We start from the raw sequence: 288,358 nt of genomic DNA, 5'->3' as shown, positions 1-288,358 counted from the left end.
ACAGCAAGGTTGTATCAGTGCAAATATTATGTACCGGTAGGTATCATAGGTCGACAATTATTAGTTCACATATATGAAGAAAGAATCAACAAGTAGACATGGAAGCAGTCAAGTACAGTCACTAAGGATACTCAAGTAAACTCATGGTATTAGGAACCACAACAAATCTCAGTAATCTCAAGTCATATGCTAGGTGAAAGTCTCTAATCCACAGATCCATCACGTCATTAATTAAGTCCTTCCTACAAGCAACACCGCATGAAACATCTATCAATGAGTAAGTATGTCATGTACACAACCAAGAATGTGGAATGGATGTAAATGTGATTGCAAAATATCAACCAATGTGAAATGTATGAATGTATATATAATGCCATGCAATGCAACGTAGCTAAAAGCATGCACTTTGTACACACGTTTACTGCGAAAATCCTCCACGTCTCAATAGTTATGACCTATGGGGGACCCGTAAAGTCAGCATACCAGTCACTTCACACACAGCCGAGAGGTGACTTCCACAATACTAGCCACTCCGTCCACAGCCCAGAGGTGACTTCCACAATACTAGTCACTCCGCACACAGCCCAAAGGTGACTTTCATCTTTCATTTTCTTATCATACGTTTCCATATCCTTTTTCCATCAATTTTTCCATTAGAACCGCATCACATTATCATGAGAAATTCAGAATGAAATGCATACATGAATGTCGAATTCAACAATAATCATAGGGATGAATAACCATAACAACATCCGTAAATCAACTACCAATACAAAATTTATGCCCAAATCTGTGCAATGCCCCATCCGGAACAATTTCCCTTTGGCCTACATAGGCAACATAAAATAAATATATGCATGAGATGCCATATGAAATATGCATGTAGCAACACTACAATAAGAGGCCTCGGATGTTTCACTTCCTCACTTATCATCATTATTATCAAGTCACAGTTCAAACCAACGTATCAAATGAAATAAGAATGCATGATATCAATATCAAGTGTAATCATAATCCAATCTCGTTCATGCCTCTACATGAGCATACATCACAATACTAATCTCGAATTAATGTCCTTCCCTTTATCAATGATAAATGACTAGATAAGTGAGAGATGAACGTATTACAAACACAACATAGCAAACAAGCAACAAGCCTAACACCACACACATGGCAACAAGCCAAATCACAATAAACAAGGCGACAAGCCCACAATTCAATTAAAAACTTAAGGTTAGGACTCATCCTCTCCAACTGGATTTTCAAGATTCCACCCTAATTCAAGCTTAAGAGGATAGATAATAATAAGATAAGATAAAAGAACTTACCCCCAAGATGAAACAACTTCAACGACTCTTCAGTTCGCCCTTAATGCTCTCTAGACCAAAGATTTAGTGAATAAGAGGGATGGGTTCAAAGTTAGAATAAAAAGGGTTTTCTGATTTAGCGTCCTTGCTCCCGTGAGCAAAGGACCCGCTACAGCGGTCTTGCCTCAGTGGAGAATCATCTGCCGGGACGGACCTCATTAAAAATCCAAGAACTCGCCACAACGGACCAAGCTCCGCTGAAGCAGACCCGCTGCGATGCAAACAGTCTCACTAGGGCGAGACACCATAACTAGCATAATTCTAGTTTTTGACAAAGTCTCACCCCAAATCCTGACCTCCACTTGAGACCTCCCAAATACAAGCAGATATGCACACATATGCAAAAACACTCTACGAACTCACTCGTGGTTTCGAAATTCCCATCAGACGTCTATTTGACTAGGTCAACCCCCAAATGGTCAAAACCAACTTCCCAACCAATTGTACAAAATGCTCTTGAATGCCTCAGGAACCAAACTGAATACCTCACCAAGACATCATTGACCCTCGGGACCTCACGGAATTGATGAATTTTCGAAAAGGATCCGTTTACCCATCAATTCTGAGAGGACTGGAGGGTCGATTACAACTTGGTAGGATGTTCATTTCGATTCCCGAGGCACTCGAGAGCATTTTGGGTTATTGGTTGGAAAGTTGGTTTTGGCCATTGGGTGTTGAACCGGTCAAATAGACTTTTGATGGGAATTCCGAGACCACGAATAAGTCCATAGCGTGTTTTTATGTGTGTATACATGTCTGATTTGCATCTGGGAGGTCTCGGGTGATTGTCGGGATTTGGGAAGGACATGGTGAAAAATCAAGAAAAATTCGGTGTCCCCAGTGTCTCGCCTCGGCGAGGCCCCGAGTATGCCCCGGACCGCCTCGGGTATGGTCGCAGGGGCGGAATTATGGGTTCATTGGGAGTCCGCTCTAGCGGATGGTATTCCACTGGAGCGGATGTGTTCCGCTGGAGTGGAATCGCTGTAGCGAACCTTTTCCGCTGAGGCAAAAATCGCTGTTCCAGAAAATCATTAAATGCTAAGTTAAACCCTTCATTTCCCATTCCCAGTATTATTTCTCCTAAGTGACTCAAAGGCGATTTAAGGTGTATTGTTTCTCCTAAGTGACTCAAAGGCGATTTAAGATGTTTCTGTGTGGATGCTTCTTGGGGTAAGTCTCTCTAACATTGTTGTCCTTTATATATCTTTCTTAAGCTTGAATTAATGGTGGGAATCTAGAACACTAATGGAAGAAGATGAGTCTTAATCTTAACTTTGTTATTTGAATTCTAGGCTTCCAATCTGAGATTACTTGATGGATTTGACTAATCTAACATGGAATTTCATTAATTAGTAATCAATAGGCTTGAATCTTCCTTTTAAGTTAAGAAATTGGATATGGAAAAGCTACGGTTTATGCCTAAATTGGGGATTTTGCTTTGAATGATGAATTGATCAATACTTGAGCTAAATTAGCAATTAGAGAGTAGAATTGGACTTCTAGAACATTGGGTTACCTATTCTATCTTTGAAATACCCATTTTACCCTTATGCGTCCAATTTTCTATTTTTCTTAGTTGATTTTTATTCGAATGAATGTATAGCAATATGGGTACCGTTGTTTCCCGTTTATAACTTAGAATTTGATAGTAGATAGACTTTGAGTATTCAGAGGCTCTTCGAAAGGGCAAGGCTCAAATTTGATTGTTCGTGGCACCAGCTCGACAGCGAGGTAGGTTACGATTTACCTTTTTGTTAGACTCCGGTTAGCGAAGCATATGTAGAGTTATTTATTAATGGAGAAAGCATGTTACGCCTTCGGGTATGAAGTTGGGATAGAATCCTTAGGTATTGTTGTTGATTTGTGGGCTTATCGCCTCTTGTTATGTATTAGCTTGTTGCCATGTGTGTGGTATTGGACTTGTTACTTAGTTGCCATATTGTGGTTGTGATACGGTTGTCTCTCAATTATCTTGACATTACAATTGATAACGAAAAGAACTTGATTCGATTTTGATATTGTGATATGTGTCCATGTAGAGGCACGATTGGGATTTGATGTGATTACACTTGATCTTGATATTATGAATTGCACTCATACTCATTTCCATGATACATTGATATGATCTGTGATTGATACTGATGATGATAAGTGAGAAGGGAAGCATCCGAGATTTTGAACCGACTTGATATAGTAGCCATCTTTGGGCTGTGTACGGAATGGCTAATGATATAGAACCATCTCTGGGCTGTGTGCAGAGTGGTTAGTGTTTTTGAAGTCATCTCTGGGCTGTGTACATGGACATCGCGGGTCCCCCATAGGTCATGACTATCGAGAGGTGGAGGTTATCCGTCCGTAGCATGTGTGTACGGAGACAGACATTTGGCTAGTGCGTATCATTGCATTGGATATGCACTCATAACTTTATTCATCTATTACATTGATTCTGTCTTGATTTCCCTATTACTGCATTACTTGTTCTTGGACTGTGTTGTGATTGTACTTGATTGCTAGCATGCCTATCTTCAGTTCCTTTCTTTTATATAATTTATCGAACTGATGTCGGCCTAAGATACCTACCAGTACATAGTGTTTATACTGATACTACCTTGATGTACTCTTTTTCTGAGTGCAGAGTTCGTGACAAGCTCCACATCTATTCCTCGAGAGTGATCCCGAGGCCAGGCTTACGAGTGTCCAGGGTGAGCATCTACTGATTCCGCTGCCTGGATACTCGTCTACCTTTTGTCTTCACGTATTCCCATTCTAAGACAGATATTTATTTTCAGACTTGTATTTCTAGACAATTATATTTAGATGCTTTTGTATTATCCAGACCAGATCTGGGGGTTGTGTATTTAGATTCCGCACTACTATCTATCTATGATTTTAGACTTCTGTTGCTCTTATTTATTTTGTTTTTGTTTGGATGAATGGTTAAGGGACGGGTTCACCTACCAAGTAGAAAAAGATAGGTGCCCGCACGATCGGCATTTTGGGTCGTGAAAAAATATAATCTAACTATAAAATTCTCAATTTATTATTACTGAGATGATTTATAATAATACAAATACCTATTACTTGTTTTACAAGCCTCTTTCCCCCCAAATTGATTGCGACATGGGGAAGTGAATAGTATCTGAAACATCGATCATTCCTATAAGCCATTTATTAATGTATAGGGATGATACAATTGAAGAAATATAGAATGAATCTAAACAAAGAAAAATGTACGATTTTACTCAAATAGAAAATCATGCTATAAAGAAGGAAAAAATCTCTTTAGAACAGCAGAAATAGCAACTTTAGATTTTTCCCAGAAAACAGGAGGAAATTTCTAGTAGACTAGGCGTTTGACTATGGAATTGATAGATACTATTTACTTGGAGGATATATTTTTGTTTAACTATTATTTTTCGCGTCTGAATGTACATGGCATAGCATCCAAATGTGTGGCCCAGTGATTAATGATGTGGGTAGAGCACTATAAGGTCTCAGGTTCAAATTCCAACAGAGCACTAGGGATGTTATCACTTTCCCCATTGAAGTAAACCAAGACACACAAACAACATTTCTTTCACAACCGCCATGTTCTTCTAATTATTATCGGGTCAGTTCATTGATAATCAATCTCTAGCTTTTTTTTATTTCTTTAATTCTCAGATCTATGAATACCCATTTCTTTCTTTGAAATGTCGACCTTTCATTTTGTTTTGTTTTTTCGGTCTTTCTGTTTTAGGGTTTTATTTATAACTCTCAAACACCACTAGGGTTCACTAAAGAATCACAATCCCAACATTTCTATTATGTATTTAGCCTTCTCTATTCGATTTCCTACATGGATTTTCCCTGTTTTGCCCTATTGTCCACCGCCAAGCTCCTATTCTTTTAAGAAACAATAAATTTTATTTTTTATGCAGTTTGATCGATATGCTGATAATGGAACCTTTCATGATTCTAATGGAACTATTGAGAGGTAACTTTTTGACTGTTAAATCAATTTGATTCCTATTTTGCTTTAGCATTTTATTTCTTTATCCAGGTCGAAAACAATACTAGGTGATTCTTTTTCATCTGTCCTAGCCTTGGTGGAAAGAGTCACCTAGTATCTATTGTTGGTAGGAGGTGGCAAGTATCTCGTGCAATTAGCCGAGGTGCACACGAAGTGTGCACAAGCTGACCCGGACACCACGGTTATAACAAAAAACAAAAGAGAATGTAGGTGGCACAATTTTTTTGTCTATTTAAAAGAGAATAGCATTTTTCTATGTTTAGAAACAATTTACATGTAAAATTCTCAAGGTAAGCATAAACTGGTCCGAATACGATGTTTATAAAAAAATGTATCTGTAAATGTACCATTTTACACAAACGGAAAACCAATTGCTAGAAAGAAGGAAAAAAGTCTTTAAAACATCAGAAATAGAAACTTAGATATTTTCTACGAAACAGAAGGAGTCAATTTCCAGAAGAGAAGGAGTACAAGTGTGGAATTAGTGGACGAAAAATGAGGTGATTTATAGCTTGAAGAACAAAGTACGAAACTATAGTTTTCTCCGTCTGGATGTACGTGGCATACTTTTTGTTGTCGATTCCTAAGGCAATGTGATTTTTCTAAATATTTTGAAATAATCTAACTATAAAATTCTCAATTTATCATTACTGAGACTATTTATAATAATACAAGTATCTATTACTTGTTTTACAAGCCTCTTTCCACCCCCCCCCCCCCCCCCCCCCCCCCCAATTGATTGCGACATAGGGACGTGAGTAGTATCCGAAACGACGATCATTCCTATAAGCCATTTATTAGTGTATAGGGATGATACAATTGAAAAAATACAAGATGAATCTAAACAAAGAAAAATGTACGATTTTACTCAAACAGAAATCATGCCATAAAGAAGGAAAAAATCTCTTTAGAACAACAGAAATAGTAACTTTAGATTTTTCCCAGTAACAGGAGGAAATTTCTAGTAGACGAGGTGTGTGACTATGGAATTGAAAGATGAATAATGGGGTTATTCATAGCTTGAAGAACCAATTACTATTTACTTGGAGGATATATTTTTGTTTAACTATTATTTTCTGCGTCTGAATGTACGTGGCATAGCATCCAAGGGTATGGCCTAGTGGTCAATGATGTGGGTAGAGCACCATGAGGTCTGAGGTTCAAATTCCAACAGAGCACTAGGGATGTTATCACTTTCCCTATTGAAGAAAACCAAGACCCACAAACACCATTTCTTTCACAACCGCCATATTCTTCTAATTATTATCAGGTGAGTTCATTTATAATCAATGTCTAGCTTTTTTCTTTCTTTAATTCTCAGATCTATGAATACCTATTTCTTTCTTTGAAATGTAGACCTTTCATTTTGTTTTGTTTTTTCTTTCTTTCTGTTTTAGGATTTTATTTGTAACTCTCAAATACCACTAGGGTTCACTAAAGAATCTCAATCCCGACATTTCTATCATGTGTTTAGCCTTCTTTATTCGATTTTCTACATGGATTTTCTCTGTTTTGCCCTACTGTCCATTGCAATGCTCCTATTCTTTTAAGAAATGATAAATTTTATTTTTTGTGCAGTTCGATGAATATGCTGATAATGGAACCTTTCATGGTTCTAATGGAACTGTTGAGAGTAACTTTTCGACTGTTAAATCAATTTGATTCATTTTTTGCTTCAGCATTTTATTTCTTTATACATGTTGAAACCAATACTAGGGGATTTCTTCCATCTGTCCTAGCCTTGGAGGAAAGAGTTACCTGGTATCTGTTGCTGGTGGGAGGTGGAGGGTATCTCGTGCAATTAACAGAGGTGCGCACGAAGTGGGCACAAGCTGCCCCGGACACCATGATTTGAAAAAAAAATGTAGGTGGCATAATTTTTTTTTTCTATTTCAAAGAGAATGTCATTTTTCTATGTTTAGAAACAATTTAAATGTAAAATTCTCGAGGTAAGCATAAAATGGTCTGAATACCATGATTGTAAAAATAACTAAAAAATTATTTGTATATGCATGATTTTACACAAACAGAAAAACAATTGCTAAAAAAAAAGAAAAATATCTTTAGAACATCAGATATAGAAACTTAGGTTATTTCCTAAAACAAAAGGAGGCAATTTCTAGTAGAGTAGGAGTATGAGGGTGGAATTAGTGGACGAACAAGGGGGTTATTTATAGCTTGAAGAACCAAGTGCGAAACTATTGTTTTCTCCGTTTGAATGCACGTGGCATACTTTTTGTTGTCTATTCCAAAGGGAATGTCATTTTTCTATATATTTAGAAATAAACTAACTATAAAATTCTCAATCTATCATTAATGAGATGATTTATAATAATACAAGTATTTATTACTTGTTTTACTAGCCTCTTGCCCCCAAATTGATTGTGAAATAGAAGTGATGAATAGTATCTGAAACGGCGATCATTCCTATCAGCCATTTATTAGTGTATAGGGATGATACAATTGAAGAAATACAGGATGAATCTAAGCAAAGAAAAATGTACGATTTTACTCAAACAGAAAATCATGCTATAAATAAGGAAAAAATCTCTTTAGAACAGCAGAAATAGTAAATTTAGATTTTTCCCAGAAACAAGAGGAAATTTCTAGTAGACGAGGCGTGTGACTATGGACTTGATAGATGAACAATGGGGTTATTTATAGCTTGAAGAACCAATTACTATTCACTTGGAGGATATATTTTTGTTTGACTATTATTTTCTGCGCCTGAATGCACGTGGCATACTTTTTGTTGTCTATTCCAAAGGGAATGTGATTTTTCTATATATTTAGAAATATTTTTCTATATATTTAGAAATAAACTAACTATAAAATTCTCAATCTATCATTAATGAGATGATTTATAATAATACAAGTATTTATTACTTGTTTTACTAGCCTCTTGCCCCCCAAATTGATTGTGAAATGAGGAAGCTGATGAATAGTATCTGAAACGGCGATCATTCCTATCAGCCATTTATTAGTGTATAGGGATGATACAATTGAAGAAATACAGGATGAATCTAAGCAAAGAAAAATGTACGATTTTACTCAAACAAAATCATGCTATAAATAAGGAAAAATCTCTTTAGAACAAGCAGAAATAGTAAATTTAGATTTTTCCCAGAAACAAGAGGAAATTTCTAATAGACGAGGCGTGTGACTATGGACTTGATAGATGAACAATGGGGTTATTTATAGCTTGAAGAACCAATTACTATTTACTTGGAGGATATATTTTTGTTTGACTATTATTTTCTGCGTCTGAATGTACGTGGCATAGCATCCAAGGGTATGGCCTAGTGGTCAATGATGTGGGTAAAGCACCATGAGGTCTCAGGTTCAAATTCCAACAGAGCACTAGGGATGTTATCACTTTCCCCATTGAAGAAAACCAAGACCCACAAACATCATTTCTTTCACAACCGCCATATTATTCTAATTATTATCAGGTCGATTCATTTATAAACAATCTCTTGCTTTGTTTCTTTCTTTAATTATCAGATCTATAAATACCCATTTTTTTTCTTTGAAATGTCGACCTTTCATTTTGTTTTGTTTTTTCTATCTTTCTGTTTTAGGATTTTATTTGTAACTCTCAAATACCACTAGGATTCACTAAAGAATCTCAATCCCAACATTTCGATCGTGTGTTTAGCCTTCTTTATTCGATTTCCTACATGGATTTTCCTTGTTTTGCCCTATTGTTCACTACAAAGCTCCTATTCTTTTAAGAAACGATAAATTTATTTTTTATGCAGTTCGATCGATATTCTGATAATGGAACCTTTCATGAATCTAATGGAACTTTTGACAACTAACTTTTTGACTGTTAAATCACTTTGATTCCTTTTTTGCTTTAGCATTTTATTTCTTTATACATGTCAAAAATAATACTAGGTAATTTCTTCCCATCTGTTCAGCCTTAGAGGAAAGAGTTACCTGGTATATGTTGTTGGTGGGAGGTGACAGATATCACGTACAATTAACCAAGGTGCACACGAAGTGTGCACAAGCTGGTCCGGACACCGCGGTTATTAAAATAATTAATGCAGGTGGCATAATTTTTTTGTCTATTTCAAAGAAAATTTCATTTTTCTATGTTTAGAAACAATTTACATGTAAAATTCTCGAGGTAAGAACAAAGTGATCCGAATACCACGATCAAAAAACAAATGTATTTGTAAATGTACGATTTTACACAAACGGAAAACCAATTGCTAAAAAAGAAAGAAAAATCACTTTAGAACATCAGAAATAGAAACTTAAGTTTTTTCCTGAAACAGAAGGAGGCAATTTCTCGTAGAGTAGGAGTATGAGTGTGGAATTGGTGGACGAACAGTAAGGTTATTTATAGCTTGAAGAACCAAGTGCTAAACTATTGATTTCTCCGTCTGAATGCCCGTGGCATACTTTTTGTTGTCTATTCCAAAGGGAATGTGATTATTCTATATATTTAGAAATAATCTAACTATAAAATTCTCAATATATCATTAATGAGATGATTTATAATAATACAAGTTCTTCTTACTTGTTTTACTAGCCTCTTGCCCCCAAAATTGATTGCGAAATGGGAAAAGTGATGAACTGTATCTGAAACGATGATCATTCCTATAATCCATTTATTAGTGTATAGGGATGATACAATTGAAAAAATACAGGATGAATCTAAACAAAGAAAAATGAACGATTTTACTCAAACAGAAAATCATGCTATAAAGAAAGAAAAAATCTCTTTAGAACAGCAGAAATAGTAACTTTAGATTTTTCCCAGAAATAGGAGAAAATTTCTACCAGACGAGGCGTGTGACTATGGAATGGATAGATGAACAATGGGGTTATTCATAGCTTGAATAACCAATTACTATTTACTTGGAGGATATATTTTTGTTTAACTATTATTTTGTGTGTCTGAATGTATGTGGCATAGCATCCAAGGTGTGGCCTAGTGGTCAATGATGTGGGTAGAACATCATGAGGTCGCATGTTCCAATTCCAATAGAACACTAGGGATGTTATCACTTTCCCCGTTGAAAAAAAAAAAGCAAGACACATAAATACCATTTCTTTCACAACCGTCATGTTCTTCTAATTATTATAAGGTCAGTTCATTTATAATCAATCTCTTGCTTTTTTTCTTTCTTTAATTCTCATATCTATGAATACCCATTTCTTTATTTGAAATGTCTACCTTTGATTTTGTTTTGTTTTTTTCTGTCTTTATGTTTTAGGGTTTTATTTTTAACTCTCAAACACCACTAGGGTTCACTAAAGAATCTCAATCCCAACAATTCTATCATGTGTTTAGCCTTCTTTATTCGATTTCCTACATGGATTTTCTCTGTTGCCCTATTGTCCCCAACAAAGCTCCTATTCTTTCAATAAACGATAAACTTTATTTTTTATGCAATTCGATCGATATGCTGACAATGGAACCTTTCATGATTCTAATGGAACTGTTGAGAGGTAACTTTTCGACTGTTAAATCAATTTGATTCCTTTTTTGCTTCAAAGATTTATTTCTTTATACATGTCGAAAACAATACAAGGTGATTTCTTCCTAGCTGCCCCAGCTTTTGTGGAAAAAGTTACCTTGTATCTGTTGCTGGTGGGAGATGGTAGGTATCTCGTGCAATTAGTCAAGGTGCACATGAAGTGCGCACAAGCTGGCCCGGACACCACAGTTATTAAAAAAAAAATGTAGGTGGCATAGTTTTTTTTGTCTATTTCATATAAAATGTCATTTTCTACGTTTAGAAATAATTTACATGCAAATTTTCGTGGTAAACACAAGCTGGTCCGAATACCATGATTACCCAAAAATAAAATGTATTTCTAAATGTACAATTTTACACAAACGGAAAAACAATTGCTAGAAAGAAGGAAAAACTCTTTACAACATCAGAAATAGAAATTTAGATTATTTTCTGAAAAAAGGACACAATTTCTAGCAGAGTAGGAGCATGAGTGTGGAATTGGTGGACAAAAAATGGGTTTATTTATAGCTTGAAGAACCAAGTGCGAAACTATTGTTTTCTCCGTCTGAATGCATGCGGCATACTTTTTGTTGTCTAATCCAAAGGGAATGTGATTTTTCTATATATTTAGAAATAATCTAACTATAAAATTCTAAATTTATCATTAATGAGATGATTTATAATAATACAAGTACTTATTACTTGTTTTACCAGCCTCTTGCCCCCCAATTGATTGCGAAATGGGGAAGCTAATGAATAGTATCTGAAACAACGATCATTCCTATAAGCCATTTATTAGTGTATAGGGATGATACAATTAAAGAAATACAAGATGAATCTAAGCAAAGAAAAATGTACGATTTTACTCAAACAGAAAATCATGCTATAAATAAGGAAAAAATCTTTTTAGAACAGCAGAAATAGTAACTTTAGATTTTTCCCAGAAACAGGAGGAAATTTCTAGTAGACGAGGTGTGTGACTATGGAATTGATAGATGAACAATGGGGTTATTTATAGCTTGAAGAACCAATTTGTAACTACCCGTTTGGTCGTTTAGCACTTTTGAACTCGTTTTCGCTAAAATACACTTTCGTACTTTTAAAAGGTATTTTTGACTTGCGGGAGTGGGTGGCACGGCGATTTAATTGATGGGTAATTTTCAGAATATATTTACCTAAAAGGTGTGAATAGTTTATCCATATGAATTTTAATTGCACTTATACAAGGTATTAGTTGGAGAATTAATTTGGTGGTTTGTGAGCCTAATTTACACCATTATGTGTTAGTTGGATGACTAAGTAAATTAGATAATTTATAAGAGAGGTGGGCCAAGCCCATTTATTCCTAGGCTAAATACTAGAATAGTAGGTTTATTAGGGTGAAAGAATTACTTGCTTCCAGAGTAATTCATTGCACGGACGAAAAAAAAAAAGAAGGGGGCTGCTCACCGTGAGAATAGGCAGTGGGGTTTTCCATCAATTCTAGCTCCAGGTACTTTTCAATTTTAGATTTGGATAGGCCTCGTGTAAATTCTTTTATATAGTTGAACAACTAATTTACCACTAATCAGAGACCATGTATGTATAATGTATATTCACTCCTATACTTATGATTAGGCTATTGATTGGGTCAAGTTATATTGGTATAATGTTTACAATATAATATGAGGGCTAATGATGAGGCAATCATGAGCTAATATTTGAAAAATTGTGATAAAATGGTTGTTGGTTAATGGCCCCAGTACGTTTCTTATTAAGTTGGAAGCACTGTGTCCGTGTTTTCTTTTCTTTTCTTTTGGTTTTGAAATTCTCATATGTTCATCACGTTAAAGTTTCAATTTTTGATATGTTGAGTCTATATGAGTGAATATTAGCAGTATTGGGATATATGAATACCTTCAAATTCATTGTATTTGAATTGTGAAAAGTTAGATTTTTGTCCGAAGTTAAGATTTTGGGGTAATTAAAGATTTCGAGTCATAGTCCTAAGAAAGGAGAGTTATGATTTGAGAGTCCACTTATGGATGAAATTGATCAATTTTAAAAATATATTATCCTTAGATAATGGGTGAAATTATTTTTCAATAAAATTCCAAATCTGCCCTTGTGGGCCCAAGGCCACTTTTTGGGGTGTGTTTTGGGTTTCGAATATAAATATAGCAATATGGGTGTCCTTAGATTCGTATTCTAACGTAGATCGCATATTTTTATAGATTTCGATCGTTCAGAGGCTCTACGCAAAGGGAAGGCATTAGTTTGATTGTTCGTGGCATCCGCTCGGCATTGAGGTAGGTTACGGTCTACTTTAGTTAGACTCGATTAGAGAATCGTATGTAGTTGTAGGAAGTGACGGGATAGCATGATAGGCCTTCGGGCATGAAGTGGAGGTGAATTCCAATTAGGTTGGTTTTGTCAGCTGTTATGTGGGCTTGTCGCCAAATGTGTTATTTCTGTGATTATCACTTGTTTGTATCTCCGTCACATACTAGTTCACTCATCACATGAAAAGGAATGGTAATATTGGTAATTGGACAGCGGACAATAATATGACTTGTATTTGTTGATTTATATTGGTGATATTGTTAAGACTGATATCATGCATGGCATACTTTCCATATTATTGTTGTGATGATTGGTGAGGCGAGTGATTGAGAGACTCCGAGGTCTTTCTTTGGAGATGGAGAGTGACGAGAGACTCGAGGTCATTGCGGAGATTGAGAGTGATTGAAAGCCTCCGAGGTTTCGCCGGAGAGCACGAGTGGTACATGGACTTCGCGGGTCCCCCATGGGTCATGGCTTTGAGGCAATCGCCCTTAGCATGTGTGTACGAGAGTGGAGTGAGAGAGGTGACTGTTGCATTGCATTGCATTCACTCACTCATATATCGACGATCATCCGGTTAATTATATTTGTTTTGGTTGATTTCATGATTCCTTTACACTTTACTTGTATATTATATGTGACCATACTGTTTGCTTATGTGCTACTTGTTAGTTTCTACTTCTTCATGCGTTATCTAATCATTGTCGGCCTATGATGCTTACCGGTACTAGTGTTGTGCGATACTACTCTTCTTTGCACTTTTGTTGAGTGCAGAATACGATCCGGGCTCCAGTTCTACACCCCGTGGCTGATACGCGAGGGTGACATCTTTTAGTAATTCAGGGTGAGCTACTTGGTCATCCGTGGCCCCTGAAGGACCTTCTCTATTTATTTCTGTTTTTGTATTCGACAGACAATATGTAGCCTTCGGGTATTTTCAGACTTTTATTCCATACTATGTTAGCGCTCTTGTACCCTTTGACCGTTTTGGGGTTGTCGTGACATTTCTAGTATGATAAGTATTTAAGACGTGATAAGTTATTCTTATTTAATTTTTCGCTTAATTAACTTGCTATTAGTAATGTGGTTCGCCTACTTGGAGGATAGTGTAGGTGCCACCACGACTCGAGAATTGGGTCGTGACACAATTACTATTTACTTAGAGGACATATTTTTGTTTAACTATTATTTTCTGCGTCTGAATGTACGTGGGATAGCATCTAAGGGTGTGGCCTAGTGGTCAATGATATGGGTAGAACACTATGAGGTCTCAGATTCTAATTCCAACAGAACACTAGGGATGTTATCACTTTCCCCATTGAAGAAAACCAAGACCCACAAACACCATTTCTTTCACAACCGCCATGTTCTTCTAATTGTTATAAGGTGAGTTCATTTATAATCAATTTCTTGCTTTTTTTCTTTCTTTAATTCTCAGATCTATGAATACCCATTTCTTTATTGTGAAATGTCGGCCTTTGATTTTGTTTTGTTTTTTCTGTCTTTATGTTTTAGGGTTTTAGGGTTCACGAAAGAATCTCAATCCCAACAATTCTATCGTGTGTTTAGCCTTCTTTATTCGATTTCCTACATGGATTTTCTCTGTTGCCCTATTGTCCCAAGCAAAGCTCCTATTCTTTGAATAAATGATAAATTTTATTTTTTATGCAGTTCGATTGATATGCTGATAATGGAACTTTTCATGATTCTAATGGAACTATTGAGAGGTAACTTTTTGACTGTTAAATCAATTTGATTCCTTTTTTGCTTCAAAGATTTATTTCTTTATACATGTCGAAAACAATACAAGGTGATTTCTTCCTAGCTGTCCTAGCCTTTGTGGAAAGAGTTACCTCGTATCTGCTGCTGGCGGGAGGTGGTAGGTATCTCGTGCAATTAGTCGAGGTGCACACGAAGTGTGCACAAGCTGGCCTGGACACCACGGTTACTAAAAAAAAAATGTAGGTGCCACAATTTTTTTGTCTATTTCAAAAAGAATGTCATTTTTCGACGTTTAGAAGAAATTTATATGCAAAATTTTTGAGGTAAACATAAGCTGGTCCGAATACCATGATTATCCAAAAAAATAATGTATTTCTAAATGTACAATTTACACAAATGGAAAACCAATTGATTGAAAGAAGGAAAAACTCTTTACAACATCAGAAATAGAAACTTAGATTATTTCCTGAAAAAGAAGGACGCAATTTCTATCAGAGTAGGAGTATGAGTGTTGAATTGGTGGACGAACAATGGGTTTATTTATAGCTTGAAGAACCTATAACGACCCGTTTAGTCATTATCGTAAAATTCTGAAATATTCGCAACCTTGACATCTTGGACCTTTTCAGCCCGCTAAGTATTTCCGACGGACATCTAGCCTAGCGGGACCCGTTGTACGGGTAGGAATTAAAATATCAAAATCCTGGTCAGGGATCCAATCAGGCCGCCCCAGCGCTGGGATGACTGCCACAGTGGTCACGCCCCAGCGACCATAACCCCACTGAAGCATAGATGGAATGGTTGCATCAGAATGCCGAAGTGACATTGGGGACACCGAAGTGGTTAGTCGGCCGCTATAGTGGTGTTTAAGAGTTCATTTTGGGTTTTGACCCCATTTTCTCAAAACCCTAAAGATCAGGTGCCCTCAAGCCTTTTTGAGAGCTTAACTCCTATCTTCTTGGGTAAGTTAATCTTCCTAACTTCTTCTAAATCTCTTGTTTCTCATAGTTAATTGTTCCTAATGTCTTTACCTAGAAGCTAATGAAAATGGTTATCACCAATTCCTAGACTTAGAAGGATAAATGGTTAGCATGTTCTTACTATGGATTATATTGATTTAATCTCTCATGTTTAGCACCCTAGAATGGTTGCTAACTTAGATTCTCATCTTCTTCTTAAACTTGTAAATGGGTTTCTTCCATGAATCTTGAAAATGGGTTTTCTAAAATTTAGAGTTAAAAAAGGTGACTTTACCTAGCTAGTGGCTTGACTGGTTGACTTTAATCATGAATGGAGGTTAATGAATCACCTAGCTTTATCCTGATGGGAAAAGAGTTCTTTAGTAGTGGAAGCCTACAGAATCTAGAAATATTCAATTCCCAATTTTCGTTATCAATCCGAATCTCTCATAAATGCTCTAATGGAAATTCCTATTTTTGGGGTCTCATAATTGTCTCAAGTTCCTTCATGCGGATTATGATGTGATGAACAAATTGAAGATCTACGGATATTCGTGGCACCCGCTCGGCCTCGAGGTAGGTTACGGCTTCCTTTTTAGTAGACTCTGGTTAAATTTACATATTCATGTATTAAAAGAAACGAAGAATGCAAGTATAAGAATTGGAGATCTGGGATGGATTCTTAGGATGGTACCGTTGTGCGATTTGTGTGTTCGGGCTTGTGGTCTGTAGACCTCTTAGGTTATGTGTTGATTTTCCCTGAGTATTGGTGGACCTTATGTGACTTGGAAGATTAGTTGTGCGATACTTAGTTTACTATGTCCCTTTGCCGAGGAGTCCCCGTAGATGCGCATAATTTGTTCTATGCTATAAATAATGAATCTTAATTGGTATTGAAACGGATAAAATGTACCAAAGATCGTGACTTGATTCTAGACTGGGTATTAGTGATGTCTTGTATGTCGAAGGTGAAATTATCAAGTATTAATGTTGATCGGCAGTAAAAGAAGTGAGGTAATATTGTTATGTGACTTGTCCGTATTGATCATCAGAGACTATTGATATATCTTGTTCATGATATTGTGGTAACTTACTTGTTGATGCTTGATACGAGGATAGTATTCTATATGACTTATGTAGCCTTTCCATGATATTGTTGGCGTACTCGTGCGTGGTACTTGTGATATTGATCTGATTATTGACATTGAACTCATACATTGCACGTATTCTCATCATTCATGACGTACTGTTGATACATTGATGATACTCGATGAGACACTATGATGAGCTGGGCTCAATTTTGATGAGAGTGACATGAGGTCCAATATTTGATGGTTGTCTTAGAATCATGATTGTGTGGCAACGGTATCTGAGGTTGTTTCCGGACCGTGAGGTACATGGACTCCGCGGGTCCCCCATGGATTGTGCTGATGAAAATCCTTCGTGGGCAAAGATTCGAAGTCTCAATTGTCTGTTGGGAATAGATCCAGAACGAGTGGTACATGGACTTCACGAGTCCCTATGAGTTGTGCTACCGAGACGTCGATACTTTGTCCGGAGTGCATGTGTACACAAATTGCATTGCATATACATTTCATACATTATTGCATTGCATTACATTTGGTTTCTGTTGTGATATCCTTGTGATGTACTTGTGTTATATGGACTCGAATTGAGTATATTGAGACTTGACCTAATTGGGCTTAGTGCTATAACCATAGGCCGTGATTTTGGATTACCTTTGTTAACTGTTTATTGATCCAGTTGTATGTGTTGGTTTCCTAAATTAGGTAAGTACCAAATATCGGAATGACGAGTAAACGTCGATACTTAGATCGAATAGCGTAATGATACTTGACTTGTGATACTTGCGTGAAATTTCCTAGTGTATTGTAGGTGAGATAAAAGAATGTATAAGGTAAGTTGGGAAATCGAATCACTAAGGAAGAGTTAATGAATGTAAGAATCTTGATATCATGACGAACGGTAGGTAATGTAAGTTGTTGATCTAGTTTACTTATCATGCTTATTTGTGAACTCTTTTACTGATATGTGCCTCTAACCATTGTCGGCCTATGATGCTTACTCAGTACGTGTTGATTGTACTGATACTACTCTTGTTACATCCCTTTTGGGGTGTAGAGTGTTTCAGGTATAGATTGTTAAAATGTTCAGAAGATGCACGGTGCCTATCTCGAAAGCCTCCATCTTTTCATTCCGGGATAGAAGTCGGGTCATAGAGTTATTATTGTGTTTCAAATCCACTTTAGTCGCTCTTGTACTAGTCTAGGCGAGGTCATGGGAATAGAAATGAGTTATTGTATTTATTTAATTGTTGTAATCATTTCCGCTATTTGGGTTAACATATTGTTTTGATTTTCGCTATCATTTATTCATATCTTGAAACAAAATGAACTTTGTTCTTACTTGAAATTGTTTTATTTTGATTGAGGGTTTGGTGCCCGCGCGATCCTAAATTGGGTCATGACAAGTTAGCATCAGAGCCTAGATTATCGGTCTCACAAGTACAAGAGCAATCTCTAGTAGAGTCTCGTGGAATGATACGTAGACATCCGTGCCTATCCACGGGAGGCTATAGGGCATTTAGGAAATTTCCCTTCTTTATTTCAAATCATGCTACTTCGGTCAAATTGGTATCTCGGTGTGTCCAATTGGTATCTAAGGGCGCAATTATGTCATGTTACGGGTCAAACTCAGTTTGTGTGGGAAATGTTCGATTTAATTTTTAGTTGCGAAAGTGGTTCGAGCATGGTGTTGATGCCATTGTCCAGTTATTGCGCTTCAGCGGTCAGTCTACCGCTATGGCTTTGCTGCTGCAGCGGTTACTCCACCACTGTAGAGGTATCCTCTGTTCCTTACTGACCGCTCCTGCGACACCCCTACCACTAAAGAAGGACCGCTATAACGATCTAAGAAACCGCAGAAGCGAAAGTCCAGATTCAGAGACCTGAACTCCTTAGGAATTTCAGCTTTTGAGGTTGGGAACGACAACATGAGGGTGAGTATTCAGGAACAACGGATTAGACCAGGTCACCACAGGCTTATAGAAGGCTTACCTTTTCAGTTTGTAGAGTTTCGAAAGTAGTTCGGATGATTATTGGTGACATTTAGGGAAAGGCACATTTTAACCGGATCGAATCTGTGCATTTAATGTCGGGTAGTTTATGGATATATTACTAGAAAATTTATGGCTATTCGAGTAACTATATCTAAGGATTTGATGGATTTCGATTTGGGATAGAGGTATGGCAGGTTACTAAGTGTTACAGGAGTTTAAAAGAAGATTTGATAACATTTTGTTGATGGCAGTTTTACGGACATTTCTAATGTTCTAGGGGGGATACTTGGTGATGTTTTGAGGAGGTACAAATGGATATGAGAAGTCTTTGGGGGTGATCAATTGATTTTTACAGATTTGGCACGGCAAGGTAATCACTAGGGTAATGCGCATGGTATGTTATTTGAAGATTTTTGAGGAATGGGACGATTGGGAGTCGGCTCAGTAGCTTCAGCTCGATGAAACCAAACTAACAAAATTGGAATTAGCTCAATCGACTTGGGATAAGATCAGTTTTGATGGAATTGCTCAGAATTTTCTCAGATAAAGCAAGGATTCCTTCCTTGCAAAAGAAAGTCATGATTTGAACTTGTGGCGTGTGTCTATGCGTTTCTAAGTAGTCTTGGTGCTAAGGATGGCCTTGGACGAGGTAGAAGAAAGATTAGTAGAATCAGAGTATTTTACAGGTACAGGTTTGGCAATGGTTTGCGGCTACAGCCAGAGCATTGTGGTGATTGTATTATGGAATCAACCAAAATTCATAGAGTGGTGTGGTTCTAATCAAAATCCTAGAATTCGAGCGGAGTTAGTTCATATATATACAAGAATCAGCTGTGACAAAAATTTCGGGCATGGAGAAATGGAAAGTTAGGTCTTTGAGCTAAGTTAAAGGAAGTTTTGACTGACAAAGTGAACAAGCAATGCTATCGGCGTATTTCTTGCCTGTGGAGGCTTTCATGAGGTTTATAATAGAGATTCCTTGGTTGCCGTCAGCTTTCTACTCTTCTTTTATTCGAGGAGGAACGATTGTTTAATTGATATCTGATGCAACGTCTCGTTCGGTCATTTTGATCTTTTAGACTTCTTTTCCCAAAATACCCTTCTCGTAATTTTATTTCAGCGTTTATGACTTGTAGGGATGGGTGGGTGGGTTCCTAAGGCAATCGGGAAAGTTTTGGATTGGTTTTAGTGATTTTGGAAGTTTCCAAGTTAAAGAAATGAAGACGTTTGACCAAAGGCAACCCCAGGGTAATTGCGTCATTTTTGAAATTTTGTTGATTCTATTAGGTTCAGATGTAATTTATGATTTAGTCGAGTCATTGGTTTGGGTCCTGATGGAGTCGGGTGTGATTTTGGTCATTGGTTGAGAAGCTAATTAAGTTAAGGATTTAGAGCTGACCACGGTCAACATCGGGTCAAGATGACCTCTTTTTGATTTTTTGAGTGTGCGAGCAGGTCCGAATCATATTTTATGATTGAAATGCATATATGGTTTGTGTCTGGGAGGTTCTAGATGAGTTTCGGGTGCTAAAACTAAGATTTTGCAATTTCTGGTGTAACAATTCCGAAAATGCCAATTATGTCCCTAAAGTTTGCCCTTAAATTTCTGCATTCCTTAGAAACTTGAAAACATCATATCTCTCTGCATTTCTTCAAAACTTGAAAACATCATATGTCTCTCATTTTAAGGCCAAATTGGGTGATTCAAAAGGCTATCTTGGATGGGAATTTCTCAAGGATTATAATGGGCTTGTCAAATATGAGTTTCGTGGTCATATAGTGCCTGATTTGGACAGAAACAGCTGCTGTTTTTTTTTTTTTTTTTTTTTAATCTCCACTTGTTTCGGGATTTAGTTACTTTTCTCACAAGTTATAGAGTTCAGTTTGAAGAGTTTCAAAGGGGTTTTGCTCATCTAAGCTTGGGATAAGATTATAATCCTAAATCCTTAAATTCCCATTGATTCCTATCATTAATTAGTATTTTTAAATCATGTTTTTAGGTTCAAAATTAGAGTTTTAGCCCTAAAGTGAAAATTAGGGGAAAAGGGGAATTGGTTGCCAAGATCATAATTTTTTATTGGGTATTTTGGATTTGGACTAATTAGGCTATGAGTAAAATTTTGTTAAACTAAAATTCCAGTTTTGCCCTTGTGGGCCCGGGTTCATTTTTGGGTTTTGAATCAAACTATAGTAATATGGGTATCATTGGACTCGTTTAAACTCATATATTACTGTTTTGACTTTATTGGACCCAATTTTGCAATGAAACTACAGTTTTGACCTTCGGGGCTCGGAATTTCTCTTTAGGGTGATTTTTTGGGTCTAAAAGTATAATATAACAATATGGGTATCTATGGATTCGTATTTTAATGTAGATTCTAAGTTTTGATAGATTTTGATCGTTCAGGAATACTCCGGTAGGGAAAGGCTCTGGCTTGAGGCTTCGTAGCACCTGTTCGGCTCCGAGGTAGCTTATGGCTTATCCCTACTAGACTTTGATTAGAAAATCTCATGTATTAATAGATGTTGATGGGGAAAGCATGACAGGTCGTCGGGTGCTGTGGTGTGGGCTTGTTGCCATGTTTGGATAATAATTGTGACATTTGACTAATCCCGTCTTCATTATTTATTGTCTGGTTAACATATGGAAAAGGAAAGGATTACATATTGATGACTTGGTTGGGTTTGGTGTTCTTGATATACATTTTGTTGGTTTCATGATTTGTGGAAATTGTTGAGTGAAAAAGGGCATAACCATGCAAATCCATCTCATTCTATCCTGTCGTTGGTTACGTATGATTGTTGATGCATTCACTCATATATTCATTCATGATTATGTATTTGGGGAATATTATGAAGAAGAAGGTAAGATTGAGTGTGTGTGTGTGTGTCTATGTATAATTATGGATCGGGTTGCACGCCGCAACGTATACATTTTATGGATCGGGTTGCACGTCGCAATAGGGGATAGGGTTGCAGTCCGCAACAAGCACATTCACTTCGCGATCCCCCATGGGTCATGACTATTGATGGCGAGATGCCCTTAGTATATGTGTACGAGTATTTGAGAGAGTTGGCAAGTGTATAGCATTGCATTTGCATTGCGCTCCATATCATTGCATGTAACATTTTTTCATTGATTTCTTAGTGGATGACATAATTGAGTTGTTGCTTGCTTGTAAGGCTCTTGTATTAGAAACTTGACGGACTTGAGGATTAGAGATTACACTTAGGCCTATGATCCGAGAATATTGAGACCCACTGTGAATATTATTGTTGTGAATTGTTATCTGAACATGCTTAGTGACTATACTTTGACTGCTTATATGTTCTACTTGTTAATTTATTCTCATTTATATATGCGCGTCATCTAATCATTGCCGGTCGAGTACTAGTGTTGTGCTCATACTACTCTTGCTACACTCCTTGTGGAGTGTAGAGTTTGATCCAGGTTATGTTTGAGACATCGTGACTGATCCCGAGGCTATCATCAAACATGTTTGGGTGAGCCACTTGCCGAATCTACAACCCTGGATCCCCTCCTTGCTTATCTGTCTATATTCTATTTCTCAGAAAGACTTTATTATGTATTTTGAGACTAGTACTTAGTGCTTTAGATATTGTATTAAGAGTAGAAGCTCTTGTACGAGTCCAGACCAAGTTTTGGGGTTTGTATTATGTATTTACTTCAGCATTTCTCAAAGCTGTGATTTAGGGGAAGGGTTCGCGCACCAGGAGGGATAGTGTGGGTGCCCTCATAACTCTCGAGTTGGGTCGTGACAACTTTCAAAGTATTGATAGCAAAATTTTATTTGAAAAGAGTAGTTTTTAGTTATAAGTGTATAATGGAAAACTGTAAATTTTCTACCTTAAAAGTAAATTTGACAATCGGGTTGGGCCGAAATAACTCGACAACGACCCGGACTAATGGGTTGCGGGCCTAGGTTTGTAGGTTCCATTTCATTTTTTTGCGCGGAGTGCCCTTCGTTTGGGGTGGTCTTTAAATTTTGCCCCTCATATTTGAAATCTTTAAAATTTGCCCTTCGGCTAAACACCCATAGGTTCCGGGTTCGAACCCACGCGCGCTTAAAATTTTAAAAAAAAATTCGCAAGGCAAGTTTAAATTTCGCTATCTTGGGACCCGGCATACTTTTTGTTAAGGAATTACCAAAGTTATGCCGACCGAGATACTTATGCCTTGAGCGGCACTTGGCATAAGTATGTCGGGTCAACTTTGATAATTCCTTCACAAAAGTTACACCGGTCCCATAAAAGTTTGCCATTAAAAGTATGCCCCCACCTAAGATAACTTTGTGAAGGAATTATCAAAAAGTTATCTTAGCCGACCCGGCAGATACTTATGCCTTATGGGATTACTTGGCAGATCTGCGGTCCGTGCATAACTTTGATAATTCCTTCACAAAGTTATGTCGGTCCCAGATAAAAGTTTGCCCATTAAAAGTATGCCTCACCGATAACTTTGTGAAGGAATTATCAAAGTTATCTGGGACCCCGACATACTTATGCCAAGTCTCGCCCATAAGGCATAGGTATGCCGGTCCGGCAAGATAAAATGCGTAATTCCTTAACAAGTGTCTGTTGTCATGATAATAAATTTAAACTCGCCTTTAATTTTTTTTAAAATTTTGACCCATACGTGGTTCGAACTCGGAACCTGTGGGTGTTAGCCGAAGCAAAATTTAAACATTTCAAATATGAAGGGCAAAATTTAAAGACCACCCCAAAAGAAGGGCAATTCTGTACAATTGCCCGTTCCATTTCCTCCTAAGGCGAAAATAGAACTGGCTAATAAAAAAAAGAAAATAGAGTTGACCCAATCTGAACACTGGACTTCTTAAGGGGTCCAACTTTAAGTCAATTCATTTTTCACAAAAGAGAATTTAAAAAGAAAAAAACAAAAAATATATGTAAAAGGTATATCATAAAAGTTCATTTATTTTCAGAAAAATTGGAAATGAAAATGTAACATCACGGAAAACCTAATGACACAAATATTCGGAAAAAAAAAATGGAATGATTGGTACCAAAGTGATGAAATATAAATGAATCGAGACATTAAAACTTACCAGTAAGGGGTGTGGAGGGATTTAAAAATCTCTTTCACTATTAGCCAGAGATTTTCAAGCTCAAGTTATGGGGATGGAGAACTTCCTTTAGGTCCACTTCCCTTATTGAACCTACCTATCATGCATTTGTAGTAGTCTAGTGGGACAACTGAATTTTGAATATCAAATACCAAAAAGAGGAGAGAGTTTTAGAACTTTTAAGCCCGATTTTCCATGAAAAATTATTTTAACATTACAAATGTTGAAATAATTTTTTTGGAAAAATCTTTTGGCCGTGCCATTTTGGGTTTCAAGTGAAACAATATTTGTTTTTATACTTTAATATTGGATGATGATAATTGAGGAAGACTCTGACTTTCATAAATAAGAAAGAAAAGGGATTTGGGCTAATTTTATCTGATGTGCTACAAGTTTCTTTTTTTATCTGCAATATTATAATTATAATAAACTTCAATTCTTTGTAACATGTTTATTCTATTTTATGCCAAATTTACATAATTAAGGGTTTATATTTTTTTAAATTAATATTTTTTTAAAAATATACCATTGGCGGTTAGTTTGAAAATAAAATATAAAACTTTCGAATAGTAATATAATTTACAACTGATATAATATTTCAAATTTGAAATCACTTGAAAATGTTAGTTAAGTGATTTACAAGTATTACTGTTACCTCAATTTTTTAAGGTAAATTAAATAATTATTCATTTTTATACAACATATTGGTTTTTTTTTTTTTTTTTTTTGGTAAATAAAGATTTTATTAACCAAAAGCAGTTACGTATAGAGCTCAAGTCATTTTAGTCCAGGCGCATGGACAAAGTCCCATGGTCCTGGTCCAACATCAGCTAATAAACTTCTAACAACCACTAAACTCTAGACAGGATCGTAATCCATTTTGGCCAGCCTGCATGCTAGCTGTGGCTTCAAACTTCCTCTAATCATCACCCCTTGTACGTACAATCAGCCCAGAGGCGAATCTTTGACCAGTGCTCCACTCAGCCTATTATGACCATATGATCGCTTAGTTAATATTAGATATATTTTCAGAATTATACATATAATATATCGAGATTAGTCGAGTGACCATGTGTTCACGTGATTCAAAATTTACACACAAATTCGCCCCTGTACCAGCCTAATCAATACCTCTGGTGTCCTCTGTTTCTGCTGAAAAAACTCTATTATTCCTCTCTTGCCATAAAATATAGACACTGCTAGCAACCACCATTCTACACGCTTGAGGTTGAGAAGCTTTGCCATTTGCCTGTGCACACAGCCATGCCACCTCATTTTTCCATTCCATGCACTTCTCTGGTACCCTTGCCACATCAATAATTTTAGTTATTCCTTTTATGTTTTAGATAAATATATAATAGTTGACATAATTGAAGGTCGTTTTTTGAGGTTTTAAAATTACATGCAACGATTTGATCGTTGATTTACGATCAAGAGGTTTTATTAGCCATTCAAAAAGTGATTGGGATATTATTTCTCAAACCCATAAGATTAAGGAGGCCGGTTAAGTGGGATTTACCAGAAAAAAAAAATTATTCAAACAAGTTTGTTCTTTTCTTTTTCCTTCCTGCATCAACTATCCTCAAAAAATATCTGTCCAATTTTCCCCACAAAGTAAATAGATTGTAAATCATTGTGCTAAACAAGCAAAATCTAAAAGATTAGGCATATTTCCGCATTGGATCCAACATATTAATTTGAACTCTTCCAAACCCAAAACATGCATAGACAAAATGTACCACATATAGTACATATACACTATCCTTCTTTGAAATGAAACTTTCATGTTGGAACGATCAACAAAAACCAAACTAAATGAGAATTTTTATATCAAGAGAATTGTAAGAGAAAACAAAGTAAAACTCAGATCGTATAAGATTTTTGACGATTTTGATCTTGCTTTATTAAATCGTCATCGTTCAACTCTAGGGGTAAATTTGTAATGTGCATGCCATCAGGGTCGAGATCTCCATCAAGTGTCAATCCTTCTATTCTTGTGGCAATTCCTTCTCCTTTCAATGGTGCATCAACGTCTGTTTTCAAATTAAGAAGCAGCTTTATTTAGTTGATAAAATTAAAACCGCATACACAAGTTCTCGAAAATAGAGAGTAAAATATGATACAAAAGTATAAACTCATCTAGTTCCAATAATATACAAAATTATCATTTTCGTTTTGTACAATAGTTGTGGGAGATGAGTTTATACGGAATAACATGATCTGTCAGAATTCATATAGTCGATCCTTACTAACTATTATTGTCGTGAGAGTAACACAAGAATAATTAGGCCTCGTGGACAAAACTAAATTTATAATAAATACCGAACATGAAAAACACCTTCAGTAAATGCTGATTTACAACTTACAATGTTTCATTCCAAATGTTAAAGTATGATCACTTGTCAGCATAGGTGAGGTCAAAAAGTCAAATGAAATTAGTCTAATAGATTCAGGTAAGAAATTAATTCCATGTGATTACTTAGATCAGATACATATTAGAACAAAAACTATTTCACCACTAAATTAATTTGAAGAAATTATAACGTATTCAAACAAAAAAATTTCATCCAGTGTTTTAGCATATTAAATTATCATTTGATACAACGTCTTCTTCTCTCTCTCTCTCTCTCTTTTTTTTTTTTTTTTTTTTTTTTTTTTTTTTTTTTGTTTGGGTCGACTAATCATTGTATGCAATCTAATCGCTGAAAGTTTATCCAAATTCTAATATAGAGACGAACTATAGTGCTCTTATATATTCTACATATAAGTTTGTGGATAAATTAAGCTTGAAACAGAATAGTAATAATCACCATGCACTACAGACAAAAGAATTAGCTACGAAATTCCGCGATTATCTGAATAGCATGTAACTAACAGGATGTTTGGATGATCTTTCGCTAATCCATCGTTAAATAAAATTAACAATGGATTTTTAATTGCTTAAGTTACCCGTCACTAATTCCTTTTATAGTGATAGCTTACGGTCTAGTGGTACCTATAGATCGAAGTCTTTCACATAATGTTCAATTCTCCTCAGTGTTCCTCTTTCCGCTTCATTTTCCCTCATAGCGTAAAAAGGAAGAATTTTAAAAACGAAATTAGAAGAGTAATATAATAAAAGTTACCTGGATTAGACAAGAGCCATAGGATAAATCCACACATTAGCAAGACAAAAGGTATTATATGAACAGCATTTTCAGCAAATTTGGCACGAGATTTTTCCTTTTTAGCAATATCAGAAAGAGGATCATTTATTGGTAATAATTCATTGGCTTCTAAAGACAAAGCTCTTAATGCTGGTGACACTTTTTGCGAGGGCGATGAATTAGAAGATGATGAATAGTAACTGGTGAAATAATCGTCTGAGACTCGAGTTGTGCTTGATGATCTATACATTTTTTTTTTATTCGCTATAAACTATAGTTTCCCTTTTAATTCGAATGTGTTAATTTTGAGATAATGAATGTGTTAATTCGAAGAACAAGAAAAAAGTGAGTGAGTAAAGGAAGGCGAAATCAATGAAGTAGGATCTTGAGTGGATGACTAGTTCTGGTCAGTGTTCAAATTTTGGACTAATTCTTTCAAGTGTATTAGGTTATACTAGTAGTTACCATAAAATGGGGTTATCCAAATATTTATAAAATTAGTTCATTAATTAGGTAAGAGTTTATAAGAAAAAATTATACTGTCTTGCGAACTTTATTTACTGTGGCAGGTATTAATTTGCCTTACTTGGAAGATTACAAATGTTACTTTTTGGTAAAATTAAATATAAATATCTTTTGGATGACCTGATTGTGTAAAAACTATTTACATTGTCGGTCTATATATCTTCTTAGTTATAATTACCATGAAATGAACTGATAGAAACTAAATATTGACACAATCAAGTTAGTTATTATATAATTATAGATAAATCTCTTGATAAAATTTAATTGATAATTTAATAATATTAATTAACATGTTAACACAGATTAAAATCCAACTAATAATGTAAGAAAAGATTACACTATCAAACAAAGTACATAACTTCGATTCTACCCAAAATTGCTAATGGACAACTTGATATTCTGAAAATCATTATCGATATGGCAACTAAATAACAAATAATAATTATACTGTACTATTGTCACTTTAATAAATCGAAAAACTAAAGGTTCAAAAAAAAAAACTTTTGAACTATGCAAAATTTGTTTATTTTTGCTCTCTATTGATAATTGGGCTCAAAATTATTCCCGTCGGTCACCAAACTGGCCTATATTTACCCTTTTCCACTTGCAAAAAATGATTAGCACTACAAATCGCCCTGACGAAGGAGAAAGATAAGTTTCAAGTTAGTGTGTTTTCTCTTTCTTTTTTCTAAGAAGAAGGTCCAAATATAAACCAACCACAACCCCCCCCCCCCCCCCCCCCTCCCCCCCAAAAAAAAAAAAAGGTGATCATATTTATGGCTTTTTTCAACTAAATTAGGCGATTGTGCTTAATTATTTTTTGTTAGTAAAAATGGATAAATATAGGCCAGTTTGGTCATGATAGTGGCAGTTCTAACCCTCAGTATTAACGAAGCACAAAATAAACAATTTCACATAACTCGAGAACAAAATTTGAACTTTTTCCATTGGTAAATAGATAGTATTGAACAAATAACCAGTATCAAATTTGAGAAGACCGGAAATGATCTAATGCGGGGTCAAATATATATAGGCAACAAATTGTTCTGGAAAGTACTCACATAATATGGGAAGAATTAAAGTCAAACCATACATTATATATAGGGATTTTAACAGTGTACTTCTAGTAATTCCACTAACACAATTTCGATGTATACTCAGCATGTAACAAATGTATAATCAGTGTATCTGTATAACAAATAATACATTGATTATGCATTGCATATATTTTGCTACATATCCTCAGTACACAATCACCCGAAATATAATCAAACTGTTTGATTCAAACACATTAACTTCACTAATTCTTAGAATATAAACTCAAAATGTTTTTTGTAAACATTCATCATATAGCTATATATTCCATTATTATACTCATTTACTATATATTCTCATGGTGTTCTCTGTACTATACATATCAAACCCTATTACACACGTGCATTAAAGTTTACCATACTCTTTATATATATTCGTAATAAGAACGTGTAGTAGTACACATCCACAGTATATATGTTTACCCATTATGATCTCTCTCCTTTGAAATCGATGGCGCATTATCGCCACCATATTCACCTGAGCCACCACCAGCACGACCATCACTACCACCACGACCAGAACCAGAACCAGAACCAAAACCAAAACCATATCCATTGCCAGTACCAGTACCAGACCCAAAACCAAACCCCCATCCTCGACCTAATCCATCAGGAGACCTACCTGTGCCGGAACCATAACCCCATCCTCCTCCAGGGCTTGAACCCCAACCCCAGTTGTAATCCCAGTTAGGTGCATGAGCTGAACCACTTCCTCCACTAGAAGGTGAAGGTGTTTCTGGCGAGGGCATCTCTCTTCCTCCTGAACCATCACCAGCACGACCATCACTACCACGATAACCATCTCCAGCTCCATAACCACCACCATGATTATCACCACCACCACCATGGCCAGTATCGGACCCAGTACTCCCGGACGCAAAACCAAAACCCCAGCCTCGACCTAATCCATCAGGTGACCTACCTGAGCCGGAACCATAACCCCATCCTCCTCCAGGGCTAGAATCCCAACCCCAGGTATAATCCCAGTTAGGTGCATGAGCTGCACCACTTCCTCCACTAGGGGTTGAAGAGGTTTTGGATGAGGTCATCCCTCCTCCGCCGGTGTTGAAGGATAAAGAATGAGGTGAGATCAAGAAAATGATCAAAAGAATGAATTGGAAAGTGTTTGATTGCATGATTACGCTAGCAGTATTAATGGTTTCTGTTTTTTTTGGTTTTTTTTTCTTTTTAATTTGGTCCAGATTGTGCCTTTAAGGTTTGTGCATGGGATAGTGGGATATTTATTAATTTATGGACCCATGACACTTAAAAAACCCGTGGGCCTTATAGATGCACTTGTCCAGAAAGAGGTAATGTGCACCTTCCACCCATCATTTGCACAACCGCCCCTTCCTAACTTTAATATTGCAATTTAAAATCGACTTTATGTTAGGTGTATTAACGATCTAAAGAATTGTTACACTATCACATTAAATTGATCGATAATAACAGGAAATTCTTCATATTTGGTCTCACAATCTAAAAGATATAACCTATTATGACCGAGTAAATTGCGCTAACCGTATAATTTTTATTAATACTATCGAGGTATATAATTTAACTTATTTATTTTAGAGTGCTTTGATATATATATATATATATATATATATATATATAGTGGGTGAATGGTGGATCATTAACTGGCCAGAGGCCAATGACCGACCTGTAACACATCAGACATGGAAAAAGTTGCATACTAGGCCAAATTAACCTGATTGAAATTTGTGAATTCCCTTTTGTCGTATTTGTCAGGCTACTAATTTGAATTTGTGCCAAATAGATTCATTGTGAGGGCGAAATAATCACTCACTTCAGGAGTCGAATTCGAAACCTTCAATTAAGGACGAAGAAATTTTAGCCACCCAGCACGCATCTATATTCTTGGTATGGTACTCTGTTTGCCCTATTTGTTAGGCTACTAAGTTAAATTTGCATCAGATAGACTCACTATGAGGGTAAAATTCCTTAATGAAATATTTTTCACTTTTAGTATTCAAATTCAAAACCTTCAATTAAAGAAAAATAATTCAACCATTCAACACACATCTCGATTCTCTGTGTGGTCCTTTTGCCCTCTTTGTTAGACTACTAATTTAAATTTTGTGCCTGATATACTTAGTGTGAGGGCAAAATGCTTGCTGACAAATATTATTCACTTTCAGGATTCAAGTCTGAGACCTTTAATATAATTAAGGGCGGAAAGATTTCAATCATGCATCACTCATCTCGATGTGGTCCTTTTGACCTATGTCTAACACACTAAGCACATCGTTTTCTATGGTGCAAATAATAGCACTCACTTGGATTGAATTCCTTCTTTGCAGGCATTGCGTTCTAACTTTTGTGTAGTGGATGCAATGTTGACCTAAAACTCACACATGTCACGAACATATCTAAAGAGAAAACAAATGCCAACTTAAAAGACTTGCGGTGAATTGAAAAAGATGTAGGAACTTGAGACGTGCACATGCTCTCTTCATAATGATCAATTGGATATTCATGGGATACCAATGATATTGTTATCCCTCAATCAATTATTTCAAATTGTAGTTGGTAGTTAATAGTACTGTAAGCTAAAATTATGTAAGCCAGGTTTTTCAAAGACAACTTTAGTAGTTGGTGGTATTTATAAGTTAAATACTCCTTCCATTCCAATTTATGTGATATAGTGTTATATCCCGTATTTTGTACATTGGGATATTCCGAGCTAATTGCGGAAAGTTAAGGACAAGACTATTTTCCGACCTTGTTTTAAGACATAAGTCGCGTATAAATTTTATTGGATGGAAATATTGAGGAAAATTAGGGGTTAGAAGTTGCAAAAATATTTCATGAAAATGGCCATGTGGCCGTGAGATGTGGGGTCCTCCCCTCCCCCTTCGTTGGCCAAATTTGATTAGCTTAAAACTATGAGTGGTACATGTGTGCACCATGTATTTGTAGGGACTAAGTATATATAGACAAAGGATGACAAAGCAAGACAAGTATTCATCTTTCACCACTTAAGAAAATTCAAGAAGCTTGGAGAGAAAAAATGGGAACCATTCGGCCAGGCTGGCCGAATATGGTCCCCTAAAAATTGATCAAGAAAAATAATTTTCTTCTAGCTTTTCTACCAATTGGAAGGTCCTCATAACGTGGAGTAGTTGTTGAAGTTAGCAAAGCGTTCATTCTTGCGAAACACACCCTAGCCGAGTAGTGAAGCCAAATGGAAAAGGTGAAGTTTAATCTTCTTTACATGTTTTATAGATGGTTGTGCGTGTTGTAGTACGTTGAAATGGATGAAATTCATGAAACTTTGTATGTTAGTGCTTGGCGTGAGTATGGGTACGTTTTGTGACAAGGAATGAACTAAATTTATTTAGTATTTTTGGATTGTTGTGTTGTGGGTTCTATGATGCAAATGAAAGTTTAATGGTTCAAATTGAAGTTATAGTCGTTTGTGACTAGTTGTAGAAGCTAATGGAATTTAAGATAGTTTCTTGTATTTATGGGAATGATGTTGTCAATGTGTGGATGGTTGGTGTAGTTCATGAATTTGAAAAAGAAAGAAATGTGTTGTTGTTGTTTCTATTGGAAATGGAGGGTTTCGGTTGAAGTAGTATATCGATTGGGTTGTTTTGAATATTGTGCGGATTGTTTAAAGTGTTCTTGAATCTTGCTTGAACGACCTCGGATGAGTACTTGAATATGTGAGCGTGGATGTTAGCTTGAAAGTATGTAGTTGAATTGAATGTAATCGAATGTCGTCGAATTATGTAGAAAGGAGTTATTAATGCTAGAATGCGTTTGAAATTGACTGTTGATGTTGTTAATATAGTTGTTGGTATTGTTGTTGATGATTTGGCCGAGTTGAATTCTCGGGGGTTGTTGAATTTATAGGGGGAAATCTTTGCCCAAATTTACGTAGATAAAGTGTTGGTTTGGGATGGAATCCCCAAGTGCCTATGGCTAATGTTTGGTATCAAATGATGTTGTTGTAGATCTTGAGAAGCCGAGACTTAAGTTTGGATTAGCTTAGGAAGTGGACGAGGTATGTAAAGCTCATCCTTTCTTTCTTTGGCATGTCTTAGTGGTAAGTAAGCTATGATACGGGCCTCGGGGTAACTCTATTCTTACGATCCGAGCATGTCTACAATTCTTATTCACTTCTTGACTTTCACATTCTTAATATAGTCAAGCTATGGTCTTTATGACTATTGTATGATTGGATTTCAATGTTGCAAAAAGAATTTTTGTTCTTAAAGGATTCTATGTCTAATAATGGCCGTAACTTTCATAGACGGAACCGGATCGCTTCGATACGTTCGTAGAAGGTTCTATAGCGTATAATGTCCCTAACTTTCATAGATGGTCTCGGATTGCTATGATATGTTCGTAAAGTGTCCTATAATGAATAATGCCCGTAACTTTCATAGGCGGGCTCGGACTGGCTCGATACTTGTTTATGATCCTTGAGACGTTTTGTGACATATTTCGTAATTATATTTCAAGCGTCCTAAGTGTGACTATTATTTCGGATACTTGAGCGTTGATTTGTCCACTTTCTATCGAGTCTGAAATGATGATTTGTATGCATATGGTTTCTCACTACTCTACTCGTGCGAGCTGTTATTACTTCTTTCACTCGCGTCCGGGCCGGAATGCATGTATTCGTGCAACTCCACCGCATTGTTCACCGCGTCCCTCACTAGAGGGCCGGGCACGTTATATGTATATGATGATATTCACCGCGTCCCTCACTAGAGGGCGGGAGCACGTTATATGACATGATGATGATATGATGATATGGGGAGGCGGCCAGGATGGCATATGATGACTTCATTCACCGCGTCCCTCACTAGAGGGCCGGGGCACGTTATATCTATGCATATGTACAAGATGATTATTTAATTATGTTTCTAAGTTCCATAATGAATTTGACATGATATTGACACGCATGATTTATGTTTCAAAGACAAGCCTTACAATTTTCTATACTCCTTATTTCAGTATGATCCTATTTACTGTATTTCATGCTTTACATACTCAGTACATATTCCGTACTGACCCTCTTTCTTCGGGGGCTGCGTTTCATGCCACGCAGGTATATACAGATGAGTAGAAGATGTTCCAGCTGGATTGGCGAGCTCCATTTCCTCCCGGAGTGCTGTCGAGTCAGAGTGTTTATGCTATGGCATCTTGATGTCATGTTAGAGACTTTGCAGACAGAGTCATGTATATAACATGTCAGTTTTGTAAGCGGCTCTGTAAGACGATGTATCATTATGCATTGTATTACAGATTTCATATGATTACAGATTTTATTTGATTTGAGAAGAACTAAAAGCATGTTTCTCTGAAAGGCTTACATTATGAGTATAACGAGATTCAGCGGGTTTGCTCGGCCCTAAGTAAGGGTCGGGTGCCCATCACGCCCTATCACAGGTTAGGGTGTGACAAATTGGAATCAGAGCGGTTCGTCTGGGGTTCTCTGCGCAAAGTCGTATCCGAGAGAGTCACATTTTATAGTGTGAAGCGCGCCACATTTATAAACAGGAGGTTACGGGGCATTTAGGGTGGTTACTCTTCTTTCACCTCTTAGATCGTGCCATAGAGCCGAGTCATAGGAAATGAAATTCCTTATATTAATCTTTGATTTCAGCAGAAGGATGGCGTCGACAGAAGAAAGTGACTAGTGATATTGGAAGTTACGAAGCACGCAGGTAAGCAAAGGTATGAAAGATATATGTCGGGTAAGACATTGAAGTACGATTGAATTACAAGTTGAAGATTAAAAGGGAAAGTAAACAAGAAAGTGTAACGGGTGCGGTTTGAGTTGGGCATACGAGGTATGTTCATCATTTTCGTAAATTGTTGTTGATATTGGGGCCCTGCGTGGTGATATGATATATATATATATATATATATATATATATATATATATATATATATATATATATATTGGCCCCGTGAGGCATTATTGGTATTTCTGCGTGCGAGTTTTGAGATGGTAACAATTACAGAGGAAACTCTGCCAAAATTTTCCTAGAAATAAAAAGAGAAAATGAGATATAGGTTTGCGATATGTCTTGAAAGGTTGTACTAGTAGTAATGATAAGATTTGACTAAGCTACGAGTACGGCTGACATCGAGAAAGAAGTTAATTGCTGAATTGAGGCTAATAATAATTAGAAGGTCAATATCGATATGGTAAAAAGAATTTGGAGAGGGCTTGTAACCCAAAGAGATGATTTAGAAAAGGCTGGCAAACCTTGATATTAACGTACCGACTGAATTGATAAGCAGGGATGGATCACGATGAGTTTATAATTAAAAGGAGTAATAGTGTGATTAAGACAAGGGTACAGAGGAAAATGAAGTGTGACGGATATGAGTGTGTTGATAAGACGACTTGTGAGATATTAAGGATAAGATTGACCAGAAAGGGTAAGAAGTTAAGAAGTGTTACACTATGGGATCGAATACGAATAGGACATAATAAGGATTGTTACGAAAATGAGTAAAGCCTAGTGAGGAAATGACTACAAGATATGATATAATCTATGTGACTAAGGTATAAAAGCGAGCTGTAGAACAAATAGGGATAATGAAACACATTTTGAAAATGAGAAAGGGGTTATGCAGAAGTGACGCATTCTGAAGGATACAGAGGTGGCCTAAGATTCCTCGTGCGCAGAGTAAAAGAGAAGCATAGAATAGAGAAATGGTAAGGGAATTCCAAAGGAAGCATCTAAGATAGATGTAATTAATTGAGTCAGAGTATAGGACGAAAGGGAAATATATAGCTACGGACCTAAAGGTGCAGTGCGGCACGATAAGGTGATAAGACAAGACTATCATTAAGATGAACTTAATATGATTTTGAGTAGGTTAGAAGTCGGCACGGGGTACACTGATAAGGGTAAAGAGCATAAGGCATAAAGAGACTGCGTGCATACGACTTCGCCCTCGGAAATAGTGGAATCCTTAAAGGACAAAGACGGTAAGGTAATGGAGGAACAAGTGATGTATTGTAAATGTATTAGAGAAAACAGATGATATAAATTGGGATAAAGATAGCGTTTCAAGAGGACTCTGGACACTTATCGTCGGAATAAAAGTACCGCCTAGTTGAGGTTGGAAATGAGGACATAGGGCAAAGTATAATCGGGTAATAGTATAAGTACACCCTTGGGGGGTAAGGCGCCAGAAAATGCAAGTGTGAGATGGAAACCATAGATGATATCGCAATACATTTGACATAGATGTTTAAATTTTAAATGGGATCCCCTGTTGAAACAAGTTAGTAAGATGCGAAAGCCAGCAATAAAGGGGTGGAGTCAGAAGAGTAAGAGACCCTTTCTAATTCGGAGGGGTGTGTGTTATGAGAACGTTTTGAAATTTGCTAAAACTTCAACTTACTCCAGATTATGTGATGAAGGTCATGCGGTGAGGTGGACGCTATCGTACTAGCATTAAAGCATCGTATTTCATCGAGTTCCAAGGTTAAGCGTCTTGGAGTAAGAGAAATTTTAGGATGGGTGACCCCGGGAAGTGTACTAAAAGTCCTATAAAGTCGGACACGGGAGAGAGCCAAACGGGAAGCTAGAGTAGTCTAAGGGAAATTAGGGTATACGAGTGGGCGGAAACCTTAAGAGGTCGCGTAGGCCGAGGCGGACTAGACCGTGAAGAGAAAGAAGGTGCGTCACGGCTACTAGAATCGGGGTGAGTTTGAATGGCATTTGGAAATATTTTGTAAGCGAGATGGTAGTAATTATATGTGTACGTATGTATATGATATCCCATACATGGATATATCAGCGGGTATATGTATCCTAGCAATCGACGTTGCGGCATATTGGAGGCATTGATCGGACAAGGTAGTAAGGTTAAAGTGACAGACGTTATCAGGCAAGCGGATGTTATTTTCGCTACAGGGTAAGCTTGAAAAGTTCCAATACAATGATAGTAGGAAAAGAAAGAAAGTGGGTAGATGGAAGGTAAGGACATCAAAATGTCGGACAAAGTGAAAAGTAAGAAACATGAGTGAGTAAAGCCTCCAAGGGAGACGACGGGCAAAGCACGGGACTATTTGGGTAAACATTCGAAGGTAGGCGAGTGAAAGGGATAGAGTGTGGTAGTATGGAACAAAAGAGGAATGTGTGGGGTTGGAGAATAAACTTCGACAAGTGGGACGAAAAGATAGTGACCACGACGAGGAATGATAAGTAAGAGAAAGAATGGTTAGGTCGTGCAACGATGTTAAGAGATTTCTAACTCTCGAAAGATAAGTGCCAAAGGCGATGGATATCTTAAAACTATTGGTGTATTAGGACCTCCTTAATAAGGGGGGGAAGAACATATTGGACTTGAAAGGAATTATGGCGTTCTCATGCTCCAGAAGGGGAAATTTATTAGCTCGGAGCCAGAGATCGAAACATATCGGCATATCAGGAAGGTATCAGAAGGAGGCAGGAACGAATTGACAATGGTAATAAAAGGAACAACGGTTGGTAGTTTGGAAATTTTTGAAGGAATGAAAAGACGCTGCTCCTATGAATAGAAATAAAAGAGTTCACCGAATATTAGAAAACCTCTTATAATAGGAAGTGAGGAAAATCGAAGGAGTGAATAAAGGAAGGGAAAGGAGTATGACAAGAGTAGTTATGTTACCTATGAATATTTATATGTTAGGGATGAGACCAAGCGGGTACTTAATGAGAAAAGTTTGGATTCAGTAATAACAATACGATTATAATATTCTGGGTACATTAAGGAAAGATGTAAAGGTGGGTTAAACTAAATTACCGAGATGAAGTTAGTACTGAGGGAAAACAGGACATGGCCATGGGTGAACCAAAGACCTATTCCGATATCGGTTGCAAGATAAGAGGAGCGAAGACAAAGTAAAACATAAGGATTAGGGAAGTCACGCTAAGGTATTTCTTGGGCTAATTTGAGTACCTTCGTATATTCTTGAAAAGATTGCGACATAATGTGTGACCGGAAAGTTGAGAGCAAGATCTGAGCAACGGGATGACAGAAGAGTTCGAATTAAGGAAAGAAATGACACGAGACAATGTACCTAGAATATTACAAGCTGAGTGAAGGGGATTACAAGGTGATTTAAGCAAGATGATCAGGACTAGCTGGCTGCTAAAAGAGGGTGAATTTATGTGTCAAACTCTTTCAGGACGATACCAGCTAATGATAAGTAAAACAGGGAACGGCTATTAGCAGCTCAGAGATGACAGAAATCATATAACGACAATCGACACTTAGAATTCCGGATTGGCGAGTGGGTATGCTTGAAGATATCACCCATGAAAGGTGTAATGAGATTTGACAAGAAGGAGAAGTTTAACCCGAGATGTATTGGACTTTATTACATTGTTCGTAAGGTAAGAGGAAATGAAGAAGGAATATGATTGGTAGATGAGATCACATGCTATGGTAATAAAGGAAACCCCTCCAAGATCCTTATAAGACCCTATGAGACTAGTTGAACATTCGAGGACGAATGTTCTAAAGGGGGGAAGGATGTTGTATCCCGTATTTTGTACATTGGGATATTCCGAGCTAATTGCAGAAAGTTAAGGACAAGACTATTTTCCGACCTTGTTTTAAGACATAAGTCGCGTATAAATTTTATTGGATGGAAATATTGAGGAAAATTAGGGGTTAGAAGTTGCAAAAATATTTCATGAAAATGGCCATGTGGCCGTGAGATGTGGGGTCCTCCCTCCCTTCGGTTGGCCAAATTTGATTAGCTTAAAACTATGAGTGGTACATGTGTGCACCATGTATATATATATACTAAGTATATATAGACAAAGGATGACAAAGCAAGACAAGTATTCATCTTTCACCACTTAAGAAAATTCAAGAAGCTTGGAGAGAAAAAAAATGGGGAACCATTCGGCCAAGGGCTGGCCGAATATGGTCCCTAAAAATTGATCAAGAAAAATAATTTTCTTCTAGCTTTTCTACCAATTGGAAGGTCCTCTATAACGTGGAGTAGTTGTTGAAGCAAGCAAAGCGTTCATTCTTGCGAAACACACCCTAGCCGAGTAGTGAAGCCAAATGGAAAAGGTGAGGTTTAATCTTCTTTACATGTTTTATAGATGGTTGTGCGTGTTGTAGTACGTTGAAATGGATGAAATTCATGAAACTTTGTATGTTAGTGCTTGGCCGTGAGTATGGGCTGTTTTGTGACAAGGAATGAACTAAATTTATTTAGTATTTTTGGATTGTTGTTTGGGGGTTCTATGATGCAAATGAAAGTTTAATGGTTCAAATTGAAGTTATAGTCGTTTGTGACTAGTTGTAGAAGCTAATGGAATTTAAGATAGTTTCTTGTATTTATGGGAATGATGTTGTCAATGTGTGGATGGTTGGTGTAGTTCATGAATTTGAAAGAAAGAAATGTGTTGTTGTTGTTTCTATTGGAAATGGAGGGTTTCGGTTGAAGTAGTGTATCGATTGGGTTGTTTTGAATATTGTGCGGATTGTTTAAAGTGTTCTTGAATCTTGCTTGAACGACCTCGAATGAGTACTTGAATATGTGAGCGTGGATGTTAGCTTGAAAGTATGTAGTTGAATTGAATGTAATGGAATGTCTTCGAATTATGTAGAAAGGAGTTATTAATGTTAGAATGCGTTTAAAATTGACTGTTGATGTTGTTAATATAGTTGTTGGTATTGTTGTTGATGATTTGGCCGAGTTGAATTCTCGGGATTGTTGAATTTATAGGGAAATCTTCGCAAATTTCGTAGATAAAGTGTTGGTTTGGGATGGAATCCCCAAGTGCCTATGGCTAATGTTTGGTATCAAATGATGTTGTTGTAGATCTTGAGAAGCCGAGACTTAAGTTTGGATTAGCTTAGGAAGCGGACGAGGTATGTAAAGCTCATCCTTTCTTTCTTTGGCATGTCTTAGTGGTAAGTAAGCTATGATACGATACGAGCCTTGAGTAACTCTATTCTTACGATCCGAGCATGTCTACAATTCTTATTCACTTCTTGACTTTCGCATTCTTAATATAGTCAAGCTATGGTCTTTATGTCTGTTGTATGATTGGATTTCAATGTTGCAAAAAGAATTTTTGTTCTTAAAGGATTCTATGTCTAATAATGGCCGTAACTTTCATAGACGGAACCGGATCGCTTCAATACGTTCGTAGAAGATTCTATAGCGTATAATGTCCCTAACTTTCATAGATGGTCTCGGATTGCTATGATATGTTCGTAAAGTGTCCTTTAATGAATAATGCCCGTAACTTTCATAGGCGGGCTCGGACTGGCTCAATACTTGTTTATGATCCTTGAGATGTTTTGTGACATATTTTGTAATTATATTTCAAGCGTCCTAAGTGTGACTATTATTTCGGATACTTGAGCGTTGATTTGTCCACTTATCTATCGAGTTTGAAATGATGATTTGTATGCATATGATTTCTCACTACTCTGCTCGTGCGAGCTGTTATTACTTCTTTCACTGCGTCTCGGGCCAGGGCATGTATTCGTGTAACTCCACTGCATTGTTCACCGCGTCCCTCACTCGAGGGGGCGGCACGTTATATCTACGTATATGTACAAGATGATTATTTAATTATGTTTCTAACAGTTCCATAATGAATTTGACATGATATTGACACGCATGATTTATGTTTCAAAGACAAGCCTTACAATTTTCGATACTCCTTATTTCGCATGATCCGTTTTATCGTATTTCATGCTTTACATACTCGAAGACATATTCCGTACCGACCCTCTTTCTTCGGGGGTGCGTTTCATGCCACGCGGTATATACTGCATGAGTAGAAGATGTTCCAGCTGGATTGGCGAGCTCCATTTCCTCCCGGAGTGCTGCCGAGTCAGAGTGTTTATGCTATGGCATCTTAATGTCATGTTAGAGACTTTGCAGACAGAGTCACGTATATAACATGTCAGTTTTGTAAGCGGCTCTGTAAGCCGATGTATCATTATGCATTGTATTACGTATTTCATATGATTACGATTTTATTTGATTCGAGAAGAACTAAAAGCATGTTTCTCTGAAAGGCTTACATTATGAGTATAACGAGAGTCAGCAGGTTCGCTCGGCCCTAAGTAAGGGTCGGGTGCCCATCACGCCCTATCACAGGTTAGGGTGTGACATATAGTTTGACTAGTGATTGAACCGATGAATCCACTAAAATAGTCTAAGGGACCTGGTCCCTGAACTGTTTTACAGATAAATACACAAAGTAACTAAGGCAAGATATTTACGTAAAAAACTCCTTGCTCAAGGGATTAAAAACCACGACCTACCTCAGTGGGATTTCCAACTTCACTAAACTGAACAATGTTTCAGATTACAAGCTTTTACAACCTAGGAATTAGACCACTAATCCCTCCCCTTACAATAACTCTATTGCAAGTACCTTCTTGACTAACTCTAGTCAAGCACCAAACTGATTCAACTAACTCTAGCTGAATCTTAATACCACTATGACTAACTCTAGCCAAGTATTTACAACAAAAGCTTGATAAAAACAAAAATACCTATAAAACCCTTCTTGAAGAAGTGTAGGTTTACAATGTAGAGATCATAAGGATAAAGACTAGATAACTCTAGGACTCAAAACATCTTCCGTTGTTGAGATCTAGTCCTTGAACTTGTCTTAGCTTTGTTTTTTAAAGCACCAAGAGAACAGCGGCTGTACTTGTAAAGATCTGGATAATAAGGTTTTCAAGTAATAGGTTAAACAATGCCAACATATTGTTTAAATAGGAACTCAAATGAGAGCATGTGAGAATCATGTGAGATGCATGTGACTTCAATTGAGACGTTACCTCGGTCTTTTAGCTTTTAGCATGCATACAACAGTTGAGTTGCTGTAGTGCGCTTGCTGACGGACACACACACGGCTTTACGTTGTCATGTGATGTACGATGTTTCGTGGACTCGATCAAGGACCTAGTCTTTGGCATGTTTGTCAAATCATCAAAACTATGAAATGTCATAACTCATCAATTTCCCCCCTTTTGATGATGACAAACTTGTAATTGATGTTCCCATCAGAACCAGGTTTCCTCTTCATAGTAAACCCCAGTAGCGTAAGAGTATGCAATTCTTCATTTGTACCTATGGGACTAGGTTCCCCCTGCGGATTAGACTCTCAATTTCATGTTGACATTTTCACCTGTTATGTAATCAAAATAGCTATGCAACATTCAGCCAATTATATGAAGTTTATTTGGGACTTACTTCCCCCTAAGAATATGGCCCTCAGCATCATAAACCATATCAATCTCATTTGGGGGACCAAGGTTCCCTTAGTGGATGCGACCATAACATTATAGACGAGTCACTTTCATTTACGTCAAACATCATAGACATTTGCGTCAAACATCATAAATGTTTCACTTTCATTTGCATCAACCATCAACCATCAATCATCAAAACTATTTCCCCTTTTTAGCATCATCGAAAAGAGACACAAGTTTAACACAAGCTTAAAAAAGTTCAAAGATATTAACTCACGCCACTTGGGCAGACTCAGAGTGAGCACTAACAGAAGCAACCAAAACAATACAAAGGAGAAGCATCTGCACAAAATAGAGAGAGTGGCATTGAAGTAATTTTTAAGAGAACTTAGCAGTCAATTGGTACCACAAACATACAAAATAAAATTGCCATAGTGCCAATGTCATCATTCAGACCAAAAAAAGTATTTGCGAAAACAAGGATAGAGTTTAACAAACTAGTGAACTAAGAGAATTGAGTCATGGGTTTGCAGGTTTGGTGGGGTAGAGAGCTTTGAGCATCATGTCCAAATTTGGCATCTACGGGGCTTGCGGGTATCCAAGATCCGTCCCCGAAGTTTTTCAACCTTCTTCTTCACCTCGAGCATTATCTTCTCTACTCAAAGAACCTCTCGTCCGCACGCACACCAATAGAACCAGGTCCTTCTAGCTCCAACTTGGCAATTTCAGCTTTCAACAGAGCATTTTCAACCTGCAGCCTCTCCGCTTCAGCCAAGATCTTCTCGTTTGCTTCAATGAGACTAGATATAGTAGAGGTACATCCTAATCCCCCTTTCTTTTGCATAATATCACACTCCTCTAGGGTGCCCAAGGAAAATATTTATTTTTTAATTCCTTTGGTGACCTTTCCAGTGATTACCTTGAAGTGATCAAAGACTTTAGCCGGAAGGAAACCATAAGGGAGACCATGCTTGTCATGCTTTGTGTCCACAACTTTCATCACGTGCTCGTTCATGATAGAGGGCAACCTTACCAAATATCCTCCATCGAGTATCTCCATTAGGAATAGGTCCTTCTTAGATGCTATGCATCTCTTTTCAGTCCTAGGCAGTACCACTTTGTTGACTAGCTCAAATAGAAGCTGATATTGTGGCTTCATCTGTTTCTTGTACAGAGTTTCAGTGGTCACCCGGATACTTTTAAAGTCATCTGAGGCCTTGATGTCCTTGTCATTTTCCAGTTTTTTAATTCATTCAGTTGGGACATTCAGAATTTCGCCCAACTGAGCTTCATCCAATGTAAAGTCAACTTTTCCAACCTTGCATACCAAGGTATGATTATCAGTATACTGCAGATTCACAAAGAATTCTGCTACTTCCTTTTCATAGGCTAATGCAGGCCCTTCAAGAAGACGATCCCAACTTTGAGCTCTCAAGATCTCCATTACATCATCAAATCCTTGGTGCCCAATCACTTCTGGATCAAACACTCTACCAAGCAACACTTTTTGACCTCTCAGATTCTCTTGCCTCAAATTTTCTTCATCCCTTCTAGATTTTCCCTTTTTACAGGAATTAGGTCCCTTAGTCAAGGTTACTTTTCTTTTCTTAGAAGAGCCTGCTTCCCCACTGGCTGACCTATTTCTTCTCTTAGGAGAAGGTGTCACCTCCTTCACCTTTCTTATTTTTTCAGTGACTTTCTCAGTTTCTACTTCACCACATTTTTCCTTTCATCAATCACAAATTTCCTTTTTCCTTTTGAATTTTTTCTTTCTAGAGGAGCTTCTTCTTCTTCTTCTTCTTCTTCTTCTTCTTCTTCTTCTTCTTCTTCTTCTTCTTCTTTTGCTTTATCAGTCACAGTCATAACTTCCTCTTCATCTATCAAATGTCTTAAGTTGGCTTTCTTTGCCAACTTTCTTTTCTTTCCAGTACTTTTCTCTTTGTTACCTTGAAGAGCAAAGTTGAGTTGTGATATGGCCCTTTGTCTTGTGGTAGGTGGTCCTTTTCCTCTAGCGGATATGGGTTTACCTTTTCTTTTGTTTCCTTTTGACTTAGCACTTCCAGTTCTATGCTTAAAGAAAGTCCCCAATGCTATATTCTCATCAGAGTTTATCTTTTCTCTTTCAGGATTTACCTTTTCATATGTTTTTGGAGAACCAGGTTCCTTTTCTGAGGGGCCTTCCCAAGGAACAACAATGGTGGATAGAGTTACAAGATCCCAACAATCTCCTTCGGGACTAGGTCCTTTGTTCATTACCGTTGTTCCGTTGGAATTTTCCTATTCCCTTTCAGTCTCCACAATTTCCTTCTCAAACTCTTCTTCAACAGAATTTTTTTCAGATTCTCCATTAGCAACATCATTCACAACCTTTCTAACAATGTCATTAAGGTATTCACCAACATTTTCCAAAACACTTACATTATCACTTTCCATTGGCAATTCCTGTCCAAAACCATCATTGATTCCCACATATTCAATATTTTCTTCTATTAATTTCTCTATGTTTTCTGTCATAACCTATTTTAACCTAAGTCAAAATAGTTTACAATATCCGGGTAATTTCGGGGTTATTTAAAGTCAAGGAGTCGCCACCTAATTATTTACGGTGAATTAGGGCACCTAAGGTTAATTAAAGTAATTATCTAAAGTTAATTTTAAAAAGTCTGCGAAACTTAAGATTCTAGGTAAGGGTTCAATTAGTCTAAAGAGAAGGTATTAGGCATCCTTTAAGACCCATTAACAATGGTTAACCGACCGAACTTAGGTGGATTAATTAGGCTAAGTGTAAATATAGCATTATCGAAAAGAAAGTAGCTTATAACATTACTAAGGTTTTAAAGAAAAATATAATAGTGTTGTTTAAAATAAGATTTAAAATATGCTAAGACTTTAAATAAAATGCCAATTAAAACAAGACTTACACAAAAGGGTTTGAACACAAAAGGGTTTGAATAAGATTCAAATAGAATGCTATTTTAAAATAAGATTGAAAAAATGTGCTAAGGTTTAAATAGTATTGCTAAACTTTGAATAATAATGTTGTTCGGAAAATGAAACTTGCAAAATAAATGATTTGCGTAGAAGTTTTCAAAAGAAGAATCTAACCGATTTAACTTGGAATAAAATTACGTTATGTGTAAAAATCTAGACTTAAAATAGAATGCGAAAGGTGATGAATTTTCTTTCTCTTTCATTATATTAGTTTAAAAATATGCATAATTTGATAAATCTTGAAGAAATGGTTTATAAAAGTCCTTGAATTCGTATTTGTGTATTAATAACGTTTTGAATATATAAAATAGTAAGAGCGAATCTTGATTCTTTTACTCAAAATATATAGTCATGCTATTTTGGAAATTAATTATTCTAATGAAGATACATATTATAAATACTAGGAATAGTTTAAATATAAATAGAAGAGAATGAAACTCGTGGCATTAATCATTAGTTCTCTCTTAAATTAACTATCTGCTATCTCTAACACTATCTATGCTAATTCTTCTATAATTCGTCTAAGCTAAGTAGAAACAAGAGTAAGATGAAATGTTAGTCAAAAGCAATACAAATTAAAGGCAATAAAGTAAAATGGAGGTGTAAAAATGTAATGAAATAGGCCCAGCCCATTTTGGGCTGCTGTGACTTCTTTGTTTGTTGGGCTTTGGCCCAGCGAAATTCCGCTGCGAAGGGGCTGATGGGCTGACTCGATAGAGAAATTACATTGGGCCTTAGCCCAGCATCGGATGTGAAGAGAACGAGTCCCTCGGACTCGCATGCGATATTCATGCATAAGATAAAAAATAAAAAAAATAAAAAAAGATTAGTATATATCTAAGCATTTATATTAAGGCATGAATAATTTATAATTGACCTAAGCAAGCACACAAGTTGAACAAATAAATCAATAAACGACAGCATGGTGTTTAAAGACATAGTTAAGGCTCAAAATAACAAGAGGGAAATCCAAGGCCCATATAGGTTGCCTAAAAAATCGGGAGCATTCACCCTAAGGCGCAGCACATTTAACATATAAGAGGGAGGGCCTAACATTTAAAGAACAGATCTGAAGGTCGCGTAGTGGTTATCGTATAGTTATGTGGATACGTTAAGGGTGCAAAAATGTAAAGAACCTGAAATGTACTCTATCTGTCTCTTTCATTTTTAAGGGCTGTTGGTTTGTAAAAAAAAATGGAGAATCATAGGCAAAGCACGGAGAGGGGTAACCCCCTTGAATGAATTCCCATACTCTCGCTACTGCCTCATTCTGGACCAATCTAACAAAAGAATTCACCGGTAGTTACTTGCGAAAAGGAAATGGGGCTTTTTCTCAAGGATCTTCACGCCCAATTCTTTTCTTGACAAACGCATGATAAAATCTTTTATACAACCACTGCAAACTCAAATGGGACGCAATGACTTATGCCTTTGACACACATACACGCAAGCTAAATCTACAGACCCACAGCCAGGCAGTAACTATATCTTCTCAAGATTAACATGTTTTTATCCTTAAATTGCGATCAACATGCAGCCACAACATGCAGCAATTACAGGCCAAATAACAGCAGTGGATTTATTCGAAATGCGGCAGAGGTTGGCTCGATAACGTAGTAGCAATTCAAACTAAAAAGTAACACAAAGCTAAGTTCACGCAGTTAAAATAGATATAGACCGAATTCTGGAAAACATGCAATAATCAAACAAACCAAGCTTGATCAAAGTGCGTGAAAGGAGACTACTGTCTATTCTAAGTTCGAAAACGCACTCGTGATCTCAGTTCTGCTAATCTTAACTGAAACAGGTCCGAATGACTTTAATGAACAACAACACAATGTTATGTTGACTCCTCAACGAATTAGAGCGAGATTTTTAGAGCCACTTGCTAAAGATTTGCAGTATTTTATCTTCGTTCGGAGACATTTAACGAACTGCTTGTGCACATTTCTCCTCTTTTTAAAAAAAAAAAAAAATGGACAATGCTACATACATGAGTTCATGAAATCTGCTTGTGTCTCTTTCACCTCTATTCATAAACCAGATTTCAAGATTTAACTTAGGCCATTCATCAGTTATAGCAGCTATGCGAAAGAAGAGATGCAAACATGCTTTTGGAATCACAACAGGTCGCAACAAAACATTAGAACACGATTTTCTATACTAACAAAATTCTAACAAAACAATAATCACAGTTACCAAACAACTACATCGACTATGTAAACAGCAGACTAACACGATTCACACTTCATCCTATTTAATCAAACAACTCGCGATAACTATCTAAATAAGCAGAACGTTAGCGAAATTAACATTAATCATATTTCAACCAAACAACCTACCACGACTATCTATGAGCGCAGTAATCGAACCAAGTTGACATTAATCGCGTTCTAACCAAACAGATTACCACAGCTATTTAAACAACACAGGTACGTACGAGTCCTATCAAACTACTAATTAGAATTAGATTGACTAATAACAGGATATACGTGAACGACCTAAACTGTTTGAAACGACAGACATATGTAAACACACAAATACCTATTAAATTATTAAAAGCTGAAACGAAACTAGTTAAAGAAGGATTATTTACCTTCTGTTGGCGCAGTGAATCGAGGCTTCGAGTCTCGAATCTACTCTCTTCCGTTATGAATAAATTTGAGACTCGATACAAGTGAATTCCGAAAACTCTGCCGCAGTTATCGTCTACTGAAACAGAGAGATTAACTCTACAAGCTAAAGATTCTTAAAGTTTTAAAATATGCAAGGAATATATTTGATATGGTAGTGTTCGAAGATGTGAAAAAAAAGAACCCCTTTGATGGATGATGAAAACGAATATTTATAGGCTGATTTAGGGTTTTCTCGGTTCCAAAATTGGGCGGGATGTTGGTATAGGATTCAAATTGAGTCAAAAATCTCGTTCAAATCTGAACGTTGAAAGCATTTTGAGCAGATAGTCATGTGATTCGACTTCAGTACATCCGAAAATGATTTGATTCTCTGTCAAACGACAGAGCTCAGGTAAAGCAAACGTATGGACAACTTGTATATGAAAATAGGTAGACAGAAATCTGCCATTGTTGAAAGCAAATGAACTCTTTGTTCGAAAATAGAAAGAGGTGAGAGAGATGAAGGGGATAGAGATGTTGCACGAGAATAGCATGGCAAAACTCTGCCATGGCTGAGCACGGTTTGGATTTCACTTGAAATGGAGGAGGGAGGAAGGAAGAGAGAGAGAGAGAGGCGAGGGAGAGGTGCGTAGAGAGAGAGAGAGAGCAGGCGGCTGAGAAAGAAGATGATGGATTAGGGTTGTTGGCTAAAGGGTAAGGCTTTGGTTTATTGTACTGGGCCGGGTCAAATCCTCAAATGGATTGGGCTCGGTCCAGATCAAATGAAAATAGAAATGGGGCCTTTACACAAGTATATATACTTGATATACAGGTATATGCGTGTATATTGGTGTATATAGGCACATATACACGAGGACTTGACATTTGTTTTTTTTTTTTAATTAGTAACCAAAGTTTAAGAAAGGACTAGTTAATTTAGACTCTTAATCGTGACTAAACAAGTTAATTAGACGGACCGAATTAATATTTTGAGTTTCTAAATTAGATCACATATATTATGTTGTAATAATAATAATAACAATACTAATAAAAAATAATAATAAATTTCATACTTAGATTTAATATGATAACCTTATCATTAGTATGTAACCAAAGTAATAATAGAGTAGAATATTACCTAAGTTATATCTTATGATCAATATATAATAAGTAAGTAGCGATGTCTGACGTGTTAATACTTAAAACTATAGTAGCAGAAATTATAATAAAATAAAGGTAAAAATAAGATATTGATTTATTAATTAGAAAAGAGGAGGGGCAAAATTGGGTGTCAACATTTTCAACCACTACAGAACCCCTCTGTCTTTCTTCACACTCAGCAACTATAACATCCACAGTCTCTTCATTAATAGGAGCTCTCAAATTCTCCTCACACCCAAAGATTTAGAGGTTCTCTATTAACATATTTCTCTACAACTTTCTCACTATCCAGAGAATCTGAGTTACTTGAGTTTGGAGATGTTTCCTTTGAAACCCCTGCTTCCTTTTTAAGTAGGTCCGCTTCCACTATCGAGTGGTCTTCAGTGCTACCCTTGCTTGTCACCTCCATTCTGTCATCCTTTGGCACCTCCATTTTGTCATCCTTCTCAACGTTTTTCTCAGAGAGATCAAGGTATTATGAGGTTGTCATACTCCTTTGTGAGTCGGGTTTTTTACGAAGATTTTGGGGTTATCGCTGAGGAGGCATTTTTCTCATGAGTTAAGCACTAATCAGTAGTAGAGGGACCGGGAACATCTGTTATAGGGGAAGAAGAGATAGGGTTTTGGTCGGATGAGTTTTGAGATGGTATGGGAGAGGGGATTAAAGACTTTAGCCAGAAGGAAACCATTAGGGAGACCATGCTTGTCATCCTTTGTGTCCACAACTTTCATCATGTGCTTTTTCATGATGAGGGTAAGCTGACCAAATGTCCTCCATCCAAAAGATCTCCATTAGGAACAGGTGCTTCTTAGATGCTATGCACCTCTTTTCAATCCTAGGCAGTACCACTTTATTGACTAGCTCAAATAGAAGCTTATATTGTGGCTTCATCTATTTCTTGTACAGAGTTTCAGTGGCCACCCGCTCTCCTATTCAGACTATGATACTCTTGAAGTCGTCTGAGGCCTTGATGTCCTTGTTATTTCCAGTTTTTTAATTCATTCAGCTGGGACATTCAGAATTTTGCCTAACTGAGCTTCATCCAACTGACATTCAGAATTTCGCCCAACTGACATTCAGAATTCAGTTGGTCAGACGAGTTTTGAGATGTTGTGGGGGAGGGGATTGACTTTGGGTCTGACAAAATAGACGGTTTGATAGAAGAGGGTGTAGGGTTGGCTTTAGTTGAGGTGGGAGATGAAGAATTTAGGTTAGACATGGTTCATTATGTGCTAGGAGAGGAGAGATGGAGCAGAACGGGAAGAGGGTTTGAAGATTTGAATTAGCGAGGAGAGACAGAAAGAGAGTGACTTTTTGGCTGAAAGTGGAGAAGAGAAAGTAGGTTCTTATTGGTTTAAAAAAATCATTTCAAACGAGTCGGTTCTGAGAAGATGAAGCAATTTGCCTCGTTTTAGAAAAGGTGGGAACTAATAGTGACGTGGCACTCAGGCAAAATTAAAAAATATGTAAGTGCTTGAAAATACTACTAACCTGAGTCACAGGGACCTGTTTTACACTTTTGACAACAGCTTAGGCAAAAATTCTGATGAGTGTTATGTCTCCAATGTTAGGTTGTCTTGAGATTGCCATGTGAGCATACCTGTAATGGTATAGGAGTGAGTTAGATATCTCTAAAAAAAAACTTTACGTATTGTACCTTGTCTCTTATCATAGCCAGTCACAGAGGAACCGTTAGATGATCTTGAACAAAATGGACTCCAACTGATTTCTTTCGATATGCACCCAACTCAAAGCCTTGATGAAGAAGCGTGCAAACTGGTATATGGTGAAGACCCTTATGTAGAATGTCATTCTTTTCACATTGTCCCTCATAAGGTGATATTCCACATCATCAAGACTGTTGCCTCTCTTCTGCTCAAATTCTGTAGACCACATGCCATTTCAAGGTTTGGTGACATCTCTGATTGCATATTCAGCTCATGTCATTTACTTATTTGTATCTAAAGGGTCATTCATATTCACTCAAGATATCTCATTCCATGAGCACTCTTCAAATTCATAAGGAATCTAGTTCAAAAGACTTCAAAGATATCCAACAGACTGATGTTATCTCCTGAGGAAGAGTAGCTAGGTCCTTCCTTCCTTTAAGATACTGTTGTCTCCTCTTAGCTATTATCAAAGAGAACCCCTTTGAACTTGGTTGAATTTTACCATCCATCTCAAAGACTTAGTACGGGGATTAGTGGTTTCTAGTTGTTTGCATGCAACAAAGATTCACTTGACACCTCAGTGATCTTAACACCCTTCATCCTGACCCGTTAAGCAAATCCTTGATTGCACTTGGGTTGACTGATCAAAGTACCTTTCGATGACTACTAATAGCAAAACCAGGAGAATATTTTCCTTATTTTCCATTCCTTCTTTAGAATTACTGTCCATGAGCTAGATACCCTTCTCTATTCTCCTCTCATGTCAATTCTAAGAGGAATTTTTATGCCCAAGGTGCATCAGAAGTAACATCTTCAGACTTAGGTGGAGCTCGGTTGCAAATGCTGAAAGAAGCAGGTTTTTTTACATCTTCTGGACACTTTGCTATACCTTCTTCATTTGCTATCCTCAGCTTGAGTCATCGTTTCAACTTTTCACTCTGTCCTCCTCTGTCATAATGAAAATATCATCTTCCATCAGCCACATCTTGACATATTTTAGGAGTCATGTCTTTCTTTTCTTAGACACAACTTATTGTTATTTGCTATTGATCTCATAAGGATTGGGTTCTTCATCATAAGTTGATTTACCAGAAGAGAACTTGCACATCTAATTCTAGTGATATGCGTTCAGAGCCAGTATCCTTCTCATTTACATCATTTAGAGAGATCAAGTATCCATCTATTGACAAAATGAGGTTTATCATATTGAACTCCTTGCGGCTGACACAACTCAGCACACTTGTAGTTCAAATCTTCAACTTGGTATGCACATTCAATTCTATGGGAGAGTGTCTTACCAAATTTTGCTTGCATAAAGAGTACATTATCTCTTCATGATAATACTTGACATGCTCCCACTTTTTAAGGCTTTGAGTGAGAGAAGATTCTCCATTTCTTCAATCATTTGCTCAGAGCAGTCACCATGTACCAACCACTTTTGACTGCCCCCCTCTCACTCCATCCTTTATACATGATCACTTGTTGGACTTAGGAACCCAAACCAACTTGGGTCCCAAGTACTGACAGAATGGGCGAACTAGATGTTTGTTCGCCCATACTGGTAACACACTCTTCTTCTTACGGGACTAAGTCCCTATTTTCTCAGTCTGTTCTCAACACTCTTCTTCTTATGAGCAGCATGATCATAATAAGTGCACCCCGTTAGTTTTGAGTCACAGAGGAACATTCACCCTGCATATTGTAGGGATTCTTGACCTTTTTAGCTCCAAAACTCTGTTTTCTATCATCACCATTGCGCGTAGCAGCAGTTTTATCTAAGGGCAAGGTCCAAAAGAGTGACTTCTCAAGTTCAATTTTGACTTGTTTTAGCTCCTTTTGAATTAGTATATTCTTATCTACTTCATCAGTGAGGCTCATCCTGGCCTTTTCAAGTTTGCTTTCAATCTCAAGATGAGTTTTACTGCCCTCCCCTTCTTGTTTTCTCCACGACGTGTTTATCCATTTTTTCATTTAGCTGTTTAACAGAGTATTATCTCTAGACAATCCCTCAACTTGTTCCCTTAGATCCACTATAGTGACTGCCATATCATCTCTCACTTGTTCTAAAACATCAGCTTCCTCATTTAGAGTGTTTTTCTCATTTACAAGGATATGATATGCATCAATTAATACATTTGCAAGAGATATTAACTTCTTTTGAGAGTAGTTTTTTAGATTTCTTTGAACATTAAGAAGATTTACCTCATTGTCATCCTCATCTTCAGATTTTTCCACAAGTACAAGGAAGGAATCGTATTGTGAATCTTCCCTGTCAATATCCATCGAGGATACCTCCCCAGCATCATTTTCATCTTCAGATTTGTCTGAGGTATCTTCCCAAGCAGCCAGAGCCTCTTCTACCATGATGTCGCGAGTTTTTGAATTGAGCTTGTCGATCGGGACCTCGGTTCTTTTCCTTTCCTTCGAGCATTTCTCTCTTTAAAGATCCTATCTTCAACAGTTCCTCAGTAATGAGAGTTAATTCATACTCCTCATTTCCTAGGTTATTTTTGTCCTCATCCCTGGTAACTTTCCTCTTCTTCCTTCTTCTCTTTTGGTGTTCTTCATCTTTCTTTTTTAGCTCATAGGTCTTGAGATCGTATATAAGCTCATCAAGAGTTAGATTTGCCAAATCTTCAGATTTAACGATGGTACACACTTTCTTTTCCTATGATATTGGCAATGCACACAGTAGTTTTCGGTTAAGGGACTCTTCCTCATATCATTTACCCAGAGACCGAAGCTCGTCAATGATTGAGGAGAATTTAACATACATATCAACTCACCATTCTTCATTTTGAAGAACTCATATTCAGTAGTAAGCATCTCAATCCTAGACTGCTTTGCTCTATTTTTTCCTTCATAAGTATTTTAGAGAGCCTTCAAGATGTCTTTAGAAGTTTTGTAATGGGCAATAAAATTGTATTCTTCTGATCCCAGACTGCTATTAAGTATGTTTTTGGCTTTGATATCCTTTTGAATTACCTCCCTGTCAACATCATTTTGTTCGTCTTTTATCTTTGGATCTGTTGCAACACTGGTCACACAAACATCCATAATGTTGTCTATTGAATCTTGGTGTCCTATTGATATATTCTCCTTTCTCAAGACTTGGTGGATCATACATAACGAGAGATCCTTTCTAGGTGTTACCTTTTTAGAAAGCACCCGTTCTGATACCAATTGATAGAACCGATGAATCCACCAAAACAGTCTAAGGGACCTGGTCCCTGAACTGTTTTCACAGATAAATACACAAAGTAACTAAGGCAAGATATTTACATGGAAAACTCCTTGCTCAAGAGATTAAAAACCACGACCTACCTCAGTAGGATTTCCAACTTTACTAAACTAAGCAATGTTTCAGATTACAAGCTTTGCAACCTAGGAATTAGACCACTAATTCCTCCCTTTACAATACTCTATTGCAAGTACCTTCTTGACTAACTCTGGTCAAGCACCAAACTGATTCAACTAAGTCCAACTGAACCTTAACACCACTATGACTAACTCTAGCCAAGTGTTTATAACAAAAGCTTGATAAAAACAAAATACCTACAAAGCCCTTCTTGAAGAAGTGTAGGTTTACAAAGTAGAGATCATAAGAATAAAGACTAGATAACTCTAGGACTCAAAACCATCTTCCGTTGTTGAGATCTGGTCCTTGAACTTGTCATAGCTTTGTTCTTGAAAGCACCAAGAGAACAGCGATTGCACTTGTAAAGATCTGGATATTATGGTTTTCAAGTGATAGGTTAAACAATGCCAACATATTGTTTAAATAGGAACTCAAATGAGAGCATGTGAGAATCATGTGAGATGCATGTGACTTCAATTGAGACGTTACACTGGTCTTTAGCTTTTAGCATGCATACAACAGTAGCTTTGTCGTGTATGTCGACGGAATAAAGACACACAGCCTTTTACAAATGTATGTGATGTACGCCTTTTCGGGACCTGATCAAGGACCTAGTCTTTGGCATGTTTATCAAATCATCAAAACTATGAAATGTAATAACTCATCAACTAGGCACGAAATCTATATATGATATAAAGCTAGGCATAGACAAGATGATGTGACACCTCTCTATGGCCACCATTTCTATTTATCTTTTTTCTCTTTTCTTTTACCTAATTTCTCTATTAAAAATCTATGTAAGATGATTTATTTTTATTCTTACAATATCCCCATGTTCATTCCCCATTAAATCTCACTAGTATAATACCCGCGCGATGCGCGGAAGTGTTAGAGAAAAATATTACTAAGAAATTATTATCTTATTTTCTTGATCAAATTAAAAAATTTATCATTTTATAAATTGTAAAGTTAAAAATATTTTATCCATGACCATTGATTATATATAATTTTTGTTTAATATTAATTTCATTTTAATTATAATTTTTGATGCGCGGAGAATATTAACTATGTTTATACTGAATTTATACACACGCGCGCTTCAGTCTTATTCCTCGTATTTCTATGCTAATGTTTTTAATTTTTTTATTCGTTATTCCTTGTATATCGTTATTGTATTATATTTATTACTTTGTATCGTTACATTGCCAAACAATTGTGCATAAGCTTGCCACCTGACTTAATTGTCATTCATTACTTGCCTTTTCATAATATATAGATAGAAATATAGGATTTTTTCTTACTCCTGATTTCTTTATTTGGACATTTTTTTTTTTTAATTTCTCGGTATTCTATTTAATTTTATCAATAATAATAATTTTGAGTATTTTTACTTTGTTTTATCATTTAAATTACATCAAATTATAAATATGCTCATATTTTCTTTAATCCTATTTATACGTCTTTTATATATATATATATATATATATATATATATATATAAATTGATGCTCTCCCCATTTAGTTTAAAGTGAAAATATCTTTGTTATTTCATATACTTTTATATTTTAAATAACTGTTAGTTTAGGTAGTATATCAAAAAGAAATTACTGAGATTCCCTACCTAAAAATCTTAATTATAGTTAATAATTTTATTTTGTTGCTTGAAATTCTTTCATTGTTTAATATATCTTATTTTTTACTTTATCTGTTATAGTTTCGGTTACGTGATTTTATGCATAATGCTTATAACTTTTCTCATGATAAGACAAATATTTTTTTCATATCATATTAGAATAAATCTAAACTATAAGAAATTAATTTTAGAAAATTTCCTCTTTTTTTAACGATTTTTATCTATTCATCTTTAATTAAATACATATATTTTTAAATTCAATTATATCAGCCCCTAATATTTTTAGACTAATATATATTGTAAAATATAGTCCAATTTAACTCCAATAATTAAAACTTATGTCTACACATATTTCATTTTCAAACTTAAAATTCATTTTTACAAATTTTCAGAGGTATCATTCAGCTTAAGCCTTTCAATATAAATTTATATTAACTGGTAGAATTCTATTTAAAAGTTGTTATTTATGTAGTTTTTGTAAAAACTATAAGTAAATAGATTAAATTTAAAATATCCAACGTAATTGCAAAAATCTTATGCACACCTCCATTTCTTCACTAAAGTATAATTTATAGTAACTTTAAAGATATATGTCAGTATAGTACTCACGCGATGCATGAAAAATATTAGAGAAAGAAATTATAAAAGATCAATTCATATTCTCAAAATTCACGTATATATGTTACATACATGTTTTTAAAAATAAAAATAAAAATAAAATTTCAGCGGATACACTAAAATAAAAAGATCCAAAAAGAGTAGCAAATATGCCATACTTCTGAATGTCCTCTCACCATGGCATAACGAAGTAAGAAATACTGTTATCTCCATTTTTAGAAAGATTTTTACTTTATCGTATAAATAGTTTCTTTATTTGAAACTGAAATAAGATATTTCATAAATTCAGAAACTAAGTCAATTACAGTGCATAATTAAAAGATACCCACTAACCCTAATGTAAAACTTAACACCAAAACCCATAGAGAAATGCTTTGTCTCTTCAAAGCATAAGGAATATCCATAGCAATAACAAAAATCTAAAAAGTTAAAAAAAAAGTGCTGTTAAACACAAAGGCAGAAATTGAGTCAATTATATGATTAGGTAGTATCATTAGGTACCAGCTTCGTAAATCACACGGATGCTTTTCACTCCGCCTCTTCTCGCCAACCTCAAACAGGCTTTTGATGCACTGAATGTTGTCACGAAGCACCTTATATTACGGTATCATTTTGCACCGCCCTTCTTAACTAATCCCTTGCCTTCCATTCCACAACAACTGGAAAAATTGGGTTGTGAGATAAAAGAGAATATCTATAGAGTTTTGATTGAGAGTAATTTGCAGTTGAATTAAATTATTCATGAGTACGTAGAAGATGGAGCCAGTTTTTGTCCTCCTTTTTCCAATTTCAGATTAACACCGCCATGAATCATTAACCTGGAGCAACGAAAGATCAACTCAAGAATTCAACAAAAACAGCGGTAACAAAAGATTAACGACATGATGGCATCCCCGTTTCTAAACCATCTCAAGTCTTTCATCATCCTCACCACTATACATATTGATATTATTCCTGCAAAACATAATACTTATCGAATGGAGCAACGAAAGATCAACTCAAGAATTCAACAAAAATAGTGGTAACAAAAGATTAACGACATGATGGCATCCCCGTTTCTAAACCATCTCAAGTCTTTCATCATCCTCATCACTCTACATATTGATATTATTCCTGCAAAACATAATACTTGTCGAAATCGTCAAAAGGACATGAAATTAAAGTAAGTAACGAATGGTAACAAAATTTAAATAGCAAGTAAATTGTTTCTTTTTCTTCAAAATTTCGCAATCAAATTAAGTACTGAATTAAAAAAATAAGTAAACTGAGCAAAAAATGAAAAATGATCTATAGAAGTGAAAGAAAAAGATATATAAATGTGGATTAGTGTTTGGTACAGTTAAATTTTGAATTTAAGTGGGAATATAACCGTGCACGTGGATTAGTAAGTTAGTGGGGGTAATGGGGGGAGGGGGTGTGGGGTGGGTCGTGTAGGTAAGTTTATTTGTTTCTTTTTTATTTGTTTCAGAATTTTTTGGGCTGATTTCCTTCTCAATTAAAATTAAAGTAACTGTCAAACTTTGACATTTAAAAATAAAAACGGCAAAAATTAAAGATTTACAGATTGTCCGTTCAATAGATTTCCCAATTTTTAGCAATTAATAAATAAATGTTAACCATATGTTTTTAATAAATTGTGTTGAATACTTATACTTGCTTATCAGTTCCAATGTTTCAAGGAAGAGTTATTGAAACAGATGATTATTCATTTTGTTCTCTAAAGTTTTAAGCTCCCGCCAAAGTTTATTCATTTTGTTCTCTAAAATGTTACGCTCCTTTTATTTAAAAGTATTTTTCAGAAACTCTCTTGTTAATTAGTTATTAGTTAATAGTTAATTAGTTACTATTTCATTTCATTTGCTAATGCAATAGTTATGCTTCTCAAATGAGGCAAGTTGTTTGCAATTTCATTTGCTAATGCAATAGTTATGCTTCTCAAATGAGGCAAGTTGTTTACCATTTCATTTGCTAATGCAATAGTTATGCTTGATGCCTGATATTTTCTTCTCTTCTTAACTAATTGCTTGAGGCAGCGGAACAAGATAAGGATTTTAGACTTAATTGCTTGAGCAAGAGATGCCTTTTTCTCATTTTTTAATACTTTTTTACCCAATTTCTCTAATTATTATAATTTAATATATCTAATTGAATAACTTAAGAATAATTATATTCTTTTTTCAAGTTGATTCAAATTATTCTAACGTTTTATTACTTATTTATTTTTGTTTGGCGTGTTAAAACTTTTTGAATTCCCGGTAAAAAGAGATTTCACTAACGAAAAAGCCTTTAGTGCTACCCAATATCTCTTCCTTTTCCAAATATTTGTACGAGCATGCATTTTTAACGTCAAAGTGCATTTTTTAATGATATTTATTGAGAAGTGCAAAATCGTATGGATACAATTCTCATTTTGTATCTTATTAATTGGATCGTTTCTTTATGAGTTCCTACTCCAAATTCTTCGAGATGTGTTTCCGAGTATTCCTTGATCATTTTGGACACACGAGGATAAAGGTTTCCTAAAACTGATAATTAAGTAATTGAGTGGACTGGTTTAGATAAATCTCTTCTGCTTCAAAGGAATGTTCTAAGAAATTGAATTGCTTAATGCAATAATATCATTCTGTCGGTGATTACAGATACATCAAATTTTGGCAAATGACACAACAAGGTAACAACGTCGTGAGGCCGGCGGGTATAAGAAAAAAGCAATCAACCTTAAAAAAATAATTATATCAAGAAACAACCAATGGTATTACAATTGGGGTATTGGCGTAGAGAAATAAAATTAATCAATAGTAAAACAGATAGTTTTAATAAAAAAAATTATAAAATAATTAATTAGCCATATTAATTTTCTTTAATAACCACGCGAAGCACGGACATATTCACTAGTTTAAGAAAGAAAGACATACTTTTGAAACCTATGGTCTAAAACAAGTCATAGATATTCGTGTGGTTGTAAGTCATTTCATTAAGGGTAGAAGGGGGAGTTTTAAATTAAATTAGTTTTAAATATAGATATGTATCATTCTTTTTGGGACAAACTAAAAAAGAAAGTGCACCACAAAAATTGAGATAGAGGGAATAATAGGTATTTATATCGAGGGAAATGAGGAAGCAGAGGATTAAGCATGTGTTAATTAGAGGCGGAGCTAGACTATAGATTATGAGTTTGGTGAACCCAGTTGCTTCGCCCAAATAATGTATTTGTCATTAAAAATTAAAAATTCGTTCAATATGTATAAATTATTTCTCCACCTATCTCTATTAAGTAGTAGTTTTTGCTTCTCGAAAGTCAATTTGACTAATTTTTAAAGTTAAATCGAATTAAATCAACTCAATATTTTAACATTAAAATTTAGATATTCAGAAACTATACAACAAGTAGTGTAAGTTGCACTTCTTCTAGTGTCTATATGATGAAAATATATATTTTAAAATATTGGTCATAGATCACATATTTTGAATCTCTAGAAGAGAAAAGTGCCACATAAACAACGACGGATGGGGTAATACAGAATCCAGTAACTTCAAATAACTAAAGTCCTGAATTCATAAGTTTTCCAAGCCCTGGTTATCCTTCCGACGTTAATTGCTTGGGCTCATTAGAGTGTCAACAATGCTAATTCACCAAGTTGCCAAAGGAGATGCAACTATCACTACCACCAGTAATGTCACTACCAATTCTGCTACCAACATACATCAAGTGTACTCACCAAAAATCCCTTCAAGTACATTTTATAGCTTTCATAAATGTTTTGAACATGCTTATAAATGTAGGAAAAACAGCGAATATACATCTTTCCCGTTTATAAAGGTTAGACCAATCGTTTAAATATTCAGCTGCAAACGGAAAGATTATTTGGCTGCAACAACATAGGCGAATATAATTACGCCTCCCAACCTCTCAATTGTGTGGCACGCGCAACGCGATTCACCCCCAATGTGAAGGCACCCATTCGAAGATTACAATTGTGCGTCTGGCACATGTTTTTGAGATTATGGAAGGCTTTTGTCATGTACTTTTTAAGCTCCTGGTTAACCTTCTCTTCATCCCACATAAAGCCTTGAATATTCTGCACATGAGAAAGAACATAAACTAAGATCTACAAAACAAAAGCACTTTGATCTCAACATTTCAAGGTTTCAGCTATGTTTTTAGGGACAATGCTAGAGCATACATATATATATATATATATATATATGAAGAATCATGGACGAGATTCATTGACTACTACAATCAAACATCTCTATAACGGTGTCGTTTGTCCGGATATTTTTTGGCTGCTAAAGCGAAAATGTTGTTATAGGGATCATATAATATAGGGAAAAGGGTCAAAAATACCCCTCTACTTTGGAAAAGGGCTAAAAATATCCTCCAAACTTATTTTGGGTCAAAAATACCCCTCCCATCCTTAAAGTTTTCAAATATACCCCTGTCTTGTGAAATTATCCCCCAAAATAACCCGAAATCATTTTTGAAACCGCTCCATCATTTAAACCCGACCCAACTAAATAATAACCCATAAAATCCCCTTATTCCCCCAATACGTAGGTTTGAAGTTTGAGGGAATTGGGGGAATAAAGGGATCTTATGGGTTATTATTTAGTTGGGTCGGGTTTAAATGATGAAACGGGTTTAAATAATGATTTCGGGTTATTTTGGGGGATAATTTCCGTCAAGACAGGGGTATATTTGAAAACTTTAAGGATGGGAGGGGTATTTTTGACCCAAAATAAGTTGGAGGATATTTTTAATTTTTTTCCAAAGTAGAGGGGTATTTTTGACCCTTTTCCCTATAATATAACATAACATGAAAATCAGTTCCAAAAAACTTGACCATTATAGTGAAATGTTGTCATAGAGGATGGTTGTTATAGAGAGGTCTGATTGTATACAAACATCAGCACCTAATTCCAATGCTAGAGGCTTCAATTCGTGCAAGTCAACTGAACACCGTGATTGATAAGAGTGACGCAATGCAGAGTTGCCATCAATTATGAAACTGGAGAGTTCAAATTAGTGATTATGATCGTTAAGTTGTTGTAAGCGAATCCACTAAACTATACTCTTACATGCGGAAAAAACTAGTATTTTATAAAGATTAGAGAATTCCAACTAAATATACTCTAATATCTTGAAAAGATATCATTTGACCTTAACCTCACATACGTTTTCTGGTGTAATATCAAGCGGAAAAATTTAGGATGTCACGTATAGATGATTTTACCTGAACCCACTCAAAATAACTAACGGTCACACCTCCAGCATTAGCATATATGTCGGGAAGTATTATAACACCTTTCTTTGACAGAATCTGCAGAAGGCAGTCTCATGTTAGACATTATTATCATGCTAGTCTAACAAACTAGAAAACCTGCAAAAAATGGTACCTCATCAGCTTCTGGATCAGTCGGATGATTTGCTGCTTCTACGATGTACTTGGCCTTCACATAATCAGCATTTTCTCTTCACAGGAAAATCAGAATAGACAAGGAAAGATGAGAACACTTCAGTGGGTATAATACGTTCACATGTATATCTTAAAATGATACAGAATAAGGAAGACATTCAACCAGCAAAAAACTCCAGTTATGTATATCCACACAGATTTAAACAGGGGAGAAGATACTGATTTTTGCCAATATTGAAAACTAAAATTAAACAAAATAAGTACATACAATCCATTTTAGAATATACTCTCGATAAATAAATTTTAGGAAGAAGTACAATATCGTTTCAGCATAGTTTCACTAAAAAGAAGATAAAGTCAGACCTCTCTATAACAATCATCCTCTATTAACAACATTTCACCATAATAGACATGTTTCCTGCGGAACCGATCTTTCATGTTATGTTATACAGTCAAACCTCTCCATAACAGCGTAGTTTGCTCCGATATATTTTTTGGCTGCTATAGCGAAATGTTGTAATAGAGAACATATAATATAATATAACATAACATGAAAGCTCGGTTCCACTGAAAACATGGTTGTTATAGTGAAATGTTGTTATAGAGGATTATTGTTATATAGAGGTCTGACTCGATTATATGTTCTCTATAACAGCATTTCGTTATAGCAGCCAAAAAATACCAGAACAAACAACGTTGATATAGAGAGGTTTGACTGTGAATAGGGGAAAGGACTCCAGCTATTGACGCTATCATGCTAATAAGGCCTACAATTAGTTTTGTCTTTTTTCATCCTTAGTTATGCCACCTACACGCTGACCAATTCATGATTTCAACATTTTCACTACCATCGGGAAAGAAATACAAGAACTAAGTTATTCAGATTAACAAAGACGAAATAATTGATAAGCACAATGAGGATTTGTACCTGTTCAAAACTCCTCCCAAGGCGCAGGGTATAAGAACATCGCAATTGTGTGTAAGCAATTCATCTGAACTCATTACATCGCCACCGTTGAACTCAATTAGCTTCCCTGTTGCTTCTTTATGACGAAGCAAAGCCGGTATATCAAGACCGTTCTGATTCTTGACTGCTCCGGTGATATCACTAACTGCAACTACTTTGCCGCCTCTCTCATGAATAAGCTTTGCTGCCCATGATCCTACGTTCCCGAACCCCTTAGGATGCCAAAAAAAATGTTTTTAGGATCACTTCAACTTACTATTTGTGCAATATCATGGCTGCTAGAATTGAACAAATAAAAAATTCTACCTGAATTGCAAAAGTCAAATCCTTAATCTGCTTTCCATGCTCAGCAAGTAATGCTTCTGCAGCATAAACACAACCACGCCCTGTTGCAGCCTCCCTACCCAACGAACCCCCAAGGTCCTAGGAAAAATAGTGGAAAAGGATTGTCAAATAACTCATTTAATTCCAATAGGATAGGTTTGAGAAAATGACAAAAATGGTCCCTGCCCTTATCTTTGGTAGTAGGTTCAAAATATTCCCTTAAGTATCAACAGAGCCGTTTTCGTCCTTTTAGTTTGTCAATTGATAGCACTTTTGGTCTCCATCAAATATTTACCAAACTCTAATTGTTAAATTTAACAAGAGTTGTGCAAATAAATTAACCAGAAATCTCCATCAAAATTCCAGAAACCCCAACATAAAAAACTACAGCATACACAAAAATTACAAAAATTGCGCCTCAAAAATTGCGCCTCAAAAATTGCACCAGACTCTTGATATAGTCCAAAAATAACATAAACTACAAAATCAATATTCCCAAATGTGAGTTCCTGCTAAATAGTTTATGTTTTCACAGTTTCGATTAAATTTAACAATTAGAGTTTGATAAATACTGACGGAGACCAAAAATGCACACTTTTGGCAAACTTAAAAGATCAAAACTGCTCAATTGATACTCAAGGGACTATTTGGACCTGCTACCAAAGATAAGGGACCATTTTTGTCATTTTCTCGGATAATTTTGGACGTAATAGCACATAAGGAATTTAATAATTTACAGCAAAAGCTTACAACTGGTTTCCCGGTCACAATTGCAGGAGAGTGGCCATGAAATTTTGAGTACTCGTCCAAAATCCAAGCCATGGTCTGTTGTAGGAAACACCATCTAAGTACTTTTTTTTTTTGCTTTATATTCTGAAGCACCACAAAGAAGAATATGTTCTCACAAAGTTACATCAGAGAAATTGTATCACTAACCTGAGCATTAGTGCCCATATCAGGTGCAGGGACATCAGTATGAATTCCAATAAGGTCATGAATTTTCTGTGTGAAAACACGTGTAAGGCGCTCCAATTCGCTCAAACTTAACTCTTTTGGTATGCAGCCAATCCCACCCTTTGCTCCCCCGTATGGGATATCTGCTACAGCAGTCTTCCAAGTCATTAGTTGAGCAAGGGCGTTCACCTCATCAAGATCAACCTTGTAAAAGAAAGTTCAACCATCTTAGTGCAAATTCTATTCTAGAAACATCAATAAATTGAAATATATTGTATTGAGGTAACCAACACAACCACTGACTTTGTTGTACATTCAAATACAAGAAATGTAAAGTAACATAGTTGAGGAGATGTAATCATGAAATGATGGAAGACTTGCTTGTTCATGGTCATTCTAGCATCCATTTTAATCAATGTTAAGTAATTTCTTTGAGGAAAACAATTTTCCAACACAGTTTAATTCAATAAGCAAAAGCTAAATTTTATATGCAAAGACCTACTAGTATTATATTTTACTACCCCCCAAACACAGATAACCAAGGCAATCTTCCCATCAAAGAAATACTGAGAACTACTTCTAACCAATCCCTATAAACACCCCTTCCTTTGAATTTATAGATCAAACTTGAGTTGTAATACAAAGTGTATTACCAATCATATATAATACAGTTGGCATGTTCCAACCATATTTGTGCCTTTCGCATCAGGATTCCTTCTAAGTTTTACTCTTCTTTAGACATCTTACTTCCTAAATCTCTTTTTTTTTTTTTTCTCGTTACATATAATCTCCCCTCTCTTTCTCCTAAATCTACTCTTACTTCTTTTCACTTACAATCTCTCTGCTCTTACATATAATAATTTGTTCAATGAAATACCAATGTTTATCCAACCTGGAAAAAATTTATTCGGACAGCATACTAAAAGCAATACTACGTACATTCAATTTTTAAAGAAACTAGCAGCACAATCAGAACGAAAAGTAGTTCAGTACATCTGTTTTTTCCCTAGAGGCGCTGGTTCGAGTTCAGTTCCTGAAAAACCCGTTAGACAAACAAAGTTGCATTTTTCGCTAAGCACAACATTTCCTATGAGTATTAAAAATAAATGAAACTTATCACGAGAAAAGTTCAATCAATATTAAGACAAGCAATAAGTACAACATTCAAGTAAAAGGACAAAATGGAGAAAGAATGAGGGGAAAAATAACCTCAGGATGGTATCTGATTCCTCCTTTCATGGGTCCGCGAGCATTATCGTGTTGTACTCTAAATCCGACATAGGAAACTAACGTCCCATCATCCTTTGGAATTGTGCATTCCACCTGATCAAATACTAAACTCATTAACCAATCTAATCCAATACTAAACAAATACAAATAAATTTGTACACCTGATAATTGTTTAAAATTTTAGAATAATCAATTATACATTTCAACTTGATTAAAAAATCTCAATAAATAAATAAAAATGTCCACTCCTTGATATTTTTTCTGTGTAACAGTCACATTTCAACTAGTTTCATCAAAATCCTGAGGAAAAAGAAGGAAAATTCGAGTTCTTCACTCAAACCACTCAAAAAAAAATGGAATTAGCTATGAACTTGCTCGCTAAACCACTCGTACCTAACAAAATTAACGACAACAACAACAACAATATACCAGTGTAATCTCACAAGTGGTGTCTAGGGAGGGTACGCAGAAACAGAGAGGCTGTTTCCGAAAGACCCTCGGCTCGAAAGGAAAGAAAATCAAAGAAAAAAAATAAAAAAAGGAATAAAGAAAAAAAAGAAAAAAAAAAAAAACAAAGAAAGGGAATTGGACGCAGACATTAAAAAAATCATAAAATATATAAAGGAAAATGACAGCAAATGAGCAAAGATACGGAGCAACGACACAAGAGATAGTGATACGCATGCAAGAATAGACAACCACGCGATTATTAAATAATACTACTAATATGTCAGGATTAGCGACAGATTTTGCTGTTTAGCTACAGAATTTGTCTGGTTTTCCAAAACATCACCATTCTCAACATTCTTCTCAAAAAGATTCAATATCAACATGACAATTCTCAAAAAGATTGCAACTTAACACTAATATACATCAATTAATTCATTCTATATACCTTAATTTCTCTAAAAGGGATCAAAAGACTCTTTTCAAGTTTAGAATCTAATCCAAGAATTCTAGCTGCTTGTCGAAAATTACGATTTGTAGCTGCAAGTGCATTCATGACTGCCTAAACAAGAACACCCAAAAAAAAAAAAAAAAAATAGTAGATCAAGATTGTAAAAAATGATAAAAATAAAAAAATGGGAATTTTCTTGATCTTAAATTCTTGAAATAATACTACTCTTATATAGTAGTATTAATGTAGGTATGAAATTAGATGGGTAATGAGGCAGTGTTAATCAACTGAAAAATAGGGAATTTGGGTATGAGGGTGATCACAAAAAAAGGAAATAAGTGTGAAAGCTTATGTGGCAATTTGATCTATTGTTAGGGTAGCTGTTAAAACATAATGCTTACTCACGTCGAGTTTTTATACCAAACCTAATTAGGTTACTATAGTTAAATGATTTAATAAAATGAAAATAAGAGTGTAACCGTGAAAGCTTATGTGGCAATTTGATCTCTAAAGAGGATAGCTGTTAAAATGTAAATATTTACTCACACCGAATTTTTACACCAAATCTAATTTGATTACTATAGCTAAATAATTTAATAAAGTAAAAATAATATTGGAACAATAAAAGCTTATGTGGCAATTTGATCTCTAGCGAGGATAGGTGTAAAAACGTAAATGCTTACTCATACCAAGATTTTACACCAAATCTAATTAAGTTACTGTAGTTAAATAATTTAATAAAGTGAAAATATATATTTGTCCCTCCGTCTATTTTTTGATTGTTCAGTATGCTAAAAATATATATTCATTTTTATTTGTCCAAGTTTAGTCATTGAATTTAAAATTTCAAGGATTGTTAGTGCTGCACAACTTTTAAAATATGTTTGCTTGATTTAAATTACTTAAATGATTTATAATAATTAGACTGATATAATAAAATTATCATTTTATTTATTGCTCCTTAAGGGGTGCGTCAAGTCAAATATGGATAAGTAAAAATGGACGGAGAACATATTAATTAACCATAGTTAAATAATATATCAAGATGTGATATATATGAATTGGTTAGATGTAAAAACCGGTATAATAAATTTTTACCGATTTAAACCTTGTAGCCCTACGATATAGGAGTAGTAAATTGATCACGAGCTCTCCGGGACTTTGCACAGCCATATACTCTCTCCTCTTTTTCCTCAACTTTTACCAAATAAAAGCGCCATTTTTGGCCCAAAACAATATGGAAAACATTTTCTACAAATAAAAAATAATTATATGGGCATATTGCTTACGAAATAACTATACAGAAATATAATATTACTAACATTAGTAGTTTGATAAAAGTCATAAAAATCTGGCATCACGCATCACAAGTTAAAATTTGCTAAATACTGTAGAAAAAAAATGTTATCAGCATGTATAACTTGATTAAAAACAAGATATCTTGTGGAAAGCTAAACAAGGGAAGATAAGTAAAGTCTTACGAACTACATCGTCTGGTTAAACATAAAAAAATAAATTATCGTCGTATAACTTATGTAGTGGGCCTGTAAGGGCGATTGAGTTGGTTCAACGAGTGATTTCCCACATAGGATACCTGGATCGATTTTCCTCACCAACAACCTCCTCAATTTGAGCTCGTCGCACGAGGCTTGCTTTGTGCGGTTTACATCTCTCATGTGGTTTGCTTCTTGTTGCACTAACGGTGGGGGAGGGGCGGGGGGGGGGGGGGGGGGGGGGGGGGGAATTATGTATTGTTTTATTAGTCTATAAAATAATACCAATTAAGTTATGTGGGAACATATTGTTGTATGTGAGATTGAAGAGAAAATGATCAAAATGGTCCTAAATTTATGAGGGTTGAAATATTTTAGTCCTTTATATACACTATGTAATTGAAATTGTCCTTAATGTATGAAAAATGATTATTTTAGTCCTTCATAAATACCACGTAACCTAAATAGTGCTTAGTGTACGAAAAAAGTGATCACTTTAATCCTAAACCTTAAAAATAACAGTTCAACTTAAAAAATCTCTAAAGTTTAACCAGTTACTCACGACATACAGCTGTATTTTATATAGTCATGTCCAATACTTTGTGGGTTGTATTTCTATGCGTACTTGGACTGGAATTTGTTCCCTTTATTTTAGGGAAAACAACACAAAATACCCATAAAAGGCCAAATATTTATCTGGCCATGCCCCCTCATAAACTAATTCGCTTCTACCATATTCGGTTGAAAATATTTATCCGAGTACCCTCTCGCCCAAAACCCTTCCTCCATGATATCATCTCAATATATGGTATATACCATGATGGCATCATGGAGGTCTGAAAGAGTGTCTCACTGAAAGACTGAATGATACCATCTCAGTATATGGGTATCTCAGTATATGGTATATAGCATAATGGTATCACGTAGGACGAAAGAGTGTCTCATTTGAATAAATGAACATGATCCTCTATTATACCCTGTTAGTATATTATATATATATTGAGCCAAAACCCATCATCTTGAAGGAGGAAGCGACTTTAAGGGCCTATTTGGAAAGCCACCTGGTAATTGGAATTGGTGTAATTACTAGGGTAGTAATTACACAGCCTAGTAATTACACAGTAGTGTAATTATAACAACCTGTTTGTTTGTCATAACGTAATTACAGTGTAATTACAAACATGTTGTTTGGTTGCACAAGTGTAATTACACAGTTAGTTTAATTTAAAAATAAAATTTAATTATAAAAAAAATTAAAATTAATATTTAAAAAATATTTGCCTTTATAAATGATATTAAATTAGTTATTTAATAACACATTCTTTCTTGAAATATATTAATTAATAATCACATATTTGTAACTAATATTGTAAAAAATAATTGATATATATTTTCACATTAATAATATTTAATTTTAATTAATTATAAAACTTAAAAGAAGACTTTTTTTGTGAAAACATCATAGATTGGATTTTTGACAAAAAAAATAATATTTATAAATATAATGTAATAACATTATTCAAATGTTTGACACAAAAAATCCATCAAATATAAGTGAAAAATAAACAACATGCAATGTGAAAGCAAATAACTTAAAATTGAAAATATAACCTAAATTCAAAATCCAAAAGAAAAAGTTTTACATAATACTCTTATGTCAAATTCTAACATTACATAAGTAAGTTCCAACATAACTTAAGTAAATGATTCAAAAGAAAGGGAAAATATAAGTCTATAACCTCATTCATAATGAAATTCTACTTTAATAACGTCACTCGTTATATGCCAAGTTTGTTAATGACTCATTCTTTCCAATATTAAGAGGTGTAGTTTCAAAAATTAGAATAATAACACGGTTATGCTGAATGAATAAAATAATAATAAAAAAATACGAGCAATTACATGAAACCACAAGAAGTAAAGGTTGGGAATGAGAAGAAAGGAAATGAAAAATAAATAATATAAAAAGAAAAATACATTTTAAAAATTAAAATTAAAATAAATAAAAAATTAAAAGAAATTAAAATAAACAAAAAGGAAACAGACTAAAAAACCCCCGTAATTACACCCAATTCTCAACACCCCCCCCCCCCCCCCCCCCCCCGAGAATTGAAGAGTGTAATTACACCCTCTCAATTACACTCAATTCTCACTTAACTGTGTAAATACTTGGTCAAACAAACAGGCCAAACTGTGTAATTACACCTAATTCCAATTACATGGGTGACTTTCCAAACAGGCCCTAAGTAAGAAATTATGTTATATGTATAATGCATCTCCATCTTCTAATCTTTACATTCTGGTGCAAATGTTAATATGTCTACTGCTCTTTTAAAAATCCTTTCAAAAAATATGATTATTTGTATGAAGTAGATATTATAAATCAAAATAAAAGAAAATAGAGTCTACTTTTTTGCCGTTAATAAATCCTTATTCCACTTTTTCTAAACAAATAATTGTCTCCATGTTCCCAAATTCGTTCTTTGGTCCAACATATCCCCAAAGATGTAAGAGAATATGTTGCTAGTTCTAAACTTGATCAACATCCCATTTATGCAACACAAGGAAAACAGTTCATCACCTTGCAGATTCCCAGAGAATTTCAACAGCAATGGAAAACCATGGTTTCACTCACATACACTTCGGAGTTGTCCGGATAGCCTTGACTTATCATGGCTGAAAAGGACAACCAGTTGTTGCAAGAGTTTCTTTCTTTGATACCAAGTTTAGTACCAATATGCTAACCTCGGCATTAGTGAAGTTACTTTGCATGCAGGAACATTTTTTGTGACGGTGTTCTCGAATTTCAACATGTCTTTATATGATCCATATTTTACGGAGGCATTTAAAATTCATGTCTAAATTCTAAAAGCCCCACTTGCCAAGGATGCCATCCAAGCAACTTTTTACTACCAACTTGCTTGGAGAGTTTAAAATCATGTCATGAATCTCTCCCTTCCAGGTGCAGGCAATGCTTTGCTTATTAATGTTGATGCTACCAAAGGCACTATCAAATGCTCCCAAATCCCGAGACAAATTTCAAAGGCAGAACTTCTAAAAGTTCTTCCAGGTTCATGGGTGATAAATTATGAGAAATTGAGAGAACATCCTAAATCTATCATGTCTACAGAGTCAAACATAGTAAGAAAAAATGACCAATAATAAATTTTGACTATGCTTAACTCGAAGGGCCCAACAGGGCCACTTTTGCAATTAATATGATTCAACCCAGGTACCACTCTACTTACAAGTATGAGCTTGACTTTTTCTTCGAACAAATTGAAGGAATCATGACAGAACAAGACTAGACTTTGCACTTTGACATTGAAGGTAAAAATGTGATGTGGTTCAATGATCCATTCACAAGCCACTACTCATGGGGATATTGATTGTTCTTGTCACACCCCGAACCATGGCCTGGGCGTAACACGGCACTCGGGCCTTGCTTGCATGTGTCCGAGCGAACCTCTCATGGCTTGCTTGTCAAGATGGGCATCAAGAAAATATAATCTATTTGATGCAATTTAAATGAATCATGAAAATATAATTTGCGGAATAAAGTCTTGAAATTATCTCATAGCATGAAAATTCGTAAAAACGTAATAGTCGCAAACATGAAAGCATAACCGACTACGTGAACTAATATCTCGTCTATGAAACCTCTAAAACATATCCGAATACTAACCACCGGGACATGGCCCCGGACTACCATAAACCTAGCATACTAATACGGACTCCATGTTGAACCCCGAGAGGAGTGGGGCTCACCAATAAGGCGATAATCGAGGTGATCCCTACCGCGCGTGTATGCTCACGAAAATCGGTATTCGCACCGTGAAGTGCGGCCCGGGCAAAAGGGATGTTAGTACATGGTGAATAGTACTAGCATGTAAAACCTCGTCGAAATGAAGAACATGGCACAACATAGGTATAGGACATGAACCGAAAATCGAATGTAACTTGAACATGAGTATGAAACGTGAGTAAAGTCGAAAACGAAAATCAATGGAAGTACATGTATATAAAAGCGCTTGTAACATGGGGAATGCTATAGTATAACCGACAACATGATGCGGTACTTGCGTCCTACTAGCGAACACTCACACCTTGCCGGGGATATGAGATTTAAGTAATAATAAGCATGTAAGGATCCAAACATAATGAAAGTGTTGCCTCCTTGTCGACAACCCTTATCCTACGGTGGCTACGTAGTTTCGGGCTATCTCGAGCCTTCTCGGTTAACTAAGCAATCCCAAAAACATGAACATGATATAGTTGGCTAAGAAGCCCATGATTTTCGTGAAATAACTTGTAAATAACTTGTAATCATGATTTCACGAAATAACTTGTAACATGGTTTCATGAAATATCTTATCGTAGTCTTGCAAACATGTTCTTGATTCATGAGTAATAACAATAGTTCATAATTATATATATAATTGACTTGAAAACATGCTTGTAACTTGCTACATAAAATCATAAAATTTCATATAAACATAATGAGAACACATGAGGAAGAATTCATGATGCATGGATTAAGCTAGGGTTCCTAATAACCGTAATGGAAGATTAGGAATACAATAACGACTATAGATACAAAATTCATATACATAAATACATAATTATGGGCTACCAATATGTTGGGTTTAATGCCCTAGGGTTTGAACTTCATGGATATCAAGAAACGGAGCATGGGGAAGAATGTAGAGATTCCCACATGTGGATGGAAGTTCTACATACCTTAGTCGCTCCAAAACTTGAATTAAAGACTTGAGCTTTGAAGAGAATTTCCAAAATCTTGAATTCTTGAACCTTGAGATGGATTTTCTTGAAAACCCTAGTTTTAGGAATGATGATTTCTTGTTTTAGATTACAAGGATATGTATTAGAATTGACTTGGAATAATTAGAGTAGGCTTACCTTGGTGTTCTTGATGATGGAAGAGGGTAGGAGGTCGTTCTAGGGCTTGAAGGAATAAAAAATAATGATTTGAACTGATATGGATGAATATATAGTGTTCTGGAAAATTGCAGTTTACGTCCAGCAAGGTACTAGCCGTATTTTGAAAGACGGGCCGTATTTTGAAATACGATCCATATTCCGTATGGACTGCACTGCGTCTCTTCAGTAAAATGGCCATAACTCTTTGCACAGATATCCGTTTGACCCCCATAATATACCGTTGGAAAGGTATTTCAAAGCTCTACAATTTTCATTAAGGAAGTTTTCCCAAATTCCAAATAAGTTTTGAAATATGGGCCATATTTTGAAATACAGTCCGTATTTAACAATGTAACATCCAAATGTCAAATTCCAGAATGCTCAGAAATCCTTGGTACCAATTTGCGTTTTGAAATACGGGCCGTATACCGAAATACGGTCCGTATTTAACAACGTAACGTCCAAATGCCAAATTCCAGAATGTTCAGAAATCCTTGGTAACGGTTTACGACTTGATTTACGGCCCGTATACTGAAATACGGTCACTGTTCATAGGCGTAAACCCCCATCTTACAACTGAACAGGGAAATTCCAATTCTCACATCCTTTATCTAATTCTCTATGTCTAGGATCATGGTCAAAGCTTAGGTTAAAGATACGAGGTGTTACAGTTCTTGCCAAGAATTTCTTGAAAATCCAATTGAGTACTACCAGGAGCCAAAGAAGATAACGAAGAATGCCAAATAGAAAAAAGAGCAAATCGACCGAAGAAATCCTTCGGGAAAGGTATAATAAAGGCAACCCATCAGTTGGTTCGCTCAACCAACCTAATAAGTATGAATACCTTGTCAGTTATAATCCCCAAAGATGGACAAAATTGCCAGAGAGAAATGTTAGTCTGATCATCCCTAGTTAGGAAGATGACGAGACATCCCCTTTGTCCGAAAATCCTGAAATATTCATGTATAACCCTTTTAGCACCGGTTATGATTTTTCACCACTTGAATATTTCGGTAAATATGTTGTACTACATGCTCCAAAAATTCCCAAAAAGTGTAGTTTTGCTCTCAGTCGGTTTCATAGAGGGGTGATGAATGTTTTGAAAGAAATGAAAGAAGTTTTATGTGATACCATCATGATATATAAGAGATAGAGCGATATCATATTGGTATTATAATTTTGAGGACATCGGGTAAATAGTTTTGGGGCAGGAAAGTAAGCGGACATTGTCGAGTAATTATTTTGTCTGAAGTGGACATTTGTGTTATTTTCCTTTTATCTTATACGTATTTGGGCTCTTGATTTCATTTGTTAAGGCCTGTTGGACTTTAAGAAGGAAAAAAAAACATTTTTTTTGCGCAAATTGTGCTTTTTTTGGGGTGGTCTTTAATTTTTGGCCCTCAAATTGCAGGTCTTTAATTTCTGTCCTTCGCTTAAAAAGGTGGTCAAAAATATCCCGAGGTTTTGGGTTTGAACCCCCTCTAAGTAAAGTAAACAAAAAAAAAAAAAATCGCAAGGCAAGGCTTTTGCAAACTAAAAATATGCTGTCTCCGGTAGACTTTAGTTATGCCTTAAGGCAAAGTCTGTCGTCTCCGGCATAGGTTCTATGTAACTTCGCCCGAGTAGGCATAGGTTCATAGAAGCCTATGCTTTGCGAAATTATTATTATTTTCAACTCTGGTGGGTTTCGAACTCAGAACCTCGAGATATTTTCGGCCACCTTTTTAAGCGAAGAATAAAAATTAAAGACCAACGAATCGAGGACCAAAAATTAAAGACCAGTCGGTATGAAACGAAATCGTGCAAATTGCCCATTCCTGTTACTTTTAACAAAGAGTTTACATAAAAAGGGGGAACACTAACTAAATTTCAACCTCAACTAGTTGAAACCCATAAATTGGAAAACCACAACTGCGCCTCAATCCCATATTAGTTGGGATAATGGGCTACCTGAAAAAGTGAGAAATTAATAAAATAAAAAGAAAACAATAAAATAAAGTAAAAAATTTGCTAGGACCATTAATATGTCCTTGTAATTTTCTAATATTTCTATAGTGTGACAGGTGGAAGCAGCCACTTGGAGCCTTCAATATAAGCAAGGGAAATAAAAGGCTTTGCCTCTTCATCATTTAATTTCTTCATATATCCCACTCTACCATTCATAGTTGCTCCAGCTCCTTTGTTGTTGTATTCTCCATAAAACACCGAACTGAAAATAATAATGATTTAAGTTAAGATAATTTATGTAATTTAACATGTTATATCAAGTTATGTATCAAATTTAACATGTTATATCAAGTTATATATCATTTATTTCTGCACTATGTTTGGTTAATTTATATGCTGTCTAGGGTTAAGTGATATACACTGATTATATCAGTAAATTTTAATTTATATGATAACAGGTAATTTATCATTTTTATCAAAATACTAATTAATTTTCGCTGAGAAATTTATAGCTTATAATTATTTAATAATTGACCTGATTATATAAATATTTTTACACCATCAATCTATATAACATAAACTCGTCTTTTTATTATGGACCATGATAACAAAAAAAGCAAGCCGAACACATGATTCAAGAGAATAAATTTTATACCCATTATTATATACGGGACCAATCACATGATAAAAATGTTAAGTTTATACCCCCAGCTTGATATTTCCCATTCTGAAAAGGCATCATAGTAGTTTAATCACTTATACTCACTTAATTACCATTATAATTAGTATATTAGGAAAACTAATCGTACGCTTTTTGTTAGCGATAACCCGGGGAACACAAGCATATCAATGATATACACTGCCTAAAAAATAGGAATTATTTAGCACGGGTTGTTTAGCGCAGACTAGCGATGAATTTTATATAGTAATTTCTATTATTTTTTTTTTGTGTAATGATGGGTAAGAGTTTAACTTCTTTTTTTTATTTTTTATTATTATTACTATTATTTTGTGTGTGCGGATTGTCCTTCATAAGGAATTGTCTTTAGTTTTTGCCCCTACTTCTCATGTAATGAAAATTTGTGGGTCGAAGTATCCTTATTCGCTGGTTTACGAAATCAGAGATTCTAGGTTCGAATCCCATCAGAGTAAAAAAAAAATTAAAAAAAAATAACAATTTCACAAGGCAATGTTCCATAAAAACTATGCCTATTCGGGCAAAGTTACATAGAAATTATGTTTTGTCCGGATAACACATAGTTTCTATTTAACTTTGCTCGAATAGACAAAGTTTCTATGAAACCTTGCCTTGCGAAATTAAGTCATAGATCCTGTTCTTTCGATGTCAGGAATATTTTCGGCCACTCTTTTATTACTTAAAATGCCGAAGGGCAAAAATTAAAGACCTGTGATTTGAGGGGCAAAAATTAAAGACTAATCGTGGAAATTGCCCTTTAATTTGTATATGCTGACAGCGACTCACCTGTCATACTCCTTTTTGCCAAAATCAGACCATCCTTCAGGATGAACAACATCACTCATATCAGTGTATGAGAAAACAACTTTAGAGAAAGGCTTCCATGCTCTTCCCAAATATGTTGTTTTTCCTGTTCCAGTCACCGTGCAATGCACAAAAGAATATCCACTGTCAACATTGTCTGCACTCCTTGCATGAGCTGTGATCATTGCCATTGGTTCCCCTGGAATTACATGCATCTCTGTGTTCTATATTTTCAACCAAAAAATAAAATAAAATTAAACTCATTAACTATATATCACGACTAATAGAGGCGAATGCGATGTGTGTGTGTGTGAAAATCACTTCAACAATTAATATTATCAATTTTGAACTCATAATATCAAAAGTGCAATGGATTTAGTGATAATAAATAATGGTTGAATCCAGTCATGGAGTCAGAAATTCTAATGAGGAATTTAAAACAATTCACTAATGCTACACCTAGAAATTGAGCTTGTATTTCTCTTATGTTAGGGGATTTTATATGCTTAGAAAAATTTATCCTATTTGCGTAGAAAGGAATTTTTATGAATCTCTTTATTCTCCAGAGGAGATTGGTATCGCTAGAGTCGCATTCAACCCCGTCTCTTTGTCTTTGACTGGTAATCAGATTGGCCATAAGGTGGTCTGATCTACCACCTCGGTTGGGGAGAAAAGTTATTTTTTGTCAGAAAATTTCTCTCCACTTTATTAAACTTTTCTCTTAGGCAAGAGCATACTCAATTCCATTTTAAAACTTCGCAAAACTCTGCTTTCCTTAGAATGAATTGGTTTCATTCTGACTTTCATCGGGGACATGTATGGGTCTAGGTCATATGGCATGTGGCTTCGTCATTGGTTGGACCTATACTATTAGGTTTAAATTCTGGATCCGCCTGGGACAACTGAAGGAGGATCAATTATTAATGAAGGTTAAATAGAATTGAAATTGTTACAATTACCAGATATAAGGATTTGCCATTGCCAAAGATGAAATCAACCGTGCCTTCAATGTAACAATCTTTAAAGAAATGTTTGCCGCTATCATCGCAAAAAGTGTCTTGAAATCCATACATTTTACAGTTATACAAAGAGGCTTTGTCTCCTCCTGTCCTCAATGCTGCAGCTTGAGCTAATTCCCTTTTCCCATCTGGTCTTGGTGCTGAATTCTAATCATGATATATTAATAATTATAACAAAAACCAAATATATTACATACTAATATTTGGTAAGAAGAAAGAAAGAAACACATGCAATTTTGAGGTAATTATAGTTACAGAAATATTGATATTGAAAGATCTTTCTATGTATAATTTCTGGATCCAAGGGGTTGAGGCTGTATGAGGATGGTCTATGGGGTTCATAACTATTCCTCTTACTGTATAATGTTTACCTTGTGAATTCTTAACTCCGTGCTATACCAGAACTTTTCTAGATCATCCCAATTACATTACCCACATGTCCGACTATTGTTGAGCATTTTTTGATATCAAACGGACCACCCTGGAGGTGATATTAATGTGATCGATTTTCCCTATTTTGCAATGCGTTTCGCATTAACATTCGTTGCTTTAGCTAATTTCCCACACTCTTTCTAAGTGTGATTGCTATATGATATATGGTCATCCCTAACACAGATCTAGGGTAAGTTCGTTGAGTCCAACTTCTTGAATTGTATGATCATCTCATTTAAAAGTTTAAACAACTGTTAGAGAAAACACATTTTATTTTCTTAAAGCTCATACACGTGCGGACCTGATTCCTTTTTTTTATGAGTCAAACTCGTGAAAATTTTTTCTTATCATAAGTAGGACCTTTGCACTTATTCTGATCCCACTGACTTTGAAACCTGAATTTTCCTCCAATCATAACATTACTTTATTAAAAATGAAGCAAGAATACGTACCACAAAGTTGATATTAACAGCACTGAAGTATTCAGATTCAACGACCACGGTAGCACTATTGACAGTAGTATATTCTTTTGCAGTTCCATTAAAGATAATATTTGGCACATTCTTAGGGTCTCCATATAATGTAATGAAGGGCTTTGTCCTCTCAATTTTGACTTTTTCTGTGTAATTTCCTCCTCCAATTGAAACAATAACTCTTCTTTTATTCCCTTCTGGAATGCTATTAATGGCATCCGTCAGTGTCTTAAAATCACCACTTCCATCAGCCATCACCTGTGTAACAAATTCAAAATCCAGAGTCAGTGATCTAAATTCTATTAAATTGGGGGAGTATATCACAAATTGATAAAACTATGGGTGTATTTAATATAAAGGAAAGTATTTTCCATGTGAAATATTTGCTTGAAAAATAAGTGTTTGATAAGTAAGCAGAAATAATCCCAAGAGTGGTGTGGGTTGGGTCGTTGGGGAGTGAGGAGGTGACAATGTGTTTGGAATGTCATTTACAGAACTTGCTTTCCCTACACTCTCCTTAAGAAAGTTGTTTTCCTAGAAAAAATGTTTTCAAAACATTTTGACCAACCAAATAAAAAATTGAAAATCCTCCATACTAACACAACCTACAAAAATATGGATTTTCATCATATGAAAAAAAAAAAATACAAGAAAAAGTTACTCCCTCCGTTTCATTGTATATGAAGGTGTTTGATTAAGTGGAAACTTTGAAATTAGTGGGAGTAAACATGTCTTCAATATTTTGTGGCTATAAAATCATGCCATTGAGGATAAAACGAAAAGCTTAAAGCTAAATTGTTTTTTAATATAGAAAATATTTGCAAATTGGTTAATTGGTATATTATTTCTGCAGCACTATACTGAACTCCCTGATATCGAGCGTGTCATTGTGAACACACATGGGATTGAGCCTCAGGTTGTTATGCTCTATGGATTGCATTGACTTCTTCTTTCAGAGCGGACTTGTATTTAACAATTCTTTCTTAACAGATCAAAAACAAAAGACAATCACATAAAATAAAAAGGGAAGTATGACATATGTTTATGGATAATCTAAGAGGAAAAGAAACAGCAATAATATGTAAAATGTAACCTTAATGATAGTTTTATTAGCCTCAGCAGCTACAAGGGCAGGGTCTAAAAGATCCTTTCTTATATCTAATGGCTTAACATTTGCATCAAACCAACTACTTAATTGTGATTTATCCGTTGGAATTGGGAATAAATCATCAGAAGAAATTCTAGGGATAAAATGTAGAATGGTTAAAACAATAGTTTCCATAGCAAATATGGTGTTTTTCCCAGCCATATTTGTTTTGGTCACTACTAAAAAATCACTATTTTCCCACTGAAATTTTCCACTGAAAAATGTGTAGTGGCTATTCCTTCTTAATGTCGATGAAAAAACCTAAATAGTAGTGTTTTCACACGGAAAAATCAGGAAGTTTCCTATGATTTCAATGGGGAATCTGTTTCCTACCATGTGTTTTCCCCCTGAACTGGTTCAATAGGAATGAGATGGGAAAATCATATTTTATAACACAAATGTCTCACTGAATGCCGGTGAAAAAACCTTCTATTTCTAGTATTGGTTTTAGGTTTCTTGAATTGAAACTATATTGATTTTGGTTTTTCCTGTACAAAGTGAGCGTGGATATCTATAGAGAAGAAAGAGAAGGGTTTAAGAGAGGTATTAGAGGTAGAGATTAAATTAAAATCAGTGGGAGATAATTTGAGATAAAAGAAGGAGAAAGTAACTCTACGGTAACAATAAAAAGGTGGCATATGGATGATGGGAGTGTCTTTATACGCGTAGGGTTACGGCAGCAATGGGAATACGAGTAAATCTAGTATTCTTAGGGGTCGTTTAGTTTGAAAAACAAGTTAGGCTGAAATTAATTATGTTCGGATTAGTTATCAAGATATTATTTGGTATTGACCGTTTGATTTGTTGCATTAAAAATAACATGCATTGCATAATTTCTAAGAAGAAATTATTTGTTTACAAAAATATCTTTCACTTTATTTAGTATAAAAGGGGTTTGAGGGGCCTTAGGAATATTTTTGTCATTTTTCATTATTTATCTAGGAATAAGTAATCCTGGTATCATTACTCCACCATTTGACAAGAATAACTTACCCTAGTATTATTTCTAATTTTGGTATCGAGAAAATAAATCTACGGTAACACTAAGTATGAAATATGTTTTGGGATAATCTAAGAGGGAAGGAAAGAAATAGCAATAATAAAGTGTAACCTTAATGATAGTCCTATTAGCCTCAGCAGCTACAAGGGCAGGGTCCAAAGTGTCCTTTCTTGCATCTAAAGGCTTAACATTTGCATCAAACCAGCTATTTAATTGTGACTTATCAGCTGGTATCGATACAGAATCATCAGAAAAAACTCCAACAATATTATTGAAGAGGAAAATGGTTATAATAATGGTTTCAACAACAAATATAATGTTTTTTCCAGCCATTTCTTTTTGGTTTTTGGTTTCTTGAATAGAAAGTGATTTTGGTTGAATTTTCTATACAAATTTATTAAGTGTTGGTATTATTTAACAAGAGGAACTTGAAAGTATATATAAGTAACTTGATTGCGTAAATATACTTTACAATGTCAGTATATATAGAATGTAAACTGTTTGTTTTACGGGTACTAAATTGTTATAAACAACCTTAAGAAAAACCAGCTATTAACGTAGTACTCGTACTGCCCTACAATACTTACCTACTAACAGAAAAGAACCATGCAAAAATTTCAAGAATTCAATAATGTCCCATCATCCATATGCCCCTTTTTAGTGTTACCATAGAGTTATTTTCTCTTTCCTTTATCTCTAATTGTTCTCACACTCACTTTAATTTAATATCTACCGCTAATTTCTCTTCTTAAGTCTTTCCCTTTCTTCTCTATAAATATCCACACTCACTTAGCTTGTATAGGAAAAAAAAATCAATATAATTTCAATTCGAAAAACCAAAAACAAAAAAAAAACAAAAAAAAAATGGCTGGAAAAAACACCATATTTGCTTTGGAAACTATTGTTTTAACCATTCTAATTTTTATCATCCCTCGAGTTTTTTCTGATGATTCAATCCCAATTCCAGCTGATAAATCACAATTAAATAGTTGGTTTGATGCAAATGTTAAGCCATTAGATACAAGAAAAGATACTTTGGACCCTGCCCTTGTAGCTGCTGAGGCTAATAAATCTATCATTAAGGTCACCTTTTACATATTATTACAATTTCTTTTCCTCTTAGATTATTCATAAACATACTTCATACTTCCATTGTTCCATTTTATGTGAGGATCTCTCATTTTTAATCTGTTCTGTTAAAAAAAGTAACTTTTTTGTATATTCATAAATAATTTAGCTTCAAACTTTACGATTTACCCCTAATGACATGATTTTATAGCCATGGAAATGTTACAACATGTTTAAGACTACAAATTTTAAAAAGTTATTTCTTTTTCTTTTTTGAAATCCACGGCTATTGAAACACCTTCGCATAAAATGAAATAGAGGGAGTCGCTAGCTTTTACGTGTTTTTTTTTTTTTTTTCATATGATGAAAATGAGTACTAGTACTTTTTAATGTTTCCAGCTTTAATTGATCTTAGTATCCACTAACTCTAAGCTCTTCGATATGCTACTCTAAAAGGTGAGGCTGGACGGAAGTGGTGATTTCAGAAGTTTTTTTTTTTTTTCATTCTTAAATTTCATATTCAATTCACTTAAGTTAAATACCTCAACACAAAATGAGCGGAAGGATCCGTGGTTTTTTCGTGTATTCTTTTTCACTATGATGAAAATCTATACGTTTTAATGTGTTCGATTTGAGATTGCTCCAACTTTAATATATCAAAATTTTTTGACTCTAAATTTTGAATTCGTTATTGCAGGTGAGGGCAGATGGGAGTGGTGATTTCAAGACTCTGACGGATGCCATCAAAAGCATTCCAGAAGGGAATAAAAGAAGAGTTATTATTTCAATTGGAGGAGGAAATTACACAGAAAAAGTCAAAATTGAGAGGTCAAAGCCTTTCATTACATTATATGGAGACTCTAAGAATGTCCCAAATATTATCTTTAATGCAACTGCAAAAGAATATAATACTGTTGACAGTGCCACTGTGATCGTTGAATCAGAATATTTCAGCGCCGTTAATATCAACTTTGTGGTACGTATTCTTGCTTCATTTTTAATAAAGTTATGGTATGATTAGAGCCTAGAGGGGAATTCAAGATCCAAAGTCAGCGGATTCAGAATGAGCGTGATTTTATACTTACATATTGTTCAAGACAAGAACAACGAGTTAAGTCGCACTAAGATATAATTAAGAAAATAAAAGTGTGATCTATCTAACAACTTAGACTTTTAAAGGTTCGAGGTTCATGTTTCATCATCGTTCATTATCCAAAAAAAATAAAAAATCACATGCTTAATCCCTTAAAAAAAAAAAATCAGGTCTGCGTGTGAGTTGGCGTTAAGAAAAATAAAAATTTGCTCCCTCTTAACAATTCAAACTTTTAAATAAAATGGTGATACAATTCAAGAAGTTGGAACCACCGAACTTGCCGTAGATATATTTTAGGCACATTCATACATAGCATAGACATTATACTTGGAAGGGAGGGGCAATAATTAGTTAGAGCAAAACTGATTGCAAATGAGGAAAAATTGGCCACAATAGAATTACCTTCTCGGGTGGTCCGTTTGATATCCAAAACTGCTCAAAGAACAGTAAAATAAATGGGTAATGTTGGGTGAACCAGAAAAAATTGAGTACAACTGAATCTATACATTAGTTAGGTAAGCGTTCTGTAATAAGAAAAATAATTATGGACCTTGTAGATCATCTCCATAGAGTCTCAATTGGTACTTCCTCTCTCCCACAATAGCTGTCACTCTTTTGCTTCTCGAGAGTCAATTTGACCGAATTTTGAAGCTGTATTAGAATAAATTAATTTAACATTTTAAAACTAAAATTAAGATATTCAAAAACCACAGTAGTAATTCTTCATAGAATAATATGGTGAAAAAATATATCTTAAAATATTGGTCAAAGTTCAAGTAGTTTAACTCTCAAAAAGTGAAACGTGACTAGCATTTTGAGACAGATGGAATAGAAACAAACCAACAATCCCTTGTATTACATTGGAAGAATCCGTTGAGTCCTTCAATATCAAGGTCTCTAACTATATAATTACGTCAAAATTACGTGTGTTTCTTGTTTTATTTGTTTTACCTAATGTTAGTATGTAATATATTTGGGTTTTTGTTATAATTATGATTAGAATTCTGCACCAAGACCAGATGGGAAAAGGGAATTAGCACAAGCAGCAGCATTGAGGACAGGAGGAGACAAAGCATCATTATATAACTGTAAAATGTATGGATTTCAAGACACCTTTTGTGATGATAGCGGCAAGCATTTCTTCAAAGATTGCTATATTGAAGGCACTGTTGATTTCATCTTTGGCAATGGAAAATCCTTATATCTGGTAATTTTAAAGATCTTCAATTCTCGTAAACTTTTATTTAACAATCCTCCTTCAGCCCTCATAGGTGGATCCAATATTTAAACCTGATCGATAAGTAAGGGTAATAAAATTGGCCCATAAAAATATGACCCGTCCAATCCACTCAAGTTCTATGTTCAATACCAAAGATAGTCCCTCGGAAGGTGGGTCCTGGTAGGGTAGATATCTTGGAACCTTACCCCTACCTTGGGAGGTTGTTTCCGATAGACCCTCGGCTCAAGAGAAGGTGCCATGACAACAATAATAATAGGTAGTAATTGCAACACATAATAAGATAAAATGAAGTTAAAGAAAGAAAGATATAAACAAGCACGCTATATTAGAGATCTAAAAAAATAAGCCAATGAACAAAGATGATAATACTCCTAGTACGGAAGAAAAATCCTTGCGGCCCCCTACTAGCCCTCTACCCTGATACTCGACCTCCACACCCTCCTATCATGGGTCATGTCCTTGGTAAGCTGAAGTTGCGTCATATCTTGCCTAATGACCTCTCCCTAAGACTTTTTAGGCCTACCTCTCCCTCTCTTTAGGCCCACCACTGCCAACCTCTCACACCTCCTCACTGGCACCTCAACGCATATCCGCTGCATATGGCCGAACCATCTCAACCTTCCTTTCCGTATCTTGTCCACCACTGGGACCACACCCACCTTGTCCTGAATCACTTCATTCTGAATTATATCTCTCCTAGTATGCCTACACATCCATCTCAGCATCCGCATCTATGCTGCCTTCATCTTCTGGACATGAGTTTTCTTAACTGGCCAAAGACTCCGTCCCATATAACATGATCGGTCTAACCACCACTTTGTAGAACTTTCCCTTTAGTTTAGGCGGCACCTTCTTATCGCACAACACACCTGATGCGTGCTTCTATTTCATCCATCGCTCCAATAAGATGTGTGACATCGTCATCAATCTCACCATTCCCTTGGGGATGACCTGAGTATCAAGCTGCACGTCCTCGTCCTCTACCTGTATCACGTCACTAAACTTGCACTCCAAGTAGTCTATCTTAGTCCTGCTCAACTTGAAACCTTTCAACTCCAAGGTCTGTCTCCAAACCTCCAGCCTCGCGTTAACACCGCTCCGCAACTCGTCAATAAGCACAATGTCAACTGCAAACAACATGCACCACGACACCTCTCCTTGAATGTGGCGCGTTAGTGCGTCCATCATCAAAGCAAACAACAACGGGCTAAGAGCGGACCCCTGATACAGACTCATCGTGACTGGAAAGTGTTCTGAGTCACTTCTAACTGTCAGCACTCGGGTCTTGGCTCCATCATAAATGTCCTTAATCACTCTAATGTATGCTACAGGAACACCTTAAGCTTTCAAACATCTCCATAGCACCTCCCTTGGGACTTTGTCGTAAGCCTTTTCTAGGTCAACAAACACCATATGCAATTCTACACCATGTGCAAGTCTCTCTTCTCCTCCCTATACTGCTCCACCAACCTCCTCACAAGGTGACTTCTGTAGTCGAACGCCTTGGCATGAATCCGAACTGGTTCTCCGAAATAGACACTATCTTCCTTATTCTCGCTTCCACCACTCTCTCCCAAATTTTTATCGTATGGCTCAGCAGCTTGATACCCCTATAATTGTTGCAACTTTGGATATCCCCCTTGTTCTTGTACAACAGGATCATGGTGCTCCATTTCCACTCTTCAGGCATCTTCGATGTCCTAAAAATAACATTCAACAACCGCATAAGCCACTGCAAGCCTCCCTTGCCTGCATTCTTCCAAAATTCTACTGGGATTTCATCTGGCCCGGTTGCTCTTTCCCTGCTCATCTTACGCATAACCCCCTCGACCTCCTCAACCTTAACCCGCCTACAGTACCCAAAATCGCAGCGACTCTCAGAGAGCTCCAATTCGCCTAGTACGATGTTCTGGTCCCTCTCTGTTCAAGAGTTTATGAAAGTAAGTCTGCCATCTTCGTCTAATATGGGCATCTTCCACCAAAACTTCGCCTCCCTCGTCTTTGATGCACTTCACTTGATCCAGGTCCCGAGCCTTCCTCTCCCTCGCTTTGGCTAGCCTGTAGAACTTCTTGTCCCTGCCTTTTCCCTTTAGTTCTTCACTCAAGTATGGGTAGGTTAATAATCTGTCCAGTGGTAGAGCTAAGATTTTTGCTGAGGGGATTCAAAATATAAAAAAGTAAAGGGAATCAACATCTACTATATATACATAAAAATTAATTTTGACCTTGTATATACAGTGCAATTTTTGACAAGGGGTTCAGATGAAGCCCCCTTGCGCCTCCTAGCCTTAGACCCCCAATTTATTCACTCAACCCATTTTGCCCCGCGCAATACAACCCATAATTGACCCATAAGACCTTATCAAAAGAATTTCAAAAATAATTGTTTGATAGGTTATATGTAACCGTAATAAGTAATAAAAAAAAAAAAATTGCTTGGTAATTAAATAAGTTATAAGAAAACAAATTTAAAAAGGTAAAATCTGGTAAGAGGGTTAGGCAGGTTGGGGTATCATCTATTGTTTAGTCTATCTTGACCCAACTCGTCTTAGCTTAAGTAACCTTGATCCGCTCATCTATTAACTCAGTTCAGCCCGACCCGGTCATTGACACGTCTATTCTTAGGTTCAACCTTTATTTTTTTTATCACCAAAGTCCATTGCACTTTTGCAGTGATTTTTCACACACAGAGATACATTGCATTCCCCTAGATCTATTAATCATAATATAAAGTTAATGAAATATTTTCTTTTTTGGAAAATATAGAACACAGAGATGCATGTAATTCCAGGGGATCCAATGGCAATGATCACAGCTCATGCAAGGGCTGTGGACAATGTTGACAGTGGATATTCTTTTGTGCATTGTATGATCACTGGAACAGGAAATACAGCATATTTAGGAAGGGCATGGAAGCCTTTCTCCAAAGTTGTTTTCTCATACACTGATATGAGTGATGTTGTTCATCCTGAAGGATGGTCTGATAATGGCAAAACAGATTATGACAAGTAAGTTATTGACAATGTATTGAAGTTAAATTATTATTTTTATCGTTGATTTTGCTTACATTCGTCAGCATATTTATCTACAAAAAAAAAAAAAAAATTAATAAATAAATAAAAATTAGCTACGAACTTAGTTGTCACTAATCTATTGTTAAATTGCTTGTAGCTAAAGGAAATTGATAATATGTCACTAACCCGTCGCCAAATAGGATTAGCGACAGATTTCATTATTTAGCTAAATAATTTGTCTGCCACCAATTCCTGTTTTTATAATAGTAAATGCAAACAAAAAAAGTTCCTAATATAATAATTTCTATGGTATTTGGTACTCTCTCTGTCTCAATTTATATGACATATTTTACTTTAAGTGTTCCTTATCAATTAAAGCCTAAATTTAAGGACTATTTTGGATCTTTTCTCTCACTTTTAAGGAGCGACTTTTAGCAATTGTTACTTTGTCAAATAAATATGTGAACTTGAGTGACTTTATGGGGGACCAAAAAAATGACGTTTTAGATAATTTCAATACGTTGAGTGACTATTTGAGAAATTAACTCCTTTATTTAATAAGTATTGAATAATAATCTAGAATGTATAATAAATAACATGTTATAACATATAAATTACACAAATGATATTTTTAATAATGTCAGTACATATAACTTAAATCTTTATTATTTTCAGGTCGGTATATTACGGGGAATACAATAGCAAAGGAGCAGGAGCAACTATGAATCGTAGAGCTGGATATGTGAAGAAATTAACTGATGCAGAGATAAAACCTTTTATATCCCTTGGCTATATTGAAGGCTCTAAGTGGCTGCTTCCTCCTGTAGCACTTTAGATACTATTAGGAAATTATAAGGACATAGAATTAATGGTCCTAGCAAAAAAAATTAGTTTATTTTCTTGTTTTCATTTTTATTTTATTAATTTCTCAATTTTTCATGTAGCCCATCCCAACTAATATGGGATTGAGGCGTAGTTATGATTTCCAAATTTTGACGTAGCCGATCTCAATTAGTTTGAGATTGAGAACTAGTTATTATTTTTATTTTTTGTGTAAATTTTTATGATTATCAATAAAGATAAAGTGAATTTTTATGATTATCAATAAAGATAAAGTGTAGATGTTTCACAACTCTTTCTCCTCGTTGTGTAGTCGCGCATATGCATGGCTAGGGCATATTCTTTAACTTTGTCCTCCTCACGGGCAAGCCTAGATTATTTTTTATGAAATCAAACACGTGTTATATAATGAGCTGCAGTGAGATTTCAAGAGAATCTTTTCCTGCTCTGATATCATGTTAAAGTATATGATTCTCTCATTTAAAAGTTAAAATATGAACTGGATTGGTTACTCTATTAAATAAAAGTTCATCTTCAATAATCGTCGTCTAATAAGAGTAAATATATGCATTATTAATAGTAATAAATACTTAATAGAGGCACAATGGCTTAAGAACAAGCAATGTTGGGCCATAAATGTTACTGTCTCTATCCCGATTTATGTGAATGTGTTCAGAGTATGAGAATTAAAGCACTTAAGGTTGATTATGAATTTGGGTGTCGATTTTTAAAAATTTTAAAAATGAAACTCACATTTGAAAACTATACGAAAAGTATCACAAGTCAACAAAGTTAGTTTTCAAAATATCTAAGAAAATTCAAAAAAATTATAATCAAATTAAAGAAAAAATTATTTGACTCCCCAAACATTAACGCCTTCGTATAAATTGGAACATAAGGAGTATTTTATAATTTGCAGATGTTGCCATTCAATAACTGTCTAGTTTGATCAACTGTAGTTACAAATATTATATTGAATTTCAGTATTCTGGATGTTGATAAAATATTGGAAAACTTGTTCGAGCATTATTAATATTTCAAGTGAAATAAGTATAATTTTCACATAAAAATCTCCAAATTCTTTTATCTGGTAAAATTAATTTATGTTCAAACACTACTTTAACTTTCAAATACTTTCAACCAAATGTTGTTCAAACGCCTAGGTGGTGAAATTTTCTTACGCCTTTAACTTATGGACATAAAGTGTTGTCTATTTATCAAAGATAAATTTCTAATGATGGAATATAACTAGCACTCAAGGATGTGGCTTAGTATCAATGAAATGGGTTGAGAATTATGATATTTCAGGTTTAATTTCTAGTGGAGGAAAAAAAAAAAAACTTATATGATTTCTTTTCATCTATCTCAGTGGAATTAGTTGAACTTTTTTTAAAGTTATAGCAATACTAATTCAATTTTTAATGTCGAAAACAACTTTATCCTATAAAATTAGAGAACATTTTGTGTGCAAAAAGTAACGGCAATAGAAATTTCTGTTTTATTCTCTCATCAAACAAAGTCAAACCACTCAAATAGAAGCTTCTGCGAGTTGAATTTTAATAATGCTTTTCTCGTGTTAAATTGCTATATAATTCTTTCATCAATGAAAACTGGTTGTGGAAAGCCACTTGTCATGTTCAGGGATTAAGAGAATAAAGCTCCCACAAAAATAGCTTTTGAATAGTGTAATATTTCTTCTATCAAAACGAGAAAATGCATATTCTTTGACATTGTTGACACCCAATTTTGTCCCTCCTTTATTCCAATTTATTTCCTTGGGCTTTTAAATTTACTAACAAGTTAAATATTTTATTTTCACTGCTATTTTTATTTCCACTACTATCAATACCACTACCTTCATTTCCACTATTTATACTAGTACTACTTTATCGCAAATTTCAGAGGGGTTCGTCATCATTTTATTTTCGGATTTTATACTCGTTAAATTAGTTTTACTTTATTAAATCCTTTACTTTCCACATATTAATTATTAATCGCCTTTACATAGTATATATTGTACTAGTTACTAAATTGGAAGCCCAAAAATAATTAATATGGAAGATGATTTTCAGCCAAATTAATGGCCCAAACAACAAACATAATATGCCCAAAACACATAAGCCCAAACGGATCCTTAACGGACCAGCCCACACCACATTATCCGACCCGACCCGGTCCAGCCCATTTCCTTCAACAAAAAAAAAAAACCTAATCCCTCTTTTCATTCTTCAGCCGCAACTCTCTCTTTTTCGTCTCTCTCTCTCCCGACACTCTCTCTACTCTCCCTGTCGTCTTCCTCGTCTCTCTTCTCTCCCCTCCATTTAGCAAAGCTTCAGTCCCCTTTCACCATGACAGTTTTGACTTTCCTTTTTCATGCAAATTTCATCTGAGACGTAAGGTTTCCCATTTTCGTTTCAAGACGCAAAAATACTCAAAGAAACAGAAAAGATTGGGCCAATTTTGGTAACATCGAATCAAATCACACCCCAACGTTCTGATTTTGAACAAGTTTCGATTTCATTATCCCGCCCAAATCGTGAATTCAAAAAAAAAAAAAAAAACCCTAGTCACTTCACCTATAAATAGGCCTCTAAATGATCAGCCGAAGGGGAGAGGAATTTTTTGGGGGAACAACGGATGCTCTACCATATTTCAACTTTATTTTTTTATTACCACTCAAACTCTTGAACTTGTCCAAACCGAGTTCCTTTCGGGTCTCAAAACAGTAGCCGTATATACTCTGAATCACTAATTTCTCGTACCATCGAAATTTTGATTTGAATCGTAGCACCCTTAGCTCGACGTATTCGAGTAGATTCGTGGCCAACGACGCTCCACTTCACTGTACCCACAAAAGGTCGGTAAACCTGATTTTTATTTTTGGTACTCTTAGTGTAATGAATCTGTAGTTTGAGATAAAAACAATGAATTAAAGTTCTTGTCGTGTGAATCACTTCGTATTTCACCTCGATTCTTGTTCCACTGTCAACAGCCTAAAATATTACTCTTCGTCAATTTTATCTGTACTGTTTTTGTATGGTTGAGATTCCGACTGAAATATGTGTTTGGTTGAAATGGTGACTGAAAATGTGATTTGAGTTGCTGTTTGACATCTTTACCATGGCATGTTGGTCCTTATGCCGATTCTCGACTTTAGCTTTAAGACTCGATTCATTAATTTAAGTTAACTTTAATCTAAGTTGTTAGCTATGCATCTCTGGTTTTGATTTAGAAAGGTTCGATTAAGGTTGATAACTATCAAGAGTTTAGAGAACTACAAGTTGAATATCAAATTTGGACCTCTTTGTTCTGAGATCTTGTTTGATATGGAAGCAGAGTTCAGTTATAGAGTGAGTTTGCTGATTGAGCCTACGAGTCCGATTTCGAATTTAGAATAGACGGTAGTCTTCTTCCACGTATTTTCGCCGAGTCCGATTTATCTCGTTTGCCGCATGTTCATGTTTGGTGAGTTTAGTTTCGATTTAGTAATTAATAATGTTTATCTATCCATGTCTTAGTTCGGTTTAGTTTCCAGTTTGGTAGTAACAAAAACTTATGTGCATATGTGTTCTCCTCAATATTCTGCTTCGATGTTGCTTGATTATGGTTACATATGGCCTTGAAACGAACCTAGTGAACCAGACATTTGTATGCTCCTTACTAGTTCTGTTTTTTTTTTTTTTTTTTTTTAAAAGATTAAGAAGTGCAGGGTATGAATTTCGGTTGACTGGTTTTGAATGAGTGTAAAAAAATTTGTAGCATCTGTGAATCCATCTAAAAATTTGTGAAACACATATTAGGTCTAACTAATTTTTAAGCTCAATTTCAATTAACCTCAAATATGAATGTGTTAGCTGCTGAAGGTATTTTTCACCTATTTTATCAAAAGAAACATATCAGTAGCTAAAGGAGACATTTAGGACCAAGTCGTAACTCTCTTTGAATCAGTTAAGATTACCTTTTTTCTTACTAAATCTGCTTGTCTCGTTTTAAGATGCCTTGTATGAGTAAAGGATCTTTAAAGATTAAGTAGTTAATGTATCATTTAAGTTCACTCTTCTTGAAAGCATACCGAGTTGGTTTGGTAATTCTCTTCCGGCAATTACTCCTAAATGATTGACTATTAAATATTTTCTTAAGTTAAGTTCCTTCCTGATTCTTTGCATCAAAGGCTTATGTCTTTCATAACTTTAAGAAATCTGGATAGTGTCGTATGTGCTTACCTTCTTTAAGACTCTAAAACCTGAATCCTGCTCGATGTGATAAAACTTGGCTAAGTTATGATAATCACATAACCATATGAAATGCATTTAATATACATAGTATATATATAATCTATGGAGTTGTCTTGAATTTGTATTCTCACGTGTTTAGCCTTATTGTTCATATACTAATCTCTTCTTTTCTTTTCACTGTTTTTGCATGACGTCTCGTATACGAGTCCAAGCGACTCGTCATCTCCTTCCGCATTTGGCGTCGGGCTAAAAGCCCAACAGGACCTCTTCTGTGTCATCCCTCCTCTGTCCGCAGCAAAAAAAAAAAAAAAAAAAGGAAAACAAATTATCGGGCCACCAACAATCGGTGGTTTGTCTCGCGTGATCCCTAAAAATGGGCGACCCCATTTAAACCAATTTTTGTTTACTCTTCTATTTCATTTTTTTTATTATTTATTTTATGCATTTGATTTGCAATTATATGACTAACACTTTAGTTGTTTTATTTGCTTAGATTAGATGAACCTTAGCAGAATTATTAGATTAGTATGATAAGAGTTAATTTAAAAAGAAAACTAACAATTATTTCTATAGGTTTTATTCCTTTTGTGATAAACTATTTATAGCATCTAATATTTATGTATTCACTTGGAATAACTAATTTACAAATAGCATAGCTATATATTTTGAGTTAATAGAATCATGTCGTATCTTAAATTTCCAAAACGTTATTAATACACAAATACGAATTCAAGGACTTTTTTTATAAATCATTTCTTCAAGATTCATCAAATTATGCATATTTTTAAAACTAAGACAATTAAAGAGAAAGAAATTCACATCCTTGTGAAAGCAAAGCTAGATTTAGTTTGCATCTATATTATTAATGCTATTTTAGTCAAAGTTCAAATTCGTTAAAATCTATTACTTATATGCAAACCATTACATTTTTTTAATTTACTTTCAATGGTATTTAAAGTTCCCTTTTATGCAAATTGCTATACTTACTACAAATCTTATTTCGAATAACATTATTGTATTTTCATTTGAGCATTAACAATATTTACAAGCATTTTTTAAATAGTATCATTATATTCTTTCTTCAAAACTTTAACAACCTTTATAAGTCATATTTTAAAATAGCCGTTAAAGTTCTTCTTTTACACAAACTATTATATTTTTTCACAAGTCTTATTTTAAATAACATTATTATATTTATAACTTTAACAACACTCATAAAGTTATTTTTTCTACACTATTATATTTACACTTAGCCTAATTAACTATAAGTCCGGTCGGATTAACCATTGTTAATGGAACTTAGAGGATGCCTAATACCTTCCCTCTAGGTTAGTTGAACCCTTACCTAGATCTTTTGGTTTCGTAGACTTTAAAATTAAAATCAACTTTAGGAATTACTTTAGTAATTTTAGGTGCCCTAATTCACCATAAATAATTAGGTGGCGACTCTTAACTTTAAATAACTCCGGAATTACCGGGATGTTATAAACTATTTTAACTTAGGTTAAAATAGGGTATGACAGCTTGGCGACTCTGCTGGGGACTCATCTAGGTTCTAACCATAACAGACTTAGTTTTAATTAGGCTTTGTGTGCTTATTTTAATTGACTGTTTTTGCGTGCTATTAATTGTTTGTTTGATACTGTTTAATAAACGTTACCGCTTTGATATAAACTGTCATTCCGTTTCATTTTCCTCCACCCCTGGAAAATTCACACATATTCACACACTTAAAGCGGTTTCGCGGTTCGCGGCCGTACACTACTAAAACACCTTTAGTCGGATTGATCTTATGGATTTAGTCGATCGGCGGTGCAGTCGACAGCCACGGAGTTTCCACTCCCGAGTTGTCCACTTGGGGGAACCTTGTGTCATAGGCAGCCAATTCTTAGTCAGCCTAAGATAGAGCTAAACCAACACCCTTTACTAAGAGCATACATTTCATGACCTAGGAGGTTTAATACCCTTGGCGTATTAAATCCATTAGATGACTTTTCCCAAACGTCCAAGTGGGTCCACGACCCCGAGCGACACTCATCATACTTTACGTGCATATTTGAAGGTTAATTGTGCCTAAACATTGACTATTTGCTTTAATTAATTAAACTTTAGGAGGGAGGGATTAACTAACATTTCTATGACAGGTATGGATTTGCATTGGAGTACAACAAATGACGAGGATCAAGGATATCACAAAATGGAGCTGTACATGTAGACGTAGGAAATTGTATTAGGAGAAACTTTATGTTGTATTCATTTAATATGTAATAAATATTATATTTTGTACTTTATTTTGGGAAATAGAATTTGTTTAATTAATCAAAAGCAATGGAATGACGTATTATGGAACACTTTACCCTTCAAACAAACGTTAGGCCTACCTCTGGCACAAAGAGGTCACATGCATAATTAGGACGCGTTATTGTTTGATACTTATCTGCTACATAACTTGCTTGATTTTATGTGATCACAAAACTAATATCATTTGCATTGTTTATGTTTTCTTATTTTTATTCCCAAAAAAGTTGATTCGTGTTGACACTCGAGATGGCTGACCATCCTTACCTCACAAGGTCAAAGACGTCTTCGTTACCTCAACGTAGTTGGATGGTTCAAGGAAAGGAAATTATTACGTCTGATCCGGCCGCATCTATTTCAACTGATTCAGAAAACATCGTGGTCTCTAGTGATCCCCCTGGGACTTCCGAACATAGCACTACCATTCAACAGGACGAACATATCGCCCGCCTGACTCAAGAGATCGAGGATCTACGCGGAGAACTAAATCGAGTTAGAAATATGACCAACTTACCCGTTACACTCCAAAGTCCACCTCCTGAACCTATGAACATCGCGCCAAACCCGCATCATTTTCCAGTTCCGGAATGTTTTCCTCCCCGAAATAACGCATCTACCAACAACAACTTTCCTTCAATCACCCTTGCAAATCCACCCCCTGTCAACTTACCAAATCAATCACTAGGACATACGCCTTACATTTTTTTACCCACCAACACTAATCCACCACTTATAACTACTCCTCTAAACCCACCAAACCGAGCCATTACATACTATAACTATCCACAACAACCCCTCTACCCTTACCACTACACTGAACTCTACCAAGCTCCACTAACTCCTTACCCTGTCTACAATACCCAAGCAAATTACTACCAATTCCGAGCACCTCACTATCAAAACCCACGTCCATACCAACCTGTTCAAGCTCCCACTTACCAAAATCGACCACATACCACACCTAAAGCCCGTCCAAACCCGAACATCAAAAATACCCGAAATTACACTCGATTCGCTGAACCTTTGGCTCAATTATTTGAAAGACTGAAAGCAAAGAAAGTGGGTACAACCTATTGGAGGGAAGATTCCGATCCTATTCCAAAATGGTTTGATGGTTCCAAGCGCCGTGCATACCATTCGGAGTTGTGGGGCACGACACTGAAGATTGCTATGGGCTCAAAAATAAAATTGAAGCCTTGATTAAGGAAGGAGCAATCCAGCTCACTAGAGCTCGGCCCAATATGAACAACAATCCCTTTGCCTACTCATGAAAACGCCAACGTGAACATGATAACTATCGAAGAAGTTAAGAATTTGAAAGAGGCCATCGCGCCAATTGGAAAGATGGAGAGGGGCATGTCATCAACTTTTGTTGCTTTCATGGGGACAATCCCAACAAGTACCAGTGAAGATTGCTACTCGCAACACCGAGACACCGACCATCCGGGGTGCCGAACCAGGAGAGACTCTGAAGAATTAAACTTGTACTCTGTCCCTGGTTTGCCGGGAGTCTTGGTAGATTTGAACATGTAGTGAACTTTTGAGATAGCACAATTTTAAAATTGAGGCTTAAATTGTGCCCTAAAACTTTTGTTGTTTCGCCTCATCTTTTGGAAGCTTAAATTGCAAAAACTATGAATGCATTTCTGATTTTTCCTCAATCATCTATTATTGTTATTTTCTACTTTATTCATAAAATCTGCCAACTCTATGATTGTGACATAAACAAATAGACAACATACACCCCGAGAGAGTAACAAAGAAATTAGAGGACAAGACAAGATTCCATTTGAAAAAAAAATGAAATAGCCGATAGGTGATGACACAAACCTCAAAGCTAGAAGAAATCAAAGTACGACATTAGGTTAGACAACCTAGTTTGCAACCTTTCCTTAATACACCGTACGAACTACGCTGACCTGATTCCCGTGGTGGGATACGTAGGCAGCCCACATAGGGTTCGGTTGCTTTATAACAGAAAATCCAAAATCCTTATACAGGAAGAATTACGCTTAGCCTGATTCCCTCAGCGTGATTCGTAGACTATCAACATACAGGTCAAACATATTTAGGTAGAAAGCCAACAAATCTTTAGCCATTTACATAACCGAACTACGCTGACCTGATTCCCTTGGCGGGATACGTAGGCAATCCACATCGGGTTCGGTCCCTTTATTAGAAAATTTCAAACCATTTTAGGTACCTTACGAACTACATTCTGACCTGATTCCTTTGGCGGGATACGTAGGCAACCTATATAAGGTTCGGTCACACCGCAATATAAGTTTAGTACATCCTTCTGAGCCAAAACTGGGGCATATTTTGAAAACGTATAGACAAAAATGGTTGGACACCGACAAGACTAAGACTACCAGACAGGAATTATTATAGACAAATTGTGTCACATTCTGAGGTTGGCAGAAATATTTACAACTTATATACGAATACTTACATATATATCTTTCCTTACATACATACAATTACATATATATATATTTCACAAACTTATATACATATAATTACATTTCCTTATACATATACTTACATACCTACCTTTCAAATGAAATACTTTCTTTCAATTGTTTCACTACTGTTCATCTACCGAGGCTTGAACGGAGACCACAAGATCCAAACAAACAAGACGAATGGAGCGCCAACAACGTCAAGCTTCGATTCAACACGAATCAACTTCCCCCTCCCAAACTAAGAATTTTTCTTTGAGTGCAGGAACCTAAAATCGCGAGATCAACGAATAGTCAAGTCCATCAATCATGGCCGAGAAGCCTCGCCTTAAAAGCCAAACGGCTTTATTTCCAACTTTATGTCTACTTTCATTCTTTATTACAATAACTCTATGATTTTATTAACAATTATACCTGTTTTGTAGGTTACCGAGATTAAAGATGAATTAAATCAGGATTACATGTCGCTAGTTTGGCTTATCACGATACCTTCAACATCATCAGCCAAATGGCTATGCTATCACTTTCCCCTCTCTACTTTATCATTTATTTTACCAATTTTACAGGAATTACTTTATCATTTACTTTACCAACTTTAACGACTTTATCCTGAACTTTGCAGGGATTATCATTAAGTCTCCGAAGACAACCGGGGGCATCACTCGGCTATACAGCCTCACTTGCATAAGCCAAACGGCTACACCATCACTTTACTCTACCAATTATTTTATCATTTACTTTACCAACTTTAACGACTTTATCCTGAACTTTGCAGGAATTATCATCAAGTCTCCGAAGACAACCAGAGGGATCATCATTAAGTCTCCGAAGACAACCGGGTGCATCATTATCACAAGGTGCATAAGCCAAACGGCTACACTATGACTTTACTCTCTACTTTATCATTCACTTTACCAACTTTAACCACTTTACCCTGAACTTTGCAGGAATCAACATTAAGTCCCCGAAGACAACCGGAGACATCGCATGGCTACACGGCCTCATCTGCATAAGCCGAACGGCTACACTTTTACTTTACTCTCTACTTTACTACTTTACTTTACCATTCACTTTACCTACTTTAACGATTTTACTTTAAATTCCGCAGATATCATTTATCATCGAGTCCCGGAAGACAGCCGGAGGCCGTATTATTATTAAAGTCTTCAAATACAACTGGAGATATTCAAAGATAAACATCGCGCATTCATTCAAGTCCCTGAAGACAACCAAGACGACATTTGGGCCATATCGCCTCATTATAAGCCACACGGCTTCATCCTCATTCTCACACTCATATTTACTATCATGTTACACTCTTTATAATTTTATACTTTCCACTTTATTACTAACTTTGACATGAATTTCAGCCTTTGACAGAAAGTACAATCCACAGAGACATAGCACAACGTGGAACTTTATCTTACGCAGTGAACTGGGGCAAACTTGCTAAAGAGGAATACCAAACTCACAAGCAAGGGTCACGGATCTACTCTCGAACTCAACTCCGCCTACGTCCACAAACACGTGCTACATAGGTTAATTTCTCTTTCATATCCACCGTAAAACTTCACTCAAGCAACTCCTTTCATAATCTTGTGTCCTTTCCTATATCCCAGTCTCACCATAATTCAACACTGGGGCAAAAAGCGTAGCGTCAATATCGACCCGCTTGCTTCGAACTGCATACAACTTAATTCTCTCAAAACCCGAAACTTGTAGGCAACTCGAGATTGGGTCAGCCATAATTCCTTCCATACCATAATGCTCCTAAATCGTATTTTTCCAAGTTCTTCCGGGTTCATATTTGTTGGTCGGAACAAAATCGGCTACTACGTCAACTTCTTCGCCCGAAAACTCTTACATCGTCTCCGGTCGAAGAGGGGCATCTGTTGACACCCAATTTTGTCCCTCCTTTATTCCAATTTATTTCCTTGGGCTTTTAAATTTACTAACAAGTTAAATATTTTATTTTCACTGCTATTTTTATTTCTACTACTATCAATACCACTACCTTCATTTCCACTATTTATACTAGTACTACTTTATCACAAATTTCAGAGGGGTTCGTCATCATTTTATTTTCGAATTTTATACTCGTTAAATTAGTTTTACTTTATTAAATCCTTTACTTTCCACATATTAATTATTAATCGCCTTTACATAGTATATATTGTACTAGTTACTAAATTGGAAGCCCAAAAATAATTAATATGGAAGATGATTTTCAGCCAAATTAATGGCCCAAACAACAAACATAGTATGCCCAAAATACATAAGCCCAAACGGATCCTTAACGGACCAGCCCACACTGAGCCTACGAGTGCGATTTCGAATTTAGAATAGACGGTAGTCTTCTTCCACGTATTTCGGCCGAGTCTGATTTATCTGTTTGCCGCATGTTCATGTTTGGTGAGTTTAGTTTCGATTTAGTAATTAATAATGTTTATCTATCCATGTCTTAGTTCGGTTTAGTTTCCAGTTTGGTAGTAACAAAAACTTATGTGCATATGTGTTCTCCTCAATATTCTCAGCCTTCGATGTTGCTTGATTATGGTTACATATGGCCTTGAAACGAACCTAGTGAACCAGACCTTTGTATGCTCCTTACTAGTTCTGTTTTTTTTTTTTTTTAGATTAAGAAGTGTAGGGTATGAATTTCAGTTGACTGGTTTTGAATGAGTGTAAAAAGATTTGTAGCATCTGTGAATCCATCTAAAAATTTGTGAAACACATATTAGATCTAACTAATTTTTAAGCTCAATTTCAATTAACCTCAAATATGAATGTGTTAGCCGCCAAGGTATTTTTCACCTATTTTATCAAAAGAAACATATCAGTAGCTAAAGGAGACATTTAGGACCAAGTCGTAACTCTCTTTGAATCAGTTAAGATTACCTTTTTTCTTACTAAATCTGCTTGTCTGTTTTAAGATGCCTTGTATGAGTAAAGGATCTTTAAAGATTAAGTAGTTAATATATCATTTAAGTTCACTCTTCTTGAAAGCATACTGAGTTGGTTTGGTAATTCTCTTACTGGCAATTACTCCTAAATGATTGACTATTAAATATTTTCTTAAGTTAAGTTCCTTCCTGATTCTTTGCATCAAAGGCTTATGTCTTTCATAACTTTAAGAAATCTGGATAGTGTCGTATGTGCTTACCTTCTTTAAGACTCTAAAACCCGAACTCGCTCGACGTGATAAAACTTGGCTAAGTTATGATAATCACATAACCATATGAAATGCATTTAATATACATAGTATATATATAATCTATGGAGTTGTCTTGAATTTGTATTCTCACGTGTTTAGCCTTATTGTTCATATACTAATCTCTTCTTTTCTTTTCACTGTTTTTGCATGACGTCTCGTATACGAGTCCAAGCGACTCGTCATCTCCTTCCGCATTTGGCGTCGGGCTAAAAGCCCAACAGGACCTCTTCTGTGTCATCCCTCCTCTGTCCGCAAAAAAAAAAAAAAAAAGGAAAACAAACTCTGGGCCAGCCCAACAGCAGTGAACAGTGGCAGCAGTCCTAAAAATGGGCTGACCCCATTTAAACCAATTTTTGTTTACTCTTCTATTTCATTTTTTTTATTATTTTTTTTATGCATTTGATTTGCAATTATATGACTAACACTTTAGTTGTTTTATTTGCTTAGATTAGATGAACCTTAGCAGAATTATTAGATTAGTATGATAAGAGTTAATTTAAAAGAAAACTAACAATTATTTCTATAGGTTTTATTCCTTTTGTGATAAACTATTTATAGCATCTAATATTTATGTATTCACTTGGAATAACTAATTTACAAATAGCATAGCTATATATTTTGAGTTAATAGAATCATGTCGTATCTTAAATTTCCAAAACGTTATTAATACACAAATACGAATTCAAGGACTTTTTTTTATAAATCATTTCTTCAAGATTCATCAAATTATGCATATTTTAAAACTAACACAATTAAAGAGAAAGAAATTCACATCCTTGTGAAAGCAAAGCTAGATTTAGTTTGCATCTATATTATTAATGCTATTTTAGTCAAAGTTCAAATTCGTTAAAATCTATTACTTATATGCAAACCATTACATTTTTTTAATTTACTTTCAATGGTATTTAAAGTTCCCTTTTATGCAAATTGTTATACTTACTACAAATCTTATTTCGAATAACATTATTGTATTTTCATTTGAGCATTAACAATATTTACAAGCATTTTTAAAATAGCATCATTATATTTTTTCTTCAAAATTTTAACAACTTTTATAAGTCATATTTTAAAATAGCCGTTAAAGTTCTTCTATACAAACTATTACATTTTCTATAAGTCTTATTTTAAATAATATTATTATATTTATAACTTTAACAACACTCATAAAGTTATTTTTCTACACTATTATATTTACACTTAGCCTAATTAACTATAAGTCTGGTCGGATTAACCATTGTTAATGGAACTTAAAGGATGCCTAATACCTTCCCTCTAGGTTAGTTGAACCCTTACCTAGATCTTTTGGTTTCGTAGACTTTAAAATTAAAATCAACTTTAGGTAATTACTTTAGTAATTTTAGGTGTCCTAATTCACCATAAATAATTAGGTGGCGACTCTTAACTTTAAATAACTCCGGAATTACCGGGATGTTATAAACTATTTTGACTTAGGTTAAAATAGGGTATGACAGACATGATGAAAAATGAAAATTGTAGTCCCTCCTATCTGTTTTTTTTTTTTCCGGGATTGTTTAAAGTTTTGACATATCTATTTCAAAATTATTTGACATCATTAAGAACAAGTGATATTTGACCAAATTGCTCGGATATTTGACCAAATTGCTCGGATATTTTCTTGCATGATTAATTAATGACTATATGTTTTCTTGAAATAGTAAGGATGAAATTGTCAAAAAAAGATATTCAATGACTTAATTCTTGGATTTTAAAGTAAAATATGCTAGAGTAAATTATTTTATCTTAAGTGACAGATAACTGAAGGGAGTTATAAGGTGGCAAAAACTTACTCGCACAAAGTCAATGTAAGATATTTCTTTTATGCATATAATTATTTATTTCTTATTATTTATGATTAAGTGATATGTATTTTTACTTTTTTTTTTTTTTTTTCCCACCCATTTAGGAGGATTTATAGGTATTTTTACTTTAAATTTAATCGTTAAGGTTTTTTTTTTTCCGTAATTTAACTGTTAAGGTTAGATTGCTAAGTTTTGTGTAAAACACCGAACGCGAATAAGTAAAGATCCTTTTAACATAAAGCAAAATATATTTTCCCGATGATCTTTTTCCTTTTTAGTAGAGATTTTTGCAATGGTGGTCACATGTTTCCTCATTAGTCACTACCAAAAACTTATCATCCAAATAATTAAAAGTGGTCAGTTCTTTACGTGTATATACAACAATTTAAGAATTTTGGAATATCTAGTTCGTCATTTAAAGATCACAAAATATACTTATATTATAAGCAAATGTATATATAATTATAGTTGGATTCTTCATATTGGCACTAGGGGGAGCAAATTTTTTATCGTGCCTAAATTAAATGGAATCGTGTTCTAGTTATCAATTAAAAACTTATATATATTTCATGGTGGGTGCTAGGGGGAATTTATGGCAAAGACTAGTAGGGTAACTCAAACACACTTAAGAGTTAAGAACAAATTTCTTCTATTCTTTTCTAGTCGAGAATATGTGTTAAAGAGGACTTTTTAATACTAATGTTGCTTATACTACTCTCTCTATCTCATATTAGTTGTCATGTCTCGTTTCTTGAGAGCCAATTTGACTAATTTTTTAAGCTAAATTGGATTAGATTAATTTATTATTTTAAAATTACAATTTATATATTTAAAAACTATACAAAAAATACTATAAGTTGTAATTCTTCTCATATCAATATGCATGCAGGTGAAAAGATATATCTTAAAAGTTGGTCAAAGTTCTATAGTTTGACTTTAGAAAGAAACATGTGAAAACTAATATGGGATGCAGGGAATATAAGGGAAAGAAAGTATTAACTGTTAAGTGTGACACATGACAAAATTAGTTAGTTAGAGTTTTATGATTAGTTAGCTTAGTAGTTAATTGTACAGTTATCAAGATAGTTAGTTAGGTCGGTTATGGATCAATACATTTGTATCTATATATACATAGTTGTGTATAGCTGGATCAATAGAGAGTATCATTTTCATTTTCCACAAAATATCTCATGTTGCTCTCGTCTCTCTCTCTCAACTGCTAACCTCCATTGATGAACTCTGAGCTTAAAGCTAGCTTAGATATAACCTTCTAGCATGGTATCAGAGCATTAGATCCAAGACGATCCACGCAATAATTGTTCTGTATTAGTACAATAGAATAGATTGAAAAATCGAGTTCAATTTTTTTTTCTTTCAATTGGTGAAGCAATGGCGGAAATCAAAATCGAAGCTACTCATCCTCTTTACTTAGGTCCAGCAGATAGTCCAGGAACTGTTTTGATTCCTGTGAAGCTTGCTGGATCTGAAAATTATGGTTTGTGGAGCAGATCGATGAGGATTGCGTTGTTAGGAAAGAGGAAATAAGGTTTTGTAACTGGTAAATGTACGAAGGAGTCGGTGGATGAAGAACTCCATGAACAATGGGAAACATGCAATGCTGTGGTGCTCGCATGGATTATGAACACAATTTCACCAGAATTGCTTAGTGGAATTGTGTATGCGTCAGATGCACACCTCGTGTAGGAAGATGTTGACACCCAATTTTGTCCCTCCTTTATTCTAATTTATTTCTTCGGGCTTCTAAATTTATTGACGAGTTAAGTATTTTATTTTCACTACTATTTCTACTACTATTAATATCATTATTTTCATTTTTCACTATTACTAGCATCACTTTATCACAAATTTCAAAAGGGTTCGTCGTCACTTTATTTTCGTTGAATTAATTATACTTTATCAAGTCCTTTATTTTCTACATATTAATCATAATTTATCATAGTATATATTGTACTAGTTATTAAATTAGAAGCCCAAAAAATGATTAAAATACAATTTTTTGCGCGGAGTGCCCTTCTTTTGGGGTGGTCTTTAAATTTTGCCCCTCATATTTGTGGTCTTTAAATTATGCCCCTCATATTGCTGGTCTTTAATTTTTGCCCTTCGCGCAGGTTCTGAGTTCGAACCCTCGCTCAAGCAAAAATTAAAAAAAAAATCGCAAGACAAGGGTTGAATCGCGTGTATGCCGGACCCTTATACTTTTGTTAAGGAATTACAAATTTTATGCCGAACCCGGCATACTCATACCTTATGGGCTTGGCATAAGTATGCCGGTCCGATAACTTTGATAATTTCTTCACAAAGTTATGCCGGTGGAGGCATACTTTTAATGGGCAAACTTTCTTCATCACAACACTTGCACATAACACAAATTGGTTCTACACTCAAGCCCCATTGTATGATCCTATTAGCGTCTCTAGCCTTTTCCATGTAAGCACAATCACATTGTGAAATATATTTTGGTCGAGTGGCATGTTGAAACACCATAAATTTTCGCTGACTCTTTCAGATTACCTAATAATTGCAAGAATTTAGTTCGAATCAAGCTTTTTCCAGGTTGAGAAGAAGTATGCACTTGCTCCAGGATTCTCCAAGAACCAATAATTTGTCTAACCATCCAATATGTTTGGCCAAGCACTGTTAAATTGGTCAAATCCTACTCTTTGACATAGTAGGCATGGATCCACTTTATCCATAAACTTTTATGCCGGACCCGGCATAACTTTGTGAAGGAATTATCAAAGTTATGCCGATCCGATACTTATGCCAAGTCCGCCCATAAGGCATAAGTATGGGGTCCGATAACTTTGATAATTCCTTCACAAAGTTATGCCGGTGGGGGCATACTTTTAATGGGCAAACTTTCTTCATCACAACACTTGCACATAACACAAATTGGTTCTACACTCAAGCCCCATTGTATGATCCTATTAGCAGTCAGCAGTCTTCCATGTAAGCACAATCACATTGTGAAATATATTTTGGTCGAGTGGCATGTTGAAACACCATAAATTTTCGCTGACTCTTTCAGATTACCTAATAATTGCAAGAATTTAGTTCGAATCAAGCTTTTTCCAGGTTGAGAAGAAGTATGCACTTGCTCCAGATTCTCCAAGAACCAATAATTTGTCTAACCATCCAATATGTCCGGCCAAATCGTTAAATTGGTCAAATCCTACTCTTTGACATAGTAGGCATGGATCCACTTTATCCATAAACTTTTATGCCGAACCCGGCATAACTTTGTGAAGGAATTATCAAAGTTATGCCGGATCCGGCATACTTATGCCAAGTCTGCCCATAAGGCATAAGTATGCCAGTCCGCATAACTTTGGTAATTCCTTAACAAAAGTATGCCGGGTCCCATAGCGAAATTTAAACTCGCCTTGCGAATTTTTTTTTTTAAAATTTTGCTCGCGTGGGTTCGAACCTCGAAACCTATGGGTGTTAGCCGAAGGACAAATTTTAAAGATTTCAAATATGAGGGGCAAAATTTAAAAACCACCCCAAAAGAAGGGCAATTCTGCGAATTGCCCATTAAAATAAAGGAGGAAAGACCAATGTTTTTCAAATTAAATTAATGGCCCAAACAACAAACATAATATGCTCCAACATTTTTAGCCCAAACACCATCAACCCACTAACATTATTTCGTACTAGCCCATTTGTCAACAGCCCACTACCCATTTAAGTTTGACCCAACCCGGCCCTTTCATAAAATATGAAATGGGTGGGGTTCCCCTTCCCTTCAGCCGCACTCTCTCTCTCTCCTTCGTCTCTTTCTCCTCTCCCTCTCTCTACCCTACTCTCTCTCCCTCCCATTTTAGCAAAGTTCAGTACCTCTTTCAACCATGGCAGATCTGTGCCACCCCATTTTCGTGCAATGCTCCGCATCTCTCCTTTCCTCTTCAAAACAAGAGAAGCTTTACTTTCGGCCATGGCAGATTTGTGTCTTGCCATTTCTATACAAGTTTCACTTCCCTCCTGTCGTCAACGACTGAGTCAACACAAGAAGACAAACTCTGAAAATCAATTGATACGAAACAGAGATTTGTTCAAAATTAAAACGGATATATCATTTAAAAATCCCCGCCCAAATCGTGAACCCTAGAACTGACTTCACCTATAAATATCATGTTAAGAGCTCAGCCGAAAAAAAAAAAAAAAAAAAAAGGGAGAGTATTTTCATCTTTTTCTTTTCGATTCTTATTTTTGATGACCATACTCAACACTTCCATTTTTTTTTAGTCCTAGATCTTGATCTTGAGTCAAATTACATTCTGTTAAGGGGGGGGGGGGTTTGGAGTAGTTTGGGAATTTTTGAAAAAATACAGAAAAAAAAAGAAGAAGTCTCACTTCACCTCTTGATATCGGTTTTTAAAGATACAAACATTTTACTCTGTTTTTACTTGATCATTGTTTTGAATCCGAGTATACGCAAGCTCGGAGGGATTAACATTCGGCTCTTACTTTGGAGTCGAGGGTAGATTCGAGGTTCGACGCCCAGTTCACTTCACCCACAAGAGGTAATATCCGATCTCGTTCTTCCTTCTATTCCGACGACATTGCATTTATGTAGTAGAAAGGTCATGTCTTTAGGTCTTGATATGTTTGCGTATTGCGCGTTGGTATTCTGGAAGTGCGCTTAATTTAGTTTATTTCTTTTAAATCTGATTATGAATCATACGTATGGTATAAGAATATCTCATACGGGGATACATGTAGTTTGGCAGATTAATAAGTCTGATAATAAGGTGTATGAATAACCTCGATGGTATGTCGACGTCTTTTGTTTGTTCTAAAACTTACAATCATTGGATGGTGCCTGGTTTATGTCGAGTAAAGGCCGAGGCCATTCTAACTTTGTTGGTGGAAAATTCTTGCTCACTTAGAGAAATGATGCCTTGATGTCTGCTTGTCACCATTTTCTTATTTTATTTAAGTCTATGTTATTAGTTGCTTTTTTTTAGATTTCTGAAGGTTCTTCTTTGGATGGTAGGGAAATAATGTCCTCGCTAAAGTTTAACTATCGATATTTATACTAGAATTCATATATAAAGCAGTCTGGAGAATCTGTCGTTATGTTTCACTGGAAATATGGAAAATGGCAGTGTTTATGTTATCTACACCCTGAGTTGAATAGTATATCCAAGAACGTCGTATATTTGATGTTCAGTCGATTTTTATAAAACATGGTTTAAGTTTAGCATTTGTCATATCATATCATACCCTGGGTTTCAAATGTTTTGTTGTGGGTTCCGTATGGTCTTAAGTTCGAATTATATGTTTGGACATGAATATAATTTTTCCCTTTCTCTTTTTTCACATTTTTTAATGAGAATGCGTAGTCATGAATTTAAAATTGCCCTTGTTCAAAACATTGTGTTATACTCCCTACCTTGACGTTTGTGGTTCACTTAATTTAAATAAGTACCAAATAATGAATCTATATGTAATATCTTCAGCAGGATGCTAGAATACGTACGTTTTCAGTTATTCCTTTACAGTCATTTTGAAAGGATTACTTTAGGCCTTGTAGTTTGTCTTAATTTAATCCCTGAATGTGTTTAGATATAAATGAAAGTCCTCTGTTTGTTTTTTTATAAACCGCTACTCGAAAATATATTTCTACTCAGTGCGTTACTTAGAACACTATTTCAGCAATGACTCCCTGTTTTGAGCTAGGAATCAGATTCGGCGAAATGAAGTTAAAAGTTTAAGCCATCATGCCTATACATACCGTCTAAAAGAAATCTTCTTTGTTTACTACTGCCCTTGTATGTATCTTAATGGGAGTACCAAATTTGTTTGAGTTCATATAAGATTTATTGTGAGTATGAATGTTTGTGTTGTTTAGAGATTTCTAAAATTAAATAACAGTGTGATTTTACTCTCTTTATTCTTGTTATGAATGTTTGAAAGGTATATCACTTCCCTCTAATCGTTTGCTCTTTTTTTTTTTGTTGTTTGCATGAACATTGGAGCCGACGAGTTTCACTTTGAGACTCAACGACACCGTTTACGGAGTCCGCCCATCATTCATCATCTACCCTGTTCTTTGCTTGAGCAGAGGAGAAATCAGCGTATCGCTACCCCTTTAGAAAGTCGAAAACGGCTTTTATCATTTTGCTCGCCCATTAGTGTGTTCAAAATCTTTGGTGTGACTGACCTCTTATTTCCGTTTTGTGTTGTTAACTGTGTGAGACCTAAAATACTATAATCTACAGCCAAGTTGCATTTAAGGTTTGCCTTAGTTAACAATAGACCAGTTACTATTTTACATAGAATATGGCATTTAAGTATAAGGAAATTGAATATGTGATTAGTTATCTACGTTTCTCTAAGTTTTTATCCTTTGGGTGGGAAACCGGTTAAGTTTTTCTGCTAAATTTTATTGCACAAAGCCGCCATCATTTTCTCACTAATCTAATCCTTCTTTGAATATAAATATGTTTTTTCAGGTCACTAATTCAGGACTGCATTTGTTTTAACAAATAAGTTGTTTTGGGTCTACAAAAAGTACATCTCTGTGGATTTTCATAAAAATGTTTTCCAAGCGTAAATTGAGAAGATCACTTGACACTCAACATTTGTTCAACATTTGTACATAAATCTCACAAATTTAGAACTAGTAAATTTTACAACTTTAGAACTAGCCCTTTTTAATTAATTTTAAGTCCGGACGGTTAACCATTATTAATGGAATTTAAAGGATGCCTGATACCTTCCCTTTAAATTAGTTGAACCCCTACCTAGAATCTTAAGTTTTGTAGACTTAAACGGAGTTAACTTTAAAAACAATTTTAATGAGCTTTAGGTGCCCTAATTCACCGTAAATAATTAGGTGGCGACTCTTAACTTTAATTAACTCCGGAATTACCCGGATGTTGTAAACTATTTTGACCCCGGTTAAAATAGGGTATAACAGCTTGGCGACTCCGCTGGGGATTACTTAGGTTCTAACCATAACGGACTTAGTTTAAATAGGCTTTGTATGCTTGTTTTAATTACTCTATTTGCTATAAATTATTTTTATATTTTGTTAATTGTTTGTTTGATATAAATTTTGTATAAGTTGATTATGTGTTACTTGCTTTGATATAACTATCATCCCTTATCACTTTTCTCCACATCTGGAAATTCACACTATCACACGTACACGCGAGGTGTGTTTTGCGCACCCGCAAATTTCTTTCAAAAACCCAAATTTTAGGAGAGTTGGCATTTGCGCGGGATGTCCGAATACCGGTGACCGCGTAGCCTTCTCACTCGAGTAGTCCGCTCGGGAACCTTGCATCTAGTAAACCAACTCTTAGTCAACCTAGGATAGAGCTAAACCAACACCCGTTATTAGGAGCATACATTTCATGACCTAGGAGGTTTAATACCCTTGGTGTATTAAACCCATTAGATGACTTTACCCAAACGCCCAAGTGGGTTCACGACCCCAAGTGACACTAAATCATACTTATGTGCATGTTTGAAGGTAACTGTGCCTAAATATTGACTATTTGCTTTAACTAGTTAAACTTTAGGAGGGAGGGAATGACTAACGTTTATGTGACAGGTATGGATTCACATCGGAGTACATCCGTGATCGACAATTGCCGAAGACCAGTGACATCACAAAATGGAGCTGTACATTTAGACATAGGAAATTGTATTTATTTTATTTAGATTAGGAAATATTTTATGTTGTACTCCTTTGGTATGTAATAATGTTACAATACTTTTGTACTATATTTTGAGAAATATAACTTGTTTAACTAATCAAAGCAATGGGATGACATATTATGGCACACTTTACCCTTCCAACAAATGTTAGGCCTACCTCTGGCAAAAAGAGGTCACATGCATATTAGGACGCGTTATTGTTTGATATATTCGTGTGACGACTTGTTTGACTTTACTTGGTAACTTATTTGCTACATAACTTGCTTGAATTTATGTGATCATAAAACTAATATCATTTTCATTGTTCATGTTTCCTTTTCTTTATTTTATTTTTATTCTCAAAAGAGTTGATTCGTGTTGACACTCGAGCTGGCCGACCACCCTTACCTCACAAGGTCGAAGACGTCATCACTACCTCGACGTGCGGGTCGTGCAAGGAAAAGAAATTATCATGTCCGATCCGGCCGCATCTATTTCAACCGGTTTGGAAAACGTCGTGATCCCTAGCGATCCTCCCGAGACTTCGAACATAGAACCGCCATTCAACACGACGAACATATCGCCCGCCCGACTCAAGAAATTGAGAATCTACGTGGCGAACTAATCGGGTTAGGGACTTGACCAATTTGTCTATCACACTCCAAAGTCCACCGCCTGAACCTAGAACTGTCGCACCAAACCCACCTCGTTTTCCATCACTTGAATCTCCAGTCCCTGAACACTTTCCTCCCCAAAATAATGCACCCACCAACAACAACTTTCCTCCACCAAATCCATCATCCGTCTATACCCCTCTACAAAGTCAACCAACCACCCACATTACCTGTACTCCTCCACAAAATCAACCACCTACCTACAATACCTACGCTACTCCTAATCCACCACCCGTCAACCCACCAAATTAATCACAAGTTCACACTCCTTATATTCCGTTACCTACCAACACTAATCCGCCACCTACAACTACTCCTCTGAACCCACCAAACCAACTACCTACAAACACCGCTTGTAACACACCACCTCCAGTCCAAAACACTCCCACTGTCCAAACTTATCCAACCCAGCATATACAGGGGGCACCTTTTGCCACTCCTAACACGCAATATGTTCCTCCGGTATATGCAGCGGAAACACAAGCATATACCAACCCAGTAACGGTCAGGTTCCAGCCCGAAGTAGATCAATACGAGGAAATGGAGAAAGAGGGGAAATCGAGGGCGAACGATATGTTGTTAAAAGAGATCCACAGTCTCAAAGAAGCAATGAGAAACCTTCAAGTTGCTAGAGGAACTAAGAGCGTAGAATACGAAGATCTGTGTGTTCAGCCTGATGTTGACTTACCCGTAGGCTACAAACCACCGAAATTCGATACTTTCAATGGAACTGGCGATCCCCATACACACTTAAGGGCCTACTGTGACAAATTGGTTGGAGTAGGTAGAGACCAGAACATAAGGATGAAGCTATTCATCAGGAGCTTATCTGGTGAGGCCCTTAATTGGTATACACAACAGGACGTCCGTAAATGGCGTGGTTGGAGTGACATGGCCCAAGACTTTATGGACCGATTCGGTTTCAACACCGACATCACACCGTAAAGAGTCTATATGACTAAGTTAACCAAGAAGTCAACCGAGTCGTTCCGCGAGTATGCACTACGTTGGAGGTCGAGCGACCGGGGTTCAACCCCCGATGAATGACGAGAGAAATGATGCTACTTTCATTGAATGCCGTGCCGGCATATTTTATGAGAAAATGATAGGTATGATGGGACAGAAATTCACAGAAGTTGTCCGAATGGGAGAAGCCTTAGAAGAGGGCATCAAATCAGGAAAATTCAGGATCTTACCGCTTTGCAAGCAGTAAACAAGGCTATTCAATCTGGTTCTATTAGTGGGCTTAAAAAAGAAAAAGGAAGATGCTGCTGCAATCATGAATGTCCAAGGACATAAGCCAAGCCAAGCCACCACATACTTTAACCATCCACAACCGCCTTTCTACCCTTACCATTACGTTGAACCTTACCAAACTCCACTATCTCCTTACCCTGTCTACAATACCCAAGCAAATTACTACCAACCCCGAGCACCTCCACACCAAAACCCACGTCCATATCAACCTGTTCAAGCTCCCACTTACCAAAATCGACCACACACCGCACCTAAGGCCCGTCCAAACCCTGACACCAAAAATACCCGTAATTATACTCGGTTCGCTGAACCCTTGGCTCAGTTGTTTGAAAGAATGAAAGCAGCAGGTGTGATACAACCGATTGAAGGGAAAATTCCTGATCCCATTCCAAGATGGTTTGATGGTTCCAAGCGCTGTGCTTACCATTCTGGAGTAGCTGGGCATGACACTGAGGATTGCTACGGGCTCAAAAACAAAATCGAAGCCCTGATCAAAGAAGGAGCGATCCAGCTCACTGGAGCTCGGCCCAATGTGGACAACAACCCTTTACCTACTCATGAAAATGCCAACGTGAACATGATCACCGTTGAGAAAGATGGAGATGTGAAAGCCATCATGCCATCAACCTTTATCACTCCCGTGGAAACAGTCCAAAGACAAGCACCAACGAAGATTGCTACTACAACTGCTTACAACACCAAGACACCGACCATCTGGGGTGCCGAACCAGGAGAAACTTTGAAGAATTGGACTTGTACTCCATCCCTGGTTCGCCGAGAGTCTTGGTAGATTGAACTGTAGTGAACTTTTGAGATAGCACAATTTTAAAATTGAGGCTTAAATTGTGCCCTAAAACTTTTGTTGTTTCGCCTCATCTTTTGGAAGCTAAAATTGCACAATCTATGAATGCATTTCTGATTTTCTCTAACTGTCTATTTATTATTTTCTACTTTATTTATCAAATCTGCCAACTGTACGATTGTGACGTAAAACGAACGAATGAACCAAGTACACCTCGAGGGAATAACAAAGAAATTAGAAGACAAGATTCCATTTGGAAGAAAGCAAATAGCCAATAGGTGATGACATAAGCCTGAAAGCTAGCTATCAGTCAAGAAAAAATCAAAAGACGACGTTAGATTAGACAACCTAGTTTGCAACCTTTCCTTTAATGTACCTTACGAACTACGCTGACCTGATTCCCGTGGTGGGATACGTAGGCAGCCCACATAGGGTTCGGTTGCATTATAACAGAAAATCCAAAAATCCTTATACAAGGAGAATTACGCTTAGCCTGATTCCCTCGGCGGGATTCATAGACTATCAACATACAGGTCAAACCTATTTAGGTAGAAAGCCAACAAACTTTCACCATTTATATGACAGAACTACGCTGACCTGATTCCCTTGGTGGGATACGTAGGCAATCCACATCGGGTTCGGTCCCTTTATTAGAAAACACTAAGGAAAACTGCTATAAATTGGTTGGATATCCACCAGATTTTCAAAGCAGAAGAAACTACGCTCTGGAAACTATGGAAATGGAAATACAGAAGGATAGAGGAACTACGAAACCACAGATGGATGGAAGAGGAATGGTAATGCTAGAAACCTTGATGGTTGGAGAAGAGAAGCATCACCAGAAGTGAACAATGCAGATGTTGCATCATCATCTAGAGAAACAAGAGGAGAACAAGGACAAGGTGGGAAGCAGTACTACTATCTTTTCATTGAAGAACAACACAGACAAATTTTAAGTCTATTGAACAATGATCCAAGGGAGCATCATGTTAATATGGTAGGTATTGTTACTTGCGTGATGAGTCAATATCCATAAGATGAATGGATCATTGACTCTGGTGCTACACATCACATTACTGCAAACTTAAAGTTGCTAAAAACTAGTGTTGCTATAGAACATTCTAAAAGAGATAAAGTGCATTTACCTACAGGGGGAAGGGCTGATATCACACACACTGAAAATGCTAGTTTGTTTGCTAATGAGACAGTGAAGGGTGTGTTATATGTTCCTGAATTTAGGTTCAACCTATTATCAGTGTCAAAAGTGACTAAGGAACTTTGTTGCTTTGTCTCCTTTTTCCCTAGCTTTTGTGTCTTTCAGGACCTTTACAATGGCGGGTGAAGGGGATTGGAAGAGAGCAAGGGGGCTTGTACATAATCAATGGAGATCCAGAAGGATATGTGTTGATAAATAAGCTAAAGACAGCAAATATGGCTTGCAATAATGGAGAGCACAGTTTGTGGCACAAGAGATTAGGTCACCCCTCACTCATAGTCATGAGACATATTTCAGAGTTAAATAAATGTACAAGCAATGCACTAGATAATGAATGTCATATTTGTCCTCTAGCAAAGCAGACTAGAATACAGTTTCCACTTAGTACTTCTAGAGTTGCTTCTTCTTTTCAGCTTGTACATGCACCTGGATTTATGGGGCCCTTATAAAATGCCAACTTTTGATAAGAAGCACTATTTCTTGACTATTGTGGATAACAATTCTTGATATACTTAGGTTTACTTACTACAATTAAATATGAGGTAATAGTAGTGTTGAAGCAGTTTTTAGCTATGGTTAAAAATCAATTTGGAACAATGGTTAAGGTGTTAAGATCTGATAATGGCACTGAGTTCTTTAACTCACAGTGCATACATCAAAGCAGCTGCCCCTACACTCCACAACAAAATGGCACAGTGGAGAGGAAGCACAGACACATTTTGAACATTGCAAGGGCCTTGAGATTTCAGGCCATGATTCCTCTCAGGTATTGGGGTTTATGTATACAAGTTGTTGTGTACTTAATGAATAGACTACCCTCTAGTGCTATAGGAGGAAGCACCCCATATGAGATGTTATACAAGAAGAAGCCATCACTTAGTCATTTGAGGGTACTTGGATACCTTTGCTATGCAACTAATCTAGTTAACAGGGATAAGTTTGGGCAAAGAGCAAAACCAGATGTTCTTCTTGGTTTCTCAGAGGTTCAGAAGGGTTATATCCTTCTTTATTTGGATTCCAAGCATCTCTTTGTGAGCAGAGATGTCATCTTTAGAGAGTCAGAATTTCCCTTCATATCACCTCAGTTGCAACCTCCGATTTTCTCACCATCAGAACCAATGTTTGATGATGATGTTATATCTCCTTCTGTATTTACAGATGATGTAGAATTTACTATCCATCCACAAGTGAATTCTTCACCTTCAGATGCTGTACCTAGTTGTCCAACAGACGAATTGGTGCTCCATCCAGTTCAGAAGCCTAATGCTGATTCAACTGATGCTACAATCATTCCAGCAGGAAGCTTGGTCCCTACTACCACATCTATTGGTTCTACTAGTTCTCACGTGCTTCAAGACAATCAGATAAAGCCTCTAAACCACCTTTATGGATGAAAGATTATATCATCAATCCTAAGGCTAGTTGCAGCACCAGCCTGTATCCTATATTTGATTACTTGTCCTATGATAGCACATCTGCTAGTTATCAATGTTATCTTGCACATTTTTCTTCACTAGTTGAGCCTAAGTCCTTTAGAGAGGAAGCTAGGGATGCTAAGTGGGTTGATGCAATAAAATTGGAGATTAAAGCACTTGAAGACAATAAAACATGGGAAATTGTTGACCTGCCTGCTGGAAAGAACACAGTAGGTTCAAAATGGGTGTATATAATTAAGTTTCAGGCAAATTGTGAGGTTGAAAGGTTTAAAGCTCGATTGGTGGCAAAGGGATATAGTCAAAAAGAAGGTCTTGACGATCATGAGACCTTCTCTCCTGTAGCCAAAATGGTTACAATTAGGTCTATTATAGCTTTGGCAGCATCTAAGGGATGGTATTTGTTTCAGATGGATGTTTTCAATATATTTCTTCAAGGTGACTTGTGTGAAGAGGTGTACAGGGAGTTGCCTGAAGGTTTCAGAAGTCAGGGGGAGACCAAGGTTTGCAAATTATTAAAGTCACTATATGGGCTCAAACAAGCCTCTAGACAGTGGAATATAAAGTTGACTGAAGCTTTACTAAGTGCTGGATTCACTCAAAGTAACCATGATTACTCCTTATTTACCATGAAGAATGATACGGAAATTGTCATTATCTTGGTATATGTAGATGATTTGCTAATTACATATTGTTGCAACAAGTTGTTCAATTCAGCAAAGGACACACTACACAAGAAGTTTAAGGTGAAAGATTTAGGGGAGCTCAAGTATTTTTTGGGAATAGAAGTGTTAAGGTCAAAATCTGGGATCCTTTTGAACCAAAGAAAGTATGTGTTGGAACTAATATCTGAAATGGGGCTTGGTGGAACAAAACCATCACCAACACCCATGGAGACTAATATCAAACTTACCACAGCAGAATTTGATGAAGCAGTAAGGAACAAAGATGATGGACAAGATGAAGTAATGAGAAGTAGAGATGATGCATTATTGGAGGATGTTGCTGCTTACCAGAGGCTAATGGGGAAATTATTGTATGTAACCATAACCAGGCCAGATGTTAGTTATACTGTACAGACCCTGAGCCAGTTTATGCAAAAACCAAAACAATCTCATTGGGAAACAGCTATCAGAGTGGTGAAATATTTGAAACTTGCACCTGGACAAGGTATTCTCATGAGTTCAGCACCTAGTACTGAGCTTACATGTTGGCGTGATTCAGATTGGGCATCATGCCCAAATACTAGGAGATCTGTGACTGGGTACATAGTTAAATTTGGCACTTCACTAGTATCTTGGAAGTCCAAGAAGCAGCAAACAGTGTCAAGAAGCTCTGCTGAAGCAGAGTATAGAAGTATGGCCTCAGCAGTATCAGAAATTACATGGCTATTGGGATTGTTTCAAGAACTGGGAGTAAAAGTGACACAACCAGTGACAGTAAGGCTGCAATGCAGATTCATGAATGAACCAAACATATAGAGATTGATTGCCATTTCATTCGAGACAAGATCAAGGAAGGAATCATCAAGACAGTATTTTAAGCACTGGAGATCAGCAAGCAGACTTGTTAACCAAGGGGTTGAGCAAGGTGCAGCATTCTTACCTGATGAGCAAGCTGGGAGTGTTCAACATTTTGCAACCTCCAGCTTGAGGGGGAGTATTAACTGTTAAGTGTGACACGTGGCAAATTTAGTTAGTTAGAGTTTTATGATTAGTTAGCTTAGTAGTTAATTGTACAGTTATCAAGATAGTTAGTTAGGTCGGTTATGGATCAATACATTTGTATCAATATATACACAGTTGTGTACAGCTGGATCAATAGAAAGTATCATTTTCATTTTCCACAAAATATCTCATGTTGCTCTCGTCTCTCTCTCTCTCTCTCTCTCTCTCTCAACTGCTAACCTCCATTGATGAACTCTGAGCTTAAAGCTAGCTTAGATATAACATTCTAGCAGAAAGGTACTTTACTTCATTCAATTTATTCAATTGTTGTAAACTAACTTAATTGAGAAGACCCGTAAAGATATTTTTATGCTCATTCTCATTGTAAATTAAGCTTTCCCTTGGATTTATATTTTTATCAGTACGTATCCTCATAAAATTGAGTGGAGAATCTTTTCCATTAGATTTGTTTTTTTAACTTCTTGTCTATTGACTGTATAAATTACTTTTGCGCTTCCTGTACAATTGCCAGCTCCATTATACTGTCTTTTATAGGCTGCTTTGTCTACTCTGCGAATCTTCATTGTCTCGTTAATATAACTTCTCTTCTTTCGTCCTCCACGAGATATTTTTTGAAGAAAAAAAGGCAGCTATATGTTTAGTGAGAATCATTTCAATTATACGTCACAAGATTTTATAGACAGGGGAGAAGTAAATCATCACTTTTGAACCAATTGTCAACTTAGTAAGTTAATGAACTTAAAAGTTGCATGCACCTACTCTTTGATGTAAATGTCACAAGATTTTATAGATGGGACAAGTAAATCATCACTTTTGAACCAATTGTCAACTCAAAAGTTAGTGAACTTAAAAGTTGCATGCACTTACTCGTTGATGTGTTTAATCGTAAGAATAAAGAATTTTTACACTATATATCTGGTCTTATTCACCCTGAAACAGCAAGTAACTTATCTTATTTTTCAAGATCATATATCTCACATTTTAAGAAGATTTACGTGTAATATCAATTGGATAACGTGATAGTGTAAAAAGTTTTTTACATGAATATAAGTTATAACTTAAACCAAGGGTAGATCTAGAGCTATCTTATGTTCAAATCATGTGTATATATTAAAAAATCTACTAAATATCTATAAACATTTCACGAGAACCCAGTTATTATAAAAGTATTAACTTAACCCTGCTATAGAAATCCATAAACTTCGAATTTTGGATTCGAACCCTTTACAGTTGCTTTATAAATAGAAAATAGAAGCTACTCCACAATTGAGCTAAACAAGAGACATCAGTCAATCGTGACCTCTGTCTCATCTCCCTATTCTCCTCCTTCATAAGAAACAATAATATCTCATTCCTTACAACAAATCTTCCACAAAACATACATAAATAGAAGTATATATACTACATCTATCAAACTTCATTCTTTTTTAATCTTCTTAATTTGTTAAAAATGGTGAAGTTTGTGGAATGTACCACTTGCCACACAACTTTACAACTCCCTCATGGTGCTCAATCGATACGCTGCGCGGTCTGCCACGCAGTGATCACTCGAACCACCTCTGGGGCTCGGAGGAGAGACCGGTTCTTAGCCTACATGAACCACTACGTTCCGCCGTCCGTGGGCCGCATACCACTGCCTGGTCCGACTCAGCTCCCTTCGGCTTTTGGTCGAAAGAGAGCATTGATTATTGGTATTACGTATAAGAGAACTAAAAATGAGCTTAAGGGATGTATCAACGATGCTAGATGTATGAAATACTTGCTTGTCAATCGGTTCAAGTTCCCACAAGAGTCTGTTCTCATGCTCACTGGTATAATATTCTCTCTTTCCTCTTATTAATTACTCCCTTTGTTAAAATTTATACGGCATTTGACTGAACGTAAAGTTTAAGGAAAAAATGAAAACTTGTGTATGGCAAATAGAAGCATGTCGTTAAAGGTAAAATGTGAAGGTCAAGCTAAATTGTTATAGTTTAAACTTGTGTAAATAGTTTTTCTTGTAACTGACCTTATTGTGTAAATACTTTTTCACATTATTGTTGATGCATAGAAATAAATCGAAGAATCTTTATGGTTGAATGTATTATGAGATATATATCTTTCTTCTTTGTTGGTTCTTGAATTTGGTGTTGAATGTTTTTGATGATTTCATCCCTAATCTTGATTTGCTTGAATCACTGTTGTTTGACTTGCTCCTGTGGTGTTGCAGAAGATTATCTGGATACAGTATGTCCTATTCTTAATGCCATTATTTTGTAGTTGATGGATAAGGAGATAATGGTTAAAACTTAAATGTATCAGTGTTTACATCAATTCAATGAATATATGACACATGTCTTAGCTTATTCTCTTATTGTCAAACCATTGTTTATTAGTACGTATTTTAACTTTAATTTTTTATTAAAGTAATATAGTTTGATATAAACACTGAATGTGGGTAAATTTTACCAGGATGAAACTGTGCTTTCTTACTCGATTTTACCCTTGGCTTATCAAGTTTCTTCTATAATTTTAGACAATTATTACTACTTGTGCTGCTAGTAATAACCAGATCTTAGTGTCACTGTCATCAGCAGAAAGTATTAATATGAGATCTATATGATGTTTTGAACGATTAACCACGTATCTTATTTTCACACATGTAATAATAAACAAAGAATTAAATTTTTTATGTATTGACGGTATAAAAAACATGTACACGATCAATTTTTAACATGTTAGCGTATATAACTTAAATTCTAAATGCAAAATAGCCTTTTAGCATTTCAGCTTTTATCCAACTCAATTGATACTTTGATGTGCCGTTCCACTATTTGGTTGAACTAGGCATCTGATGCATAGTGTACGATTTGTGACTTTGTGTATTCTACTTTCGAATTTCATATTACATTGTCCCATTAACACATTTAAAAATAATTTTCTAAAGAATCAATTATGTGATGACCACAGCTTTCTAAAAGAAAGGGAACCGCTTCAAAATGTGTAAGCTACTTTAGAATTTCATTACTTTGTTAATATTCAAAGCCTTTGTGTGAATACCACAGCTTTCTCCAAGAAAGGGAATTGCTTCGAAAGAGGCGGATTTGTGATTTTAAGTTTATAATTTCTTATATCATAATTCTTTTTGCTTACTGGGTTCGGGATAGACTGTTTATGCGCTTATGAAGTGGACCTCTTAATAAAAATACTAAATTTGAGTTAAAGTTACTAGATTTTGCCGAACCCCTAACATATGTACCTGTTCAAAAGGAGTTGCTAATTCCTTATACCTGCGAAAATGACATAACTATGCTGAACAAGATATAACTCATGATACTTCATGTCCTTTAACCGCTGTATAACTTTTAACCCAAGACCTATATCTGTTATAAGTTATATACATTATCGGTGAGGATTCATATAGCCGGCTCTTGTTTCTGATTTTTATAGTTGACAAAAGCAATTTTCCCATCACAATTAATATTAACCTGTCCTAACTTCTAATCTTCCATTTTCTTACTTACAGAAGAAGAAAGAGATCCATACAGAATTCCAACTAAATATAACATAAGAATGGCAATGCACTGGCTTATGCAAGGTGTTCAAGCAGGGGATTCTCTAGTGTTCCATTATTCTGGTCATGGTTTACAGCAAAGGAATTACACCGGAGATGAGGTTGATGGTTACGACGAAACACTTTGCCCATCGGATTTTCAAACACAGGGAATGATCGTCGATAATGAACTAAACGCGACACTTGTTAGGCCTCTTCCTCATGGTGCTAAGCTTCATGCTATTATAGATTCTTGTCACAGTGGTACTATGCTGGATTTACCATATCTTTGTAGGATGGACAGGTTTGTGACACAACAACTCTCAAATCTCAAATTTCTAGTAGAATACCCGAGAGAATGACTAAAATGGTCCTAATGTTTGAAGGTAGGTTCTTTAAGTATGCACTGAACAGTTTCGGTCCTTTAAGTTTGCCAATAGTTTAATACCTTTAGTCTCCATCAAATATCTACTGAAGAGGTCCCTTAGATTTTGACATGAACACTCAAAAAAAAATTAGCAGGAACTCTAAAAAAAAATTTAGCGGGAACTCACATTTAGATGTGTAATTTTTGTAGCTTCTGCTATTTCTTATTTATTTCTATAATCTGATGAACTTTTTGAGGTGTTATTTTTTGCATATTTTAGTTTTTTTTTGTCTAGAATCTGGTTTTCGTCAAACTTAACGAACATAAATTGTTAAATATTTGATGGAGACTAAAAATGTTAACTTTTGGCAAATTTAAAGGACCAAAATTGTTCAGTACATACTTAAGGGACTATTTTGAACCTACCCTCAAACATAAGGACCATTTTTGTCATTTTCTTTACTAAATTTGCTTTAAAATATTTAACGTTTTAGAAAATTTACTGCTTCTTCTTCTTTTCAAATTCACATGTACCTCCCCATTTAGAAGGAAGACATTTAAGATAGAAATTAAGGGTATTCCAGATAAATACTCTTTTATGATTAAGGCTATTAAACGTCTTTATTATGCAGAACTGGGCGATATGCATGGGAAGACCATCGTCCTCGATCAGGAGCATGGAAAGGAACAAGTGGAGGAGAGGTCATATCCTTTAGTGGTTGTGATGATCATCAAAAGTCTGCAGATACAGACGTAAATTTCTTTTTTCCATCCTAAGTTTTGATCTTTTTGAGTTGGAACTGAATAGAGTAATCAAACTAAGCATGCAAGCTAACTGAATGACTTACTTGCTGAGGACAGAGTTTGTCCAAAGTCATTTCAACTGGTGCAATGACCTTCTCTTTCATTCAAGCTATTGAGCGCGGACAAGGAGCTACGTATGGGAGCATTCTGAATGCGATTAGATCTTCCATTCGCGGTTCTGATAGTGATTCGGGAGGCAAAATCGTCTCATCTCTTCTCTCAATGCTGATTACCGGAGGAAGTTTCAGCATTGGGATGAGACAGGTATATATATAGCTTAACAATACATGTATTGATATCGGACTGTTCTTCAAGTGTAAAGGCATCATGATTAAATTGATCGATCACTAGAAAATAGATATTTCCGAGAACAATATTACTGAAAATGATTTTTGAAGTATATATTGCATATGTCTGATGTCAAGATTGCTACTTCACCTTTTGGTTGCAGGAGTCCCAGTTGACTTCTAATGAGCCATTTGATGTGTACACCAGACAGTTTTCACTGTAACATCTTAAACAGCATTACCCACTTCAGGCTTTCCTATAGTATTGGCTGCACAGATTCTGATTGGAGTATAAGTTGACAATCTCTTTGGATTGAGTTTTTTAACCTCTGTAATGCAAATTTTCCTTGATCTACTTACGCTTCTTCTTTTTTTAAATCATGTTTCCCATTCAAATAACAAATGTAATTTTCTTGGTAATAAACTCCTAGAGAACATTTGTGTTTCAATAAAGTGGAATGCTTGTATGAACACGGACATTAATGGATTCTTGAATCAAAACATAATATCAACTGCCGGATTGAAATGTCTGTTGAAAATACATATTCTATGGCAGGCAAAATATAATAGCAATATTAAAAATAGAGGTTTAATGAACTGCGTAATTCAGTAAATTTTGGTGCTTTACTCAATGATAGGGGACTATTAAAATTGGTGCTAGAATTAATAGAAAAACAAAAGGAGGAGGGAGTAACAAAGCTCGTGGCGGACATTAAGCACATTTCGAAAACATCCTTCAAATTGTAAATTTGCCTTTCTACATCGCGTAATTTAAATCCTTTTGAGAAGCAAAGGTCTCTTTTGACCTTCAATTTCACATTGGACGAAAATCATCTTTTTCATTTTGGAATTTATCCCGGGATTGTCATCCCACATTTAGGGTGGTATAACAATAATACCCCAATCCTGGAATCGAAAACTCAACCAAACGCGGGATAACAAAATCCCCATTCTATTCCGGGATTGTTATCGCTTATCCCACAAATCAAATGACCCTAGATGTATGTAAAGCAAGGGTTACGTAAAGCTCTGTAACGGCAACAGAGAGACACAGAGACCTGGAAACCAACACAGAAGGTACATCCCAGCCTAATTATTAGGTAGCATGAAACTATTGCATAACTCCTTTTGAACAATCTATTTCTCATTACTGCAGTTCAGCATACACCTGATATAGCAGCAAAAAGAACCGCAAAGAAAGCTTGTCCCAAGCATTTATTCAAGTTATGCACGACTTGAAATAGAAATCATCGTCATCATCAGCTTATGCAAAAGGGTGAAGAAGTATCAATCAGACACAAAACGGAAAAAAGAAAGTTCACCAAGGACAAAGATTGTATTGCTGCGTGTTTAACCAGTGAGAGCAGCATTAAGGGCACTGTGTACATCAACTCCAATCTGGGCTTCAGCTTTTTCTACATCGGTTGATGCAGTGCTTAACTTCTGAGTGAACTCAGTGAGGCCCTTTTGAACCAAGTTCGGATCAATGCGGTCAACTGGTACAGCTTCAATAGCGATAATATCCGCAAAAGAATTTGCATGAACAAATGCAAATCCACCACTCACAAAGTACTTGGTCACATCGTTGCCTTCATGAACTGATAAGACACCAGGCTTCAACTCAGCAATTGTTGCCACATGCCCAGGCAAGACACCCATTTGTCCCGTAGTTGCGGGGATAATAACCATGTCAACCTGGATATAATGCAAAAGGGAGGAGTGATCAGACATTGAATCAGATTTTTCAGACCCACTGATGCACATTCATCATAAGCATAGTATTAAACCTCACACAAGTATTACCACAAAATTTGACAACTCTGAAACATTGAGCTAGAAAATGTTACTCTGATTTATTAATACTCAGCATACAATGCTAAATGAGACTGCAGCCAGAAACTGGAATATATCAACAATTTGTGGAGCACCCTTGGAAATTAGCCCAAATTTTAATAACGACAAAGTTTAGACTCCACGCTAATCAGATTCTTGTGAAATTTAATACCAATTGAACTGCTGTATTTACGGTTGTTGCACTACTCTCTTGTAGCATAAACTGATCAATTAAACCAAGCAAAACCAAATTTAAATTATACAAATGGAAGAGCATATTATTAGTTGCTTTTCCCACAACAATGACTGCTAACTAATTCATTCCTATAAAAGAAGACTTCACAAGGAATTCTGCATGTAATTACTATCTAGCAAGAATAAAATACAAAAGGCTCATTGCCATAAAAAAAAAAAAAAAAAAGATACAGAAGGCTTCAGTTTAGAAAACCTTCATGAAGCTTAGATTTGATTCACTATCACTACCACAAAAACTTCCTTTCCAATTGATCCCTTAAAAACAATATCCAGAATGGCTACTCTTATTGTCCCACTTGACCTGCTTTACATATTAGAATGTCTCCCAAAATGTAAATAATAAATATGCTCCATCACCTAAACTCAAACTAGAAAGAGTAGTTTTATTTGTTGAAGTTTGTGGTCGCCCATTTAAAAGCTCAAACTGTTAGAATGGTCGCACTTCGATTCAGTTAATTATATCTTCCACACACTTCCGCATGCGGGCCTGATTCTTTTTCATGAGCCAAGCACGTCGAGATATTTTTTACGACAATGACACTTGAACCTAGAACCTCTAACTACTCTGATGTAATATTGAGGTGTGTGAAAGCATCTAAAGCCTTAATCTATTAGAGAGAGCACACTTTTGTTTATTTAATTTTATATCTTCAACTGACACTATAGTATAAATTTTTATGTAACATTCTTTCTACTAACTATTCCACCTTCACTAATTCAACGTTTATTTAAACGGGAAAGTGTCATAGTGGCCCTCCAACTACTTATATTGAGAAAAACTTTCCCTCGAACTATGTTTTGGTTGCAAACCTTCAAGTATTAGGGGGTGTAAAGCAGATGATTCATAACTCAAAAAACTTCACTACATTAGGACCCGTTCAATGTTGCACAAAGACATACTTTACAAGCTTGTAATAAAGAAGTCACTCCGAACTAGAAATGGTAGAATTAGATCAGGCATATCAGTTATATCAGCTATGTACATTTTCTTTCTGTTCATGAGTTGTCCTGGTCGACCCAATCAAAACATCTCCTTCTGTTTTCTTCTCTACCATCATGCACCATAGTTGTCGAGCAAAATTTGATTCCACCATCACCATCCTCCTCCACTCCATCACCCTATGAGATAGTGGTGCTTGTCTTTCTTGCTCTTCTCCTCCTAAGATATCACCCACGCCACACTTTTTTTTAAAAGGTAAGACGTTATAAACTAAAAACCAGCACTAAGCTAGTGTTGTACGGAGCACTACAAGGAAAGCAAAAAGGCAAAAGTATATCCCTTTTTTAATCTTGAAAGCAAAAGTATTATTTTACACAAATTAAAACAAAAAATGCAATTGAATTTTATCTTCTCAGTGGAATTGGATTTGGCTTTAAAACATCTCAAACTAGGATCGTATTCCCCCCAATAAACTTTCTTTTGTCTGTCACCTTTCTTTTCCAACTTCTTTAAATGACTGCAGCAATGTCAGGCATTGCCCAACAAGGGCATAATAATTTCGAAAAAAGGTGCCACAGTTGGTATGTTATATTGAACAGTGTAGAAACAAATGATTGAGTTTCTGGTTGTTCGCCGCATAAGTAACATCGGCGGCACAGAAAGAAATGTCTTCTTTGAAGGTTGTTCTATTTTAAGCAAGCTTCCTTAGCAAAAATCCATGCAAACAAGCCGCCTTGTAAGGTGCTTTTGTCTTCCGTATTTGCTTCCGACAACATAATCTAATTTATTGATCTTCGCCTGTCAGCATCCTGTTGCAAGAATTAACTGTATAATAGCTTTTCTTGTGTACTATTTGATCTCCACAGTAACCTTATTCGCTATTAGAAAACTTCAGTTCACTATACCTATCAAGATGTTATGTCTCAAGCCCCATTTGTTTCACAATCTTCCAAAAAAACTTCAGTTCGCTATACCGATCTGAAAATATCTTGAAATTGTTCCATCAAAGGCTCATGCGAGTAAGATCTTCCTACCTAAGTTGCTCAGACTCTCCAGAATTGCTACCGCACCCGTGTTGGATCCTCCAAAAATACACTACTTTTGGAGGATCCAACACTACTTTTGGAGGATCCGACACACACCAATCGATATTTTTGAAGAGTCCGAGTAACATAGCTTCCTACCATCACCAACTTTGAAACCAATTTTCTCCAAAAATGCAGGCTGCATAGATCTTTTTTTTTTATTTTTTATCAGTAAGCGAAGATCTTATACTCTTCTCTAGATTGCCACACCATGAGTAGTTCTAGCTATCTTGGTACACCAGTACCATCTATCACATTGTAAGAACTTAAAATTTATTTGGATCAGTTTTGATGTATGATTATATGGAATAAATTTAAATCCAGCTTCATTTGCATTGAACAGTTAATCAGGAGTTTGGACTTTACAAATTAAATAAGTTCATTTTATTAGCTTCAAGTCCAAGGGCTACTTCATCTGGACCCAAACCCATGCCACGTATTCAACGATATGACATTCCAGTCAAATCATAGGCCAACGAGCTAATACCATATGTTCGAATGAAGTGGCATGCCAAATCAACATAAAGACCAATCAAGTGACCAAATAACATAGCTCAACCAATAAAATACAATCATATCACAAAGCTTTTGCAATAGGTCTGATGACTCAAGCGAACCAATCAAATTGAAGAATTCATCACGAACTACCTTCTCAACAACAACAACAACATACTCAGTGAAATCCCACAATGTGGGGTCTGGGGAGGGTAAAGTGTACGCAGACCTTACCCCTATCTCGGAAGATAGGGAGGCTGTTTCCGAAAGACCCTCAGCTCAGGAGAAAACACGACGAGAAAAGGTTAGATAAGCACAAGTAGTTCAAAGCAAAATGAAAACGAAACTAAAGAAAGCGAATAAGTCATGATAGAGCGATGCGAAAAAAAGAAAGGTAGCTACCACAGATAAATAAGCTAATCGAAGCACAAGAAACAACATATAGTAGCAAGAATCAAAGGACAATAGACTGTAGATCAAAACTGCGACTACCTACTAGCCTTTTACCCTAATCTGAGTCCTCCATAACCTCCTATCTAAGGTCATGTCCTCGGTAAGCTGAAACTGCGCCATGTCCTGTCTAAGCACCTCTCCCCAGTACTTTTTCGGCCTACCCCTACCTCTTCTGAAACCATCCATAGCTAACCTCTCACACCTCCGCACTGGGGCATCTGTGTCTCTCCTTCTCACATGCCCAAACCATCTTAGTCTCGCTTCCCGCATCTTGTCCTCCACTGATGCCACTCCCACCTTATCCCGGATATCTTCATTCCTAATTCTATCTCGCCTGGTGTGCCCACACATCCATCGCAACATTCTCATTTCAGCAGCTTTCATCCTTTTGACGTGAGAGCTCTTGATTGCCCAGCACTCTGCCCCGTACAACAAAGTCAGTCTCACAACTACTTTGTAGAACCTGCCTTTAAGTTTTGGTGGCACCTTCTTATCACACAGCACTCCTGAAGCGAGCCTCCATTTCATCCACCCTGCACCAATACGATGTGAGACATCATCATCAATATCCTCATTCTCTTATATAATAGACCCAAGATATTTGAAACTTCCTTTCTTTTGGATGGCTTGAGTACCAAGCCTCACTCGTGCAACTATAAATAGGAGCCCTCGTAAAGCCAACAAAATTCGGAAATACATCAAGCAAGCTAAAGGAAAGCTAGAGAAGCTCAAAAGAAAAGCATTCAAATTCTTCCGCTACACCCGCGATCTTCGTCAGTGATAAATCCAACAAAGTTCAAATCAAGATTTTAAGCGGGCGTTTTCAAATCTTCTGTTCATGACAGTTGAATCTTAAATCCTAGTTTGTGATGGGTTTCTTCCCTACTAGAACAAGCCAAGAGCCCTTGAATCAATGTTCGTGAGAAGAATCAGAAGATGTCAATTGTAGATCTAGTGATATCCTAGAGATTATAACTCGTATCATCTCTTCATACTAAATATTGTAATTAGTAACATTTTCTTGTCTTGATTATTTCGAATGCGTTCAACACAAATTTCTATTTTCTTACTTTTCTTTTGATGCTTACATGCGAGTATGGGAAGAGCTTCCCATCCCAGCTACGGCTAAGTGGTACATGGCATGTTCTGTCCTATCATGTCTTTGATGTACATGTACATTCTGTGTTCTGATGTTTCAACTAAAGTACGTGGAACATCCTTTTTTTGCATTGGCAAAGGAGTGAAATATTCAAGACAAGAAAAGGTTATTAATTAGAATTATCAACTAGATTTTACAAATGATGTTCTTTGATTCTTCTACTCAAGAACAAATATTCAAGGGTTCTTGGCTTGTTCTTGAAGGGATAGAATCTTGATTATAACTTTGTTGTTGGATTTATCACGAACGAAAAGGCATTGAATGTTTCTATTTAGAGCTTCTTTAGCTTTCCTTCAGCTTGCTTGATGTATTTTTTGTTTCTCTGGCCATATGGAGACCCCTATTTATAGTTGTAGGAGAAAGGAGTTTTTTGACAAGTACAATCCTTTTTTCTTCAATTTGTTTGGTTCACATGAGTCATCAAACCATTCACAAAAGCTATATGATAAGATTATATTTGATTGGATGAACCGTGTTATCTGGACACTTTTTTTTTTTTTGAATAAGCCATGTTATCTGGACACTTGGCGACCTTTGATTGGTCTTTATGTTAACTTGTCATGTCATGTCATGTCACATCACTTGAACACATGACATTATTTTATTGGCATGTGACTTGACTGGAATGCCACGTCATTGAATACGTGGCATGAGCTTGGCCCTACAACCAAAGTAGACTTTTGAGCTCGAAACTAATAAAATGAACTTATTTAATTTAAAGCCCAAATTAAGCGTTCAATCCAAAAAATGAAGTTACACCTTTATTTAAATCCACATATTTGGACTTAAATAATAAATGTAGACTTGTACCAAGATTTCACAAACTTAAGAATTGAACCCAAATTTTGTATGGAATCATATGCAGTTTGACCAAAACAAACAAAGCTTCTGGGAGCCAGGAGTGCTTATTTTTTGGCAAATACATAGACAGACACTCAAACTTGGCTCCAACTGCCAGTTTGATACTTAAACTTACCCAGTGACAAACTAAACACTTCAACTTGACACACACACACACACACACATATATATATATCTTAGACACCGATGCTGACATGGCAGAATGTGTGTTTAACCCAAATTAGAGCATTTGAACCTTTAAATTTTGTGTTCTTATTCTTTTCTTTTTTGTTCTTAATAGCATTTTTCTGGCAGGCCTCTTTTTCATAATTGAATACGCATAGTACTTCATTAATAACCCTTAGATCTTTGATATCCAATCCTCCATTGTTCTTATTCTTGACGAGTGTGCTCCATTTGACCAGGTTTATCATTACCTTGCCATAAAAAATCTCTTCTCACTTTATCAATTCGCTTTCTCAATCTTGGCTGGCAAAGGTAACAAGGAAATTGCATAAGTTAGTAAAGAATCTAGCACACTGTTAACCACTGATCTTCCCCCAAAGGAAATGTATGATTTCTTCCCTGCTTCCAAGCCGCTTTTCATATCTTTCCTACAACATACCCAGTGTAGTCCCCAAATTGCACAGTGGCCATGGAGATATATTTGGAAAGTTAAGGCTCCTACAAAAGTTGTGTTTTACCTGGCTTGCGGCAAGAGAGGCTTGCCTGACTCAAGAGACTTTGAAAAAAAGGGATTTCGCTTATGCTTTAGATGTCCTTTTTGTGGTTTAGAAACAGAATCCAATAGCCATTTGTTTCTTCAACATCTTCCGAGTATCCCTTCAACTTTGTGACTAGCACCACAAGGAAGACCCAAATGCAACAACAACAACAACAAGCCCAGTATAGTCCCACCATGTGGGGTCTGGGGAGGGTAGAGTGTACGCAGACCTAACCCCCACCTTGAAAGGTAGGGCGGCAAGGAAGACCCAAATGCATAATAGGCAAATTCCCTATCAGACAATCAAGAATTCCAACCAAACTAGCATTGTTTGGCACCTCATTGACCGAGAATAGGTTTTTCCTCCAATTAATAGAAAGACCAGAATTTGCTTCAAAAACCACTAGAATCAATTTCAAATGACTTAATTGATCTTCTAGATCATCACAAAGGATAAGGCTATCATTCGCATACAATAGGTGGAGACTTCCATAATACATTAGTCGTTTGTTACATTGAATCCTTGTAACCATCCATCTATGTTGGCCGCTCTCACCATTTCACAGAAACTTTCCATCACTAAAATGAATAGGGAGGGGAAGATAGGATCTCCTTATTTCAAGCCTTTTAAACCCAAAAAAAAAAAAAAAAAAAAAAAAAAAAAATTGCTTCAGGAATTCCATTATGATTATGGAGCACTTAACAGTGCTCACATAAAAAGTCACCCAGATAATCTATATACTACCAAATGTCCAAATCCCACTTCCTTAACCATAATGGTAAGAGAACTCCAATTAACATGATCATAGCCTTCTCAATTTCTAACTTATATAGGACTCCTAATGTGTTCCCTTTTTGTCCTGTGTCTAGGCACCCATTGGCTATTACCTATTAGTGCAGCATCCATGTTTCGCCTTCCCTATTAAATCCATATGTGCATTATCAACCAGCTTGTACACCACCTTTTTGAGTCACTTTGTTGATATCTTTGAGATAATCCTGTAGAGGCTCCCAATAAAACTTATAGGCCAGAAATCTCTTTAACTCCACAGCTTCAATCTGCTTAGGAGTTAAGACTATAAAGGTGGTATTGAACCTCTTTTCTTTTTGTTGATAAGGAAAATTATAAATTGTTATAAAAAATTGCTGTCAACAAATTGAACCTCTGTTGCTTTAACATCAACTATGGAAATTGTACTCCCTTTCTTCTATTTTATACTACAATATCACCGTTGGAAAGCCAAATAATTTTTTTCTTAACTACAATCTTTTCAAACATTTTCTACATATTCGTAATCAAAAAAAGCAAACGGGTCAAAAAAAAAAACCCTGAACTATTCAAAATAAGTCAAATTTACCCTCCGTTATGTTTTTGTGACATAGCGGGAGCTTAGTGCAATAGACCCTTGTGGTCCGGCCCTTCCCCGGACCCCGCGCATAGCGGGAGCTTAGTGCACCGGGCTGCCCTTTTTTTTATGTTTTTGTGACAGTTTTGCCCTTGAACTATTCGAAATGAGGCAATCAAATCTGACCTACTATGATACTTATAATTTCAAGTCAGTTAAATTCTATCAATCAAAATCCGAAAATTAGATGATTTACCGTCACATATCATACATGAGGAATTCAAAAGGAAGAGCTTATTTTATCCATATTACCCCTTTACCGGACAGTTCAGAAGAGTAAGGAAGAGCTTTTCAAACATTTTCTACTTATTTGTAATCATAAAAAATTACTCCCTCCATCCCAATTTAAGTGTCTTACTTTCCTTTATCGTCTATCCCAAAAAGAGTCTCTTTCTATATTTAATAAGTTGAGAATATAACCATTCTACATAGCAAATTTAAAGGACCACAAGATTCAAAGGACATTTTAGTACATTATACACATCTTTATTTTACGACTATAAAATTCAAAAGTCTCTTTTTATTCCTTAAAATTTGTGCTCAGTCAAACTAAGCCACTTAAATTAGGATGGAGGGAGTATCACATAATTTCAAATCAGTAAATTCTATAGATCAAAATCTAAAGTCATTATATATTACAGCTCCATCACTGAAAAGGCCTATAACATATCATAAATGAGGAAATATCCAAAGGAAGAGCTTATTATTATCCATAATAATGTTACCTCTTTACCGGACAATTCGGAAGAGTAAGGAAGAACAAAATTGACAGTAAGCTTAGTTGGAATGGACGAAGGCGTAGCAGGTCTAGTAGCCATGAATGCTGATGGAGTTTTCGGTGGTTCAACATTTGGAATTACTTTCTTCCATGCTTCAATGAAGTTTGGATCTGCCACGTGTTCCGATTGTAGATCGCTTGAAAATGGACGGCGCCACCGAAGAGTTGTGGTGGCGGCTCTGGTTACACATCGGGACGCGTGTCGCAACATTATTGGGCGATTAGAAGATCGACGGTGATTGGAGAAAGTGATCGGAGTTGAGCAAAAAAGGGTTTGATGGAATGACTTCTTTTTTGGATCCTAATTTCTCTAAGGCCCAAATGCAACAGAATCTTAGTAAAAATTGATACTCCCTCCGTTTCAATTTATGTGGAACCATTTGATTGGGCACGATATTTAAGAAAGAATGAAGACTTTTAAAACTTGTGATTCAAAATAAGTCTTGAACATTTGTGTAGCCGTAAATTATTTTATAAAGTGAATTTGTTTCCAATTTAAGAAAGAGGTCATTTATTTTGGCACGAATTAAAAACGAAATAAGTTCATATAAATTGAAACAGAAGGAGTATTATTTTGTTCTTTGTTTAGTCACCACATTTATTTTTATTTATTTTTCTTTTTTCAGTGGCACAGTGTTTAAAATGTTATTTTGACTTATAATAATGTTAAATCAGTCCTTAAAAAAAGATATTTTTTTATATTTAGAAATAATTTAGCTTTATGATATGATTTACAATCACACAAATATTAAGGCTTGTTTTGGACACAAAGTTAAAAAGTCTTCTTTTTTTTTTTTTTTTTTAAACGTCATATCAAGTCAAACACCTCCGTATAAATTGGACTGAGGGAGTAGTAATAATGAAAAAATTACTCAGTGAAAATTTATTTTAATGGAAAATAGATTATGTCAAAAATTTAAACCTTGAATTGTTTAATGAATTTAACTTCTTTCTGTTTTTCTGCTTAAAAATGGATTTAACTGAAAATTATAAAAGTGGTAGCATAAAAATTGAATCGAGTCAAACATGTTGAACATCCCAAAATGGAAAAGATGTCAAAATTACTTTTGTGGTTTATGAAAACTGCTTTACAATAGAACCTGCGATTTATGAAAACTGCTTTCCAGAGAACTTTTCTTTGACAAAAAGAGACGCATTTTTACAAATTAACAAATCTCCTTCACGACTATAAACTTTATTTGTGAGATAATCTTCACATTTATTCGTCTTCCTCGAGTGTGTATAATAGTAATTTGTTGGAATTACAATCTTCAATAATAACAATACCAAGATGATATTGTACATTATCCTATTTGATAAGCTCGATCAGCAGTAAGCAATATGTTTTCACTTCTAGTTCCTCCCCTTTTTTGCTACTTTTGTGTTTGTTCGATATAATACTTAGATGTGGACTTCATCTTATAAAAATGACACTGCAATAACTTAAATGTATCGAAAGTATAACGCCAGGATCAGCAAATGAAATGGAAATTCATTTGGTGCATACAACTAATATCACCGACTATAACTGCTAGTACAATATTAACAAAAATGCATAACTGCTACATTATTACCAAAAATGAATAGAACTACTGGCAAGGAAACTCAAAGTTCTACAAAGAACCCGAGGGGAAATTAAGTTAATTGGATTAACGAGGCCAGTGCCGATGGTTTGCTTACGCCCATGAAGGTCTGCTCTCTCTTGCAATATCATTCTTGATCCACTTCTGGATCGTTTTCACAACAAAGAAATACTGCCAGAGATACAAAGTCAGGCGGTCAACACAAGAATCGCGTGTTTACTAGTGCAACAGAGAAACCTTAAGACTGAAATCTCACCTGGAATGCTGCGATAAGAGGAATCAGCATTTTGCCTTTATTGTTGGGATTTGGTCCATCGATCAATTTTTGATCAACCAAGATATTCCTGCTGTCAGTCAAGACAACCTCGGTCATAGTTTGGACTATGTTGGGTATCCAAGCAGTTCCATTTGGAAGAATCTGTTGAACCATGCAGACCATGTTAATAAACATAATATATTACAAAAACTTAACAAGACAAAGCCACGTATATCTAACCTTTTCGTCGTTGTCATTCTTGTTACATCTCCCACTGTTCTCAACGCAAACAACAGGAATTGAAGAAGCCTAACACCAACAACAGTCAGATAAGTATTTTTTTTAAAAAAAAAAAAACTGCTATGTAAGGATACTTATACAAAAAGCACCATAAAAATAAATCAAACATATAATAACTGTTTCAAGTAAGAAGGGGAAAGATAGCTTTTCACCGTTATCACGGTTCCACTTGTTGTTTCTGAAACTGAAGTTCAAGTTAATTTTGCAAATGCAAGTATAAAAAATGTATCTAATACACAAACACACTGAAAGTCAAAACTTAGACTAGGGTTTGTGCAGTATACTTTCCAGAGTGTTCAACAATCCAGTATAGAGACCAAACAGCGATTCTTGGAGAGAGAAAAACCAATACTATGATCCTCTCAGGTTGGATCATTGGAACTTAGGTTGTCGTCACCACACCCCTCCCCAACAAATGAACCCCCCACATACACCACCACCACTCACAGACACACACACACAAAAAAAAGGAGTGTGCTATATGTGCTTAAACTACTTTTAGGATCAAATGGAAGGAGGATCTCACACACGTACCATGGGAACACGGTGTGCAAACATGAAGAAACGACGAGTTCAGAGGATATCATGTAGAGAAAATTGAATTAAACACGAAGAAAAAGGTGGGATACAAGACAGATTATCTGCATGGTTATTTAACTGGCAGAACCATTAACTGATAGGTAAACATTTTAATTTTAATCAGCTTAATACGTTAATTAATTTATCATTGTTCAGTTTTGGAAATCAATGGACAATTTCTCTCTCTCTCTCTCTCTCTCTCTTAATTGTATTAATTGAGTTATGCCATCTCAATTGGCACAGAAAGGAAGTGAGTGGAGTGAAATGAAGTGAGGTCATCCAAATATGGTTGCCAGGAGCATGACAGATAAACTCCAGCTGTTGTTCTCTTTAATCGGTATAAACTCCAGCTTTTCTTTTGCAAACAGATTTCAATAGAGCACAAAAATGAAAGGAAAATACCAAATGCCAATTGTGCCAAAGAAAATTTGACTCAGGGAAGGGAAACAAGATTGTAAGAAACCTCAAAATCTGCTTCAAGCATTGAAGAAAGTAGTGATTGTGACCCACCTTAGCCTCTTGTTTCCTAATTCGAGCTCCCAGGCGGACAATTTTGGAAAGCGCCTCTGATCTTCTCGAAGTGAACTCGTCATAACTCAATCCATCAGGAGGGGAGACCTGAGCATGTGTGAGGACCACAAGTCCTCTACGCCATATTTCCTTGCCGAAACTATCTGTTATGGCCTTCACAACCTGCCTATCCAAATTATCCACTCTATATGTATCAAGACGATCCACATAGAGCAAAACATCAATTGTCTTGTTCAAGAGGAACCTGTTTGGATCCAATTACCCCAAAAAAAAACAAAACAAAAAAAAATAGCATTAGTCAGACAAAGGAATAGACATCTAGGGGTGTCAAATGGGCGGGCTGGGCTTGATTTGGGCGGGTCAAAATGGGGTGAGTTGATAAATGGATAGGTCAATAACCCGCCCAAAATTTACTAGGGCTGAATTGCGTTGGGCTAAAATGGGCCAAAGAGCGGGTTATAACCCAACCCGTCCAATTCTTACTAAGTTTTGATTTCTTTGTTTGTTCTTTTATAATTTTTTATGTATCTAATAAAACAGCTTTTTTTCCTTAATTATGGCTATATATAACATATCAAATAAAAAAATCTTTTTGGAACGACAAGGTTTCTATGGGTCAATTTGGGCTACATATCAGCTCCATTTTTAGGAAACGGGTTGAGCTAATAAATGGCCGGGTTATTGGCCCGACCAAACTTGAACGAGTTGGGCGGGTCAAATGTTTATGGGCTAATTTTGCCACCCCTATAGACATCCCTACCACACAACAGGAGCAAGAGAAGTACCAAAATATTTCAGCATGTAAATATTTACCTCTTTATGAGATCAAGAGCCTGGTCATTGACATATCCCCCTTCAACAAGCCCAGGGGTGTCGATAATGTTCAATGTAAATCCTTCCGATGAACGTGAAACCATCACTGGTCTTGGAGTTTCTGACTGAAAAACAAGAAACCTTATTTCAATGTCCTAAACCACAAGAAAGCGTCTAAGGTTACGTTTTCAACTAAATTCTGTAGGAATATGTACCTGAAACGCACTGACAGCAACTGCCCTTTCCCCTAAAATTGAGTTAACTGTTGAAGATTTTCCAACACCAACTTTCCCCATTACTAGGACTGTCAATGTACTTCCACTCTACAGCAATTGAACAATCCACATGTCAGCCAAATAAACGTGCATAAGCTCATTTGGACAAGAAATAAAAAACAAAATAATGGGTCGTACACTCCAGAAAACACAGATAGAAATTAGCATATCAGGTAACGAGAGAGACTCTTACCTCCTGCTTCAATTTTCCTATCAATTGAAGTAACTTTGATTGAGTGGCCGCAGGAAACTGTTGGAATCCGACCCATTCTCTTATCACCTGAGATGCCATTGATAGCTAAGCATGCAAAACAGGTCCAGGTTAGAACTAAAATCTAATGAATTTAAAGAAGGTACAGTCAGAACATATGTCGATTGAGCAAAGAAACATCTAATTTAGGGAAGCAACTAGAATCAAAAATAAAACCAATCAACTGCACGACTGCAACTCAATTCCAAACTATTGGGGCCCTGATATGAATCCTCTACTTTTAGGCCACACTAGTTACTAGTTAGACACATTCATCTCAATACAAAAAAAAAAATCCTAGGCAATTTAACAAAGGAACATCTAAAATCAGGGAAACAACTCCAATGAAAAACAAAAACAATCTAACTATGCCTCAATCCCAAACAAGTTGCTGTCCTCTTATGAATCCTCTACTTTTGGTCAGCTCTATTTAGACACATTCATTTCAATACTAAATAATTTGCCTAGTCAGTTGAACAAAGAAAAATAATTATTAACTGTGGTGTCTAGGTCAGCTTGCACACACCTCAATTATTTCCACGAGGTACCTGCTATCTTCCACCAGCACAGGTAAAGAAACATCTACATTTAGGGAAATAACTCCAATCAAAACAAAAATCAATCGACTATGCCTCAATCTCAAGCTAGTTGGGGTCCTCCTCTACTTTTGGGCCACTCTATTTAGACACATTTCATTCCAATACTAAATAAGTTGCTTATTACCACAAATCATTATTCTCTAAAACTCACATTTATCCTTGCTGACATACAAGTCACTAACTAGTCTAAACCGTAGTCCCAATAAGTCACATTTATCCCGCTTTTTAGCTAATTTCAGCCCAAGTATTGACCATTTATTAACTCAGCCTATTTTGACCCGCACAAATTCAGCCCAACCCGCCGATTTGACACCCCTAGTATTGCCTATATGGACCAGTCAAACATACAACAACAACAACAACAACACCTAACAGGTTGGGGTCGGCTCTATGAATCTCACTTCTTCATTTAAGCTCATTTCATATCATCAGCATACTAAATAAAATAAAAATAAGCAAAACAAATAACGAGAAATATTTCTATATAAACCCTAAATTTTAAGTCTTGTGGATACCATGAAAAAAGTAAAGCTGCAGAAAATATAGAAATTACAGGACCACTTTAAGCAAACTCACCCTAAAACATTAATATTTAAATAAACATGTAATTCCAAAAGGTTTGTGATACAGAAAAGAACAAGAATATGTAAATGAAAAATGGGGAAAATGAAAGCTTTTAGAGAAAACTCACCAATTTGGATTGAGAAAAAAGCTGTTTGTTTGTATAATAAGTGTGCAAAAATATGCAACACACAGAGATAAATGGGCAACTTGTGCGGGGCTAGTCGGTGTGACTTGAGTTGAGAGTGAAGAGTTTAAGGAAAAGTTGTTTTTAGGACGGCCTTATCGTTTTCATATAATGGACTGTTCTTACCCACCCACTCAAGGCATGTACTAGGGGTCTTTTGGTTTGAAAATAGTTATACGTTGAATTAGTTATACTGAAATTATTTAAGGGTTGGGTTAGTTATCTTGGTGTTATTTCTTATTTATTATTTGATTTGTTGTATTAAAAGTAACATGAAATGTATAATTTTTAAGAAAAAATTATTTGTTTACAAAATATCCTCTGCCTTGTTTAATAGAAAAAGGAGTTTGAGAGATCTCGGGGCTATTTTTATTATTTTCGTTATTTTATCCTGGGATAACTAGTCTTGGTATTGTTATTCCACTCTCTATCAGGGATAACTTATCCCAGTATTATTTTTCATCCTGGGATAACTTATCCGAGGATTAGTAACCAAATAAAAGATATGATGGTACTAAATTCTTATCCCGTGATTATTTTTCCTTATCCATCATACCAAACGATTGTATGGCTGAGGCACATAAAATTATGGAGTAACTTGTTTTTCCTTGTTGACAAGAACCTGTATTCGTTACATTTTGGGTGTGAAGAGTGTAATAGCCCGCAAATCACACAAGAGAGGTAAATCGTACTAGGCAAGTTCTGTGCGACAAGCTCGATCGAGAAAGCATCAAGGTCAACCAACTCAACTTGTTAGGTTGAATGTCGACGTCCCTAAGCTTGTTTGAAATTTTTATTTAGACACTCAAAGTTAAGTCTATAACTAATTGAACATGTGATTTATGTTGTGTCTATCTATTGGATCAGAGTTGCGATGCGACCTATGTGTGTCTGCTGCCTAAAATTAAGTTCGTGAAATGCTTTATAAGCTATAGTAAATATTTTTTAGGGAAAATGGAATTTTCCAACCACTTTTGTTTTATTTTCTCCTTTTCTTCTTCCTAACTCTTTTTTAATGCCTTGTTTCTCAACGACGCATTGACAGATTATTCGTTCATCTTCCCACCTCATTTTATCGCGCTTTAACACCAAAGTTTTCATAGACCAAGTAAAAAATTATGATTAAGAAAATACAGAATATACTGATTAGGAGATGTTTTATCATAAAAATAAGAATTACGTTTAACTTCTTTTTACGTGTGAACTTTGCACTAATTGGATCGAATTCATTTGACAGTCTTTCAAAGTATCATGGATTTGAGTTTGCATCTATGTAGAGTGGAAATTTGGTCTCGACATTGACAACTATTGAATCGACCATAAACACGAATTGTATGACGCCTAATTGTCTATATCGGAAGATAACATAAAAGTGGACGGCAAAGATCCTTAGGGGATTTGCTTGAAGTGATGGTCAGAAGATAATATATAATTATTTACATGAGTTAAATTTGTATAGAAATTATTGCCCGGAAGGTGGAATTTGCTTTTCTGGTGTTACTTTTCCTTTCTCGCTTTCTTAGTTTCACTTTGTTTTTCCATACATTGATTTTTTTTCACCGATTTTATTTGCCATATATTATCAACCGCAAGTGAACATCATGCATTTCAGCTTAGTTTATAATTGACAAATTTTTATCCAACAAGCACACTTCGAGCATAGGTCAAGTGTTCACTAAATCATAGGCGTAGTTTGAATATCTAAATAAACCATTTAAACAAGTTTAGGCAATCCTTTACGTATTCAACTTTTTATTACCATATAATCATAATACGGAGACAAATCAAGGAAGTTATTTTTATTTCTTTTGGTACATAACTACATACAAATCTATTGGCCATACAGAAGTGACAAAGGACTTTAATTGGCAGCAAACTAGTTAACGGGGTTGTTGATGCAAGAAGAGTGTGTTAAAAAAGGAGACTACAAGGGATAAAAGTATAGTTACCAAAAGTGCCAAGAAGGTAGTCGAAATTATCCAAAAACTCAAAATATATAAAAGGGAAAAAGAGGAACACACACACACCAAAAAAAAAAAAAAAAAACATAGCCGCCGTGTACGGAGGTTATCTTCCCTCCAAACCAACGCCACCACCAATATTCATATCCACAAACCCTAATGTAAACCCTAATCACCTTAGCAACCTCTATTCATTATGCAACCATTCTTCTCACCGTTTTCCAAAAATAAACTCACAAGGTAGAGTTGAACCTGTAGATATCAACAAACTTTAAAAAGCGTTACTTCATAGCTACTTAGACTTTTTGTTCGGGTTGAGTTAGTCCGGAAAAGGGTACATATGGGTGAGTCTTTGTAATGGGGTCACCGTTTTAATTGATCAATAAGAAGTTACACTAGGAATTTAAATAAACATTTTTTAAAATTCAGTATTGACCTTAGTCAAAGGGTATAAGTGAGCAAAAATATAATCAGAGAGTTAATTTTAGCAAAATAGATAGACGAAGGACAATCTTTTTTAGTTTCTCGATGTAGGGTATCCAATTGGGGCTCAAGTAATCCGGATTCGCACCGTGTAAGGCCCATTCGAAAAAGCGTCATGTCAAAAAAAATTTCATACTCAGAGTTCGAACCTAAAATCTGATTAAGAGAAGAGCATCTTCATCTGTTACACCACATCTTTTGGTGGAGACGACGGACATATTTAGACCTTTTTCGATAATCCAAGGGCATTTTTGGTACTTTGCCGCATATAAAAGGGGAAAAAGAGGAAGAAAAAAAAAACCAAAAAAGAAAAACATGGCAGTTGTGGCCACGGTGCACGGCGGTTATCTTCCCTCCAAATTCCGCCACAAAACACTCTCTGAAATCAAAGCAACGCCGCCAATATTTATCTCCACAAACCCTAAAGACATAAACCCTAATCACCTTAAAAACCTCTATTCATTATGCAACCATTCTTCTCACCGTTTTCCAAAACTAAACTCAGAAGGTAGAGTTGAGCCTGTAGATATCAACAAGCTCAAAAAAGCGTTACTTCACAGCTACGTCGTCGTTTCGGTGTTTACGCGACCCGAATTCGCACCGGATTTGGTTCAGTCTCGGGTCGGGTCGGGTTTAACGGGTATTGGTGGAGATTGGATTGGTAAAGTGGTGCCGGTGACGCCGGGTAATGGAGAATTGGTTGGTTTTGGACGTGCTGTTTCTGATTGTGGATTGACTGCTGCTATCTATGATGTTATGGTTAGATTAATGGCTGATTTATTGTTGTGTTATTATTTTTATGTGTGAAATTAGTTGAATTTGTTGCTTGCAGTTTAGTACTCCCTCCGTCCCCGTCCCATTTTAACTGTTGTTTTAGCTCAAAATATATGTAGCTTTAGGAATTTGCGACTAAAGTTGATAATGGTTTCCAATTGGCATAATACATAAATAGGCCTCTCTCTCTCTCTCTCTCTCTCTCTCTGTCTCTCTCTCTCTCTCTCTGTGCATAAGTAGGCTCTCTCTCTCTCTCTCTCTCTCTCTCTCTCTCTCTCTCTCTCTCTCTCTCTCTCTCTCTCTCTCGACAGGTGTGTCGTCGTATAAAGTTGAATAAGTAAACACAAATGCTGACGTGGCATTTACGTGGCCCTCCAATAATTATGTGCCATGTCAGTGCCCCGTCAGCATTTTTGTTTACTTGTTCAACTTTATACAAGTTGAGGTGCCTACTTGTACACACCAAAAGCTTAAGGGCATACTTCCCAATTGAGGCCAAGTTTAAGGGCCTATTTATGTATTATGTCTTTCCAATTATACTCTTAACATTAAAGAAGTATGCAGAATATTTAAGAGGAAAAATCAGTCAACCTTTGTTCGATAGGGGTAGCTTAGTAAATTATACCTTGTATTTATTGCTTTTCTTAATGGACGTGTAAAAGGTTAAAATGGGACGGAGGGAGTAAAAACAAGATCTTTATCTGGAACCTGTGTTATTAAGCAATGTGTAGTACTGAAAACCAGACACACCCCGGGTAAAAGGTGGACGGTTGCCATAGACTCGGTGAATTTATGGGGGAGATTTTGGGGCACGTGAACTCATGGTCGCTCCGCAGAATTAGATATTTTATCTACATATTTTCTAAAGTTGGTATAATAGGTTGAATGGGGCACTTGGTTGAAGGTTGAGTTATTTAGCAAGAGGAATTGGGATCAATTGTGCCACTTGATACGGTTTTTCCTCCTTTTTTAACAGTGCACCCATGTACTAGAAATCCTAAATCCGCCTCTGGCCATAGTTTGATGGGATTCGAGAAAGGGATTTCAACTATTTTGGAATTGAGAAGTTGATATAATATTATTTAGTATAGAAAGTTAGAGCACTTTTTAGAACGTTTGAAGGAGTAGCTCCTTTCCTATAAAATTTGCTCCAGTTGTTGTCAATGCTACTTTAGATTGCTGACATGCATCTTTGTGAATTTGAAAGATTGAGATTTATTTTGGGAGTGACATACGTGCAGGATGCAACTCACCTTTTATCTTTCTCTTGAACATATCTCTTCAAAATTAATAGCATCTACCCTTTCCGAGGAAGCACTACCATTGAGTGTTGAAAGGTTTTTGTTCTTCTTTTACTTTTTATGTTTATCAGTTGTTTACTGGAACTAAACATGATTATGTTTTATGCCTTGGATCTATCAATTTGCCATTTTTTATTTCTAATGATCGGTGAATATATTGATTTATCTAACAAGTACTTATTTCTTGTTTTCAAGTTTGGTTCTGTTGTTCAATATATGTCTTCGCATATCATTTTGTTGGTCATTATTTTGGTACTTTAAAGTACAAAGTGTTAATATTTTTTTGTTCTCTTGAGGTTTAATAAATAACTTTGAGAAAAACATATATGATACTGCACTAGAAGAAATTCTCAATAAATCTTGATGGTATGTTGATCTTGAGCGTAAACTTGGGTTTGAATTTGATAGAGATGATGATGCACTTAACTTATAAAACGAGTATGCAAGAAGGGTTGGTTTTGTTACTTACAAAAATACGTGAACACGAATAAGAAATTAGATATGTGCCGTCAATAAAGATTATGTGTTTCGTCAAAAAAAGATTTTGGAGAATATCATAAACGGTGTAGATTAAAAATCCACGAAAAGGAATTAGAATTAGATGTCAAGCACACATTGTTGTTTTGCATTAATCATTCGAAAGTATCATATTGTTAAGGTTGTTGCTCCACCTTTGATGGTTCACATGTTGCTATCTCATAGAATGATAAATGAAATGCAAGCTCATAAAATTTATTTGACTGAACATGCTGGATTTGCTTAAAGCTATATTTGGTTTTGTGAGTTTCAAGCGAGTGGTTAAGTAAATTTTGCGTAATACTAAGAAATCAGAGGAATTATTTTCGAATAAAACGATAAAAAACGTTGTAATAAGGAGAAACATGTAATTTGCTTACTTGTGAGACTACATAATTCTGGTTTCTCCTTATTTCTTAGCTTTTTGTCGTTTTGTTCAAAGATAAATCTTCTGATCTTACTCACTATAACCTAAATTTATACGATTATTGCTCGGAGACTTGTAAAATCAAAAGTAGCTGGAGACAATCTTATGTCAAATCACATTCAGGAGCTTGTACTTCACTTATCCTTCAATGAGATAGTAATATGTGAGCCATTGACAGATTGAATAAGAAGATGATTATCTTATATGTCAACATTAGTAATATGATTCAAAGAGACTCGGACACCCGGTGCTTAATCAAAAAAAACATTAGTAATATGATACTTCCCGAATGGTCAACGCGTAACAATAGTTTGAGTTTGACATTTAATTCTAGTTTATATCTGTTGATTTTTAACTTTATTTCTTCTTTTATCATCTCCACCGAAAGCTTCTTTGAAATACGTAATCTTTCTTGACATCATATAACCTAATTTCCTATTCGTGTTCAAGTATTCTTTATGAATACTAAAACCAATACTTCTTGCATACTCATTATAAAAGTTATTACATTTGCGTCGCTGTTAAGTTCAAGACCAAGTTTAAGCTCAAGATCACATACTCTTCAGACTTATTTTGTCGAACATCTGTGCATTATGCATGCTAAAGTTACCATTTAACTTTACTTCATCAAAAAAAAAGTTACCATTTAACTTTAAAAGAAGAAAAAAAGCAAGTTAATACTTTGGACTTTACAGTACCATGACAAACATTTATCAAGATGCATATTGAACAATAAAATCGAATCGACAAATAATCTAATATCATATTAAAAGCACGAAGGGCCTTAGAAATGTTGATTGAACTTTTTGCCCTTCATTAAAAGACTATCATAGACAAAATTGTCATTTACTATTTTCCTCAAATTATTATTTAATTATTTTTATAATATTTCACCTATTTTATTTTTCGGAAAAGTAAAAAAATCGACTGTTATTTTTGGAGTCCTTTTTGACTTTCGTAACACTGCCTTAAATAATTTTAACTTAGGCAATGTTGTCAAAGTCAAAAAGGACTCCAAAAATAATGGTCGGTTTTTTTACTTCTCCAAAAAATAAAATAGGTGAAATATTATAAAGATAATTAAATAGTAATTTGAGGAAAAATACTGAATGACAATTTTGTCTATGCTAGAGTCTTTTAATGAAGGACAAAAAGTTCAATCAACATTTCTAAGGTCCTTAGTGCTTTTAATATAATATAAAATATAGAAAGATTATGCAAGTAGGATTTGGCATAATCAAGCAGAAATTTCAATGGTTTTATTTATCTAAAGTCCACTCTTTTTATAACGTGATTTTGTTTTAGGTTATGCATTCATTTATTGGCATCATTTTTGCTAAGATATATGATTGAATTTTGAGCCCACAATCGAATTATTTTTCTAAAACTAAATTTTCCATTGACAAAATTATCATTTAATTATTTTTTAATATTCAGAACTTTGAAATCATATTTTTGTCTCCTAAGATGATACATCTATAATTACAAGCGTTATATAACCAACTTAACTGAATTGTTTATCTTTATAGGTTCGAGGATATTCAATTATTATGTAATAATATTTTTGGTCATTAAATGAATCATCTGTTTGACGTTATTTTTTTTGTTTTACATAATTCGTTCTTCTTGTATACAATATCTTAAATTGACGCGACAAACGCATGCAACGCACGTACACTAATCTAGTATAAATATGTCCACTCGATGATTAGAAATGAAAACTTACCAGATTCAATGTATTGTCTAAAGACATAAATTAGAATATGTTAAAAGTATTAGAAGAAGACAAGCCTTTCAGTTGTCAATTGTAGACTAGGTCACTCTTGTTCAAAGTGGTTGAGGGAGTTCTCTCCACACCACTAGGTCATGAGTTCAAGGCTGGTACAAAAAGGAAAAAGATGAGAAAAAAGTTGTCAATTGTAGACTTTTTGTTTTGCCGGGTTTCCCCTTTCCTGGAAGAGGTAAAAAATGGTGGCTTTTGGAAAGTAGATATATTCAATAGAAAGGTAAAAGACGGGTGCATCCTGTACAAATGTCACTGTCTCGGCTTTTAAAATTCACGACGACACATGTCAGATGCTAAATTTGCATCACAACTACTAGAGTAATTTTTCATGGAGCGGATCTGCTCCTTGTTTGAAGGGTACTTGGGGGATGCCTTAAAGTTAACTGCAAAAGTAGCAACAATAAGTACATTTGAGATCCTTGATTAAACACTAGCCTGTAAGGAAATAAAAAAAGAGATCTTTGTTATTCGGGATTTATCTAAATTTTCCCATTTACTTCTTTTTGGTATATATGATCCAATACCATGGGATATATAATCTATGGAGTATTCATGTGATTGTGCTTCAGTAATTTGCAGGTCATCCCTTCACTACGAAGAAGAGGCATTGGCAGGAAGATAGTTCAAAGGATACTAAGGTTGCCATGTTTTGTTTTCATTATATTCTGATAGGCACATATAGTCAGAGGCACACATTGTAGATGTATAATGCTTGCACGAGTTCTCTTTTTGACCCTTTTACTCGATGTTCATGAAGCTCAATTTGCTGGCAGGATTCTTGCCAACAGAGACATATATGACATAGCAGCCCTCTGTTCTGATCAAGAGAAGTGAGTTCATTACTTTTCAGGCAGCAAAACTTCACTCTTTTGGCAGTTTTTGTTTCCTTAAAATTTGTTATGCTGAAATAAGATGCGCTGTCTTTTACTCATTCAAGCAACCACTTTAATGGACTAAGAGATATTTTATGTAGATTCAATTATTAATTTCTTTTGCCATGCTTTATGTCTTTGTTGCATGAATATGTGTAAGCTAACAATTCTGGCATACAATGCGGACATCCTTGCAAAACTGGTCCTTGAATTCTTAATAGATATTCTTCCATGTTGGAGCCTTTTGTCTGATAAATTGTCCTATATGTTCATGTATAATCAAGAAAATCTTTCCTGCTGTTATTTTGAAGGAGAAACTTCTATGCTCACAATTTTTTACCATATATTCCCCTAGGCTGTTTTTCAGAGCATGCGGATTTGGAGATGATGTATTGGCATCCACTACAATGATGTATACTAGGTCTACTGCTACCCCCTCAGAGGGTGAGCAGATGGTAACATGTGCTGGTAGAAAGCTTTTACTAGTTCCATCAGTAAGCGGGAACCTTAAAATATAATCTCTATTTTCACGATCAAGTAATGCCAATAGAGTGGAAATTTCTTCATGTAATTTCCATGAGACTTCAATTGCAATCATCGCTGGAGTGTTGTATATTAGTTTCATTTGGAGAGCTTCCTTGTCCTCCCTCTTCCTGTGCCATTCTTTGGATTTTATCATTTCAAGTATCTAAAGAAATGCATCATAATGGCTGTGAATGCAAAACGTCCGGGCCAAGACAAAGTTGGACAGAAGAAAGAGTGGAGAAGCTAAAGCTGGAAGGTGATGGATGCTGCTTGGATAGGGCTGAATTATTTCAAATCTGTCATTTTCCAGATGTTTTCAATGTGTACAGTAAAATCTCTATTCTTAGGTGTAGTATGGGGTATTATTGTAATTGCAGTACATGCTTTGAACGAATAGATATTGCACTTTCTTGTGGATCCTGAAATCATTCTTTTTTACGCTTTATTTTGCTAACGTTAGACTGTTATTCTGATTCCTGTCTAGCTGAGATGGTAATACAGGGAAAAAGTTGCAGGATTAGTCTTAAATGAAAATAATTTGAAGTCATTTAGCATAAAACTAACAGTGATGCAGCATAGCTGCACCTTTTTCTCCTTCATCACTTCTTGAGAAAGAAGTTTTGAGCAGCCACAAATTCTCTCACCTTTTGAATCAATATAGAGGAGAGCTTTGCATGAAATGAGAAAATATGGGATAGGCCTGCCTGATTTCCACTAGGGCTCCTACATAGATCATCCCCGTCGAAGGGAATGCAAATCCAGTTTGAAAAACTAACTTCTCGATGCTTGTTGACACTTCTGAATCAGTTCTCCAAGATTTGGTCCTCCACGTCAATGTTTAATGTAGAGAGCATGTTTTCTCGAAGAGAAGCTCCCCGCTGAGACTGTGATTTTGAAAGAAATTCTGGCCAAGTGCTTAGGGATTATGAGGCTTCAACGAAAATTGAAGAAGTGGAGAGCTTTCAATTGCGAGAAAAGAACTAGTGCACAGCTCAGGGATTTGTTTCTCTCAATCAGATGCAGGCTCAGGTATGCACTTAAGCAAGCTTTTACCTCAGAATCATCAAGAACTTTAGTAGTCTTTTTCAATTCGTTATTTTCTTTTACCAAAATCATGCTGGCATGCTCGTGAGAAATGAGTTTTTGACTTTTAATGACTTTTGGTTTACCAGGCAATAACGAAATTGCGGATCACAGCAGCTTGGATGACAAATATACACCTGCCTCGGCTTACCAGCAACCACAATCTCCAGCCCCTTCTCGAATGTGGTAGGTAAAGCACAGCCAAACCTCCAGTATTGCCATTTCCTAGAAATATTCCTACCCATCATTTGGTGCACCGAGCTACACATGAGCAGCTGGACAAATATTCCTACCCATCAGTTGGCGCACCGAGCTACACATGAGCAGCTGAACAAAGCTATCAGCCATCACCTGCTCCACCACTCTCCAATGTTGGTTATATTCCAAGTTCAAACCTCCATCCCCAAAACAGACAAACACGCCAAGTACTATTATGCCACAACCTGGAGTAGCAGCAGCACAAAGTGTAGACCTGGTTTTGGAATGGGAACTAGTGCTGGCGCATTAGCCGCTGGTACTGTACTATTTGCGGATGATTTCATGTTTGGTTTTGTCTCCCCGGTGGTTTTGATGATTTTATCTAGGTTCGGCACAAAGTTGTTTATGCTCCACGTGTCTTTGATAAGCGTGCCGATGTTTTACATGTACGAGCACATTAGTGTTCTGAGGATGAAGTTTCATTCTATAAAGAGCTTTACATCTTCCTTTATGTATGACCTTGAGTTAGCAGAATATGACCAACTTGAATAAGATGGCATATACCAATCTCAAGGCACTCTTTCGAAATTTACTTTACAGAACTTGCATTCCAAGACCATCAAAGAATCATTCAACAATTATCACAAATGTTTTCATCTTTCCTTCACGGGCAAATGGATGCAATTCTCGACTATTGATTAGTCTTTCCTATGTGCTTATGCACATTAGATCACGAGTTAATTTCATCAAACTGAAAACCAAACGTGCAGCCTTCAAAGTCGAGATACAGATGAGAAGCACATAGGATAGAAATGTAATGTGCAGCGAAATGTATCTGAAAACAAACATCTCGAAAATCAAAAGGGTTGACAAATTTGCTTGGCATATCAACTATATCAAAGTCACTAATCTTGTTACAAACTCCCAAATTTAAGTAGCATTCAGATACATCAATGTTTTTACTCCTAGTCGCTTTATCCACAAAAAGAAGGTATCAGTTATGGTGCCATGATCAAGAATCAGTATCTGAATCAGATTCTGTCTCGGACTCCGGTTGAAAAGGATTTAATCTATTTGTATTGGCTTCTAAAGGAGGAAGCCCATCACCATCATCACTTGAATCTTCATTCTCTGCGATTTGGTGACTGTGTGATAGTAGATCTTGCTTTGAACTCTCTACTGCTATGGATTTGAAGATCTCTGGCCTGCGTAAAAAGTTCATGGAGCATTAAGCTACTTGAAAATGATATGTGTTTCTTATGTTATGCTTTTTCTTTTTCTTTTTGGGGTGTGTGTGGGGTTTGGGTTGTGGTGTGTGTGTGTGGGGGGGGGGGGGGGGGGGGAGAACAGTAAGCAGTGGTATGACCCTCCAAAATAGCACCTTTTCTCCAAAAGAAAATTCTTGCCTACAAAATAGATACACGTGCCCATTATGAAGCCAGGATTTTATAGCGAGAAAGCGTTTTTTGGCTTGGGAAGGGGGAGTTTCATAGAAATTTACTAACTATTTTGCATATATCAACTAGGAAATATACGAAATCATGCATCTACCTAAATTAGCACATTGAAATACAAATGTCAAGGGAGCAACCAATGCCAAGTATAATCATCTCTTCTTCGACCTCTTTTCCTGTGCGGAGGGGGAGGAAGTAATGAGCCAAAAACTTTTAGGGGGCAATACATACAGTGAGGACTAGTTACTGGGAGAGCCTTAACGTCATAAGCTGAATGACATATACTGTAAGTGGTCGTTTGGTTCAAGGTATAAGGTGGGTTATCCCAGCGCTAATTTTTATACCACGTTTGGTATAAGGTATAAAATAATCCCGGAATAAATTTATACCTTGTACCAAACGTGGTATAAAAATTAGCGCTGGAATAGCCCACCTTATACCTTCTTAACCCACTTATACTGGGATTATTTTATACCATCTTTTAGATGGTATAAAATAATCCCACTATATGGGATAAATTAGTCCCGGGATTATAATCCCGGGACTATTTCGACTAGCAACCAAACGACCCCTAACAGAATGAACTGAGAATGACTTAGCGAAAATAGGTCCAGATCTCCTAAAATGGACGACATAGAAGTGCATAAATTCAAAATTACTGGATCCCTACAGCACACACGAGAGTGAAAGTACAAAAATCATGTAAGAAATAGGAGATCACTTCAATTCACCATGCCAGGAGGCTCCACCAGTCAGAGGAACATCAAAATGATCAATCTTCAATTTCTATTTTAAATAAATGATCACAAGATGGAATTAAACATAGGACTTTGAGAGCAGTTTTAGAAGTCATTCTTTAAAGAGATCATTTAAGTGGACTTGTTTAGCCAAAGAACCCTTTTCTTTCCTCCTAAGAACTGATTTATGAACAAATCAATCAGCCAGGCCATAGTAAAAGATTAGTTCGGTTCAGCTATATGAATCCACTATCAAATCCACTTTGTCAAAGACCATTTCATTCTGATCTAGAGAACAAATATTAAACAAAAAAACGAAAGGTAAAAAAAAAAAAAAAACAGTTCTATGAATATTAGGTTCTCACCATTCTGGAGACTTTTGAAGCACGCGAACTTGTTCATAATAAAGGACTTTTGTAACAACACATCCCACTTTTCTGCCTGATTCAACAGCTTCCTCTCGCCCGCTCTCATCAACCACAACAAAGTTTCCTATTCATTTAGTTGAAAAAGAAAAACAGTGAACTGAAAGAAAGCCACTTTATGTCATTTTCTCACATATTCAATGACAAAAAATGAGCATTACTAAATCAACAGCTAGATGGAAAAAATCACAAATTCTAGAGGATTATATATCAAACCTCGTTTAATCCACATGCTCTTCTGGAATTTAGCTGGAAATATTGCTAATGAATGCTCACCTTTGGCATCCATTACCTTCACAATAAGAAAAATTGAATTGAGACCAAGAAGCTCACATCCAGATTCAAAAAATAGAACTCTTAAACAGATACCAAAGAATCAACATGAACTTACAGTATGATATAATGACATTTGAGACCAAGAAGCTTAAACCCAAATCAAAAGAGAACACATCATAACGCAGATATCAAAGAAAGAACAGGAACTTAAAATAGGAAATATTGGCTTTTGAGACCAAGAAACTCATACCCAGATAAAATAAAATGAGCTCTTAAACAGATACCAAAGAATGGAAGCGAACTTACATTAGGATATATTGATATTTGAGACCAAAAAACTCTCAAACCAAAACCAAAATAATGCATTATACTGCAGATATTTTAAAATGAACATGAATTTACATTTGGAAAAAATGAATTTTCAGTTCAAAAAACTCATACAAATTACACCAGATGGATTATGAAACAGATACCAAAGAATGAACGGGACTTACAGTCTGATATATTGAAACTTGAGACCAAAAAACTCTCAAACCCAAATCAAAATAATGGATTGTAACACAGGTATTCAAGAAATAACATGAATACAACAGGAAATACTGAATTTTGAGACCGAAAAGCTCATACCCAGATTAAACAAAAAAATAATGAATTCTTAAACAGATACCAAAGAATAACACGAACTTACAGTAGGAAAAAACCCAAACCAAAACAATGCATTGTAACACAGATATTAAACAAATAACACGAATACAATAGGAAATATTGAATTTTGAGACCGAAAAGCTCATAACCAGATTGAAAAAAAGAATTCTTAAACATATATTGAAGAAAGAACACTAACCTACAATAGGATATATTGAAATCTGAAACCAAAAAACTCAAACCCAAATCACAATAATACATTGTAACTCAGAAATTAAGAAAGAACATGAATTTACAATTGGAAAATTGAATCTTGAGTTACGAAAGCTCACACTCAGATTGATAAAATGAATAGTAAAGCAGGTATTAAAGATATAACACTAATACAATGGGAAAAAATGGATCTTGAGAATGGAAAGCTCATACACAGATCAAACTAATGAAATTATAAAGAGATATTTAAGGAAAGTAGAAGAATTTACAGTGAAATTTCCATACTTCAATAAGATTGGAACCTCAAAGGTACACGAATTTACAATAGGAAAATTTGAAAACTGAGGCCAAAAAGCTCAAACATAAATCAAAATAATGCATTGTAACACAGATATTAAACAAATAACACGAATACAATAAGAAATATTGAATTTTGAGACAGTAAAGCTCATACTCAGATTAAAATAAATGAATTGTAAGCGATATATTAATGAAAGAAGAAGAATAATTTACAATGAACATTTCATATTTGAAGCTGAAAAATGGCATTTGAAAAGCTGAATTTTTGTCTGGACAAAAGTTGAAACTTTGTTAGTGCAAAAAAAAAAAAAGAACTCATCTTCAAAAACTAACCAAGAAATCATTCCAATGCATAACCAAACAGTTTGAAAAAAGGAAGAAAAAAAAAACTCATGTTAAAACAGATATCAAAGAAGGAACATAAACTTAAAATAGGAAAAACTGAATCTTGAGACCAAAAGCTGAAACCCAGATTCAGAAAATGAATTAGTAAACAGATACCAAAGAACGAACACGAACTTACAGTAGCATATACTGATATTTGAGACCAAAAATGTAAACCCAAAACCAAAATAATGCATGTAACGCATATACTAAATAAAGAACATCACTGTACAGTAAAAATTGAATCTTGAAATAAATGAATATTTTAAAAGAAGAATTTAGAGTGGATACTTGAATAAGGTTGGAACCTCTAAGGTCAACAACCTGCATTATGCTTTGACCCTTTTCAAGGCTAAAATTGTCTTCCTCAATTGCCCTTTTCAAATTCTTTCTTCCTCCTCCCATGGCTATTGGAACCACTCTCTAAACCCTAAAACCCTTCACAATTATCTTTTTTAACCAATTAGCTTCAGATTAATTTTTGTCATTTCTTACATGCGCGGGGTATCAAATAAAACTAATCATATCTAGTTTATATTATGATTATGACAAATGTAATTACTTATAAATTGTCATTCTTCTAGAGATTTGGAGATCATTTGATTTCTCTTTATAAGTCAATTTCTAATACTCCCATACATAAAAAAATTAAAGGATGTCAAAATATTCTTTAACACGTTTTTTTTTTAAGAAAGAAAAGAAAAAAGAAGGAAGCTTTAATATCTAAGTTTTCCCCCCTTCGTTTTCTTTCTTTTAATTCATTGAAAAAAACTATATTAGTATTTAAATTTTTCTAAATTTTACTCCTATCTTAATTCCTTTTTTTTTGGTAACTAATATTTGTATTAATACCAAAGGAATAATTACAAAACGACCAAGCTTAAACACGACTTGCTTAGTCTCGTAGGGTTCACCCCTAACGCTTAATACTCTATTGTCGAAAACTAACTACTACAAACATCTACTATCTAGGACTCTAGTAGGTAGTAACTTGCACTAGAACACTTATCATAAGACGTCGAACTCACAATGTGTCGGCCATGTTTCTTGTTGGAGGAGCTCTAACATTGCATATACACGCTATTTTTCTTTGGCTACTGCTCCCATTGCTTTTCTACTTTTTCAAAGATTCTCGTGTTTCTTTCCCACCAAATAGCATATAAACTGCGGATAGACCATTACGAACATTGAGCCCGCATAGTTTTCCTTTAGTGATCCGTAACATAGTTTGATATTGAAGTAGCCAAGTTGTCGCCAGCGGCCACCGGATTTGTAACCATTGCATAAGTCTCTTCCACACCATTGGGTATATGGACATTCATGAAACAAATGATCTCTCGTATCGTTGGCATTGTGACATAATTGACAGATCGGGTCCACTTGGATTTTCCACTTTCTCAGTCTGTCTGACGTAAGGAGCCTGTTTTGGATTTGCAGCCACATGATGAAAATAGTCTTAGGCCTAGCTGCGTTTTGACAGAGCAGGTTTCTCCATGGAACTCTGGGATGATCTCCAAGCAGTTGAAGATACCAGTGTTTGGTCAAGCCTCTTGTTGCGGTTGATGTTTGATGGACAGCTTGTAAATACTCTCTAGTTCCTAATATCTTCCTCACCATCCAACTTGCTTGTTGAGGGATGTTAATATCCTCCAATCTTTGCCCTTTGAGATAATAAACATGAACCCATTTTATCCGTAGCTTATCTTGTTTATGTGCCAAGTCCCGAGTTTTTGTGATAGCGACCTTGTTCCATGTTTTCAAGTTTATCAAATTCATCCCCATTTGCCTTTGGAAGGCACATCCCGTCCCATGACACTAAGGCTTTTTTGGTGATTGAGTTAACCCCGACCATATAAAGCTTCGACAATAAGCATTGATAGCCTTGATTACTTTGGCAGGTAAAACAAATAAGTGAGCCCAATAAGACTGAACACCAAAAATAACTGATTTCACCAATTGGATCCGTCCTGCATATGATAATTTTTTTGCTGTCCAGGATGAGATTCTTGTTACCACCTTCTCGATTAGCGGTTGCCATTGGAGGATGCTCAGTTTCTTGGTTGTGAGGGGTACTCCCAGGTATTTGAAAGGTAGCTCTCCTAGCCCATATCCTAGATAGTGGCTGATCCTTTGAGATTCAGCTGAGTCCAGACCTCCTATGTACACTGAGCTTTTAGCCAAGTTGGGTTGCAACCCAGATGCCCTTGAGAACCTGATAAACTTGTCTTGCAATTTTGTAATGCTTCTGAGATCAGCCTTAGCAAATAGGAGCAAATCGTCTGCAAAACATAGGTGAGTGATACCTAGTTTCGCATATCTTGGGTGAAATTTGAAAGATTTGTCCTCTTTTAGCTCGGCCAAGCTCCCGCCGAGGTATTCCATTGCGATAGTAAAGAGATACGGAGATATGGGTCTCCTTGTCGCGATCCCTTGCGACCTCGAAAGGGTGGAGATGGTTCTCCATTAATGAGAATAGAGTAGTTGACCGTAGTGACGCAACCAAGGATCCAATCCAGAAATCTCTTAGGAAAACCCAGACCCTCCATGACCTGTTGCAAATATGGCCATTCAACAGAATCGTAAGCCTTTTGCAGATCAACCTTTATCATACATCTAGGTGTGATGTGCTTTCTAGAGTAGGACTTTACAAGTTCATGGGCTAGTATGACACTATCAGCTATCTTCCTGCCAGGGATGAAACCAGATTGGGCATGAGAGATAATAGCAAAATCACTTTTTGTAATCTGTTAGCCAAAACCTTTGCTATCAATTTATATAGAACAGTGCAAAGACGTGATAGGTCGGTACTCCTTAATAGTGTTGGATTTGGTACTTTAGGTAGCAAGGTTATGGCTGTACAGTTTACAGCTTTGAGCAGTTTCCCTGTGCTAAAAAATTCTAATACAGCTTCATTTACCTCCTTGTTGATCACATGCCATGCTTTTTTAAAAAACAACGCATTAAAACTGTTATATCCCGCGTTTTGTATAATCGGATAATTCAAGACAATCGCGGGAAGACAATAAGCAAGGCCACATTTTATTTTGTTTGGCATATGAGCTGCTTGTGAAAAAGTTAGAAGTGGAATTAATGAGGAAGGTCAAGGGCATAAAGGGAAATTCGCAATATGACTCGTGGGATTATGGAAGAAGGACGAAGGGCAAAGTTGGAAGTTGGAAAATTTGTTTTCATGAATTACAAGAACTAGCCCAAAATATAAGTGGGCTTGAATATTTTGTTAGGAAAATTTAGGCCCAACCGGCCATAAGGTATGGGCTAGGCCCAAAATTAATTCATGCATGGTATTAAATAAGATGACTAAGTCATCTCTATCATAACAATTTCTAGAATTTTCAAGAAAAGAAGAACAAAACAAGAAAGGAGAAAATCTAGAGGCAATTCGGCCAAGAGAAAAATTCCAAGAAAAATTGACAAAAATTTCTTTGAAAATCATTTCCTACCAATTCAAGGGTCCCTAGCAAGGTGGAGTGGTTTTTGGAGCAAGAGGAACACCTATTTCTATAAGTTGGAATCTCTGCTCAAGTGAAGAATTGAAGAAAAGGTGAGGTTTGACTCTTCTTGCATGTTATGGATGATTTTGCATGTGTAGTGTGTAAGAAAATGGATGAAATTCATGGAAGAGAAAAAAAGATGGTGTGGCCGTGTATATATATATATGTGTGTGTGTGTAGAAATCATGTTCTAATTAATTTATCTAGTGTTTGGTTACTATTGTTGTGAATACTATATTGATAATGGAAATTGAATGAGTTTGGAGAGAACGGGGTTGTGTGTGTGCATGATATGGCCGTGTAGTGTGTGGTGTGTACGTGGCCGTGTATACTTGATGTATAGTCATGTATGTTGGTGAGTTGTGAAAGAATAATGAGCGAGTTGTAATTAACATCTTAGTCGTTGTGAAGTAGATGTTATATCGCAAATAAAGACTTGATAAGTTTGGTGAAGTATTGGCAATTGGAAGATTGTGTATATTGAAAAATAATGTTCTTGCATGGATAGCATGTAATGATATTAGTATGATGTTGATGGAATATATATTATAAGGTTGCTATTGTGTTCATCGAAGACGGAAGGTTATGAAGAAAGTAGTAAATTGAGATCATGCATTTTGAATGGAGTATGTGAATTGCTAGTGTAATTATTGAGTTATGTTAATAGTTTGGCCGGGTTTGAATTCCCGATTGTGGTTGATGAGAAATTTGGCTATATTGAATGTTGAGGATCGTATATTTACAAAGGAAGTGTCTTCGAAATTTCGGTAGCCAAGTGCTTCCTTAAGATTTTAACTCTAAGAATCCTAATAAGAGTTTTGGTAAACATGACCAATTTGCAGATTTTGACGAGATTGCGACGTGAATTTGGAATAGCAAAGGGAGCGGAAAGAGGTATGTAAGGTTTCCCCTTCCTTTCTTGGCATGTCTTAGATGTAGTAGGCTGGAATACGTACCCTGGGGACAATCCCTTTCCTAGAAATTCGAGATTAAAAATAGTTACTATTCATTCAGTAAGATTGAACCAAAAATGTATGAACTGTGAAAAAATGCCTAAATATCCTAGAACTTGCAAGGATAAGACCCGATTACCCTAAGACCTTCATAAGTAACGTCATGACACGTATTATATGTAAGTTGTGTACGCCACCTCATTTGACTCGAGGTGGGCCCACTGTGCCCGGATTTTCTTTAGTGCCTTGTTTATTAAACGATAAGTGTTGTAACTACTTTAATGAGAATACTTCTAGGACGATAATGATAACGACGATGTAAAGGAAAGAACATGGCTATGGTAAGTATGACAAGAAGGATTCTATGACTAAGAGCCTTAAGTCAAAAGTCTAACGAGTGCATGAAAATGTTAAGCTAGTTCTTGATCTTTAATTCTATTCCTTAGTTATGAAACTATATTCTAAAGATTTCAAAGCACAGACTAACACATAGATGATGTCCATGATTCCACTCCCTGTTTTCTTTTAATGTTATATTCCACGGACAGTCTCGCCTTATAAATGTTCCTTAAAGTGAGGCACCGCAGAGTCGATGGTGGGGCAAACCCAATGGTGGGGCAAACCCAATGACGGGGCAAACCTCAGCCAGAACGCTGAGTCCCAAAGTGGGAGATGAGCGTAAGGCTTGTCTTAGGCGAATCCCGCATTGGTTTAGGCTAATCCCGCATTGGTCTAGGCTAATCCCGCATTGGTTCAGGCTAATCCCGCATCGGCTAAAGTTACCCCGGACACGGGAGGCCCGGACGCGGGCTAACGCTGTTATGTACTTCAGACAGATTATGTACGTATATAAAAGGAAAAGGTAAGTATGCGTGGTATCGAAGCGCGGGGCCCTTACATATACAGGTTACTCTCTTACCTCTTTATATGATCTATGACCTCATAACATTGCATTTCTTACTCTTCGTTCTTGATGATGTTTTCATGCCTTACATACTCGGTACACTATTCGTGCGCGTCCCTTCTTGTGACGCACGTTTATGCCGCGCGAGTCGTGACGGGCGGATTGGATCCTTAGGAGCTCTGCCGTAGCTTGACTTGACGCTCCGGTTGTTCGGAGCCTCACTTCGTGGTACTCTTTTGTGTATATATTTTCGGGCACGACAATTATTCGGCCCTTTCTATGTATAAGTGTACCATGTCTAGAGGCTCGTGAAACGGATATGTACGATCGGTTGTACACGGTTAAATATGTGGTATTTTGGCATCTTAATGTTCTTTGTATGAAGCGGCAATGAAAGCTAAACACGGTCTATGTTTATAATGACGCTGCTAATGTTAATGCTCAGTTCAAAAAAAAAAAAGAAAAAAAAAACTGCACTGTTTATGTGACTTGTTAAGAGGTGCAGGTAAAATGATAAGTAAGGGGTGCTCGGTACAAGTATCGGGTTCCCGTCACGGCCCCTAGTTGGGTCGTGACAGAATCCACCCCAGGTGCTTTGTCGTCTCCAATGTCACCTAATGCAGCATATATTTCCTGAGTTGTGATGTCTGAGCATAAGTCTATTTGTTGCTGATGGGTGAGGCTAGGCCACTTTTCTCGTTGTAAGCGGGTTCACGGCTTCCAGGCGATGGGGGCGACGGTACCCATAAGCGACTTGTAGAAGGAAATGATCTCATGTTGTATAGCAGCTGGTTCATGTAAAGTAGGTCCAGCAAGGCTAGTTAGCACATTTATTTGCTTTCTTTGTTTCCTGTCCTTTATCACAACTGAAAAGTATTTGTTATTGCCATCCCCCAACTTTATCCAGGTGGCTCTGGATTTCTGTTGTAAAATCTTTTCTTCGATGAGGGACCATTTTTCTAGTTGTTGTAAAGTGACATGTTCTACGTCAGCTAGTTGATCATCATAATTTTGTGCCATTTTTTCTTGGACACTCTTCAGTTGTGCTCTAGCAGTGTTAATTTTTTCTGTGACCCCTTTGTATTCTTCATTGTTCAGTTTCTTGAAAGGCAGTGGAGTTCTTTCAGTCTTTGCCAAACCATTCTCATTTTGCTACTGTTGGTTTGGTTCCTCCACCCCTCTGCAACTATGGTTAGAAAATTTGAGTGCTCTGCCCATACATTGAAAAACTTGAAGGAGACTTTGATGTTCGGATTATCTAACTTCATGGATAAAATCATGGGGGAATGATCTGAGATATGGGGTTGTTTAAAGTCCACTACTAGATGCCCAAATTGAGCCATCCAATCTGCATTTCCCATAGCTCTATCAAGTCTACTGCAGATTCTATCACCTCCCTTCTGCTTATTGGTCCGTGTATAGTACTCTCCTCTCCAAGACACCTCCGTCAACGTGAGTTTCTGCACACATTCCTGGAAATCATGCACCTCAGAATTAGAAACAGGTGCACCTTGTAGTCTGTCTTGAGCACATAGGACTGCATTAAAATCCCCCCACAATAACCAGGGGGTGGTCATTTGTTGAGAGATTATATTTAGCTGTGCCCATAGTTCTTTCCTTTGCTCTATAGTGTTATAAGCATAGACAATAGTCATACAACAAGTAAAACCAGTATGTCTACACAGTAGTTTGACATGTATAAGTTGAGCTGATCTTTCCATTAACGTCACCTGGTAAGAAGTTTCATCCCACATTAACCATACCCTGCCATTGTGAGCATGGTCATAGTTAGTTATACTACTCCATGTGGGAGCCACTTTACTCAAGATTTTTTCTGCTTTACTCTCTTTTACCCTTGTTTCCACTATTCCCGCTAACTTGATTCTTTGTTCCTTCAGGTAAAGGCTCAATTCTTTCTGCTTATAGACTTTGTTGAGCCCCCTAATGTTCCACACGAGCAAACTCATTGGGATATTTGAAATCCTCCCCCTTCACCTGAGGGAAGAAAATTAGCAGTCACATGGTCACTCTCCATTTCCTGTTTCCCGATGGCTACGGCGAGTTTTGTTGTCTTGCACTAATTCCTTGTTGTGCAGGTGAGGTAGTTGACTGCTGAGCTTGTTGGTCACTTTGGTGTAGAATTGGTCTCTTATCTACCCTTGGTTGATCCAATGGAGTATTAATTTGCTCTTTATCATGTGTATCATGTAGCCCTGCTGGTTCCTATCTTAATTCCTCTTAATACTAAAAATGATTTTCTTATCTTTCATCTAAATAAAAAAAGATTAACAACACTAAGTTTAAAAATATTTATTGTTCAAATCAAATTCAAAATATAAGCGCACTCAATTCAAAAATTAACTACACTCAATGTTATTGTACTGCTTATAAATATGCCAAATTTTTCCGATTTTCTAATAATTTATGACTTGGTTAAATTTTATTGCCCGCTAGATATATATACTATCCGAGCATGAGTTCAATATTGGATAATAACAAAAATATCAAAGATGGTGATAATAATAAAAAGCCCAAATCATACATAGTATATCGATTTAACAAAAAGTTAATGGTCACCTTGTTTCTCAATACAATGTACCAGGGACAAATACTTTATAAAATCAACAAAAACAATCATACAAATACAAATCATCAAATAGCTTTTCGAGGAAACTCAATATCATAATTATATAATTTGACTCTTACTAATTTACGAAAGTTGAGATCGTACCAAGAAAAAGAAAGAAAAAAAAAAAAGATAGTGATTTTCTGAGAATATTTATCTTTTAATTCAATTTTCTTTTTATCTTTTGTTTAAATTAAAAAACTAATTAATCAAAGTTTAATCTAACAATTTGAATTCAAAATTAGCATATCAATTACATCATACATTTATATTTTTCTAAATTAGTCAAGTGGCTTTTTCTTAAAGCGCCAGCGCGCGTATATCACGATTGACTACCTTTCTTTTATAATCAAGTCTTATTACCCCCTGCCCTGCCCCTCTTATATTGGATTATATCAATTTTCTTTTATAATATTTTTTTAGCTTTATTTTACTACTTCAATTCTGTGTTCTTATCAATACACAATAGATAGAGTTCTTTTTTCATATATTAAAATTTTTATATAAAGTTTCTCCTCTCAAATTCAAATAGTAGATCTACCCTTCATATTTATTTATTTTCGTAAATTTTAGATTTTTTTTTTTACTTTTTCCTTTTTATTTTTTGGATTTGACAATAGCATATTTTAAAACATTTTCATCTGGCATTTTATGATCTTTCCACTTGATTTAGTGCGGCGTATTCAATAAAAAACCTCTATAAAAATTTAAGAAAAATGAATTTTAGTCATCAAATAAATATTATGCTCCTTGTTTTCTTAACGAAAATGAACTCAATAAGAAAATTTGATCCATGTATATTTTTATAAAGTTCTTTTTATTCGTATGCTTCTTTTCTCTTTTCGTTCTTTGTATTAGCTATTAGTACTAAGTTATTATTTCTGGCAACTTGACTTAGCTACATTGAAATATTCTCCTATTAAAAATGTTATTAATTTTGTTATTGGAAAGTCCAATAAAAGATATTTGCCTTCAAACTACAATAAAATTTGGTGGCTTAAGATGACAATCACTACAAGAAAAGATTAATAAATGTTTTGAAAGGAAACTGTGATAGCAAAATTTTGAGATTATAATTATTTATATGCAGGGGCGGATCTAGTCATTGCCCAGGGTGTTCACCCGAACACCCTGGGCAAAAAATTACAGTATATATTTAGGGTAAATTTTTTGTGTTCATGTACATATATTAACTTTTGAACACCCTAAACAAATGCAAAAAGCTAGCTCAAGTGGTTCAATTATTTTTCCGAACACCCTGAGTGAAAATTCTGGATCCGCCACTGTTTATATGTATCCATGAAGATATAATGTTTGAAATTTTTTTATGTATAATAGCTAGGTAACTACTCATGTAAAACATGTTGATAATTTAAATTTTAATTAAGTGGTCTTTAAAATGGATTAGGATTTCAAATAACATTCTAAATTCTCATCTTAAAATGCATTTAGACATTGAAACATCAATTAAAAAACTTGTAAGTTAGTATCAATTCGATACATAATCTTTCTAACTTCCTTAAAGGTAGAGGCACCATGAATAATTTTTCTAAAAATATGTAAAAGGATAAACTTCAAACTTCCTCATTATATCCAACAAAATCTTCTAAAATAATAAACTATGAAATACTACAATTATAAGTTATTCTTTATAAGAGAGTGAGACGTAATCACACTTATGTTGATATAGAATTAAAATCATCCCGGTAGAAGCAAGGTTGACAAGGCACAACACATAATAATACATTACATAAAATAAAGTTTTAATTCGATATTTGAACATAAAACAAAACAACAATTACCAATCAACTTCTTCAAAATCCTGTGTCATGAACACTTTGAAAACCAAAAATCAAGAAAAAGGTGATAGAGAACATCTTAACGATTAAGATGTTAAACATCATAAATTTAACAATTAGAAGAATACAACCTCCGATATTTGATGCTAGCTAGTGAGACAATTTCCAACTCACCGAAATGTGGTCACCAAATTAGTGTAGCTTGTGAATATCTTGAAATTATAAAGTTAAAAAAAAGTTCGAAGAGAAATAACATTGCTAATAAAATCAAAATATCAAGTATCCTGCAATGAAAAAGTGATAATAACAACTATTTTATATAGTCTATTTGATTTAGAAATCCAACAAAAAAATAATAAATTTTAAAAGCATAAAATATTTAAATATAATGTACTTACGTCGTAAGTTTCATACGTTGCTTTATCATAACCTTATGAATCTGCAATTGATGAAGATATAATAGTCAGTATTGATAGTCTCGCGTGCTATAACCAGAAAAATTAATAACAGAGACACAGTGAATTAATTGATCAATAAATAAATAAATAAATCATTGTATATACACATATTTAAAACTCATTGTAGAATTGCAAATCAAGCAAACAACTAATTCCTATAATTTATAAAGCAACGAAAATGCACAATTTACCATGAACTTATAAAATTTTGATACTAAAAGTTTTACATTTTAACAACTCAAAAGAACACCAAAATAGGGACGACTTTTGCTCATGTAAGCCACATTTCAGATGGGAGAAACTCAGTTTTTCATTGTCAGAACTTGCTTATGAAAATTTCTTATTGAGAATTTTACATCCTATCATGAAAACATAGCAACAACTTCCACAAAACCACATCAACACATGCTTTGCAAGTGCTTGTGGAATATATTTTGAAAGACTCAAGAATGTGAGGTGTAAAATACTCATACGAATTAAATCTAATAGGATGCGATGCAGAAAAACCTAAGGTAACTATATATACATGTAGAATTAAATCTAAAAGGACTGTATAACATACTTTATAATTCAAGAAAATGGATTGTATGGCTTCTCCGGATCTTGACGTTGCTATAATCGCATACACAAACCTTCAAATTCAATGACATCGTAATAACGGATATTTCGTTGATGACATCAGTTTTCATAGCTATATTTTGCAATATATGTTTGATCTGGTGTGCACTTCAATATTTTCAACTTGATCTAACTATATATACATGGGCTTCTAATTGAAAATTATCCGTGATAAGGGTTGAAGTTAAATATTTTGAATTCAAACTCAGTTTATTTGAATACGTCTTTTGCTATTTTCAAGTGGCAAAGAATCCTATATGGCCTTGTGTTGTAGTTTTCCAGCTTTTAATTTGAATTTCAGTTGCTATTTTCAAGTGGGTAAGACTCCTAGTCTTACCAACTTGACTTATTTGAATTTTGTTCTTTTACTCTTTAAATAAGTATAAACAATTTTATTTTTTCAGTTTCATGTATATATGTTCCTTGATTTTTTTTTCTTTTCGAAACACTATGGTAGAATTCAAATCCAAAATATTTAATAGATGGAATCAAATTAGAAAATTTTATCTTTCAATATAATTTTAAGAAAACATGCTCTATGTTTTTATCTCAATTTGAAAAATCTTTATCTTTCATTTAAATTCAAATATTTTTAATCTTAGTTCTATTATGTTTATCTATTAACTCAAATTTATTTTTTTAATCCAAATTCAAAAAGTTTATTACAATTTTATTGAGTTTTTCCTAATTTTCGAAAATAAAAATTCTCATTAATTTACTTTTTAAAATACATTTCACCCTTACGGGTAAATATTTTTTAATGCTTAGGTTCAAATTTTCAAATCACGCAAGCTCAAATAACAACATAAGTAGCTTTTATCCTTCCAAAGATACTTATCTTCAAATTCAATTTAGTTTGAAAACTTATTTTATTTCTTTCTATTCAACCAAAATACATGTTCTTAGTGCTTATCTCCTAATTCAAATTTAAAACTTTTAACTTTTAAATTTGCTTTGTCCTAATTCTCATTAACTTTGTCTTAAATTTTCCAAGTGGCTTATTATTAGCTTGCCACTTGGCTTAATCACATTGCTTATACCTCTCCTATTTTATATATATAGATATAGATATAGATATAGATATTACAGTTATTATGAAGAATAAAACCGAAGCAACTAACGATTTCTGTTTTTTCATTTTTAATTAAGTACGGGAGTCATACTTTTTTTTTTTTTTTAAATCTTCGGTTTCATTCATACATTAAGTTATTATTACATATTTTTAAAACAAATTCTTCTAAAAATCCTGGTGACTTATGTTGTCAATTATATGGGTGTCAATAGTTTTGGTGAGCCGGTTATTTTATGAATTTTATGCCATAGCAATTATTTGGTCTCTTTATTTTGTATTACTATAAAGTTAGACATGTCTACAAAAATAAGGAACATGAAAAATGGTTAGAATAGAGATTCATCTCACTATTTTGCAATAGTGTGAAAAAATTAAATAAAAATGAAAAACCTAAATCACACAAGTAAAAAAATATTACAATCGAGATAGGATTAAAGAACTGACTCGATTAAGATTAAACATTCAATTAAATGAAATGTAAATTGTACGCGAAGACAAATACCAAATATCTTATGCACTTAATGCTTAAGATCGTCAGAATACTTTTCAACATGTTACTTAATATACTAAAACTAATTTAATTTTAATAGAATAAGTTTTAAAGTTAGGAACTTTGGGTGTTAATTACGTGATAGCTTGTAATTAATTTTATCACCCACTTTTATCACGAGAATTTTGATAATTTCATTAAATACATTTGATTCTGATACTCTAAACTGAATTTAGATAAATCTTGTTGCTTAAAGGTTCATCCGCCACCGAACATATATTTGATACTAGGAGAAGTGCAGAGCCCAACATGTGTGTGCAATTTTATATTTCTACGATTGTAAGAATCTTTTAGCATATTTCAATGTATTTCTCAAAAGTAATATATGAAAAATAATATAAGATAGCATTACACAATCATTGATGTATTATTGTACTTATTATGTTCTTAATGACCGTGAAAAAAGGCGCGCGATAGTTAAAATGAGATTGACGAAGTGTAAATTTCGAGTCGTATTTTTCTGTAATTTTTTAAATCTATTTTCTAACCTGTTAGCCAACTGTTAAAAGTGCTAGATTGCATTACTATTACTTAGAATTGATTTGATTATCCTAAGAAGTGATTGAAATTTGTGTTGTTTTTTAAGTTGAGTAACATATTTTTACACTATTAGTATTTCCAACTATTTTAAAAATAGTACTTAAAATTTAAATATAATAACTTTAGCAAGAAAAAAGTCATTAATATATAGGTACTCTTCAATTTTTAAGATGTAATGCAGACACAATGCTATTAGAAAAAGCAAAATTACTCTATATAAATTTAATAAAATATTAAAGTATTTTTCCATTATTACTAATGAGTTAAGACTCAAAATGGAAACAACTCGTTCATTATTTTTCTTACTTTCAATTGTAAACATAGAACAATCAAACTAATCCGCACAATCAAACTAATCCGCACTTTAAAGAAGAAATGAATTTGAACAAATTTTAAATTTTTATTTTCTAAATGCTACATAAGCCTGTACCAATTTTTGTGCATAGCCTGAATTTAATTCTTCTTTAAATAAATTAATATGTAGAATAACAAATGGAGAAGTAACTTCAGAATATGCTATCCTCACGATTTAGCATATAAGTTAATTAGGCTAGCTTTTACTAAACTATATACTTAATCAAATTTAAATATGCGACAAAAAGAAGAAGCCCTGAATTACTCTTCTTATTCTTTCAATATATTTTCTATTATATCATATTGGCTATTAACATGTATACCAAAAAAATTATTGGCTATTAACAAATACTTCCTCTGTCCTATAATAAGTGTCACTTAGCCAAAAAAATTGTCTCATAATAAGTGTCATTTTAGGAAACCAAGACATAAATTGACTAGTTTTTTCCAATTCTACCTTGGATAAAAACTGACAAGTTAAAGTAAAATCTAAATGATGATTAGAAGAGCCACATAGTAACTTGATATTGTTGATTCCCGATGTCCAAAGAATTACTACTTGTGCATGCCCTAATCAAGATAAAAAATAATTCATTTTATTATATAGAGGTAATTTAGTAAACTTTACATTGCATTATTAATGTCTTAATATGTATATTTTTGATTAAAATGACACTTATTATTGGCGGAGGGCGTAATATAAATTACATGAGCAAAACTTGGCATGTAGACATGATGTGTTGGCGTGTCCATTAACTGGGCCTGCTGCCTCAAATAAGATAAAGTGGGCCAACAAAGAAAAGTTCTAACTGGACATGCGTAAACTATCCCCATGCAAGGGGAGAAATTGTGAGTCCGGAACCAAAATGCCCCAAAAAAACCCTTTTGAACCAAAATATTCTAACAAAAAAAATGTTACAAAACTATCTTTAGCGCAGTAATTTGCTGCACTAAAGCAGTTCACGGAGATGAGCCGTTAACTGCATTAGCGCGATATTTTCTTGCGTTATAAACGAAAAAAAAAAAAAAATCTATAACGCAGTAAAATACTGCGTTATAGAAACAGTACAAAAAAAAAAAAAAATTGGCCAACTTTATTTTTTGCAACACTTAGTGTTTTTTTTTCATACTTTGACCAATGATTAGTCGTGTGTCAAGACTCCAAAATGTCAATATTTTATATAGAACTCGATATTTTTTTTCGTACAATAATGTAGGCTCAATACATCAAGGATACGTAAACGTTCGGATCGTCATTTTAGGAGTTGAAAAGGTGCCCGAAGTAAGTTTTGTTTGTAAACTTTAAGTTTAAGTGTTTTATATACATAGACGTCCATTTTTGTTTGAAGACTTGTTATCATTAGCTTAAGGTTTTTTATTTCTAGGGTTTAGATTTATTGAAAATAAAGCCGTTGCCAAAAGGTTTTTAACTACTTTAGCGCAGTATTTTACTGCGCTAAAGAATTATTTTTTTTGTATAGCGCAGTAAAATAGCGAGCACTAAAAAAAAAAAAATTGGCAAACTTTTTTTTTTTTTTGTTGCAAAACTTAGTGTGTTTTTTCATACTTTGACCAACGATTAGTTGTGTGTCAAGACTCCAAAACGTTAATATTTTATATAGAACCTGATATTTTTTTTCTGCGTACAATAATGTAGGCTCAATACATTAAGGATACGTAGACGTTCGGATCGTCATTTTAGGGGTTGAAAAGGTACCCGAAGTAAGTTTTGTTTGAAAAAACTTAGTGTTTGGTATTTGTAAGGTTATTTTAGTCAACTTTATATGTCGAGAAAATTAGTCGACTTTATTTTCAAAAATTAAAACAGCAGAAGTGAAATTAGCATTCACAGCTACATTACCCCGGAATTTTTACGTTGAAATCTATTGCGCATCATCATATTATAAGTAAATAAAACTGAAAATTTCACGCCAATTTGGGGAAAATTGAAATTGAATGGGATAAAAGGTGTTTTTTTAAAAATCGGCTCGGCCAAACCACCTTACGGCCGTTTGTCCGCATAGATCTCGAAAAAATACCCAAAATAAAAAAAAAATCGCGTAAATCGGACGTCCGAGCGTAAAGTTATGACCATCTAAAGTTTGACCACTTTCCAACTAGCTTTTCTCCCTATATTTTTTAGAATTATATTTATATTCAAAATAAAGTTATGTCTTGATTAAAAAATAACACGCTTAAATCAAAACCTTAAAAAATAAAACACTTAAACCTAAAGTTTCCAAACAAAACTTACTTCGGATACCTTTTCAACCCCTAAAACGACGATCCGAACGTTTACGTATCCTTGATGTATTGAGCCTACATTATAGTATGCAGAAAAAATATCAGGTTCTATATAAACTATTGACGTTTTGGAGTCTTGACACACGACTAATCGTTGGTCAAAGTATGAAAAAAACACTAAGTGCTGCAGAGAAAAGATTTATTAAAATAAGATGTTGCGATCTTTTTATGGAAAAAAACACTAAGTATTCCTTAAGTGTGTTATTTTTTTAATGTGTAACTTTATTTCGAATATGTTGCAAAAAAAAAAAAAAAATCGCGTAAATGGGATGTCCGAGCGGAAAAAATCGCGTATATTCGAAATAAAATTACGCTTTAAAAAATAACACACTTAAATCTAAACCCTAAAACTAAAAAATTTTAAGCTAATGACAACAAGTCTTCAAATAAAAATGGACGCCTATGTATATAGAACACTTAAACCTAAAGTTTACAAACAAAACTTACTTCGGGTACCTTTTCAACACCTAAAATGATGATCCGAACGTTTACGTATCCTTGATGTATTGAGCCTACATTATTGTACGCAGAAAAAAACATCAGGTTCTATATAAAATATTGACATTTCGAAATCTTGACACACGACTAATCATTGGTCAAAGTATGAAAAAAAAACTCTAAGTGTTGCAAAAAATAAAGTTGGCCAATTTTATTTTTTTTGACTGCTTCTATAACGCAGTAAAATACTGTGCTAAAGCAGTTAACGGCACCGTCTCCGTGAACTGTTTTAGCGCAGTAAATTACTGCGCTAAAGGTAATTTTGTAACATTTTTTTTTATTGGGGTATTTTGGTTTAAAATAGTTTTTTTGGGGCATTTTGGTTCTGGACTCTATAAATTGTCAAAGCAACACAAAAATTCAGGAAGCAAGCCACGGCACGTTACCTGTTAGCCAATGGAATTGCTCCAATTCTGCAACATGACTAAATTGCCCTCAAAATGCCAAAGCAGGCATGTTGACCTACTGTGTGCTTATCCCCATTTATAGTATAGTAGAATAGAAATAGAATCTCTTTTCAATATCCCAATATTATATGGAGAAAATTCTTGAATACACGAGTAATTATTTGTGAAATTAAAAAAACAAAGACTTAGTGGGGGCTAGTTGCCACATCATTATTTATGACTATATTGCATGCGTTTGGAATGACATCACTTCAAGCAACAAACTTAAGTACACGCCAAAAATATATCAGTCTGAAACAAACGTGTATGAAAAGATGACCACCTCAACCACTGCCTTCCACGTGGCGCCGACCCATTTCCCCTCGTCATCCTCATCTATAAAAGACATCCTTAACTCTCTCAAATCCAAAGCTAGTACCAAGTACACAAATTTTGAATACCTCGATTTATATTGTCTCAAAAAAACCCAAAAAAAAACTAAAAAACCATATTCTCTGAAGAAAAAACATATTTCTTTGTTAATTTGAAAGCTATGGATTCTTATTGTCTTGGTAACCCCAAAGCTAAATTTCACCCTTTTTCTCCACCTTCTAGTTTCCTTGCACCAATTTTCAGAATTTCTTCAGTTCAACCTTTGCACAACGAAGAATCACGTAAATTTTCCAAGTTGAAGTGTGCAAAGGGACCCTCAGTTTCTAAGTTGGAGTTGGAAATAAATCAGGATGATATGGATATGGAAAAAGAATTGATCGAAATGAGGAGAATGGAGGACAAGTGTAAAGGGATAAGTGGTGGAATAGTTGAATTGTTGGAGTGTTTGGAAAGAGAAGCAATTATGGGTGAGGATGAGGGCAAAGAACCAACAGATTATAATAGGAGGGCTCAGATATTTGACAAGAGTTCTAAAGTTTTTCAAGCTCTTAGAGAGAGAGATATGGCTAGTAGCATATAGTTGTGACTTTGATACTCTTCTACACATGTATACAATAGTTCAAATGTTTGTAATTAGCAAAGAATAAAGGTGACAACAGATATATGTAGAAACTCGTGTAATATATATATCCTTCTAGTACTATGTTTGCATCAATGCCATGACTTTTGTTGCATGACTTAATTTGTTTCTCCTCTTCTTGTTTTCGTTCTTTGGTAAGTAGCTCTCTTCCCTGTAAAAATCTTTGAGATGGACTTTAAACTACTAGTAGTATTTTAACTCCTTGTTTGGATGGTTTTTACTCATGGTGAAATAATGTATGGTTTTAACGAATACCATGATACATTATAGGAGTATCACTTCACCAATAAATTGAATCGTTTTCCGTCGTTTTAAAATAACACGCACCAGCAATATGAAAAATAACTCACAATATTGCAAAGAAGAACGTATTGGGAATTTCTTATCATTTTATAAAATGACACACTAACAATCTGAAGAATAAACCACGTTACACGCAACCATCCAAAATGACTGTTAGGACTGCTTTATAAGATTACACACCAACAACCTGATGAATAAACCACGTTACACGCAACCATCCAAAAAAATTGTTAGGACTGTTCTTTTTTCTGGATATGTGCGAATGAATATGGTTTTGAAAGAACTGTTTTTGGAAAAATTAATTCTTGTAGTTGCGGCTTTGTTTTTTTGCTACGCTTGTTCTGGATAATGCAAGAGTTGTTTCCTACAATCCACAATTATAGTTGTGTAAAAGGGTAAAAAAAAGGAAAAGTATAGAATAAGAATCCAGCAATGTACCCAACGGATTTGCATATTTTGTAAATCCAGTCAATAGAATCTATGATCAATTTGGAATAACTTTGCCGGAAATTGAACTGATAATAATATACCAAAAGAAAACAGTGAATAGTTGCTCACAACTGCATCTAATATTTTTTCTGTTTCTTTCCAATACAACTGCATTTTCTGTCGAGCAAATTTTTTTATCCTAGGAATGAGAAAAATACAATGTCATAACATCCCACAGCAATAAAAAACCTCGGCGATCACATGCGTGCATATTGAGATCGCCTCCACGGAGAAAATGAAAAAATGAACTACGAACTACATCATGGTTAAGAGAAGGTACCTATCTATGAAGCTCACAATGTAATGCCAGTAAGTGATACATGGACACACTGGCTCGAATTTAACAGAACTTCCAACGATTTTGGCAGTTCACACATGTCACGTAAGTGGTCATAGGTTCATCTGCACTCCGCGTTTGCATCTGATAGTAGGTGCATTGATTCTTTCTACACCTACCACACTTGAACTTATCAGTACTAGCCTGTGCAGGAAGTCCACGTTCGCTATTGAATAACGCTTTTTCTTTAATTTTCTCATTCTGCTTTTGCCTTTCCTCGCTTGCCATTTCTTCTGGTGTCAGTTCAGTTATACGATGAAGAGGAAACTTCCCAAGAAGGACTTTTCTCCGGAAATCTTGATTGTTTTGATCCTTAATGTTAAACATTATAGACCTATACTTGAACTTCTGGGCACCATTAGATCTACCCCACTTCTCAAACATTGCAGTTTCTACCAGAACTGCAACTCTATATGGATCACATAAATTAACCTCATCCCTCAAATCCTCATCAACTTCACCTGCGACTTTGCATAAAGCTTCTGCAAGGATTTCCCGGACTTTGTCCCTCACAGAATCCTTGCAATAAATTAGAGCGCCCAACTTCGGCGGAGCAGCACTTGCCACAGTAGAATTACTCTTTTCACTCTTCGCAACACTAACACGCTCAACCTTTTTCTCAGCAAAGGAACTTTCTGACTTTACTACTTTCTCAGATTTTGAAGTCGTTCTCTCAACTTTTACATTATCAAACCTAGACACCTTTTCAACCTTGACCGACTCCGCTCTTTGAGATTTAGTGGCTCCATTAGCAGTAGAACCGGCACATTCATCTTTTACAGATTCCCCGTTCACTCCATAGCTGTTCTTATTTTTCAGAGTTTCTTTTACAATTATATTCTTCCAGTTCTGAACCACATCAGATGCCAACGCCTGGATCTTCTCCCTCGGATGTTTTGCCAATTGTCGAAGACGTTTTCCCACCTGAAACATGTTTCCATAATGTCAAATACAGAAAAGGGATTATCTGCCTCTCACTAGCATCAAGTGATACAGGCTGTCACATGAGGAATAAGCATGACATAAAACAATACCAATTGTGCCATCATCATGAAATGTTTATCAGCAGATGTCCCAAAACCCTTCGGAGAAACTGAACATATTTAAGTGGATAATCATGACTCAATTTTCTAACTGACAAGCAAAGATTATATCGCAACTAGAAACACCTAGCCCCACCTCTCCCCACTCCCTCCGGGGAAAAAAAAAAAAAGGAGGGAAATGAGAAAAGAAGAGAAAAACTAGAAAGTATAATTGTATTCCAAGGTGGGGAGTTTGATGTTCCCCACCGACCTATTTGCCGAATTCAATAAAAAAAATGAACAAACAATTCTATACTTCCATTCTATTCCCATATCTATGGAAGAATATATATAAAAATCCTTAGTGAAGTTAAGATCGATAGTGGTGTAGAAAAGTGAAGGAACTAATCTACAATAGGTTTCTTATGCCAAAGGACCCAGTCTTTTTAACACATCTGAAAAGACTACTCTCCCCGTATGGTCATTGAGAGGATGATTGTTATCTGGCCTGATTTTAATTCAGGTGGTCTTTGGTTTGAAAATTGATTGAAATTATCTTTCTCAATTTTCAAACTTTGCATATTAACAGATTCTCTTTGAAAAAAGAAAGTAACTTGTTTCTCCAACCATTGGAGAAATTTTATCATTTCATTGAGAAGAAAAAGCAATTTCCAACAAAAAGCGGTCGAAATTTAAACATCAAAATATATCTTGCATTTATTTGGTATCCTATTAGCTTAAGGGCACCTCAACTAATCGTCTGGTACCTTCTACCTACCAGGACTGAACAGATGAGAAGAAACCACATTGTTGTTTTTTTTTTTTTTTTTTTTTGGCTTGCTTCCACAAGGATTTGAACCCTAGTTTCGCATGCCACATTCCTACTTCGTTAACCACTAGGTCACACCTCCAATATGACATCTTGTATATGTATTTAATCACTTTATATTCTTCCAAAGTTTGAAACTTTGCAACTACAACCCTTTCAATCCAGAAAAAGTTGAACAAATACAACAAGCGAGAAGCTTGTATATCCACATTACGCACACATATCGAATGTTACCTTTCGAATACAACAGCAACTACAACATGCCCAGGTGTAATCCCAAAAGTGGTCCCAAGGGTAAGATGCACGCAGACCTTACCCCTACCTCGTGGGTTAGAGACTACCTTTGTGGGGTAGAGAGACCGTTTCCAATAGACTCCCGGCTCAAAAGAAAGTTTATGAAGTAAAGTTGCAAGAAAATACGACAGCAAAATAGCAAGATACAATGCAAATGAAGCAACATATAGTAATACACATTAAAGAATAAGTGATAACGTCCAAATACACTCCTCAAAGAGAAAGTGTACACGGTCGTATGCAATATATTTACCCAACTATGAGTCGGGGTCGAATCCCACAGAGAACAATATATAGGCGATTAAGAAAAGTACGAAATTTTCACTAACTAAGCTAAAGCCAAACGATGGATAATATTTTGGGTTTTTGAGAAAGATTATGACTAATGCAAAAATGTAAACTAACCTAGAAAGCAAGTAACATGATCAATGGCCACAAGTTTGGATCCAAAAGAAATTACACTCAAGTAACGATCCAATATATTTTATGATATTACAACTAAGAGCGGGTTTGTGTTGATAGATAATGATATCTAAAATCTCATTGAAAGTCTTCCAACCAAATCAATGAATTTCACTCTAAGCTTTTCCAAGCCTTAGAGTGTGATATTAGGCACAACCAATTTAACCTCAAGTAACTATCCTCTTCCGAGCTCAAGTTATTAGATGAGTTTAATGACCCAAATTCTTGTTAATTAATCTTTCCCAACCTAGATTTCCTCTTCCGAGCTCAATCTAAGTAAATGGGTGAGTCCTAGGGTTAGCTAATCCCTTTGGAAACATTCAAGAACGAGATTAATTAAATCAACAAAGACCCACTTCAATAGCAATAAGAATCATTCAATACATAAGCACAACAAGAGTTTCAAACCAAACTTTAATCAAGAAAACTTTCATAAACGAGATTCAAGTTATGGAATAGAAAGCTACACACTTAGATATACAATACAAAGCAAGGAATTGAAGAAATGAATTAAAGGTTTAAGAAATACTCAACCAAATCTTCAAATCTTCAACCCCAAAGTGTGGTGTAAAAACTAGTCTCCAAACTTGATGAAAAACTGCCAAAGATAATCTATTACAAACCCTAAAAGAGTATTTATATCATCCAAAAAACGGGAACAAAATCTGGACCAAAATACCCCTTGCACAACATCTTGCACCACATGCTATTCGCATGTTCAACATGCTAATCGCATGTGGTGCAAAAACCGTAGCATGTGGTGACAATTTTCTCTCACACACATCTTTAAAGACACGTCTTTGCTCGCATGTTGCACATCTTGCACCATATGCTACTCGCATATGGTGCCATTTTCAACGACGAAGCAGATTGCACCGCATCTTGCTCGCATGTTGCACATGCTGCACCATGTGCTATACTCTGCGTGTAGCATATGGTGCCAGAAAGTATGAATTTGTTCTATTTTTGCTCTATTTTGGTCCGTTTTGCTCCGTTTTGTTCCGTTATGCTCTCCGGCATCTTTTCCTACAAAACAACATAAAAACACAAAAAGTAACAACAAAAGTGCTTAAGGAGTCACAAAAGCTTAAGGAATTAGCGTCGAATATCGCGTAATTTCACGACTCATCAACACCCCCAACTTAAAGTCTTTGCTTGTCCTCAAGCAAACTAAAACAAAAATCTCAATGAGGATCCATTTTAAGCACAAAAACATGACTTTGGTTGGTACCAATAATTAGGCTACAAGCATGTGAAGCTTCAACGAAATAACTCCCTCGTTTCAAAATACAATTTCAAGAATGCATTAGAGATTTAAAACAATCAAGCAACAACACTCAAGCCTCAATAAGTGACTCAAAACTACTAGCTTACTAGATATGCTCGCCTGACTCAACTTTGAATTTTTCAACATCACCAATCTATCGTAATCCATATGCCCTCACAAGAAAGAAAGTCCCCAAATCACTATATTCACAACAACAACACAAGGGACAAATACACAAAGTCACTCACACTCATCAAAGAAATTCTAGTGCTAACAAATATCACACCATAAGCTTGCCCTTATTTTCAATCATCACTAACTCAAGATCATTCAGTTGGAGATCACATCGGGACTTTTTAAGCTCATAATGTAGGCTTAGGGAAGGGTAGGATAAGTATTTGGGATACAAGTGACTACGCCCTCCTTGAACACTACACATACTTTTTGTCCACTTTCCTCTTCATTTCAAAACATCACTCCTTCCTTTGCATACTAGTTTCCCCAATTATTCCAACTTTTTTTTTTTTTTCAAAGATACATTTTTTTTTTTTTTTTTAAGTTTGCAACCTTTTTGTATTTTTCAAATTTTCTTCCTTTCTTTTGACTTTTCCACAACACCAACCTTCACCATTCTCAAGCAACACTAACACCCCCAACTTAGGTTTTTGGCCTCAAATTTACAATTTCATGTTCAAGGAGGGAAAGGTTCAAAAGAGACATTTCGTCAAACCTAAAGGCTTGTAATGTGGCAATCAAAGAAAAGGTCATAAGCTCAAATGGGGTTACTAGTGATATTATTTATGCAATGGTAGGCTAGAAAGGCTAAAGAGGCTTTTTCAAAAATCACAAAGATAGCTCAAGGTCATCTCTCCAACCAACATAATCAAAATTAGCATTGAACGACTAACCGGGCAAGTTCTAGATGATAAAAGTAAACACAAGATTTATTTAACAAACACTCACCACACGTGGCATATGAACCAGTCTAGATGGATCACTAGTGTAATATCTCATAATCCAAAGTAAACACAACTAGTAGGTAAAGAGTCACAAAATGAGCCAAAAGTTATCACAAAGATCATTCTTTCCTATGCACCTTGGTTTTTAACTTTCACAAAATAATTTGGAGGGTATTCGCATTTCAATTTCACATGCAAGAGACTAACTCTATTAGTACCAAACAAGCCAAGAGTTTCACATTTTTCCTCAAAGAAAATAAAATAATAAGAGTGACTAATCCACAACATGTCAAAAGAACAAAATTTTCAGAAATTTGAGCAAGTTTCAAAATATAATATGCTGCCGCATGCCACCCCCAACTATAAATATTGCAGTGTCCTCGCTGCAAGCAATCAAAACAAAATAAAAAAAATGAAAATAATTTTTTTTTTCACCATACCCGACTCTCGCAGAATGACCTCGCGACTCGCGGCAGTGGTGTCACCCGAGGTTTTTTTTTTTTTTTTTTTTCTTCGTCACCACTTGCGACACGACCTGCGACTCGTAGGTGTGACTTTTGTCAAAAAAAAAATTCAAAGAAGCCCAAGGTCATCCGAAAATTCGTTATGCTCAAAACAACTCCAAAAAATTTTGAAACTTTGTAGATTAGTCAAAAACTATAAACTAAACTATTCTAAAAAATAAAATTTCAAAAATGATTTAAAACTTTTAAAACGATGGGTTGCCTCCCACCAAGCGCTTAAGTTAACGTCGCGGCACGACGGTTACCTTTACCACTTTTCCTTCCATTTGGAAGATATGAATTTGCGCCCCAACTTTGAATCAAGATTGTGATGACGCTCATGGGGCGGTGGTAGGGAAGCAAAGAGGCCAATTCTCGGGTGTCGCATTTTGCACTTCTTGGCTTTCAAGTGAGGCATGCCATTTTGTCTTCTTGGCATAGCAAACTTCAAAATGAAAACGCACTTGATCTTCATCTCCAAAATTCTCCAAGGCTCGGTTAGTTCAACTTCCATTTCACTAACCAAGCATAATGTTGAAAAATGGTTGGAATGAGGTCCAACGCTCTCAAATTCAAATTTGCATGAATTTTGACATCCTCACCCAAAAATGAACTAGAGTCTTCAAAAACCATTTCATGAACTTTCTTATGCAACTCTAGTATCATTTCTTCAACCTTGGCATCATTCACTATTTTTGGGTTGGTAGGTTGGCAATTTACCATTAGCTCATGAAAATCAATCTTGACCTCTTCTTCATTGGAAACCAACTCAAAACTACAATCCATGGCCCTTTGATATTGAGCATCACATGCCTCAATCTTGCATTCAATTCTCCTCTAATTTTTGGATAGTAATTTCAAGTAGCTTCACTTCTTGACTTTGCTCAACATGTATTTTTAGAAATTCTTCCATCATCCATGAAATGCCTTCACGGTGATTTCCATAGGCTTCAAGTTGTTGAGCTTGATTCATTAGCCAATCTTGGCTCAAAATTTTCATTTTGTCAAGATTTTCTTCATTGTTCATCCAAGTAAAAATCCATCCAACATATACCTTTTGGATAGTTTCATCATCTCCATGTTGAACCTCTTCTTCAAATTTGGTCAAGACTTGCCCATATTGTTCATTCCTCCCTATTATGCTTTTCAAAATTTCCTCAACTTCTTCTTTTTGAGAATTAGAGATTTCTTCTTCAAGATTATGCTCTTCTTCTTCAAGTTGAACCATTTCTTCAATTTCACAACTTTCGTCGTGGTCATAAGAATTTTTCGGATTCATCTTGTAAACTTGAAATCTCTTCTTCAACCATTTCATTTTGAGGAGTCGACACACTATGACAATTGAGGAATTGGCATCCTCAAATGGATCATTCGTTCTTTTCATAGCATCTCCATTTTCTAAAATGGTTTGTTGGCACAATCCGCTCTTCCTCCATTTTAGCTTCTCGATCTAAGTATGTTTGGAATTGCCATGATGCCTTCATATCAGATTTGTCCTTCATTTGCCATGTCATTGTCCACTGTCAAGCTCAAAAGCACAACTAGCATTTTCGTTAGAACAACTTGGGGGAGGGAAGCAAAATAATTGGGACAATCACCCCAATGTCCACCTTGACCACCACATATATTACAAATACTCTCATCATAGGATTGAGACGGCACACATCTCTCTCCGGAGCATATTCACAATCTTGCCAAAAGTGGGGTCCTTCACAATGGACAACATCAAAATATGGATTGCAACCATCAAACCCATTTTCATTTTTTTTTTTTTTTTTTTTTTTTTAACAATAAAATAAGCAAAGAAAACACACTAATATTCACGAGTTTGGACCAAAGCAAGCAAGCTTAAATCCCAAACTAACCAAATACGCCAAATTGGTCCCCGGCAAGAATCGCTATTTTTGATAACGTCCAAATACACTCCTCAAAGAGAAAGTGTACACGGTCGTATGCAATATATTTACCCAACTATGAGTCGGGGTCGAATCCCACAGAAACAATATATAGGCGATTAAGAAAAGTATGAAATTTTCACTAACTAAGCTAAAGCCAAACGATGGATAATATTTTGGGTTTTTGAGAAAGATTATGACTAATGCAAAAATGTAAACTAACCTAGAAAGCAAGTAAATGATCAATGGCCACAAGTTTGGATCCAAAAGAAATTACACTCAAGTAACGATCCAATATATTTTATGATATTACAACTAAGAGCGGGTTTGTGTTGATAGATAATGATATCTAAAATCTCATTGAAAGTCTTCCAACCAAATCAATGAATTTCACTCTAAGCTTTTCCAAGCCTTAGAGTGTGATATTAGGCACAACCAATTTAACCTCAAGTAACTATCCTCTTCCGAGCTCAAGTTATTAGATGAGTTTAATGACCCAAATTCTTGTTAATTAATCTTTCCCAACCTAGATTTCCTCTTCCGAGCTCAATCTAAGTAAATGGGTGAGTCCTAGGGTTAGCTAATCCCTTTGGAAACATTCAAGAACGAGATTAATTAAATCAACAAAGACCCACTTCAATAGCAATAAGAATCATTCAATACATAAGCACAACAAGAGTTTCAAACCAAACTTTAATCAAGAATACTTTCATAAACGAGATTCAAGTTATGGAATAGAAAGCTACACACTTAGATATACAATACAAAGCAAGGAATTGAAGAAATGAATTAAAGGTTTAAGAAATACTCAACCAAATCTTCAAATCTTCAACCCCAAAGTGTGGTGTAAAAACTAGTCTCCAAACTTGATGAAAAACTGCCAAAGATAATCTATTACAAACCCTAAAAGAGTATTTATATCATCCAAAAAACGGGAACAAAATCTGGACCAAAATACCCTCTTGCACAACATGCTGCACCACATGCTATTCGCATGTTCAACATGCTAATCGCATGTGGTGCAAAAACCGTAGCATGTGGTGACAATTTTCTCTGTCACCACATGCTGCAGCACATGCTGCTCGCATGTTGCACATGCTGCACCATATGCTACTCGCATATGGTGCCATTTTCACTGACAGCAGATGCTGCACCACATGCTGCTCGCATGTTGCACATGCTGCACCATGTGCTATACTCTGCGTGTAGCATATGGTGCCAGAAAGTATGAATTTGTTCTATTTTTGCTCTATTTTGGTCCGTTTTGCTCCGTTTTGTTCCGTTATGCTCTCCGGGCATCTTTTCCTACAAAACAACATAAAAACACAAAAAGTAACAACAAAAGTGCTTAAGGAGTCACAAAAGCTTAAGGAATTAGCGTCGAATATCGCGTAATTTCACGACTCATCAACACCCCCAACTTAAAGTCTTTGCTTGTCCTCAAGCAAACTAAAACAAAAATCTCAATGAGGATCCATTTTAAGCACAAAAACATGACTTTGGTTGGTACCAATAATTAGGCTACAAGCATGTGAAGCTTCAACGAAATAACTCCTCGTTTCAAAATACAATTTCAAGAATGCATTAGAGATTTAAAACAATCAAGCAACAACACTCAAGCCTCAATAAGTGACTCAAAACTACTAGCTTACTAGATATGCTCAGTTGACTCAACTTTGAATTTTTCAACATCACCAATCTATCGTAATCCATATGCCCTCACAAGAAAGAAAGTCCCCAAATCACTATATTCACAACAACAACACAAGGGACAAATACACAAAGTCACTCACACTCATCAAAGAAATTCTAGTGCTAACAAATATCACACCATAAGCTTGCCCTTATTTTCAATCATCACTAACTCAAGATCATTCAGTTGGAGATCACATCGGGACTTTTAAGCTCATAATGTAGGCTTAGGGAAGGGTAGGATAAGTATTTGGGATACAAGTGACTACGCCCTCCTTGAACACTACACATACTTTTTGTCCACTTTCCTCTTCATTTCAAAACATCACTCCTTCCTTTGCATACTAGTTTCCCCAATTATTCCAATTTTTTTTTTTTTTTTCAAAGATACATTTTTTTTTTTTTTCACAAAAAGTTTGCAACCTTTTTGTATTTTTCAAATTTTCTTCCTTTCTTTTGACTTTTCCACAACACCAACCTTCACCATTCTCAAGCAACACTAACACCCCCAACTTAGGTTTTTGGCCTCAAATTTACAATTTCATGTTCAAGGAGGGAAAGGTTCAAAAGAGAGACATTTCGTCAAACAGGGTAAAGGCTTGTAATGTGGCAATCAAAGAAAAGGTCATAAGCTCAAATGGGGTTACTAGTGATATTATTTATGCAATGGTAGGCTAGAAAGGCTAAAGAGGCTTTTCAAAAATCACAAAGACAGCCCAAGGTCATCTCTCCAACCAACATAATCGAAATTAGCATTGAACGACTAACCGGGCAAGTTCTAGATGATAAAAGTAAACACAAGATTTATTTAACAAACACTCACACACACGTGGCATATGAACCAGTCTAGATGGATCACTAGTGTAATATCTCATAATCCAAAGTAAACACAACTAGTAGGTAAAGAGTCACAAAATGAGCCAAAAGTTATCACAAAGATCATTCTTTCCTATGCACCTTGGTTTTTAACTTTCACAAAATAATTTGGAGGGGTATTCGCATTTCAATTTCACATGCAAGAGACTAACTCTATTAGTACCAAACAAGCCAAGAGTTTCCACATTTTTCCTCAAAGAAAATAAAATAATAAGAGTGACTAATCCACAACATGTCAAAAGAACAAAATTTTCAGAAATTTGAGCAAGTTTCAAAATATAATATGCTGCCGCATGCCACCCCCAACTATAAATATTGCAGTGTCCTCGCTGCAAGCAATCAAAACAAAATAAAAAAAATGAAAATAATTTTTTTTTTCACCATGTGCGACCCGACCTGCGAATCGCAGGAATGACCTGCGACTCGCAGGTGGTGTCACCCGAGGTTTTTTTTTTTTTTTTTTTTTTTCTGTCACCACTTGCGACACGACCTGCGACTCGTAGGTGTGACCTGCGATTCGCAGGTTATGTCAGCTGAAAAAAAATTCAGCAACTGCTACTGCTTTGGGGCTGTCCGAAAATTCGTTATGCTCAAAACAACTCCAAAAATTTTGAAACTTTGTAGATTAGTCAAAAACTATAAACTAAACTATTCTAAAAAATAAAATTTCAAAAATGATTTAAAACTTTTAAAACGATGGGTTGCCTCCCACCAAGCGCTTAAGTTAACGTCGCGGCACGGCGTTACCTTTACCACTTTTCCTTCCATTTGGAAGATATGAATTTGCGCCCCAACTTTGAATCAAGATTGTGATGACGCTCATGGGGCGGTGGTAGGGAAGCAAAGAGGCCAATTCTCGGGTGTCGCATTTTGCACTTCTTGGCCCGTAAGTGAGGCATGCCATTTTGTCTTCTTGGCATAGCAAACTTCAAAATGAAAACGCTTTGAAGACTTGTTATCATTAGCTTAAGGTTTTTTATTTCTAGGGTTTAGATTTATTGAAAATAAAGCCGTTGCCAAAAGGTTTTTAACTACTTTAGCGCGATGTATTTTCTTGCGCTAAAGAATTTTTTGTATAGCGCGAAGAAAATAGCGAGCACTAAAAAAAAAAAATTGGCAAACTTTTTTTTTTTTTGTTGCAAAACTTAGTGTGTTTTTTCATACTTTGACCAACGATTAGTTGTGTGTCAAGACTCCAAAACGTTAATATTTTATATAGAACCTGATATTTTTTTTCTGCGTACAATAATGTAGGCTCAATACATTAAGGATACGTAGACGTTCGGATCGTCATTTTAGGGGTTGAAAAGGTACCCGAAGTAAGTTTTGTTTGAAAAAACTTAGTGTTTGACTGTAAGGTTATTTTAGTCAACTTTATATGTCGAGAAAATTAGTCAGCTTTATTTTCAAAAATTAAAACAGCAGAAGTGAAATTGACATTCACAGCTACATTATCCCGGGATTTTTACGTTGAAATCTATTGCGTATCATCATCATCTTATAAGTAAATAAAACTGAAAATTTCACGCCAATTTGGGGAAAAATTAAAATTGAATGGGATAAAAGGTGTTTTTTTTAAAATCAGCTCGGCCAAATCACCTTGCAGCATTTGTCCGCATAGATCTCGAAAAAATACCCAAAATAAAAAAAAAATCGCGTAAATCGGACGTCCGAGCGTAAAGTTATGACCATCTAAAGTTTGACCACTTTCCAACTAGCTTTTCTCCCTATATTTTTTAGAATTATATTTATATTCAAAATAAAGTTATGTCTTGATTAAAAAATAACACGCTTAAATCAAAACCTTAAAAAATAAAACACTTAAACCTAAAGTTTCCAAACAAAACTTACTTCGGATACCTTTTCAACCCCTAAAACGACGATCCGAACGTTTACGTATCCTTGATGTATTGAACCTACATTATTGTATGCAGAAAAAAATATCGGGTTCTATATAAATTATTGACGTTTTGGAGTCTTGACACACGACAAATCGTTGGTCAAAGTATGAAAAAAACACGAAGTCTTTACGCGAGAAAAGATTTATTAAAATAAGATGTTGCGATCTTTTTATGGAAAAAAACACTAAGTATTCCTTAAGTGTGTTATTTTTTTAATGTGTAACTTTATTTCGAATATGTTGCAAAAAAAAAAAAAAATCGCGTAAATGGGATGTCCGAGCGGAAAAAATCGCGTATATTCGAAATAAAATTACGCTTTAAAAAATAACACACTTAAATCTAAACCCTAAACCTAAAAATTTTAAGCTAATGACAACAAGTCTTCAAATAAAAATGGACGCCTATGTATATAGAACACTTAAACCTAAAGTTTACAAACAAAACTTACTTCGGGTACCTTTTCAACACCTAAAATGATGATCCGAACGTTTACGTATCCTTGATGTATTGAGCCTACATTATTGTACGCAGAAAAAAACATCAGGTTCTATATAAAATATTGACATTTCGAAATCTTGACACACGACTAATCATTGGTCAAAGTATGAAAAAAAAACTCTAAGTGTTGCAAAAAATAAAGTTGGCCAATTTTATTTTTTTTGACTGCTTCTATAACGCGAAAAATGCGTAACTAAAGCGAGCTTAACGGCACCGTCTCCGTGAATTGTTTTAGCGCGATGTAAATTTCTTGCGCTAAAGGTAATTTTGTAACATTTTTTTTTATTGGGGTATTTTGGTTTAAAATAGTTTTTTTGGGGCATTTTGGTTCTGGACTCTATAAATTGTCAAAGCAACACAAAAATTCAGGAAGCAAGCCACGGCACGTTACCTGTTAGCCAATGGAATTGCTCCAATTCTGCAACATGACTAAATTGCCCTCAAAATGCCAAAGCAGGCATGTTGACCTACTGTGTGCTTATCCCCATTTATAGTATAGTAGAATAGAAATAGAATCTCTTTTCAATATCCCAATATTATATGGAGAAAATTCTTGAATACACGAGTAATTATTTGTGAAATTAAAAAAACAAAGACTTAGTGGGGGCTAGTTGCCACATCATTATTTATGACTATATTGCATGCGTTTGGAATGACATCACTTCAAGCAACAAACTTAAGTACACGCCAAAAATATATCAGTCTGAAACAAACGTGTATGAAAAGATGACCACCTCAACCACTGCCTTCCACGTGGCGCCGACCCATTTCCCCTCGTCATCCTCATCTATAAAAGACATCCTTAACTCTCTCAAATCCAAAGCTAGTACCAAGTACACAAATTTTGAATACCTCGATTTATATTGTCTCAAAAAAACCCAAAAAAAAACTAAAAAACCATATTCTCTGAAGAAAAAACATATTTCTTTGTTAATTTGAAAGCTATGGATTCTTATTGTCTTGGTAACCCCAAAGCTAAATTTCACCCTTTTTCTCCACCTTCTAGTTTCCTTGCACCAATTTTCAGAATTTCTTCAGTTCAACCTTTGCACAACGAAGAATCACGTAAATTTTCCAAGTTGAAGTGTGCAAAGGGACCCTCAGTTTCTAAGTTGGAGTTGGAAATAAATCAGGATGATATGGATATGGAAAAAGAATTGATCGAAATGAGGAGAATGGAGGACAAGTGTAAAGGGATAAGTGGTGGAATAGTTGAATTGTTGGAGTGTTTGGAAAGAGAAGCAATTATGGGTGAGGATGAGGGCAAAGAACCAACAGATTATAATAGGAGGGCTCAGATATTTGACAAGAGTTCTAAAGTTTTTCAAGCTCTTAGAGAGAGAGATATGGCTAGTAGCATATAGTTGTGACTTTGATACTCTTCTACACATGTATACAATAGTTCAAATGTTTGTAATTAGCAAAGAATAAAGGTGACAACAGATATATGTAGAAACTCGTGTAATATATATATCCTTCTAGTACTATGTTTGCATCAATGCCATGACTTTTGTTGCATGACTTAATTTGTTTCTCCTCTTCTTGTTTTCGTTCTTTGGTAAGTAGCTCTCTTCCCTGTAAAAATCTTTGAGATGGACTTTAAACTACTAGTAGTATTTTAACTCCTTGTTTGGATGGTTTTTACTCATGGTGAAATTATGTATGGTTTTAACGAATACCATGATACATTATAGGAGTATCACTTCACTGAATAAATTGAATCGTTTTCCGTCGTTTTAAAATAACACGCACCAGCAATATGAAAAATAACTCACAATATTGCAAAGAAGAACGTATTGGGAATTTCTTATCATTTTATAAAATGACACACTAACAATCTGAAGAATAAACCACGTTACACGCAACCATCCAAAATGACTGTTAGGACTGCTTTATAAGATTACACACCAACAACCTGATGAATAAACCACGTTACACACAACCATCCAAAAAAATTGTTAGGACTGTTCTTTTTTCTGGATATGTGCGAATGAATATGGTTTTGAAAGAACTGTTTTTGGAAAAATTAATTCTTGTAGTTGCGGCTTTGTTTTTTGCTACGCTTGTTCTGGATAATGCAAGAGTTGTTTCCTACAATCCACAATTATAGTTGTGTAAAAGGGTAAAAAAAAGGAAAAGTATAGAATAAGAATCCAGCAATGTACCCAACGGATTTGCATATTTTGTAAATCCAGTCAATAGAATCTATGATCAATTTGGAATAACTTTGCCGGAAATTGAACTGATAATAATATACCAAAAGAAAACAGTGAATAGTTGCTCACAACTGCATCTAATATTTTTTTCTGTTTCTTTCCAATACAACTGCATTTTCTGTCGAGCAAATTTTTTTATCCTAGGAATGAGAAAAATACAATGTCATAACATCCCACAGCAATAAAAAACCTCGGCGATCACATGCGTGCATATTGAGATCGCCTCCACGGAGAAAATGAAAAAATGAACTACGAACTACATCATGGTTAAGAGAAGGTACCTATCTATGAAGCTCACAATGTAATGCCAGTAAGTGATACATGGACACACTGGCTCGAATTTAACAGAACTTCCAACGATTTTGGCAGTTCACACATGTCACGTAAGTGGTCATAGGTTCATCTGCACTCCGCGTTTGCATCTGATAGTAGGTGCATTGATTCTTTCTACACCTACCACACTTGAACTTATCAGTACTAGCCTGTGCAGGAAGTCCACGTTCGCTATTGAATAACGCTTTTTCTTTAATTTTCTCATTCTGCTTTTGCCTTTCCTCGCTTGCCATTTCTTCTGGTGTCAGTTCAGTTATACGATGAAGAGGAAACTTCCCAAGAAGGACTTTTCTCCGGAAATCTTGATTGTTTTGATCCTTAATGTTAAACATTATAGACCTATACTTGAACTTCTGGGCACCATTAGATCTACCCCACTTCTCAAACATTGCAGTTTCTACCAGAACTGCAACTCTATATGGATCACATAAATTAACCTCATCCCTCAAATCCTCATCAACTTCACCTGCGACTTTGCATAAAGCTTCTGCAAGGATTTCCCGGACTTTGTCCCTCACAGAATCCTTGCAATAAATTAGAGCGCCCAACTTCGGCGGAGCAGCACTTGCCACAGTAGAATTACTCTTTTCACTCTTCGCAACACTAACACGCTCAACCTTTTTCTCAGCAAAGGAACTTTCTGACTTTACTACTTTCTCAGATTTTGAAGTCGTTCTCTCAACTTTTACATTATCAAACCTAGACACCTTTTCAACCTTGACCGACTCCGCTCTTTGAGATTTAGTGGCTCCATTAGCAGTAGAACCGGCACATTCATCTTTTACAGATTCCCCGTTCACTCCATAGCTGTTCTTATTTTTCAGAGTTTCTTTTACAATTATATTCTTCCAGTTCTGAACCACATCAGATGCCAACGCCTGGATCTTCTCCCTCGGATGTTTTGCCAATTGTCGAAGACGTTTTCCCACCTGAAACATGTTTCCATAATGTCAAATACAGAAAAGGGATTATCTGCCTCTCACTAGCATCAAGTGATACAGGCTGTCACATGAGGAATAAGCATGACATAAAACAATACCAATTGTGCCATCATCATGAAATGTTTATCAGCAGATGTCCCAAAACCCTTCGGAGAAACTGAACATATTTAAGTGGATAATCATGACTCAATTTTCTAACTGACAAGCAAAGATTATATCGCAACTAGAAACACCTAGCCCCACCTCTCCCCACTCCCTCCGGGGAAAAAAAAAAAAAGGAGGGAAATGAGAAAAGAAGAGAAAAACTAGAAAGTATAATTGTATTCCAAGGTGGGGAGTTTGATGTTCCCCACCGACCTATTTGCCGAATTCAATAAAAAAATGAACAAACAATTCTATACTTCCATTCTATTCCCATATCTATGGAAGAATATATATAAAAATCCTTAGTGAAGTTAAGATCGATAGTGGTGTAGAAAAGTGAAGGAACTAATCTACAATAGGTTTCTTATGCCAAAGGACCCAGTCTTTTTAACACATCTGAAAAGACTACTCTCCCCGTATGGTCATTGAGAGGATGATTGTTATCTGGCCTGATTTTAATTCAGGTGGTCTTTGGTTTGAAAATTGATTGAAATTATCTTTCTCAATTTTCAAACTTTGCATATTAACAGATTCTCTTTGAAAAAAGAAAGTAACTTGTTTCTCCAACCATTGGAGAAATTTTATCATTTCATTGAGAAGAAAAAGCAATTTCCAACAAAAAGCGGTCGAAATTTAAACATCAAAATATATCTTGCATTTATTTGGTATCCTATTAGCTTAAGGGCACCTCAACTAATCGTCTGGTACCTTCTACCTACCAGGACTGAACAGATGAGAAGAAACCACATTGTTGTTTTTTTTTTTTTTTTTTTTTTTGGCTTGCTTCCACAAGGATTTGAACCCTAGTTTCGCATGCCACATTCCTACTTCGTTAACCACTAGGTCACACCTCCAATATGACATCTTGTATATGTATTTAATCACTTTATATTCTTCCAAAGTTTGAAACTTTGCAACTACAACCCTTTCAATCCAGAAAAAGTTGAACAAATACAACAAGCAGAAGCTTGTATATCCAACATTACGCACACATATCGAATGTTACCTTTCAGAATACAACAGCAACTACAACATGCCCAGTGTAATCCCAAAAGTGGGGTCCGGGAAGGGTAAGATGCACGCAGACCTTACCCCTACCTCTGTGGGTTAGAGACTACCTTTGTGGGGTAGAGAGACCGTTTCCAATAGACTCCCGGCTCAAAAGAAAGTTTATGAAGTAAAGTTGCAAGAAAATACGACAGCAAAATAGCAAGATACAATGCAAATGAAGCAACATATAGTAATACACATTAAAGAATAAGAAACTAAACAATTATTAAATAAATAGTACTCCCTTCGTCCCATAATAAGTGTCACCTTATCCAAAAACACGCATATTAAGAAACCAATAATTCAATGTAAAGTTTACCAAATTACTCCTATATAATAAAAACAAATTACTTTTAACCCTTGATTAGAGCATGCAGAAAAAGTAAACCTTTTGACATTAAAAATCCAACAATACCAAGTTACTATGTGGCTTTTCCAATCATCATTTAGATGTTACTTTATTGTCCATGGGTACAATTGAAAAAAACTAACCAATTTATATCTTGATTTCCTAAGCTAACACTTATTATAGGATAAATTTTTTTGGCTAAAGTGACACTTATTATGGGACGGAGGGAGTTTATACTACTATAAGGAGAAGAGGAGAGAGGCTAGCCCCCTGCCTCTCCCACATAACACGCAGCTACCTGCTAACCTTCTACCCTAATCGTCAGTGAGAATAAAATAAAAAATAGAAAGGCTTAAGGAAAGAATGTATCATTACCTGTGAAGATACAAGGACTTGATAATTGACAGGAAACTTCTTAAGCTCCTTCAAGACATCAAGACACCTACTCTCCTCCGGCGACGAATCTGCACCGCCGTCTACAGCAGCTGCATCGGCAGCTCGTTTTACCGTATCGAACAGCTCAATCAGCTCCTTCTCCATATTTTTATCTCCACTACACAATCAACCCAAAATCCATCAACAAAAATTAGTAATTTTCACATACATATACAGAAACTGCAAAAAAGAAAGTAACTTTTTTGAGAACTGCACTTAAATACAACTTCAAAAGTGAAAAGTGAATTGGAAAACAGGTTATAAGCAGTTTTCCAAATTTGAAATACAACTTCAAGTTGGATTTGGAATTTTTCATGGCCAATACTGATTTTTCAAATAAAGTGAATAATTTTTACGGCCAAAAAGTGAATAATTCTTCCAACTTTTTCTCCACTATAAAATTAACCGAAAATTTATCAATAAAACTATATAATTTCACATACAAATACACAAAAAATGATAAAAAAAAAAAAAGTAACTTTTTGAGGACTGCACTTACAATATAACAAATGTGAAGATGGAATTGAATTCGCCGTTGTGAAATTTGACGGCTGAATGAAACCCTAGAGGAATTTTACGTTTACATTAATGTTTTGAGAGAGGGAGGAGATAAAAGAAGTTGTTGCTGGCACGTGTGAGTGATCGGACGGTAGTGATGGGGGCAATGAGGTGTGATCGGACGGTGTAGAATTTGGCCAGAGACCTTAGTATAAACTAAAGTATTCTGATTTCTGAAGGAATTGGGAGAAACAGTAGGCACGTGACGTCCAGAATGTTCCGACCAATGTGATTAGGAATCAGAGCTCTTTCATGTTATCTCGACCAGTGTCCGTCCTGATGATTAACTTAAACCACTACTCCCTCCGTTTCTTAATAAGTGTCACTTTAATCAAAAAAATTTATCCATAATAAATGTTACTTTAGAAAATTAAGACATAAATTACCTAAATTTTTCCATTTATACCCTTAAAAAAAATTGATAAGTTAAAGTAACATCTAGTAACTTGGTATTGTTGAATTATCAATGTCAATAGGATTACTACTTGTGCATGTTCTAATCAAGAAGAAAAAGTAATATATGGGTAATTTGATAAACTTCACGTTGCATTATTAGTTTCTTAATGTGCGTGTTTTGGCTAAAATAACATTTATTATGAGATGGAGAGAGTATCTTTTAAGAGTTTGTTACAATTCGTAACTATATTTTATATATTTACATTCCATTGCTAGTTTAGGGAAATTCGTTGTATTTGAGTGTATTTAATTGTTCAGTTGTATCCAATCTTATTTGATGTCGCGTGTATTTAATGTTTTTGAAAACATGCAACCTTAATTTCTTTGAATATATGTGTATTAAAAAATGATTTTATTCCAATGTATTTAAATACACGACAGAGTTGTATATTTTAGTGTATTTATATATTGATTTATCCTTTTGTTGTGGCTGTATTTGAATGTATTCGACTTTCAATCAGTAAGATCGTCACAAGGTTGAATGTATTCGACTGTATCTGATAGTATCCGATCAGACGAATACACTCAAATACACTCGATCTGAGGAGGAAAAAGCAATCAAATACATTTAAGAATCGAATGGAGATTAGTCAAATACATCTAGTTTTGCTCAAAAATACAAATACATCTAGTTTTCCAAAAAAATCTTCTTCAGAATACATAAATATTACATTCAAATATGCGGATACACTCACATACACTCAAGTCGGGTCTCGAGATTGTCGTAAATACACCAAATCTGGCGGAAATACAAATAGAGATCTAATTTTCATAGAAATACAGAAGTGTTAACGGGATATTTTGGTTTTACACCAAATCCAGATCGTCGGAGAATATACCAAATCCACAACTATGATCTAAGATCATCGGAAAATCTTTAAACCAAATCCAAATCTGAGATCGTTGGAAAATACACTAGATTTAGATCTGAGAAAAAGCCATGGATTCCGACGTTACCAGCTGCTAAACTATGATTTGAGATCGTCAAAAAATGCACCAAATCCAGGTATGTGAAAAAAACAATGGATTCTAGCATTACCGACGGCTACAACTGCCGCCTTAGCTTCAGTGGTGCAACGAGAGAGGGGTGAGAGACAACGGAGAAAAGAGAGGGAACGGAAAGAGAGAGGCAATGGAAGAGAGAGAGAGATGCGAGGGAGAAACTTGATACAATGGAATAAACTCTGTATTTGGTATAACTATGATATGTAAATTAGAGATCACTGTAGCTAAGAAATATAAATAAATTAAATATTAGTTATTATCAATAAATACCTCTTAAAGGTAGCTATGACAAGTAAATTTTCCTACATTAAATAACTCATCAAGAGTCCAAACTAGTGTACATCTGAACTACTCTATTCACTAACTCGCACACATAAGTTTCCAAGATAATTTAATTTACTGGAAATCTACGTTTCTAGGCTTTCACAATTTTGATTTGCACATAGATAATGATACCCTGAGCGCTTTAAGTCGTCCTTTTAAAATATGTTTTGAGATGTCATTATGAGATTACAAGTTGATTTTGTTCAATGGATACAAAACATCCATGCTTTAGCACTAGTATATTAGCTCCACAAATATGATCAAAAGTTGAACCCTTGTACTAGATGCGCAATTTAAGAAAGCACAACAACTAAAATAGATAATCCGTGTTGGTATCAGATTTATTCATATGTTTCAGTCTTTCAAAGCTTGATATTGCCACACTATAGATGGTACATTCATATAATACCATGAGTGTTTAAGGGCATCCCTCAAGATATGTTTTCAAATACCTCTATACGATCACAACCCGCGGTGTAGATGGAATTCGAACATGTTTGAACTTGGGATATTACGATCTTTACTTCATCTCATGTACCAACGACAAGTTCACTTCTTTATTTCACTAACATATGCGTAATATCTATACCTTTAATGCTTAACTATCACAAGAAAGAACCGGTATATTTTATCTACTTTAATACACAGTCAAATATAACTTTAGAATAATTTTTAAAATGGAACATCATGAATCATATAAACACAGCGAAACAACTACTTAGTTGTTATCACTTATAGTATAACTTCGTAATATTTTAAAACTCTACTTGCCGGGAGAAAAGTTAATTAGGAAGCACAAATTGTAAAAGTTTGATTACTCCAGAAAACCCGTTCAATTGTCGTCCGCATTGAGCTAAATCGTTGATTGAGGTGTTTTTTATGGTTCACGTTCAGAGTATACAATATCAAGCATCACTTTTAACACTGAAATGTGAAATATGTTTGATGTATGAAGAGAGACCAGACCATCAACAAAAGGGAAATTGATTGAACCAAAAGTTGCCTTTTTCCCTTTGGCTCAACCTAGGCTTTTTCCACACCCCCAACCCGCAGAACACTCACTCCCATAGCTGGCGTCCTCCTTGCTTTCCCACTCCCCCCTAAAGGCCTCCTTGTAAAGCCCCCTTTATTCACACATAAATTATACAACAATGAATTTGAAGAAAATTGATACCAGCTCCAACCCCATTCCCATGCCACTTTTACTACTTTACCATTTTGACCATCCCTGTAGTACCCTCCTTAGAAGAATTCTCCTCCTCCTTATTTTATTTCATATTCTCAGTGAATACCCTATTTTTCTATTTTTGGAGTTCCACTTTGGTTACAATTAAATTGAACATTTATTTGATGAATGATAATGATTTAGTTTGCTTAAGAGGAAAAATAAAAAGTTTAATCTGGTGACAAATTTTACAATAATATGTGTGTGAGCGTTGGTTGTATAAACTAGTTTCAATGATATGCTTGAGAATAAAAGTTCATCCCATGGCACACCAGATGTTTTTTTTTTTTTTTTTTTTTTTTTTTTTTGTATATGTGTGGTGCTCAAACCAACTAACATACACCTCAACTAATTCACCAGATATCTGCTACCTCCCACTAACAGAGACACCAAATAACTATGTCCACCAAGGTTAAGAAGATTGGGACAATTCATCTAGTGTAGCCTCTGCTCGAATTAGAGTCTATATAGGTATCAAAGATAAAATAGAGGCAATAGCAAAATCATACGGTGCTGATGGAGCAGAGTACTCTGAAGAGGTAGATTGTTCTATTGCTCATACCTATCAGTGCACTTTTTTTCTATTTTGTTTGCCTTCTATTTAGTCTTTCTCTATGGACAAACAAGTTCAGAAAAGCAATTTGGTGTTTAGCATCTTTTATAGTAATCTCTATGTCCCAAAATATGTGGCGGTGTTTGACTGAGTTTAAGAAAGGAAGAAAGACCTTTGATTCTTGTGGTCTTAAATATCCATAGACATTTATATGACTATATGATCAAATCCTCAATAGAATGGAAAGTTTAAAATACCACCGACTTAAAATCATTGACCTGCCTTGTTGCTTATAGGATCTAAGTAGAATTACTTTTGACTAATTTATTATGTGATCGACAATTTGACTCTCAAACTTCGAAATGACATTCAAATTTAGATAAAGAAACAGGAAAACATAAATTCAGAATTGACATACGTATAATAAGTCGGATCCAAATAATCATTGGAAATTAAGTGAAAAGGAAAGTGACCTGGACGTTCCAGAGGGTTGTAGTAGTGGTGGCAACACCCCATGTCTAATGTCCCCTTTTATAAATTTTTTTAGTACCTAATAAAATTGTATCTTTCTTTATTACGACTATTTATAACATATCAAATAGAAAAAATGTCTTTTTGAAAATATTTTGACAAGATTTCTCATGAGTCAATTTGGGTTGCATATCACCACAATCTTTTAGAGTAACTTACCCAAATAACTATCTTTTCGGAGCTGTTAACAATTTGTAGCTGTCTTTTATATATTTACATTTCGTAGCTAGTTTTTAGGAGTAGGCGCGTGTGTTTGGATGTATTTGAATACATAGTTCAGCCATATACATATGTATATAAATGAAACAAACAACACATAAAATCATTCAAATACATATGTATTTATAATACACGTACATATGTATTCAGCCATTGCGATGATAAGTTGCCGAAAACAATGATTCAAATACAATTGCATATAACTCATTCAAAGCAAATATACATTCATAAACATATATTTTTTGTTGTATTTGACTGTATCAGAGTTTGATACTCATGAATTATATCAAATTAAATACACAAAATTTCAATACAATATAGCTATTTTACTCAATATACATAGTTTATTAAAAAACTACATCATTTAAAGATACAAGACCCTCCAGAATACAACTACATGTAATTCATTCAAAACCAAATACATTCAAATACACATACAATTGCATATAGCTATGAAATGATTGCAAATAATAGTTATTAATCATAGATACATATTAGAATTAGCTATGCCATGTAAAATTTCCAATCTTTTATGGGGTCATTTGCACTTTTGTCCCTATTTTGTGTTGGTTTTAATTTTTGGCCAGTTCATTTGAAGGACGAACCGTGCAATTACTTTTCTTTTATGGCTGGGCTAATAAATGGGCGAGTCAATGATCAGCCCAAACTTAGGCACGTTGGGCCGTTCATGTTTTCATGAGCTAATATCATGAGCAACATGCCATGTAGCTGAGGCCTGGATATCCGTGGATTGTGGTCGCAATTTGGGCTGCATGAACTTGAAGATTTCAGTTCCCGCTGATGCTGGACTAGTCATCTTTGCACTTGTTTCTCCTATAATAGTAAGCGCTAACAAAAATGGAACTCAAAGTGAAAATGATAAAATAAAATATGTCTTGATTTGCAATAATCACTTTTGGTTGAGTTTTCAATTTACACATATTCAATTGTTATAACGGTGAAAAAACACTTCGATTTTCAGTTTTTGTCAATTATCAATTTGCGTTTTCTACCCAACTATCATCAATTATTTATTAAAACATATTATTCACTTTTGTCATATTATTACTTTTGATTCTATGGAAAAGGCTCAAATATGCCATTCAACTATCAGAAATGGCTCATTTATGTCACTCATCAATAGTTTGGCTCATTAATGTCATCAAACTATAGGAAATGGTTCATTTATGCCATCGAACTATAGAAAATGGCTCATTTATGCCACTCATCAATAGTTTGACTCATTTATGACATCGCCTATTATCAAAATGACTCATCGATGCCATATTTCATTAAAACTGGTTTTACAATACCATATATGACAAGTGGCCTCCAACTAGATTATGGTTGTGGGTGGGTAAGGTGTATGGATCGGGTTTTTTATTAATTTGATATTTAAAATTGGGCTGGTTTAATTAAACGACGTAGTCCTCTAATTGGAGCCACGTGTCATATCTGGTATTATAAAATCGGCGTTAATGAAAAATGGCACAAATGAGTCATTTTGGTAACGGGCGATGGCATAAGTAAGTCAAACTATAGATGAGTGGCATAAATGAGCCATTTCCTATAGTTCGATGGTATAAATGAGCCATTTCCTATAGTTCGATGACACAAATGAGCCAAACTATTGACGAGTGGCATAAATGAGCCATTTTCGATAGTTGGATGGCATATTTGAGCCTTTTTTGTTGATTCTAACATAAAAAAAATTAAGTAGTGTAACTACATTTTAATACAACGAAAAAGGGGTCAAAACTACCCTAAGTAAGAACAATGACTCAAAAATGCCTCCTCCCGCCTATTGGATCAAATTTGCCCTTCCTTCCACTATTTTAGACCAAAGATGTCCTTAACATTAATTTACTTTAAAATTGTTCCTCCTTTTTACAAAAGTTTATGTGGAATATATGACTCTTTTAATTAAATATTTTATTGGATCACATGTAATTAGACTCAAATCCAACCCATTAAGCCAAGTCCATTTTTAAAAGACCCAACATTCCATTCTTAGGACCCGTTTGGCCATGAGAATTTCATGTTTTTGAGAATTTTTTTCACTTTATTTGAAAATCAAAGATTCGGCCACGAAAATTCCAAATATACTTTACAAAAAGTGTAACCAAACACAACCTCAGGTCCAACTTCAACTTCAAAATTCCAAATAAAATGAAAAAAATTGATTTTCATGGCCAAACACCTGCTTAAATTTATTTTGTTCCTCGATACCTAACTATGTGTTATTTCCTCGAAGGGCCAATTTACACATTATTGACAGTATACAGATAGAACAAAAGCCTGTCATCAACTCTCTAGATACTCCCACTTTCCTTCAATTCCATTTTTATCAGATCAAATCATCATCGTTCATTTTCCCGGTCCCGTCTGATCTAACGGTGATCGGAGATCGGTGAAATCTTAACGATGTTTAATTTCTTAAAAGGTGTCGTTAGTGGATCTGGTACAGGTCTTAAAGATCTACCGTATAATATTGGTGAACCTTATTCCTCTGCTTGGGGCTCTTGGATACACTACCGTGGTACCTCAAAGGTACTCCATATTCCTCTATAAATACACAAATTAAACACGATTTTGATCTCTTTTTTGCTACAAGTTGAAAAGTTGCTAAAATTTGTTGTTCTAGTGTTATGGATTGGGAATTTAGCATAGTTTGGATATTATATTTTACATATATTAGATCGTGCGATAAGGACTTGTAAAGGCATAGTTACTTCAGTAGTTAGATACACAAAATAAATATGATTTTGACATAGTATTTGATCCTGAGAAAATTGCTATATGTAGCATTTATTATGAGCAGTGTTAGTGTTTCGGATTGGGAATTTAGCGTAACGCTTATTTTTTATATAGTAGTAGTATCTTTAAATATTATACTACCTCCGGATCAGAAAAAGTGTTTACTTAGCCATTTGCACACCCCTGAAGAAAATACTAACTCAATGATAAAAATAGGTAATCTGACTAAACTGCCCTAATTAAATAAGTATTGGGATTTGATCACATAACACTTAATAGGGGCAAATATGGAAAGATAAGAGGGGCAAATATGGAAAGATAAGGTTAATTCTTTCTTGATTTGATAAGTGGACACTCTTTTTTATGTGGAGGGAGTAATACATTAGATCGTGTGATGAGGACTTTTGAAGACACTAATTTTGCGTAACACTTTTGAATATTGTCTCGGTTGCGCTTATACACAAACAAACATGTTTTTGACGTAGTTTTGATCTGTTTTCTGCTCAAGTTGAAAAATTGCTAGTTTTTTTGTTCTTAATTTCGTACGATAAAATGGGTTCGTCCATGTGCAGCGTTAGTGTTGTTGATTGGGAGTTTAGCACAACATTTTTGGATATTGTCTCAATTGCGCGTATTGTTGTCTTGTTGGTAGTATTTTTATGTATTAGATCATGTGATGAATTTTACTTGTTCGATCTTTTCTCAATAGTCACTTCAGTAGTTCAATACACAAACAAAGATGATTGATGTAGTATTGATCTCTTTTCTGCTCCAAGTTGAAGAATTGCCAGCATTTCTGTTTTTAGTTTCGTAAAAAGTGATGTGTTGTCGATTCGCAGTATTAGTGTTTTGGATTGGGAATTTAGCATAAAACTTTTGGATATTGTCTCAGTTGCGCTTATTTTTTATATAGTAGTACTACATTAGATCGTGTCATGAGGGCTTATGAAGGCACTATTAGTGTTTCGGATTGGAATTTAGCATAACACTTTTGGATAGTATCTTTATATATTAGATTGTGTGGTAAGGGCTTGTGAAGGCACTGGGATTTAAAATTGGCTGACGTAGTTTTGATCTCTTTTGTGCTCCAAGCTGAAAATTGCTAGCTTTTCTGTTTTTAATTTCGTACGATAAAATGTGTTGTCCATGCGCAGTGTTAAGTGTAAGGGATTGAGATTTTAGCACTACATTTTTGGATATTGTCTCAGTTTTGCTTATTGTTGGTAGTATCTTTATATATTAGATCGTGTGGTGAGGACTTGTGAAGGCACTGCGATTTAAATCTTCCAGATACTAGTACATGGAAGCTTACTTGTTCAATCTTTCCTCGTTAGTCATTTGATCATTTCAGTAGTTCGTAGAGATAATTATGTCGTTCAAGGAATCTAGAGAGTTTGAAAAGAGCGTCGATGCGTGCTTTATAGCAATCATTCTGAAGAAGGATGGATTAGCAAATATCAATGATTAAGAGATTAAGACCCATTATTTACAACCAAAAAAAGTGATTAAGACCCATTATTCACAATAAAAAAGTGACCATTATTCCAGAGGGAAGAATCGACAAGATAATTGGTGAGGTGCTTTATAATAGATGAAAGAAGGTACTAAATGAGATTGTGTCAGTCCCTCAGAATGCATATGTGGAAGAAAGTTATATTTAGATGTCGACACTAATGGCAGGTGAGGTTGGTGGGTTCTCAAGAAGATAGGAAGGGAAACTATCAATCAAAAAATAGAAAAAAAGAAGAAGAAGAAGAAGAAGAAGAAGAAAGGAAGGAAAACCAGTAGTCCTAAGCCGGACATCCAGAAAGCTTATGATATCATGTGATCTGAGAAGTTTTACATTTTGTAACAATGAAGATGTGCTGGCGATAGGAGGAGGAGGTGGATTAGGTACAGAATATCGATGGCAAAATTCTCTATATAGTACATGAGAGTCATTTTGGCTTCTTTGGTAGTTCCAAAGGACTGACGCAGGGTGAAACGATTTCTCATATACTACATCTTGGTGACGGAAGCGTTGAGCAAGATGATGGATAGAGTTGTAGCAGAACACTATTTTGGAGGTTTTTTTTAGATGACCGTGGTGTCCGAGCCAAGTTGCGTGCACCTCTACTAATTCACGGGATACCTTTCACTTCTCACTAGCAACATGTACCAGGTAACTCTGTCCACCAAGGCTAGGGCAGATGGGAAGAAATCACCTAGTGTGTCTTTTTTTAGGATTTGAACCCGAGACCTCATGGTTCTCAACCCACTTCATTTTGACCACTAGGCCACACCCTTGGGTGCCACTATTTGAAGGGTTTTACTGCCAGTAATGGGCAGGATAGTGACACGTCTCACATTTACTATTTGCAAATGATAATTCAGTGTTTTCTTTATGCAAATGAATCTCAATTAACATATATGAGACAAGTGGATTCCAAGCAGTTGTGGCAATCAATTTAAAGAAGTGTGAAATTATCCAGGTGGAAGCGATGCACAACTTCAAACTAGCACAACTGTTAAATTGCAGTAGGACACTTCCTATGACTTAGTTACGCCTGTTGCTAGGCGTGTCATATAAAAGTTGCATAGTTCATACTTAGATGAAGCACTTCTAAGTACAAAATTCTCAATTTCTTGATTTCCTTATGGCCCATTTCACGCTTTTCAGAAATTTCCTATCATAATAAATTTGGATGGTCTTGTTCTGTTTAAGTGTATGTTTCTCTGGAAAATAGAACAATATATGCCCTAGTTCCATTGGACAAAATACAATGAGAGATGTATAGGAAGGAAGGGTAGATGTGGTTTATACAGATAGTAGAATCCTTGCCATTGGACCACAAAATAATATTTAACATGGACGGGATTGTGACTGTAACTTGTGAGTTTCCATCTGCTTAAACATTATAAATCAATAAACTGTAAGATGTATCATAAAATTATTTAATGTAGACGTCTTAGCACCAGCTATATGCTATGTTGGCGTCATGTTCAGTTTTCCAGTATGCGAATTAGTTGGTTCACGATAAGCAATTCATTTTTGTTTCTCTCTTCAAACAGGATGATGGGACTCCTGTGTCAATATTTGCTCTCTCAGGAAATAGCACAACTGATGGACATCTAGCTGCTGGTCGGAATGGAGTCAAGAGACTTCGTACAGTAAGCTAATATTGTTTGTAAATTATGAGTTCATTGACACTTCACCTTACCTTATAATCAGAGTATTACTTCTCATTTTTTAGCTTATGGACATAGTTCGTTTCGAATTATTGGAGTCCTTGATGCTAATTTTTTCTCCTTTTTTTTTTTTCAGGTTAGGCATCCGAATATTTTGTCATTTCTTCACAGCACTGAAGCTGAAAATGTTGATGGTTCTACTACTAAGGTTACCATCTATATTGTTACTGAACCTGTCATGCCACTCTCTGAAAAGCTGAAGGAATTAGGATTAAAAGGTACCCAGAGGTATGAATTTACCGTGGTTCATTAATTTCTTACCATTCTATGCCTAAGATAGACTGATTACATGACTTACCTGAATTATCATAACGGCAGCATGAGTTAATTTTTGAGCAGTCATTGTATCAAAATGCATAATCTTCAACTTTTATTGCCAATAGTATCTCATAAGCTCCAACCTGGAATCAATATGCTTTCATAGTCATTTCCTGAATTTGGTATCTATAGTTCATTATAAGGCATCAATTTCATTTCCTGATGGTGGCAGGGACGAATATTATGCCTGGGGGTTGCATCGAATAGCCAAAGCTGTGAGCTTCTTAAATAACGACTGCAAACTTGTAAGTATGCTTTTGATTAAATTTCATTTGTTCCCCATGTTGAAGGAGTGCATCTATTAAAGCTACTTTCTGAGGAACGGGAAGTTCTAATATTAGGATAAAAATAAAATTGCAGCAGAGATTTGTTTATTGATGCTTCTTATGAATATCTAAATGGCTGAGCTATATTGATTTTTGGCGTTGCACATAGAGGTTACAACACATAAGTTGGATCCTTAGTTTCATTATACATTCCTGGATGCATCCAAGTGCTGCAGAGCTCTTCAAGCTTGGGCCAAGCATATCATGAAGCCTATACCTTTAAAGCCTGAAACATTTTCTTTCATCTGCGATCTATTACTTCTTTCATATTGGTATATGTTTGATGTCATTTAATCTTCTGCTTGCAAATTTTACTGGATCACTCGAATATTTGATGGATTATTTTGAGTTGCATTTTTACTAATGCAGGTTCATGGAAATGTTTGCCTGGCTAGTGTTGTTGTTACACAAACTCTGGACTGGAAATTGCACGCCTTTGATGTTCTTTCTGAGTTTGATGGACACAATGAATCTTCTGTTGGACCAATGCTGGTAAACTATGATTCAGAATTAACTCACTGGCAACATTTCTTTTCACTTTTATGCCATACCAAACCTCATCTTTAACTGTGAATAACAGGGTGGACAACTACAGATCATTTATTGGATCTCTATAGATGGCACTTGAAGAAAACATAGAAAAAATAGAAACCTACTTTTCTGTTTTTTAAGGAACACAGCACGACAAACTAATTATCCTTGAAACTATTTTTTGTATCCCTTTTTAGCTGAAGATTCATATTTTTCTTTAGAGGATTTATATAGTCTAGCCCAACTGATTTGGGATTGAGGTGTAGTTGATTGATTGTTGATGCTATTCTCCAGTATCTCATGCTTTACTGTTATTTTTCCTTGTTCCTTTGTCACAGAACAATACAGGTTAATTGTTTGTCTTTATTTGTGTCTAGCAATATGATTGGCTTATTGGTGCACAATACAAATCAATGGAACTGCTGAAGTCTGACTGGACGACAATCAGAAAATCTCCACCTTGGACTATAGATTCTTGGGGTTTGGGTGAGTCTGTTCTGTTTAATTGTCGTTATTATTATTTTTGATTGGTTTAGTTTTAGTCATTATTCAGTGGTCATAGAATGATAAGACTAACAAGTTTTGGCTCTCTGTTTTCCGAGGTTTCACTATAATGATAGTGGAATATAGATTGCAGTTATGGACCTTACCATGTCACTGAGAGCGTAAAAGAAAATCTAAAATGCTTTAACTTTCAACATTTCCTCGGCTAATGAAATGATTGCTTTTGCTGTACCTTCTTTCTTAGATATTATCATTGTTATAATGCTTGAGTATTTATATGGAGTCACCCTTTTCTGGATGCAAAATGGACTGGAGAGCTTTTCGCTAATCTATCAAACACTCTAGAGTTCTTACATGTTCTTTTTCAACTGCAAAGTAATTTTTTGATGCTGGGAATTGCTAGGCTGTCTTATCTATGAACTGTTTTCTGGTACCAAATTGAGCAAACAAGAGGAACTGCGCAATACTTCTTCTATTATAGTGAAGGGCTTGTGAAGGCACTGGGATTTAAAATTAGCTGACGTAGTTTTGATCTGTTTTGTGCTCCGAGCTGAAAATTGCTAGATTTTCTGTTTTTAATTTCATGCGATAAAATGTGTTGTCCATGCGCAGTGTTAAGTGTAAGGGATTGAGATTTTAGCACTACATTTTTGGATATTGTCTCAGTTTTGCTTATTGTTGGTAGTATCTTTATATAGTAGATCGTGTGGTGAGGACTTGTGAAGCCACTGCGATTTAAATCTTCCAGATACTAGTACATGGAAGCTTACTTGTTCAATCTTTCTTCGTTAGTCATTTGATCATTTCAGTAGTTCGTAGAGATAATTATATCGTTCAAGGAATCTAGAGAGTTTGAAAAGAGCGTCGATGGCAATCATTCTGAAGAAGGATGGATTAGCAAATATCAATGATTAAGAGTTTAAGACCCATTATTTACAACCAAAAAAAGTGATTAAGACCCATTATTCACAATAAAAAAGTGACCATTATTCCAGAGGGAAGAATCGACAAGATAATTGTTGAGGTGCTTTATTATAGACGAAAGAAGGTACTAAATGAGATTGTGTCAGCCCCTCAGAATGCATATGTGGAAGAAAGATATATTTAGATGTCGACACTAATGGCAGGTGAGGTTGGTGGGTTCTCAAGAAGATAGGAAGGGAAACTATCAATCAAAAAATAGAAGAAGAAGAAGAAGACCAGTAGTCCTAAGCTGGACATCCAAAAAGCTTATGATATCATGTGATCTGAGAAGTTTTACATTTTGTAACAATGAAGATGTGCTGGCGATAGGAGGAGGAGGTGGATTAGGTACAGAATATCGATGGCAAAATTCTCTATATAGTACATGAGAGTCATTTTGGCTTCTTTGGTAGTTCCAAAGGACTGACGCAGGGTGAAACGATTTCTCATATACTACATCTTGGTGACGGAAGCGTTGAGCAAGATGATGGATAGAGTTGTAGCAGAACACTATTTTGGAGGTTTTTTTTAGATGACCGTGGTGTCCGAGCCAAGTTGCGTGCACCTCTACTAATTCACGGGATACCTTTCACTTCTCACTAGCAACATGTACCAGGTAACTCTGTCCACCAAGGCTAGGGCAGATGGGAAGAAATCACCTAGTGTGTCTTTTTTAGGATTTGAACCCGAGACCTCATGGTTCTCAACCCACTTCATTTTGACCACTAGGCCACACCCTTGGGTGCCACTATTTGAAGGGTTTTACTGCCAGTAATGGGCAGGATAGTGACACGTCTCACATTTACTATTTGCAAATGATAATTCAGTGTTTTCTTTATGCAAATGAATCTCAATTAACATATATGAGACAAGTGGATTCCAAGCAGTTGTGGCAATCAATTTAAAGAAGTGTGAAATTATCCAGGTGGAAGCGATGCACAACTTCAAACTAGCACAACTGTTAAATTGCAGTAGGACACTTCCTATGACTTAGTAACGCCTGCTGCTAGGCCTGTCACATAAAAGCTGCATAGTTCATACTTAGATGAAGCACTTCTAAGTACAACATTCTCAATTTCTTGATTTCCTTATGGCCCATTTCATGCTTTTCAGAAATTTCCTATCATAATAAATTTGGATGATCTTGTTCTGTTTAAGTGTATGTTTCTCTGGAACAAATAGAACAATATATGCCCTAGTTCCATTCAGAAGTGAGATTAAACAAAAAGAGAACAAAATACAATGATAGATGTATAGGAAGGAAGGGTAGATGTGGTTTATACAGATAGTAGAATCCTTGCCATTGGACCACAAAATAATATTTAGATTGTGTGGTAAGGGCTTGTGAAGGCACTGGGATTTAAAATTAGCTGACGTAGTTTTGATCTGTTTTGTGTTCCGAGCTGAAAATTGCTAGCTTTTATGTTTTTAATTTCATGCTATAAAATGTGTTGTCCATGCGCAGTGTTTTCCGAGGTTTCACTATAATGATAGTGGAATGTAGATTGCAGTTATGAAATCTAAAATGCTGTAACGTTCAACTTTTCCTCGGCTAATGAAATGATTGCTTTTGCTGTACCTTCTTTCTTAGATATTATCATTGTTATAATGCTTGAGTATTTATATGGAGTCACCCTTTTCTGGATGCAAAATGGACTGGAGAGCTTTTTGCTAATCTATCAAACACACTAGAGTTCTTAAATGTTCTTTTTCAACTGCAAATTAATTTTTTGATGCTGGGAATTGCTAGGCTGTCTTATCTATGAACTGTTTTCTGGTACCAAATTGAGCAAACAAGAGGAACTGCGCAATACTGCTTCTATTCCAAAGGTATGCTGCAACCACCGATTGATTTGCTTCTCTTGATCACCTGTCTGATTTTGCTCTTCTTTATCTTCTGATGGATTTGAAAAATTCATTTCATTTGCAATTGGCTTATTTTCCTGTCTCACAGTCTCTACTTCCAGATTATCAGCGTCTCTTGAGCTCTATGCCCGCTCGCAGGTTGAATTCATCAAAGCTTCTTGAAAATAGTGGTAATTTTTTTGTTCGATATTATTTTTTTGTACATTAATTAAGTTGTTAGAACCTTACGGCTTACGTCATATGACTAATACTTCTCTCCTATTCTACTGTTAGACTGTTGTTTTCTCGCATGGTGATTGTGGATATTTATTTCAATAAGTTCTAGTCTTCTAGTAGCAGATGTGAGCTCAATATATGTTTGAAATGTGTTTTGTCACCATCTGCCTGTGGTCAACGTTTCAAATCTAAGGACTAGATGCTGAAGTGGGTTTTATTCTCCACAAATAGCTAATCATTAGTCATCATGGATAATTCAGACAAGGCTTTTCAAATCTGATCAATTTTACGATTTTCTTGTTCCTCAGTTACAACCCATGAGCATGAGGTCATTATTGCTTCTTTCAACCAGTTTTATGTGTTGTGATATATTCGTACGAAAGAATGATTGCGGAATTCTATACCACGCCAATCATGTCAGTCTTAAATTCCAATTGATATCTACTTCAGTGAATAATCATGTCAATTTTTTGTATTGTACTTTTGTCACGTTTTGTTTCCTAATTTTGGTTAACTTAACCCCTCACAAAAGCATTGCCGTCTATAACTTTATCTTATACCTGGCTGCATGATAGTTTATCAATTTTGTATTGAGGCACCTATTGGTTTGTCAATTAGGATGAATCAAATGGGTAGCCTTTTGGCATAACTAAATCAAGTGTAATATATATAGATGTCCATTTCCTTGTGTATATCGTACCTTTCCAAGTTTTCTGAACCTTCTTATGTTTTCATGTCTTCTATGAACCTTAATCTATCTTAATCAAATCAAGCCGTTTTGACTCATCTTAGTGGAATTCATTATGTGGAGCTAATGCTTGAGTCTCTTACTAATTTGATGCTGCTTCCGTTGCTCATTTTTCATGGGCACATTTATCGCTCTGACCGATTTTGTAATTAACCCTGGATTTATCTAGTTTTGTTACTCTCTTTTTACCTGACTTGAAGCGATAGTGTTAATACTCTGCCCAATATATCATTCACATGCCGGATATCCGCTAAAGATGCTAATCATGTATTGGCAGAATATTTCCAAAATAAGTTGGTGGAGACCATTCAATTCATGGAAATACTTAATCTTAAGGATAGTGTAGAAAAAGACGCTTTCTTCCGTAAGCTTCCAAATCTAGTAGAGCAACTTCCTCGCGAAATTGTGCTGAAGAAGGTAATCCTTTTTTCTTCCATTATGAATGCTAGCGACTTAAATAAAGAAAATGAAAAAATTTACTCAAAATAATTAAGTTAATTGCATGAGCAAATCCAATATTTTTTCTTTGCAGTTGCTTCCTTTGTTAGCTTCTTCATTAGAATTTGGTTCAGCTGCTGCTCCTGCTTTAACGGCTTTGTTGAAAATGGGTTCTTGGCTTTCAACAGATGAGTTCAGTGTGAAGGTTGAACTCTTTTCTTGCTCTATCCTTTTTCTTTTTCCCGAGATTAAGTACGTTTTGCATCAACCAGAGTGATTACGTCTTCTTTTTGGTGTTTAGTTTCTGTTTTAACTTGTATTTTGAACCGTGGGCATCTGTAATAGGTACTGCCTACAATCGTAAAACTTTTTGCTTCCAATGATCGGTCCATCCGAGTGGGTCTTCTGCAGCATATTGATCAATATGGGGAGTCCTTATCTGCCAAAATTGTTGATGAGCAGGTGTGAAAATATTAGATGAATTATGGCTATAATATTTCAAACGTACAGTTATACTTACTCGAAGGGAAACACTTAATAATTCAGAATTTCGTAGCACTTGGATGGTTTAATTGCCTGACAAAGCTTTTGATCAGGTTTATGCTCATGTGGCTACTGGGTTCTCTGACACATCTGCTTTTCTTCGGGAGTTGACACTTAAATCTATGCTTGTATTGGCTCCTAAGGTGTGTACATCTTGCATATAGGTCCTCCACTTTTATTCTAACATTTGAGAATAAATTTCTGGTTAACTGACCTTGTTGTGCGGCATTTTGCTGTATACCTGAACTAGAACATGCCATTGTACTTGATGCTTTGACTTTCCTTCTGTAAGTCTGATTACTGATGTATGCACTGGTATTGATACTTACCTTTATATGTGATGCTATAGTGCTTTTTGTTTCTTTGGTTGTTCGTCTGTAACAATATCGTGTTTCGTAGTGATTGAGTAAGTTGAAGTGTGTGGCCATTTCATCTAAAAGCTTAAGCTGTTATAGAGAGTGTACTTTTGTTTACTTAATTATGTCTTCAGCACGTCTCCTCACGTGCGAGCCTGATTCTTTTTCATGGGCTAAGCCGTGGAAACTCTTGTTTGATAATGGGTGGCGTTGAGACTCGAACTAAACACCTCAGCTTGCTCTGATACCATGTTGAAGTTTGTACCATCTCATCTAAAAGCTTAAGCTATTAGAGAGAGTACATTTTTATTTACTTTATTATGTCTTCAACAAAGTAGTTCCATATAGTGTCAATTCCTAGTATCACACTAACTAATGTATTTCCATAATATATTGCAGCTCTCACATCGCACTATATCAGGATCTTTGTTGAAATATCTCTCGAAGCTACAGGTGTGAATCTTACATGCAAACTACTAGTCTTCTTGTCTATAATTATTTCTTTGCTTCATAGTGTTTGAAATATCTGTTCAAGAAACAGGTATGTATCATACTGCAGAACTTATTCCTCTTGTCTAGGCTTATTCTTTTGCTCCTTAGGTTTTGCTTTTCTATTTGTGGTGTATGTAGGTTGATGAAGAACCGGCAATTAGAACAAACACTACTATATTGCTTGGAAATATTGCCGGTTACCTCAATGAGGGGGTAAGGAACTGTCTTGGTTATCATACCACTCCAGAATTTAAATAAGTGATAATTTTTAAATGTCTATTGGCTTTTTACTGGTAAAAGACTTTAAAATAGAACCTATCCCTCCCGAGATGTGTTTTACTTCTGACATGGTAATTAATGGAATTTTTCTGCCTGTAGACAAGGAAAAGGGTGCTAATAAATGCACTCACTGTTCGTGCTTTGCGTGATACATTTGCACCTGCCCGAGCAGCAGGTAACCATATACGTTTTGCATCCAGCTTCTTATTTGGGTCTGAGGCGTAGTTATTGTTGTTGTAATGATAATTTTCTTGAGTTCAATTTTTTCCTTGATATTCGTTTTGGATCTTCTCCAAATTCCTGAGTCTTTCTCTGCTTCCTCTTCCCTTTTTTGTCCTCGTTCCTCTCTCCGTAATATTGGATGTTAAATTTTATTTGGCAGGTATCATGGCTTTGTCTGCTACCAGCTCTTACTATGACGTGACTGAGATTGCAACCCGCATTTTACCCAACATTGTTGTATTTACCATTGATCCAGACAGGTATTCTTCTCTTAAATAGTTGCACTTATTGTTCTCAGAAAACTTGTCCTTGTAAGGACGTAGGATATCTGATATCAATCGAATCTGTTTATGCTAGTGTTTCAGAACATTTTCTTTCGGGGATTACTTTACATCTATGACGCATAGCTTGTTCGGCCAAGCTTCTAAAATCAGCTTATTTGAAAAGTGCTTTTCAAAAAATTACTTTTGGGGAAAAGCTACTTTTTTTAAGCTTCTGCTACTTACCAAAAACACTTATTTTCTCCCAAAAGCTTGGCTAAACACCTCATATTTTAAAATAAGCACTCTTGGCCTCCCGAAAGTTTGGCCAAACAGGCTATCAATCTCTAGTCGGGGTCAGCTGTATGAAACCTTACTATCCATATTGCTGCATTTGATCCCATTTCATTCCAATATTCAAAGGGCCACTTTCTGGGATTACTTTAGCTCCTATAAAAAATAAGAAGTTTTTAAGCTTTGCCATTACTAATATATTCAGAGTCAGGGAGCTTGCCCCGGTCAAAGAAGTAATGTTTAGATGGGCTTTTAGAAGACGAAAAGAAAGACGCAGGGCATGGGATGTTGCTCCACTTGTACTTATGTGGACTGTATAGAAAGATAAATTGGAGAGCTTTTGAGTGGATAGAGAAGGATCGTGTATGCTTGAAGAATAACCTCTTATACCTTATTTCTTCTTGGTGCATCCATGAGATCCCTATAAGCAATAGAAGATTAGGTTTTGTTGGTAGAAACCCATATTTTTTGTTGAGGCTTCTACATTTTGGTATACTTCTTTTGTATGGGTAGTTTTTGCTCTTTCCATGAAAGTTTGGTTACTTTATTGGGAAAAAAAAAAGGAGCTTTCCTCAGCACAAATAGATTACTGCCTACGCACTTGGAAATCAATGGCTTTGGTTCTCTGTGGTTTTTGAGCTTATTTGTTAAAAGCAGGCCTCGGTTAGGCTATCCGATAGGTATGATTGCCGGAATCCTCATGGTTGACAGTTTGATGGATGCTTAGGCTGACAGTTTCTACTATCAAGCATGGCTTCCGTCGCTGTCTGGATGATTATGGGCATTTCTGTATTACAAAATCTATCAGAAAGTAACACATGCTTGTAGTCATTAGAATGTGTAGGTTTTATTACTTTGTGGAGCATATTGCTCGTCATTGTGCAGAAGTCAACCCAATATACAGATAGAAGACTGGTAATCCTAAATAGCATCAAAGATGATCCATTTTGTTTGCCTGCCTGGGCATTGATTGTAGTTTCTGAATATTTTGTTGTGTTTGAGTTGCTTTGTTGTTTGGAGCGGATCAATTATTATGAGTAGTTGGAAAACTTGTTCTGATTATGTTGGTGCATATACTCTGTCATCATTTGTTTCTTTTCAATGGAACAGTGATGTTCAATCAAAAGCATTCGAAGCAGTTGATCAATTTTTGCAATTAGTCAAGCAGCACCATGAGAAGGTATTTTAATGTATTCTTTTTTATTTGATTTTTGATCTGCACATTAGTTGTCCCAACTTTAGCCTTGAGTTGAAAAGCTTGCCTTTTATGAAGTTGCCTTTGGAGCTTGAGAAAAATGGGTTTCCCCTTTTTTGAGCCATAAAACTTGGGGCATTAATCCCAGGGAGGCAAAAACACTAGGCGATTTCCTCCATCTCTCCAAGTCTTGGTGGACAGAGTTACTCGGTACCTGTGCTGGTGGGAGGTAGCAGGTGCCCCGTGGAATTAGTCGATGCGCAAGCTTGCGCGGACACCAGGGTTATAAAAAAACTCGGGGATTATTTCCTTCACGGACCCCTTAAAGATTATTTCCTAATAATATTAATTGTCTGGTATATTATGACCTGATGCAACAGTTTGGGAGATTTGGGACCAACAGGGGTGGATCTTTAATTTCAGGAGCTTTTGAATGGTTGAGAGATCCCTAGAATTGCTGGTTTTTTCAAAACTTTAGAACAGTTTAAAGGGACCAACACAAACGATGATAGATTGATATGGGAAAGGCATAGTAAAAGCAATTACACAGTGAAGTCATCCTACATAACTCTTAATAATATTGGATAACAGTCCTTTAATCTCTCTGTAAAGTAAAATCACCTTTTAAGGTAGCCGACTATATGGAGGGAAAGATACACAAGGTCTTTGAAGGAACAAACAGTCCTATACATTCTTTTTCTATTTGTAGTTTGTACAGCTGGGTTCATAACTTCATATATAAACGCACACACATACACCACTCATTTCACCGTACATATTAGGTAGTAATTCAAAGTTCTAGACGGTTCAGCCTAAATTTCTAGCTGAGCTTGAGATGACTATTCATGATCTATCTGCATTGAGTTACACGTGTATCGATGCTCTTGTTCATTATGGTGTCGTTTCTTCTACCATCTCATCCCTTCCCTGATTTTTCTACCATTCTCACTTGTGTTTCTCATCCTCTCCCTTATGCATGTTATGCACTCATTTCTGTGTTGTACTGTGTAGACTAGCACTGGAGATACCAGCACCACAAGCATGGGAACTTCATCAATTCCTGGAAATGCAAGTTTGCTAGGGTATGTGATTATTTGAGCATTTATGTGGTCATTTTGCTTCTATTGTAAAGTAATTGCTATACATTGCATTTGGCAAGTTGCTGCAACATAATCATTTTATCATCAGTTCCTTATAGAATTCCCCAGTTAAGCTTTATCCTAATTTGACAATAATTATCTAAAAATTTCTGTTAAGTTGTCATGATATGAAAATTTAGAGGGTGTTAACGAAGCATTAAAAATATTTCCATCTCCAAACTAATACTACAGGATTACTGTGAAGAACTGTTGAAGTATGTATCCGTTGCGTTTACGGGAGCTCTGTCATTCACCCTTTTCCTTCTACAGTTTTTATTTCCTGTAATATTTTTCAGTAATATGGCCTTATTCTCATATTGCAGTTGGGCTATGAGCTCACTGACCCTTAAAGGCGGTAAATCCTCTGAGCAGGGTCCATATGCTCCAGCTACCTCAAACATGCCTCCTACTTCTGCAGTCCCTGATTCTAGTCCAAGTATGCAGCTTACCAATTTATTTATTTTGCATTATGCTTCAGTGGTTGGCTGATAATGATAATTTTCGTGCTGCTTTATTCAAATTTTAATTATATGCTTATGAGGATGAACTCATCCCCAACTTGATACTGGTTTCCGAATTAAACAGTTGCAGATAGTTCGAGTATAACGCCAATTCATGTTAGTTCCGGCATAGATACGACAGATCAGCCTGTGCCAGTATCCCCAACATCAAATGATGGATGGGGAGAACTTGATAATGGAATTCTTGAAGGTCATGACAATGACAATGATGGTTGGGATGACATCGAGCCGTCTCCCTCTCTAGCAAATATCCAAGCTGCTCAAAGACGTCCTGTCTCTCAACCAAAATCACAAGGTAGTAGCGAAGTCTATTAAACTATGTGTTCTAGTAGAGGTTTACATTCTTGGACAGTATGAAGGAAGTCACGGTTCAGTTACATGGTATGACTGAGAGGCGCGGGCAGACTAAATTCAAAATTAGATGAGGGTGATGAACAAAGAGATTGCTGGAACTCATAATTGTAACTTCATAGATATTGCCCATCAGAAACTAACATTTAACTAAATCCCGCTATCCTCTTTTCCCCTTCAATGAAAATGGCAAGATCCATTGGGAAAAATGAGACAGAAAACTAGGAAGAAGCTAGAAGCAAATTACCTTGTCTGGTTATTAGATCATTCTAATTTTCTTTTTTGTTTTACTTTTTCCAAATTCTTACAATATTTGTTTCAGTTTCGCGAGGAAGCATCACAACGAAGGTAAGCAAAAATGAAGATGAGGACCTGTGGGGATCTGTTCCTGCTTCTGCTCCCGCTCCAAGAGCTACTTCTCAGCCATCAACCACTAGAGCAAGTAGAACAGTTGATGATGATGACCCGTGGGGCGCCATAGCTGCCCCGGCTCCTTCATCAAAGCCTTTGAATGTGAAAAAAAGTGGAGCACTTGACGATAGTGACCCTTGGGCTGCTATTGCAGCTCCTGTACCGACTACTAAAGTCAGACCTTCAGTTGGGCGAGGCCGAGGAAATAAACCTGCAGTTCCTAAATTGGGTGCCCATAAAATAAACCGAACATCGTCTGGAATGTAAATCACAAAATCAGAACTAGGGTCAACACTGAAAGAAGACTTCATGAGTCACTGTAAAATTTAACCCTCATTGCGTGAGTAATAGTTCCAACTGAAAATGCAATTGAAAGTTGTGTTTGTTTCTAGATGTATTTTTTTTAAAAGCATCCTCTAAAGGTTCTTTGGGAGGTGAGTATCATTTTTTGCCATTGTCTAGACATTGTAGTTTTTACTCAGAATCATTGATGCAATTCTTTGTAGTTAACGGAACTCATTACATGCAAGTTTCAACGTTGAGGTTTTTAGTTTTCTTTTCTGTAGGCAACTGAATCAGCAATTTTTTTGTATTATTTTTTATTAAATGCAACATGAAATATGAATGTACTGACAATACTCGAACGACCAGTTGCTTTCAGATCTCTGCTTGATTGTGTGGAAAGATAGTAGAAAGTAATTTATTAGCCTATACTTTGGAAAGATAGTGGAAAGTTTCATTCTAATAGGTTTACCAAATAATAAAGAACACATTATCTACTATATATATCAGAGAATTAAAATTACAGTAGCTATTCAGCAAAACGTTGGACGATTTTTTTTAAACATATCTCGTCTAGTTTTGTAATACTAATGATTTATATTCCTACAAAAGAGTAAAAATTTGGTTTGCGAGAAGTAACAAGGGGAATTGTGTTTCTTATAGTATTGTTTTAGCCTGTTAATTGCTGAAAAATTAGGAAGGAGAAAGAGTTTGACATTTAATTAAAAATATTCAAAAATAGGGATGAAATACGCTACTCTGTTAGGACATAAATAACCTGTCACTCTGTGTGAATCTTGAAGTTCAATATTTAGCAAATATGATGGGTTCATTCAATACTAAACTTCATTATTTGGAATATCGAAAACTTGTTTAACGGGTATTTCAAGTGAAACACTAGTAGTTATTCACATAGTTTAAATTTTACATGAACTTAATGTCCAAACATAAAAGCGTTCAACGTGTCAATCTTTAAATATTTTCGATAATTTCAACTTCAATTTTCTTTTAAACCTTAACAAATTTTTGTCACAAGGGCTATTAAAGCGGGCAATTCGCAGAATTGCCCTTCGTTTGGGGTGGTCTTTAAATTTTGCCTCATATTTGAAATCTTTAAATTTTGCTCCTTCGGCTTAAAACCCATAGGTTCCAGGTTCGAACCCACACCTATCAAAAATTTGAAAAAAATTCGAAGCAAGCAGAAGTTAAATTTCGCTACGCCCCCGCAAGCATACACTTGTGAAGGAATTACTCAAAGTTATCTTTGGACCCAGATACTTATGCCTTATACTTTCATAAGATGTGGTCCGCATAACTTTGATAATTCCTTCACAAAAATATCCGGTCCCGCATAAAGTTTGCCCATTAAATTTTGCCTTATAAGGCAAACTTTGTTATACCTTAAGGAAAACTTACGCCTTATGCATACTTTTAGTTATGTTTTATGGGACACACTTTTAGCTAAGGCATTACTAAAAGTTTCCCGAAAAGTTAAAAAAATATATATATATGCTTCAAGGGAAAGTCTTCTCCCACGATTTTTTATTGTGTTCAACTAAAAGTCTCCGGGGGCGTACTTTTAGTTGTGTTCAACTAAAAGTCATTTTAAAAAAGGTACTTTTAGTTGTGTTTAAGTAAAAGTGTCAGCCCAAGTGCAGACTTTTAGTTGTGTTTAAGTAAAAGTCTCCACAAGAAGAGCGGACTTTGTTTATATATATATATATATATATATATATATATATATTTACTTTTCAAGGTAAACTTTTAGTTATGCCTTAACTAAAAAGTATGCCCCAAAGACATAACTAAAAGTATGCCCATAATGCGAAAGTTTTTCTTAAGGCATAACTTAAACTTTGCCTTATAAGGCAAAGTCTATGCATTAAGGAAAAGTTCTTGCCTTATAGGGCATAATTTTGTTATGCCTTAACTAAAATTTCGCCCCATAAGCATAACTAAACTATGTCCTTAGGAAAAATTCGCATTTACGGGGCAGACTTTTAGTATGCCGCATCCGCATAACTTTAGCTTTCCTTAAAGATTGTATGCTCTGATCCCAAGATACTCTCCCCCGATCTGCCTTGCGAAATTATTTTTTTATTTTATGTTTGAGCGGGGGTTCAACCCGTAACTTTATGTATTTGCCCACCTTTTTCAAGCGAAGGCACAACTTAAAGACCACAAATATGAGGGGCAAAATTTAAAGACCACAAATTTGAGGGGCAAAATTTAAAGACCACCCCAAAAGAAGGGCAGTCCGCGCAAAAAAATGTATTAAAGCATTACTACTTTTTTCATTTTTTTTTTTTGTGCTGAGTGCCCTTCAAATGCACTGGTCTTTAATTTTTGTCCCTCAAATTGGTGGTCTTTAATTTTTGTCCCTTTCGCTTAATACCATGAGGTTTGGGGTTCGAATCCCGGCTTCGAAAAAAAAAAAAACAAACAAACAATTTCGCAAGGCAGAGTTTTGTAGCATAGTTAGTTCACCCCGTCGGCAAAGTTAAGCCGATGATAAGGCAAAACTTTGCCTTAAGGTAGAGTTTTTTTGGCATGCCTGAAGTTAAAACTCTACTTTAAGGTAGAGTTTCAAACTCTGCCTGAAGGTAGCAAAATTCTGCTTGAGACAGAATTTGCGAATCCAAACTCTACCTTGTGATTTTTTTTTTATTTTTAATTTTTTTAATTTTTGACTGAGCGGGAGTTCGAACCTGAAACCAAGGAGTTCTAACGAAGGGCAAAAATTAAAGACCACCAATTTAATGGACAAAAATTAAAGACCACCCCAAAATAAGGGCATTCCTGCGAATTGCCCTACTGTTTTTTCTTGGTTTCCTGTCCGATGTTCGATACCCGCATTGGAGCCCAACTATATCCGGATACGCGCCGCATAGGGCCCATTCGGGGGAAAGCGCTCTCTACCAAGGATTTTTCCATTTACTGCCATTGAATGGAAAAAGTTTTCCCCACTCTACTAGCCAAAAGTTTTCCCCAAATTTTCTGCCAATATTTCATTCGTGGCTCCTCCAAAAGGTTGCCATGAAATAGTTTTAGTGACTGCCCTTATAGTCGACACAGATATGTGCTAATTTTTTTCTTTCTTTCTTTACTCCCCATTTTGGAGGAAGAAATGTGCTAAATTTCTCTTTCTCGCTAAGAAAAAAATTTAGTTGCAAAAGTTTTTGTTGTCATGAGGCTACTGGCAACTAATAAAAAGGGATCAAAGTGAAGCTAATGGTCTTAAGACAAGATTATCCTAGAAGAAATCAATAATCACCTAACTAATCATTTTGCATTAAACATCAAATTCCAAAAAGCAGTATATATTTATATATTTTAAGCAAATAAATGCAAAGGGAAGACAGAAAGCTACATACATATTCAAAAATGAACTAAAGAGAAAAATAGTTTTACATGGATATGGCAAGGTTAAAGTAAACCAATTCTTTAGATAGCTGAAGTGCTCAGACCACTATTCAAATGCTTAAAATTGTAATACTATATAGAAGTTTCCTATTCCTGTATCACATGCATCTAGTACATCTAGTTCTCACCCTTTAGTGTTTCCCTATGAAATATCTTACCCTTTAGTGTTTCCCTATGAAATATCTTCAAGAAAATGGACAAAACTTTTGTTTTTACCCCCCGATAATTGTGGTGTCCGGATCAGGTCGCACGCACTTCGACTAATTCTTGGGATACCAGCTATCTCTGTCTTTATGTTAACTCTTATCCAAATCATCAAAACCATTTTCTATTTTTCTGCTTATGGTTTTTCCATCCCGCGACTTCACTGCCTTCTCATCATCCCACTCATCGTCCCAACTCTCATTCCACCCTTCAGCGGTACTTTCCAACTTCATGGAAGATTGAGATTCGGGTTTTCCCATTTCAAGTTCTTGATATGCGACGCCATCAAGATGTCGATCCTGTTTTCTCAACTTGCAGCAGATGAATATTCCTCCAATAAATAGAGCTGTCATACCTAGTAAGTATGCCCCATTAGTTGGGGTCACATACATTGTATAAGATGGCAAGTAGCCTTGCCATACTGAACGTCCGATGTCAATCGTGCATTTCCCAGTTCCAGCGTCAAGCGTAATCGATGAGTTCCCTCCAATTTTAGATGAGATATTAATCTGATTAGAAAATGAGAAATTGAAAAGGAGGACTCAGAAGCAGAAAATTAGGTTCATTTTAATGCTTTGGAAGGTTGAACAATATATTTATACATTACTTATCACTCAGCGAAAATTAATGTGATTCAAGTTCAACTAATGTCAAGTTCATTTCTAAGGCATAACTAAACATTTACTGTAATAAACTTATTGCTTTGTTTCAGTATTTGAACAGTATTTCCTGCACTGATATACCAAAAAGTGATTATACCAAATTCTCGGAAACTCACCATCAGATCAATTCATTGAGATACAATAATCTCTAGGCCCTCAAACTATTATTTTCTTTTATTTAGGCACTAAATTCATTTTTGGATTTATATTGACCCCTTTTGTTAGTCTTCCATCATAAATCTGCTGAAATCAAGAGAAGGGGGAGGGGCTACTTGCACATTTTCAGAACTTTCGGGAACTACAAACTCTGCTCACTGTATTTTCTTTTTGTTCTTTTCATTAGGTTCTGGTTATATTCATAACACATCACCCTATTTTTACCATTTAACTGTTTAAGTTGGTCTGAGAGTTTCTCACCCTTTCCACATTAAGTGCATTTTTCTTCTATTATTGACACGACATGGCACAATTACAGCTTACCGAGGACATGACCTTAGATAGGAGGGTTTGGAGGACCCAAATTAGGGTAGAAGGCTAGTAGATAGTCCGTTATCTGGCCTTATTAGTAATCGCAGATTTAACATAATTTCTTATGCTCCAATTTATGCTATTATCTACTATTTCTGTCTTGTCATTATCTCCGTGGTACCCGTGTCGATTGCATTATTTTATTTTATATTATTGCTTTTCCATGTCGCTTTGAATTTCTTAGCCTTATCCGACTTTTTTTATGCTTTTATGCTTTTCTTGAGCCGAGGGTCTTTCGGAAATGTACCGTCCTACCTTGGTGAGGGAGTGGGGCGTCTCACGTCTGTTTACTCCCTTCCCTAGGACACGATGATGGACTTTACTGGGTTGTTGTTGTTGTTGTTGTGTTGTTGTATTGACTATCCTTAACGTGATTAGCTGTTTAAGTTGGTCTGAGAGTTTCTCACCCTTTCCACATTAAGTGCATTTTTCTTCTATTATTGACTATCCTTAACGTGATTTACAATAGAAGTATTAAAACCTGTCCAACTTTCGCCTTGTCATTTTGTAATCATAAAATTTGTCCGGCTAAAGCCAGCCGTTCAGAAAGGAAGAGTTCTTTTACCTGCTTGACATCATGTCTTGGTATCTGAATATTCTCATAAGTTTTTTTTGCAGGTGAAACATTGACCTTGAGCATCAAAGTGTTTTCACCATTGTTCTGGACGAGCAGAAATGGTTCCTCATGTCCTACATGAAAACAACGTAAGATTTATGGTCAAGCCAAATTCCAGGTGTTAAGACACGAAATGATCATTTAATAATAACATAATCTAATGTAAGAGAAATAGCAGTACTAGAGAATATAGAGGTTTGCAATTATCCAACGTTCTCCTTGTTGCAAATTAAAATGACGAGCAAATAATAAAGATCAACAGCAAGTCAATTACATAAGAAATATTACGAGAGAAGAGGTAAACAAAAGAAACCAAAAGGATGGATCAAAAAGCCAAAATACATAGTTGCATTTGGTGTCACTGAGAGAAGAACCAGATCCATTTCAATTCATAGTTTCATTTGGTGTCACTGAGAGAAGAACCAGATCCATTTCAATTATTTCCTACACAGCTACACTTAATAGATGGAGACAACAGATTCTTCACATGTATCTTTTCTCAGCAAGGACTCACCTTCAGCGGCTATCACGAACTAAAGAAAAAGAATATCCGAAAAGAAAAGAACAAATGGAAGAGCAGAAGAGAAAGTGTACTAGAAACTTCTGAACAAGCGGACGCCAGATGCAAAACTTGAAATTAGTATGAAATCTGTATTACAAGAAGTTAAAAGTCCAAGAAGCTTGGGATTTGGATCAAAAGAAAACACATTATGTTCTTTAGAGTTTAGAAAAGGCAGCAAATTTCGCCCTAAGTGCCAGCCTTGACAAGAAGGTCCAGCAAAGTGCCAGGAAAATTGTTCAGTCTTCTGTTGAATTGGAACCCAGGTTACTAGATTCAGGACGGACCTGAGGCCGTGTTTTGGAGCGTGTCTGGAAGCTTAGAACAAAAAAAAAGTACTGCTCAATGACAAAGAGACACTAACTGCAGAAACTTGAAATCATGAGAATCTAATCAAATCTTGTACGGATATGTGGACTGCTAAACCTAGTCTATACTCTATAGCAAAGCAACTCATGACTAGCATCCAGGTATCTTTCAGATTTTCCACTTTAAATTTTTCATCGCATTTGAGTCCCAATATTGTAGTTTCACTTAACTCTCAAATATGGAAGTTCCAAAGAATGTCTACCATCTTATCATTATATTTTTCTTCTTTAATACTTATCCTCCGATATGTTATGACCAGATGCTAATTACAGAGACAAGGAGAATATAGCAAAGCCTAATAATATTGTCAACAGCACAGTGTGTGCATGGGGAGAGCTACAAAAGTCAAGGAGTGACTGGAAACTCTTAAGTAGTATCTATTCTGTTTTCTTCAATGTTTCAGAATTTGACGTGAGGCAAGTCAATTCGGAAGCTCCTCGAATGCAACCTAAACTAACACTAATTTATGCATAATACCACCAATGTGATATGCTGATTATGTCGGATATAATTCTCTGCTTAGTTGAAACTTGCAATGTCAAATAGCTTGCTTTTCAAGGGCGTCCACAATTAGCTTGGACTATCAGAAGCCATTAAGATGACATAAAAATATGATTTGATAGATTTACGCAGTCAAGTTCATCTAAAATAAGCTATTACTCAAAGCTCATTGCAATCCCGTCAAACATCTAAGCTGCTCCTTAGAATCCCACCTTGCGCTTTAGTTTAAATGCGGCTTTTGAGCCACATTGACATGAACTAGCCAGAAAAATTACAGTATTTTTTTCATATCAGTACATATCCTTATAATTTATCCATAACAGGTAAAGGAAAAGAGAGAATAAATATCATAATGAAGTGCTACGCTTTAATTCAAGCACCAAATGTCACTAAACTTGCAATCACTTTAGCGATCTCATAGTTTGTTTGGCCAAGCTTTTGGGAAGTCAAAAATGCTTAATTTTTGAAAGCTGAGGTGTTTGGCCAAGCTTTTAGGGAAAAGATTAAGTGTTTTTGAGTAGTAGCAGAAGCTGTTTTTCAGAAGCTAAAAAATAGCTTTTCCCCCATAAACACTTTTGGAACCTTGGCCAAGCACAAATTACCGTGGTAATATTGGCAAAGTGCTTTCAAATTGATTATCCAAATACGAACTACTGCCCTCCAAAAGTATTTCTTTTAGAAACCACTTCTAACAAAAAACACTTTTCAAAATATGCAGATTTTAAAAGTTTGGGGAAACAGGCTATAAATGTCGATCAATTAATCAGCAGGTTTATATTCAGCAAAGACTACCACTGAACTCAAATTACTCAACCACAAGGAAACTACTATATATAATAAAAGCAGAAATGGAGAATTACCTTTCTGGGCAGAAAAAAAACAGGCAGTCATACTGATATGATCATCCTGACACTTATTAGACGCTCCAGCACAGGTATCCCTAATAAAAGCCGCCGTTGGTTGACCTACAGGGACTTGATTAATACCTGAATTCACGTTCGCTGCAGCTACAGAGCTTGGTGATGGGGCTACCTGAATAAAATATATTCTTTAAAATTACACAATCAACCAAGAAAGAAAACAAAACAGAAATATTGTCAATATTAGTATAAGGGCAGCAGGCCTCAGCTTCAGGTAATAGCCTGTTCGACCAAACTTCGAAAATTCTTTATTTTGAAAAGTATTTTTGGTCACAAGTATTTTTCAAAAAAGTATTTTTGAAGATCAGATGTTTGTGCTTGGTTAATCAATTTAAAAAACTCTTTCCCAAAAGCATCTGAAAAACAGCTTTTGCTACCTGAAAGCAACTTATTTTTCTCTAAATGCTTTGCCAAAAACCTTTTAACTTTCTAAAATAAAAACTCTTGACCAAACATGCTATAAACATTTTTTAAAGAAAAATATACATATAGAGTGGTGCGTATAAACCTGATTATCTAAATGTTCGAAATGGTGTACAGGGCGTGCATTAGATTGCTCCAAGGAAACCAAAATTAACGTAATCAGTAACACAAACAATCTCCAGAACACCATTTTTTAAAACTCGGGAGTTTATGATGGACCCTTTGGATTATTTGGGTCTCCAAGAATAGCCAAAAGGGTCATAAATTTTGAGAAGTGAAAATGGAAAAGATCAAGAATACACTAAAAGAAGATATCTGGAAGTTTCAAAGAGAAAGGGACAAACACACAGAAAAGAGTTGACGGAGAAAAAGATGAAAACACAAATGACCACGTCAACGACGGAATATATAAGTTCTTTAGACCAAGTAAGTCAATGAGAAGATACAAAATTCTTCAAACCAATGAAAATTCTTCAAAGAGTAAAAAATCAGAAGGGTTAATTACAAATTGTATATGTATAAACGAAACTGTGCTCTTAGTTTTCCTCTTCTCACATTTCATTCATTAGAGTAATTTTCCTTAACGTACGTAGTTAGTCAATGAAATTCAGAACTAATGAAAAATCTTCAGTGTAATAAATCAGGGGTTTATTGAAAATTGTATATATGTAGAGAGGGAGTTGTGCTCTTCTTGTTTCTCTGTCACATTTTATTTGTTGAGTACTTTCCTTTAACGTACGTAGTTAGTCAAAAATGGCATGCTTTTTTTCATGGTTTTCAACGTCCCGTTCATTCCGTGGAAAAGTTCCTTGACTTAAGCTCACCATGCCTATTCCCCTACGCCATGACAACATGACCTTTCTTCTCAAGTCTCTGCCTTTATTTTGAAGTTAGCTCTGACTTTTCATGTGGAGTTTAGCTTCTAACCAATTAAACACACACACACACACTTAAAAAAAGAAAAAGAAAAAAAAAGGAGAGTCATTCAAGATTGTGGTGGAGCTGTAAGTATTTTTGTATCGCTTAATAAGAGGTTTTGAGTTACTCGTAGGCACGCCTGGTTGATGATACGCCGATAATGGAGATGCCTTAATTTAAATCTCCCGCCTACAATAAAGAGATTTGCCTTCCGGATTGAACTCGTCACATACGCATGGTTTAATGCAGTGCGGCTATCTCTTTTATGTGGTTTGCGTCACTTTGTGTAGCTAAAGGATAGCGACTGAGGGTTTTCTTGTCATAAAAAAAAATTCGAATTCAAGCTTTGAATATGAAAGTTGGACTTTTCGATGCAAATTTGGATCAGTTAGCCCCTAATTGAGTACTGGACACGGATGAAAAACCAAACAAGAGATGTCCAAATTTGCCTAACTTTGCCAAATGGTCTATTTTTGTCAAATTTACTTTGCCCCAATCATTGGTCAGATTTACTTGGGGTGACCCCACAAAGGACACCTATTTAATTTTTTTATCTTGTTAACAAAAGTTCAACGAATTTACAGTTGTAACTGTATAGGTATCATTTCATTGAATTTATATTGTTACATAAGTATTTTATTGTATATCCTTAATGATTTAGATTGATTTGGCATATAAAAAATAAAAATAAAAATAAAAAAGTTGAAGAACATCAATGTTAGATCTTTTAGCTTGAAAAAAATTGTTGAAGAAGACAAAGTAAGTCTATTAATTTTTAGAAGTCTGAATTGAATCTAACAATTAAAAATTGATGAGATTGATATCAGGAGGTTGTATATCAAATAGAAAGTTTTAAATTAGTTGCAACAATATTATGTGTAATCATGTGATGTAATAATCGATAAAATAAATATAAATCCTTAAATACCAAGCTTAATCATAATAAAAAAAAAAAAAAAAAAAACTCCTCAGTTTCAATTTGTATAATACTCTTTTCTTTTTAGTCTGTTCTTAAAAAATAACATCGTTTCATATTTAATAATAATTAAGCAGCCACATAAATATCTATAATTTAATTTAGATTATAAATTTCTGAAAATCTTCTTTTTTCTATTAAATTTTGTGCCTAGTTAATTACTTGCTCCCATTTCAACATAAATGAACTTTTACAATGCGACACACCTGTAACACACCTCATAGCTCCTAACTAAGTTATGTTCATGATTCGAGACTTAGAAACCAAGACGGAAAGTGTTGGAATTGAGAATTTACCTTGGAACGGTAAAAGTACGTGTTACGTCAAAATGTACGGGTTGTACTTCTATGTACGGGCCGTACTTATAGGACGTACTTCACCAGGGAGAAAACAAAATCACTAGAATTTGGCATTCCAGGTATGGCCTGAATGTACGGGCCTACTTCTTGGTCGTACAATTTATACGGGACATACTTTAAAGTACGGGCCGTACTTTTCATCACGTACCTCACAGACTAAAAATCGTGGTTTCTGGAATTTGACACATGAGGTATGCCCAGATTGTACAGGACGTACAATATTGTACGGGCATACATACGTTGCCGGTACTTTCCCCGCTTCAGCAAATAGTATAAATTCGGGACTTCAGTTTTTAATCCCACTTTTCATATTCTCAACTCTCAAGCCCTAGCACGAAGTTTTTCTCCTCCTACCATCAAGATACACTAAGGTAAGCCTATTCCAGGCCTGTCAAGTGAATTCTAGCATGTATCCATGATTTCTAAACAAGAATCCATTGTTACTAACCTAGGGTTTTCAAGAAAACCCATCTAAAGGATTCAAGATTAAGGCTCCTGGATTCTTCTCCAAGTTCGGACCATTAGTTACAAGTTTTAGAGCATTAACAGGTATGCAGGGTTTATATCTACATGTGGAAACATCAACCCTAAGTATATGTACCATGATATCCCATGTTTGCTTTAATTGTTCGTTATTGTGTTCATAATATTCCTTTTTGGTTATTGAGAATCTGTCCGTAATCTATGAAGACACACACTTTGCATTCCATTGGTTTTAAATGCAAGATATGGACTTTTATGTTTATTTTCATGAACTTCTACATGCTTCCATGTTTTCATACAAGTTATACTGTATATCTTGTTATACTATATATCTATCTTCATGTTACAATACAATCACGAATCATGTTTATATAATTCATGGGCTACTAAGCCAATTATATCCATGTTCATATTTTGGGAGTTGCATAAATTACCGAGAAGGCTCAGACAACCAGCGTAGGATAAGGATCGCTCTGCCCAGTTAGGACGATTCCTTCATGTTACCCATTGCGGGTTATTGGATCCATTCATGTCATGTTCATATCTTGTACCCTGGCAAGGTACAGGATGGCTTAGTTGATCGGGCAGAAATAAGACGCCGCGTGCTTATGTGGTGGTTCCATGTCGGTTATATTAATGCTCTCCCATAGATATCTTTACAGACTTAAAATATCTTATTATACATATTCATGTCAGATGATATTCATGTTCATGTTCAACTTACATATACAATTTTAGTTTTAGTTCTGTTATTTCATGTGTCATGCTTATTTCATTCAGTTGCTTTACATACCAAAGACAATTCGAATGTACTGACGTCAACTTTTATTTGTCTGGGGGCTTGCATTTTACGCTGTAGATTTACAGGACGACGGATCAACGCGTTAGGACTTCGCACGTACCAGTTATTAGTAAGCCCCATCTCATTCGGGGTTTTATCTTTATTTATTTATTATCGATTATACGAAAGGTATGCCGGGCCTTATTAAATAAAACGCTTAAATAGCGCTAGACTCATCGTCAAATGGTTTCATAGACTATACTAGTTCAGTTATGTCATATCAAATATTCAGAGTCGTATAGCCAGTATTGGCTCAACATTTATCATTTAATTTCAGACTTATGATTACTTAACTTATGCTTCATTCTCACCATGCATGTTATAGTATATTCCGCATCATTACATGCCCCATATTGATTCAGCAAGCCATGTGGTTTGCTCGGTCACATGTAGCAAGACACCGAGTGCCGTATTACGTCCAGATCATGGTTCGGGACGTGACAACACCCCTTCAGAAAGCTTAAGAAAGTTAATTAATAACATTAATCAAAGAATAATTTGTTAATATTATCCTTTTACTTTCCCCAAATTTTTCTTAAAATTAAAAATAGTAAGTGTTGGCAGTCGAAAACCCTTTTTTTTAAAAAAAAAAAAAAAATAGTCAATATTATGAGCTGAAAAACCCATTGATTTCTTTTTACTGGGCTAAAAAGATTGTCCTAATCATTGTCGTGTGCTCAGACAATGTTACCAACTTTCTATTTTTAAATTTCTACGACCAACATATGACCAATGTTCCTTTTTTGGCCCCACTATACTTCAGCTACATTAACCACTTAATACGATGCCGTTACACTTTTCTTCCTAAAACCCCTAACCCATTTCCTCTAAAAAACAATTTTTTATTTTATTTCTTCCTTTCCTTCAAATCACCAAAACAAAAATGGTGTTCCACTTCAATCCAAATCCCCAATTCTTCACAAATTAGGGTTAGGGTTTTTTCTCATTCAAACATCACCCAAATATGGCTTCTGAACAAATAGGCGTTGTTTCAAATCCACAACTCGTTTTCCATAACAACACCACCACCTTCACCTGCGGCCCATCACCATCACCACAACCACAACCACAACCACATCCGGGTCGGGTCGGGTCTGTTACCGGTGACCCGGGCCCAAAAACGACCCGAGAACTTACTGGGTTTATAGATAAGTATGATAATCACAGCCATAATCATAACCATTACTTCATTAATCAGCAACCACAACAAGGTACTGATTTTCGAAGACAAATTTTTCGTGATTGGGATAATACGAAGGCACGTGGCGATGGATCGGATAATGATGATGATGATGATGATGATGTGGATGATGATGATGATGACGATGAGGATGAAGTTGAGGGGATTGTTACAGTTGAAAATACTAATAATAATAATAACAGCAGTGATAAAACTAATAGTAATAGTACTAGTACTAGTGAGAAAACAAAAAGCCTTTCTACATTTGGTAAGTTTTTTTTCTAACAATTTATTGTTGGCATAGGCCTTAACGGGCAACTAAACACTGAAAACTTTGAGAATGCACATCTAGACACCTCCAACTTGTCCCCAATGTGTCTCCTGGACACCCTTTGTCGGAAAATTACACTGTTTAGCTAGGTCAAATTTTTTAGTTTTATGCATATATTTACTATATGTTGACTCCCTTTATTTTTCTACGTGTGTCTACTTTTTTGTATTTTGACACACCTTATTAAAATTACTGGCTCCGTCACTGCCGATGTTGACGTGGCATGTAAATTTTGGAGGTGTTTAGATGATCATTTTGTAAGTTGGAGTGTTCAGCTGATAGTAGAAGTCAAGTTTAAGTGTCTATCTATGTATTCTGACTTTCTTGTTTTGGACTCCGACTAGTTTGGGATTGAAACATAGTTTTTGATTTGTTGAATAAGGTGTGAAGGAAGGGAATGTCGGGCAATCAGGAAATGAAGGCAGCATTGATGTGAGAAATGCGGTGACAATTGCTAGTGTTGGTGGGGACATGTATTATAATCAGTATTTGCAGGGACCGGAAGGGTCAAATGCAGGGCAAAAAGAAATGGGGTTTGAGAATGGGTGTGGGTTTAGTGGGAGAAAGGAAGGTTCTTTTTCAACTGAATCAGGAGAGTCCTTGAGAGTAATTCTCTCCGATCCAATTACGTAAGTTTTCTTGCTCTATAATCTGTTTTGGCTGTTCACTTGTTCTTCTTGTTTAGCTGCTGGACTTTCTAGATCTTAGTAAAACATAGATTGCGTTTTGATCCCTAGTTTTGCCTTAAAAGACAAGTTATATGGTATGGAATGAAATGGGCCCAAATAGAGCAAATTGAATATAGAAGAATCATTGATATAGGTGATGATCAAATAGTACCAGTTTCAAAAAAAAAAAAAAAAAAAAAAAAGATATAGGTGATGATCAAGCAATTTTGGATTGTGGCGCCGTTGGTAGATTGATTTACAAATTTGGTATTAATAAGATCACTTAAAGCTGTTTGCTTTCCTAGAGCTCTTTGTTTTGACTTCTGGATAAAGACAATTAGGGTGATCCCACATGGTGATTTATTTGCAAGGTCAAGTGACAACTGGATAAATGTGCAATTAGCATTTTATATGCTAGAGGTTGCTTTTAGGCGAATGCATTAAGCCATAGTAATGTGGAAGCAATTACAAGTAAAGTATGTATGAGAGCACATTGTTTTGGCTTTAATCAAGCGTGATCTTGCTTGAGAATAGAAGAGTATAGGTGCTTTCTCTACACTTGCTCTAGTTTCTCAGGTATACTGTAGGCGTGCTCTGCCGCTTCTTTTCTAGTTATAGGAAGAAAAGAAAAGGGCATTTGACGGGATAAAATGATATTGTAGGTGTTTGAACTTTGGAAATTATTTGATTGAGGTTGAAAAAAAGAGAGCCTTTCAAGTTGAAGTTGAAAAAAGGTATTTGGAATAATATACCTAGATGACTATTGTAAGGTTTGTTCAAAATCTGGGATGCTTGTCACTCTGCCAAATCAAAATTAAAAAAAATAAAATTGTATCCAAGGGTTCTAGCCTTGGTGGATAGAGTTAGTTGGTACTTGTTGCTGGTGGGAGGTGGCAGGTACCCAGTAAAATAGTCGAGGTGCGTGCAAGCTGACCAGGACACCACCGTTATTAAAAAAAGAAACAAAAACTAACCATTAGGTTTAACATTCTCTTTGTTTCATTTTGTGTGAACTTGTTTGATCTCACACGAAGTTTAAGAAAGAAAGACTTGAAACTTTTGGTCTTATATTAAGTCATGACATTCCTGTGGCTATAAAATCATGACAATTAGAATAAAATGAGAAGTTTATAGTTTATTATTATGTGTATAGAAATGTGTTATTCTTTTTTAGAACAAACTAAAACGGAAAACGTGCGTAAAATGGAACAACCGGAGTATGTAAATGTTAACTTTTACAAGGTTTTCCCCTTATTACATTAAAAGATTCTTCCGTATCACCATTGATCAACAAAGTGTTCTCTTCCCATAAAACAGCTGAGCTACGCTTTTACTTTTTTGTTCTTCTAATAGCTGTATAACTTTTAAGGGGTTCTATCTATTCTGGGTTACCAAGTGTAATGCATATAGTAGAGGTCATAATATTACCATAAAAAAGTTTAGATTTATGATTATTTGCTTCTCTAGTTTCTTTCCAATTTCCACACTTTATTTGCTGTTGTTGGTTCTTGTATTATTTCATTAATCCTAACTTAACATCACGTGCTCTTGTAGTCTCTTTCTATACGTTATTTGCTGTTATCTAGTTATGCTTTATTTTATCCATCTGGTTACTTGCATCACCACTTGACATCATGCTGCAAATTTCAGGGGAGCGCTTATGGATGATGCGATGATATTGCCTTGTGGGCATTCCTTTGGTAGTGGTGGAGTGCAGCATGTAATTAGAATGGTATGTTCTCTTGAAACAGTTTGTTACGAGCTTTCTTTGATACTTGCTTGATATTAATTGCATTTGCATCCAAACTTCTTTATATCTCTTTCCTTTGAGGCTTTTGATGTTCAATGCCGCTTAATCAACAAATTCTGTTTCAAGATGCATTAGATAGAGAGACTGACAACCTTATTCACTTAATATGAGAATATGTTCCTGATTCTGGGTTTGGTTGTGGTATTTATGCTTTTTGATTTAAGCTTCTCTCCACTTTCAGTTTAGGGAAACTGCACTGTATTTGACAACATAGTGTGATAACCAAGAAATTGCTTATGCTCTTATTTAGTTGGAGAGATGCAAATGTCAAAAATCAAATGCAGATGCCTCTAAATTAAGATTTGACATTGATAGAACCAACTATTCTGAAACAACATCGCCTGCAAAAGCTCTATATAGATATTGCATGCTTACTCTGTCTTGTTCCTCTTGTCAAACAAACATATTTACAATAATCCTCTGTTTGCACAGTCATTTGATGTAGTTGGACAAAATATTAATGAAGTCTTAAAGTGTTTATCTTTTTACCTTAGTAGGTCTAGTTATGACATTCGATGATACTTAATGAATGTATGATTTCACATAAATGCAAGAGAGAGAAAATTTTCATTTGCCTTTTCTCCTTTTGTTAAAACTTAGTCTTTCCTTCTACATTTGCATAGGAAGTTATCTTCTTGCGCTAGGTCCTAGAAAGAGAATATAAATCTCTGGTGACATTAGTCTGCGTCCCACTGGACTATAGTCCTAAAGTAAGTTTATAATTAGCGTTTATGGTGTATTTTCAGAAAGCTTGCTGTATCTGTTCCCAGGCAGTGTCTGAAGAATCAGTGGCGCCAAATTTATGTAAGTATATGTTCTGTACTTCTGGTAGATAGTATACCATTTCCTCTGGTTTTTCTAGTACTTGATAATTCTATCTGGTGAATGCCAGTACATTTTCAAATGTCTGCTGCCGTATAGAGATATTGCTAGGGGTGTTGATAATTCGGTTTAAACCCCAATTACCTAATCAAACCAAAAATTCCAGTCTTTTGGTCTGGCAATTTAGTACTCCCTTCGTCCCAATTTATGTGGCACCATTTGACTACGCACTGGGATTAAGAAAGAAAGGAAGACTTTTCAAACTTGAAGTAGCAAATTTAATCTCTCATAGCAGACTGAGGATATTAACAATCCACATGCTTTCGGCTGTAGCTTCAAATTCTATCCTTTGTTAGAGCTAGAAGGGCTTCCAAACTCATTGCATTAACTTGTCAAAAAGTAAATATGTATTAAATCAACTGGATAAGTTTTCTTTCTAACGCCCTTAGGGCTTTGGTCTGGTAAGAGCACAATGCGTGATGTGTGGGTTAGACGCATGTCATGGGTTTGAGCTCTACCGTAGGCAAAATCCTGATATCCAAATGGAGAAGGATAAAGGGGTGGGCCCAATATCCTCCGAGTTTCGAACCATGTGCCACTGACCCTTGGAGATTTCTCGGTTATAAAAGAAGTCTTATCTTCTAGCAGCAGAAAGTTATGAGCTAGTCCTATCATAATTTTATGATCCTAGTTTTACACTCTTTTTTGAACTTCTGTCAATCCTTTCTGTACGCGGAACAACATAAATCAATTCTTTATGTGCTTCATTGGTCCTTTCTGCATTTTGAAGTTGTGAGATGAGGCTGAGAGAAAGTTCATACAGTTCTACTTATCTCAGTTCTTCTGTTTGCCTTTCCATATGTGTGTAGCTCTTCGAGATACAGTTCAAGCATTCCGCCGAGAAGAGGAGTCACAGCTTAATCGTTCTTTAAAAAGGAGAAGGGAGAGATATGACCAGGTTTGCCACTTTCATATTTTAAACTATTCCAATACCTGAAATAAGGTGGAAATAACGCTGACCATTGTTTAATTTAGACTACAGAAAGAAAAATTAGGGGGAGTTGTATCTGATTGTACCCTAAGGTTTTCATATCATATCTCTATGCAGGATAGAGGTCCCTTTGGTGATCCAGCACTTTCGGATCATCTAAGAGGAAGAGGTGTTCAGTTTCCATTCGCTGTGACAGACAGGGTCATTATAAAGGTTCCTCCAGTTATATCTGAATATCAATTACATTTGCTGCTGGCTTTGAATGGGCTATCTAATTAAAATTATTAATCAACTAGGGTAATAAAAGGACACCTCAGCGTTTTGTGGGTCGTGAGGCTGTTGTTACCACTCAGTGCTTGAATGGATGGTACATCTCTTTCTTTACATTATTTGGTTTCTTGAATTTCGTTTCATCCTTTTTGACTTCTCAAAGCAATTCACCATATTTTGGTAAAAGTCCACGGAAATATCCTTTGTGCTAATGCTCTCGACATTTGAATTATATATATCTGTTAAGCCTAAAAGGTTACAGTCTTCATAACAACGTGCTTTTGGTTCACTGGTAATAGCGTAGAGCTTGAGCTTAGTTCATAACCACTCAGTGCATGGCTCATGTACAGTTGAGGGGAAAGATTTGATCCATCAGAAATGGTTCTGAGTGCATGCACATAACTTCGTACACAAGTCAAACTTGCAAGGTTGACATATTTCGTTCTATTGCGTCCAAATCTCTGGCCTTGATAACTCTTACTTTGTTTTAGAAGTTTATTAAAAATGTATCTTCAGCTCATTTAGGTTCCGGACCTTCTACTTTTTCAAAGAAAAGGAGGAAAAGGTTAATCTTAGGTTTGTTGCACTTTGACTCAGATTTTTGACACATTGTCTTCATAGAACTGTCAGAGAGGCTTCTGAGTTTTGCCTACCGAGTGCACTGCTGAATGCAGCTTATTCAACTCTTTCGTTCTTTCCTCTTTTCTTTGTGGGATATATCATCTGGATTTGCGTCTATATATAATCAATGTTGCGAATTTGCTTGTCATCTTGCAGTATTGATAAAATTCTTCGTATTAGATGTGTAACGGTATTCTGTAGTATGAGGAAGACAGTTCTTTGTTCAACCTTTGTTAGTACTGAGAAGTTATTACCTCTCTTATAATGAATGTTTCATATTCCTTATGTCACATTAAAACAAACACTGGTCAAAATGTTCTTAAAGACTCCAACCTCTAATGACTCATTTTACCTGTGAGGAATGACTCTTTATTTGGATGTACACTTGTGCAGGTACGTTGTAAAGACATTAGATAATGCTGAGAGTGTAAAGTTGCAATATCGCTCCCTAGCCAAGGTTTCAGATAATTTATCAATCCAGCCTATATCAAGTAAGACGGTAGCCAATTGGTTGTAGAATTCCATTCAGCAGAATGAGATCATGACTCTCTCGTCCTAACTTACTGCACATATGCCACGTTTGATACATATAATCCAACTAGAACAAGCATTGAGTTTTTTTTTTTTTTCAGCTGTAATCCAGATCTTGTATCTGTTCACGTGATTCTCAGGCTTAGGTGTTGTATATTGTAGAGGTTTTCTTGTAGCACTACAGTGTTGAGATGAAATTAGATATATGAACTACAGAGCCGCACTTATTTAAAATAAATGAATTATAGAGAGTCATTTCCGCAGATTCAGTGCATTACCTTCTGAACGTCGTTACGCTGGGTTCTGTGCATATGATAATGCCAAATATGATTTGATTGAATTTGAAACGTGCATGATGCCGGGGGCAAACTAGCCAGGCAACAATGACACTACCCCCAGAATGGGGGTGACTAGGTAAACAACTAAGGTGTGGCCTAACGGTCAATGAAGTGGGTGAAATACATTTGAGATCGTGTTTCAAATTTTCAACACAGACGAAACAAAGCCAGATGATTTCTTTCATATGCCTAAGCCTTGGTGGACAAAGTTATCTAGTTCTTGTGTTGGTTGAAGACTGGAAAGTGACAGGTACCTCGTGGAATAGTCGAGGCGTGCACAATATGGCCGTGACACCACTATTATAAAAATGTATTTATAAAAGATCTTGGTAAATATGTTTTGTACTTGAGATACAAGGTGCTAAAGTTTAATATCCGATACTTTATACTGAACTATTTCCAGTTTTAAGCATCAAAAAGTTCAATTTTTCATCATTTGTGCTCAAGTTTTTTGAAACTGGAAATATTTTTTTGAAACTGGAACAGATAAGCTCATTTGTGCTCAAGTTTGAGTGGTAAGATAGAGGTCCTTGAATAATTATTACTTATAAGGTGCTGGGTTAAGTTTCCCCTTGTTTGCAGGATTAGAGTTTTTTTCCTTTTTCTTTTTCCTCCTCATCTGTATACCTCTGTCAATTGCTTGATTTAGCTTGTGTTCTTCCAATTACTTTGATTTTGGTTTTATTTGATTCAATTTCTCATTTTCACCATGATTTTCCGAATGATAGATGAGTGTATATCCATCAGTCTAAAAAAGGCAAATGAACAAAAAGAATTGTTGATTTTCCTACTTTTCCTAAGAATTTTTCTTCTAAAAATCATTATGTATATATACAATTTGGCAGAATGTAATACAAAGTAAATATCAATTTGAGATCGCAAGTAAACTCTTAAATCACCGTAATCTTACACCCAAATTCACTTAGAAGTCGAATTATGACAATAGGTTCTGACCATTTGGACAAAATCTTGTGTACGCCACCCAAAGCATGAACTACCTGTGAGCCTTTTAAAACACGTTCAGAACGAGGACGTTACAAGCAGAACAAACCAATTGTATAATTTTTCACGTTTCATTTCTTCAAATTGTGATCTATTGACCATTGAACTGTTTATTGAGCCATTGGGGTTCACAAGAATGATTTTTCTCACAACCAACAACCTTTAAACTGTTTCAAAGTACTCTCCCTAAAATTAGTAACTCTTACTAAACAAAAATGTGTGCAAAATAAACCCATTCCTCTGCCAGCTCTAACTCTGCTAGTCTTCAACAAATAACAAGCTGGTCCAAATTCAACTCCTTTCCCTTGTACAACTACTCCCCAAGATTTAGTCAATCCTTCCTCTGACTCTTCTACTGAATTTTCATTCAATTCTTCAAGTTCCTCATCACCAAGTTCATCAACAAATATAAGTCCATCTGGGGTTCTTGTTTTTCCACTTTCCCATTCACTTTTCATTATTGGCCATTTCTCCACCACGGCTCTTTCTGTTTTGATCTGTGGTGGTCTTTCTTGGCCTTTGTCATTCTCTTTCGCGTAGATGTGAACGAAAAGTGGTGCTTGCTTCAAATTCTTTACAATGTCCACCATTGACACCTTCATCCACTCATCGAGATTTCTTGATAATATTGTTGCTTCCTTTTTTGGATCATTTTTCACGACTCTATGTGAGGGTAGCGGATTTGATAGAGAAAGAGAAGCACAAACACCAAGAGGCTTCCTTTGCATCATATCATTCTTGTGCATAGGAACTGTTAATCTTCTCTGTGTCGTTCCAATTTTATCGAATGTTCCCGGAGGGACACTGGGATTTATGCGTAAGGATGCCATTTCGAGAGTAAATGTCAGATATTTTTGGGAAAATTGTCACTCTTACCGGGGAATTATTATATTTCCCCGGAATGATTTTTTTTATTTGTTGTTGTTGAGGGAATTGAGGAGTGAGATTTGAATAGAAATATGTTCTTGTGGTATGGGTGGCCTATAAAAGGTGACATGTGCATGGAATGAGCCGTTTGAGCAAAGGCACAAGCAAGGAATGGGTTGAGTGATAAAGGCACACGTCTTACGTTTGACATGTAACACTTGAGACCAATCATATTTGTTTTTTTTGGTGCTGAGGTAGCACCTATTATATTGTGGCACGTTTATGAAAGATGAGACACGCTTATCACAAATTCTCTGTTTAGGGGTTGGGGTTTGGGAGGTGGAGTGGGGAGTGGGCATGGTTGTTTTTTGAAAACAATGGAAAAATTAATAAATTACTTAAAATCTTTCATATCATACATGGCTTGAATCAATAAAGAGAGAGAATTTTATTTTTTCAGCGTAGAATTCCAGGTTACCAAATCTTCTTCGTGTTTGTAACCTTTATTTTTGGTAAACAATCTTGCACATTTATTTGTTTTCAGCCAAATATGTATTATAGTGGTCTTTCAAGTAAATACTTATGGTCTTTAATAATAGTCTTAAGAGGATGATATATCCTTACCGGGCGGACCTACTCTATTAGGAGAGGGGGTACGTACCCCCGTTAAGTTCGGAAAAAACTTTGTATATATATCTTAAATATCTATCACATATTTAAAAAGACCCCTCTAACATAATCGTCGGGCTGACACATTTGATTAGTGTGCCCTCAGGCCAGGCCCCTGATCTCGGCCGCAACCCGAGTTCAATTCTGGGCTACAACATTTTTTTTTTTTTTTGCTTGCATTTTTGTTTTCATTGGACAATTGAAAAAAATGCATAAAAAAGAAAGGTGTTGTGGCGAATTTTGAACATGCAACCTATCGCATGAAAAGGGGTGCCCAAACCACCAGTCCGCAGAACAAGTTTCATGCAGATGTACCATTTAATTACACCACTGTTTATTTGTTTAGTATATCGGTTCTATCGGTGTTTTAATAAAATTTCAGACAAGGCGGTGTTACGTGACATCTCTTCGATTAACGTGCATCTGCCTTTGGTGGTGTCCCCAGCATCTTTAAATCCGGATCTGTTATCCTTATATCCACCACTTCTAGTTCTGGACAATTGTACCTTTGGTCCCTAGAATAATATACTTTAACAAATTTAACCAACTTTTAACTCTAAACAAGGAGCGAAAATACCAAGATAATTGTCTTGAGCATAAACGAAGATCATGCCCATGGTTTAATACTTTAATTTGTCTGTGGAAGTACCAATTGCGATATTTCTATTATTTAACTGTAGATATGTTATCGATTTCACGAGGATCAAAATTTAATTTTACCAATAACTACGAAAACAAATGTTTAATTGTTACCTCATAGAAGGAAAAAAAGTTGGGTCATTTGCATTTTTGTCCTTATTTTTTGTCGGTCTTTAATTTTTGTCTCTCAAGCCAAATAACTTTTTCTCGGGGCATAACTTTATATTTTTCGCGTCATCATACCCAACAAGTTATGCCTTTGTCCTTACAAAATTTATACCGCTATACTCAGTGGCGGGGCCAAAATTTTCACTAAGGGGGTCAAAATATAAAAAGTAAACATATGAAGAAGCCGCAAGCGGGTTCAACACGGGCAATTTGCATGATTTCCCTTCTTTGGGGGTGGTCTTTAATTTTTGCCCCTCAAATTGTTGGTCTTTAATTTTGCGCACATGTTAAAAAAATACCACGAGGTTACTGGGTTTGAACCCCGGCTTAGTCATAAAAATAAAAATAAAAATTCGTAAGGTAAAGCTACGAAAGAGTACGCATATGCGGCGGACTTCGCCTTAGGTATAACTAAATGTACGCATATGACGGACTTTTGCCTTATGAAGCGGGCGGTAGTTATGCCTTAAAAGCGTCACGCGTAAAATGGACTTTAGTTATGCCTTAAGATAAATCCTGCCGCATAATGCAGACTTTTTACAAAGTCTTGCCTTGCGAAATAATTTTTTTTTTTTAATTGAGCGAGGGTTCGAACCCAGAACCTAGGGGTATTTTCAGCTACCTTTTTAAGCGAAGGGCAAAAATTAAAGACCAACAATTTGAGGGCCAAAAATTAAAGACCAATGCCTTTGAAGGACAATCCGTGCAAAAAAAAAAAAAAAAAAAACTTCAACATCAACTATATATACATAAAAAAATAATTTTAACCTGTATAAATAATATTTTTTTTCCAGTCGAACAGGGTCGAGATGAATCTCTCGGCCCTATGTGGTCCGCCCCTGGCTATGCATACCAACATATTTGAAGGGAAAATCGTGCAATTTCTTCAAAATAGCTAGCATGTTACTTGGACATAATTACCAAAAAAAAAAAATGTTACTTGGACATGCTAGGCCCAAGTATTGCTTAATTGGATTGCCCACATTTAATGAGTCCAAACAAATTCTTGAGACCATGTGATGATATGTCGACTATTTTGACTGATCAGTAATAAATATTTTAAAGTACTTTATAATAATTAATGGCAGAGGTTTTCAATGAGACAACAGGGCCTAAAGTTGGTTGGTGAAAGGAGTGGTGGTTATGCAACACGAGACGAAAGCAATTTTTTTCCTTTTTTTTCTTTGAGCTAATTTATAAAAGGTAGGGTATACTACTAGTAAGTTCATGATGAAACATTTATATGAATGAGGAAATAATCCTTGATAATTCATGATCAAAATTTTATATAAATAATGACATAATCCTTGATAATTACGTGCACGATTGAGCTCATTCTTTTGCAAGAATAGAAACAAGAGTACAAAAAGACAAAAGAGATGAAAAGTTTGTTAAAGTTTTGGCTTTTATTTTTAAGCACATTAATGTAGAATTATAATTTCATATTAGAATTATGCAACTAATATATAGAGGAAAGGATAGGAAAGAAAAAATTGACGTTGTTTGGAGGATATAAGTAATTTTCTAACCCATTAATTACATCTAGTGGCAGAGCCAGGAATCATATTAAGTGGTGTCAAAATATATAGATACGTCGCAACGCAAGTTTGAATACGCGAACTTAGGGACTTTTTGCAACCCCTTAACTGCTGCGCTAAGCCTTTAACTTGTGTTAAGGGGTGTCAATACTAGGATACAGTGTCGTCAATACTAGTATACATACCTATAAAATCAAAATTTCACCTATCTATATAATGTAATTTTCCGGCGAAGGGGTGTCGCTTGACACCTCTCGGGCAAGCGTAGCTCCGCTCTGATTACACCGAAAACAATTGTTCAGAATTGGTAGAAATATTTAAAACGTCCATGCATTTTCAAGACAATTACTATATGTATATTAATAAGTGTTAAATGGTTATACGGTTTGTGCAACACAAAATGTTTTTCATGAAAACAGTTTTGCTATGAGGCAATCATTCATAAAACAATAATTTTTGAAAAAACATTTTATGAATCTTCTTCCGCATCCAGTTGGTTGTGCTAGAAGTACATGAGAATAATTCTTAATATCGACACTTATTGTTTAGTGGTATCGATGAAAATCTTCCGATACAATATGTGTATTAGTTCAATTTTCATTGTCTGCCTTCCTTCTTTCTATTCATGGTCACCAATGTAATAAACTTTTTGTTTTTTCTAAAATAGAAGAGTTTTAACCAATTATCCCAAGTTTAAAGATTGATGTGACTAAGAATTAACTAAAAAATAAATAAATGTTCTAAATCTTACAAATTCACAACGTCCTTTCCAATTACTCGTGCCAAACTTACTTTCTCTTAACAAAAAAAATGTCGACTCGTACCTAACAAGTCCCATTGCTGGAAGGTAGACTGAGTGGTAGCTAATAGTTCTCCAATAAATATTTTCCTTTTTATATATATTCCACATAACCTTAAACAACAACAGACTTACTTTCAAATTTTAAGTCCACTCTCAAACTCTCCAAGTTTTCTCAATCCAAGTTCAAGAGTAAGCTATTTTTTTCTTTTTATTTTATTCCTTCTGTGTTTGATTGTAATTTCTTATTTATTAAGTGTAAAAAAAGATTCTTGATTAATCTTGTACAAAATGTTTAACTTTTTTGTGTGTAGTGGGAAAGAATGAAGTGATGGTGGATGAAATCCCTTTTCCTTCCGAGTTCATGATTAATACTAAGCTTTTACCTTTGATGGGTCACGGTACAATATCTTTTACCAAATCTTCTTGATTTTTATCTCTTCATTTTACTGCTGCATGGCCAATATTGGCCATTACCTATCACTACAAAAAAATGGGAATTTGAGGAGGTTGAAAGTTGCAATTCGGGGAGGTTTTACCTTCTTCTAGCAACTAGTGGAGGCTAAAACCTCTGCGAATTGCAACTTTCAACCTCCGCAAATTACTCATTTTTTTGTAGTGAATATGTCGGGTCATAGCAAAAAAAATGTTGTGTACGAAGGCAGATTCAGAATTTTGAGTTTATGAGTTCTAATTCTAGAAAGGACAACATATTGAATTCTGGAAAGATTATTCACAGAGGCGAATTCAGAATCTGAAGTTTATGAATTCGTTCAACGATTTCAAGTTAATATACAATAATAACTAGGTTTACAATCAAATATAATTATAAAAATTTAATAAATATTTTAATGCATATATAGAGTTTGAGCAAAAGCTACTATATTTCTGTGAACCCGTACGTGACATGCTGGATCCACCCTTGATGATTCATACTTACTATGTAGATTCCTTAGCACAAATACAAAATTTTGATCAAAATTACTGAGAATGCCGAATTATAGCTGAAATTCCCGCTCCGCACTCCCTGACTGTATATTTGTTGAATTGTTAAAATGTTAGATAACTTAAAATTTTGTATCGTATTAAAAAAGAATTCCTTTTGTATAGTTTAGTAAACATGTTCTTGTTTTCCCTTATTCTCCATTCCCCACACACCCCACACCCCCACCCCACCCACCTCCCCTACCCCACCTTCTCTATATACATACTCCCCTGTTTCAATTTATTTGAATCTATTTAATCTTTTTTTGGCCGCGCTAAATGAATGACCTCTTTCCAATTTGAAACAAATTCACTTTATGAATGATTTACAACACACAAATTTTAAGGCTTATTTTGAACCTTACACAGTTTCAAAAGTCTTCCTCTTTTCTTAAATGTGAATGCATTAAAAATGGGTTCATATAAATTGAAACGGAGGGAGTATATTTTTTGGTCTGAGTTTAATTAATATACGCTGACTATAAAAAAAATATTTACGCTATCAGTGAATTTTAACATATAGTAGCAGAGTACCTTTTTTTTTTTCCAGGTTATTAATCTCACTGTTTCGAAATGTTTTGTCAGGAATAACTGACATAGAGATACACTTTCTCCAAATTAAATTCACTGCAATTGGAGTTTACTTGGACCCAGAAATTGTGTCTCATTTGCAGCAGTGGAAGGGCAAAACAGGAGCTGAGCTAACTGAAAATGATGAATTCTTTGAAGCAATTGTTAATGGTAATTAAAACCTCACTAATCACTAGACATTCTTATTTTTATACAGTTATTTAAGGAGTACATTACTCACATGGTCACTTAACTATCCGAAATTATCTAGTAAAGCCATTTTAAAAAAAAAATTATTTTATTACATGGGAGTAGGGGAAGGGGGAATGCGGGAGGGGATTACAATGTGGGGATTTGAACCCTCACCAACAAAGTGAAAGTTCAGGTAGCCAACCAACTGAGCTACTAGATCCCTACTCTAGTAAAGCCATTTTTCTTTGTTTGTACCAAAAAAATCACTTAACTATTCGTATAGCATGCACTCAGAAAGTCACTCGACTGACCAAATACCTATTAAAGGATGAAATAGGTATTTGGACAATTGAGTAACCTTCTGAGTGCTATATGCGTAGTTAACTGACTTTCCTATTACAAATAAACAGCATGACTTTAGTAGGTGATTTCGGATAGCTATGTGACCATTTGAGTAATGACTTGTAGTTCACAGTACAGAAAAAATAGATTCGTTGTTCTAAATTTGCAGCTCCAGTGGATAAGTTCTTGAGAGTAGTAGTGATTAAAGAGATCAAAGGTTCACAGTATGGGGTGCAGCTAGAGAGCGCCATACGCGATCGTTTAGCAGAAGTCGATAAATATGAAGAAGAAGAAGAAGAAGCACTCGAAAAAATTGTTGAATTTTTCCAGTCTAAGTATTTCAAGAAAGACTCTGTAATAACATATTCTTTCCCAGCTACTTCTGCCACTGCAAAGGTAACACTTATCCCTAACAAGTTTGATTATAAGATAAGAATTTCCAAAAGGTTTAGCTTATTAAAAGTAACTGATAAGCATCAAGTGTTATATAATATTTTTAGGGGCTGAAACTGATGCTAATAGTTGTGTGTTTGAAAAAAAAAGTGTTGATAAGTATTTTTTTTCTATTAAAATGTCCTTAAATCTATTTACATAAAATATAGATTTAAAAGTATTTTTACATGAAAGAGGACGAATTGCGAAAATAAAACAGAGAGATAATTAGAAGTTATGTTTTAGGAAGAGTATTTCAGAGCTGACAAGAAATATCAGGGACCGTAAAATATTGGTCAAACCAGAAGTGCTTAGTAGCTGCAAAATCATAAGATGTGGTTGACCAACTTATTATTTTTGATTAATTTTGGGTTATAAGCGCTTGAGTTATAAATACTTTTGATATGTGCCAAACACATAAGTAAGTCAAAATGTACTTATAAGCTATTTTGATCAGCTTATAAGCTCACCCAAACACCCTCTTAATAATGTCCTTTTTCTGATGTTTGCCTATGACTTTTAACAGATTTCATCCACCATAGAAGGTAAGGAAGACTCAGAAATTGAAGTGACAAATGCAAATGTTGTAGAGATGATTAAGAAATGGTACTTAGGTGGAAGCAGGGGAGTGTCACCTACAACTATTTCTTCCTTGGCCAACAACCTTTCTGCTGAATTGTCTAAATAAAGACATTATGTTTATGTTGTTGTCTTGATTTGTTATTTTGGTCTTGTTGGCTTTTGCATTTAGCCTATAGTGGAAGACCTTTTGTTTCAAGATTTGTGTTTGAAATTAATAAAGTAGAAGTTTATTTAGCTTTGTTTGCAATATTTCTTGTTTTCCTTGTTAGTCTTAAATTGTTTAAGGGTGCTAGTTTTCTTAGTCTGTTTTCGTTAGCTGATTAATGAAAAACTTCAGCACTTTTAGGTTTTAAAGCTGATTTTATAAATTAGTACTTGCGTACTTGCATAGAATTATTGAATTTGATAATAAGCAACTAGCGTTTGATTAAAAAAAAATTAAAATGATTGAAATATCCTTAAAACTATTTATAAAAATATAAATTCTTAAGTATTTTACAAAAAAAAAAAAAAAAAAAAGGACGAATAACGGAAATAGAATAGAGAGATAATTAAAAGTTACTCGCTCCGGATAAAAAAAAAAAAAAGAGTCCACTTAGCCATTTACACACCCCTTAAGAAAATACTAACTCCTAGACAAAAATAGGTAATTTGACTAAACTACCTCTAATTAAATAGGCGTTGGGATTTGATCATATAACACTTAATAGGGGCAAATATGAAAAAGCAAGGTTAATTCTTTGTTGATTTGCTAAGTGAACTCTTTTATTGATCCGGAGGAAGTATTGTTTTAGGAAGAATATTTTGGAGATTACAAAAGATATTAGGGATTAAATCGTAGAAGACTTGGTCAAACCAAAAGTGTTTATAAGCTGTAAAATCATAAATTGCATGTGACCAACTTATGACTTTTTGCGGTTTTAGCTTATCAGCACTTCTTATGTTTATTAAACACGTTAATAAGCCAAAATGCTTGTATATAAAATAGTTTAACCAACTTATAAGCTTAGTCAAACATCTTCTTAACGAATAGTAGCAACTTCTTTGAAAACAATTTATTAGTAAGAGTCACTTCTGCTAATCTGCTAAAAGAACAGAGTAATAAAATTTCAAGTCATGAATAGATTTGAACAGAGAAGGCTAGAAAAGATTCAATTTGATGGTTTTGAAAGATGCATTTACATTGTTTTGTACATGTATGGTACTTTATACACTATAACTGATTTTTGGAGGTAAATAAGTTGATCAATTAAGTCTCAAGGACGTAGCAAACAGGGTGACTAAAAAATCCAGTGGACACTACAAGAAAGTGGAGATACGACGACGTTATATAAATGTCATATTAAGCTGTTTAAATGTCCCAAATTCGTTTACCTGTACGTTGCTTTGCAATTATAATATGCCAATATTGAGTGAAAGAGTTTCAAAACTTCAATATAATCTAATTCCCTATAAAATGCAATAAAGGGTAACTGTCACTTCCCGAAGAAGACCCTTAATAATGGTAGTCAGGAATTTAGTTAAAAGCATTCAAGATAATGTATATGCGTAAAAAATATACTTTCTCTGTTTCACTTTACATGATATATTTTGAATCGGCACGAAATTTAAAAAAGAAAAAAAATTAGGTCTTAAATATGACATGAAATTTTTACGATAATAAAACTTTTGAAATCGGCAAGGTACCCCCAAATTGACCGGACATGACATGACATTTTTATGATAATAAACTTAGCCAAACATCCTCTTAACGAATATGCTAATTGTAGCAGCTTCTTTGCAAACAATTTATCAGTAAGAGTCTCTTCTCCTAAAAGAACAGAGTAATAAAATTCAAGTGAATAGAATTGAATAGAGAAAGCTAGAACAATTTGATCGCTTTGAAAGATGCATTTACATTGTTTTGTACATATATGGTACTTTATACACTACTATAACTGATTTTAGGAGGTAAATAAGTTGATCAATTAAATCTCAAGGACGTAGCAAACAGGGTGACTAAAAAATCCAGTGGACACTACAAGAAAGTGAAGATATGACATTATATAAATGTCATATTAAGCTGTTTAATTGTCCCAAATTGGTTTACCTATACCTTGCTTTGCAATTATACATGCCAATATTGAGCGAAAGAGTTTCACAATTTCTGCATAATTTGATTCCCTATAAAATGCAATAAAGGGTCCCGAAGAAGACCCTTGATGGCGAAACCAGAAATTTAGTTCAAAGCGTTCAAGATAATGTATATGCGTAAAAAATATATTTTCTTTGTTTCACTTTATGTGATATATTTTGAATCGGCACGGAATTTAAAAAAAATAATTTAAAACCGGGATCTAAAACATGACATGAGATTTTTATGATAATAAAACTTTTGAAATCGGCAAGGTACCCCAAACTGACTGAACACTATGCTTATATAAAAAAAATTAAAAAAAATTGTTCTTGCAAGAAATAAGAAGTAAGAAAAAAAAAATTGTGTCATAGGACATGTGGCTTACTTTCACAACAATAAAATCTTGACAAGAGATTTGTCAAGCCAAACAAATCACATTAATTAGGTACTCTGAGAGTACACATGAAGCAATGATAAATACAGGTTATGTGATCTCACAAATAAGGATCATGTGTAAGGGATGCTTGAGAGATATGGATATGATATGCCAACTAAACTTAATAATGTGATCTCAAAAATCAAGATCTTGCATGTGTACAGAACTTTTGAGAGATACATACAACGTGCTAACTAAAATGAATTAATTAAAGAAAAAACATTTGAAGTTTGTGCATATAAATCTCAGCTTCTTAAGGTAAAAAAATTTACAATGTTGAATATACGACAAGATACTACGCAGGGTGTAGAACGATTGCATTAAGTTTAAACTCCATATACCGATGTATAAAAAAAAAAAGGTTATACTCATTACTTGAGAAGCACTGCGAATTGATTGAACTTGCCAATCGAATGAATTATAACACTCGTGGCAATTGACTTTACCAAAATTCCATCGAATTCTGAAGTCCGTAGTATTGGTCCGGCACAATTCCGAAGCTTAAGAAGCTGGGAGTGTACCAGCTGACAACCTCTCACTTGCTCCCGATTACTCAAGATCAATTTGTTTTCAATAATTATTTTAGTATATATAACTTAAATCCCGATGGTAATTGATTGTGTATTTATGTCCTCATTGCTCTTCTCAATATTCACATTAAACTCAAAGTTATTCACAAGGTAGGGTTAAGGTCTTCTTATACACCATCCGGCTCTCCAGATTCCACTGTGTGGGATTATGTACACTGGATATGTTATTGTTGTTTTTGTTGTTGTTGTTATTCAAGACATATTCAGCGCGAAGTTCTTCTTGTTTATTAATTATTACGAGCATCTAAACTTCGGCCCCGTAACACTTAACCCTTAAACCTTCTTCCTAGTTGCACTTAAACCAGTTTGATAAAATATAACTATTGACACGAAGACATTAAAAAAAACAGAGACTAATGACTACAGTTTTTCTCCGCAACAAGTATCTATTACTCCCTTCTTCCGATATGATGTTGTTTGATTGTGTATGAAGTGTAAAAAAGAAGATTTTTAAAATAAAAATAAAAATTGTGGTCTAAATCAAATCATAGTATATTGTTTGGCTATAAATTATTACATTAAGCGTAAAATTAATTGGAAGTTTAAAGTTAAACAATATCATTTTTTTAACAGACTAAAAAAAAAGAATATCACATAATTGAATTGTTTCAGAGTAAGTAATTTGATGGTTTTTTAAAGCTAACTAATTGCATGATTTACAAGCTAACATATGTGATTAAGAAAAACTGTTGACTTTCTAATAGTTTTGACGTTTGTATTATTGTTCTTATTATTAACCTACTCTCATGATTACTAATCTATCCTCTCATAATAAACTATATACCTTTAGCTGATTTAATCGACAATATACATATATATAATGAATAACAAAACTTTATGAAACATCTTTTGTCCATACGTTCACTTGCATAGGTCAAATACAAGTAGACTTATACCTTCTTTTTTTTTTGTTTTTTTTTGAAATGTCAGTGATTTTTTTAACTATGTAGTTGAAATATAATTATGATTAGTAGATACTGATTTGGTAGCTTGTTAAATATAATAATCACTAGAAGTTAAATATGATCATTAACAAGATTATTGCATCTTCTACCTTCCAATTTTCCACGTTGTTACCTACCTAATTAGCGTATTTTAAAGTGAAGTAGATAAAAATATTTATACTTTGACACGAATGCGAAAAATACATAGAAAAATTGCTATAAACATTTGAGAAATGCATGTGCTTGGCTGTTTATATATTGGTCTTAAATCTTAACAAATATCAAAAAAAAAAAAAATGGTAGTTCAATTGGAACAACTGCATGTGCATTTCGTCGTCGTTTTATGACCATATCAAATGTATATACATATTATATTAAATGATTAAATAATAAAAGAGAAAGAATCAATCGAACGCAATAAAAGTTAAAAAAGAGAGGAGAAAAAAAAAAGGAGCTTTTTGGTTCTAATGGTGTTGTCATTTTCTAATAATTTACACTATATTCATGAGTTTAAGTTTTATGCACTAATTAACAATATATTTAAAAGGTAATTGCAAGTAATTTGATTAATAAGAGGAGTCGATTAGGTAGAAATTTGTAAAATGGCGACAAACCGCACCAAACGGATAAACCGAACCAAACCGGAAAAAAAAAACCCGAGTAGTGGTTTGTTTGGTTTGGTTTGGTGTTGGATAAAAAAAACCGATCATAATAGGTTTGGTTTGGTTTTAACTAAAAAAAAAGTCAAACCGAGACCAAAACCGATCCGATTATATATATACAATTTATAAATATTTTTATACATATATAATTTATAAATATGTGTATAACTTTATCACTTTTAAGCATTGATTAGTCAGCTTCGTTCGTGATGCAATCCGTTTAAGAATTGGTACCACATCCGATTGTATAATTAATTCTTTTTTGGCAATTAAAAGAGACTTTTTTCATTACAAATAGCTATCATTGTCCAATGTCAAAACACTAATATGGCGGTAATGTACCTAGCGATAATCAAAACTAGCCTTTATCACATCAAAACAACTCAAACAATAAATAAAAATCGGTAGACTAAGGGTAGAAAATCACTATCCAATTTTTTTGTGAGTGTTGTATGATAAACCTCTAACAAACACCTCTTGTATAATCCTCCTTGTAAGTATTTGTGGTGTATAATTAATTCTTAATGCTAAGTTTGAGTTATAATCTTTTTGTTCATTTAGCGATAGGCTTTTTAAGTAAATGTTTAAAAGCTATTAAAACTCATTTTACGGAACAATATTGAAGTTGTTTGTTACTACATTCTGTTTGATTGTTATAGTTATACATCACATGCATGTTCTATACTTATTTGATTCAATTGTTATGAATTTTTTATTTAATGAGTCAATGAATTCACCACACATTTTTCATTTTACATAATTAGAAATAGAAGGGTAAGATGCTTATTTTTAGTCAAGCAAATGCTATTATAAGATGCTTCGTATTGAACCAAAAAAAAAAACCCGAAAAAACCCGACTAACCCGAAAAATCCGAGAAAAACCGAGAGTGAAAAACCCGACTTTTGTTGGTTTGGTTTGGTTTATCGATTTAAAAACCCAATACAATTGGTTTGGTATTTGAAAAATCCGAACCAACCCGGTCCATGCACACCCCTAGTCAGTACCCTAAAATAAATGGTAAGTAACTTTATATAACAGGTTAAATTACACAACGATATTTAAAAACCATTACTACCTCCGTCTTAAAATATTTGTAAACGTTTTGCTTCTAGAAATTCAAGCTACATGAACTTCAATTTCAATTTGAACAATATTTTCCGATGCTTTTTTTTTTCACCATGTTAATATGAAAAAATTGCAACTTATAGTATTTTTCATGTAATTTTCGAATATTTAAATTTTAATTTTAAAATATTGAATTAATTTAATCTTATTTAGCTCAAAGATTAGTTGAATTGATTCTTGAGAAACGAAAAGTCAAAAGTATTTTAAAACAGAAAAAATATATTATCAATGTATATAACTTAAATCATATTTAAATTTGCCTCCCATATGGGTATATAAGCTCCAATTTCGTCTTGGATTTTCTCTATATAAGTAGCTTCTCCGTACCCCTCAATGCCCTCATCTTTATGTATCAAGCTAGCTGCCACTTAATTAGTATTCTCTAATCTTCTCTCTATCATTAATTACCTGAAAACTTCTTCTTTATCAATAATGGCTATTTATTATCCTCCCTCAGCATTTTCCATTTTCTCTCTTCTTCTCATCTTCTTTAGCTTGTGCTTCAATGGTAGTTTTGGTGATAATGGAGGGTGGCAAAATGCTCATGCCACTCTCTATGGAGGGGGTGATGCATCTGGCACAATGGGTATGTCTACACTACTTTTCTTTAATTCAGTCTTTATTTACTTTATTTCTTGAAATAGGCCCTGTATGTAAGTATCACAAGTGAAGTTTTGAGAGGGTAGAATGTATGCAGATCTTATCCCCACGGTCCACCTTGAGAAGATAAAGAGACTATTTCTGATAGATACTCGCTTCAAGGATAATTCGTAAGTATAGTGCATGCTAAGTATATAGTGCATTCTCGAGTAGGGTATATATAGAGGCCCTTAGATTGTGCTTATTGAAACAAACCTTTTTATAGTACCTTTGTATGGTTAATTCACATATTAGATATGCCGGAATTATATATGAGAATGTGTTGTTTAAGCAGTGAATGATGAATTAAAAGATTGTTATACGATGAATAATTATGTTGTATGAATTGTTATGCGGTGAATAATATATATGTATATAGTATGTATTTTTATATTGTCAATACACGCATTTTTATTCCACATAAATAATACTCATACCATATAAATCAAACATAGCTATGTACATGTATTATTTAATGCCGCTAATTGAACATTGCACATAAAGTTATATATGTGCAGTAATTTTTTGTTATACAACCAACCAAAGCTGCGCATTGCCAATTATGTGGAGATTATTTTCCTTAATCTCTCATATAAACATTCTCTTATTTTGCGGTGGGATTATTTTCTATCCCTCAACCAAATGATGATTACTCGTCCTTAATTAATCTGAGATCTCGGGTTCGAATCCTCGAATGAAATTGCCTTTGATTGGAAAGGCTTTACACCCTAAGTTGATTACTCTCAACCGTAAGATGAGTACCGCTAATTACTATTTTGCAACAATGTTATGGTGGAGCGATAAATACTTCTTAACACTTAATCAGAGGTCTTGTGTTGAAGTTCTGAAAATAGAACCGCCTCTCTGATAGGAAGCACTTTACTTCTAAATTGAGATTTCCCAACCCGAATCAGGTTTAGTCAAACCTAAAGCGGGTACCGGATGAATAAGAAAAAACTTATTTACATTATTATAACTATAGTGAGTCAATATCAAAGTATAGTACTCTAAAAAGTTATGTAATTAACTGTAACCATATTTTCAAAAAATGCAGGGGGTGCATGTGGCTATGGTAATTTGTACAGCCAAGGTTATGGAACCAACACTGCTGCATTAAGCACAGCCTTATTCAACAATGGTTTAACATGTGGTGCTTGCTACCAGCTCAAATGCAACAATGACGGCAAACTGTGTCAACCAGGAACTATTACTGTCACTGCAACAAATTTTTGCCCTCCAAATCCAACACTACCTAGCAACAGTGGTGGCTGGTGCAATCCTCCTCTGCAACACTTTGATTTGGCACAACCTGCTTTCTTGAAAATTGCACAGTACAAAGCCGGCATCGTCCCCATATCTTTCCGCAGGTATTACTTGCTCGTCACATTTTATGTGACAGTATTTAACGAAGCACGGAGTTTTAACAATTTAACTTATATACACATAAAGGATTTTTAGACTAAACATTTTGACATGTTATATATAGTAGCTGGTAATTAATTAATTTTATTTTTCAGGTTACTAATTAATTTCACTTTTTTTTTTTTTTTTAATAAATGACTATATTGTAAATATCTTTAGATGACTTGATAAAAGTACCAAAATTACCCTTACTATTAATAGTCCTGTTCGTTACAAAAAGAACATAACTATTTAGTCGCCACAAAAGATCGAAAAGTCGTCACTAAGATCGACTAAAGAAATTCATATTGACCCTTCAAAAATATCTCAAAACATGTATAATTAGTAAGCATACGTTAATTGATCCTTCAAGAAATATTTCAAAACATGTATAAGATGAGTATAATTAGTAAGTATACATTAATTATACATTTATTAAACAAAAATTATACACCATTGATACATTTTCTAATTATACATTGATTATACATTTATTATAAACAAATTATACAACAATGATATATTCTCTATACATATACTTTAGGGATACATATTCTATACGATAATGATATAGTTTCTATACGTATGATATATTTTTTCTATACATATACAGCAGTGATACATATTCTATACAACAATGATACAGTTTCTATACTTATGATACATTTTCTGTACATATACAATAGTGACATATATACAACAATGATACAGTTTATATGGATATGCTGGAATTAGTTGAAAAATGGCTAGAAAATGGCATTATTTTGAAAAGGCTAAAAAATGACTTTTAAGATTCTTGGACCATCGAGTGTCAATAGTTTCACCCGATGGTCATTTGTGTCCTTTTTCCGTCCTTTTTATAATCGTAGTGTTCGAGCCAGCTTACACATGATTTGGATATGTATATATGAAGAAATAACCTACAGATTTTGCCTCCGCTGAAATTGACACATGAGACCCCCCGTGTATAATTCCAAAATGTCCTTTTATATTGCTCTCTCATATAATAAAAAAGTGAATTTCATATCAAGAGGGTGCCAGCAAGTCATATTAGTCAAGGTAAAACAAAAATAATAAAATTGAACTATTTCTAAATTAAAAAATATGATTCTTTTAGGTATATATATATATTAGCATTAGCTTCAACTTTGAGGAGTACTCATTTTTCGTCTCGATTTATGTGGTGTGACTGGACACAAAATTTAAGAAAGAAATAAAAACTTTTGAAATTTGTGGTGTAAAACAAGTAGTTGACATTTATGTAGCAATAAAAAATTTAAAGTTAAATTATTTCTAATAAGAAAGTATGATATTTTTTCTGGAACAAATTAAAAAGGAAAATATGATACATAAATTCGAATTGAAAGATTAATAATTGATATGGGATTTTGTTTTGGTCTTTGACAGAGTATCATGCAAGAAGAAGGGAGGAATAAGGTTTACAATAAATGGCCACTCCTATTACAACTTAATTTTGGTTACTAATGTTGGTGGTGCTGGGGATGTTCATTCAGTTTCAATAAAAGGGTCCAAAAATGGATGGCAATTAATGTCAAGAAATTGGGGTCAAAATTGGCAAAGCAATGCATATCTCAATGGCCAAAGTCTTTCATTTAAAGTGACAACAAGTGATGGAAGAACTATCACAAGCAACAATGCTGCACCAGCTAATTGGCAATTTGGCCAAACTTTTGAAGGGGGTCAATTTTAGTTTCCCACTGTCAAAAGTAGCGTTTACTGGCCATTTTTAGACTTTATTTTTGAAAAATAGCCACCCTCAATCGGTCATGTAGTTTCTAATTACACAAGTGAAACTCCATGTTGTTCTAGAGCTTAACTTGTGAAATTCGAAACTACATGACAATGACTATTTTTCAATTACAAGAGTTGAAAAGTGGCTATTTGTGAATTTTACCAATTAGTAGTCTAAAATAAGATGAATTACCTATTATGCAAATTTGTTTTACAGTGTTTGTGTATATAATGTAAATCAACTTGTATGTGGCATGTAAGGAGTATGGCTTTGTATAGCTGTGGTGGCTAGTTTACACAAGCTTAGGCCTAAAGTAGATTCAAGTGGATTTTGAGTTGAAACTATTGAAATCTTGTCATATTCCTAAGTTTTTATGGGTAATTTCCATTAAAAGAATAAACCGTGGACTGATTTCCAAATCTTATTTTCTATTCTCTTTTTAATTCAACATAACACTTTATAAGATCGGAAAATGAAATTCAAAGTAATAACTATATCCAATTTACGTGACACTTTTCTTCCTGAATATTTCAAATTTTCTGTCACATTTATATTTTTGTATAATTTTTTAACTTTAAGATTTACAATTCGTGAAATTATTCTGATTCTAATAGTTAACACCACAATTAATCTATCGAATTAAATTTCAACTAGTACTTTTATATTTCACTTCACTGTAATAATATAATGTACAAGTCATATTACGCTTTTAGATGTTCTGAAATATTTGACACAATTTTATTCAACTTTCACGTATTTAAGTTCATTAAACTGTTCAAACCTGAACTTTATTGTGAGATTTTGTTTCTCTTTTAACATATTAAACTTCGTGCTCAACTAAATAAAGTCAAATAAAATAAAATGAAGAAAGTAACATTTTAGGTTCAGCAACCATTCAACCATTAACACCTAAATTTAACTAAAATGACCCCTGAAGTTTGAGGATCGATCTAATTTCATCCATATTTTATTATGTTTAGCATACACATTCCTTTAAGTTTACTAAATCAAACATTTCCAACAAACGAAATATCCAAAAGGGCCACTAAAACTAAAGAAAACGTCATGTTGTACTTTCAGGCAACTAGAGTAAAAAAGAGTGAATAATTAAAAGGTCAGTTAACTATAACAAATTTTCTACCAAAGTCACTTATGTTTATTTTATATCAATAAAGTCACTCAAGTTATTATGGTATATCAACAAATATAGCAAAAAACTAAACAAAATAATTGCATAAACCTCCCCACAAGTTTGGTTTTATTTGCTTTACCTCCTTTGTGGTTATGTTTACCTCTATTATTTTAATTTTCTAATAGTAACTTTTTAACCTAATTATTATATAAACAAGAAAATATAATTTAACTAATTTACCCTTCATGATATAGTCTTCTGTCTGATTAATTTTATAAACATTTTTTTCTTAAGAAAAATAATTTTACATAGCTATTGTTATTCACGTGACATGTATATCTAAAAAAAATGTCTTGGTATATCTAGATTAAATTTATTATTTAACATTGAGATTTTTTTAATTTCAAAATATGGAATCTCGCCTATGTAACAAGTATTTGCTTGATAATGATGTTTTTCTATCCAAGGTATTTGCCTTTTTGACAATACTAGTATTAGGGCCTGCGCTATGCTTGAACATTAAAAAAAAAAAAAAAATTATAAAATTGTTATCTTGTTTGTTTGATATAAAAAAATCGATAATTTCTTATCACCTTCCGTTAACATATTTAAATTCAATATATATCTATGTTAAAACTAACTGTTAATATACATAAACTATTTATTAATTTTCATGATTCTTTAAAAATAATGAATTTATGTTATCTAATAAAGCGATTATCTAACTTTATCTATATCTCCACACTGATATATTTGAATTTTAATCTTTATGATATTTTTCTTTTTTTTCTTCAACTGATAATTCTTAATTTTTTAGATATATTATATTTCAGATATCATAATTTATCTTTCACTTCAAATTAAGTTTTTTATTAAACAATCTATTGAGGATTGTCCCATGAAGTGGCACGTGAATAACAATGGAGATGTAAATATATTTTTTTAAAAGATATATTTACAAATCAATTAAACATAAACAAATTAGTTAAATTGTATTTCTTATATTAATAATAATTAGGTTAAAAAAGTATTACAAAAAAAAAAGTAACATAAGAGAAGTGAGCCTATCACAAATTCACAATGGAGGTAAGTTAAACGAAATCAAACTTCAAGGGAGGTTTATCTAATTATTCTTTTAGTTTTGTGGCTATAATGACTTTATTGATATACTACTCTAACTTGAATGACTTTATTGATAAACAAATATAAGTGACTTTGACACAGAATTTGCTATAGTTGGATGACCACTTAAGTTATTCATTCACGCATGGCAAAATGCTTGACTTTCACTCAATTTTTGAGCACGTGGAGGGAGCACCATAAATGTTGCTTCTCCCTTTAAAAAAAAATTACTCCATCTATATCAATCATGTGATAGAGTTCGAATTTCGAGCATCAAATGAGTATTCTTTTATTGTGGTCTTTTCATATGCCTTTTAACTATCTTGAATAATCAAATAACCGTGATTTAAAGTATTTTTTACGTGATTTTCAAATATGTAAATTCTATTCCAAAAAACTTAGATATTCTAAGTTCAAATTTGCCGTCAAAATTAAGAAGTTTAACTATCGAAATTCAAATTCCATCACACAAATTGTGATGTACAGAGTATAAAAATTTCATGCATAGCCTCTTTTAGGGTGCTTATCGAACAATTCGGTTGGATATTGCGCTCAACGATTTCGCTTACCAGTTATTAGTCTTTAAATGAACTAAACCACTAATTGAGCCGATTGTCGGTATCGGTTAACGATTAACGATCGATTAAATTAATAACACCTTCACATGTGAATTTATATCTTAGCCCATGCAATAAAAACTCTCAAATCAATAGAAGTGCTAATGCATATACAGTAACATCAACAAACATAATTGTAATTAATGTTGGAAATGGAGAATAATTTGGTTACCAGTGACTAGGAAATAATTCTTGTTAGAATCCAAGTAGGATTCAGCTTGCCTTTAGTATTCCTTTTCCGTAAATTATACTAGTTGTCTTAAAAAGGCAATACTACTTAGGTTCTGGTTAATTACCTTTTAAAATTATACTTGATGGTGTAGAAAGGTTTTGTACACTTACCGTCAGGCTCCTTCAATCTTCTTCTCTCTAAAAATCTCTCTCTCTTTCCTTTTATAATTAACTCTAGAGCATCCATTCCATAGCATAATTCTTCTTAGTCCGAAACACGAATATGGAACTGAATGAAGACTTAGTTATAGATATCATCTCCCGCTTGCCAGTGAAGCTTGCAGTTCAATGTAGAGTTCTAAGCAAGAGTTTTAATAATAAACTTTGCGAACCAAACGTTTCTCAAAGTTTTGCTTCGCGATGGTTTCAAGATCAAAACATTACAAAACTAGTTATCTACTCATCACCATCACCATCACGGTACGAAATACCACCAAATGTTTTCCATAAAGTACCATCCAACACACCTCGCCACGGTCTAGGTATATTAATATCAACGACTTCATCCCTTAACGTTTCACTTTTGGCCTCTTGCAAGGGTCTCCTCCTCCTTGAATTTCACCAATTTAAGACTTCCTGTATTTTCAATCCTGTAACTGGGGTGCACCAATTGATACCTTACCCTGAGCCTAGAAACTTTTTTTCTATTATGTGTGGTGGCGCAGGATTAGCTATTGATCATCCAACTTCAAGCGATATAAATTGGTAACCCTTGGGATGCTGAATAAATGCCAAGGGTATATATTTCGCGTATTTTCATCAGAAGAAGCTGGAGTAGTGTGGCATGAATTCGAATTGCGAATGAAGCTTTTCAGTACTTCCTTACCCCCTGTTTGGATGGAGGTTTCCCGTGGTTCATTAATGTATGGTTTTCTATGAAATCATGTTTGTTTCCATTATTCTTAAAATTATGTGGTATGGCGTTGTAAACCCGTGGTTCATTCCATGGTTATATAACCATGAAAAATCCCAATTTTTGAAACCATAAATTTGGTGGTTTTTCCGTAGTTACGTACATTTCTCTATTATACCCACCCTCTACCATCCACCCCTCACCCCCACCCCTACCCACCCTACCACTCACCCCCACCCCGCCCCTACCCCACCCTACAACCCACCCTCCACCACTCACCCCCTCCTTACCCCACCCCACCCAACCCCTACCCCACCCTCCTCCACTCACCCCCTCCCCACCCCCACCCCAGCCACTCACCCCACCCTACCTCCGCCCTACCACCCGCCCCCACCCCTAACTACCCCACTCCTCTGCCACCCACACCTACCACCCCAACCACCACTCACTACCCCTCACCACCGCTCAACCCCACCCCACAACAACTAACCCCCACCCTCATCCCACACCACCTACCCCACCCACTACTTATTTATTTTTTAAAGTTCCTATGTTATTCTTTACCTGAGTTTTATTAATATATATAAATTAATTTCTAATTAAGAGTTAAGGCTATTTTAGTAAACTTACAAGTTATTAGACAGTACCATACCGTCAAACCAAACAATATAAATGTTATTAAACCACAACAAACGATACAGTCTATCCAAATATTGTGTTCATTAATACAGTACAATACAATACAACACCCTACCGTACCATACCATATTGTACATTAATGAACCACGGGAAACAACCAACCTGTTTATGTGCACGATTGCTTGCATTGGCTCACTGACGGTAATATTCTTGCTTTTGATACAAAGAGTAATACTGGAGAGGTCACAATTATTAAGCACCCTAAGGTTCTCAAGCGTTATGTCAAGGATCCCATGTACGGCGTAATTTCTTTTATGTTCGATGCAGTGTTGGGATTTGGTAGAGGTGTACTTACCCTAGTTTGTGCATTCAAAAAATTCATAGTCGTGTTTGGTTATGATTATGTAAGCTGTAATTGGACAGTTTCATACACTTTGCCCAAATTCAACCTTGGTGGTCCTGGTTTACCAATATGTTTTGAGGGGGAAAAGTTGCTTTTCCTGGGAAGACGTAGGGATGTACCGCGTGCGCCTGAATATCTATACGAGTATGATTCAGAGATGAAGACGTTTAAACAAGTAGGTGATGAAGTTTTTGTTACGAAGAGTACAATTTTCTTTTCCATGGAGCCAACATTAGCCAATGTCCCTAAGACAGTGCTGCCCCCTTACACAGTCCACTCTAAACATTTTCCATCCATTACTGAAATATTAGGTGAGCTCAGATGTCTTATTGCTAATACACCTCAAATTAAGCGTGTCACAAAAACGCCAGTAAACAAATTTCCTTATATAAACTGAAACAAAAATTTGAGTTATAGGCAACTAATTCGGGGCAAGCTACATACATTTTTGGTCAATCTCATGGTTCAGTAATTGGGTTTAGGTTAACTTGGATGTATCCCAAATAGACCTATGAGTAAAGCAATCAAAATTTTGTGCAGGGTTGTTCCCACGTGACTACTATTTAGTGGTTATTGTCCCCGTTTTATACAAACTTCAATAAAAAGAGGCTCACAGCGATTGACGTTTTTCTTTTACCCTTTCAACTCTTTCTGCTTTTTTCCTATAAGAAATAGTCCTGCATTAATTTCTGCATAACGTGTCTTTAAACCAAACAACTCCTAAAGGTGCCATTTCACAACAAGAATTTGAAGGCGCGAAATATATGAGGACTTAATATTTCTTACAGCTTGATTGAATTGGTTGCAAATTTGCTTCACTCCTGAATAATATATGTATGTAGTCTAATTATATGTAGTGTCCGGGGATTGCCACCCATCTGTGTAGGGGTGTGCATGCAAAAACCGATTTAACTGATAAACCGTTATTGGTTTATCGATATCAGGTTATTGGGTTAACAGTTTGTAAACTGTTTTGTAAGTGTTTTTATTGGGCTATCGGCTCGGTTTCCGGTATGAAGGATTTACTTAATGGTTAAACCGATAATCCAATAAGCTTATATTAAATTACATTTTTATCCCTAATTATATATTAGTGGCTTTAAATTATAATTTTTAAATACAAACCCTATTTCTAAATTACTTACCCCAGACACGCTTAGTCTAATTATATTCTCTCAATTCTCATACGAATTAGGGCTTGCGATGCCTCTCTGCCTTTCTCCCTCATGCTTGCGAGTTCTCTCAGTTTTGGATCTTTGAAGTTGCTGGCTTGGTGTTGTTGTTTCTTACTGCTTGCTTTTGCATTTTATAGTTTGTCTTGCTGCTAGTGTTTTTTCTGAAGAAGTTGGCATTGTTTATGAACAAATGAACTAAGAACTGCCCTTGTTTTATTTTTGAAAGATTGCTACAGTACATTTTGTAGTTTTTGTCTTGTAAAATTCGTGTAGACTTTATACATGAAAGCAGCGTATATATGAACAAATGAAAACAAGAGAAAGAAAAAAATTAGCGGAGCATTTTCTTATTGGTTAAACCGAAAATCGAACCGTTAAGTATCGAAAATCGATAAATCGAATCAATAATTCACAAAACCGAACCGAGCTGACCGATAAGCACCCCTACATCTATGGGTGAAATGCTATGATCATACCTAAATATTTACATAATGGTCCAGAGTTACCCTTTGTATTAATAGACTCACTCAACTTATGGACTTTCTCTTACAAAGTCACATAAGTTAGATTGGTTTACCCACAAAGTTATTGTAGCCAAAAAATAAAAGAGATAATTACATAAACATCCCCTCAAGTTTGGTTATGTAATATTTACTTCCTTTGTGGTTTATAATATTATGCGTACCTCTCTTATTTTAGTTTTCTCTGTAATAATTTTCTTAACATAATTATTATTAATATAAAAGGTTGTGATTTAACTGATTTGTCCTTTACCAAATACTCCCTCCGGATAAAAAAGAGTGTTTACTTAGCCATTTGCACACCCCTTAAGAAAATACTAATTCCTAGACAAAAATAGGTAATTTGACTAAACTGCCCCTAATTAAATATGTATTGGGATTTGATCACATAACACTTAATAGGGACAAATCTGAAGAAAAATGATTAATTCTTTCTTGATTTGATAAGTGGACACTCTTTTTGACCCAAGAAAAAAATGCTAAGTGGACATTCTTTTTTCATCCGGAGGAAGTATTATTTTGCTTAATTAATTTATAAACATTCTTTTTTTTAAGTCATAAAAAAAAGATTTGACTTGACAAACTAGACTAATTTTCTATGCGAAGTAGACATGAATTATATACTAAATAATGATATCATGTTAGAGAACTCATATCAATATGTAAATAAATTTATTCAAATTGTGAGGATGATAGCAAAGGCCTCTAATCTTTCATTTTCATAGTTTCGACATCATCTTACTATTTATCTCATTGTGTTTATTTAAAGCATGAAGCACAAAAAACTTTACATAATAGTATGTTGAAAGAAATTTATATAATAGTATAAAGTTACCTGGTATTGTAGAGACAAAAGTCAAAGCAAATAAAGTTAGTAGAATAAGTTCAAATGTTGCTCCTGGCTGGGGTATTATAAACAAATTATCAACATGCACCAAATGGAAGAATATGGTATCTATGTGATACTACACGTTATGTGATCTGACAAAAGTTGTGCTCAGTATCTCCATTGCTCAGTAAGGGAAAGAACTTGCTCTTTTAATAGTTTGTTAACTGTGATCTATGGTTTTAATACTATAGAGCAAAGAAAGGAACTGGGGACTGGTTTAGCTGATATTGAATAAGCAGTCACTAGCCCTTGGTTGATTTGTGGAGATTTTAACTCAGTTCTACAGCCTGATGATAGACTGTTTGGCAATCCTATAACATTTCCTGAGGTAAGGGATTTCTCTGATTGCATTCACTAGCTGCAACTGACGAATTGAAGTGGAGAGGGGAATATTACACATGGATCAACAAGCAACAGGGTTCTGATAGAATCTGGAGCAGAATTGATAACGCCTTTGGTAACCATGATGGGATGATGCTTTGGGGTCATGTTACATTAAAATATGACGTTCCTAATATTTTAGACCATGCACCAATGTTACTAAAACTAACCTCTATGCACTATAATGTGGAAACCCCATTTAGATTTTTCAACATATGGGCATATCATAGCAATTTCCTGGATATTGTTCAGCAAACATGGGATAAGCAACTGAATTCTTATGGACTGAAGAATATTTGGCTCAAGCTTAAGGCTCTGAGACCAGCATTGAGAAAGTTGAATAGTGAGGAAGTATTAATTTGAAGATTGTGAAGGCCAGGCAAGATCTAGCTCTAATCCAACATCAGATTACTATCCATAGCTCAGATGATCTACTGGAATCAGAGCAACATGTTATACAGAACTTAGAGAAATGGTATCTACTAGAAGAAAGTGCGCTCAGACAGAAGTCAAGGACAAAGTGGATAAGACTAGGGGATGCAAATACTAAATACTTCTCGGTTGTGCTCAAATAGAGGAATCAAAGAAAACAGATATTAGAACTCACCTCCTTTTCAGGTGCGAAACTTATTGATCCTGAGGATATTAAGGTAGAGGTCATTCAATTCTACAAATCACTGATGGGATCCTCAGCATCCACATTACCTGCTGTTAATAGAGAAGTGATGAAAATTTTGTTCCAGTCTTGTCCCAACAACAAAAATTGCTGCTGATTAGAGAGGTCACTGATCAAGAGATACTTGATGGACTTAAGTCCATTGATGGAGACAAAGCACTTGGTATAGATGGATACAATGCTCATTTTTATCAGAAGACCGGCATCTACTGAAAGATGATATTTTACAGGTCACAAAAGAGTTTTTTCACTCAGGTATATATCCTCTATAGAGCTATAAACTGTACAACAGTCACATTGGTGCCTGAACCCCTAATCCTACTACAATTAAAGAGTTTAGACCAATAGCATGTTGTATTGTTTTGTATAAATTGATTGGGAAAATACTTACTGCTGGCCTCCGGCCTGTTATGGCTAGCCTCATATGTGAAGCACATGCAGATTTCATACCCGGAAGGAAAATATGTGATAACATCATTCTGGTTGATGAACTTATGAGAGCATATACTAGGAAGCATATTTCTCCTAGATGTGTAATTAAAATTGACCTCCAAAAAGCTTATGACTCTGTTGAATGGGTTTATCTAGAGTAAGTTATGATAGAATTGGGGTTCCCCACAAAACTGCTAGAATAGGTTACAGAATGTGTCAGGACTGTTAATTATACCATCATGGTAAATGGTGAGCCAACAGAAACATTTGATGCTAAAAGAGGATTGAGGCAGGGGGGACCGAATTTCCCCTTACCTCTTTGCTATAGCAATGGAGTACCTAAGCAGGCTTTAGATTTTAAATATCATCCAGGTGCTCTAAGTTGGGAATTACACACTTGAGCTTTGCGGATAGCTTGCTTCTTTTCTCTAAAGCCGATCTCGACTCTGTAGCCACCTTACAGAAACGTTTCAATATATTTTCTAAAGCTTCTGGACTTCAGGCAAACATGGGGAAAAGCTCCATTTATTTTGGAGGCACTATTCAAGATGTGATAAATGGAATTCTGACTCAAATGGGGTTTAGTCATGGTGATCTTCCCTTCAAATACTTAGGTATTCCATTGTCCACTAAAAAGCTCACCATAGTTCAATGGCTTCCTCTTATTGAGAAAATTATAGCAAGGATTACTTCATAGACACAAAAAATCTGCATATGCAGGTAGAATGCAGTTGGTGCAATCTGTCCTGTTTGGCATTCATGCCTATTAGGCATAATTATTTGTCATACCTTTTAAAGTGCTTAAAACTATAGATGCTCTTTGTAGAAGTTATGTGTGGTTTGGTACCAGTGTTGTGACCAAAAAAGCTCTTGTTGCTTGGGAAAGGGTATGCTCTCCAAAATCAGTAGGTGGATTCAATTTGATCAACTTGCAGCTATGGAACAAAGCAGTTATATCAAAAAACTGCTGGGATTTGGAGCACAAGCAAGTTAAACTTTGGATAAGATGGACCCATACTTTTTATATCAAAGGGACTCCTCTTAACGAAGTTGTGGTTTCACAACAAGTTTGTTGGATGGTTAAAAAGATCATTGAGGCTAGGCAGGTCTATGAACAATTTCAGACTCCAAGCAATTCAAATAGGGCATTGACCAAACAACTATATCTTCATTTGCTAGGACCTCAACAGAGAGTAAAGTGAAAATGCTTAATTTTTCAAAATTTTGCTCGACCAAAGGCCGTGTTTACCTTATCGTTACAATTGCAGAACAGATTGTTGACATCAGTCAGCTGGCTGCATAAATGGGGAATCAAAGTAGAACTTGAATGTGTGTTTTGTCAGAGTCAACATGAGACTAGAGACCATCTCTATGTACACTGTAGTTATGCCCAACAGGTTTGGACAAGGATTATGCAGTGGTTACAGAAGCAACAATTACACTGTACCACCTGGGATCAACACTTCAATGAAATTATCAGATGCTCTAATGGAAAATCTAGCAAGCTCAGATATTTAGGATGGTTTATGCTGATTTGTGTATGCTATTTGGATTGAGAGGAATCAAAGAGTATTTGAGAAGGCCGTAAGCTCAGATGCCATTTCCAGAGAGATTGTCTACATCTGTAGTGTTCGAGCTACTAAGGGGATTACACAAACTGTCCATCAACTTATTTATTACCTTAGTCTCCTTTTTTTTTTCCTTTTTTTTGTTGTAGTTGTTTTTCTGATTTGAGAATAGCAAGCTGTGTTTAAGCTTGGCTACAGTGTTGTAATTTTGACACTTTGGTGATTAATACAATCTGTTGAGAAAAGGCCATAAATAGTCCCTGAACTATGGGAGTAGGTCTAAAATGGTCCCTAAACTATACACTTACCGGATTTAGTCCTTTAACTATTTAAAAACTTATCAAATTTGGTCTCCGTCTATTTTTTTATACAAACAGCGTACAAACTCATAAACCTTCATGAGTTTATGAGACCGTCGGTTTTTTAAAATGACACCATCGGTTTTTAAATTTTTTTTTTTTTAACAAAACCGATCTCTTTTGGGTCGGTTTTTTTCGTCGATTTTAACCTACGCGATCCGTCGGTTACGAAACGCGAGAGAGATCTTGAGGAAAAAAAGTTGAGGTTAGATAACGAACTTGAGGAAAAGAAAGCAGGGAGAGAGAAATATAGGTCTGAGAAATGGTTTAACGATTAATCTCATGATGGTTTATGAGTTTGTACGTTGTTTGTATAAAAAAAATAGACGGAGACCAAATTTGATAAGTTTTTGAATAGTTAAAGGACTAAATCCGGTAAGTGTATAGTTCAGGGACCATTTTAGACCTACTCCCATAGTTCAGGGACTATTTATGGCGTTTTCTCACAATCTGTTGGTTACCAAAAAAAATAAAAATTCTGAAGGGCAATCACATTTCTAAAGATGAAAATATGCTTTAGGTAAATATAAATTTGTGTAACATTAACTGTGATGTGTTTGAAATTTTTAATTCGACCTTTTAGTTCTTAAAGTTGAAAATGTGAGAAAAACGAGTTTGTTTCCAACTATTTTATCAATTGAACCGTGCACGTAGTTTTATTCGTAGCATAAAACAACTATGTTACAAAATATAATACTCCACTTAACAGTTAATAACATAATGTAAATTTTACCACTTTAATAAGTTATGTTACGAAAAAATCAAAATAAGGGAGGTAAATGTGATATCGCAAACCAAAAGGAAGAGATGTGTGATAGAGACAAACCTGAGAGGAGATCTCTAAAATTATCCCAAAAAATTATTTAAAATAAAATAAAACAATAGAGGTAAGCATATCCCATATTATAAACCAAAAAGGAAGCAAGTACCACATAACCAAACTTGAGGGAGGTTTATGTAATTATATCTTTTAGTTTTTGGTTATAATGACTTTGTGGGAAGATCAATTTAACTTGAGTGACTTTGTAAGAAAAAATCTATAAGTTGAGTGACTTCATTGATACAACATTAAGTTAAGTGACTTTGCTAGATAATTTCACATACTTGAGTGACCTTTTGAGATATTTATTCGAGTAAAAGACGATCCCATATGGATCTTTTTTCCCAATTCATTTTTTCTCTAATAAACAACAGTCACATAAAAACATTACTACAAAATCAGAGTAAATATCTTAAAAGGTCACTCAACTTTGAGGAATTATTTAGCAAAGTCATTGAACTTTATTACATATCAATAAAATCATTCAACTTTGACATTTACTCTCATAAAATCACTCAACTAAATTGTCATAAAAAAAATATGACATGACAATATTAATTAATTTTTTTATGCCATGTAGACATGGACCCCACAAATTAAAAAAAATAAATTAATACCTCAATATCCACCCACCAACCCTTCATTTAAAACTCATTTTCTTTGTTGTTTCTACCTTATTTTTATGTGTGCTCTTATTCTTTTTCTTGAAATTGTTTTCTTATTTATTTATTGCACTGTCCTTCTTTTTAGCTTCTACAATTTTCTATTCGTCTCTATTTTCTAATCTTTCTACTTTGTTTACGTATATCTATTTAATAGATAAGACTTACTCATACAAGATATTTACACCAAATCAATATGTATGAATTTTATTATAATTAAGAAATAAATAAAATAAAAACACATATTAATTAATCATAATTAAAGAATATATAGAAACACGTGAATGTTATTTTTGGTCTGGCTGAAAGGAAGAGGCCACATAGGACCGGTTGGACCCTTTCCTTTTGTTAGCAACAACAATTTTATTTTATTTTTACCAAAAAAAAAAAAATTTTGGTTAATATACATTGGAATTAAGGTTAAAAATAAATCCCTTGGCATTAGTGTTTTCAATGAGTCAATTGAAATTTAACAACTTAGCTCTCACGTAAAGTGTCTAAAGTAGTAGATTAATTTTTATACATTAAATTTTAGAAAAAACTGAAATGTATATCCAAAAATTAAAATATGAATTTATTTTATTTTATTTGTGGGGTCCATGTCTACATGTTATAAAAAAAATTGATTAATATTGCCATGTCAAATTTCTTTGATGACACATTTAGTTGAGTGATTTTATGAGAGTAAAGGCCAAAGTTGAGTGATTTTATTGATATGTAGCAAAGTTTAGTGAATTTGCCACATAATTACTCAAAGTTGAGTGACCTTTTGAGATATTTACTCTACAAAATCACTGTGAAATTGAAAATGAAAAAGTACTCTCAATAACGAAAACAAATTGGGCTTAAAGATAAAATGAAGGTGGACCAAAAAAAAAACAAATTGGGCTTAAAGATAAAATGAAGTTGGACCAAAAAGAATTTCGATTGCAACTTCTATTTAGCTTGGACTATTGGAAAACGTATGAGGTTTCTGTTAATTTATTGGGTCTTTGACATATATATACATCTTAAGGAGAAATATTTACGAAACGTGACGATAGTTTTATATTTACAAAACATAACATTAAAAATCCTATACAAAACATGCTTTATATTTAAAAAAAAAATTATTTTTAAATTTTTTTTTTTTTTTTTAAAAATATTTTTTTTAATTTTTTTTATTTTTTTAAAAAATTAATATTTTTTTTTTGCTCAAAAACTTATGTATGAAAGTTGTATGAAATGTGTATATCTCGCTCAAGACTTAAAAAGTTTGCTCAAAATTTAGTGTATGAAATGTGTATATTTCGTTCAAGGCTTAAAAAATCATTCCAAATTGTGTGTATGAAAACAATATGAAATTTGTATCTTGCTCATGTCTTAAAATTTCGCTCACATTTTCATGTATAAAGTTCATGTTAGATTTACGTAAAATTAATACAACTACAACAACATTGTAACAATTTTCATACAATATTCAAGGCTTAAAGTTTTCGCTCAAAATTTTGTATATGAAAATTATATTAAAAATTTTGCTCACACATACACATTTCATACAACTTTCATACACGAAATATGAGGTAATTTTTTAAGCCATTGAGCAAAAAAAAAAAAAAATTAATATTTAAAAAAAATATATAAAAATTATTATTTTAAAATATATATATATATTTACGGAAAAAAAAATAAAAAAAAAACGAAAAATATATGAAAATCCGTCATTTTTTGTAATATATCGTTATGTTTTGTAAATAAGGAAAACTATCGTTACGTTTCGTAAATATTTCTCCTTAACATGTATATATACGTAGTTTTCCCTAATTTATTTGGGAGTTCCATCAATTGAACCAAACATGCTCAATTTTCGTAAACTTAGAAAATCATCTGTGCTTAATGTAATACAATGGAGACGAAAATATACTTACCCAAACTTACGTAATCATTTGAGTAAAATTTATAACTCCCCAAATTGAAATGTACATACACCAGCTGGTGTTATACTAAATGACAAATACTCTTTTATCCTTATACATAAATTTGAAATCCTAGTCTTGGTGGATATAATTTTTTTTTTTCCTTCAGAAACCAAAAGTTCATCCCCAGAAGCTTTATCCTCTGTTTGGATGGTTGTTTTCCGTGGTTCATTAGGCTATGGTACGGTCCGCATCATGGTTTGATATAAAATTAATTTTGAAGGGGAGCTTTTTTTCGGATTCAAATTTGGATTAATGCGAGTCTGTAAGATAAAATAAAAGAATAAAATACGGGCCATTCACACAAATGCCCTTATTTTGGGGTGGTCTTTAATTTTTACCCTTCGGCACTTTAAGTGGCCGAAAATACCCTTGAGATTCGGAGTTCGAACCCAAGCAGAGTATACAAAAAAAAAAAATCGCAAGATATAATTTCGTAGCAAATTAGGCCTATTCGGGCAGAAATTAAGGCCTAACTTCTGTAGAGTTAAAAAAAAAAAAAATCTGCCTTGTGAAATTTCGCAAGGCAAAAGCATAAATAAATTCTGCTTTATAAGGTAGAATTTTCGCGAACCCTTGCCTTGAGAAATTGTTCGATTTTAGTCCATGTGTTATAATTATATTCTAGTTTTGATCCTTGTGTAATTTGACTAACCATATTTAACCTTCAATTAAGATAAACGTGCGATTTTAGTCCCTCAAACTAACGGAAGTTAAAAACTTAACGAAATTAATATTTAAAAACAAATAAAAAAGAGAAAAATAAAATTAAAATGAGTTTTGGAGCTACGATTCAATGGTAAATGCTCAAATGATTACTTGGCTCTATCTTCTTCTTCTTTGGAATTTCAAGGTAAAAATGAGAGAGTCCTTGGTAACTTCCATCGGCATCTTCTTGTTGGAGAAGTCTTGGCATCTTCTTGTTGGAGAAGTCTTAGGTTAAATTTTAAAACTTTTTTATAGTCGTAGTATTTTTTTTAAAAAAATAGTTAATTATATCATCTTGAGAGTCATGATTTGGCCACACAAATATACTCATTCCTCCTTAAATGATAAAGCTAAAATCAAATTTAATAAAAAATATAAAATACAGAATTATAAAAAGATAAGAAAAGAAGAAAATTCAGTAATGTTCTTCAGAATTGGACAAGAAAAATGCGGATCCAATTTGATTACATGGTGACTCTAGTTCTTGTCCTTAACTTCGGTGAGGGTATAGTTGCGGATCTCATTTGATAGATCAAGAACACCACAAGTCTAAAGATTAGAGATGAAGAGGGATGAGTAGTCGATGGAAAACCTATGCATGGATGCTTGACAATGGCGGCCAGACATTCATAGGACATTTACCTTTTTTTGGTAATTAAAATATTTTATTTACCAAGGGAAAATATGTACAATCAGAACAAAACCCCACAGTTGGGCATGATCCCAACTCTGCCAAAGTCTAGTATTTCCTTCCCAGTTTCTTAACTCCTCTCCTATACATGTGATCAATCTACTTCTTCCTACTTTCTCCTACGGATAGTAATTCAAATCTTTAAGCACCCCAACCAACTTCGGAAACATAGCACCCCTGCAATGCATTTCTCGTACTATGAGCTTGTAAATAACCTCGGCAGATCTCTGTTCATTTTGAAATATCCTATTGTTTCTTTCCTGCCAGATGAAATATATGCTACAGGCCAACATCACTCTATAAACTTGAGCTTTAGCATTCTTGCCATTTGCATATTGTATTGCCCAACTTTGTTCTTCAGTCCACTTCAGAGCTTCCCTTTGCACCCCTTGCCACGTTAACATCTTAGTCCAGATAGTTCTGGATTAAGACATTTACCTTTATTTTCTTCAATTCTCAAAATTGATACAGTAATAAATAATGATTCCGTTAAATTTTTAACTTCTGTTAGTTTGAGAGATTAAAATCGCACGTCTATGTTATTTGAAGGTTAAATATGTTTAGTTAAATTATACAAAGATCAAAACTGGAATAAAGATATAACATAAGGATTAAAATTGCCATTTTTCCTTTTTTTTTTCTTACTGTGCGGAAATTTAAATTCAAAACCTCTAGATATTTTTGATCACCTTTTTAATCAAAAATAAAAAACCAGCAATTTGAGGGACTAAAATTAAAGACATCGCATTTGAAGGACAATCCGCCCAAAAAAATGATAAAATACGTAGTGCAAATTTTCTTTAACCCCACCATCCACTCCGTAGTCGAAAGTGGACAAATGATTCCTTCTTGTGCGACTTGTCACAAACTTTGTTCAACCCTCTTACGACCTCTTAAAACCCCTGGAAACTTCCAGACCTCACGTCTTCAGTCTTCCAGAAACTTCCACACACTCAACCCTACTACTCTCATCAGGCCCATTTCCGTCATTTCAGTTACTCTTCAGTCTATCGCCTGCGTTTCAACCATGGCTAGCGGTGGAGAAAACGGAGTTACGTTTCAGTTGACTCCGTCGAATTTGTTGAAGATTCAGAAAGGTGATATTACTCAGTGGTCCGTTGACGGATCATCTGATGCTATTGTAAGTATCAGTATCTCTACCTTTATATATGCGTTTAGCTGAATCATTTCTAATTTTATAGAGATAATAGTCAAAAACACACTGAAGTATCACATGGTGCAGTTTCCCTACCTGAACGTATCACACTTGGTGCGTGTTGGACGAAATTTTATGGGCAAATTAAGCTGTCCTGAACGATTCAAACACTTGGTCTAGTCAGCTTCGATATGTTTGAACTCGCAAAAAAGTGACACTTCATGTGTGTTATTAGCTGAATCATTTCTGATTTTAACATTGAGATAATGGTAAAAAACACACCTGAAGTATCACTTTTTCATAAACTATTAGATGATTACATTTTCGTTTTCTATCTATCAAACACACTTTGAAATTAATAAGTCAACTTTGGTACAAAATTTAATGGACAAATTAAGTTGTCACACGCCTTTTGGCGATTGTATTCAAACACTTGGTCTAGTCAGCTTCGATATGTTTGAACTCGCAAAAAAGTGACACTTCAGGTGTGTTTTTAGCTGAATCATTTCTGATTTTAACATTGAGATAATGGTAAAAAACACACCTGAAGTATCACTTTTTTGCGAGTTTCCTACCTGAACTATTAGATGATTGCATTTTCGTTTTCTAATTGAACTATCATCACTTTTTTGCGAGTTTCCTACCTGAACTATTAGATGATTGCATTTTCGTTTTCTACTTGAACTATCACCAATTATTTATCAAGACACACTTCGAAATTAATAAGTCAACTGCCATGTGTACAAAATTTAATGGACAAATTAAGTTGTCACACGCCTTTTGGCGATTGTATTCAAACACTTGGTCTAGTCTTTTGAACAGGTGTGTTTTTAGCTGAATCATTTCTGATTTTAACATTGAGATAATTAAAAAAACACACTGAAGTATTACTTTTTTGCGAGAACTATGAGTTGCTTGCATTTTCGACCTGAACTATTACAGCTATTTATCAAAACACACTTTGGAATTAATGAGTCAGCTGCCATGTGGACGAAATTTTATGGGCAAATTAAGCTGTCACGCGCCTTTAGGGGATTGTATTCAAACACTTGGTCTAGTCAACCTCAAGGTGATGAATAGGTGGTGGTAGTTCAGGTAGGAAACTCGCAAAAAATGATACTTCAGGCGTGTTTTTGACCATTATCTCAATTTTAAAATGTTCGAACTAAAAAAGTTTGAAAGATGTTATGAATCCATGTGTACAGTTTGATTCAAAACTAGAAGTGTATCTTATTGATGTTCAATCAAAGTGCAAACTCAGGTGGTTTTTGTTTGATAGGCTGGTATATTTATTTTTACAGTTTCTCAAATTTCATTTGTTTGTAGAGTTTTTTTTCAAAAAAAAAAAAAAGTAATCCCTTTGTTTCAATTTATGTGAACCTATTTGAAAAAAGACATTTAGTTTAAGAAAGAAAGGCATACTTTTGAAACTTGTGGTCTTAAACATGACAGTAACATTTATGTGGCGATAAGACTTTTGAATCTTGTCGTCTTAATCATATCATAACAAGCGGAGCCAGGATTTTTAGTTTATGGGTTCTGGAATACAATTCTTTTGTTAAAATCTAAGCTACAAGTTTTGCCGACATTTGGTAACTCATTATGTCTTGGAAATTTCTGAGATAGTTGTATTCTCAGAACATAACATAGTAGTAGTATTGCATCAACAATTGTCTGATACTAGGTTGGATATGACAGTTCCTGTCTGCAATTTCTTTTACTGATTTTAGGTTCAACACTAAGTGCAACAAAGTACTTCTATTTTAACAAGTTTCATTGGCTCTTGATCAAAACAAGCATGTGAGAATGTCTTTCAAAGGTGAGACCACTTACAGGGAACAAACCCTACATTTTACCTATAACTACCTCATTAATTCCAATCATATTCAGCCTATCACCAGCTCCAATTGTAGGAATGACATCCACAACTCTTGGATGCAAATATATCTTTTTTCCTCCAATGAGCTTTGATGGCAAAGTCATATTAGCACACCTTAGCAGACTTGTCTTTTTTTCCAGCTTTCCCCTCTATGCAATTGCCAGTACTTATGCCTTCTGAAGTGTCATACTGCCAGTTTGGTAATTACGAAGTACAAACAAGATTTCGAGGGTGGACACACTCTTCGATAAAAAGTTGGGCTTTTGTGAAGCATTTTTGATCTGGAGCAGAACAATGTTATTTGTTCCATCACCAAAATCAACATCTTTATTTTTGACTTGATTCTTATACGTTTTGTTTCTTAGAGAAGTTTAATTGGAAAAAGTTGAAGATCAGATAATGAAATATAGCAGGTTGGCTATATCGACAGCTTACCTAACTGAACAGTATTAACTTTAACTTTGTATTCAGCTTGACTTCAGATTTACTCGTCTGTAAATATCAGAAGTACTTTGGATTCATTTGTGAAATATAAACAATTCCAAGCACAATGAAAGAGGAACGCAGAACCCCTATGTATTTTCAAGAAATAAAATATCCAATACACCTTCGCTGATGTAATTTTTCAGTGCTGTCTGAGGCCTGTCTTTGGGGCTTATGATATATTTCATTCTGTCTATACTTCATGATATTGTGTTCGATTGTGGCCTTTATCTTTGCACCACTTTTATACAGGTCAATCCTGCCAATGAGCGAATGCTGGGTGGTGGTGGTGCTGATGGAGGTAATTCTCTAATCTACTGCTGATTATTTTCTATGATCTATGTGGTCTAATTTGATTTTTTTCCATTTCTAGCCATTCATCGAGCTGCTGGTCCAGAATTACGAGCTGCATGCTATAAAGCACCAGAGGTGCGTCCTGGAGTTCGGTGCCCAACAGGAGAAGCAAGGATTACCCCGTATGTGCTCAGTCTTTGGTTTCAATAATGCATTAGAACCATCAGTTTTTATAGTATGTTGTCAGTAAACTTACATTATGGTGGGAAAATATTGCAGAGGTTTCCAATTGCCAGCTTCTCATGTAATCCACACTGTTGGACCCATATATGATGCTGTCCCAAATCCTAAAGCCTTTTTGACAAATTCATATAGGTTTGTGAATGCTTGTTTAATATTCCTCTTAAATTGATATAATTTTCATACCTTATTTGATTCTCTTTTCTCTTAACTATACTGCAGAAATAGCCTGCGCGTGGCAAAAGAGAACAACATTCAGTATATTGCTTTTCCTGCCATATCATGTGGGGTTTTCGGGTGAGTTCACATGGATTAACCATGCATTTCAAGTTTATAGGAACTTTGAGCTGATTTAGCTATGCTTGTGATGAGTTCCTTTTCAAAGCGAAATTATCCACCAGCTATTGAGGATGAAGGAAGAATATGTTGGAGTACTACAGAATAAGTTTGCTGCGTTATCTGACTTTTCATTACCTGGATAGTGGTTGTCTATTTTTCCTTTTATGTTCTGTAGGGGGCTGACTAAAATGAAAATTGTTGCTCTAGCGAACTTACATCAAGAAATGAATTCAATTGTTATGTTATTATCACAGCTTACTAGTTCTGTGTTCTGAATCTTTCTTTCTTCATTTTGCCACTTAAAATTAGCTAACCCTTATTTTTGTTGGCACAAATTGTCACATAAAATATGCAGTCAGTTCCTTTTTCTGTTTGTTTCATTGTGTGTCATGCAATAAATTCTGCACAAATAAGTTTCTATATCCTGGTGATTTATGTTGATTGTTGAATGAGAAAATTCGTTTAATAGTTCTTAGTCTGAGCATATCATAGAACAAACCTTTTAAATATAACTATGTTTACATTCTTTTTTAGGCTACCGACTTTAACTATTTCCACATGGTGCATATGATTTGGAACTTCCATTTTATGAGTAGTACTATCTGTGCTAACTTGTTTGCATGTTGGTGAGCTAGGAGAAATAATTTGCAGTATGATCTCCTTTTAGGAATAATATAGAACCTTTGCTGCTATGGACGGTTTCTTCTGCTTAATCTTCATTTTTTTTGGTACTTAACAGATATCCTTACGATGAAGCTGCCACTGTCGCTATATCTACTGTCAAAGAATTTGGCAGTGACCTCAAAGAGGTATTGTCTGCTTATGGATTTTGGTTTGCTTAGAACTTGATTAGCAATATGGTCACATATTTGTTTAGACTAGAAAATACTTGTTCTTATCTTATGTTGGTGAAATTGTTCACCAGAAGCAGCAATATCGATAATGGCGGATGTGGCTCCACGTTAGTGATAGTATGTTGGTATCTTTCTAGTTTTCTCTTTTGCTGATAAATGTGGATAGTAAATTACCTTCGCCTAGATAGTACCCAAGAAAGTGGTTGTATATAAGAATTGTAAAGGCTCAAGACCACCATGGAACAGCCTGAGCCTCTTCACTGCCGTACAGTATTATGACAGAAAAATATAAAGAAGTCTGAGAAAACACTCCTAATTATTTGGAGTTAATTTTTCCATGATTCAACGCTCTGAATCTCTTTCTTTTCTAGTGAAGTCACAAAAGGCGCATGGGGACAACATTCTCGGTTAGTCCATACCTGAAAAACTTTCTTGTTCTGGAATGAAGATACATATTTTTGCCCAATCGATTTTGTATCCAAACAATGAGAACAGAAAGTCCAACAGTAAGCCACTACCTTGAAATGCTGCCTGAGATTCCCCTGTGGTTTTTGCCCAAAACAAATTGGCTAGTGAAAAGCCTGGCATGTTCCTCTGGAGGAGTGAACTTTTTGAAATTCATGGAATCCTATGCTGTATGTCTTTTATTGCACGCTGTTCTGATTGAAGTGAGAGATTTAATAACTAATTGAAGCATAATGCTCATAACATTGCCATTTAAATGTCATGTGGCAGTGGTATGTGTTGTATCGTGCAACTTCAACGTTTTTATTTCCCCTGTACTGGACTTGACAACTTTCTTGTATGCTTTTTTATGATTGCACATCTGGAACTTGGAAATTATTTCAATTTTAGCTATGACCTTAGATGGAAGTTCTGGAATAGCTGGTGTGCTCTTATTTCAACTTTTAATCCCTTAGAACTAGAAGCAGCAGAATCTGCCGGATGCTTAGCTGTTAAAGTTCTTCTTTGGGAACCACTTGGAGTGAGAAGGGAGAAAAGGCTTTCTGTGGCTTCAAAAGAGATTCCACCCCCCTCCACCCGCGGGATGTGGAATTGAATTACCAATAAGCTATAAAAGAGACATATCTAATTGTTGAAACACTGCAATTGCTTGAATAACTATTCTAGTTGTTCTTGCTTAGTTCTATTACTTTGATCATGAATGTCTGAAATAACCTAATATCATTTTTAGATGGCATTGGCTGAGGGACTTTTTGAGTTTCACTGGTAGGTGAGAGGAATTCTTGGTTGGTTGGATGTTAAGACTGCCTCACAGATTGCAGTGAAGATGTTTTCATTAGAAGATGTCCTTTAATACTTTTTCTTCTTCTTTTCCTTTCTGGCACACCTTTTCTTTGTTGAGAAAGGTAACAATATCATATATCATCATCACAAAGGTTGTGCATAAACCATAGTATTACCTTTCAAAAAGAAACAAAATAATCTCCTTGCTCTTATTCCAAGGATTCTCTGATATTTATGAGAGATTCAGCTTCATCTAGGAGATGATCTTTGCACCAAAAATAAAATAAAGACAGGCAGTTCATCTTGACTTTCTCGACAGAGTTGCGGGTTTCTTCAAAGCATCTTGTGTTGTTTCTCTCCTTCCACACAATCCACCGTGCTCAAGCAGGTATTACTTGCCTCCATTTTGTCTGTCTAGCAGTACCTGCAGTATTATTCCAGCATGCCAACAGCTCTGTATTCTTAGGCACAGCCCACCTGATTCCTTTAATGTTGAGAAAAAGTTGCAATTTTGCCAAATCTGGCCAGTAACTTTTTATTTATGGCCGAGAAACCCATCTGGAGCCATCCCTTTCGGCTAACCGCAGGCTGCGAAACTTCCTCTCTATCATTCTCCTCCTAAATACCATAATTAGTTCGCTTGCTGTAGGACTCAAACCATGAGCTTAGACATAAGTTTCTCAATCATTTCCAATTGAGCTAACTCCTAGGGGCCAAATCTGGTCTGTAACTTCAGTGTTGGAAGAGATGATTTATGCTCTCAGAATCTTTCCACACGAGAAACATTTAGAACACAGCTTCAACCCTATTCCTCAATAAATTTTCACTTTCCATATTTCCTTCCAAGGCCATTTGGATCCCTGTTGCCGACTGTGATATTGAGTGTTGTATCTGCTGATTTACAGTGTACACCCCTTCACATTCTAATCTGAAACTTTAAATTACTTGTCAAGATGTGGAAAAGAGCAGGTCAAAATGCCTATTCCACCCACAAATGATTTTTAATGTTATTCAAATTAAAAGTGGTATGCCCCTTTTATAGTTCGCTTCAAATGCTGCAGTGCTACCAAAATCGTATTTTGTTCTGAAAAAATAGAATGTATTTGGCATAGTTTTTCTTAAATAACTTTTTTGAGCACCATTACATTTTTTCTTGCTTAGGATCATATTTGGACAGTTTGAGCTCAGTGGTGACTACAGTTGTGCCCTCTTGCATCTGTCATAATTGCAGGTACACTTTGTGCTGTTTTCAGATGAAATTTATGATGCATGGGTGAAGGCAGCGAATGAACAGTTGCAGAACTGATCAGATGTTTCTCGAGTCTTTGGAAAATGAAGTTTGTGGTGATGGATGTTGGTGAATCATGACATGATTAGATATTTAAATGTCAAGAAGAGGAGTCTGCTGAATATGAATTATGTAGTTTGTACTTTACTACTCATCCTTGTGTAGCAGAATAACGCCATCATATGGTTTATGCTCTTAGCTGAAGTTAGTATTAGCTAGCAACCGTTGTATGAAACTATTTGCTAGACTTGTTAGGAGAGGGACAAAACGTGAAGTATTGTCAATGTGATGATTGTGAACATACCTTTTCTCTTTGATGTTGTCAATAAATAAACCTCACCGAATCAAGTTAGAAGTCTATAGACGTTGTGTGTGCTGCAATGAAAATTACCAGTTAAGTTCACCACATATAGCTGATTTTTCGTCATAGTAATGCTGGTTAGTCAGGTCTGTTTGAGAATTTTGTTGATGGTTTGAAGCAATTCATCTCAACATAAAGTTCTGCATAAATAATACGGTATTTGGTTGTCCGATTAGTGCTTGGTTGGCAGTATTAAATAACACTTGCATTAAGTTATTTGAGAATTTATGTATTATTTTATGCATGATAAAGTAAAGAATAAGGCTGCCTGTATTGAATATATGTGGATTAAACTATTTAAAAACAAATATTGCCCTTTAAAGAAGTAGTTCACGTATAAAAATCTCTAAGCATTATAACAGCTCTACATTATAATTTTTGTATAAAAGATTTCTTTCTTATTAATCACTATATAACAACTTGTAAGGGTGGCTAGGTTGGTTGTTTTTTCTCGAGCTCATCATGACGAGGCTCGCCTAGTGTGATTTACCTATAATTTCTGTATAAACAATCTTTCTTACAACTAATACTTTGTCCGTTTCAATTTATGTGGATCCATTTGATTGAACACAGAGTTTAAGAAAGAGAAGATTTTTAAATTTGTGATATTAAATGAGTAACATATATTTCTTGTGACTTATATCATTGGATAAATGTAAATTGTTTCCAAATGTAGATAGAGGTTATTATTTTTTGCACGAACTAATAATAAAATGTGTTTACATAAATTGAAATGGAGGGAGTATATGAATTGGACGACTTTATATATGAGTTATTATATATCTAATATGAGATACAATAACTTGAGTTTATTTTTTCATTATGTTTTATCTGCAAGGTACGTGTACGTATGTGATTTTGTTCAAAATAAAAATCAAAGAGTGGATAAAATAATAGTATCAAATTACATATCTTATTTTCATCTAAATACATAAAATCAAACGGGTCTAGATAATTTTTGGTTTGTAAAAGTTGAACTAAATCCAAACTCGGAACACCTGGCACAAAAGCAGCGAGGGTCACTGTCTCGAGCACATATGGTTGGAAATAACAATTCAGAATCACAAATAAATTATTAAACAGTGATATAAATTCTTAGAAGAATAGTAAGGGTCTTGATCCATTGTAAGAATGGACAATGAAGTCATGATCTTTTAAGTTTTGTTACATTTTTTTATGGTATTTCTCTTAATGGAACAGAGATGAAAAAAATCAGTAACAGATTTAGGGACCATAAGCAATATATAATAATGAGGCACCTTTTCGGAAGAAACATAACTCTTCAAATGTAACCTTTCAGAAGAGGTCTAACTCTTCAGTTATGACCCAATCAATTATAACTGAAGAGATAGTAAGGTTTTTACGCATATAAAATTCATACTTTATAACATAAAATTTATATATACCCCCATAAAAATAACACTTTATTAGATCAAAAAATGGGCGTCTTTAATTGATAATAATCTATATACAATTATATTAAATATCTGAGTCCATTAAATAGAATTTAGAGAATTTCTAACACTTATAAAATGGCTCTGTACAGTTGAAAGCTCACACTTGTACTAACACTAGTATCTCTACCACAGAGTATTGAATATGGCTCTTCGAACCATAATGACCAAAAGCACCTTGGCCGGAGCTCTAGGGTTCCGGCGACAACACCGTAGCGTACAGACTTTCTCTCTGCCCGATCTCCCTTACGACTATGGTGCCTTAGAACCTGCTATTACCGGTGAAATCATGCAACTCCATCACCACAAACATCATCTGTGAAGAAATGAACTATTTTTGGTAATTTTTATATAATAAATAGAAAAGGAAATAACAGAAGGACAATAGGAATTTTCATTCATCAGAAGCATACCCTTGATTCTTTACACTGCAAAGATATAAAAGGACAATGTTGTTAATCTTAAACTACGCCCAATCACCATGTGACACGTGCCATGGGCTTTAGGTAAATAAAAGACTTAATAAAAGAAATCTTTATCTGGGCCCATAGCTTAGCCCAAACGAAGACCATCTACTGACCCGAAATGTTGACCTTAAAATTGAAGTACCTAATTAATTTGGACACATAAAAATACTATCTTTACTTCCTCTTCTTCTTCGTTACAATTCCATCCCCCTTTAAAATTCCCTTCTCTCTTCAAGCGTCGAAATTGGGAAATTGGGACTTGATAACTGAATAATCCTCCCATGTTGCTTCGTTAGGTGAAAGATTTGCCCATTGAACCAGGATTTGCGTTGAAGCTTTGTTTCCCCTTTTTACCATGCGACGATCAAGAATGGCTATCGCTTCAGTTAAGATCTGTCCGTCATTGGTGCAGTAAGGTGGATCCTTTGAAGGGAATACTTTCTCACCGATCTTCTTCTTCAATAAGGACACGTGAAACACTGGATGGATTTTTGATCCATGAGGAAGACGAAGTTCATATGCAACTGGCCCAATCCTGCAAATTACTTCATATGGCCCAAAGAATCGTGCGGACAACTTGATATTCTTTCACACCGCCACTGATGTCTGCCGTTATGGTTGTAATTTCAAAAATACCCAATCTCCTACTTCGAATTTCCTTTCAGTTCTTTTACTATCAGCATAATGTTTCATACGACTTTGAGCTTTTCTGAGGTTGTCTTGTAACACCTTACTCATTAGTTGTCGTTCTCTCAGGATTTGATCAACTCAATCCAGCTTTGATTGAGCAATCAGTTTGAAGGTTGGCTGGGGTGGTTCGTAACCATACAAGGCCTTGAAGGGTGCCATGCCTATGGCTGAGTGGTGGTTTGTGTTGTACCAGAATTCTGCAAAGGCTAACCATTTGCTCCATTCTGACGGCTTGTGTCCTATCATACACCTCAAGTATGTCTTTAGACAACGATTGAGTCGTTCCTATTGTCCGTAGGTTTGGGGATGGTAAGCGGTACTAGGTTTAAGCTGCACTTGTAAACCTTTAAATAGTTCCTTCCAAAACGTACTTACAAATATAGGATCCCTGTCTGAGATTATGGAGCTTGGTACTCCATGTAGCTTGCATATGTTGTCTAAAAATAGCTGAGCTAACTGACTGGCATCATAGGGATGGGTCAAGGCAAAGAAATGGGCATACTTGGTGAATTTATCAATCACCACCAAGATGACGTCTTTCCCTTTAGATTTGGGCAGTCCCATTATAAAATCCATGGCTAAGTGTTCCCAGGCCTTGTTTGGAATGGGTATGGGCTGCAAAAGGTCGGGGTAAGCTACATTTTCCTCTTTGTTCCTTTGACCTATCTCACATGCTTTCACAAATTGTTTGATGTCTTCGTGTAAGTTAGGCTAAAAGAAAAGAGCTTTGATTCTCTAATAATTGCCAAAGATGCCTGAATATCCACCCCATGGAGTGCAATGCATTTCTGTAATTATTTTCTCTCTAAGTTGACCTGTTGCTTCCAACCAGACCTTCCCACTCCTCCCAGAATTCCTTTTTCCAATCTGTATCACTGCACTTGAGTTAATTGCTAATCGTGTTAGCATTTTCTTGAACTTGGCATCTCCATAGTAGCTCTCAATTAAGTCCTCGACCCATAATGGTTGTGTGACAGTGAGGCTGTACAACTTGCCTCCCCATGGTTCCTGAGAGTGCATCTGTTGCACCATTTTCTGCACCTCTTCTAAATTATCTCATAGCTCAACCCAGTAGTTTTGTAACCCTTTGTGTTGTAAAGACGTGGTTATCCTTTGGTCCTTAAGAAACTTTAAGCTAAAATGGTTCGTCTTTATGATGAAATGGCTGGGCTGGAGATAATGGCGCCATTTGTCCACAACTATTAATAAAGCAATTAGCTCTTTCTCATAAGTTGAGAGTCCTAAATGTTTAGGACTTAGGGCCTGGCTTAAAAAAGCAATAGGTCTTCCCTTTTGAGTCAACACTGCCCCAACCCCTTTACCACTAGCATCCACTTCCACCACGAATGGAATACTAAAATCTAGAAGGGCTAATACCGGTGCACAAACCATGGCTTGTTTCAGATCTTCAAAAGCCTGTGTTGCTTCAATACACCACTGGAAGTTTCCTTTCTTTAGCAAGTTTGTAAGGGGCTTACTGATAATAGCATAATTCTTGATGAATCTGCGGTAGTAGCCCGTTAGGCCCAAGAAGCCTCTCAATTCCTTAATGGACTTGGGGTGAGCGCAATTTAACGTTACATCAATTTTGGTGGCGTCAGTGTTGACACCATCTCCAGAAATCAGGTGCAAATGTACACTTAGAGCGTTTAACAAATAGTTTGTTAAGTCTCAGAATGTCACACACAATTTCTAGGTGTACTACATGATCATCCAAGTTTGTACTATAAACAAGAATGTCATAAAAAATACGGCGAATTTGCGCAAATGTGGGCCAAAAATCTGATGCATCAAGGCTTGAAAGGTGGCTGGTGCATTAGTTAGCCCAAAAGGCATAACTTTGAATTCCCACAGCCCATCATGGGTTTTAAAACCTGTCAATTGTTCATCACCTTGTCTCATCCAAATTTGGTGGTAACCGGAGCGCAAATCCAATTTAGAGAAACAACTCGCCCCATTTAATTCGTCTAACAAGTCTTCCACCACCAGAATAGGATATTTGTTTTTAACCGTGATTTCAATAAGTCTTCGATAATCCACACATAATCTCCACGTTGCATATTTCTTTTTAACTAATAAAACTGGGGATGCAAAAGGTGATATACTCGTGGACACGGTCTGAGCCTTAAGCATTTCAGCCACAATTTCTTCAATCACATTCTTTTGTTCAAATGAATAACAATAAGGTCGTAAATTAATTGGCTTTGACCGGGTAATAATTCAATGTGGTGATCACAGGCTCTAGAAGGTGGCAATTCTGTTGGTTCTTTGAACAAATCATCATACCTGCTTACCCTAATAGATCCATTACCATTTCTTCCTGGAATTTAAACCTCATTGCCACCATTAACAATTGTGCCACGTAGCTGCACTTGAGCTATGTATGATTGGCCTTTCCCACCTTTTACTTTTTGTTTCTAATTCGAAGAATCCATCATGCCTGTGCATATGGTATCGGCTTGAATCTCTAAAAAATGAAATGCTTAGGGACCTTGTGTGGAGTATAATTGGAGCAACAGAATCTACCCAATCCATCACTAGGACTACATCATAACCCCCAACCTTGAGCAATCTCATATCAAATTTAAATTCATTCCCTTGCATAGACCAAGCAAACTGTGTACAAACTTTGTCACAAAACACAAATTGGCCATTAGCTACCTTGACTCGTAATAAACGAGGTAAAGACTCAACTTGGGCCTGTATATTCTTTATAATTTGTGGATCCACAAAACTGTGTGTGGACCGTGTCTATTAAAATGACTAACTTTTGTTTCTTGGCAACCTTGATTTTGATGGTCGAAGGGGCCTTGTCATGGCCCAATAACGCCAACGGGACACCTCCCCTTCCTCATGGGCACAGATCCTCTTCCTGCTGATTGGTTCTAGCTCATCCTGCATCCAAAATTCCTCTCCTTCTAACATATGCAAGGTCTTGGGCTTACATTGGTGGCCAGGTGAATACTTGTCATGGCATTTAAAGCACAACTTTCTTTCACGCATTTGATCAATAGTTAGGGGTTTGGTAGCAGTAACAACTTTAGTGTTAACAACGTGGGGAATCGTGGGTTTGGGCTGGGTAGGGAACAAATTTTGAATGGGCACGGTATTTACGGGGTTAGTTCGGTAGAGATTTGCTTACAGAGAGCAGCCATGGACTTTTCAAGTAGCTTGGCACTCTTGTAAGCTTCTAAAAGGGTCGTTGGGTTAGCATTTTGAACTAAGGGTTGTATGTCAAGACTTAAACCTCCAATGAAACAATAAACAAAATAGTCCTCTTTTAAACGCGGATTAATCAGTGTTTCTAGACATTTAAGTCCTTCAAATTTCCTTTGGTAAATTTCAACATCACTAGTTTGTTCTAAATGATTAAATTCAGCGATGATATTAACCGGTAAGGCATTACCAAATCGTTGGCAAATGTCTAAACAGAACTCAGCCCAAGTTACTTTTCCACCGTGGTCCACCACATAACTATCATACCAATTATCAACAAAATCTTTTAAACGCAATGCTACATATGTTAGCTTAACCTCCTCTTGCACTTGGTATAAGTCAAAAAAAATTTCGCATCTCCTGATCCAACCCCTAGGATTTGCTTCGTCGAATTCTGGGAATACGAGTTTTGCTTGCGGAGCTCATCCGAAACTGGCCTGGTGATCATGACCTGCTGAACCTTGTGGGTTCGTGGTATACCAACCCAAAGCAGCTTGAGAGAAAGAACCAAATGGGATCTGGCCACCCAGTTGACTGGAACGGTTGGGTATGTAAGATAGGTTCAGGTCATATTGGTTTAGAGCAGGAGGAGGTGGCATTGAGGGTAATGAATGTGGGGGTCTATAGGACATGGCAGCTAGGTTTAGAGGGGTGTTAAAAACAGGGTTTAGAGGGGTGTTTGCAAAGGTTGTGGAAGGGCTTGGTTGTATAGAGAACATGGTTTTACGTGGTGAAGGGTGAATGGATAGGTGAAAAATTAGGGTTACCAGGTAAGGGTGATGGTGACATTACTAGGTTTCGAAAAGCGGTGGAGGTCATGTTTTGTTGAGATATAGAAGTTTGAGCTCTTAATTACCAACCGACGACTGTCCTTCATCTCGATTTGACGGACCATGTGCCTGGTTGCACTAGCAGCGGTCATCTCCGACGCGGGCAAGGTATTTTGCCCCCAAATCCCAAGTTCAACAACATTTCTTCCACTCTTTTGGAAGAAGCTGCGAAATCCTTCATCTCATCCAACTTGGAACTGAACAGATACTGTTTTGCTTGCATCTGGTCAAATTTCTTGCTAGTTTCTTCGGAGAAGGCAAGAAACTTGTTCTCTAAGATTTTCAGCCCATCTGTATTTTTAGAAGCACGAGCAGTAGAATTTTGATCAACCATTGTTGAGCCAAGATCAGAGCTCTGGTACCAAATGTGAAGAAATAAACTATTTTTGGTAATTTTTATATAATAAATAGAAAAGGAAATAACAGAAGGACAATAGGAATTTTCATTCATCAGAAGCATACCCTTGATTCTTTACAATGCAGTATATAAAAGGACAATGTTGTTAATCTTAAACTACGCCCAATCACCATGCGGCACGTGCCATGGGCTTTAGGTAAATAAAAGACTTAATAAAAGGAATCTTTATCTGGGCCCATAGCGTAGCCCAAACGAAGACCCATCTATTGACTCGAAATGTTGACCTTAAAATTGAAGTACCTAATTAATTTGGACACATAAAAATACTATCTTTACTTCCTCTTCTTCTTCGTTACATCATCAAACTTACATCACAAATTACAATAAAGCCCTTGAACAACTCCATGATGCAACCACTAAGGGTGATTCTTCTACTTTTACAGAGGGATAAAGTATTTGTTATAAATATGGTTATTGCTGTTATAAGTAAAAAACTGTTATAAAGAGGTAAAATATACTCCCTCGGTCTGTTATAGAGAGGTAAAATATACTTCCTCTGATTTCAATTTATGTGACATAGTTCAAGTTTTGAGAATAAAATAATTCAATTTTGATTGTAAATTCGGATCAAATTTTTAAATCTTTTGACATAAAATTTACATATTTGAAAATTACGTAAAAAATATAATAAGTTAAATATTAACAATTCAAAATATTTAAAAAATATATGAAAAAAATACGTCAAAGAAAGATTTAGTAGGCGTTTGGCCATAAGCATTATTCACTTTATTCCGATTTTTTTTTTCACTTTTCAGTGTTTGACCATAAGAATTCCGAATACAACTTGAAGTTTTATTTCGGAATTTCAAAAACTCAAAAAACTTACTTTTCAAAAAATTTCACTTTTTTATAACTACATTTTATCAAAAACTATAGGGGTCCAACTTAAAATTTGAACTAAATCCAACAACCAACACGTGGCGCAAAGGCAATGAGCCATCTTTAATTTCATCCGTGAACTCACTGGAGCACCTATAAAAAGGGCTCTGTAGAGTTGAAAGCTCACAAAGTCACACACAGATATGGCACTTCGAACCATAATTACCAAAAGGACCTTAGCCGGAGCTCTAGGTTTCCGGCAACAACACCGTAGCGTACAGACTTTCTCTCTACCCGATCTCCCTTATGATTATGGTGCCTTAGAACCTGCTATTACCGGTGAAATCATGCAAATTCATCACCAGAAACACCATCAAACTTATATTACAAATTACAATAAAGCCCTTGACCAACTCCATGAGGCTATCACCAAGGGTGATACACCTACTGTTGCTAAATTGCAGAGTGCTATTAAGTTTAATGGCGGAGGTTCATTTCTCCCTCTCTCTCTCTCTTTTTTTTTTTTTTGGTTGGGTACATGCCACGTTAGTATAAGGAATATATTTTCTAGGAAAACACTTTTGGCCATACCAAACTTTTTTAGTTCGTTAAATGCTGATGTTATTCTTAGAGCCTGTTTGGATGGGCTCAAAAGAAGTAGCTTATAACCTGTTTCCAGCTTATAAGAAAAAAAAAAAAAGTTGGTGTAGTCCAACTTATTTTTTTTTGCGCTTATAAAATTTTTTTAGATAAAGACGCTTTTTAGATAAGTTAAAAAACAAACCTAATTAATTTTTTGGCTTATTTTAAGCAAATGACTTTAAGTTGGCAGTAGTAAACAACTCAAAAAAGCTTTGAAAACAACTTATAGGAATTTATAAAAAAGCAATCCAAACGGGCTCTTAGTGACAAACTGGCGGGTCGGATTGGATATGGGCTGGTATAAAATGGGTTAGACAAAAATGGGAAAAATATGTGACCCGCTCATATTTACTACAGGTAAAAAGTGGGTTAACTGATGGATAATAAAGATATCCATATTATCTATCATTTTTAGAAATAGTCAAGTGAGAACGCAAGCTAAAAGTTAAAATAAGCTTAGACTCACAGAGTAACAACTCGAAAAATAACAAGCAGACAAATGAGCACTTAAATAATATCCATATTTGATCTACTTTTAAATGTCCGTTATGCAACCCATATTTAATGGGTCGGATTGGATGGTTACTTGTTTTTTTGTAACCAGTTTGCCAGCCCTGTTCTCCGATGACCGGCTTCAGCTAGTAGGCTCCATAAGGGAATTGAAGCATAGATTGTTGGCATAACTGTAAAATGAGGGAATTGAAGTTAGATGGCTTTGAACCGGATGGTGGATTATCTGAGAAAAAAATTGATTGTGTTACCATTAAGCATCATTTGACCTGTTATGCCTAGGGGATTATAAAAATTAAGTCTAATCAAACCAGTGAAGTAAATTTTAGTACCGAAATTATTGTTTTACTTCCAGAAGGAGATAAATGATTAGACTTTCCAATAATTTTGGTTTATTTTATGTATAAAAGCAATTATGTAGTCCCAAAGAAGGAGTCGAAAGAGCCTGGAATCTTGCAGGAGTCGAAAGAGCCTGGAATCTTGCAGCATTAGCACTCGTGGGGATCCTGTGGAAGGAAAGAAATAGGACAATTTTTTATGGGATAGAGAGTGACTGTACACTTCATAAATAGCTTCTTATTCTCAGTTTCCTTTTGGTGCAGCCATAAGGTTCAAATGTGTATAGAATATTGCGACGTTGTTCGTAGAGAATCATATTATGTTGCAGATTCTCCACTTTTTGGTGTATGAGAATTTTCCCATTTTAGTAAATTTATTTACCGTAACAAAAAAAAGAAAAAAAAGAAAAGAAAAGAGTTTTCCCCAAAAATGTTTTTGGAGTTAGCGCGAACTCCTGAACTAAATTATGAACTGTTGGATTGTTGATCAGCGTGAACCTGCCTTGGGTTTTTTCAATCCTGCTTATTTTCATGCTTCCAGTGGTAACGTGCAGTATAATTTGTGTGCATGTTTTCATTTAAAAGAAATTGTGTTCATTGTGAAGCCATTGCATCTGTCATGCTATCACTTGTCAAAAATATATTGCTCTTTATTGAAGTTAGTTTTCTTGGCTGTACTTCCATGCAGGTCACATTAATCACTCAGTTTTCTGGAAGAATCTTGCCCCTGTTCGCGTAAGTAAGCTTTCCTAAGATATTTTTATCATTCAACTTTGCAGAGAAATAACTTAAAAAGCTAAATTCTATTGCAGGATGGTGGTGGTGAGCCTCCAAAGGGTTCTCTTGGCTCGGCCATAGACATCCACTTTGGCACTATTGAAGCTGTAATACAACATATGAATGCAGAAGGTGCTGCTTTACAGGGTTCTGGTTGGGTGGTAAGTCTGCACTTTGTTTCTTCCCTAGGATTGTATTTTCTTAATATTGGTTCTTTAATGGTGAGTGTTTGGTCTCTAAGATTCTGGCTCTGCATCATGCCTTCTGTTTCTTCTTTACATTTCCTTTTATGTATACAGTGGCTTGGTGTGGACAAAGAGCTGAAGCGCCTAGTGATTGAGACTACCTCAAATCAGGTAACTTATCCATACATTATGCTAAACTCTTTGATAGTTGAGCTTCCTCTTTAATAATTGAAGTTGATTTTGTCTAGTTTATTCACATTTCTCCACTCGGTTGCTACTAAAGGATTATGTAACAACCAACAAAAAGGGAAAGGAAAAGGCACAAGACTGCTAATGTTTTGTGCTGTTTGAAGTTTATGAACTGCACTCATAATTGTCCCGCCTTGTCAGTCATTTTTACCTGCTCTATGGCAAAAGATGATACTCTATGTTTCCAAAGCTATGTATTAAAGGTAGAAAGCTCTTTTTGACTATTTAAAAATTCGGTGAAGTCCATCAAGATGTCAAAATCATTATACACTGGACATCTTGCACTATTAAAAACAAACAAAATTGTATCTATATTTGTTGTTGTGCACAATCTCAACTGCCTTTCAAAACATCTTCACGTTCCTTCTACTTATCCTGTAGAATGTATAAAAAGGATATGCGCCCCAAAGAGATTTCAGTCATTTCTTGATTCTCTGTCCAGCTTTCATCAGTGCTCCTCGATGTTTTCTGGATTACCCATTGAACACCAAAAACATTTAAGACAAGCCCTATACTGCCTGCTATTATTGCAGCGCAAAAAAGAATGTGACGGTGTTCTTCAACAGCTTGAACACAAGTAGCATCTATTGGATATGTCCATACCCCTTGTTTGTTGTAGACTATCTTGAGTGAAACATGGTCATTTGCTGTTATCCAAGCAAACATGCACTTGCTGGATATTTACCTTTTCCATAAGTGTTCCATTTGGCTGGACCTCTACTTTTATTGAATTGATCTGCAACTCATAACTGTATCTAATTGTAAATTTTGTCCTGTTCCTGCCTCCTAAAGAAAGAATCAGATTCTAACTCCATTAGGCCTCAAGTTTTACAAAATTTATTGGCTTCCTCTTCCTAGGTTTTTCTCTGAGTGTAGTGAAATTGGGTAAATTGGTTCCTTTATTTTTCTGGATTTTTCCTTGATTATATATATCTATATATAAGTATTCTTCACCATGAGGTGGAGGTTCCTGCATTGATGAAGTCTCGATTTTCTAGTGCGTGTCAATTGTTTACATGATAGGACTGCAGGAGAAAGTAATTGTTTCTTGACATACTGATTGATGATAGTCAAGGTTGAATGTGATAGTTATCTAACCTTTCTGCAGGATCCTTTGGTTATTAAAGGACCAAACTTGGTTCCTCTTTTGGGCATTGATGTTTGGGAACATGCATACTACCTGCAGGTATAAATACTATACTGTGTAGCTCTATAATAACCTAAACATGACACGATGGTATGAGAACATTCCATGTGATGCTAGGAGTTTCCACAATGTTATCCCATTCTTGGTGTTTTGGCTAAATCAAGTGACTTTTCCCACTGTTTTCCCGTAAATGGTGATTAGTAATGGTACTCATTCCCAGTGAATACTTTTCTACTTTTCTTCTCCGTCAATGTTTAAAACTAGATGCTCTTGGTATTTGATAGATTGACGGACGTTCAGAAAAAAGATTTCCATTACGTGCAAAATTCTTCATACTGGGCAAAGCACATTGAATTAATTTTAGTTCTTTTATAGTAGATACTTTTATATAGTTAATTTAGGTCTTCAGTGCACTCCTGATACGCTGCTCTTCTTTTTCTTTATTGTTGAGCCAAACACTTGGAATTATTTTTAGTTACGGGTGTTATTTTTAGTTACGGGTGACAATGAGACTTGAACGTAGGACCTCCTTTTCGTTAATTCTACATTGACTTGTGTGTACCACCTAATCAAAGAGTTTAAGTTGTTAGATTGGACAACTTTTATATGTTATTTAGGTCTGCAACAAATGTGTTGGGAGAGCTAGCTGCCGTGTAGAATTCATGCACAGCCATGTTTCTTGGAAGCCACATAACCTGTGTTCTGGATAGACTGACTAATTCAACTGCATGTATTCTTGTGATCAATATCTAACAGCTTGCTTTTTCTCTTCACAATGCAGTACAAAAATGTGAAACCAGATTACCTAAAGAATATATGGAAAGTCATGAACTGGAAATATGCCTCCGAAGTTTATGAGAAAGAATGCCCCTGAACTCAGATGTTTGATGCGATATAGAGGACATGTCTGTATAAATTGTGAGGGGGATTTTGTGCTTTCTGCCGTACGAGTGGTCCTATATGTATGATATGTAGTTTCTGGTTGATGTATACTACGTGTGTAGAAAGTGAATAAGCTACTATGGCGGTGACCAATTTTGACCATGTTTTCTGCAGCTGTTCATCCAGTTACAATAGTAGATGAAAAGTTGCCTGTGATATACAAAGCTAATAATCTTGATGTCCTCGAAAACGTTGTGCATATTTATTTGATTAGGAACCATCTTGCTTTAGTTAATCAAACCTTTCGATAACAGCAATGTTCGACCTTCATGTTATGTTATATTATATGTTTTCTATAACAACAGTTCGCTATAGCAGCTAAAAAAATATCGGAACAAACGCCGGTGTTATAGAGAGGTTTGATTGTAGTTACAACTCTTTCTTATGCAGTGTTTTAATGGAAAAATTTATTTCAACCAAGTAAATATTTACAAAGTTGCCAGTTCTTTGTACTCTAGAACTGGTCCTCAAAATTAGCCTCTTACTACACTAATACAGCAAACAACAAATAATATAAAGCTAGCTAGGATAACTGTTTAACTGTCCTAAAATCTTCTTCCACCGCTGTTGTTGAGTGCCCCTGAGGTGCAATTGGACCACAATCTCTCGAACTCTATCCATGCTATCTCTCTGTTTGTGCTGAAATCTTCTTGCATTCCGCTCAATCCAGATATGGTATACTTATGTTGAGAATAAGAACTTCAAAATGTTTGCCTTTACGCCATTGTCTTCACTCGTTAGCCAGCCAAGCAACTTCTGTACCCCAACTAGTGATCATCTTGTCTTCCCCTATCCATTTCAATAAGGATTTCCAGATTTGTTGAGCATAGAAACAGTCAAAGAAAAGATGTTCCAATGATTCATTTGGCCCTCCATTGCACAACACACAATCTTTGGAGAAATTGATTCCCCATTTTTCAAGTCTGTTCACAGTTGCCAGTCTCCAATTAATAGCCAGCCAAGTAATGAACTGGTGTCTTGGAGAGGCCCTGACCCTGTAGTAATACTCTTCCATGGCACCTTAGGGCATTGTGGAATAATTGATACCTAAGCCCTCTTTGTGCTGAACTTCCCTCTTTAGCCAAATTTCTTCATTTCCACAAAGTTCTCCCTTTATGTCTTTTGTTAGTTTCTTTTTTCCTTTTTTCTTCTGTTTTTATCCTATTCGTATGTGTAACTTTGACAAAGGGGATTCGACTAACTCCCTCCACTTAACTACACCAACCATTGCACTCAAATCACAATGTTTTTATTTCATTTGTACAATGTAATTTTTTGAGAGAGATTCAACTAAATCCCCCTTCAATACATTTAGCTCCACCGCTGCCCTTAGATCGAGAGAAGGATATATAGTTAAAAGTAGATCACTCTATTTGTTTGGACGAGATGGTTCCTTTTCTTTTAGCAATGCGAAAGAAGTTAACAATTCAATACTCCTTTCGCTCTAATTTATGTGGTGAAATTTGACTTGACATGATCTAATAAGAACATAAAAAAAACTTTAAAACTTTTGCTCTTAAGTGTGTCATAATATTTTTGTGTTTATGAAATATATTATTAAGGGTAAAAAAAAAAAAAACTGAAATAAATACCAAATAATGATCATATCAGAATACAAGTGGATGAATATGTGGATGAATATGTAGGAGACAGGCATCATTATCATTTATCAACTTGGTATTATCACATTTTACTAACTTAAGCATCGAAATATAGATCTAGCACGTCATCTTAAGACTGACGTGTTTAGCTATTATAATCAATTAACTAATTCTTAAAGCGAGTACAATCTCATTATAAGTTATTTAATCAGAAATTATGCACACGTCAAATTTTGCAAAATTAAAGCACAATTTTTATGAACTACTATTATGCGAGGCTTTTCCCTAAATGCAGTTTTATTGATAATTTTCTTTATTTCCAAGAAGTAAATCTTTTGTCCGGGCCCCAGTAGATCCTGATAGCGCAACACAATAATGAGTGTAGTTTAATTTGTCTTCCTATATCTAAATAAAATATTGTAGGAAAAGGTCAATTTTGCCTTTAAATTGTTGAACATAGAAAACAAAGTTATTTGTTTGTTACGTTGCTGGCACAGAATAGCCCCTATTACTAACGGATTTCGCATCAAGCTTTTAGTCGAGCATCATTTATGTAGCAACATCCTAAATCCTAATATATATAGATATAGCACCTTTCTTGTCTTTTTTTGGATTGGCGAGGCTTGAAATTATAGAAAGTAGAGTGTACCAACAGAAAAGGAAAAAAGAATGGACATATAAGAAGAGATTATTCAATGAATTTATGTTTTATGTACTAATAGTGCAAAAAATATTTATACAATTTGATCACTTATAAAATCAAAATTGGAGGTTTTTTGGGTTGTCAAGTGCAAGACCGACACATAGTGACATTACAAGGGCTAGGCCCATGCCCAACGACACTAGGCATACGCCCAGCGACACTAAAACGATGCCCAACGACATAGCCCAACGCACGGTGACATAGGTCAGCACCCTCAACATAGCCAGCACCCATGGACAATAATTGTCGATAAATATCTATCATATATATATACTCATTAATTGATAACCTGATAATGATAGTAACTAACTTGCTATAATAGATTAACCTACATGAGTATTGCTCATATGTATATAACTTAAATCGCTATTGAATTTGATCAGCAATAATCAAGTGTGGTTGTCACAAAAGGTCATGTTATTATTCACTAACATCATACATGTCTGTAGCTACGAAGTTCGCATGTTCATATTTTATTCAAATCACAATGATTAACATGTATTAATCATTCCTATAATAGAACAAATGTAATAGTTCACCACCAAGAAAAAAAAATGAAACCCTCTCTTCTCTAGTTCCTCTTCTATACTTGAAAAAATGGCAGAGAGAAAGAAAACTAATCTCAGTCTAGTGTTATTCATATTCTTCTTGTTCTTATGGTTGCTGCTTGTTGGACAATTTGTGATGGATAAATCAAGAGGGTGTTGTGATTCTGTGATGGGCTGGGCCAGCCCACTAACAAGGGGTGGAACAAAGCCCAAGAAACTTGTTGATCAGAGATTTGAAGGAATATCTTCAGAGGATAATAATATCAAGGCTAAAGAGGATTATGGTGGAGATGATAATGGCTTTGATAATTACTATAGACAACATGAAGATATTCCAAGTCCTGGTGTAGGCAACTGAAATGAAAAATATCATATATGTCAATTTCTTTTCTTTATTTTGGTGACGGTAATGTCTAGACAAGCTTGCGCA

The 288,358-nt window shown here is 35.2% G+C and overlaps 23 protein-coding genes and 1 non-coding gene across 28 annotated transcripts; 11 read left to right on the top strand and 13 right to left on the bottom strand.

Annotated features, from left to right (window-relative positions):
* Positions 1–25,856: 25,856 nt before the first annotated feature.
* On the bottom strand, positions 25,857–27,592 carry LOC132066920 (uncharacterized). Its single transcript, XM_059460109.1, has 2 exons — positions 27,169–27,592; positions 25,857–26,076 (listed from the first exon to the last, which is right to left on the bottom strand). The coding sequence occupies exons 1-2, from the start codon at positions 27,437–27,439 to the stop codon at positions 25,907–25,909; spliced, it is 441 nt and encodes a 146-aa protein (XP_059316092.1). The 5' UTR covers positions 27,440–27,592; the 3' UTR covers positions 25,857–25,906.
* Positions 27,593–28,972: 1,380 nt separating this feature from the next.
* On the bottom strand, positions 28,973–30,054 carry LOC132068423 (putative glycine-rich cell wall structural protein 1). The gene has a single exon (XM_059461998.1). The coding sequence runs from the start codon at positions 29,942–29,944 to the stop codon at positions 29,228–29,230; it is 717 nt and encodes a 238-aa protein (XP_059317981.1). The 5' UTR covers positions 29,945–30,054; the 3' UTR covers positions 28,973–29,227.
* A 29,902-nt stretch (positions 30,055–59,956) lies between these two features.
* Positions 59,957–66,186, bottom strand: LOC132068422 (glutamate dehydrogenase A). The gene is made up of 9 exons (XM_059461997.1): positions 65,876–66,186; positions 64,960–65,073; positions 63,733–63,954; positions 63,547–63,621; positions 62,779–62,895; positions 62,434–62,684; positions 61,486–61,561; positions 61,323–61,409; positions 59,957–60,167 (listed from the first exon to the last, which is right to left on the bottom strand). Exons 1-9 carry the CDS (start codon positions 65,981–65,983, stop codon positions 59,982–59,984), a joined length of 1,236 nt encoding a protein of 411 aa, XP_059317980.1. The 5' UTR covers positions 65,984–66,186; the 3' UTR covers positions 59,957–59,981.
* A 7,910-nt stretch (positions 66,187–74,096) lies between these two features.
* On the bottom strand, positions 74,097–80,296 carry LOC132066919 (pectinesterase 1-like). The gene is made up of 5 exons (XM_059460108.1): positions 79,943–80,296; positions 77,664–77,942; positions 76,720–76,926; positions 75,743–75,984; positions 74,097–74,521 (listed from the first exon to the last, which is right to left on the bottom strand). The coding sequence occupies exons 1-5, from the start codon at positions 80,162–80,164 to the stop codon at positions 74,362–74,364; spliced, it is 1,110 nt and encodes a 369-aa protein (XP_059316091.1). The 5' UTR covers positions 80,165–80,296; the 3' UTR covers positions 74,097–74,361.
* Positions 80,297–80,591: 295 nt separating this feature from the next.
* On the top strand, positions 80,592–87,327 carry LOC132068421 (pectinesterase 1-like). The gene is made up of 5 exons (XM_059461996.1): positions 80,592–80,914; positions 81,597–81,875; positions 82,993–83,199; positions 85,999–86,240; positions 86,922–87,327. Exons 1-5 carry the CDS (start codon positions 80,696–80,698, stop codon positions 87,079–87,081), a joined length of 1,107 nt encoding a protein of 368 aa, XP_059317979.1. The 5' UTR covers positions 80,592–80,695; the 3' UTR covers positions 87,082–87,327.
* A 29,797-nt stretch (positions 87,328–117,124) lies between these two features.
* On the top strand, positions 117,125–121,270 carry LOC132068419 (metacaspase-1-like). The gene is made up of 5 exons (XM_059461993.1): positions 117,125–117,667; positions 119,362–119,692; positions 120,388–120,508; positions 120,617–120,823; positions 121,011–121,270. The coding sequence occupies exons 1-5, from the start codon at positions 117,307–117,309 to the stop codon at positions 121,068–121,070; spliced, it is 1,080 nt and encodes a 359-aa protein (XP_059317976.1). The 5' UTR covers positions 117,125–117,306; the 3' UTR covers positions 121,071–121,270.
* A 699-nt stretch (positions 121,271–121,969) lies between these two features.
* LOC132068420 (ATP synthase subunit delta', mitochondrial-like) lies at positions 121,970–131,162 on the bottom strand. Its single transcript, XM_059461994.1, has 2 exons — positions 130,762–131,162; positions 121,970–122,541 (listed from the first exon to the last, which is right to left on the bottom strand). The coding sequence occupies exons 1-2, from the start codon at positions 131,023–131,025 to the stop codon at positions 122,197–122,199; spliced, it is 609 nt and encodes a 202-aa protein (XP_059317977.1). The 5' UTR covers positions 131,026–131,162; the 3' UTR covers positions 121,970–122,196.
* Positions 131,163–132,288: 1,126 nt separating this feature from the next.
* LOC132068417 (translocase of chloroplast 34-like) lies at positions 132,289–136,877 on the bottom strand. 3 transcript variants are annotated; one of them, XM_059461992.1, is made up of 9 exons: positions 136,692–136,877; positions 135,928–135,983; positions 135,345–135,449; positions 135,092–135,199; positions 134,877–135,001; positions 134,043–134,307; positions 132,894–132,962; positions 132,654–132,815; positions 132,289–132,568 (listed from the first exon to the last, which is right to left on the bottom strand). In XM_059461992.1, exons 3-9 carry the CDS (start codon positions 135,441–135,443, stop codon positions 132,491–132,493), a joined length of 906 nt encoding a protein of 301 aa, XP_059317975.1. In that variant the 5' UTR covers positions 135,444–135,449; positions 135,928–135,983; positions 136,692–136,877; the 3' UTR covers positions 132,289–132,490. The 3 variants fall into 3 exon arrangements, with proteins under 3 accessions (XP_059317975.1, XP_059317974.1, XP_059317973.1); XM_059461991.1 differs by lacking the exon at positions 135,928–135,983 and having other exon boundaries at positions 135,345–135,486; XM_059461990.1 differs by lacking the exon at positions 135,928–135,983 and having other exon boundaries at positions 136,692–136,876.
* A 2,558-nt stretch (positions 136,878–139,435) lies between these two features.
* LOC132068416 (GCN5-related N-acetyltransferase 3, chloroplastic) lies at positions 139,436–145,866 on the top strand. Its single transcript, XM_059461989.1, has 4 exons — positions 139,436–139,951; positions 144,576–144,634; positions 144,770–144,826; positions 145,224–145,866. The coding sequence occupies exons 1-4, from the start codon at positions 139,508–139,510 to the stop codon at positions 145,384–145,386; spliced, it is 723 nt and encodes a 240-aa protein (XP_059317972.1). The 5' UTR covers positions 139,436–139,507; the 3' UTR covers positions 145,387–145,866.
* A 1,807-nt stretch (positions 145,867–147,673) lies between these two features.
* Positions 147,674–151,513, bottom strand: LOC132068415 (uncharacterized). Its single transcript, XM_059461988.1, has 4 exons — positions 151,400–151,513; positions 149,507–149,582; positions 149,231–149,357; positions 147,674–147,879 (listed from the first exon to the last, which is right to left on the bottom strand). Exons 1-4 carry the CDS (start codon positions 151,511–151,513, stop codon positions 147,687–147,689), a joined length of 510 nt encoding a protein of 169 aa, XP_059317971.1. The 3' UTR covers positions 147,674–147,686.
* A 1,410-nt stretch (positions 151,514–152,923) lies between these two features.
* On the bottom strand, positions 152,924–157,497 carry LOC132066340 (uncharacterized). Its single transcript, XM_059459665.1, has 4 exons — positions 157,221–157,497; positions 153,942–154,048; positions 153,648–153,852; positions 152,924–153,387 (listed from the first exon to the last, which is right to left on the bottom strand). The coding sequence occupies exons 1-4, from the start codon at positions 157,495–157,497 to the stop codon at positions 152,924–152,926; spliced, it is 1,053 nt and encodes a 350-aa protein (XP_059315648.1).
* A 12,059-nt stretch (positions 157,498–169,556) lies between these two features.
* LOC132068414 (transcription elongation factor TFIIS-like) lies at positions 169,557–170,996 on the bottom strand. The gene has a single exon (XM_059461987.1). The coding sequence runs from the start codon at positions 170,775–170,777 to the stop codon at positions 169,848–169,850; it is 930 nt and encodes a 309-aa protein (XP_059317970.1). The 5' UTR covers positions 170,778–170,996; the 3' UTR covers positions 169,557–169,847.
* An 11,990-nt stretch (positions 170,997–182,986) lies between these two features.
* Positions 182,987–183,406, top strand: LOC132066338 (uncharacterized). Its single transcript, XM_059459664.1, has one exon. It carries the CDS (start codon positions 182,987–182,989, stop codon positions 183,404–183,406), a length of 420 nt encoding a protein of 139 aa, XP_059315647.1.
* A 966-nt stretch (positions 183,407–184,372) lies between these two features.
* Positions 184,373–188,205, bottom strand: LOC132068413 (transcription elongation factor TFIIS-like). Of its 3 annotated transcripts, XM_059461985.1 has the most exons (4): positions 188,010–188,205; positions 187,867–187,903; positions 187,451–187,623; positions 184,373–185,520 (listed from the first exon to the last, which is right to left on the bottom strand). In XM_059461985.1, exons 3-4 carry the CDS (start codon positions 187,613–187,615, stop codon positions 184,600–184,602), a joined length of 1,086 nt encoding a protein of 361 aa, XP_059317968.1. In that variant the 5' UTR covers positions 187,616–187,623; positions 187,867–187,903; positions 188,010–188,205; the 3' UTR covers positions 184,373–184,599. The 3 variants fall into 3 exon arrangements, with proteins under 3 accessions (XP_059317968.1, XP_059317969.1, XP_059317967.1); XM_059461986.1 differs by lacking the exon at positions 187,867–187,903 and having other exon boundaries at positions 187,451–187,648; XM_059461984.1 differs by lacking the exon at positions 187,867–187,903 and having other exon boundaries at positions 187,451–187,628.
* Positions 188,206–194,680: 6,475 nt separating this feature from the next.
* On the top strand, positions 194,681–210,868 carry LOC132068411 (uncharacterized). The gene is made up of 21 exons (XM_059461983.1): positions 194,681–194,931; positions 198,190–198,288; positions 198,443–198,594; positions 198,857–198,929; positions 199,380–199,502; positions 199,919–200,027; positions 202,759–202,838; positions 202,963–203,044; positions 204,116–204,255; positions 204,371–204,481; positions 204,622–204,738; positions 204,873–204,962; positions 205,575–205,628; positions 205,806–205,880; positions 206,046–206,121; positions 206,329–206,428; positions 207,833–207,902; positions 208,929–208,999; positions 209,380–209,492; positions 209,642–209,872; positions 210,251–210,868. Exons 1-21 carry the CDS (start codon positions 194,806–194,808, stop codon positions 210,604–210,606), a joined length of 2,448 nt encoding a protein of 815 aa, XP_059317966.1. The 5' UTR covers positions 194,681–194,805; the 3' UTR covers positions 210,607–210,868.
* Positions 210,869–214,261: 3,393 nt separating this feature from the next.
* Positions 214,262–219,477, bottom strand: LOC132068410 (uncharacterized). The gene is made up of 4 exons (XM_059461982.1): positions 218,912–219,477; positions 218,344–218,515; positions 216,004–216,128; positions 214,262–214,757 (listed from the first exon to the last, which is right to left on the bottom strand). Exons 1-4 carry the CDS (start codon positions 219,014–219,016, stop codon positions 214,341–214,343), a joined length of 819 nt encoding a protein of 272 aa, XP_059317965.1. The 5' UTR covers positions 219,017–219,477; the 3' UTR covers positions 214,262–214,340.
* Positions 219,478–223,280: 3,803 nt separating this feature from the next.
* Positions 223,281–229,897, top strand: LOC132068409 (U-box domain-containing protein 62). Its single transcript, XM_059461981.1, has 8 exons — positions 223,281–223,851; positions 224,297–224,543; positions 226,233–226,314; positions 227,139–227,196; positions 228,084–228,172; positions 228,323–228,418; positions 228,502–228,572; positions 229,490–229,897. The coding sequence occupies exons 1-8, from the start codon at positions 223,368–223,370 to the stop codon at positions 229,611–229,613; spliced, it is 1,251 nt and encodes a 416-aa protein (XP_059317964.1). The 5' UTR covers positions 223,281–223,367; the 3' UTR covers positions 229,614–229,897.
* A 1,216-nt stretch (positions 229,898–231,113) lies between these two features.
* Positions 231,114–231,797, bottom strand: LOC132066337 (uncharacterized). Its single transcript, XM_059459663.1, has one exon. The coding sequence runs from the start codon at positions 231,795–231,797 to the stop codon at positions 231,114–231,116; it is 684 nt and encodes a 227-aa protein (XP_059315646.1).
* Positions 231,669–231,770, bottom strand: LOC132069035 (U6 spliceosomal RNA). The gene has a single exon (XR_009417606.1). It is a non-coding gene; the product is annotated as a U6 spliceosomal RNA (small nuclear RNA).
* Positions 231,798–235,899: 4,102 nt separating the features above from the next.
* Positions 235,900–238,983, top strand: LOC132068408 (chalcone isomerase-like protein 2). The gene is made up of 4 exons (XM_059461980.1): positions 235,900–236,048; positions 237,217–237,372; positions 237,905–238,131; positions 238,694–238,983. The coding sequence occupies exons 1-4, from the start codon at positions 235,979–235,981 to the stop codon at positions 238,853–238,855; spliced, it is 615 nt and encodes a 204-aa protein (XP_059317963.1). The 5' UTR covers positions 235,900–235,978; the 3' UTR covers positions 238,856–238,983.
* A 6,006-nt stretch (positions 238,984–244,989) lies between these two features.
* LOC132066918 (expansin-A4-like) lies at positions 244,990–248,829 on the top strand. The gene is made up of 3 exons (XM_059460107.1): positions 244,990–245,209; positions 246,317–246,629; positions 248,071–248,829. The coding sequence occupies exons 1-3, from the start codon at positions 245,056–245,058 to the stop codon at positions 248,372–248,374; spliced, it is 771 nt and encodes a 256-aa protein (XP_059316090.1). The 5' UTR covers positions 244,990–245,055; the 3' UTR covers positions 248,375–248,829.
* An 8,897-nt stretch (positions 248,830–257,726) lies between these two features.
* LOC132066336 (uncharacterized) lies at positions 257,727–259,005 on the top strand. Its single transcript, XM_059459662.1, has 4 exons — positions 257,727–257,859; positions 257,940–258,101; positions 258,301–258,685; positions 258,885–259,005. The coding sequence occupies exons 1-4, from the start codon at positions 257,727–257,729 to the stop codon at positions 259,003–259,005; spliced, it is 801 nt and encodes a 266-aa protein (XP_059315645.1).
* A 6,028-nt stretch (positions 259,006–265,033) lies between these two features.
* On the top strand, positions 265,034–272,343 carry LOC132068407 (uncharacterized). The gene is made up of 7 exons (XM_059461979.1): positions 265,034–265,391; positions 268,021–268,069; positions 268,142–268,244; positions 268,342–268,437; positions 268,525–268,599; positions 269,381–269,450; positions 271,975–272,343. The coding sequence occupies exons 1-7, from the start codon at positions 265,089–265,091 to the stop codon at positions 272,047–272,049; spliced, it is 771 nt and encodes a 256-aa protein (XP_059317962.1). The 5' UTR covers positions 265,034–265,088; the 3' UTR covers positions 272,050–272,343.
* An 8,111-nt stretch (positions 272,344–280,454) lies between these two features.
* LOC132068406 (superoxide dismutase [Mn], mitochondrial) lies at positions 280,455–285,266 on the top strand. Its single transcript, XM_059461978.1, has 6 exons — positions 280,455–280,775; positions 282,465–282,511; positions 282,589–282,714; positions 282,853–282,909; positions 284,096–284,173; positions 284,916–285,266. Exons 1-6 carry the CDS (start codon positions 280,490–280,492, stop codon positions 285,006–285,008), a joined length of 687 nt encoding a protein of 228 aa, XP_059317961.1. The 5' UTR covers positions 280,455–280,489; the 3' UTR covers positions 285,009–285,266.
* Positions 285,267–288,358: the final 3,092 nt, after the last annotated feature.

Source organism: Lycium ferocissimum, chromosome 8, assembly GCF_029784015.1.
Source record: "Lycium ferocissimum isolate CSIRO_LF1 chromosome 8, AGI_CSIRO_Lferr_CH_V1, whole genome shotgun sequence".
NCBI classification, from domain to species: domain Eukaryota; kingdom Viridiplantae; phylum Streptophyta; class Magnoliopsida; order Solanales; family Solanaceae; genus Lycium; species Lycium ferocissimum.
Note: the sequence above shows the minus strand (reverse complement) of the source record. Positions and strands in the feature narration are given on the sequence as shown.

Coding starts and splice junctions, on each gene's coding strand:
- LOC132066920 (XM_059460109.1), bottom strand. CDS start 27,439: ATGTATAGATCATCAAGCACAACTCGAGTCTCAGACGATTATTTCACC. Junction 26,077..27,168: donor ATGGCTCTTGTCTAATCCAG/GTAACTTTTATT, acceptor ATTTGAAAACAG/ACGTTGATGCACCATTGAAA.
- LOC132068423 (XM_059461998.1), bottom strand. CDS start 29,944: ATGCAATCAAACACTTTCCAATTCATTCTTTTGATCATTTTCTTGATC.
- LOC132068422 (XM_059461997.1), bottom strand. CDS start 65,983: ATGAATGCACTTGCAGCTACAAATCGTAATTTTCGACAAGCAGCTAGA. Junction 63,622..63,732: donor ATATGGGCACTAATGCTCAG/GTTAGTGATACA, acceptor TTCCTACAACAG/ACCATGGCTTGGATTTTGGA. Junction 61,562..62,433: donor TTGGGAGGAGTTTTGAACAG/GTACAAATCCTC, acceptor TTTCCTGTGAAG/AGAAAATGCTGATTATGTGA.
- LOC132066919 (XM_059460108.1), bottom strand. CDS start 80,164: ATGGCTGGAAAAAACATTATATTTGTTGTTGAAACCATTATTATAACC. Junction 75,985..76,719: donor ATGGCAAATCCTTATATCTG/GTAATTGTAACA, acceptor TTGAAAATATAG/AACACAGAGATGCATGTAAT. Junction 74,522..75,742: donor GGCAAAAAGGAGTATGACAG/GTGAGTCGCTGT, acceptor TATTATTTTCAG/TTCGGTGTTTTATGGAGAAT.
- LOC132068421 (XM_059461996.1), top strand. CDS start 80,696: ATGGCTGGAAAAAACACCATATTTGCTTTGGAAACTATTGTTTTAACC. Junction 80,915..81,596: donor CTAATAAATCTATCATTAAG/GTCACCTTTTAC, acceptor TCGTTATTGCAG/GTGAGGGCAGATGGGAGTGG. Junction 83,200..85,998: donor ATGGAAAATCCTTATATCTG/GTAATTTTAAAG, acceptor TGGAAAATATAG/AACACAGAGATGCATGTAAT.
- LOC132068419 (XM_059461993.1), top strand. CDS start 117,307: ATGGTGAAGTTTGTGGAATGTACCACTTGCCACACAACTTTACAACTC. Junction 120,509..120,616: donor AAAAGTCTGCAGATACAGAC/GTAAATTTCTTT, acceptor TGCTGAGGACAG/AGTTTGTCCAAAGTCATTTC. Junction 120,824..121,010: donor TCAGCATTGGGATGAGACAG/GTATATATATAG, acceptor TTTTGGTTGCAG/GAGTCCCAGTTGACTTCTAA.
- LOC132068420 (XM_059461994.1), bottom strand. CDS start 131,025: ATGTTGCGACACGCGTCCCGATGTGTAACCAGAGCCGCCACCACAACT. Junction 122,542..130,761: donor CCGAATTGTCCGGTAAAGAG/GTAACATTATTA, acceptor CATTATATCCAG/GTTGACATGGTTATTATCCC.
- LOC132068417 (XM_059461992.1), bottom strand. CDS start 135,443: ATGGCATCTCAGGTGATAAGAGAATGGGTCGGATTCCAACAGTTTCCT. Junction 135,200..135,344: donor TAGGAAAATTGAAGCAGGAG/GTAAGAGTCTCT, acceptor CAATTGCTGTAG/AGTGGAAGTACATTGACAGT. Junction 132,816..132,893: donor AGAATGACAACGACGAAAAG/GTTAGATATACG, acceptor ATGGTTCAACAG/ATTCTTCCAAATGGAACTGC.
- LOC132068416 (XM_059461989.1), top strand. CDS start 139,508: ATGGCAGTTGTGGCCACGGTGCACGGCGGTTATCTTCCCTCCAAATTC. Junction 139,952..144,575: donor CTGCTATCTATGATGTTATG/GTTAGATTAATG, acceptor AGTAATTTGCAG/GTCATCCCTTCACTACGAAG. Junction 144,635..144,769: donor ATAGTTCAAAGGATACTAAG/GTTGCCATGTTT, acceptor ATTTGCTGGCAG/GATTCTTGCCAACAGAGACA.
- LOC132068415 (XM_059461988.1), bottom strand. CDS start 151,513: ATGGGAGGAGGAAGAAAGAATTTGAAAAGGGCAATTGAGGAAGACAAT. Junction 149,583..151,399: donor GAGGTTCCAACCTTATTCAA/GTATCCACTCTA, acceptor CTTATTGTGAAG/GTAATGGATGCCAAAGGTGA. Junction 149,358..149,506: donor GAGCATGTGGATTAAACGAG/GTTTGATATATA, acceptor CTAAATGAATAG/GAAACTTTGTTGTGGTTGAT.
- LOC132066340 (XM_059459665.1), bottom strand. CDS start 157,497: ATGGCACAAAATTATGATGATCAACTAGCTGACGTAGAACATGTCACT. Junction 154,049..157,220: donor CTTCTACAAGTCGCTTATGG/GTACCGTCGCCC, acceptor TTTTTAAAAAAG/CATGGCATGTGATCAACAAG. Junction 153,388..153,647: donor TTTGCAACAGGTCATGGAGG/GTCTGGGTTTTC, acceptor TATGTTTTGCAG/ACGATTTGCTCCTATTTGCT.
- LOC132068414 (XM_059461987.1), bottom strand. CDS start 170,777: ATGTTTCAGGTGGGAAAACGTCTTCGACAATTGGCAAAACATCCGAGG.
- LOC132066338 (XM_059459664.1), top strand. CDS start 182,987: ATGGATTCTTATTGTCTTGGTAACCCCAAAGCTAAATTTCACCCTTTT.
- LOC132068413 (XM_059461985.1), bottom strand. CDS start 187,615: ATGGAGAAGGAGCTGATTGAGCTGTTCGATACGGTAAAACGAGCTGCC. Junction 185,521..187,450: donor AAGTCCTTGTATCTTCACAG/GTAATGATACAT, acceptor AACATGTTTCAG/GTGGGAAAACGTCTTCGACA.
- LOC132068411 (XM_059461983.1), top strand. CDS start 194,806: ATGTTTAATTTCTTAAAAGGTGTCGTTAGTGGATCTGGTACAGGTCTT. Junction 198,930..199,379: donor TAAATAACGACTGCAAACTT/GTAAGTATGCTT, acceptor TTACTAATGCAG/GTTCATGGAAATGTTTGCCT. Junction 205,881..206,045: donor CCGGTTACCTCAATGAGGGG/GTAAGGAACTGT, acceptor TTCTGCCTGTAG/ACAAGGAAAAGGGTGCTAAT.
- LOC132068410 (XM_059461982.1), bottom strand. CDS start 219,016: ATGGTGTTCTGGAGATTGTTTGTGTTACTGATTACGTTAATTTTGGTT. Junction 218,516..218,911: donor TCGAACATTTAGATAATCAG/GTTTATACGCAC, acceptor TATTTTATTCAG/GTAGCCCCATCACCAAGCTC. Junction 214,758..216,003: donor CAAGACATGATGTCAAGCAG/GTAAAAGAACTC, acceptor TTTTCTAATCAG/ATTAATATCTCATCTAAAAT.
- LOC132068409 (XM_059461981.1), top strand. CDS start 223,368: ATGGCTTCTGAACAAATAGGCGTTGTTTCAAATCCACAACTCGTTTTC. Junction 223,852..224,296: donor AAAAAGCCTTTCTACATTTG/GTAAGTTTTTTT, acceptor TTGTTGAATAAG/GTGTGAAGGAAGGGAATGTC. Junction 228,419..228,501: donor CAGACAGGGTCATTATAAAG/GTTCCTCCAGTT, acceptor TTAATCAACTAG/GGTAATAAAAGGACACCTCA.
- LOC132066337 (XM_059459663.1), bottom strand. CDS start 231,797: ATGGCATCCTTACGCATAAATCCCAGTGTCCCTCCGGGAACATTCGAT.
- LOC132068408 (XM_059461980.1), top strand. CDS start 235,979: ATGGTGGATGAAATCCCTTTTCCTTCCGAGTTCATGATTAATACTAAG. Junction 236,049..237,216: donor TTTACCTTTGATGGGTCACG/GTACAATATCTT, acceptor ATGTTTTGTCAG/GAATAACTGACATAGAGATA. Junction 237,373..237,904: donor CTTTGAAGCAATTGTTAATG/GTAATTAAAACC, acceptor CTAAATTTGCAG/CTCCAGTGGATAAGTTCTTG.
- LOC132066918 (XM_059460107.1), top strand. CDS start 245,056: ATGGCTATTTATTATCCTCCCTCAGCATTTTCCATTTTCTCTCTTCTT. Junction 245,210..246,316: donor TGATGCATCTGGCACAATGG/GTATGTCTACAC, acceptor CAAAAAATGCAG/GGGGTGCATGTGGCTATGGT. Junction 246,630..248,070: donor GTCCCCATATCTTTCCGCAG/GTATTACTTGCT, acceptor GGTCTTTGACAG/AGTATCATGCAAGAAGAAGG.
- LOC132066336 (XM_059459662.1), top strand. CDS start 257,727: ATGGTAAATGGTGAGCCAACAGAAACATTTGATGCTAAAAGAGGATTG. Junction 257,860..257,939: donor AGATTTTAAATATCATCCAG/GTGCTCTAAGTT, acceptor TCGACTCTGTAG/CCACCTTACAGAAACGTTTC. Junction 258,102..258,300: donor TCTTCCCTTCAAATACTTAG/GTATTCCATTGT, acceptor TTAAAACTATAG/ATGCTCTTTGTAGAAGTTAT.
- LOC132068407 (XM_059461979.1), top strand. CDS start 265,089: ATGATTCCTTCTTGTGCGACTTGTCACAAACTTTGTTCAACCCTCTTA. Junction 268,245..268,341: donor GGAGAAGCAAGGATTACCCC/GTATGTGCTCAG, acceptor AAAATATTGCAG/AGGTTTCCAATTGCCAGCTT. Junction 268,600..269,380: donor ATATCATGTGGGGTTTTCGG/GTGAGTTCACAT, acceptor GGTACTTAACAG/ATATCCTTACGATGAAGCTG.
- LOC132068406 (XM_059461978.1), top strand. CDS start 280,490: ATGGCACTTCGAACCATAATTACCAAAAGGACCTTAGCCGGAGCTCTA. Junction 280,776..282,464: donor TATTAAGTTTAATGGCGGAG/GTTCATTTCTCC, acceptor ACTTCCATGCAG/GTCACATTAATCACTCAGTT. Junction 282,715..282,852: donor TACAGGGTTCTGGTTGGGTG/GTAAGTCTGCAC, acceptor TTATGTATACAG/TGGCTTGGTGTGGACAAAGA.